Source organism: Macaca fascicularis, chromosome 9, assembly GCF_037993035.2.
Source record: "Macaca fascicularis isolate 582-1 chromosome 9, T2T-MFA8v1.1".
In the NCBI taxonomy this organism is placed as follows: Eukaryota; Metazoa; Chordata; class Mammalia; order Primates; family Cercopithecidae; genus Macaca; species Macaca fascicularis.
Window position 1 is genome coordinate 49,089,490 of NC_088383.1, and position 277,992 is coordinate 49,367,481.

The following is a 277,992-nucleotide window of genomic DNA, read 5'->3' on the forward strand; positions in this document are numbered from 1 at the left end:
GCCAAGTGTGGTAGTGCATGCATGTAATCCCAGCACTTTGGGAGGCCAAGGTTGGTGGATCACCTGATGTCAGGAGTTTGAGATCAGCCTGACTAACACGGTGAAACCCCATCTCTATTAAACATAAAAAATTACCCAAGTGTGGTGGTGCATGCCTCTAATCCCAGCTACTTGGGAGGCTGAGGCAGAAGAATCATTTGAACCTAGGAGGCAAAGGTTGCAGTGAGCCGAGACTGCGCCATTGCACTCCAGCCTGGGCAACAAGAGCAAAACTCACTCTCAAGAAAAAAAAAAAAAAATATCAGAAGCATTATTCAAATAGTAATTTTAAAAGCATGGTGGCTCACACCTGAAATCCTAGCACTTTGGGAGGTTGAGGCCAGTGGATCACCTGAGGTCAGGAATTTGAGACCAGCCTAGCCAACATGGTGAAACACCATCTCTGCTAAAAATACAAAATTAGCCAGGCGTGGTGGTACACACCTGTAATCCCAGCTACTCCAGAGGCTGAGGCAGGAGAATCGCTTAGAACCTGGAAGGTGGAGGTTGCAGTGAGCAGAGATCTTGCTACTGCATTCTAGTCTGGGCAACAGAGGAAGACTCTGTCTAAAAAAATAAAAAATAAAAGTCTTTTTGATAGCAGAGTTGTGCAGCGGAAGCGTGCTGGGCCTATAAAAAGCAGTTTTTTCTAGAATACCCTTCATTTCTGAGCATTCACCAACCTAGAAACCTCAACAAATGGGCTTAGTTTGCCAATCACAAACCAAGTGACCCATCCTGTCAGCTGTCACTGTCCTCTAAATTAGAAAATTGTCTGTGGCAATCAGCTGTGGCCCTGTTTATTGTCCAGTACCAAAAAATTCCCCAAATAAAATATTTATCATAGCAGATCAACCCTGAACCAGAAGGAAGAGAGCACAAAACAGATATTCTAAGCCCCAGTACCTTACCAAAAGATTGTTGTCTTATAGCCGACACTTGTTTTGTGGGGCTCAATCATACTGCTTTAAAATAGAGTTGCTTTCTTTAAACACACACAGTTTCTTTGTTGGAAATACTCATTTTGCTACACAACAATCTTCTGGGTTTATTCAATCTCCTCTAATTTCCTCTATTGTCTGAATTTGGAAAAGAACTGAAGAGTGCATTAGACATTTGTCCTCTTTTCTTACAAAAAGCAAAAATGCATTAGAAGGCAAGCACACCCACTCGTGCAGGACAGGTCCATCCCACTTAGCACCCTCAGCGGAGGTCCTCTGCACCCTGGGATATTAGCCAATTGAGCCACCAGGTCAAAAGGCAAGCAACACTACTAGGACTACCTCACAAAAAACAGCTGCTGGACACAGTCTAGACTGCAGTCAACCCAGGGGTTTCATTTACTTCTGCAGAGTAAGTGAGGCAGAGATAGCAGACAGCTGTGCCATGCACAGACCTGCCCCTAAAATATGTATTCCTGGGTGGGAAACACCAATTAAAGTCTGACCCACTGTTCTTCCCTTTCCACTGGGTTCTGTGCCCCAGCATGAACATCCTCCTTTAAACGTGGGTGGAAACACCAGTGCAAACATCAATCTACTCAGTGCACACCCCTTGCAAACAGTTGCCCCTCGGACCTAGAGTTGTGCAATCTGGCCTGCATCTGGAAGGAGGCCCAAGCAGGCCTTGGTAATGGGCATTTGGCTGTTTGAGAAAGAGGCCTGGGTTCCTGGGAGCCCAGAGAACACACTAGAAGGGGCTGTGTGCATCACAGCTTTTCACTCTGTGCAGAGAAATACACCCAGCGAAGGAGGGCCAGTGCAGAGGTCCCTAAAACATAGGGCCCAGCAGCCTGTTTTGGGGGTCTAAGGACAGGACTGCTGTGGGCAACCCCAGGGTGGGGTCTCTGGGATGAACCTGGAGACCTGTGCTTGCACAGCTTCCTTGGTAAACTGAGGAGGTGTGGACCACAAGACTGCCAAGCTCCTTTCTATCCAAACTTGATACTGTGAGATTCCATGATCCAGTTTGTCACAGTTGATGGCTCAATCTCATGCACTAGAAAAAGGTAGTATAAAAGAAAAAAATAAAAAGACATTCAAATGCGTATAAAGACCTTTAATCTCAGCCTCTCTAGTTCAAAGAGATACTGGTTCATAGAGCTGTTAGATTTAACTTCCACAGATGACTCAACAGAGGATAACTACTAATCAGAGTACAACATCAAGACTGTAACCAATATAATCACTGGATTATGAACAACTCAAAATAGCTCCAGTTTCCAAAGGGCCATAAAGTGTACATATCAGTATGATGTGCAATTAACACATAATTTATTATGAAAATGTGGACATGCCAGGTAAGTAAGGGGGTTTAGGTTGACTTTTTATAATACTTTAAATTTAAAATGCCATTTCTGTAGACTAGATGACATCTTCCAGATTCTTTAATTTGGTTTACGTCCTGATAGATCCTGATAGAAACAGGTAGCACCAGCCTCTACTGAACCTCAATACAGTTGCAAAACACAGAGAGCCTGCTTGCCTACACATGGAGAAACATTGTTATCACAAGACACAGAAGGAAAACTTCCCATCTGGCATACTTACCTGTCCTCTCATATTTAGTGCAATAAGAATGGGGGACCAGATGGTTAAGTAGATGCCAAAGAACACCAGACCAGTCAGTGTGCTTCCCCAGACAGTCAGATGACTGAACTGCAGAGGAAAACAGTCACTTAGACAAGGCTTCTCGGCTGGACTGGCAGATTCACCCGAACTCTACCTGCCACAGAATGCCTGCATCCTAGCTCGCTCTCCTTATGGAAAGATTCTCATGACTCATAGCTTACTGGGGAGGTCAATCTTCCTAATTCCCTTGTCTCAGAATTTTTAACAATGACTTGAAGTTATGAGTGTCCCCAAAGTACTCTGAAGATGAACATGCTTTTGCTGTCATGGCTGGCCTTTCTCTTAAGATTTATACCATAGTGACGCGGGCCCCTCTCAATTCATGGCAAGTGTTTGCTCCAACCTAAGGCTGTATACAACAAAGATTCATTAATCTGGTAAGAGAGTGGCTGAATGGACAAAATCAGTAAGATGTTTTTATTGATCATTTTGGGACTTCAATTGTTCTGTTCAATTTGCAAAGAATTTTTTTTTAAATCTGAAATGGATATTGCCTCTTAACAGTGTTTCTTTAAGCATCTACTGAGTTGTTCATTTTTCCTCCTTTGTCCTCTTAATATGATGATCCTTGATTTCTTTCTTTCTTCCACAACACACAATCTAATCTATATGCAAGTTCTGTTAGCTTTTAAAAAGATAAAATAAATCCAGGCTCTGACCACTTCTCGCTGCCTCCTCCTCTAACATCCTAGGCTAAAGACATCATCACATTTAACCTGGATTAATTGCCACTGTCTCTTAGGGCAGTGGGCCCCAACCCACAACACAGGCCATGGACTGGTAGCAGACCATGGCCTGTTAGGAACCAGGCTGCACAGCAGGAAGTGCACAACAGGTGCGCAAGCAAAGCTACATCTGTATTTATAGCCATTCCCTATCACTGGCATTCCCACCTGAAGTTCTGCCTTCTGTCAGATCAGCAGGGGCACTAGATTCTCATAGAAGCATGAACCCTATTGAGAACTGTGCATGCAAAGGACCTAGGTTGCATGTTCTTTCTGAAAATTTAATGCCTGGTGATCTCTCACTGTCTCCCATTACCCCCAGATGGGACTATCTAGTTGCAGAAAAACAAGCGCAGGACTCCCACTGATTCTGTATTATGGTATATAATTATTTTCTTATATATTACAATATAACATATAAAAGAAATAAAGTACATAATAAATGTGACGTTCTTGAAGTATCCTGAAACCAGCTCCTAGGAGACTCATGGAAGTCCTCTTGTCCATGGAATAATTATCTTCCATGAAACCAGTCCCTGATGCCAAAAAAGTTGGGGACTGCTATCTTAGGAGATTACCTATTCCACATTGACTTATCACCTCATACATTTTTTTTAGCAGAGCATTTAAACATCAGGCAGGTCATGATACTTCATGAGAGACAAAAATAAAGATTTAGATATAATCTTTAAATGTTGGAAATAATGAAAATGTCTAAAATAGGAGACTGCTGAAATAAATGATGGAACATCTATAAAACTTAATAATCTATAATCATAAACAATAATTGTGTTAAATTATATTTTAAGGCATAGAAATTGTGTCTAATCTTTTTTTTAATAATAAAGCCTTGTGTTCTGTAATGCATCATCTTATTTAAAAATACACACACACACAGACATAGAACAATGTCTGGAAGGATCCCCAGCAAAGCATTAGTAGTGACTGTCTCTTGATAAAATTATGGAAATTAAATTTTTTAAGTCTTTCTTTATTTTCTATATATTTGGGTATGTATATGGTTTTTGTTTTTAAAATGGGGCTTTACATTTGAAATGAGATGACTGTTCTAAGCTTAGAGGTGTATTAGGTGCCAAGCAAATAAATCACCAAGAGAATTTGGATTGCAAATTTGCTCCAATAAAGATCAATCCACAATTTATACATATCAAATTTGAAATAAGATAACCAGATGTTGTTTATTGTTTCCCCTAGGCTTAGAAATAAATCATAGCATGAAAATGTCTATACTGAATAGAGAAACAATTCTAGACAAAACTTACTTTAATCCAAGCTGTAGTCTCAAAACCAGCTTTCTGAAAATCAGTAACAAGAACATACTGTGGAAAGACAGAAGAGTTTGAAAAAACATGATTTTCAGTGAGTTATTTTCACTTTCCATGAGAAATTCTATGTCTCCACTCCAGATCTGCTTTCTCCAAGTCAGCTCGAGTTTGAAAATATAGCCATCTCAGCAGCTAACTCTCTAGGGGTTTGTAGGGAACATACAGGCAGAGTCACTTCCAGAAGAGCTTTCAATCTAGTGATGGGCCTTCTCATAAACAGTAGAGAAAGACTTTCTGTTACCTTGGATGATTTGAGAAACACCACCATTCTGAGTGTTGCTTTCCTTTGTAGGTAGATGTGAAATGGTCATTTGAAGAACGGGGAAATCTGCTAATCACCTGTCAAGAAACTTTGACTTTGTATTTCATAACCATTCAGGCCTTTAAAGGATCTATCAAATATATTTTGAGGAGTTAAAATAAGGAATAATAACAAGGGAGGTCGTATATATAGGGTTTAGAGAAAGAAGTACAAGTCACACATGAGCTACTTAAGAATGGCTCAGCAAACAGAGATAAACTTACTGTGTAAACAATATTTTCAACAAATAGATAGGCAGTGGCATGACCACTGGTCAACACGTATCTGAAAAAGAAAGAGGCTACTATTAACTTCCTAGATCCTGAGCATGGCCACCTATTTTATTCAAAATATTAAACATGGAACTTTAGGAACATCTATAAACTTACAGAGGCATTTCAAAATCCCTTTCTCTGTGATTCTAATGCTAAATTTTGTTTCTAGTGTTAAAAGTTTTTCATCTTATAGTCTGTCTAAATGAAGCGAACAAAGTCAAGCTTTCAACAAACCAAACAACCAAATACTTGATCTGCATTGGAATTTCCATTTTTATGAAGATTAAAATTTCTATTTATCCAGTTTTTTATGAGAAAGGAATAAGAAATTATTAACCTATTTTGATAAAATGCCAACATTGAACCTTTTTCCAAGTGTTCATTTATGATTCATCTTTAATTTTTTGCTAAATTTGAATTATGGATCAATAAAAAGATAATTATATGAATATAAAATCAATTTATAATGACTGAGTTCTGAAATAATTTGGGGGGATATTTACCACTCATGTTCTTATTTGTAACTATACGAGCTTGTGGAATCTATCAGTTGGAGGAATGCAAGCAATCCAATGAGAGATGTTTAGAAATACAGGAAGGATTTTGAAGCTTCAGTTTTCCTCTCTTGTCTTGTTTTTTCTTTTCAAGGATGTCTATGACAATGTATATGACAACCACTAAGGCAGAACTCTAGTAGAGTTGCCTAATCATGTCAACTAGACCCGCATGGAGAACTCTGATTTTTATCCTCAGGGGTCAGAGCCTAATTTTAAGACAAGCCACAGTATCTTTGTGTTACATAGCCAACCACTTTTTATTCTTTTTTTTTCAACTTTTATTTTAAATTTGGGGGTACAAGTACAAGTTTGTTACAAAGATATATTGTGTAATGTTAAGGCTGGAGTACAAATAAATCCATCATCCAGGTAGTGAGCACAGCACAGAATTGGTAGTTTTTCAACCCTTTTCTCTCTCCTTCTCTTCTCCTGTTCCCCAGTGTCTATTGTTCCCATCTATAAGTTCATGTGTACTCAATGTTTAGTTTCCACTTATAAGTGAGAACATGTGGTATTTAGTTTTATTCTTTTTTATACTCAGTCCAGATTTGTAGCTCACAGGCTGGGTAGATAAAGATTTTTGTGTTCAAATTTCCAACCAATAGCAGCTATACGCACATATCTGGGCCTGCCAATTTTCCCATTTGCTTGTTGAAGAATCAACTCTTATGAAAAAATCAAGATCTGTTTATTTTCCTAAAACAGTGTAATGAATGGAATCATAAGTAGAATTGGGTAACCATGGGTCTCTGAATCCAGGTCCTGGGCACACACTTTCTCCTGCTTCACAACAGTTAAGTTTGTGGATAAGGGAAGATTAATCATAAAAGCAATATCATGGGCTGCCCTAATACAGAGGGCCTGCTGCTAGGTAAGGTAAGAGTTACACTAGGAGAACAGGGAGAGATAAGGCCACTGACTTAAAATGGAACAATCCCTAATCTTAGGGGAGAGGTAGAAAATAGAGCCTAGAGCTTAGGCAGGACTTTATTAAAAGGGAAGGAAGGGAGCAAGTTAAAAAAGGAATGGACAGGCTAAGCTAATCCCGAGAATGCAGCAAATCAATGTATTAGCAAATAGCTATTCAAAATTGTAGGAGTTTACATTTTAGTAACTGGCCTTAGGATTGGTTTTAGTAACAAGCACGATACTTTTTTTTTTTTTTCTTTTTTAGTTTTCTCTGTCTTTTTTTTGTCCTTTTTATAATGGAAAACTTCAAACATACACAAAATGGCAAGGACAGTACAACAAATTCCCAGGTATACATAACCCAACAATAACAATTGTAAGCATTTGGCCACTCACATCTCTTTAGCTCCCCCACCTCCTCCCTATCCTCCCAATTTCCCATTGAATTATATATCATGTCATTCATAAATAATTCCATATATTTAGTTACAGCTCAATGAATTTCCACAAAGTGAACATGCTCATGTAAACCACACCTGCACTGGGAAATAGAAATTACAAACACACAGAGCCCCCTCTGCAGTACTCTCTTAGTCCTTTCCTCACTACTTCCCAAAACAGTAGCCACTATCACCTATTGTGAACTTTGCATATATGGATTCATAGAATATGTGTATTTTTTGGTTTGGCTTCATTTGTCTAACATTGTTGGTAAGATTTATCCATGTTGTTGAACATAGCCATAGTTTGTTTATTTTCATTGCTCTATAGTATTTTATTGTAAGAATACACTACAATTTAGTCATCCATTCTACCACTGATGCACAACTGGGTTGCTTCCAGCTCTTGACTATGACAAATGCTGCTGCTATGAACATTCTTATATGTCTTTTGGTACACACTTGTATTCATTTCTGTCGGGTATATCACAAGTATGAAATTGGGTCTTAAAATATGTATATATTAACTTCATCAAATGCTGCCTAAGAATTTTTTGATGTGGTTGTGCTATTTTACCTTTGCCAGTTCTAGTTGCTCCATATCCTTGCAGTCACTTGACAGTGTCTGTATTTTTTATTTTGACCAGACTGGTCTATGTGTCATGGTATCCCATTGTCACTTTAAGTTGCATGCCCTTGATGAAGACATTTTCTGATGCTTAATTGGCTCTTTGAATATATTCTGTAACTGATTTATAGGCATTTTTCATATATTTTGGATATAAGTTTTTGATTGGACATAAACATTGCCGATATCTTCTCCCACTTTAACTTGCCTTTTCTTTCTCTTAATGGTGACTTTCTTAACACAAAGTTCTTAATTTTAATGTAGTCCAATTTATCAGACTTTTTCTGTATAATTAATGCTTATTTAGTCTTACTCAAGAAATTTTTGTCAACCTCAGTGTCATAAAGATATTCTCTTATGCTATAGAAACTTTGTTTTTTGTTGTTGCTTGTTTGTTTGTTTGTTTGTTTTTTGAGATGGAGTCTCACTTTGTAATCCAGGCTGGGGTGCACTGGCATGATCTTGGCTCACTGCAACCTCCTCATCCCGAGTTCAAGCAATTCTCCCACCTTAGCCTCCCGTAGCCTCCCGAGTAGCTGGGACTATAGGCACCTGCCACCACGCCCAGCTAATTTTTTATATTTTTAGTAGAGTAGGGGTTTCACCTTGTTAGCCAGGATGGTCTCAATCTCCTGACCTCGTGATCCGCCCGCCTCAGCCTCCCAAAGTGCTGGGATTACAGGCATGAGCCACTACTCCCGGCTGTTACAGAAGCTTTATAAAAAAATTTTTAACCTTTCACATTTAGCTTTATAACCCACCTATACTGACCTTTGTTTATGAGGTAAGATAGGGGTCAAATTCTTTTATTCCCCCATAATGATATCCAAGTGATCTACTAACATTTATTGAAAAGATTATTGTGGCCTCACTACACTGCAGTTTCACCTTTGTCATAAATCAGGGGATGGTATAAATATGAATTTGTTTCTGGTTTCTTTATTTATATGTCCTTCTGCTAATATCATCTTATTTTAATTGTAATAAAGATGGAAACACCTGATGGTATACATTCTTGAGCTCTGCTCTTCTTCAGAACTTTCTTGATTCTTCTCGGTCTTTTACATTTTCAAATACATTTAAAATTAGCTTGTCAATTTTCAAATTACCTGATAGGATTTTGAGTAGGATTTCATTCAACCATTATTTAATAAATATAAATGACTTATTTACAATATAGAATCTTTCTGTTCATAAGCATTTTGTATCTTTTTTATGCATATGATATGTATATCCTTTTTTAAATTTTTACTTTAAGTTCTGGGATACATGTGCAGAACGTGCAGGTTTGCCACATAGGTATACATGTGCCATGATGATTTGCTGCACGTATTAACCCGTCATCTGGCTTTAAGTCCCACATGCATTAGGTATTTGTCATAATCCTCTCCCTTCCCTTCCCCTCCAATCCCTGACAAGCCACGGTGTGTGATGGTTCCCTCCCTGTGTCCATGTGTTCTCACTGTTCAACTCCCATTTATGAGGGAGAACATGCAGGGTGTGGTTTTCTGTTCCTGTGTTAGTTTGCTGAGAATGATGGCTTCCAGTTTCATCCATGTCCCTGCAAAGGACATGAGCTCATTCTTTTATATGGCTGCATAGTATTCCATGGTGTACTCTAATTTGTATATGTACAAATTAGATCTCAGGATTAAGAAACTCACTCAAAACCACAAAATTACATGGAAATTGAACAACCTGTTCCTGAATTACCACTGGGTAAATAATGAAATTAAGGCAGAAATAATGAAGTTTTTTGAAACCAATGAGAACAAAGAGACAATGTACCAGAATCTCTGGGACACGGCTAAAGCAATGTTAAGAGGGAAACTTACAGCACTAAATTCCCACAACAGAAAGCTGGAAAGATCTAAAATTGACCCCCTAACATCACAATTAAAAGAACTAGCTCCTCATAGATGGTGTCTTCTTACTATATCTCACATGGCACAGGGGGCAATGAGCTCTCTGGAGTCCCTTCTATAAGGACACTAATCACTAATCCCACCATTTGTGAAGGGTTTGCCCTCAAAACCTAATCACCTCCCAGAGGCCCCATCTCTTAATATTATCACTTTATGATTTTGGGTTTCAGCATATAAAATATAGGGGTATGGGGGCACAAACATTCAGATCACAATAGAAGGTTACCATATTTACTGGCCAGGATCGGGGTGCCCAGTGTCCTGAACCCCTCATCACAGTCTGGCAAAGAAGAGTCAAGTTCAGGCATCCCCATCCCCATCCCCACTAAAACACTTCGCATAGCCACAGCAACTCAAGTCCTATGCCTCTGCTTGATCCTGGCCATGAATGCTCCTTTTCTGAATCCTTCCTCACACCTCCCTGACCTGTATAGCCATCCCCTACTTATCTTTCAATAACTTCAATATCACTTCCTTGGAGAAGATTTTCTTGAACTTACTAAACTATGCTCTTTTATCATATAAGCTCTACCTACAGACCCCAGGACTCATCACATTGGTAAATAAGCAACATGTACACATTTTTTGACCATCAACTCTGACCTTAAGTAAGGACCATCCCATTACTGGGTATATACCCAAAGGATTATAAATCATGCTGCAATAAAGACACATGTACACATATGTTTATTGCGGCACTATTCACAATAGCAAAGACTTGGAAACAACCCCAATGTCCATCAATGATAGAGTGGAATAAGAAAATGTGGCACATATACACCCACCATGGAATACTATGCAGCCATTAAAAAGATGAGTTCATGTCCTTTGTAGGGACATGGATGGAGCTGGAAACCATCATTCTCAGCAAACTATTGCAAGGAGAAAAACCAAACACTGCATGTTCTCGCTCAAAGGAGGGAATTGAATAATGAGAACACTTGGACACAGGAAGGGGAACATCACACACTGGGGCCTGTCATGGGGTTGGGGAAGGGAGGAGGGATAGTATTAGGAGATACACCTAATGTAAATGACGAGTTAATGGGTGTAGCACACCAACATGGCACATGTATACATATGTAACATGTGCACGTGTACCCTAGAACTTAAAGTATAATGAAAAAAAAAAAGAAAAGAATCAATTGAGAGCACCCCTGAATGGTGGGTGAAATATAATAAAATGTCAAAAACTAAATAGAGTCAGGAGGAATCCATGCAGGGATGGAGAAGGACAGCCTAGCATTGGTTTTCAGCACGTGAGCAGAAAAAAAATTCTGCCTAAAAGGGCAGCTTGGCACAAAACATCTGAGGAGGACAGGGGTGAAGACAGAGGGAAAGCAGCAGAGGCAACCTGATGAAGGATGTTGAAGTCCCAGAGGGAGTGAGGACTCGCCTAAGGGCAGAGAAACAAGAGACTGGTCACACAGAAGGGTACTGAACAAATAAGTGAGTACAGCAGGTCCTTGAATAATGGCATTTCATTATAACATTGATGAAAAACAAATCTCATCTGAGGTCCCCGTCCGTGAGGCGTTTAAATGTTCTCATTATGTCTGTGTGGGGTTTCTTCAGGGACTCTGTTTTTGTCCTACATCCCAAAGCTCAGTAGATGAGTTTAACTGATGTGTCTACATGATGCCAGTCTAACCAACAGTGGATGTGTGTGTGAGTGACTGTGCAATGTCGTTATGTACATGACATTGCTTACAAGTTTGATGTAGGACAATTAATCCTTTTCAAACACTTATAATTTAGATTAAATCACTGAGCAGCATTGACAAAGAAACTCTATAATAATAGGGTTCCCTCCTGGCACCCAAAACTGCCAGGAGAAGCTCCTGCCATCTGCAAACCCGAACTGGAACAAGCAGGTTGGAAAAGGATCAAGTGAATGAATGCAAATTACTGTAAAATAAAAATCTGTGAGAACTATGATAATCACAAAAGTGCTCTTGTTGACAATGATGCCATACAAAAGCACTCTGCGAGGCTGACATACTTGTTCCTGTTTCTGAACTGCATAATGGTAAGTGGTGCTCCTTACAATCTGAAATCTGCTGACATTGATTGCTTGATGCAACCCACCACCACTACAACTGCCATCACTCAGTGGTTCACCAGAAATTTGAGTAAAAAATATCTTACTTATTTTTATTAATCTTTAGAAAAAGTCTTCTAACAAACATTAAACATTGAAATCAATGTGAGCTATGTAAAGCTATGTAAAGCTCACATTGATTTCAATGTTTAATGTTTGTTAGAAGTGTTTTCAGTCCTTATTTAGAAGTTCGGTGATGTTTCTGGGCCCAGAAATATATCATAGGAATGTCACTCTTATTTATATCAGTTAGCCTATGGTAAAAGTGGTTTTATTATACGTATTTCACTCAAGCTCAATTCCAAGACCTATTGACCACATTAAGTAAGGACTTACTATATACTAAGCATGAAGGGAGCCAGGTTACTATCAGAGATGGGAGTTACAGATGCAATTGACCCTTGAATGACATGGTGTGAACTGCATGGGTGCTCTTGTTAGCAGATATTTTTCAAGAAATATAAAACAATTTGGAAATTAATGGCAATTTGTAAAAACCTGCAGATGAACCAAATAACAGAAATAGCAAACAAAAATATTTATACAATTACTAGTCTATTTTATCATTGCTACCATGAAATGTACAAAATCAATTATAAAAAGTGAAAATTTATCAAAATGTATGCATATAAAGAACATGATGCCAGCTTCAACTAAGAGAAATGTAAACAAGCATAAAAATGCAGCATTAAATTATAACTGCACAAAGTTAACTTTAGTATGTATTGTACTACTGTAGTAAGTTTATAACCACCTGGTACTACTGCAGTAAGCTCAAGTGTTGGGAGTATCAGCTCAAAACACCATGTGATGATAATCGTCTCCACAGGAGCAATTCGTTTACCTAGGAAAATGTGTCGTACAGTAAAAGGTAATTTCTCATGGTTCTTGTCTGTTTTCCATTATTCTTTTTGCAATGCCACGAACCTCAAAACACGTGAAGTGCCACTATTGATGCCACAAGTGCTCCAATGATGTAAAGTCATGACTTTTTTATATGAAAAAGTTGAACATTTCTCCAAAGAAAAAGTTTTGAAAAATATTAACAAGTTTCCTATAATACCACACATCTACAGCCATCTGATCTTTGACAAACCTGAGAGAAACAAGAAATGGGGAAAGGATTCCCTATTTAATAAATGGTGCTGGGAAAATTGGCTAGCCATAAGTAGAAAGCTGAAACTGGATCCTTTCCTTACTCCTTATACGAAAATTAATTCAAGATGGATTAGAGACTTAAATGTTAGACCTAATACCATAAAAATCCTAGAGGAAAACCTAGGTAGTACCATTCAGGACATAGGCATGGGCAAAGACTTCATGTCTAAAACACCAAAAGCAATGGCAGCAAAAGCCAAAATTGACAAATGGGATCTCATTAAACTAAAGAGCTTCTGCACAGCAAAAGAAACTACCATCAGAGTGAACAGGCAACCTACAGAATGGGAGAAAATTTTTGCAATCTACTCATCTGACAAAGGGCTAATATCCAGAACCTACAAAGAACTCAAACAAATTTACAAGAAAAAAACAAATTTACCATCAAAAAGTGGGCAAAGGATATGAACAGACAGTTCTCAAAAGAAGACATTCATACAGCCAACAGACACATGAAAAAATGCTCATCATCACTGGCCATCAGAGAAATGCAAATCAAAACCACAATGAGATACCATCTCACACCAGTTAGAATGGTGATCATTAAAAAGTCAGGAAACAATAGGTGCTGGAGAGGATGTGGAGAAATAGGAACACTTTTACACTGTTGGTGGGATTGTAAACTAGTTCAACCATTATGGAAAACAGCATGGCAATTCCTCAAGGATCTAGAACTAGATGTACCATATGACCCAGCCATCCCATTACTGGGTATATACCCAAAGGATTATAAATCATGCTGCTATAAAGACACATGCACATGTATGTTTATTGCGGCACTATTCACAATAGCAAAGACTTGGAATCAACCCAAATGTCCATCAGTGACAGACTGGATTAAGAAAATGTGGCACATATAAACCATGGAATACTATGCACCCATAAAAAAGGATGAGTTTGTGTCCTTTGTAGGGACATGGATGCAGCTGGAAACCATCATTCTTAGCAAACTATCACAAGAACAGAAAACCAAACACCGCATGTTCTCACTCATAGGTGGGAACTGAACAATGAGATCACTTGGACTCGGGAAGGGGAACATCACACACCGGGGCCTATCATGGGGAGGGGGGAGGGGGCAGGGATTGCACTGGGAGTTATACCTGATGTAAATGACGAGTTGATGGGTGCTGACGAGTTGATGGGTGCAGCACACCAACATGTCACAAGTATACATATGTAACAAACCTGCACGTTATGCACATGTACCCTAGAACTCAAAGTATAATAATAAAAAAATATATTAACAAGTTATAACCTATTAAATAGAATGAACCATGAATCTATATTGATACAAGTAAATTAATAACTTGAAGGTTTTATGAGAAAGAGATATTCATATAGTCTCAAATGAACTCTCTACAAAATAGTAATTCATTAAAAAGTGAAAAAATAACATGACAGAGAAGATATTCAGCAGATACCACCATTAATAATAAAATCTAACATCACCAGTAACAGGCCAAATCAAAATTGTGGTCAAATAATAGGATGCAATAAGATCACAGGAGCATTTCTGTGATAGCCATGTTCAAAAAGTATGATATAAAACTAATTACAAGGAAACATTACAAAAACCCAATTGAAGAACATTCTGCATTACTAAACTTTATCTTCTAAAGATTCAAGGTCATAAATATCAAGGAAAGACTGAGAAACTGCTCTCATTGAAAGTCTAAGAGATATAAAAAATAAATATAATCAATGGATCTGAATGGAATCTTTTGCAACAAGGAATATTATAGACAAGTAATAAAACAAAAAATCTAAGAATTAAATCTTAGAATATATTAATGTTAAATTTCTGTGAAGATTATATTGTAGTCACATAGAATGTCCTGACTTGTAGGAATACCCACTAAGAAATCAGAAATCATGGTAGAGTGTCAGCAATTTACTCTCAAATGGTTCAGATAATGTTCTTTGTAATAAAGCTTGAAACTTTGATTTTAAGACTGTTTTCAAAAGCTAATCAAAAAACAAATAAGTAACATAAAAGGTGAAAAGTCTTAGGAAAACCTTATTTTTTCATGAGGAAAGATCCATATAAATCAGTACTTAAAATTACATAAATTTGATGATATGGTGTCAATTGCATTACATACAACCATTGCCAATGACCACAGTACTAATATAACAAAATGATGTCGGTTGAAATGTAAATCTATCATTGTAATTGTAATAAAAATTACAGGATACAAAGCACTAATAAAAAGTTGGTAGTTTTACTTGTTTAAACAGCTGCCTATTGAAACATTTGAGTATGTAAAACTCAATACAGGTTTTTATTTGTAAGATCCACTAAATAGTTTGTTAAAGAAGCCTAGAAACATGGTTTAAAATGCCACATAATTTTTTTTTTTTTTTTGAGACGGAGTCTGTCACCCAGGCTGGAGTGCAGCGGTGCAATGTCGGCTCACTGCAAGCTCCATCTCCCAGGTTCATGCCATTCTCCTGACTCAGCCTCCTGAGTAGCTGGGACTACAGGCACCTGCCACCACGCCCGGCTGATTTTTTGTATTTTTAGTAGAGATGGGGTTTTACCATGGTCTCGATCTCCTGACCTTGTGATCTGCCCGCCTCAGCTTCCCAAAGTGTTGGGATTACAGGTGTGAGCCATCACGCCCAGCCATAAATTTTCACCAAACATGTATGATATAAAAATATTATGCTTTTTAAGAAAAATTTTTATATGTTTTATGTTAAATAAAAAACCATTAAAAGTTCAAGTAAGCATTCCAGTAATAAAATATTACAATTTTTTATATTATATAATTTTAAAATAAAAGTTAGTACCTTTTTTTCTGATGCTTTACTGACTTCATCTTTTAGATTTAAATCAGTAGATCCTAGAGGAGCCAGTTGCAGAAAATATTGATTGTAGCTCAGCACCACCTAGAAAGAAAAATATTTATGTTCTTCACCTAAAAGTTTTATGGTAAACTAAGTGGAAGTCAGAAAAGAGTTGAGAACCTGCTCTGTGTTACTGAGAATAAAAAAAATGTATATGTAACTATTATACAAAATTGTTGTTAAATATAACTCACCCATAGTTGTGCATTGAAATAATTATCATTATGACTATGTATCAGAGCTTCTGGCTTTCTCATTCTTTATTCATTTATTCAACAACCATGTGACAAACACTGGAATTACAGGATGAAGATGAGATAATCCACTTCTTGGCAATGTTACACTATTATATAACCTGAAAAAACAAACAGGTAATTTTCACACTTAGTAATAGATATCATGACAGATTTAAAATAGGGCACTACTGGAACACACAGATGGAACATCCAAGTTTTGGGTCAATATTGTAGACTTTTTGGTGGAGGAGATATGCAGGTTGATACCAGAAGGACAACAAAAACATATGTCAGACAGAAGGCAGGAGCAAATGCCAAGAGCTGGAGCTGGGAAAGATCACTGTGAAATTCTATGTAGTCTCGTTGGCTGGATGCTAGAGGTGGAGTACTAGTAAGTGGTGAGAAAAATCTGAGTAACTTGACAACAACCAAATTGACTTGGGCATTTTTTATTGTATTCCAAGAAATGTAGAACATTTACTGAAGACGAAGGTCAACCAATGATAAAGTCAAAGACTGAAGATTTAAAATGTCACCAGTCACATGACTGCTTATGAACTATAACTGCTTGGCTATGCATCACGAGATGAGTCTTAGGTCTGTTGACCTTAAATCACAACCATTACCCTGAGAAGAGAATGATGCCTTTGTTTTCTCAAAACAACTGCAGTGTGTAGGCTAAAAGTTCCACAGGGATGGCAGAGAGTTAGAGCCAAAAACAGATATGTCGACTATTTGAGAGTTTTCTAAAGATATGGAAAATGACAAATTAATGAGGCATAAATATACTCTTTTTTATTATACTTTAAGTTCTAGGTTACATATGCACAACGTGCAGGTTTGTTACATATGTATACATGTGCTATGTTGGTGTGCTGCACCCATTAACTCGTCATTTACATCAGGTATATCTCCTAATGCTATCCCTCCCCACTCCCCTCTCCCCACAATAGGACATGGTGTGTGATGTTCCCCTTCCTGTGTCCAAGTGATCTCATTGTTCAATTCCCATCTATGAGTGAGGACATGTGGTATTTGGTTTTCTGTTCTTGTGATAGTTTGCTGAGAATCATAAATATACTCTTAATTATAAGCATGTGTTTATATCTTTCATTAAATGTGTATACAAAAATAATTAGCATACTATCTATTGAACAAACAATAGCCAACTGATGTACTTATCAATTAAGCAAACTGTAAATAGACATTTCCTATTTATAGTTTATTTTAGAAACCAATTAATAAATCTGAATTGAACTAATAAATCTTGCAATGTACTTTCTCCTGCTCTAGTGGTATTTTCTGCCACTCCTGCTACATTTTAAATAAGTCAAATATTATTTAAAATGTTTAATTTTAAGAAGAGAAATTATCCTGACAATGATGTATCACTTACAGAATTGTGCCCGTTAATATTTTCAGAGACTATACTGAACATGAGAATTGCTTAAATAGAAAAATACAATCATATAAATAACCTAGAATTCTAACTTATTTTAGGTTTAGATAATAGAGACTATACATGTGTACTGCTGTTTAATCTGAGAAAAAAAATACAAATAATATTGTTCTATGAGTTTTTCTCTTACTACTACAAAGGTTAGAGAATTTAAGTCATATTTTGCAGTGAATGTATTTCTTTCTAATTCTTAGCAAAATTCTGTCCTTTATAAAAGTTCAGTTTTTTCACTTCAATAGATTTTTCCTTAAATTAACGTCCCATTCTCCCCCTTCAGAAAATTTACATTTTAATGTTTGTTATATGTTATCAACTTTTCAGCACAGAACCTTAAATACACAAGCGAAGAAAGTGGTACTAGCATAATGTCATGAGAAAACTGGACTGGCAAGAGAATAAGTAAGAATATCATGTGATCTATGTTATGATTGATATTTCTTTGTATGAACACATAGATTTCAGAAAATTTGTTTGAAAAAAAGAATATAGGTTAGAACCAGTTTTCAAAGTTAGTTTGATTTATGACTTTCTAGAATTAGAAAGAAGGAAAGTATTAAATAGCTGCATATTTATAACTTTGATGCCTTTTCAGAAATTAGTATCAGTTTTAAGAATCATTTAATTATAGTTTTCTACTTAATAATGAAATGTGTGGGAGTACTTCAAGCTCCATTGCAAGTGTTTCCATCTGGAGTGTTCTTCTTTACATCTTTTGTATAAGAGGTATTCTCTTGCCGTATGCCAACAAGGTCTGAAATTGTGTACTGTATACACTGGACACTTTAATACCAATGAAAATATGATACTTAAAGCCTTCACCATTTTCAGACAAACATGTTTTCCCATATTTTGAGAGACTGTATTTCATAACATATCTGTGACTATAATGTTACAGACATGCCTGGTAAATTTAATGATGTGACAATACACATCACTAGAGAGGTCTTGTAAAGGAAATAACTCAATACCAGATAAAGGAAGGAGGCTGTACTGGAAGAATATTATATTACCATTAATAAACAGTATGAAAATGTACATTTTCACGTGACTTCAACTAAAAAACTACTAAGGCAATGCTATTATCTTTTCCCCAAAAAGTTCTTGTTCTAAATATTTAATTCCTATGTGTAATAGATTACATTACTTCTTTACTTCCTGTTTATATTTTTATAATACATAAATTTGATTCCAGAAAAATCAAACATGTTTCTCAACAGATTGTCTAATTTTGTACTGAAGAAATATGAACTCTGTAGGGAATACTTTATTTTAACAAACTTAAGTGAGGCCATTTTTTACCCTCCTAACTCTCAAAAAACAAATGGTAGAAGGAGCTCTATCTCCTTCAGTTCTGCTCTAATCTTAGTTATTTCCTGCCTCCTGCTAGCTTTTGAATGTGTTTGCTCTTGCTTCTCTAGTTCTTTTAATTGTGATGTTAGAGTGTCAATTTTAGATCTTTCCAGCTTTCTCTTGTGGGCATTTAGTGCTATAAATTTCCCTCTACACACTGCTTTAAATGTGTCCCAGAGATTCTGATATATTGTATTATTGTTCTCACTGGTTTCAAAGAACATCTTTATTTCTGCCTTCATTTCGTTATGTACCCAGTAGTCATTCAGGAGCAGGTTATTCAGTTTCCTTGTAGTTGAGCAGTTTTGATTGAGTTTCTTTGTCCTGAGTTCTAGTTTGATTGCACTGTGGTCTGAGAGACAATTTGTTATAATTTCTGTTCTTGTATATTTGCTGAGGAGTGCTTTACTTCCAAGTATGTGGTCTATTTTGGAATAAGTGTGATGTGGTGCTGAGAAGAATATATATTCTGTTGATTTGGGGTGGAGAGTTCTGTAGATGTGTATTAGGTCTGCTTGCTGCAGAGATGAGTTCAATTCCTGGATATCCTTGTTAACTTTCTGTCTCATTGATCTGTCTAGTGTTGACAGTGGGGTGTTGAAGTCTCCCATTATTATTGTATGGGAGTCTAAGTCTCTTGGTAAGTTTCTAAGGACTTGCTTTATGAATCTGGGTGCTCCTGTATTGGGTGCATATATATTTAGGAGAGTTAGCTCTTCCTGTTGAATTGATCCCTTTACCACTATGTAATGGCCTTCTTTGTCTCTTTTGATCTTTGATGGTTTAAAGTCTGTTTTATCAGAGACTAGTATTGCAACCCCTGCTTTTTTTCCATTTGCTTGGTAGATGTTCCTCCATCCCTTTATTTTGAGCCTATGTATGTCTCTGCCTGTGAGATGGGTCTCCTGAATACAGCAGACTGATGGGTCTTGCCTCTTTATCCAGTTTGCCAGTCTGTGTCTTTTAATTGGACCATTTAGTCCATTTACATTTAAGGTTAATATTGTTATGTGTGAACTTGATCCTGCCATTATGATATTAACTGGTTATTTTGCTCGTTAGTTGATGCAGTTTCTTCCTAGCCTCGATGGTCTTTACATTTTGGCATGTTTTTTCAATGGCTGGTACCAGTTGTTCCTTTCCATGTTTAGTGCTTCCTTCAGGGTCTCTTGTAAGGCAGATAAGCATTTGCTTATCTGTAAAGGAATTTATTTCTCCTTCACTTATGAAACTTAGTTTGGCTGGATATGAAATTCTGGGTTTAAAATGCTTTTCTTTAAGAATGTTGAATATTGGCCCCCACTCTTCTGGCTTGTAGAGTTTCTTCCGAGAGATCTGCTATTAGTCTGATCGGTTTCCCTTTGTGGGTAACCCGACCTTTCTCTCTGGCTACCCTTAAGATTTTTTCCTTCATTTCATAAGTCCCTTTCAATTTTGTTATTTCTTTCCTATTAAATCCACGTATTTCTCATATTTCTCTTAATCGAAATTCAGAATTATTATTTCCAATCAAGCACCTCATACAGTACCTGGCACAAATTATGGAAGGCAAAAGGAGATAAAAGAATCTTCATGACATCAGTCACTGTTCTATTCAGTGAGAAAAGGGTGTTGGTGATGGCTTTGAAGTATGTGTAGCTTATGAGATATTAAACATTGCCAGAGGAAATACAGAAGCTTAATAAACTGCTAACCTAATTTTATGAATAATACTAAATCAAAAGTTATATTAGCTCCTTATAGGGTAAAATACATAAATACTACACTGACACTTTTTTTCTTTATAAATAGAAGGTGAGAAAATTATACATGGGAGAAAATAATGTATCCACAATTTTTAGGAAATTAGCAAGGCTCTCGCATAAACAATGGTTTTTAAATGATTTCCCATAGAAATCTAAGATACTACAGAGGACATAGCAGTATTAAGGGATAATGAAGTCACAGCTTCAGAGCCTCCATCCTTTCTTTAGCAAGTTAGCTCTTCTTGTACCTGTTCTGTTTTATATAATATGGTTGTATCTAACTTTTTTTAAAAAAACTTTCTGTTCTTCTAAAAAATTTCAAGCTATGAAAGTCACTGATTAAGTCAAACTCCTTCATTTTACAAAAGAGGCAACACAAACTCAGAGCACTTATGTCTTACCGTAGGTCACAAAGCCAATTAGCTCCAGGCCAGAAATGGGCTTTAGGTCTTCTGTCTGAGACTGGCATTTGATGCCAGTGATTTCCTCCATATTTAGGAGAAATGTATACATTTAAAAATATAACTCAGAGAAAATGCATGCATATGGTAAAACTGTCTTGTAGTTCAAACATGTTTAGGTGCAATAGGTTAAAAAGTAGCTGTCCAGCTAAATAGTGAATTCTAAAATTATGAATACAAAGTAAGCAACAGAAATTAATATCATAACATCTCTGAGTGACAGTCAACATAATCAATTGTTAAAAAACAAGTTTGTTAAACTCCAAAAAAAAAAAAAAAGAAAGAAAAAGAAAAAAAGGAAAAAAAGGAACTCAAAGGAGAAAAACTTTATCAAGCCAGGTGATATTGAGAAAATTCTTAGAAAAACTATTAATTGGGGGGCGGAGCAAGATGGCCGAATAGGAACAGCTCCAGTCTCCAACTCCCAGCACCAGCGACACAGAAGATCGGTGATTTCTGCATTTTCAACTGAGGTACTGGGTTCATCTCACTGGAGAGTGCCGGACAATCAGTGCTGGTCAGCTGCTGCAGCCCCACCAGCAAGAGCTGAAGCAGGGCGAGGCATTGCCTCACCTGGGAAGCGCAAGGGGGAAGGGAATCCCTTTTCCTAGCCAGGGGAACTGAGACACACAACACCTGGAAAATCGGGTAACTCCCACCCCAATACTGCGCTTTAAGCAAACAGGCACACCAGGAGATCATATCCCACACCTGGCCGGGAGGGTCCCACACCCACGGAGCCTCCCTCATTGCTAGCACAGCAGTCTGTGATCTACCGGCAAAGCAGCAGCCAGGCTGGGGGAGGGGCGCCCGCCATTGCTGAGGCTTAAGTAGGTAAACAAAGCTGCTGGGAAGCTGGAACTGGGTGGAGCTCACAGCAGCTCAAGGAAACCTGCCTGTCTCTGTAGACTCCACCTCTGGGGACAGGGCAATAACAAACACAGCCGAAACCTCGGCAGACGCAAACGACTCTGTCTGACAGCTTTGAAGAGAGCAGTGGATCTCCCAACACGGAGGTTGAGATCTGAGAAGGGACAGACTCCCTGCTCAAGTGGGTCACTGACCCCTGAGTAGCCTAACTGAGAGACGTCCCCCACTAGGGGCAGTCTGACACCCCACACCTCACAGGGTGGAGTACACCCCTGAGAGGAAGCTTCCAAAGCAAGAATCAGACAGGTACACTCGCTGTTCAGAAATATTCTATCTTCTGCAGCCTCTGCTGCTGATACCCAGGCAAACAGGGTCTGGAGTGGACCTCAAGCAATCTCCAACAGACCTACAGCTGAGGGTCCTGACTGTTAGAAGGAAAACTATCAAACAGGAAGGACACCTACACCAAAACCCCATCAGTACATCACCATCATCAAAGACCAGAGGCAGATAAAACCACAAAGATGGGGAAAAAGCAGGGCAGAAAACCTGGAAATTCAAAAAATAAGAGTGCATCTCCCCCGGCAAAGGAGCGCAGCTCATCGCCAGCAACGGATCAAAGCTGGACGGAGAATGACTTTGACGAGATGAGAGAAAAAGGCTTCAGTCCATCAAATTTCTCAGAGCTAAAGGAGGAATTACGTACCCAGCGCAAAGAAACTAAAAATCTTGAAAAAAAAGTGGAAGAATTGATGGCTAGAGTAATTAATGCAGAGAAGGTCATAAACGAAATGAAAGAGATGAAAACCATGACACGAGAAATACGTGACAAATGCACAAGCTTCAGTAACCGACTCGATAAACTGGAAGAAAGAGTATCTGCGATTGAGGATCAAATGAATGAAATGAAGTGAGAAGAGAAACCAAAAGAAAAAAGAAGAAAAAGAAATGAACAAAGCCTGCAAGCAGTATGGGATTATGTAAAAAGACCAAATCTACGTCTGATTGCGGTGCCTGAAAGTGAGGGGGAAAATGGAACCAAGTTGGAAAACACTCTTCAGGATATCATCCAGGAGAACTTCCCCAACCTACTAGGGCAGGCCAACATTCAAATTCAGGAAATACAGAGAACGCCACAAAGATACTCCTCGAGAAGAGCAACTCCAAGACACATAATTGCCAGATTCACCAAAGTTGAAATGAAGGCAAAAATCTTAAGGGCAGCCAGAGAGAAAGGTCGGGTTACCCACAAAGGGAAGCCCATCAGACTAACAGCAGATCTCTCGGCAGAAACTCTCCAAGCGAGAAGAGAGTGGGGGCCAATATTCAACATTCTTAAAGAAAGGAATTTTAAACCCAGAATTTCATATCCAGCCAAACTAAGTTTCATAAGTGAAGGAGAAATAAAATCCTTTACAGAAAAGCAAATGCTTAGAGATTTTGTCACCACTAGGCCTGCCTTACAAGAGACCCTGAAGGAAGCACTAAACATGGAAAGGAACAACTGGTACCAGCCATTGCAAAAACATGCCAAAATGTAAAGACCATCGAGGCTAGGAAGAAACTGCATCAACTAACGAGCAAAATAACCAGTTAATATCATAATGGCAGGATCAAGTTCACACATAACAATCTTAACCTTAAATGTAAATGGACTAAATGGTCCAATTAAAAGACACAGACTGGCAAACTGGATAAAGAGTCAAGACCCATCAGTCTGCTGTATTCAGGAGACCCATCTCACAGGCAGAGACATACATAGGCTCAAAATAAAGGGATGGAGGAAGATTTACCAAGCAAATGGAGAACAAAAAAAAGCGGGGGTTGCAATACTAGTCTCTGATAAAACAGACTTTAAACCATCAAAGATCAAAAGAGACAAAGAAGGCCATTACATAATGGTAAAGGGATCAATTCAACAGGAAGAGCTAACTCTCCTAAATATATATGCACCCAATACAGGAGCACCCAGATTCATCAAGCAAGTCCTTAGAGACTTACAAAGAGACTTAGACTCCCATACAATAATAATGGGAGACTTCAACACTCCACTGTCAACATTAGACAGATCAACGAGACAGAAAGTTAACAAGGATATCCAGGAATTGAACTCATCTCTGCAGCAAGCAGACCTAATAGACATCTACAGAACTCTCCACCCCAAGTCAACAGAATATACATTCTTCTCAGCACCACATCGTACTTACTCCACAATCGACCACGTAATTGGAAGTAAAGCACTCCTCAGCAAATGTACAAGAACAGAAATTATAACAAACTGTCTCTCAGACCACAGTGCAATCAAACTACAACTCAGGACTAAGAAACTCAATCAAAACCGCTCAACTGCATGGAAACTGAACAACCTGCTCCTGAATGACTACTGGGTACATAACGAAATGAAGGCAGATATAAAGATGTTCTTTGAAACCAATGAGAACAAAGATACAACATACCAGAATCTCTGGGACACATTTAAAGCAGTGTGTAGAGGGAAATTTATAGCACTAAATGCCCACAAGAGAAAGCAGGAAAGATGTAAAATTGACACTCTAACATCACAATTAAAAGAACTAGAGAAGCAAGAGCAAACACATTCGAAAGCTAGCAGAAGGCTAGAAATAACTAAGATCAGAGCAGAACTGAAGGAGATAGAGACACAAAAAACTCTCCAAAAAATCAATGAATCCAGGAGTTGGTTTTTTGAAAAGTTCAACAAAATTGACAGACCACTAGCAAGACTAATAAAGAAGAAAATAGAGAAGAATCAAATCGACACAATTAAAAATGCTAAAGGGGATATCACCACCGACCCCACAGAAATACAAACTACCATCAGAGAATACTATAAACACCTCTATGCAAATAAACTGGAAAATCTAGAAGAAATGGATAATTTCCTGGACACTTACACTCTTCCAAGACTAAACCAGGAAGAGGTTGAATCCCTGAATAGACCAATAGCAGACTCTGAAATTGAGGCAATAATTAATAGCCTACCAACCAAAAAAAGTCCAGGACCAGATGGATTCACAGCTGAATTCTACCAGAGGTACAAGGAGGAGTTGGTACCATTCCTTCTGAAACTATTCCAATCAATAGAAAAAGAGGGAATCCTCCCTAACTCATTTTATGAGGCCAACATCATCCTGATACCAAAGCCTGGCAGAGACACAACAAAAAAAGAGAATTTTAGACCAATATCCCTGATGAACATCGATGCAAAAATCCTCAATAAAATACTGGCAAACCGGATTCAGCAACACATCAAAAAGCTTATCCACCATGATCAAGTAGGATTCATCCCTGGGATGCAAGGCTGGTTCAACATTCGCAAATCAATAAACATAATCCAGCATATAAACAGAACCAAAGACAAGAATCACGTGATTATCTCAATAGATGCAGAAAAGGCTTTTGACAAAATTCAACAGCCCTTCATGCTAAAAACGCTCAATAAATTCGGTATTGATGGAACGTACCTCAAAATAATAAGAGCTATTTATGACAAACCCACAGCCAATATCATACTGAATGGGCAAAAACTGGAAAAATTCCCTTTGAAAACTGGCACAAGACAGGGATGCCCTCTCTCACCACTCCTATTCAACATAGTGTTGGAAGTTCTGGCTAGGGCAATTAGGCAAGAGAAAGAAATCAAGGGTATTCAGTTAGGAAAAGAAGAAGTCAAACTGTCCCTGTTTGCAGATGACATGATTGTATATTTAGAAAACCCCATTGTCTCAGCCCAAAATCTCCTTAAGCTGATAAGCAACTTCAGCAAAGTCTCAGGATACAAAATTAATGTGCAAAAATCACAAGCATTCTTATACACCAGTAACAGACAAACAGAGAGCCAAATCAGGAATGAACTTCCATTCACAATTGCTTCAAAGAGAATAAAATACCTAGGAATCCAACTTACAAGGGATGTAAAGGACCTCTTCAAGGAGAACTACAAAACACTGCTCAGTGAAATAAAAGAGGACACAAACAAATGGAAGAACATACCATGCTCATGGATAGGAAGAATCAATATCGTGAAAATGGCCATACTGCCCAAGGTAATTTATAGATTCAATGTCATTCCCATCAAGCTACCAATGACTTTCTTCACTGAATTGGGAAAAACTGCTTTAAAGTTCATATGGAACCAAAAAAGAGCCCGCATCTCCAAGACAATCCTAAGTCAAAAGAACAAAGCTGGAGGCATCACGCTACCTGACTTCAAACTACACTACAAGACTACAGTAACCAAAACAGCATGGTACTGGAACCAAAACAGAGATATAGACCAATGGAACAGAACAGAGTCCTCAGAAATAATACCACACATCTACAGCCATCTGATCTTTGACAAACCTGAGAGAAACAAGAAATGGGGAAAGGATTCCCTATTTAATAAATGGTGCTGGGAAAATTGGCTAGCCATAAGTAGAAAGCTGAAACTGGATCCTTTCCTTACTCCTTATACGAAAATTAATTCAAGATGGATTAGAGACTTAAATGTTAGACCTAATACCATAAAAATCCTAGAGGAAAACCTAGGTAGTACCATTCAGGACATAGGCATGGGCAAAGACTTCATGTCTAAAACACCAAAAGCAATGGCAGCAAAAGCCAAAATTGACAAATGGGATCTCATTAAATTAAAGAGCTTCTGCACAGCAAAAGAAACTACCATCAGAGTGAACAGGCAACCTACAGAATGGGAGAAAATTTTTGCAATCTACTCATCTGACAAAGGGCTAATATCCAGAACCTACAAAGAACTCCAACAAATTTACAAGAAAAAAACAAACAACCCCATCAAAAAGTGGGCAAAGGATATGAACAGACATTTCTCAAAAGAAGACATTCATACAGCCAACAGACACATGAAAAAATGCTCATCATCACTGGCCATCAGAGAAATGCAAATCAAAACCACAATGAGATACCATCTCACACCAGTTAGAATGGCGATCATTAAAAAGTCAGGAAACAACAGGTGCTGGAGAGGATGTGGAGAAATAGGAACACTTTTACACTGTTGGTGGGATTGTAAACTAGTTCAACCATTATGGAAAACAGTATGGCGATTCCTCAAGGATCTAGAACTAGATGTACCATATGACCCAGCCATCCCATTACTGGGTATATACCCAAAGGATTATAAATTGTGCTGCTATAAAGACACATGCACACGTATGTTTATTGCAACACTATTCACAATAGCAAAGACTTGGAATCAACCCAAATGTCCATCAGTGACAGATTGGATTAAGAAAATGTGGCACATATACACCATGGAATACTATGCAGCCATCAAAAAGGATGAGTTTGCGTCCTTTGTAGGGACATGGATGCAGCTGGAAACCATCATTCTTAGCAAACTATCACAAGAACAGAAAACCAAACACCACATGTTCTCACTCATAGGTGGGAACTGAACAATAAGATCACTTGGACTCAGGAAGGGGAACATCACACACAGGGGCCTATCATGGGGAGGGGGGAGGGGGGAGGGATTGCATTGGGAGTTATACCTGATGTAAATGATGAGTTGATGGGTGCAGCACACCAACATGGCACAAGTATACATATGTAACAAACCTGCATGTTATGCACATGTACCCTACAACTTAAAGTATAATAATAATAAATAAATTAAAAAAAAAAAGGAAAACTATTAATTTTCTCCAAATAGGATTTGACTTACCAAAATCAATTAATAAATGAATTATCCATGTTCTGGGTCACTTTTAGCAAAATTGAAGACACAAAACAGATTTCTCTTCACCATCTAGCATACTTCTATCTAACCTCTTGTCATTAATTGGTACATACAAAGAAAATTCTGAACTTAATTTCAAGGATAACTTAAACCCATGCACAAATAATCGGTGAGCCTTCATTTCCCTGGCTTCAAGTTTCCATGTGAGGGCTCATGCTGTCTTTACTTTCCTCTTGGGAGGAGGGAAGATTTATGTAATGAGTAAATTTGGGCAAAGCACATTGAGTGTATTTGTTTGGCTTTGAGTCTCTTTGCAAACGTGTGTCTGCCTACAGTGACATGAGTTTGGATTGGCTGTCATCTCTGCAGGAAGCTGCCTGCTCCTGTGGCAGTGTCAAGTATCTCTTTCTTCCACTTGCAACTGTGTGTAAGAGCCTAGTCTGAGAAGAAATGTTCAGAAGCTCACTGTGGCTGCACATCTGAGCCACATCTTCCCATGAGTTGTCATAAGTCAGCAATAAAGCTGGTATGTTGATGTCTGTCCATCTGATTCTTATGTTCTGAACTCAGAGAAAAAATAGGAGCGTCATTTGCAGCCTACCCCACCACAGCCCCACCAAGATGGCTACATAACACTTGTAAAAATGTTTCCTACTTCCTTGACTTTGTAACTTTATATTCTTCAACACAACCCCCCATGTTAACAAGAGAAAGGGCTGGAATAAAGATTGTAAATAAAGAAATATAGTGAAATCAGGCCTGGCTCAGTGGCCTGTAATCCCAGCACTTTGGGAGGCTGAGGTGGGAGGATCACGAGGTCAGGAGATCGAGACCATCCTGGCTAACATGGTGAAATCCCATCTCTACTAAAAATACAAAAAATTAGCCAGGTGTGGTGGCAGGCGACTGTAGCCCCAGCCACTTGGGAGGCTGAGGCAGGAGAATAGCGTGAACCTGGGAGGCGGAGCTTGCTGTGAGCCAAGATCACGCCACTGCACTCCAGCCTGGGTGACAGAGCAAGATTCTGTCTCAAAAAAAAAAAAAAAAAAAAAAAAAAGAGAAAGAAAGAAATATAGTGAAATCAATCACAATAGTAAAGCCCAACAAATACAATGTTCACTATTTCAACAATAACTTAGTGACAGGCTACTGTTACATTGTACCTGATATTATAAGTTTAAAAATATTGCTGTATTGTCTTTTTGAGACCTATTTGATAAATACATATACATCACACACATACTTTTCCATAATTAATATATTTTCAAGTAACCATGTTTTTAAATTAAAATGTAATATCATTCTGTATTTTAAGGAGCACTCAAGTTTTATGACAGTAATTATGCACTCCCATGTAGTATAATCAAATAAGTTTGCACATTTAAACCACTGCAATTCAAGATCAAAATATCAATAATGTCTGAAGGCAATTATACTTGCTAGTTTGTGAGTATTAAATACATGCACTGTGCCACAGAGAAAGAAAATGGGGAATACTTCATTGACCAAAGACCTGATAGATTAAGCATAGATCCACACATATATTTAAAGTGCAACTCAACATTCTGTGGAAAATATGCAGCTCAACATTCTGATATGACAGTGTTCCACCATGTGACACAAAGTTCCACCATGTGGCACAATGTTCCACCATGCAACACAATGTTCCACCATGCAACACAATGTTCCACCATGTAAACAGCTACAGTCTTAGGAATATGGTTTTAGCTTGGACATATCTATATAACTACATTTAGAAAAGAAGTTGCTAAACTGAATGAACATTTGAGAAATAGAAAAGTTACTTAAATAAATTATTAGAAACTTTTTGAGTCAGTAATGTACTGGAAGTCCAAATCCAATCAATGTAGAAACGAGTCTTCCTCTCTCAAACATTTAAAAAACATGTACCAAGTGACTACTGGGTGCCATACATTGTCTTAGACACACAGGTACTATACAACTTTCAAACCTAAAAAAAAACTTTAAACCAGCTAAGTCTTATCTTTCATTAATGTGGTATAAAGTGAAGATTTCAGTTATCACAAAAACATTCTATGTGCAAAAGGATCCAATGACTGATGTATTTTTGAAGCTAATTTTAATTTTTGAATTTTACAATATAATTTTTTAAAGAACCAATAAAATTATAAAATTCCTTCCCATATATGGAACAAAGCATCTCAGAATTTAAATAAAAACAAAGTAAATGTTTGGAAAAAGTATACATAGTTATCTATGATAGCTATCATAGTGTTAAGTGGTAAGGCTAAACTTAATGTGTTGGTGACAGGTGCAAGAACTGGCAAAAGAGATCAACATAGAGAACACTGGCTTTGACATCTAGCACAACTTCCATCACATGCAACAAAAATGAGGTATAATCAGTTTCTCTACAGTTTAAAAAACGGCATAAGAAAGAACTTCAAATTAACAATATTCCAAAATATCACAGCCTTGTTAATAAAGAAGATAAATACATTCAGTATCAATGCGATTTTAACATATTTTATGTTAGATTTAGATATTTTAACATTTTACTTTCTAGAATTATAGCCAAAAATGTCTAAATATCTTCTTGTTTGGAATGCTCCCTCCAAAAACCTCCCTTTTGTATTATTTTAGATAATCTGTACCAACTCTCATAGTATTATTAGATGTTTTCCTAGTAGAAATAATTAAATTTTAGCAACTCTAGTAGGCACCTTCTTTCTGTATCTCTAAGAGTTTTGTAAACAATTACATAAGAACTTTTTCAGCTCATTCTAAAGAAGTTATGAAAACATGTCACTGAATCTTCATAGAATTATTACGTCAAACATGATTTGGCAAACCAATTGCCCACAAAGGAACCCTGCACTCTTTGGAACTACTAATGAAGTTTAAGATGAACTGTCTTTCAACATATCTGGAAATACTAAAAATAAATAGCACTTTGCCCCCTAAAAACTAAGAGAAAATATTTTCTCAAAAATCTTTGCTTGCACTACATTTGTATTTATACATGCTTTCATTATCTTATGAAATTATACATGAGCTGATTATTCTGGAAAAAAAAGATAAGAAAATTTCACATGTGCATCATGATTAAACTTCACAGTAGTATTTAACATTCTTCCTCTTTTTGTACCCAGAAGTGCAGTTTTATGACCCTGAAGCACTTATACCCTGATCATATCACTCTTTTTTCAGAAAAATAAAACTAAGCTATCAAAATAATTAAAAACTCAGCTAGCTAGGATCATCTAATTTATGTATTAAAACAATCGTTTAATTGTTCCCCTTTATTTAGCAGCAATGCTGTCTGAGAAAGTTTAGATTTGCTCCTCTAGAATTTTTTAGAATATGAAGCCAGGTAAAGAAAAAACATTTCATTTAACATAAGCATACACTACTTTTCTCTGCATTAAAGAGACTGTGAAATCACCATCAAAACTATAAGCCAATGTGCATTGATTGAAATGGGTATTTCAGTGACAGTGATACACACTGAAAACTAGTTGCTACCTATTTATTTTAGTTCAAAAAATTGTGGGTTTTTTAATAATTTATTTTGTTTTTGTTTTTTTTCTCAACAGGGACTCACTAAGTTGCCCAGGCTGGAGGGCATTGGCTATTTATAGCTGTAATTATGATACACTACAGCCTGTAAATCTTGGGTTCAAGTGATTATTTTGCCTACTCAGCCTCCTAAGTAGCTAGGATGACTGCACACAGTTTTAAAATTTCTCCCCCAGTCAAAAAATGGAGTATCTATCTATCTATCATCTATCTATCTATCTATCTATCTATCTATCTATCTATCTATAATCAATTCTTTAATTTATATATGTTGTCATTGCTGGCATCATTTTGGGATCTTCAGAAATGGATTCTCACTATGAATAAAATCACCTAGTTGGATTGTAAGATGTCTGCTACATCATCAAGGTAAATGGGAACCCTGCACAGCTTTATGGAATTCTGGGTAGAAAGATAATGGTTTATGTGTGGTTGTAGTTGCCATTAAAAGACTCAATATCATTGCCATATTAGTCATCAGTAATTCAAGTGATAGGCACAAGTGAACATCATTTTAAAAATTTAAAGTGTTGAATGATTTAGCTATTTTCAAGCTATTGTAAAATTGCACAGCAATAACAGAGAGTTTACAAAAACTGAGAAAAAAAGTGATGTAGGTATGGTGGCAATTAAAGACCCAGTCTTGTGTAAAAAAATTATAAGACTTTTAACTTAAAAACAAAACAAAAATTAATCCTTTAAGTGTTCCATGTTTATTTACTTCATAAATGTATTTATTTTAGATTACTTTAAATAATGAACATCTACATGTGATTAACTGTTTGGATGTCAAACATTCACTTCTGATTAGGGGCACAAAACTTGAGATGGTACAGGAAAACATGAAAAGTGTTATGAACAACAGTTAAACTCAAACCAATCAGAAAGTAAGCCAAAACATCTCAAAGTATATATTTAGTTACTAGGGAATAATATTCACTTCTAAAATGTAACTTAAATGCAGTTTTTAAAGCAATTCAAAATGTGTTACTTAAGTTTATTGAATGAAGTTAACAAATAGGTATTTCATAAAAATGAGAACTCCAGGGACTTTTAGTAAAATTTCTGTTTTCTTTCTTTGTTAACACAGGTAATGTTGACCATTATTTAACACACGAGTCAATTAACTCAGTATTTCACCTACTTAAAAACAAGAATTGCATCAGAAATCTGAAAACCAAAAGAAGAAAGATAATATAACTAACCTTGAACAAGTAGGTCTTTGCACTGTTATTTTATGTCGTAGGCTTCAGGAAGAAATCATGAATTTTTCTTCTAAAATAAGTATTCTGTCGACTCAAACTATTGGTAAGATTTGCAACACAAGGTAATTCTGGGACTGGCCTCCTAGCATGAGTTGTGAATAAAGATCTGGTCTGTTGTTTCTCCAAAAGAAGTTTCTTACTGGTCTCTGCTTGTCTCTCATGAGTTCTATGAAGATTGCAAAAGAAAAAGCTTAGTATTTTATTTTATCCTACATAATTAGAAAAGGACTTGTATTTAAAAAGAAAACTCTTCTATAAGAATAAATAACATTTCCCATTAAACCGTACTTTAACAATGAAGACGTGTGAGAGCATGCCTAATGTATGTAATTATAGGTTTTAAATTGTTCTTAAAAAGTACATATATATTTTAGGAGAATTTCTAACAAAAAGTTTTTTTTGCCTGCCATGACTATTCACTATGTAGAAATATATCAAAACGTCATGTTGTATTTCTTAAATACATACAATTAAGAAACTAAAACTAAAAAAGCTATAAATATGTGTTTATTAAACCAGTTTAAAGATTTAAAAAAATTATCCCTCAAATATATTTTCAGGCGTTTGATTTAACATTTCTTGTACATTTTCACGCATTATTTGGGATCAATTAAGCATTTGACACTGAGAAGTAATTCACACAAACAACTCCTAGGGGAGACAAAAAGAACTAAAACAGCTTCAAAGGCAGTCAGCTACTAACATTGTGACCAAGGCATCGGAGGTGGGGCCTGTCCTTCTGTCTTCCACACACACCCTCAGGCTAACAAAAGTGTTATTTTTAACCATTTTGTGAATTATACATCCCTTAATCTCTGTATTAGTAATTCCCCATTTCACAAGGATGTTTTTATAAAGAATAAGAAAACTATACAGGGTGTTTTCTCAGGGTGCTGTCTAATGATAATTCCCAAGATCACTACCAAAGAAAGTTAATTTGCCAACTGGCAGAAAGTGAAATGTAGTAGTAATTGTACTTGACCATTTTGGTCTCAATTTTAATCCTCCAAACAATAGTTAAACTTATTAGTATTTCTATTTGGGGACATGCTGAAAAGCCATTTAATGACAATACTACTGTCTGAATTAAATGCTTCAAAAATACTTAGCTGAAAGACTAATAGATCAGATTGACTAGATGTGAATCGGAAGGGGAAAAAAAGCCATATAAAACCAACAAATGTGGAAGAGACATAAACTCTCCTGGACAAACATTTGGAAGCTCAGTTCATTTACTAACACCATGTTTCCATAATTATATTATCTAGTTAACTTTCACTTCCCACTGATGTTGTGACCCTGTCTCACTAAAAATTAATCTTTTGAGGTAAATTAATGAGCTTATTTTCTATAATTATATTTTGACTGACTAGTTCATTTGACAACAAATCCCTAAATTTTAATTCCTCTAAATAGAGGTGCTTATATTTTTCTAATTCTGTTTTATTAAAGTCTTCTACAGTTTTCATTTTGGAGAGTTCAGATTCCAGATCTTTAACTATCAGCTCCATCTTATTTATTGAAACAATACCATGCTCTCTTAAGTGCTATAGGTTTCCTTGAGTTTCTGCTTGTGTTTAAACAAATTAAAAGTACAGTAACAAACAATTTAATTGGACATTTAAAAATAACTAAAAGAGTATAAATAATTTGTTTGTAACACATTGGATAAAAGCTTGAGGTGACAAATGCCCCATTTACCCTAATGTGATTATTATGCATCTCATGCCTGTATTAAAATGTCTCATGTAACCCATACATATATATGTGTATATATATGTACACAGACACCTACTGTGTACCCACAAAAATTAAAATTAAAAAGAAAACAAATCAAAATGGTACATTTTAAAGTAATTATAAGCTTCATAATTATTGTATATTTGTTTCCTTTTGTTTTAAGTCAGTGATTCAGAAAGCAATTTTAAATACATGAACGAGAAGCTGAAGCTTAACATACTTATCAGCAATATTTACTAAATTGATAATAGCTAATACCTAGATAGGAGGATGAGTTCTGGTGTTCTGTGGCATTGTAGGGTGAATACAGTTAGCTATAATTTATGGTATGCTTTCAAAAAGCTAGAAGAGAGGATTGGAAATGTTCCCAACAGAAACAAATAATAAATGTTTGAGGTATTGAATATACTAGTTATCCTGATTTGAGCATTACACAGTGTATACATATATAGAGGAGATATCATTGTTACTTTATATCCCATAAACATGTATGTACATGTCAACTAAAAATATAAAAAGATTCATCTCATTAAAAAAATAATAATACGGGCCAAACTTAGTGACTTACAGCTAATTAATAGTATGTGGCCTGACCATCCTCACTTAAAACAGGGGAAGGGGGTAACAAGCGCAAGCAGTTTGAGATAGAGAGCCTTTTCTAAGCTAATGCTGCAAATCTCATGGTGTAACTCTTACCATATTCCATTTATTCAAAGCAAGTTCCATTTATGAATGCCTAGAAGCTCCAATGTAGGTGATCTGGCTACCTGCCACAGCCAACGTTCCAGGCAATGGCCAGCATTAACAACAAGACACACAGCTGAGCAAACCTTCAGATTATTGTACTTCCCCAGTCTTTGAGCTGTCCCCAGGAAAGATAAGAGGAACAGTGACAAGCTGTCCTGGCCAAGCTTCTCCCAAATGGCAGATTTGTTAATGCAACAAATGTTGTTTTAACCCACTAAATTGTGGGTGATTGTTAGGAAACAATAAAAATAAAAATTGATTTAAAAAATTACAATAGAAAACTTACACAGTAGGAACTAGTCACCTTTAAAGTATGATCTAATAGAGGTTGAAATTAATTTTTTCATGTCAAACTATGCTAATGAGAAGCAGTAGAAAAGTAGAAGACAGACAGACATAAGAGCTACTGAGGAGGAAGATTTCCTAAAATTCCTTTTAATTAAAAATTCTTATTACTAGGCAAGTGTGCTTCTTTAGGATTTCCACTCAAGTTAGGAAATCAGTAAGGCAGGGAAGCAAAGAGGCAAGTTTTGAAGTGCAACAGCTAGAAAACTAAAAATATTTGGTTTAACAATCAAAATCAGACATTATCTGATTTCATAGAAGTAAAATCTTAAGAAAGCTAAGCAGCAGAGTATGAAGTAATCAATCTGGCATTCATTATTCATTTTCCTTTCCTCAATGAGAAAATAAAGAGAACATTATGGAATCATTTTTAATCATCTCAGAAGTAAAATAAATGTAGTAGGTTTTGAATGTTAATAAATAAAATACAATTTACCCTTTACTGTACTTCACGTTTGTTTATACGAAGAAGTTAAGACCATTTAATCTTTATGTTGTACCACAATCCTTCTTCATATCATACAAAAAAATTAGCTTTGATATTTTGAAATTTAAACAACTAATTTCACTGTTGCCTCTTATAAATTGCCTGAACATAACCTATTTTTTAGTGCTGAACTTTCAAGACTTTTTATTTGAATAGGATAAAATATTTATTCCAAAAAAATGTATGAAGCTATAAAATATACCTGTGCATCTTGATCTATTTAAGCAGAGGGAAGTAGTTACAGAGAATTGTGATTTCTGAGAATGCAGGAACTGTACCAAGAAAAGATCATCCCAGGTGTTATACATAAGAATCAGGTGCCAGGTCAAAAGAGGATCTACCTGTGAACTGCAAGATGATGAATTAGCTCCATTTCCAATGAGAAAAACTTATAGCCTGGACTGACTCTTCTCCTCCCAGGATGGATAACATCTACAGATGACTGTGCAAATTACAATGAGTTAATAAAACCTAATGCATGAAATAGTAGACTGTAAGAAGATGATGTGACCAAGATTAGATGGAAATGGGACTCAAGAGAGAGGCATTCAATGAGAGACTAAAGGTTCGAATAGAGAAACAAAGGAAAGGACTCTCGTCTCTGTAAGCTTGACTTCCCATCATGTCATGGAGTCAGCAAGGAATAAGCTTGCCATGGAATCTTTCAAGAAACAAAAAGTAAAGATGTTTCTCTATATTGAACTTTTATTATGCACGATAATATATAGCTGGTAATATGCAAAATGATTGAAAAAGAGTTGTCATGTAAGTTGATGTAGTACTGGCATAAGAATAGAGAGATCAATGTTTTAGAATTTAGAATCCAAAAATAGACCTGCACATGTATGGTCAATTGATTTTCAACCTGGATAACAAAATTACTACATGAGAAAAGAATAGCATTTTCAACAAATGGTTCTGGGACAAATGGATATCCATATGCAAAAGAATAAAGTTGGCGTCCCAGCAAATACTGTATTTAAAATTTATCTGAAAATAAAATAGCTAAATTTAAGAGCTAAAACTACAAGTTTCTTTGAAGAAAAGACAGGAATAAATCTTTGTGACTACATTTGGCAGTAGCTTCTTAGATATAACAACTCAAAATATGGATTAACATTATAATTTAAAGCTGTGGTGCTTGAAAATATACTAACAGTAAAGTAAAAAGGTGAGCCACTGAGTAGGAGAAAATATTTGAAAACTGTATTTCTCTTAGAAAACTTGTATCTAGGATATATAAAGAACACTTACCATTCAGAAAGAAAAAGATGACCCAATTAGAAAATGGGCAAAGGAAAGAAATATACATTTCTCCAAAAAAGACATACACATAGCTAAGATGCACATTAAAACAAGATTAAAATTATTAGTCATTAGGGAATGCAAATCAAAACCATGGAGGGGTGCCACTTCCCACCACTAGCATGGAATCATTCCTGGTAAAAATGTGGAGAAATTAGAACCCTCATACTGCTAATGAAAAATGGTATAGCTGCTTTGGAAAATGTACGGGCATAAAGTTAAACATAGAATACCATATGACTCTTCAATTCCACCCATCAGTATGCACCCAAGAGACATGAAAACATATGCAAACACAAAAACTTATACATAAAAGTTCATGGCAGCATTATTAATAATAGCCCAAAATGGAAACAACCTAAAGATCTATCAACTTATGTGTGGGTAGATAAAATGTTTGTTATATCTAGACAATGAAATATACTCAGCAATAAGAAGAAATGAAGTGCCGATACTTGCTACAACAGAGGACCCTGAAAATGTTATGCTAAGTGAAAGAATCCAGTCACAACACGCCACATACTGTGTGTGAACAAGATGAAGCGTACAGAACACGCAAATATATACAAACAAAGTAGATCGGTGGTTCCCTAGAACTGAGCAAGGAATGGGAAACCGGTGGGTGACAAAAATGTAGAATTTCTTTTAAGAGTGATAAAAATATTCTAGAATAGACTGTGTTGACGATTGTATAACTCTGTGAAAATACTAAAAGCCACTGAACTGTGCACTTTCAAAGAGTGAATTGCATGGCATGTTAATTATACCTCAATAAAATTGTTACCAAGAAAACCGATTTGATACTAGTGACTTGAAGTCATAGGATGGTGTACTGCTTGCTTTTATATCATTGGCCAGGGTTCAAGACACAGAATGAGCAGTATACCCATCTTATAGAAAAAGAATACATTAAACATGTATTCTTCTAAGTCCATAAAATTAAAAAACAAATCTCTTTCACGTCTCAAAGCACTGACAGATTTTTATTTCCCCAAAGTATTTGGGTACCTCTTTTGGTCCCAAAACGTACTTGATGTGTTAGCTTATTCATCTGAATATCCATTTCAAGTAGACCAGTTTTAAAATCTCCATGGAAATTAAGCTTTCCATTTTCACATTCCTTTAACTTCTTTTCTGTCATTCCTAAAAGCTCCTTATATCCGCAGGAATGTACAGAATGACTAAATCAAAATGTTTCAGACATATTTAACAATTTCTTTTCTTTTCTTTTCTTTTCTTTTTTAAACAAATGTGTTCTAACCTACAAAGAAACAAATCAATAAATTATCCCTCTCTCATTTGTTTCAATGTAACACAGTTTGAAAACATTCTAACAAAATTTAACTTTATGTAAGTAATATGAAGAAAATTTTACAACATATATGACAGATAAAGGATTGATATTATAACCATATATAGAGTCTTTATAAATAAACTATTAATATTTATTTTAGTATTTGGTTGGGGGAAAGTAATCATGATTTTTGAACCACGATTACTTTTGTACCAACCTAATATGTTAATATAAAATACTAACCTATTATTAAATACGAGTTTTCACTCAGAGATCAGCATCAAAGGGGAAAAGCATATTTATATGTGAATATTTGCAAAAGACACAAAAATACATTTTTGATACATTTTGACCACAGTCTATAGGAAGAAAAGAATATACACACACAAATTATCACAAAAATTATTCAAAGTAGAATAGAAAGAAAAGAAAACAGTCCGAGTTGAGGAGGGAAAAGGAAATGAGAGATCATGTGAAGACTTAACGACAGCTGTAGGAAGAGATCTAAAGATCTTTGCTAGCACAGTGCTAACAAAGGGAAAGGCATCCAAAACCATGCAGAGAAAGATAATGAGGAAAAATATTAATTGGAATCAGAGAACAAATTAAAGTTCTCAGCAAATAGAAAAGCAGCCATGTTGGGGGCTTCAAAGGCACTGTGGAAAATTCTATTTTTAATCTCGGTGGCAGAAACACAATTACTCATTTTACTCTTTTTTAGGTAATACATATTTTTATTATAACATATATATAATATATGTGTATATATACACGTTTGTGTGTGTGTGTATCAAAAACAGCAGAAGTTTAGTGATATATATACATAACTCACATACGCATGGGAGGTACCAGTAGAAAATAAGTAAATATCCATAATATATTTAAAAACTAAACAGAATCAAAGAGACTGAAATAAAAGTTAATCGAGATAATTTTTGATGATGTTTAAAAACAACAAGGGCAGATTTTCAGATATTAAAGAACAGCAGATATGCACACTACCACCAGGAAGATTACCAAATACAAACATATCTTCAGAAATAAAAATTCAAAGTAGATAATGAAGAGAGCAGTTGACATTATATGCCAAAGGCATTGTCATTATTGTTTTCAAAATCATTAAAGAATAAGAGTGTGATATTTAGGTATTCAAAAAAAGTTGCAGTTTGTGCTGTGACTCTGATAAAGCATTAAGATTGAATAATTTGTTTAATTATAAAAATGCAGATTAGGTCAAATTTATATCTCAGTTTTAATAAATATGTTGAAATTATAGTTAATATATATTTTTAAAGTTCTAAAATATTGAAACCTTACCCAGTTATTTCTTTTCCTGATTCATTTATTTTCTTTATTTCCCAATCCAAATTATGCTCCAGAGATTGCATTAAGTCACAGTACATTCATTTAATTTCTCTTTTCTATATTCAGTCTTTTAAAGAAGTTAAATTATTATTAAAAATCTAGAGACACTCTTCTTTCCTAAAAATATTATTTCTCTTGAGTTCACGAGTTATATATGTGTAAACCATTTTATAACATGCAGTTTATACACTTTATTCCATAATGACAGATTGAAACATAACCTTTTTTAAAACAATCCAAAATGATTTATACTTTCATTAGTATCATTTACGGAATTTAAACTACCAAAATTTATTTGGTAAAAAAGTTTTTATGCATAAAATACTAAATGCTAACAATAAGTGAAAAAGTAAGTAGTTATATTTATATTTTGGTGCCAAAGATGCCCTCAGAGCATTGTCATCAACAGTTCACAATACTCCAGGTTTGCTCATTCAGATCTAAGAAAGATAATTTTTTGAAAGCTCTCATTTGGTCCCCATAACATTTCTGATTCTTACCTAACTTCAGGATAAGGTAACTACGTTCATTCTCTGTAAGCATTCTTTTATGGTTTTTTGATTTTTCTTTTTTTATTAACCATTTTTCTCTAGATAAAGTTTATGTGTTTTCTATGTTTATCATTCTCAATATTGTCAACTTATAATGGATTTATCAAGATGTAACACCACTGCAAACTGAGGAGACCCTGTACTGTGTGTTGAAAATCCCTACTCTAAAATCTGAAGCTTCAAAATCTGAAACTTTTAAAATGCAGACTTAATTTTTCTCAACAGTCAGAAAAAATTTGATTATTGACTAGAACAATTCTCCTCTATTAGAGTGATTTCTGTTTTATATTTATTGATTGAAATATATTTCAAATAAAACTTTATTATGTCAAAGTCTGAAAAAATAAATTATCAGTATAATATATTTAATTGTGTTGTAACAACTGGTAAGATAGAATATTTTCAATTTATACAATAACAGGTAGCATGTATGTCAGATATAATCCTCTGCTTAGGTAAATTTATAATAAGACATGATTATGTCTCATGAAAAAATAAAGTAATGTACAACTGAAAGTTAAATTGTTCTGCACCAACTAGAAAACACATCCTGAAGCATAAGGTCAATGAGAGTCAGAACAGTCAGAGAAAGCTTCATGAAAATGGAAAATGTGTCCATCAAGTCTGAATAAATGAGGACAGATGAACAAAAACTGAAAATGGAGGAAAAGCATGAGGAAGGCAGAGAGATGAGGAAACCGGCTCAATTAAGTAAATATAAAATCCAGTGGCAGAGAAATAAAAACATAGGTCCACACAATAACTTGTAAGTGAATGCTTATAGCAGCATTATTCATAATAGCCAAAAGGAGAAGCAGTCTAAAGATCTATCAACTGATGAATGAATAGCTGCTGTAGCCATGCAATAGAGTATTATTGGACAGTAAATAAAAATGAAATACTGATATGTACTACAAAATAGATGAACCTTAAAAACACTACGCTAAGTAAGAGAAGCTGCTCATTAAACACTACAAATTGTATGATTCCATTTCTATGAAATGTTCAGAACGGGAAAATCTATAAAGACAAAAATTAGATGATGGTTGCCTAGGACTGGGGAAGGTGGAGAAACACAGGAGTGAGTGGTGGTGATGACTAAGACATACGAAGTTTCTCTTTAGGGCGATGAAAATGTTCTGAAAATGATTGTGATGATGGTTATACAACATTGTGAATATATTAAGAGACATTGAGTTGTACAATTTAAATGTGTGAACTGTATGATACGTGAATTTTTTTCCCAATAAATTTCCTTTTTAAACATCCAATGGCAGTATCAAGATAATTTCCTTTATTTTCTATTTTGAATATGCCTACTACACATGATCTAAATATGTATATGTTTATACAATATAATTAAAAAGAAAAAATAAAAGAATTGCCTAGCTATTCAAATATTGTGTATATTAACCTAAACATTTGCATTTTGGAGAGTAGTATGATGTCCTTGGTATCCATTCACAAAAGTGGAGCTAAGAAATAAGATAATTTTCTGGAATATTCCATTACACATTCTTCTCTGATTAAATATGGCTTGCCTCACCATGGCAACATAAATCACTGAAAAATACTGTTTATCTGAAGAATAGTCTCTCAACTTGTGGGATAAACAATGTATAATTCTTAATCTTCTTAAGGGTAAATATTATGAAAAAATATGTAATTATAAGAAAAACATTGCAGAATGATAGCCACAGTTTTTAAAATAAGCATATTATAAATAGAATTGTAATAAAACTAATTATAATGAACATATAAAAGAAGTCTTCCCATGGAAATTAATATCATAAAACAATTTATATTATTTAACCAGCTATAGATTCACTGTTGGCATGTTACATTTAATACATACTTGACTTTTGACTTGAAATCATTTCTTCATTAAATCCTATATCTCATCTTTGAGATTAATGTGATAATTGGTGTAAGTTCTAGTGAGGTCTGACACACACTGTTTATTGAGATCAGCCAATCGTTTTTGAAGTTGTTTCACAATGACCTGACAAGACATATTTGTTATTGATTTTGTAAATTATCTTATCAAATTAACAATATTTACTTTTAAAAAAGAATCCCCAAATATATTGATTCAGCTTATTTTCTTCATTTGTACACATTGCTGCTTATTACTGAATCCACTCAAGGACAAAAGAAGGTGTTATCTTCCTGCCAAACTGGTAGTCTCTTACTAGACACCAGATTCATCCCACTAGTCATTTGTCCCCTAATGAATCGGTAATGCTTCACAACCTACTGAAGTCTCAAAAAAAAAAAAAAAAAAAAAGTTGGGGCAGGACTAGTGGTGGCAAATTCTACACAGTGGAATGCTTTCTTTCTTCTGTATTAGAAGCACAAATCAACATCAAAGTTCCTCACATATTCAATCACCTGTTGAAATTTTTCCAATAGATTTCTATCTCAGAATAAAACTATTTTTATTTTAAAGCCTTTAGAGACCCTAGGTAACCTGCTCTCCACATCTCTCCTGACCTCAGCTGCTATGTTTCTCTTCTCTACTCGCTTATTTTGTACTATACATGAACCTTGCCACCCCACATGAATTGTAAAATGGGGATCCAATGCAAAGCTAATGAATCACAGATAGCTACAATGACCTTTCTCTGGGACATGATAGTCTTTGAGCTTTGAAATATAAATTATGAGCAAATTATTTGTAACAATATTCAAAATAAGTTATAAATACCAGTGGGGTGATTAAATCAAATTTGATATTGTAAAATTCACTACATTTGTCCTAAGGTATTATTTAATAAAATGCAGATGTCTTTAAAAAATTGAGAGGTTATAACAATACATAATTTGAGATTCAAATATGTTCAGATTTAAGTCAAATTGACATAAATGAAAATAAAATTATATCAACTAAAATATACAAAAAGCTACTGAAAAAAAGTATTATTACAAGATGCAGAAATGTACACTTCAAAATATACTTCAAATACACTTCAGTTCCTCTGGAAAATTTATAATTAATTGTCAAAGTAGATTGCTGAACTGAATCTTAATTTCAAAATACTAATTGCTGATATGAGCATTCCCATTTATCTGCTTCAATGTGGTCATAAAATGTGGCGACAAAGAGACATTAAAACCTTTATTTCAACAGTAAAACCCAATGTCATTAATGTTCATCTATTAAAAATCTTAAACTTAAAATTTCATCAGTGACACAGTGTCTTTACTCAAAGTGTAAGGTCTCTCTCAGCTTTAACTTTCATTTGGTGGAGATGAGGTATGTTTCTAAGCTGACATAGTAAGTATATTTATCATCTGTTTATATTCTACTAGATTCAGCATTTAACCAACGCCAAATATGCTTTAAATTTTCTTTCAGGAAGGTTGACAAGTATTTATATTTTTTGATACTTACTTCTCTTTCTTCTTTCTCTTTTTCATATTTATATATACAGTCTTTTAAATGGTTAATGTAATTAAATATCTCCTCATTTTTCTCTTTTAGGGGATGATGTTGCAATTTCCTCTTAAGAAGCTGAATATTAATTGTTATCTTGCTTTTGTTATCAGCTTTCTTATGTGCATGAATTAATTGCTGTCGAAGCCACAGATTTTTGCTTTGTAGTTGAAATAATTTCTGCTCCAGAGACTCCTGCTGTTCATTGTGTATGTTCACATTATCTTGTTCATTTTGATACATGTGTTCAGCTTTCTTCATTTGATACTGTGTTTCATCTCGCTCTCTTTGTGCATGTTCTGAAACCAATGTATTTTCCCTCAGAGCATCTCCTGCATAATTGAGATTAATTTTTAGGCTTTTGGATTTCCTTTGAGCTTCAGCAAGTGGTTGATGGAGCACCTTATTGTTATATATTGTATTATTCACATCAACATTAATTTTGCCTTGCAGAGAAGCATCTCCTGCAATGTGGAAAGCAAGTCCTTGGCTTTTTCTTGATGTCACAATTTGATCACGGTCTTGTACAGCAGAAGCCAGTCTAGGATGGTATGATTCAATTTCTCTCTCCCGTATTTCTTTGTCTTGTTTTTCCTTCAATTTAGAAGTGAGCATTGTGTTCTCAGCCATCAGAACTTTAAGCTGCCTGCTATATTGAGATGCCATTTTTGTTAATGATTCCTCTTTCAGTTTTAGAGTCATTTGAAGTTCAGCATTCTTTTCTTTTAAAATCTTAATGTCCTTAAAGTATTTATTTTCCTTTTCCTGGTGTTGGTGTTTTAGTTTGGCTATTTCCAGTTTTAGCATGGCAATTTCCTTTTTCAACATGCGATTTTCATGTAGGAGATAATTTTCATTTTCATGAGTGTAAGAAACCTAAATAAAACAAAATAAACTTTTAGCTAGCAGTCAAAATGGCATAACATAGTTCCTCTGAAACTAAAGAATAACTTGTACATTTATACAATGAAAGAGTTTTTATAAGTAGGTATCAGTTGAAGAACCATTGAATCAAAACTTCAAATGCTATAGAGCATAAATTCCCCAAAGTTCAAACATTTATTTGAAGACAATGAATTCATGAAAGTACAAAATAAATGACTAGAGAATTTTTAAGAGCCTCAGAATTGAAAAAAAAAAAATGTTCCCTGAATTACAACAAACTCAACAGCATAAAATTAAATATTAATCAATTTGACTGCCTACAAAAACTGGGTTTACACTCTGATGTCTAACTTATACAAGATCCCATACTAAGAGCCTTAGTGCTGCATATATTTAGACAGATAAAATTTCCCAAAGTTTTTTCAGGTCCTTTTTCCTGAGAATATTCTCTAGATATTCTATTTTTTAAAAATATATAGTTAATTTTAAGAATTATATTTATGAATTTTTGATAAATTGAGACATTGTAACAAGCACTTTTAGTTATCACAATTCTGAAAGGAAAAGATTAAAAATATAAACAAGTTGTAGGATTTTCTCCCAGTCTTATGAGTCTACATCCAGGACCTCTCCACCAAATCTCAGTTAATTCTACTGGGTAAATATGTAAATATAAAAGAAGTCTTCAATTTCAAAAACAAAAGAAAGATGATAAAATCTAGAGAGCCCTACATAGAAAACCATGCGCTTGTTTACTATGACAATAACTTTTGCTTCCTCTTCATAATGTTTGAGTCAGTATTAAATGTTAACTATGTTGCTAGGAAAAAACTACGTACTAATAAATTATCACTAAGTATATGGTAGGGATAATCATTGTTTTCAAAAGCTATTTGTACTGAAATAAGATACTACATGGATGTCATAATTTATAACAAATAACCGTAGCTACAAAAGTGATAATTTTAAGATAACATTTTTGTCTGATTTAGACCTGAATAATTCATACTAAATCAGAGGGAAATAAAGTTAGAAATATAAAATTTTTATCAGAGATTGATTTACCTGACTCAAATTACTTCTTACACTCTTCACTTCCATATCTTGTATTCTGAGAGCCTGTTCAAGTTCTTGTTTCACTTCTAACTCTTTCCTATGTTGCTCTTCAATTCTTCCTAATTCTTTCCTAATTTTTTCATTTAATATATTGGCGTTTCTTCTCTTCTCTTCTTCTTGGTTTGAAGTCAATCTGCCATTAAACATACTTATCTTAAAATTCATTTTGTTAGAAAATAGAATTCACTGTGAGATACATTTATTACTACATTGGTTTATTATTCCAATAAAATTCCTATATTCTTGAATTTTTTTTTCTTTCTAGTTCTCAGGTATTTATTACTCGAACCTCTTCCAAATGACATACATGCTTGAAAAATAGTGAGGAAAGAACATCTTCTAGTTAGAAAGTTTCTCATACTATTAACGACTGTTTCTGTAACTAGCAATGACTGTTATGGAAAAGAATACTGGAAGCTATCCAGCAAATTCATAAGTTGAAAATTACTTTTTAAAAATCTTACACAGTCAAAATTACTCCTCAATGAGGACAGATCATTTAGAGTTAACTGATTAAAGTGACTGATTAAAGTTAACTGGTTAGTTTTTATGAACAATTTACTGATTTATTAGACATAAATATTCATACTTATAAAATATGGCAAGTATCCCTAAAAATAATTTTAATATTAAAATCTCAGATTAGGTTAAATAGTCTAATATCTGTTATCCCATATATCTTTTGCTTCTTTTTTGAGTAACGCTTTAAATGTATCTTGTTGATTATTATATATTTTATCAACAAATTTTAAATCTCTTTTATCACAAGACAGAATATAATACTTAAAGAATAAAAATAATATGCATTTAACATAGAACTCTGAATTAATTTTATTTATGTAGGAGAGCAAGAGATGTTGAATAAACTAAGAAATTATTCTGTATTTTCTCTACATTCCATGCACATTAAACGTGTATAATTAAAAGAAGTTGATTTTGGGGGAGAAAAGAAGGGCCATTTCACACTCTGTTTGTTGAGCTGTAAATGAATATAAATTTTCTTGAGAATAATTTAGAAGCAACGAACAAATAACTTCTTAAAAACTTCTTATAATTTAGCCAAATATTTTTATATTGAAGAATTTATTCCAAGTCAATAATTAGAAAGGTAGAAAAATATTTGCATGCAGTTATGCCTTGCATCACTTATAATACAGAAATTTAAAAATCAAAAAAATTAATTTGTTAAGTAAGTTAAGTAAGGATTTCCAAATAATGGCCTTCTATATAGCCATTAAAATTGTGATTTAAATAAATATGCATTTAATTATCAGCAGAAATATTCACATTTAAGAACTTGTATTATTTAAAAGAATTTGACACTCTACAAGACAGAGATTTTTTTCTCCAGTTAAACCTCAGAAGGTAAGTCAGCTATTACAAAAAGTATCCTACATAATTTTAGTATAAATAGTTGAAATATTCATTTAAAACTAGGATGTCATACCTCACACTGCAGAGCTCTTGTTCCCATTTAACTGTTTGATTCTCTAACTGTGAGTTTATTTCTTTTGTTTCTGATAGTTCCTTTTTTAGTACACAAAACTTATTTTTCATTCGTTCAATTTTTGCTGTAAGTTTTTCACAGTGATCTTTTTTAAGTTCCCTTGCTCTTTTACAAGAAGGAACTGCATCCAAGCTTTTTGATAGGCTAGTTGAATCTGTCTCAAGGAGGAGATAGAAATAAAATATATTAGTACTTTTGGGATATAAAGGGCTGCATATGTTAACAATCACTTATACACTGAACTACTGAGGGAAACTCACCCCTGATAATTCACATGGGTTCTTTTCTATTTCCCTAAGTGTCAGTTGGTCTGAGAAATAAAGGGAAAGAGTACAAAGAGAGAAATTTTAAAGCTGGGTGTCTGGGGGAGGCATCACATGTCAGCAGGTTCCGTGATGCTCCCTGAGCCGTAAAACCAGCAAGTTCTTCTTAGCGATTTTCAAAAGGGAGTGTACAAATAGGGTGTGGGTCACAAAGATCACATGCTTCACAAGGTAATAAAATATCACAAAGCAAATGGAGGCAGAGTGAGATCACAGGACAGGCTGAAATTAAAATTGCTAATGAAGTTTCGGGTACACATTGTCATTGATAATATCTTATCAGGAGACAGCATTTGAGAGGAGACAATTGGTCTGACCAAAATTTATTAGGTGGGAATTCCCTTGTCCTAATAAGCCTGGGAGCGCTATGGGAGACCAGGACTTATTTCATCCCTTTCTCTATGACCATAAAAGACAGCCGCCCACAAAGTGGCCATTTTAGAGGCCTCCCCTCAGGGACGCATTCTCTTTCTCAGGGTTGTTCCTTGCTGAGAAAAAGAATTCAGTGATAGGTCTCCTATTTGCTTTTGAAAGAAGAGAAATATGGCTCTCTTCTGCCCGGCTCTGCAGCAGTCACAGTTTAAGGTTATCTTCCTTGTTCCCTGAATATTGCTGTTATCCTGTTCTTTTTTCAAGGTGCCCAGATTTCATATTGTTCAAACACACATGCTCTGCAAACAATTTGTGCAGTTAATGCAATCATCACAGGGTCCTGAGGCGACATACATCCTCCTCAGCTTATGAAGATGATGGGATTAAGAGATCAAAGTAAAGACAGGCATAGGAAATCACAAGGGTATTGATTGAGGAAGTGATAAGTGTCCATGAAATCTTCACAATTTATGTTCAGAGACTGCAGTAAAGACAGGCATAAGAAATTATAAAAGTATTAATTTGGGGAACTAATAAATGTCCATGAAATCTTCACAATTTATGTTCTTCTGCCTTGGCTTCAGCTGGTCCCTCTGTTTGGGGTCCCTGACTTCCTGCAACACCGAACAAATATATATTGATTGGCTACCATGTGGAAGGCATTATACTAAGCTCTGCAGATTAAACAGAAAAAAACAAAACAAAACAAAAAAAAACCTCTCCTCTTGTTTCGCTTAAAATATACTGAAAAGCAAAGCCCCAGAAAAGTGGCAATTATAAATTCAGATAGATACTTTAAGAAAACAGATTGCTAAGAATAAGATATATACTAGGCCCGTGGAAAATTCCCCTGAGGAATGTACGGTTACACTGTGGAAAGAAGATTGGAAAGGAAGCAGCTGAGCAAAGGGGGAAGAAAAGCATTTTATCCAGTGTATGTCATGTGCTGAAGCTCTAGAGTAGTCTGTCTCCAGCCAAGAGAGAACAACGGGTATTGATTTTTCTTCTTAGCTGAAATAACTAAAAATAAAACACACGAAATGCATTAAACATTTTTTTTAGACACTGAACATTAGGCAAAGAAGACGAAAATCCCTGAAAAACAGAAAAAAAAAAGGGAAACAAACCTTATGAATGTTTCAGCTTCCTGCCTTGACAGAGATTCCAAGACATAACACAGGAAAAAAAAACTGAAGTGGAACCTACCAGACTCTCTTGGTTACAGTGATGAAGCTTAGAGTCTGGTAAAACCAAAGCAGAGAGACATTACAGAACAAAGCACTAAGGAGGAGAGAGATATAGAAGCAACAGCAAGAAACCCCTGGAAACCCCCTCCCAGTATTTAGCAAAATAATAAAGATTGCATGTGAGCCAGAAAACTACCTAAGACCAAGCTGTCATTCTCAGCAAACTCTCACAAGAACAGAAAACCAAACACCACATGTTCTCACTCATAGGTGGGAACTGAACAATGAGATCACTTGGACTCAGGAAGGGGAACATCATACACTGGGGCCTATCATGGGGAGTGGTGACGGGGGAGGGATTGCATTGGGAGTTATACCTGATGTAAACGATGAGTTGATGGGTGCTGACGAGTTGATGAGTGCAGCACGCCAACATGGCACAAGTACACATATGTAACAAACCTGCACGTTATGCACATGTACCCTAAAACTTAAAGTATGATAATAAAAAAAAAATTTTAAAAATAAAATTAAAAAAAAGACCAAGCTGGGTCGGAGCGGGGGACTTGTAAATTTAGAGAAAATCACACCTGGTGCTCACATAGTGGCAAGAAGAGTATCTATTTTTATAGATTTACCTGGAAGACTCAGACTTCACAGGAAAATGAATAGTCAGAAAGGCCTTTCCTCAGGTGTGGGGAGTTAGCTCATACTATAAAAAGCAAAAATGAAAAGGATCAAGTTGTTTATAAGTAACTCAACTCTATTTTACAATAAAAATCAATAAGATAAGTAGAGCAATAGAAGATACTTTCAAAAACTAAATTGCACTTGTATAGATACAAGTTACAATGCCAGAGATGAAAGCTACACTGAGTAGATATGAGCATAGATTGATTTGCCATCACGAAAGAAAAGATTCACAAATTTCAGACACTAGAGAACTACAAGCAAACTCCCAGCAGGTAATATATAAGTCCCCAAACAGATAGGAGGAGAAACAGAATAAAACATTTGAGGAAAAATTGGTTAAACATATTCTAAACTTAATGAAAGCTACAATCCCACAGATCCAGGCTGGAATCTGGCTGGAAGTGAAGAAATGAAAATATACAATTGTAATTTCTTATACCATCTATGATATGATATAATATTACTTGAAGGTGGGTTGTGATGAGGTAAATCCATACACTACAAATCCTAAAAAACCACTAAGACAGCAAAGCAAAGTTATACCTAATAACCAAATAAACTTATACCACAAAAAGATATGACTAAATCATAAAGAAATATAAAACTAGACCAATAACTAAAAAAGTTATACCTCTATATATATATATATATACATATAAAACTAAATCATAAAAATTACTAAACTAGTCTGAAGGAAGCAGATAAAGAACAAAAGCAAAACAAAGAAGATCTGGGACTAATAGAAATCAAACAGCATGATGACAGACAACTTTTATCATATCAATAATTACATAATAAATTAAACTAGTCTAAAAACCACTGTTCAAAGGCAGATTGTTAGAATGGATAGAAAAGTAAGATCTATCTGTATAATGCCTATAATAAATAAACTTTAAATATAAAGACAAAAATTGGTTAAGGATGAAACAAGATATACCACACTACCACTTGACAAAAGAAGGTTGAGGAAGAGTGGTTGTATTAATACCAAAGTACATTTCATAGCAAAACTATTACCAGCAATAAACAAACTCATTTTATAGTGACAAAGAGTTCACTTAATCAAGAAAACATAACAGTCCTAAATATTTCTGTACATAATAACATAAATGCTTCAAAATACATGATACAAAAATAGAACTGCAAAAGAAATGGACAAATGCCCAAGTATAGTCTAAAATTTCTAAACCCCTTACTCAAGTGGTAGAATAAGGAGGCAGAAAATCAGTAAGAATATGATAGACAACACCATTCTTTTGAAGTACTCAAAGACTATATTCTAGATCATATCTTAATAAAAGGATCAAGAAGGTTTTAAGTCATACAAAACACGTTACCTGACCCCAAAGCAATCAAATTAAAAATCAATAATAAAAATGTACCTGGAACAACTCAACCATTGCAAATTAAGTAACATACATCCAAATAACCCTGGGTCGGTTCAAAAAATAATAAAAAGGAAAATTAGAAAGTATTTTGAACTAACTTCAAATGAAAACGCAACACATTAGATATTGCAAAATGCATCTACAACAGCACTTAAATAAAAATTTTCGGTACGAATGTCTATATTAGAAGACTCTCAAATAAATAATTTTGACTTTTACCTTAAGAAACTAAAAAAAGAAGAAGAAGAAGAAAGTAAACTCAGTGGAAGCAGAAGACAGGAAATGATAAATATCTGTATTGGTTTAAATGTTTTTCTCCTTGCAATTTTCATACGCTAAAATCAAATCATAGAGATAGGAGTTTTTGGATGTAATTAGGTCACGAGGGCCAACCCTTCATAAATGGATTTAAGCTCTGATAGAAATAACCCCAGCAAGCCTCTTTAGCCTTTCTGCCATGTGAGGACACAGGGGAAAAGAATGTATCGATGAATCATGAAGTGGTACCTCTTCAGGCATCAAATCCGATGAGACCTTGATCTTGAAGTGTGCAGCTTCCAAAATTGTGAGAATTCAATTTATGTTGCTGATAAGCTCCCAACTATAGATTTTTAAAATAATAGGCAAAGAGAACTAAAACATCAGAGATGGAACTAATAAAACACAAAAATGATAGAAAACTTGAACAATACCAAACACTTTGAGAGGATCAATAAAAGCAAAAGTCTACCTAGCCAAACTAGCTCTTGAAAAGAAAAAGCTACAAATTACCGACTTTGAAAATGAGTTAATGTGACATTATTTCAGATTCTACAGATACTTAAAAATACAAGGTAATAATATAAAATTTATGTGAATAAACATGACAACTTAGAAAAGATTGACAAATTCATTGAAATGTGAAAATTACCATCTGATATTTGACAAACCTGAAAAAAAGCAATGGGGAAAGAATTCCCTATTTAATAAATGGTGTTGAGAAAGCTGGTTGGTCATATGCAGAAAACTGAAACTCGACCCCTTCCTTACACCTTATACAAAAATTAACTCAAGACACATTAAAGACTAAAACATAAGATCTAAAACCATAAAAAGCCTAGAAGACAACCTAGGCAATACCATTCAGGACATAGGCATGGGCAAAGACTTCATGACTAAAACACTAAAAGCAATGGCAACAAAAGCCAACATTGACAAATGGGACTAAATTAACCTAGAGAGCTTCGGCACAGCAAAAGAAACTAGCATCAAAATGAACAAGCAACCTACAGAATGGGAGAAAATTTTTGCAATCTATCCATCTGACACAGGGCTAATATCCAGAATCTACAAGAACTTGAACAAATTTATGAGAAAAAAAGAAACAACCCCATCAAAAAGTGTGCAAAGGATATGAACAGATACTTCTCAAAAGAAGACATTCGTGCAGCCAAGAGACACATGAAAAAATGCTCATTATCACTGGTCATCATAAAAATGCAAATCAAAACCACAATGAGATGCCATCTCACGCCAGTTGAATGGTGATCATTAAAAAGTCAGGAAACAACAGATGCTGGAGAGGATATGGAGAAATAGGAACACTTTTACACTGTTGGTGGGAGTGAAAATTAGTTCAACCATTGTGGAAGACAGTGTGGCGATTCCTCAAGGATCTAGGACTAGAAATACCATTTGACCCAGCAATCCCATTACTGGTTATATATCCAAAGGATTATAAATCATTCTACTATAAAGACAAATGCACACGTATGTTTATTGGGGCACTATTCACAATAGCAAAGACTTGGAACCAACCCAAATGTCCATCAATGATAGACTGGATAAAGAAAATATGGCACATATAGACCACAAAACACTATACAGCCATAAAACAGAATATGAATTCATGTCCTTTGCAGGGACATGTATGAAGCTAGAAACCATCATTCTCAGCAAACTAACACAAGAACAGAAAACCAAACACCACTTATTCTCACTCATAAGTGGAAGTTGAACAATGAGAACATATGGACACAGAGAGGGGAACATCACACACCAGGGCCTGTTGGGGGGTGAGGGGCTAGGGGAGGGGTAGCATTAGGAGAAATACCTAATGTAGATAATGGTTTGATGAGTACAGCAAACTACCATGGAATGTGTATACATATGTAACAAACCTGCACATTCTGCACAGGTAACCTAGAACTTAAAGTATAATATAAGAAAATCTTTTTAACTAGGAATGACAGGATATTGATTCTGGCAAAGGTTCAGAGGAAATATTTATGGAAAAGATCAAACTCTCTTTTGCCAAAATATAAATGATGTCAACAACAGGAAAATAAAATCTAGGCAGTAGTCAAAAAAATACAATATCTGAAGAAAAAATAGATAGCCTGCATTGCCCGAAATATATAAAAGATTAAGCTATAGTTAAAAATCTTCCTAGAGTGAAAAGTCCAGGCCAAGATTCCTACACTGGTGAGTTCTACCAAATATTTTAGAAAAAAAAAAGAGATATAATTTTAAACAAACTCTACCCCTAAAATTAAAAATTATGATATAGTTTGGATGTGTGTCCCCACCAAAACCTCCCATTGAAATGTAATCCCCAATGTTGGAAGTAAAGCTTCGTGAGAGGTGAATGCATCATGAGGAAAGATTTCTCACAATTTAGTACCATGCCTTTGGTGCTGTACTCATAATAGTGATTCTCATGAAAATTGGTCATTTAAATGTGCATGGCACCTCCCACCTCTCTCTCTTGCTCCTGCTCCAGCCATATGATGTGCAAGTTCTTCTTCAGGTTCCACCATAATTGTAAGCTTCCACAGGCCTCCCCAGAAGCAGAGCCCCATGTTATGCTTCCTGTACAACCTGTAGAACTGTGAGCCAATGAAACCTATTTCCTCATAAATTACCCAATCTCCTGTATTTATCTATAGCAATGCACAAATAGCTTAATACAGAGTACATTTCAATTCAGTGTATAATGCTAGCATTACTCTAAATCAAAACCAGATGATATTGTTACAAACAAGAGAACTGCCTTATGAACATGCATGCAAAAATTCAACCAATTTGTGAAGTAACAATGATAACCTTAGAAAGATGAGTGTATAAACTGTGCTATAGTCATACAATGGAATATTACTAAGGACTAAAAAGAGATGAACTATCAAGTATGAAAAGACTTAAATGCATATTTCCACAAATGACATTATCCAGAAACCAAAATTATGGATAGAGTAAAAAGATTAGTGGTTGCCAAAGGGTTGAGGAGCAAAGTTGTGTGTTGATACCCTGTGTTTTTTCAGCTTTCCGAACTTTTGGCTCATCTTTCTAATCTGAAAACAGAGCCACTTCTTCTATTTAAGTTTACTTTCACTTGCTTGAGACATGTTGTCACCCTGGAGGGTGTGACTTTAACATATACTGAGGAATGCAATTTGTTTCTGAGTGCTGCCAGGGGAGTCAGCCTCTGTATGATTCTTTTGGTTATATGTAAACTTAGTATGGTGGTTTTCCCAAATGCTAGTTCTCATGGCAGCATACTGGGCATGTGAGAAAGCCCTTGATTTGCTGCAGAAATGAGAAAGTGGAGGTCTCAAGAAGCCTGTATCATTTCCCTATCCGCACTTGAGTCAGCAAATTTTGTAACGGGGTGTGCAGTGCAACCTCCCAGCCAACAAATGGTGACCGCAGGTTAGAATATACTGTGGCAGAAGCGCGTAAGAATATGCTTTGTCATTGTCTTACTGGTAAGAACTCTTTGTTCCCTCAGGTTATCGACAGGTCTGTGTAATGCCCAGTGCCCTGAATTCTGTACTCAGCTCCAGAAAGAAAGATGAAGCTGAACAAAAGTACACTGACAAGCTGGACTGGACTGACAAAACTAGCCTGATGTTTGGATACCCTAATGAGGAGGACAAGCACCAGTCAAGACAAGGGTCTCAGGAAAAGCTCTTAGTGAATTGCAAAGAGGCTCCCAGAGGAAAGAGAAAACGCAGCATCAGTTCTATGTCCTGAGTGGTCATGAATGGCTCTGCTTCCTTATCAAAACCCTGACGTAAGACTTATAAAAAGCTTGTATGATTTTTTTTCTTCAAAAAAGCAGTCTCCTGTATTCCTCTCCCCGCAAAAAACACACTATGTCTGATAGTTGCCATTTACCCAGGTAAGTTTAGTTAAATATCAACCCTCATTTTCTTTCAGGAATTAATATTTTACTGTTACTTTCTTTGATTGACTCAGCAAGCTTTATGACTAGTTCATTTTCCAGGATAAATTATTCATCAATAAGATTATTCAAAGATATGTATACTTTTATATCAATGAAATTTATGTCTAGTCATTTAAAGTTTAAAGATTAATGAAACTATTGTGTCAATGAATGATACAGACATGGACTTTAAAACATTTTATTGAATATATTTTTTAAAAAAATTATAATGATATAGTCTCTAATGCGCCAATGTATTAAGAAAGTACTTGGGAAATTTTGGATAAATATATCAGAAATTTATATAAAAATAATAGTCATAAGTGACCTAATTTTTCACAAGTTTAAAAAAAGTCTAGGTTCAAACTATATCAAAAATGTGCAGTCCCAGGTGACAAAAAGTAAATTTGTAACTATTTTCTTTATAAACAAAAACATTGAGTTTAAAATTTTTATGTGAAAAAGAAAAAAAAGCAAAAAAACACACAAGGAAAATTTTACAAACCATTTCATCATCTAGAGCTCGTTTATCACATGGCATCTATGAATCTCACACATGGCTAACATATACTAGTTATAAATTATGAGAGCTTCTGAACTACAAGATACACTTCAGAATCACTTATATCATTAAATTATAAACATTCATCATACTCTTTAATTTATCTTATAATTGAGAAGGTACACAGTTACAATAAGAGTTTAGCTGAATGTAAAACTGATGTCTCATTAACGAAAGTGTAATGAATTCATGAGCATGGATGTATATTAGAGAATAATAGTAAATAAAAATATTCATTTTTTTCCATACACATGTGGTGTAATTTTATGCCTACATTTTTGCAACCTGTCATTTATCCATCTGAATGTTTTTTCATCCCTTCATATAAGACGGCATATAAAACTCATAAAGAAAATAATGTATAAAAAACTTTCAGTATTGAAATATTTATTCAAAAACTTGATTACTAAATATTAATTAGTTATAACCATTTTTATTTTGAAATCAGAATATTTATTTAAAAATCAGTTTTAGTATTCAAGTAATAAATTTAGTTTTTGTTTCTAAAATTAGACTGATTTACCATGTTAGTCTCTAACAAATTTTTATTTTTTTATTTTTATTTTTTTTGAGATGGAGTCTCACTCTGTCACCCAGAGTGGAATGCAGTGGAGTGACCTCGGTTCACTGCAACCTCCGCCCCCTGGGTTCAAGCGATTCTCCTGCCTTAGCCTTTTGAGTAGCTGGGATTACAGGCGTGTGCTACCACACCCAGCTAATTTTTTTTTTTTTTTTTGTATTTTTAGTAGAGACGGGGTTTCACCATGTTGGCCAGGCTGGTCTCGAACTGCTGACCCCAAGTGATCGGCCCACCTCAGCTTCCCAAAGTGCTGGGATTACAGGCATGAGCCACCGGGCCCAGTCATCTAACAGATTATTATGGAGCAGCAATTTTACTAAAAAAGTCAATGGATTCATATTCAAATTTATCTCACTTAAATAAATAATATCAACAAAACATGTCTCTATGAATCCTGAAAGTAATAGAAAAGAGTAATGAGTCACTGTGGTAGACGCCAAATCTAGTAATCCCTGCTTCTTCCAATACTGTCCAGAGCACACATAATCTAACCTTCTGGAGTGCAGACATTCCAAATGCATCTGAAATGAGTTCACTCAAGTTTCCTTCTCAGAAACTTCAAAATTACCTACTTAGCTTCTCCTCCCCTCCCCCTTCATGCCTCACAATTGCTATTCTTTAGCAAAAATAATCTCCAGATCTGTAGTTTTGATTCTTTCCCTTCAACACTTTTAAAAATAAATTTTCCTACCACTTTCTTTCTCTTGTTCGGAAGTAATATTGGGCATCTATAAATTCTGTTGTTGTTTTTTAACCTCTTTCTTCGCTTCTGACTAAAAACATACTGAGAAACAAAATCAAAATAATGCTTGCCCTTGACTCTGTTATGTCTTGACATTCTATCCAATTGCTCTTCTTCCAAATTACTTCAATGAAAACTCTATACCTTTGCTACTCAGTGCATGGTCCAAGAACCACCAGCATCAGCATCACCTGAGAATTTATTAAAATTGCACAACCTCAAGTCTATTGAATCAGAATGTGCATTGTTAACAAGATCTGTAGCTCATTTATTAAAGTATGAAAACTTCTGGACCATACTGAAAAAATATATACATGTGTGGCTGCCCATATATGCTTATATTCACCAATAATAGATGAAACATAGCTTCGCACAGTCAGGTAATTCCATCCCTAATGTCTTCCACAAGCGAGTAAGTAAAGATGGAAATTTTTTTTTATTATTATTATACTTTAAGTTCTAGGGTACATGTGCACAACATGCAGATGTGTTACATATGTATACATGTGCCATGTTGGTGTGGTGCACCCATTAACTCATCATTTACATTATGTATTTTTATTAATGCTATCCCTCTCCGCTCCCTCCACCCCATGACAGGCCCTGTAGTGTGATGTTCCCCACCCTGTATCCAAGTGTTCTCATATTTCAATTCCCACTTATGGGTGAGAATATGCAGTGTTTGGTTTTCTGTCCTTGTGATAGTTTGCTCATAATGATGGTTTCCAGCTTCATCCATGTCCCTACAAAGGACATGAACTCATCCTTTTTATATGGTTGCATAGTATTCTATGATGTATATGTGCCACATTTTCTTAATTCAGTCTATCATTGATGGACATTTGGGTTGGTTCCAAGTCTTTGCTATTGTGAATAGTGCCCCAATAAACATACATGTGCATGTGTCTTTATAGTAGTAAGATTTATAATCCTTTGGATATATAACCAGTAATGGGATTGCTGGGTCAAATGGTATTTCTAGTCCTAGATCCTTGAGAAATCACCACACTGTTTTCCACAATGGTTGAACTAATTGACACTCCCACCAACAGTGTAAAAGTGTTCCTGTTTCTCCATATCCTCTCCAGCACCTGTTGTTTCCTGACTTTTTAATGATTACCATTCTAACTGGTGTGAGAAGGTATCTCACTGTGATTTTGATTTGCATTTCTCTGATGGCCAGTGATGATGAGCATTTTTCATGTGTCTGTTGGCTGCATAAATGTCTTCTTTTGAGAACTGTCTGTTCACATCTTTTGTCCACTTTTTGATGGGGTTGTTTGATTTTTTCTTGTAAACTTATTAAAGTTATTTGTAGATTCCAGATAGTAGCACTTTGTCAGATAGGTAGATTGCAAAAATTTTCTCCCATTCTGTATGTTTCCTGTTCACTCTGATGGAAGCTTCTTTTGCTGTGCAGAAGCTCTTTAATTAGATCACATTTGTCCATTTTGGCTTTTGTTGCCATTGCTTTTGGTGTTTTAGTCATGAAGTCTTTGCCCATGCCTCTGTCCTGAATGGTATTGCCTAGGTTTTCTTCTGGGGTTTTTATAGTTTTAGGTCTAACATTTAAGTCTTTAATCCATCTCAAAATAATTTTTGTATAAGGTGTAAGGAAGGGATGTAGTTTCAGCTTTCTACATATAGCTAGCCAGTTTTCCCAGAACAATTTATTAAACAGGGAATCCTTCCCCATTTCTTGTTTTTGTCTGGTTCATCAAAAATCAGATGGTTGTAGATTTGTGGTGTTATTTCTGAGAGCTCTGTTCCTTTCCCTTGGTCTATATCTCTGTTTTGGTACCAAGACCATGCTGTTTTGGTTACTATAGCCTTGTAGTATAGTTTGAAGTCAGGTAGCGTGATGCCTCCAGCTTTGTTCTTTTGGCTTAGGATTGTCTTGGCAATGAGGGCTCTTTTTTGGTTCCATATGAACTTTAAAGTACTTTTTTCCAATTCTGTGAAGAAAGTCATTGGTAGCTTGATGGGGATGGCATAGAATCTAAAATTTTCCTTGGGCAGTATGGTCATTTTCATGATATTGATTCTTCCTATCCATGAGCATGGAATGTTGTTCCATTTGTTTGTGTCCCCTTTTTTCTGTTGAGCAGTGGTTTGTAGTTCTCCTTGAAGAGGTCCTTCACATCCCTTGTAAGTTGGATTCCTAGGCATTTTATTCTCTTTGAAGCAATTGTGAATGGGAGTTCACTCATGATTTGACTCTCTGTTTGTCTGTTATCGGGTTTTTTGTATCTCTATCTCCTTCAGTTCTACTCTGTTCTTAGTTATTTCTTACCTTCTGCTACCTTTTGAATTTGTTTGCTCTTGCTTCTCTAGTTCATTAAATTGTGATGTTAGGGTGTCAATTTTAGGTCTTTCCTGCTTTCTCTTATGGGCATTTAGTGCTATAAATTTCCCTCTACACATTGCTTAAATGTGGCCCAGAGATTCTGATATGTTGTGTCTTTGTTCTCATTGGTTTCAAACAACATCTTTATTTCTGCCTACATTTTGTTATGTACCCAGTAGTCACTCAGGGGCAGGTTGTTCAGTTTCCACGTAGTTGTGTGATTTTGAGTGAGTTTCTTAATCCTGAGTTCTACTTTGATTGCACTGTGATCTGAGAGACAGTTTGTTGTGATTTCTGTTCTTGTATATTTGCTGAGGAGTGCTTTACTTCCAACTATATGGTCAATTTTGGAATAAGTGTGATGTGGTACTGAGAAGAATGTATATTCTGCTGATTTGGGGTGGAGAGTTCTGTAGATGTCTATTGGGTCTGCTTGGTGCAGAGCCGAGTTCAAGTCCTGGATATCCTTTTTAACCTTCTGTCTCGTTGATCTGTCTAATATTGACACCGGGGTGTTAAAGTCTCCCATCATTATTTTGTGGGAGTCTAAGTCTCTTTGTAGGTCTCTATTGACTTGCCTTATGAATCTGGGTGCTCCTGTATTGGGTGCATATATATTTAGGATAGTTAGGTCTTCTTGTTGAATTGATCCCTTTACCATTATGTAATGGCCTTCTTTGTCTCTTTTGATCTTCGTTGGTTTAAAGTCTGTTGTGTCAGAGACTAGGATTGCAATCCCTGCTTTCTTTTTGTTTTCCATTTGCTTGGTAGATCTTTCTGCATCCCTTTATTTTGAGCCTATGCGTATCTCTGCACATGAGATGTGTCTCCTGAATACATCACACTGATGGGTCTTGACTCTTTATCAATTTGCCAGTCTGTGTCTTTTAATTGGAGCATTTAAGGTTAATATTGTTATGTGTGAATTTGATCCTGTCATTATGATGTTAGCTGGTTATTTTGCTTGTTAGTTGATGCAGTTTCTTCCTAGCATCGAGGGTCTTTGTAATTTGGCATGTTTTTGCAGTGGCTGGTACCTGTTTTTCATTTCCATGTTTAGTGTGTCCTTCAGGAGCTCTTGTAAGGCAGGACTGGTGGTGACAAAACCTCTCAGCATTTGTTTGTTTGTAAAGGATTTTATTTCTCCTTCACTTATGAAGCTTAGTTTAGCTGGATATGAAATTTCGGGTTGAAAATTCTTTTCTTTAAGAATGTTGAATATTGGCCCCCACTCTCTTCTGGCTTGTAGAGTTTCTTCTGAGAGCTCTGCTGTTAGTCTAATGGGCTTCCCTTTGTGGGTAACCTGACCTTTCTCTCTAGCTACCTTTAACATTTTTTCCTTCTTTGCAATCTTGGTGGATCTGACAATTATGTGTCTTGGGGTTGCTCTTCTCGAGGAGTATCTTTGTGGTGTTCTCTGTATTTCCTCAATTTGAATGTTGGCCTGTCTTTCTAGGTTGGGGAAGTTCTCCTCGATAATATCCTGCAGAGTGTTTTCCAACTTGGTTCCATTCTCCCTGTCAATTTCAGGTACACCAATCAAACGTTGATTTGGTCTTTTCACATAGTCCCATATTTCTTGAGGCTTTGTTTGTTTCTTTTTACTCTTTTTTCTTTAAACTTCTCTTCTCACTTCATTTCATTCATTTGATCTTCAATCACGGATACCCTTTCTTCCACTTGATCGAATCAGCTACTGAAGCTTGTGCATGTATCACGTACTTCTTGTGCCATGGTTTTTAGCTTGGGTGGAACATTTTTGCTGTAATTCTTTTACTAGTTTTTGTACTGAAAGCTTACTATATATTCTTCCCACCTTTCTAACCATACTCTTCCTCTATCTAAAGAGTTATTTTATCTTATGAACCTCCATTGTATACACCTGCTTCTTTTTCCCTCATTTCCTCCCTGTACTTTCTGTCTTCCTCATTCTTTATTCCCTCTTTTACATCTTTCCTCTTATTTCCTGAGATATCTCAGGTTTTAGAATATCTGGAATGTAAAGTAATAATTCAGTTCCTTTTTCGGCACTCACTATATACTCTGTTGCTGACACCTGACAAGATATGTAACTTATTACCATTTTAATTCGCTTTTTTTATACTACACATTTAGTGCGTAATGTTCTGAGGCTATTACAGTATAACAGTCCTCAAATTTTTAGATAAACATACTGTCAAATGACTTCTAAATAAAAAGTGATTCTTACCCTTTAGTTTTCCATTTATATTCTTGACTTCTTCTTGATATGTAGCCTCAGGTAAACACGTGTAATTCTGTGCAGCACTTTCCGAAACACTCTGTTTGAAGTTCTATCAATAATGAATTGCAATTTTAAAATAATAAAAATAATAATAATGAGTGACATCAAGATTTCCTAACATATTTCAAAACATACTCAGTTTCCTACTTTAAAGGCAATTTGGTTTAAGAATAGAAACCTATTGAAAACCAAAACATTTATATAAAGGACTTCACATATGCTCTCCAAATCAAGCTTATTTTCATTTTCATTTAGCTATTGAAACAGTTACTAAGCATGAAAACCCAAAAATAAAAACATATCCACAGAAAAAGTATTTACTCATGTGCATATTTCAACAAGAAATTACATTCAAAATATCTAACTCTACTTTGTAGTCCTCAAGAAAAAAGAGAGGTCATTTAAAACAAAAGACAATCACCTGCTTCTTGCTATATAACATTGACAACATTAAACATTTAAAATATTCATAATTATAAATTTTTAGGGTTAAAATAAGACACTTTAAGGAAAGAAAACCTTCAGAGTATGAGATAGAATATTGTAAAATCTTCTTTATTTAGGTAGACAAGAATTTGAAATAATCAAAAATTTTTGAGAAATTTTTTGATAACAGAAGAAATGCATGAATAAATTTAAAAGAAGAAAAACATTCTATTAAGTTTAAATGAAAAGAAACCAATATCATATAAAATATGCAACTCAATCTCAATTAAAACATAATTTCAGAAAACTATAGCAAGTCCTTCATAAAAACATAACATTTATTCATAAAGCATTTATTATGTGCCAGGAACACATTTGCAAACTTTTTTACACCTTACAATAATGAAAATGATGATGATAATGTTTACCCCACTTTCCGCTTCCTAGTCTTTCCAGAATGTTAAGAGAAAAATTATAAAGAAATGTGATCTGCTTTTTTTCTGCTCCAAATGTCTTTCACCTAGACATTCTTTTTGTTTGTTTGTTTGTTTGTTTGTTTGTTTTTTTGGAGATTTCTCCTTTTTTTTTTTTCTTTTTTTTATTATACTTTAAGTTCTAGGGTACATGTGCACAATGTGCAGGTTTGTTACATATGTATACTTGTGCCATGTTGGTGTGCTGTACCCATCAACTCGTCAGCACCCATCAACTCATCATTTACATCAGGTACAACTCCCAATGCCATCCCTCCCCCCATTCCCTACCCCCTACCCATAATAGGCCCCAGTGTGTGATGTTCCCCTTCCAGAGTCCAAGTAATCTGATTGTTCAATTCCCACCTATGAGTGAGAACATGAGGTGTTTGGTTTTCTGTTCTTGCAATTGTTTGCTGAGAACGATGGTTTCCAGCTGCATCCATGTCCCTACAAAGGACATGAACTCATCCTTTTATATGGCTGCATAGTATTCCATGGTGTATATGTGCCACATTTTCTTAATCCAGTCTGTCACTGATGGACATTTGGGTTGATTCCAAGTCTTTGCTATTGTGAATAGTGCCGCAATAAACATACGTGTTCATGTGTCTTTATAGCAGCATGATTTATAATCCTTTGGGTATATACATGTCATCCTACCTCTCATGCTTGTTATGGGAGCTTGACTGACAGTCTCAAAGAAATCTCTGACTACAGAATTTGACTGCCACTCCCATTCCCATTCTAAGTGTAAACTTCTTCAATTTTATCTAACCTAACACTATCTGTCTTTATATAGAGATCACTTATATTTACTTATAAGTGTTGTTAACTTGCTTTTCTATTCCTACCACTTTGACATAAGTCCTCATCCTGTGTATTCAGGTCTCACTGCTTAGCACACTTATGCTATTTAGGAAGCACATTATTAATAGTCAAAGCATTTAAAATCTCATCAGAGAGGTCTAATTTGCTAAATTCTTCGCAAGTTTAGAAAATAGTATTAGTAGCCTGCTGATACTTAACATACCCATACACTAAACTAGAAATCCACATGTCTGTTGTATTCCCCCATTATTTTTCTGACAATACTGCCTTCATGTTTAGAAAAAGTACCCTTGATATTTATTAAGCCACTGAATACCACTGTCATCATTATCTTACATTTGTATACACATTTTTCAGTTTGCAAAATATTTTCACTTTTATTACAACATTGCTCAATTAAACATATCGAAGAGGTAGATATTAGCACTAATTCAATGAACAAGGCCACTGACATTTGAATACATTAAATAATTTTCTCCAAGGTTACATAACTAGTAAGTAACAGAACCAGAATACTGACTGGTTTTTTGACTTCTACTCATGATTGTTACTGCCATAAAGCAGCTACTTCTAACAACTAGTGGGGCCCTTTCCAGCTCTTTGCACAGCTGTGATCTCAGAATACAGATATTTATGTGGTTGAAAGCATGGCTGCCACAAAATAACTCAAATAGTTCTATTTGTGAAAATAATGTTCACTCTTTAAAACACTACTCAACCAAATTGTTTTTACTGTAGTTTCTCAGGTTTCCTATTTTTCTTGCTTTTCCTTTGCCCAAAATATTCCTTAAGATCTGCACTGTGCAATCCAAATATAGCAATACTTTCAAGCACCAGGCATTATCCTTTCAAGTTCCAAGATACACAAAACTATTTTACCTTTTTCTTCTGAATCCAGATATACCAGAGAATCATAAATTTGCTCACAGGTGGACCCCTGAACTGAAATTCTTCAGTTTTTAGACAACTGTAGATTCAGAACCCAAATAAATTCCTAGAATTCTAAGATGTATTTTCACACTATACTACACTACCTTCTTAAACTTAATCCTGAAAATACGTGAAATTGCACTATGAAGCAGTAATCTACTTAGCAAATAATAACTGCTTAGTATTTTCTGAAAAATATCAGAAATTACTGAAGGGCAATATGCAGAGGTAAAACAATAAAGTCAAAGTCTCTACTTTCAAGTTTCAACATCACTCAATATTTATATTAAATAATAATAAAAACAAAATTACACAATACCTTAGAACTCCAACGTGATTCTGCATATGTTTCTTTTCCTGATTTTAATGTCAACATATTATCTATCAAATATTAATCACAGATACATTAATGAGAATATTTACTATGATATATTTTAAAAGAGTATACAAATCTATTTTTTTCATGAATCTGTGGTGTTTCTTATTCAACATCTACATACTTTTTTCAGATTATTCCCACAACTTTTATGGTCAACCTAACAGAATTGCAAACTAAAATATTGTATTCATTAGAATAGAAAAAAATAGAAATTTGGCTAACTTGTATAAATTATTTCTTCAAAAAGGCACTAATGTGTTCTTCTTCCCAGAAACACAGTATGTCCTATGCTTGAAATTTAATGAGATAACTTTAATTATATGTTATCTTTTTTTCTATTTTTTAGCATTACTTAGTTTGATTGACTCAGCAATCTGTTATTCAAATGAAATTATCAATAAATAAGACTCTTGAGAAATATAAATTTTTTTATGTTAACAAACTTTATGTCTAACAATTTTAAGTTTCAACATGTATGACAGTATATTTTGTGTATGTGTAATAAATAAATAAGCTTAAAAAGCTTTTATTGCATATACATTAAATTTTAAAACTCCTTTAGTTATTTTGAGACAGTCTTTCCTTAATTCAATATCTTCAGAATCAACTTGTGATGCCTTAGAGAATATTAGAAATCTATATAAAAATAATTGCTTTAAGTAACCTAATTTTTCCCTAAAAAAGAATTAAATCAATGTCTACACATTAGTAAACTACTGTTTCCACATTTAATAGAATTAAATCACGATCTACACAAGATCCAAGGAGTACTGAGAGTCATGAGACACACACACACACACACATATATATCCAGTTTTCTTTATAAACAAAATTTTCAAATTTGAACTATTTAAGACAGGTTGAAGAAAAAAGCAAACATGCCTAACAAAAACTTTAAGGATGATTTCATCATTACGGGTCAACTGATTATTTGACATTCATGAACTAAAAGTCTGATTTTTAAAACTGGTCTTAAATTCTGATCAGAATATCCCTGGAGTTCAAGTTTCCTCCAGGGAATCCAAGAGGTCAAATCATACTTTTGCTGTTGACCATGATCATTTGCGTTTATTTAGAAGTGTATACTGGAATGTTTCAGAGACAAACTGTGTTGTAACACCATAGCTCTAATAATTTTTAACTCATAGTTCTAATTGCCATCGGAATATATATGATTATGCATGCTTATATCTTAAATACTATACTTTTAATTTTTAATATATTAAAAATAAAATATAAAGCCAACTTAAAAGGCTTATCAAAATCTGAATTTGTTTTTATTTTTATGTATTTTATCAGCATAAAACCGTTTAATTAATTGTGGTACAGTCATATAATAGAATATGAAAATCACGGAGCCATAAGACAGAAAACAAACAAAAAACAGAAATAATGTTCCGTTTTCTTTGTAAACAAATTTTTCAAATATTAACTCTTTAACATAGTTCAAAGAGAAAAGCAAACACGCACAACTGAAGCTTTAAATATCATTTTAATATTAAGGGTACATTTATAATTTGACATGCATGAACTATATATTTGGTTTTCAAATGTGCTTTTAAGTTGTGAGATGAGCATCCCTAAAGTTCAAATTTCACATAGAGAATCCAAAACTCAAATCATACTTTTGTTATCGACTATTTTCTTTTTTTTTTTTTCTTTTTTTTTTTTTTGAGACGGAGTCTCACGCTGTTGCCCAGGCTGGAGTGCAGTGGCGCGATCTCGGCTCACTGCAAGCTCTGCCTCCCGGGTTCCCGCCATTCTCCTGCCTCAGCCTCCTGAGTAGCTGGGACTATAGGCGCCCGCCACCGCGCCCGGCTAATTTTTTGTATTTTTTTTAGTAGAGACGGGGTTTCACTGCGGTCTCGATCTCCTGACCTTGTGATCCGCCCACCTCGGCCTCCCAAAGTGCCGGGATTACAGGCTTGAGCCACCGCGCCCAGCCGTTATCGACTATTTTCAATCTCATTTTTAGAAGTGTATACTGCACTGTTTCGGGGAAATAATGTGTTACAACAGCATAGCTGTAATGGTTCATAGGTCACACTTTTCATTTTTATTAAAATAGATGATTGTGCATGGTTATACTTGAAATTCTTTAATTTTAATTTCTAATATATCAAAAATCAGTAGATAAAACCAACTTAAATAAGACTGAAATTTGCATTTGCTTTTATTTTTTGCGTAAACAAACTTTAGTTCTGGTGCAGTTATATAACGGAATTTATATAAAGAATGCAATAAAAACAAAACCAGAGCTAGTTCCATCTATTATGGATGGATCTTACAATATAATGCTGATAAAATAAAGAATGTTACAGAAAATTACACACAATGTACAATTATTTACATATTAGAAGTTAAAAACAAATTCTACGTATTATCTATGACTGTGTACATATGTTGTATAATGTTTAAGCATGTATAGGAATAATTTTTTAAAAACTAGTTTAGACAATTGTTTACCTCTAAACAATGAAAAGACACTAAAGCCAAATGCTTCAGAATCACAGTTTTACAAATATAATTATAAAGAAATGATTACTTCTCCCATTTTTAAAAACTAGGGATACCACACACAAACACACATACACATGCACACAGGCACAAACATGCACACCACACACACACACACATACACACGCACAGAGTAAGCTAAATCAGAATAACTGATTTCCTTAGGATGCTTCAAATGACTACATCCACATGAGGTAACCAATGTTAAAACACAATTGGCATGTCAAAAAGTGAAGCTTTCTCTGCAGTAAAGGGTAGAATTTGAATCAAGTTTTGAACAGGAAAAATATTAGAGTTTAAAAATTCATCTTCTTGAATCTTTAAGTCATACAGACATTCCCAATACAAAACATTACAGTATCAGAACATAAAAATAGAAACACCTAAAATTAAAGCTAATTTTTAAAAAAACTAATTAAAATTCATGTTCTTGTAAATAATCAGTTTTTCAAACGTGGATACCACTATGGACATTATTAACTCAAATATTTCCATAATATTTGAAAAATAAACATTGGGGAGATGAGACTATTAATATGTCAACTATTGAAATATTCATTTTAATATAGTTGAACTGTAAAATTACCTGCTCTCAATGTTTGTTTATTCCTCCTTTCTAAAGCTTTATTTGGAACAGAGTTTTGCATTTCAACAGCAGGCTAAATGGGTTTAGAAGAAAAATGATTAATAACGAATGTATACTTCACAAAATACATAGTTAATAAATAATTCAAGATAAAATTATAAAACTCAATACCTCAAAGTCAGAAGGCTTTTCAGTACACTCTAAAGCAAAAGAGATTTGTTATCAGTCATAGGTAAATATAACAAAACCAACCACAAATGAACCCAGTGATAGTATCTAACTGAGTCCTCTTGCTCAGCTTTGAGAATGATTCCTTTAGGTTTAGGAGATTTTCTTTTGTTTGTTTCTTTAGGACACTCACATGACAGAAATACACTGAAGAAACTAGGAATCTACGGTTCATCAAACATGCACTTAAGATTTCAAAAGTGAGAATGTGTTTTGCATGCAAAATGTGTTGATATTAATATGTATATGCTGAGTGATGAAAGCATAAATGATCTTTGATCAGAGGAGCAAACCGTGACCCTGAAAAAATAAATGTCAAAGCTGAACATAGAATCCTACACCATATGTTTAATGAAATACATTAGAATAATTTATATCATTACATTCATCATGTTCTTTAATTTGTCCTACAATTGAGACGGTACACCGTTTTGATGAGAGTTCAGCTGAATGCAGAACTGACATCTCATCACTGAACGTGTTACAAATTGATCAGCTTGGATATTTACTTAGGGGATAATACTAAATAAAATATTCATTGTTTTCCATATCCATGTGGTGTAATCATATGCCTACATTTCTGTATCCTCTAGTTTATCCTCAGAAATTTTCTTGATTCACTCATGTAAAAAATATATACAAAATTCATTTAAAAGTTTGTGTAATGAGCTTTCAATATTGGCATGTTTATTCGAAAATTTATGGCAACATACTTATTACATACAAATAATATTTTATATTTTTAAATCAGGAAAATACTTATTTAAAAAAAAATTTAGAATTCAGGTAGTAAATTCAGTATTTTTTTGTTTCTAAAAATTAGTCTGCTTTATTAAGTGTCTAATGGATTTTTATAGAACAACAATGTTACCAAAACAATTTGCTTCATTAAAAATAAAGCCAATGCTCTTAGATTCAAATATTTCTCATTTGAATAGCTAATATCAACAAAATATATACCTTTTATGCTGATAGTAATAGAGAAAACTAAAAAGTCACCATAGTTTACTCCAATTCTAGTAATCCTCCACTTCCGGTAGTCTCTGGAGTACCCAAAATCTAATCTGGAGTGCAAATATTGTAAATGCATCTGAAGTGAATTCACTCAAATTTCCTATTCAGAAACTCCAAAGCTGCCTGGCTATCTTCTTTCTTGCCCCATTTCCTGCCTCACAATCCCTCTTCCTTAGCCAAAATAATGTCCACATCTGTGGTCTTCATTTTTCCCATTCAACATCTTTTAAAATCAATTTTCCCAACACTTTCTTTCTCTTTGATTAGGATTAGTATCTGACACCTGTAATTATTATTTCTTTACCTCTTTTTCCCCTCTGACCAGAAACAGATGCAGAAATAAAAGCAATATAATGCTTTTCCTTGACCCTGTTATGTCTTGATCTTCTATCCAATTGCTCTTCTTCCAGATTTTTCCAAAGGAAAGGCTATTCTCTTGCTACTTAAGAGTGAGGTCCAAGGACCACCAGCAACGGCATCACCTGAGAACTTATTTAAAATGCCAGAATCCCAAGTCTGCTGAATCACAATGTGCACTGTTAAAAAGGTATTCAGCTGATTTTATAAAGTGTGAAAACTTCTGGTCTATACTGAGTGTATATGACAAATTGTATACACGCATGGCTGTGCCAATATGCTTATATTCACCTATTGCAGATAAAACACAACTTTCTATGGTCAGTTGCTTCCATCCCTAATGCCTTCCCACCAGTGAGAAAGACAGGAGTGACAACATGTTTGCTGTAATTCCCTGGCAACTTTTGGTAATGGAAGGTCACTTTTTATTCTTCCCAGCTTTCTAATCATGCTCTATCTTTCTCTAAAGAATTATTTTATTTTACCATTCTCCATTATATAAACCTGCTTCTTGTTCCCTCATGTACTCCCTGTCTTCCTTGGTCTTCATTCCCTCTTTTACTCCTTTCTTCAGGTATATTGAATTTAAACTAATAATTCAGCTCTTTTTTTGGCACTCTCAATATAATCTGTTGCTAACACCTGAGAAGACATGTAACTTTCACTCCTTTTGTCCTTCCATGCTACGCGTTTAAAACATAATTTTCTTTGGCTGTCAGAGTATATCAGTCCTCATGCTTTTAGACAAATAATTGGTCAAATGATGTTTTAAATAAAAAATGGTTCTTACCTTCTATTTTGCCATTTATTGTCTTTATTTCTTTTTGATATGTAGCCTCAGTTAAACACACATAATTCTGTGTGTCACTCACAGAGATAATCTGTTAAAGATAATATTAATAAATAATTTCTTTTTTTTACTATTTTTTTTGTTTTGTTTTTTCTGAGACAAAGCGTCACAGGGTTGCCCAGTGGTATGATCTAGGCTCACTGCAACTTCCGGCTCCCAAGACCAAGTGATTCTTCTGCCTCACCGTCATGAATAGCTGGGATGACAGGCATTAGCCACCACACCTGGCTAAATTTTTATATTTTTAATAGAGACAGGATTTCACCATGTTGGCTAGGCTGGTCTCAAACACCTGACTTTAAGTGATCCACCCACCTTGCCCTACCAAAATACTGGGATTACAGGTGTGAGACACCATAGCCTGCCTCAATAAATAATTTCAATTTAAAAATAATAATAACAAGCATCATATTTTTCATTTAAAATCTTTTTTAAAACAAAATTTTTTACTCTAAAGGTAATTAGATTTAAGGCTGTTCACATATGGAAAACCAAAACATTCAAGAGAAAACCTCAAATACGCTCTGTATATCATGCTTATCTTTTATCTTCATGTGACTACTGACTGGGTTACTGAGCAAAGAAAATAAATCATATTCCCAAAAAAATTCAATCGTGTGCATATTTCAAAAGGAATTAAATTCAAAGTATCTGCCTTACACTGTAGTCCTTGCAAAAAATAACAGGGCATTTCAAACAAAATACAACACAATTACACATTTGACATATGCATTATTACAGATTTTTTTGTTAAAAATTATGCACGGCATGAAGAGAATTTTCAGAGTATGTCATGCAGAGTAGGAATAGAATTCTGTAAAAGCTGTTTCACTTAGGAAAACAAAGACTTAAGATAATAAGAATAAATTTTACAAGTTTTTTGCTGATAAAGAACTGCTTGAATAAAAGATTCATAAGGAAAATATATTTTTGTTATTTTTAAATGAAAGCAAACAATCATTAAAGTGTGCAATTCATTCTTAAGACATAACTTCAAAAAAGTAGAGCAAGCCTTCATAAAAAGAGAAAAATAAAAGCATGCATTCATGAAACCTCTAACATGTGCCAGACACGTATTTGCAGATTTTTCTTCACCTTAGAATAATGAGGATGATGATGATGGTGGTGGTTACCCCACTTTCTACTTCCTAGTCGTTCTAGGTTGTTAAGAACAAAATGATGAACAAATATGTTCCACTGTTCTCTCTGTTCCGAATGTTTTGCTCCTAAACTTTCATATGGCCTAGTCTTCATCTTTGAGATGGAGATTAAATGGCAGTCTCAGACAGATCTACTCTGACCATAGAATTCCACTGCCACTCCCATACCCGTGCTAATTATAAAGTTCTTCAATTTTCTCTAACCAAACATTCTCTGTTTTGTTTTTAAGAAAAATTTATAATGACTTATAAGTGTTTTTTTGTTGTTGTTTTTGTTTTTTTTTGTTTTGTTTTGTTTTGTTTTTGAGATGGAGTCTTTCAAGTCCCAGGCATTATCGTTTTAAGTTCCAAGTTGAGCAAGACTAAGACTACACTTTAAACTCTTTGTCTCTGAATCCAATTAGAGCCTTTGTACATCTAGATATACCCAGAATTATGTATTTGCCCATAAATGAACACAGAGAAATTATTTAGTTTTTAGACAAACTCAACTTCAGAACTCAAATAGATTCCTAGTGCCTTCTAAGTCTTATTTTCTTTTGCACTATTCTACATTGGCTTCAAAATTAATCCTGCAAATTAGCAGAATTGCACTATGCAGCTATTATCTACTTGGCACATGATTATAAAGTATGTTCTGATAAATGTCAGAAAATAAATGCTTTCTCTCTCTCTTTTTTTTTTTTTTGCTTTTCTTTGAGATGGATTCTCACTCTGTCACCCAGGCTGGAGTGCAGTGGTGCAATCTTGGCTCACTTCAAGCTCCACCTGCTGAGTTCACACCATTCTCCTGCCTCAGCCTCCCGAGTAGCTGAGACTACAGGCACGCACCACCAAACCCGGCTAATTTTTTTATGTTTTTAGTAGAGACAGTTTCACCATGTTAGCCAGGATGGTCTCAATCTCCTGACCTCATGATCACCCACCTTACGGACACATGCAGAGGTAAGAGTATAAAGTCAAATCATCTTTTTATGTTTTAAGATTACTCATTACTTAAGTTTTAAAAAAGCAACAACAACAACAATACACATACCTCAGAATCTGAAGATTCTGTATATTCTTTTTGTCTTGATTCTGATGTGGGTATCTTATCTACAAAATGTTATTCACAGACACATATATGAGAACATTTATTACTGTAAATTGTAATACCATATACAAATCTATTGCCATTTATGAGTATTTCAAAAACAAAACTAACAGCAAAAATAGAATTTCAGAATTGAAGCAGGTTCAGTAAAAAGAATTGATAGCATGAAGAAAGATATCAGAAAATATTTTTTTAAATAGCCATTGTATTTTGGTCTATAAAATTCTTTTGTAAATAATAGCACTTAAGCATAGAAAGATTTTCAGAGATATTCACTAATGTACCACTTCTATTATTTTGGTATAAAAATAAAATTGTCATTACTTGTTTGATCTTCTGGAGCTTGTTCAATAATGCCAATATCATTTTCTTGTTGTCCAGTTACTGTCTTTGTTGCTTCCTCCTATTACAAACAATAAACAAAAGCAACAACAACAAAAAAAAACTTCAGGAAAAAAATGTGTTTATTCACTCACACAATTTATCAGTAAGACAAAAGAGAACAACAAGAAAAAACATACACTATATCTATCAAATCATAGGCACAATCCTGGGAGAAGCAGAAAATATACATGGAAGACAGGTTCTGGCCTATATTCAAGAAATGGTAGAGATATGTGAAAACAAAAAAAGAACAGAAAAGTATAATTCACCAGTTCTACAATTTAAGTCAATAAAATGCATAAAAGTACAAAGGAGAGAACAATGAGTTTTACCTGAAAAGCAGAGAAAATGCCGCCATACTGGGGCCGTATTTGGAAGGACAGGCAAAGTGCAGAGTCAGGATACAAAGACTCTAGGTACAACAGCATGTGCAAAATAATAAGGCATGAAACAACGTGGCAACTGAGGGATGCCAAAGTGATGTGGTAAAACTGGAACACAGTCAGAGCAAATGAGTTGAAGAGACAAAAAATGGGACCAAACCATGTAAGATATGTGTCACGCTAGAATGTGAACTTAACCCTTCAGGTAATGGGTATCCGCTCAATATGCAGATGAGTTACATCATTACAAATATATTTTAGAAAGGTGACCCTTCCAGTGATGTAAAGATAGATGAACATGGGGAGATGGGGCAAAACTAGAAAGGAGTACTTCAAAATTATAGGTAGATGGTTAATTATGGTAATAAGATACGGAAAATTATAAGAAGGTAGATAATACAAATTTTGGTGTGTGACTGGCTTGGTGACCTGGAGGAGGGTTGAAGTGCAGGATGTGGGGGACAGTTGAAATGCAGGTTGAAGTGTTTGAGCAGTTCATGGCTACTTCCTAGATGTTATTTACTAGGATGGGGAAACCAGATGACTGAGTAGATTACAAAGAGTCAGAAAAGAGGCGGGAAAAGAATAAAAAAAAAAGATGCTTTCAGTTTGAGACCTCTAAGATTTGAGGCATCTAAGGGGCTTGGAAGAAAGATCTGGATAAATACATTTGGAGTATGAGTAGATGACCTACATGAGGAAAATTACATAGTGATAAGAAAATAAATATTTATAAGATAGACTAAATGGGTAGAATTAAGCAACACAAATCTATTCAGACTGTTGAAATTTTGGAAATGAAATTAAAGGAGAGAGAAAAACGTGGGATTAAGTTTCTAAGTTACATATTTCCAAATTTGTTCCAAGAATATAATTTTATTGATATAGGTAAATATTTCTGAAATATTATTGCAATAGGCATCTTTGAATTGAATGAAAACATTTAAATCTACAACAACAAGATCCTGAAAACCACTTTTATAAAAACCTTGAAATTTTTAATTGTGCAAGAGAAATGCTTACCTATAGAATTATGAGGCATTTTTAAGTACTACTATAAAGTGAGATAGAAATGTGAAACCCCGCTTTAAAATTCACATGCTTTTCTTATGTTCCTGTAAACAATATAATACTAACTCGAATTGCCTATTTACACCATATAGGATGACAGTTTAAAATTGGAGAAAAGATCTCACATAAAGAAAATTAAGCAATAATTATTCGAGTTGAATATTTAATAGTTTATATATATATCTATGATTGTCAAGCAGGATTCAGTATTCACAGGTGAAGAAAGAAACTAAAAACTTCAAGTCAACAGGATTCCTGAGTTTTAGAAACAAACAAATATATGTGCAAGGTTTAATAATTATGAAGACTGAAGTTAATAAGGCTTCCTGGAAATAATATAAAATATCTCCAATGTAAGAGATATATTTAAAAGTAAAAAGTGGGGGGGCAGAGCAAGATGGCTGAATTGGAAGAGCTCCAGTCTCTAGCTCCCAGTGCCAGTGACACAGAAGACAGGTGATTTCTGCATTTTCAACTGAGGTACTGGGTTCATCTTACTAGGGACTGCCAGACAATCAGTGCTAGTCAGCTGCTGCAGCCCAACCAGCGAGAGCTGAAGCAGGACAAGGCATCGCCTCAACTAGGAAGCGCAAGGGGGAAGGGAATCCATTTTCCTAGCCAGGGGAACTGAGACACACAACACCTGGAAAATCGGGTAACTCCCACCCCAATACTGCGCTTTACCAAGGGTCTTAGAAAACGGGCACACCAGGAGACTATATCCCACTCCTGGCCGAGAGGTTCCACGCCCACGGAGCCTCCCTCATTGCTAGCACAGCAGTCTGCAATCTAACTGCAAGGCAGCAGCCAGGCTGGGGGAGGGGCGTCCGCCATTGCTGAGGCTTAAGTAGGCAAACAAAGCCGCTGGGAAGCTCAAACTGAGTGGAACTCACAGCAGCTCAAAGAAGCCTGCCTGTCTCTGTAGACTCCACCTCTGGGGACAGGACACAGCTAAACAACAAGAACAAAAGCAGCAGAAACCTCTGCAGACCCAAACGACTCTGTCTGACAGCTTTGAAGAGAGCAGTGGATCTCCCAACGTGGAGGTTGAGAACTGAGAATGGACAGACTGCCTGCTCAAGTGGGTCCCTGACCCCTGAGTAGTCTAACTGGGAGACATGCCCACTAGGGGCAGACCAACACCCCACACCTCACAGGGTGGAGTACACCCCAGAGAGGAAGCTTCCAAAGCAAGAATCAGACAGGTACACTCACTGTTCAGCAATATTCTATCTTCTGCAGCCTCTGCTGCTGATACCCAGGCAAACAGGGTCTGGAGTGGACCTCAAGCAATCTCCAACAGACCTACAGCTGAGAGTCCTGACTGTTAGAAGGAAAACTAAGAAACAGGAAGGACACCCACACCAAAACCCCATCAGTACGTCAACATCATCAAAGACCAGAGGCAGATGAAACCACAAAGATGGGGAAAAAGCAGGGCAGAAAAGCTGGAAATTCAAAAAATAAGAGCACATCTCCCCCTGCAAAGGAACGCAGCTCATCGCCAGCAATGGATCAAAGCTGGATGGAGAATGACTTTGATGAGATGAGAGAAGAAGGCTCCAGTCCATCAAACTTCTCAGAGCTAAAGGAGGAATTACGTACCCAGCGCAAAGAAACTAAAAATCTTGAAAAAAGAGTGGAAGAATTGATAACTAGAATAATTAATGCAGAGAAGGCCATAAACGAATGGACAGAGATGAAAACCATGACACGAGAAATACGTGACAAATGCACAAGCTTCAGTAACCGACTCGATCAACTGGAAGAAAGAGTATCAGCAATTGAGGATCAAATGAATGAAATGAAGCGAGAAGAGAAATCTAAAGAAAAAAGAAGAAAAAGAAATGAACAAAGCCTGCAAGAAGTATGGGATTATGTAAAAAAACCAAATCTACGTCTGATTGGGGTGCCTGAAAGTGAGGGGGAAAATGGAACCAAGTTGGAAAACACTCTTCAGAATATCATCCAGGAGAACTTCCCCAACCTAGTAGCGCAGGCGAACATTCAAATTCAGGAAATACAGAGAATGCCACAAAGATACTCCTCGAGAAGAGCAACTCCAAGACACATAATTGCCAGATTCACCAAAGTTGAAATGAAGGAAAAAATCTTAAGGGCATCCAGAGAGAAAGGTCCGGTTACCCACAAAGGGAAGCCCATCAGACTTACAGCAGATCTCTCGGCAGAAACTCTCCAAGACAGAAGAGAGTGGGGGCCAATATTCAACATTCTTAAGAAAAGAATTTTAAACCCACAATTGCATATCCAGCCAAACTAAGTTTCATAAGTGAAGGAAAAACAAAATCCTTTACAGATAAGCAAATGCTTAGAGATTTTGACACCACCAGTCCTGCCTTACAAGAGACCCTGAAGGAAGCACTAAACATGGAAAGGAACAACCGGTACCAGCCATTGCAAAAACATGCCAAAATGTAAAGACAATCGAGGCTAGGAAGAAACTGCATCAACTAATGAGCAAAATAACCAGTTAATATCATAATGGCAGGATCAAGTTCACACATAACAATATTAACCTTAAATGTAAATGGACTAAATATTCCAATTAAAAGACACAGACTGGCAAACTGGATAAAGAGGCAAGACCCATCAGTTTGCTGTATTCAGGAGACCCATCTCACATGCAGAGACATACATAGGCTCAAAATAAAGGGATGGAGGAACATCTACCAAGCAAATGGAGAACAAAAAAAGAGCAGGGGTTGCAATACTAGTCTCTGATAAAACAGACTTCAAACCATCAAAGATCAAAAGAGACAAAGAAGGCCATTACATAATGGTAAAGGGATCAATTCAACAGGAAGAGCTAACTCTCCTAAATATATATCACCCAATACAGGAGCACCCAGATTCATAAAGCAAGTCCTCAGAGACTTACCAAGAGACTTAGACTCCCATACAATAATAATGGGAGACTTCAACACCCCACTGTCAACATTAGACAGATCAATGAGACAGAAAGTTAACAAGGATATCCAGGAATTGAACTCATCTCTGCAGGAAACAGACCTAATACACATCTACAGAACTCTCCACCCCAAATCAACAGAATATACATTCTTCTCAGCACCATATCACACTTATTCCAAAATAGACCACATAATTGGAAGTAAAGCACTCCTCAGCAAATGTACAAGAACAGAAATTATAACAAACTGTCTCTCAGACCACAGTGCAATCAAACCACAACTCAGGACTAAGAAACTCAATCAAAACCACTCAACTACATGGAAACTGAATAACCTGCTCCTGAAGACTACTGGGTACATAACAAAATGAAGGCAGAAATATAGATGTTATTTGAAACCAATGAGAAAAAAGATACAACATACCAGAATCTCTGGGACACATTTAAAGCAGTGTGTAGAGGGAAATTTATAGCACTAAATGCCCACAAGAGAAAGCTGGAAAGATCTAAAATTGACACTCTAACATCGCAATGAAAAGAACTAGAGAGGCAAGAGCAAACACATTCAAAAGCTAGCAGGAGGCAAGAAATAACTAAGATTAGAGCAGAACTGAAGGAGATAGAGACACAAAAAACCCTCCAAAAAACAATGAATCCAGGAGTTGGTATTTTGAAAAGATCAACAAAATTGATAGACCACTAGCAAGACTAATAAAGAAGAAAGGAGAGCAGAATCAACTAGATGCAATAAAATATGATAAAGGAGATATCACCACTGACCCCACAGAAATACAAACTACCATCAGAGAATACTATAAACACCTCTATGCAAATTAACAGGAAAATCTAGAAGAAATGGATAATTTCCTGGACACTTACACTCTCCCAAGACTAAATAAGGAAGAAGCTGAATCCCTGAATAGACCAATAGCAGGCTCTAAAATTGAGGCAATAATTAATAGTCTACCAACCAAAGTCCAGAACCAGATGGATTCACAGCTGAATTCTATCAGAGGTACAAGGAGGAGCTGGTACCATTCCTTCTGAAACTATTCCAATCAATAGAAAAAGAAGGAATCCACCCTAACTCATTTTATGAGGCCAACATCATCCTGATACCAAAGCCTGGCAGAGACACAACAAAAAAAGAGAATTTTAGACCAATATCCCTGATGAACATCGATGCAAAAATCCTCAATAAAATACTGGCAAACCGGATGCAGCTGCACATCAAAAAGCTTATCCACCATGTTCAAGTGGGCTTCATCCCTGTGATGCAAGGCTGGTTCAACATACACAAATCGGCCGGGCGCGGTGGCTCAAGCCTGTAATCCCAGCACTTTGGGAGGCCGAGGCGGGTGGATCACGAGGTCAGGAGATCAAGACCATCCTGGCTAACATGGTGAAACCCCGTCTCTACTAAAAATACAAAAAACTAGCCGGGCGTGGTGGCGGGCGCCTGTAGTCCCAGCTACTCAGAGGCTGAGGCAGGAGAATGGCGTGAACCTGGGAGGCGGAGCTTGCAGTGAGCCGAGATCGCGCCACTGCACTCCAGCCTGGGTGACACAGCGCGAGACTCCGTCTCAAAAAAAAAAAAAAAAAAAAAAAAAAAAAAAAAAAACATACACAAATCAATAAACGTAATCCAACATATAAACAGAACCAAAGACAAAAACCACATGATTGTCTCAATTGATGCAGAAAAGGCCTTTGACAAAATTCAACAGCCCTGCATGCTAAAAACGCTCAATAAGTTCGGAATTGATGGAACGTATCTCAAAATAATAAGAGCTATTTATGACGAACCCACAGCCAATATCATACTGAATGGGCAAAAACTGGAAAAATTCCCTTTGAAAACTGGCACAAGACAGGGATGCCTTCTCTCACCACTTCTATTCAACATAGTGTTGGAAGTTCTGCCTAGGGCAATCAGGCAAGAGAAAGAAATCAAGGGTATTCAGTTAGGAAAAGAAGAAGTCAAATTGTCCCTGTTTGAAGATGACATGATTGTATATTTAGAAAACCCCATTGTCTCAGCCCAAAATCTACTTAAACTGATAAGCAACTTCAGCAAAGTCTCAGGATACAAAATTAATGTGCAAAAATCACAAGCATTCTATATACCAGTAACAGACAGCCAAATCATGAATGAACTTCCATTCACAATTGCTTCAAAGAGAATAAAATACCTAGGAATCCCACTTACAAGGGATGTAAAGGACCTCTTCAAGGAGAACTACAAAACACTGCTCAGTGAAATAAAAGAGGACACAAACAAATGGAAGAACATATCATGCTCATGGATAGGAAGAATCAATATCGTGAAAATGGCCATACTGCCCAAGGTTTTTTATAGATTCAATGCCATCCCCATCAAGTTACCAATGAGTTTCTTCACAGAATTGGAAAAAACCACTTTAAACTTCATATGGAACCAAAAAAGAGCCCGTATTGCCAAGACAATCCGAAGTCAAAAGAACAAAGCTGGAGGCATCACGCTACCTGACTTCAAACTATACTACAAGGCTACAGTAACCAAAACAGTATGGTACTGGTACCAAAACAGAGATATAGACCGATGGAACAGAACAGAGTCCTCAGAAATAATACTACACATCTACAGCCATCTGATCTTTGACAAACCTGAGAGAAACAAGAAATGGGGAAAGGATTCCCTATTTAATAAATGGTGCTGGGAAAATTGGCTAGCCATAAGTAGAAAGCTGAAACTGGATCCTTTCCTTACTCCTTATACGAAAATTAATTCAAGATGGATTAGAGACTTAAATGTTAGACCTAATACCATAAAAACCCTAGAAGAAAACCTAGGTAATACCATTCAGGACATAGCCATGGGCAAATACTTCATGTCTAAAACACCAAAAGCAATGGCAGCAAAAGCCAAAATTGACAAATAGGATCTCATTAAACTAAAGAGCTTCTGCACAGCAAAAGAAACTACCATCAGAGTGAACAGGCATCCTACAGAAGGGGAGAAAATTTTTGCAATCTACTCACCTGACAAAGGACTAATATCCAGAACCTACAAAGAACTCAAACAAATTTACAAGAAAAAAACAAACAACCCCATCAAAAAGTGGGCAAAGGATATGAACAGACGTTTCTCAAAAGAAGACACTCATACAGCCAACAGACACATGAAAAAATGCTCATCATCACTGGCCATCAGAGAAATGCAAATCAAAACCACAATGAGATACCATCTCACACCAGTTAGAATCGCAATCATTAAAAAGTCAGGAAACAGCAGGTGCTGGAGAGGATGTGGAGAAATAGGAACACTTTTACACTATTTTTGGGATTGTAAACTAGTTCAACCATTATGGAAAACAGTATGGCGATTCCTCAAGGACCTAGAACTAGAAGTACCATATGACCCAGCCATCCCGTTACTGGGTATATACCCAAAGGATTATAAATCATGCTGCTATAAAGACACATGCACACGTATGTTTATTGTGGCACTATTCACAACAGCAAAGACTTGGAATCAACCCAAATGTCCATCAGTGACAGGCTGGATTAAGAAAATGTGGCACATACACACCATGGAATACTATGCAGCCATAAAACAGGATGAGTTTGTGTCCTTTGTAGGGACATGGATGCAGCTGAAAACCATCATTCTCAGCAAACTATCGCAAGAACAGAAAACCAAACACCGCATGTTCTCACTCATAGGTGGGAACTGAACAATGAGATCAGTTGGACTCGGGAAGGGGAACATCACACACCAGGGCCTATCACGGGGAGGGGGGAGGGGGAGGGATTGCATTGGGAGTTATACCTGATGTAAATGACGAGTTGATGTGTGCTGATGAGTTGATGGGTGCAGCACACCAACATGGCACATGTATACATATGTAACTAACCTGCACGTTATGCACATGTACCCTAGAACTTAAAGTATAATAATAATAAAAAATAAAAAAATAAAATAAAATAAAAGGAAAAAGTATTCTTCCAATGATAAGTTTGTTTACTCTGTTATCAATCTTCCCTTGCATATTCTATAATATACATATTCCCTTGCATATTCTATAATAATAGGTACTTTAAAAAATTCACCAATGTTGATTACATTCATTTGATGTGTGTATATAGTACCATCACATACAGATATTATGAGCAAAAATCTCAGAATATTTCTAGAGATTACTAATTTCTCCATTTATTTATTTCAGTGTACTGAAGCTTAAAAGAGATTTTTCTCTTTTAAGAGACACAGAAGAAAAATCTTGTTCATATGATCAGAAAATTTAATTTTAATAACAAGTTTAAATAAAATGCTTATTTATTTATACTCTATTATCAAAAATATTCTAAACAGCTGCCAAGGTTATATCAAAGAGTGAGATAAATTAGTTAAATAACTTAAGGATATGTCAAATATTAAGTTAGAAATCTGAAATCAGAAACCAAAGAATCAAAATTAGTAATTCATAATAAAGCTGACAAGGCCTAAAACAGATTTTACTTTGCATTCTATATTAATATAAGTATGGCTACATTAAATATAAAACATAAAGTTACTAAAAGAAGTGAGAATTAAATTTTCATGCCTTGTTTATAAATTTTTTGTTGACACACTATAAATGTACACGTTTTAGGGGTACATATTATCACTTAATACATTCACATAATCAAATCAGAATAATTGAGATATTAATCGCCTTAAGTATGTATCTTTCCTTTATGTTAGAATCATTCAAATTATTCTCTACTAGGTATTTTAAAGAGTACAACAAATTGCTCTTACCTGTACTTGTCCTTATGTTTTCTTCCAGTTTTTTATTAAAATCAGCTATAAGTCACTCAAAAACACCTGAGCTATAATTTATTAGCTGGCTATGTTTTCTTAATTTTTATTTTAAATAATTTATATCATATCTTTTATTAGAGTTCCTGCTCTCATTGAAACCAATATTTTTGCTGTGTATTTATAAAAATCTGTCTCATCTTGACTCTCTCATGTAGTCTCTAGGATTATCTTACCCTTCTTCAATGACTTATTTCCTATCATCCCCTTCATCTAATTTATTATTATATAAATATGGTGGCATCCATTAGATAATTTTTTAACCAAAATAACCTAGGACAAAAATTTACCCTTACATAGTTTATAGTATTACAGAAAAAATTAAAATTTAAAAATTACATGTTATATTTTGAAATATCTCTTCACAATTTACAGTTGTATTAGTTACCTCTTGCATGGAAAAATGTGAGACTTTAGTTTTTAATAGTACCTTGTTTAACTGGGTTTGCCTTAAAATGGTATAGGTTGTTTCTATTCTGTGTGGCAAAAAGCTAAGTATAAATAACTGTATAAATTCTGCTGCTTCCAAGAAACAGAGAAAAACAGAATAAGTCATGGGGGGGCAATGATTGATTAATGAAAATCATATGTAGCAACTAAATAGAAACTTGTAAATAAATAACAATTGAGACAGAGATGCCCTCAAAAGCAGATACTGAAAAAACGTGTTCTGTGAGAAAAAAGTCTGGGGTAAATCATTTTTAAAAAGGTGACGGAGGAGGGAGAAACAAACAAGAGACATGATCAGTCAATCAAGTATGAGCTTCAGTCGTGAAAGAAAAGGAGAAACAACTACCCTAAGACATGTGACAAAATACATAAAATACAGACTTTTGTTAATAATATATTCCCATAATGCTGATCAGTATTTACACTATAATTAGTTATTTTGTTAATATCTGGGTAATCAAGATTTTAATTTTATTATTATATAATAAGACACTCAATTAGTTAAACATGGTCTTCAATCAATACCTAAAAGCCAGAACAGTCTTACTACAGAGAGAGAAAAAATTTAAAAAGGAATATTTCATAAACTTTTCACCTGAAGAAATTATTGGTAATAAGAATTTCAGAGTAATGTATTCCTTGAAAACATATGTTTAATAGAACATGAGTTTTGGCTGGGCTTTGTGGCTCACGCCTGTAATCCCAGCACTTTAGGAGGCCGAGGAGGGCAGATCATGAGGTCAAGGGATCGAGACCATCCTGGCCAACATGGTGAAACCCTGCCTCTACTAAAAATACAAAATTAGCTGGGCGTGGTGGCACACACCTGTAGTCCCAGCTTATGTAGGAGGTTGAGGCAGGAGAATTGGTTGAGCCAAGAAGGCAGAGGCTACAGTCAACCAAGATCATGCCACTGCACTCCAGCCTGGGTGACAGAGTGAGACTCCGTCTCAAAAACAAAAAAACAACATGAGTTGAGACTAAAACATATTACAATATTTTTAATCTAAATTCTACATGGAGGATACTAGAAAATACAGTGCAACCTTCTTTCCTGTTACTACATATCTCTGATTTACTGTCTTCTTATTTAAGACATATTTCCTTAAGATAATGCATGTGAATTTATGCATTCTAAATATTAAAAGAAAATATAAATTTAAGCCACATTTAGAAATTCATTAGATTTAATTATAAGATACATTATGCATATTATCTCACTCGTAACATTCTATTACATAAAATAATCAATTGTCTGCTTATTATTCACATTGCAAACCTCTTAAAATGCTTTTTATAGGCAAGACTGTATTCTGGGTACACAAGGATGCACGCAAGTATGTTTTCTAACTTGCGGTATCTCATAGTGATGGAAGAGCTTCAAAAAGATTATTTAAATAACTAAAGAACTTCAAAAAGATTATTTAAATAACTAAATATAAAATCTTCTGAAATTTAAAATGTTCAAATGTGATCAAAGATCTTTGAACAATATGTTTAAAAACTGCAATTTAAAAATTCTGAAATTAAAATCTTACCATATGCTTATTAAGAGTCTCTGCTTCCAGAACTGGTTGTTTACTTAGGGTAAAACCTGCGTTCTTCATTTAGGTGAAGAGTTTAAAGTATACTTTTAATTAAATAACTTAGAAAACACACTGGCATCCCTTAGTAATACAGATTCTGAGAAAGAGAATTTACATTTCTAAATTTCTACTAATATTTATTTATTTATTTATTTATTTATTTATTGAGATGGAGTCTCGCTCTGTCGCCCAGGCTGGAGTGCAGTGGCGCAATCTTGGCTCACTGCAAGCTCCACCTCCCGGGTTCATGGCATTCTCCTGCTTCAGCCTCCCGAGTAGCTGGGACTACAGGCGGCCGCCACCATGCCCAGCTAATTTTGTTTTGTATTTTTTAGTAGAGACGGGGTTTCACAGTGTTAGCCAGGATGGCCTCGATCTCCTGACCTCGTGATCCACCCGCCTTGGCCTCCCTAAGTGCTGGGATTACAGGCATAAGCTACCGCGCCTGGCCTCTACTATTATTTTTTAAATTTGAGTTAAGGTCTCGCTATGTTGCCCACACGGGTTTCAAACTCTTGGGCTCAAGAAATCCTCCTGCATCAGCCTCCTTGGTAGCTGGAACTACAGGCATGCACCACCATGCCCAAATAAATTTTCACAACTTCTAATATTATTTTGGTGTATTTAAAGAACCAAGAAGAGAAACTGAGACAAAGCTCTCTCCTAAAAACTACGTGATATCAAAATAGTAGGTGCAAAAATCCTATATGTTATATGGCACAGTTTTGGAACTGAACAGTATCAGAGAAATTCCTTGATTACTATAATAAGTAACTTGATCCATTAAAGATAAATTTAAGCATGAGTTTTTTTTTAAGTTACAATAGGATAATTTTAACACTCACAGTAAGTACACTTATCCAAATAAAAATTTACCAGGTTTTATATGTTCTCTACTGTGGAAAAGTTTTTTCTAATATAGTGCTCCTGTCACTATATATTCTCCAGCCCTTTCTTTTTATGGCCCTCACACCCTCAAAGTATTTACCAAACATTTGTTATTTACTAACGTAAAAAAAAAAAACTTTAAATCAACTACTCATATTTCTATAAAATATTTTTATCTGACCAACTTTATATTGCCAACATGAAATAATGATACAGCACTGCAAAACATGAAAAGTAAATACTATACAGAACTAGATTCCAACTGAGAAAATCAACTTCACAAAAGACCATTTTACCTTGGTAGCAAGACTAAAGTCTTCCTCAAGTTTTGTAGGCTGTGAATTTTCAGTAGTCGGTTTGCCAAAAGGACTTTAGAGAAAAAAGATACAACATAAAGGAGCAAATTCATATATTTAAAAAGGAAATCTGCTAGTTCATATCTTGGTGCTCACTCCAAAAAAATGAGAAGAAAAAAACAAAATCTGGGGAAAGATCAGTCCTCGGTATATTAAATCATGTTTCTTGGTATAATTAAAATATGCCCTCTGTTTTTTAAAAATATCTTAGTTACATATTTTTGACTCTACCTCCCGAACCTATAACATCCAAAGAACACTCACTCTTAGCTTCATAAAAAATAGTGACAGCCAATATAATTGGCATACCCTGAGAATAACTCGTCCTCACAAACTGTCCTCAGTGATGAACTGAAAATGTATTTAATGACTGACATAACTTTTGATATCTAAATTGGAACAAACTTGATAACCTAAAATGAGGAAGAAAGATACAGTTCCCTTGTCCTTTATCCACTCTCTACCTCTGATTTAAAGACTAATCTGTGTCACAGGAAAATGACATTCTTTGTTTCTCAGCATAAAAACCACTTAAGAAGACCCTGTTGCTTTCCTTCACCCTAAAACACTACAGAGGGTGCCCTGAAATATTTGAAATGTTGAAAAGCTGAACCTACAAATGTCAAATCACAAATGTATATTTCTTATTGGGAGTATTTTTCTCAACAAAAATTGAAACTTTAAAAATAATAAAATCTAACTACTTATTTTATACTTGTCCTTCCCTGTTCAGGGCTACATCAACTAGCAAAACCTTAAAAATCTTTGTACTTATTCCCAAGGAGAGAGACTGCTAGAAAAACTGAGTCCTGATAATTGGATTTCTCTAAGTACCGTATATACACAGAGAGAAAGATCTGGAAGTGGGAGCCACTATATATAGTGAAAGTGTCTCACTTCCACATCTTTCTTCTGCAGAGCTTCATGGCAGTCTCCAACCTTTAAATATTCTATTTAAAGATTACTATCTGTGCTTTGATGAGCTGAATGTTTAAAGGTTGGAGACCGCCATGAAGCCCTGCAGAAGAAAGATGTGGAAGTGAAAGACACTTTCACTATATATAGTGGCATCCACTTCCAGATCTTTCTTTCTGTGTATACATGAAAAGATAAACTCAATGACCAACCAAGAAGTTCTGAATTTACCTATTCCTGGAAAACAACTAAATGGAGACTCAGTCAGTCATTCACCTCCAGCATAAGCATGTTATCAAAAAACCAACTGAAGCTCCATGACTTATTTGATAGCCAATCTTACCCCTGCTTTACATGTACATGGTTACAACATCAGAGGCTTGGAAAAAGAGGCAAAGGGAAGGGGACACCTGCCTTGGGCCACAGATCTATGTAATTCAGCAACCTTCAATCTCCTAGCACTCAAGGGGCTCTAAGCCTCTCCAGTAAGATTTGGGGTGAAAGAACAGAATAGCACATTTCTATCTGATTTTAGAGACTTTTCCCAGTGGCTCATTTTTTTTTAAATCTTTCCATAGAAACCTTGAAGCTTGTCCATTCTTCCAATTAAACAAGCAAAAAAGCAGTGACCTATTCAGGACTTCTTTTGTACCATATTTAATATGCCTTTCTAGATAACTCCCAATGTCTAATGTGTTTGTTCTAATTTATCTTCATCAAACTTGTCATAAGATCCAACACTCTGATCTCTTTGGTAAAACCCTTACTCCTACCAATCCTGGGATTATTTCTCTTCAGACTTGGCCTTTCCCTGCTAATTCCCTTGTTACCTACTTCCACTGGGTTCTCCAGCTAATTCCATTCTTATCCTTTTCAATTTGTTTAATTAGACCCATTTCCTCTTCCTTTCTATTATTCAAACACTCACTTACATGGTGATATAAAAACAAGAGTAATGGGCTTTGAAATGAGTTTAAATATTACTTGTTACCTCCTATATTTAAATAGGTCACTTTGAGTTTCAGACTCTCCATCTGAACAACCATTTTTCCAGGATATTAAATACAGGTTGAAATATGAAAGTATTTTGATTAGTCTCCAAGAGTCCTTAAAATCCTAAAATTCCATGTACTTTTAATTTTACCTATAGAAAAATGGGGCTGGTAGTAAGCAATAAAATAATAGAAGAAAAGAACACCAAGGAAAGCAGAGAAGAAAGTAATCAGGAAAAGATCATAGAAAAGTCATGGAAGAAGAAAAAAAGACTCTAGCAAAAAAAGAAGAGTGCATGCAACTAGGCAGGGTACTGCTTTGAAGAAAAACTAAGCTGGGAAGTCAGTAAACCGAGAAATCTATAAGAAATAGCCTCTAAATATGATTAACATATTTCTATGTAGATATTCTCCAATAAGAGTAAAATAATTCATCTATAGGATTTACCTGGTCTCGCTTATGAAACAAAAACCTATGTCTTGTCACCACAGCTAAGTCAGATCTGCTCTAAAAACTTTGATGATAAATCAAGGTACTGGTTACCACTCTAACTGTTAAACATGTTAAAACAAAGTCTTGGATTAACCAGTGTTCTAAGGGAAATCTCTAAAATGAGTTAACGTATAACAAAATGTGACTTTGTGAATTGATCCCATCTGGACCTATACCTTGATCCTAGTGATACATAGGTCTCCAGCAATCTATGCCGAGAGGGAAGAGAAGGGATTTGGGAGCAAGGTAGGCTGATGGCAAACTTAAGGGTCAGTTACTTTTTAGCTATGAAATCATAGGCTAATTAATCAACCTCTCTGAACCACATTTGCCTCATTAATACAAAGTAGGTGACAGTAGCACAGATGTTTTCCAAAGCTGTGTGATGACTACGTGAGATGATAAATATTAAGCACATAATACGTTGTCTAGCCTAGAGTAGAATACTCGACAGATAGTGGTCTCTTTTCTCTGTATTTTCTGAGTTAACATATACATTTTAAAAAACAGCAAAGTCTTACCTGAATGTAGACTCTACAGAACTCACATCCACTATTAAAGAAAAAAGTAAATACATTAAATCAACAAAGATAAATAAAAGATACAGAATATTAAAAACATAAGAGGGCATGATGGCACATGTCTATAATCCCAGCTACTTTGAAGGTGAGGCAGGAGGATCATCTGAGGAGCTCAGGAGTCTGAAAGCAGCCTGGGAGACATCACGAGTCTTCAACTTAGTTTAAAAGAATCATGCACACTTTCATGCATAATTCAGGTCTTGGTTTAAAAAGCATAATACTCCAATGCTTTGTTACAAAGACTCAGATGATTTATTATAAAGCATTTATTTGGGACCATACATCGAGACTATAGTGAAATTATTATTAAGTATACTATGATGAAATTAATGCATTAAGAATGTTTATTTCCCCTCCTTTTATAGATCTCAAATGCAAGGAAAAACAGAATTTATCACAATTTGATATCTGCAAGTGAACTACAGTGTACAAAGAGTCATAATCCAAACAGAACCCTTTAAGACTGACAGAAAACTGTATTATTAGCAGAATTAGTATAAGCAGACAGTATCAACCTTAGAAAGTATAATTTCTCGACAAATGAACTTGGAGCAGTTAGAACAGAGTATACAGTAGTCTCTCTTTATCTGCTCTATGTGTAGAAAGACACACAACGTGATTTCCCTCTGTTCTCACACCACCATCATTAAAACAGAAGACATCTGTGACCAAATGTTGGAGGATTTTCTCCACCAATAAATAAGCAACCAATTCTGTACCAGAAACCAGCTGGTTGTCCCCTATTTAATTCCAACACTGTCTATCTAGAAAGAGTCTCAGATCCCATAGTCTGAGGGCTCAGTCTCACAAGACTGCCCTCCCACACCAGTTGCAAATCTGGATCTCTGAAACATCTAACCGTCTGGTTTCATGTTGGGGTCCTCACAACTTCATCTTTGGGTTGGATTAACATGCTAGAGTACCCCAAATCCTAAAGGAAACATACTTACCAGTTTATTATAAAGGGTATTATAAAGGAGACACATGAAGAGATGCATACGGCAAGTTATAGGGGAAGGAGCATGGAGCTTCCATGCCCTCCCAGGGCACATCTGCCTCCAAACACTTCCATACATTCAGCTTTCTGGAAGGTCTCTGATCCCAGTCCTTCTGGGTTCTTAAACAGCTTTACTACATAGGCATGAATGAAAAAATCTGTGGCCACTGGTAATCGATATAACCTTCAACTCATCTCACCTCTAGGAGGTTGAGGGGTGGAGCTGAAAGTCCCAACACCCTAATCATGCCTTGTTCTTTTTTGTGACCAGCTCCTATCCTGAAGCTACCTAGGGATTGCCAGCCACCACTCAATTATTAGCATACAAAGACATCACTTTGGAGATTCTAAACATTTTATGAGTTGTATGCCACAAAACAATGTTGAAGACCAAACATATATTTCAAAACATAATATCCATGGTTTTGATTTCTGTAATTTCAGTTACTCATGGTCAACCATAGTCCAAAAATATTAAATGGGGAATTCCAGAAATATATAAATCATAAGTTCTAAATAAGGTGTCATTCTAAGGAGTATGATGAAATATTAAGACATGCTGTTCCATCTCACCCAGGTCATGAATCATCCCTTTGTATAAGCTAACTGCCCATTAATCATCAAAATGGTCTGTCATCAAAATCCCAACCATCAACATTATCATGGCTCAATGATCCAGGGTCACGTGAAGCAGATGATTCTCCTTCTGATGTGTAGTCAGATAGCCAGAAATAATTAGTAGCCTAACACCACATGACAACTCCTACCTCATTCACCTGACTTCATCTCATCACACAGGCATTATATCATTTCACAATCATCACACGAATAAGAAGGGTGAGTACAATACAAGACACTTTGAGAGACCACATTCACCTAACTTTGAATACAATATGTTGTTATTGTTTTATTATGACTTATTGTTAATCTCTCACTGTGCCTAATTTATGAATTAAACTTTATCATAAATATGCACATATTTAAAAAAACATGGATGTATAGGGTTCCATACTATCCACAGTTTCAGACATCCAGTGGGTGTCTTAGAAAATACTCCCCGTGGATAAGGCTGATTACTGTACGTGTGTATGTCTGTGTGTGTGTGTGTGTGTGTGTGTGTGAGAGAGAGAGAGAGAGAGAGAAAGAGAATACAGATCTCCACTCTCCACAAGAAGCACATAAAAAAGACAGCACTTTTCCTTATACAAGACCCTTAGGTTTTGACAATTCTGGAAAAATGCTGGCATGCATACTCCCCAGTCTAGACAATTTTCCAGACCCTGGGTATGTTGACTGCTTCAGTTGCAAAGCATTAGGTAGGATCTTGGGAGATTTCTTCTTGGACACCAGAAATATTAACCACATCAACAGTGTACCTAACAACTCTAAAATAATTCTTTTGAACAGATTATCACTGCAGAACTTGTAAGTTAACTCCAATTGACTTTTCAGTAATCTCACTGCTTGAAATTCTCACATTTAAAAGAAATTTGTCACATCATTTTCTCTCACTCCTCTCCTACTTTTCATTAGCCACTGTTCAGTCTCCTTTACGAAGTCCTTTGACTCTGTGAAATGTTGATATTTCCAGGGTTTTGTCAATGGCTTTCCTCTTATTCTACATCTTCTGCATCATGGATATACTCATTGAGATCTATGGCTTTGTCTAAAAATTATAATAAAATTATTCTAAGCCTGCATCTCCAACCAGAGTTCTATCTCCAGCTAGAAATACCTATAATAATCCAATTACCTACTGAAAATATCCCACATAAATGTTTCATTGAACTCAATATGTGAAGAAAATTGTTGGTCTGTCCCATGATTGTTTGCACTTTTCTGTTGACCTGACAATTTCTGACTCCTTCCCCATGAGCATTCCCCACGTGGAAACTTATGAATGACCTGAGATTTTTTCTCTCCCCTAGCTTTTTAAACTCAATAATCAGTAAATCATATTAACTGTACCTCTTTTCTGCATTTGCTTTATCTTTCCATTCCCACTGGAAATACAAACTTATTTATTTTATATTTATATTTCCTAGTTAGACATGGCCCCTTAACTGATGGCTTTCACAGGGAAAAAGAAACCCTACCTGTAGGGGATCGGACAAAGTGGTTAGAAAAATTATAAAGATGGTTATAGAAAATAGACACGAACCTTCTTGGAAGGCCGGTGGGGTTGCATAGCTTCAGTAAATGATTTGGCTGAAAGTAGCCTAATCCTCTTTACTTTGAGTTGATAGCAATATAGCAAACATCTAGGGAATGTGGCAGAGTTTATCCAAATAGCTTGTTTATTCACGTGGTCCTAAGACCAAACTTTGATCATCCGAGGGTGCATGATTGCTCTGTACTGGGGGTCAGCAATGTTAATTACACTCTAGTGGTGTTTATTCGAGATCTTTGTCATTTACTCTGTACTAAATAATGCGAACTCTGCCACCTCATCGAGCCAACAATGCAGACTCAGGCAGCAAAGCCCCTGAGCCGCACTGACAGGCAAAATATCTATTTCAGTGTACGTCTCTCATCCCTTGCTAGGTCAGGTTCCACAGGATGGAACCCGCAGGTGGTGACCCGCAAGATGAATGCTGCAAAAGGATCACGACGGACCACTCAAAAATGAAGGTGAAAAGGACTGCGCAGTAAGTGAGTCAGTAAGTCATTGGTGCCCACTCGGGATTTCCAAGTTCCGGGAGAATTGTTCAGGCTAGGGTTTCATCATGGGACAACAATTATCAGCAGAAACAGTATATAAAAGTATTGAAAAAGCTGCTTAAAGTTAGTGGAGCCTCGGTATCGCAGGCTCAATTAAGGGACCCAATGCAAACTGTTGTATTCCATAACCCATGGTTATGGGATTCCAAATTCAGCTCACCAAATGGTTTTTAGACAAAGTTTTATTGGAGTACAATCATGCCTATTTCCTCACACACTATCTATGACTGCTTTCATGCTACAATGGCAGAGTTGGAAAGCTGTAATAGAGACCACATCACCTAACATATTTCCTGTTTGGCCCTTTACAGGAGAAGTTTGCAAATCTCTGGTTTGTACCATGACCAGTATGCCCTAATACTTTAATCTAATCTTGGGACGCTGCTGCTCAAACAATTCCAATGAATCCCTGCAGAAAACATTGCTGGCTTCCTACACTTAACCATTATTTATTCTTTCTTTCTACAGAAACACAAGTTAATTTATATATTTATTATCCCATTACTCCCATCTCATCTACAAAACGAGAAATGATTCTAAGCTAATCACACTAATCACATTTGCTTTTCTAGTGACTGGTACAAATGAGTATTTGTACTTGGGATGTTGATGCAGGAGAAATACTTGAGTCTGGGAGGCAGAGGTGGTAGTGAGCTGAGATCACGCCATTGCACTCCAGCAGGAGCGAAAGAGTGAAACTCTATCTCCAAAAAGATAAATATTTAAAATGTATTCCTGTATGTTAAATATTTTCACTTTAATTTTTAACATTAATTGAAGCAGTAAATACTCCCACTTCAATAAAAGCTCTCTGATACAAGCTGTCATTTAATGTTGACTTTTAGTGGCTATGAAAGCCTAATTAAATGCTTTCAGAGTTAAAATGACAAACTATGAGGCCTTAAATCAAAGTGGAGCTAATTGTATTAAGTACAACTAAAATATATGATAAGTAAACAAAAAAGGAAGTTCCAATATAATATGTACAGTACAATAAGACAAGAAAACAAATTCTACATATAGTCTATAACCGCACACATATGTTGAGAATTTTTGTTTTTTTGTTTGCTTTTTGAGATGGAATCTCACTCTGTCACTCAGGCTAAAGGGGCACAACCTCAGCTCACTGTAACTTCTGCCTCCTAGGTTCAAGCGATTCTCCTGCCTCAGCCTCCAGAGTAGCTGAGATTACAGGCACCCACCACCACAACTGGCTATTTTTTGTTATTGTTAGTAGAGATGGGGATTCACTATGTTGACCAGGCTGGCCTGGGACTCCTGACCTTAAGTTACTTGCCTGCCTTGGTCTCCCAAAATGCTAGGATTACAGGCATGTGCCACCGTGCACAGCCTGTTGTAAAATGTTTTAAACATGCATGGAAATGACAACAAAAAACTAATTCAGGCTGTTTTGTACCTCTAGGCAATTAATTACAGTAGCATAAAAAGACACCAAGGCCAAATGCTTTGGAGTCACTCTTCTAAAACACTGTGTAGCAAAGAGTCATCAAGGAATGATTGCTTGATTTACTTTTTAATATTATAAGTCACACTCACACACACATTCAGTCAGCTAATTAAAAAAAAAAACTGATTTTCTTTAGATTCTCAGAGTGACAACACTCATAGCTGTCATGTCAGCAAGTGAAATTTTCCTCTAGGTAATTACCAGAATTCCAGTCAGTATTTGAACCACTGCAAATATTTGACAGTCTCAAATTTCACCTGCCTTGAAACCAAGCACATACAGAAATTGCAAGTTGGAAACTTTATACTATCAGGACATTAAAGTAGAACCACATGAAGTAAAGCGGATTTTTTTTTTAAATCTCTAAATCTTATGCTTGTAAATGGCATTTTTTCAAACATAAATACTAACATTGGCATTATTTGTATCAAATTTTCCCATCAAATTTTGAAAACAAAACAACATTGGGAATAAAAAGGCTCTCAGCATTTCAAATATTTTAATATTCTTCTTTCCAGAGTAAAATTAAAATTACAAAATTTACCTGCTTTGAATGTTTGTATATCCTTCACTTCTAAGGCTTTATTTGGAATAGAAACTTTCATTCCACAAGTAGGCTAAAGGGTTTGGAAACAAAATAATTAATATATAATGTATACTTCATAAAATATGTAGTTAATACTCAAGATAAAAATATAAAAGGTATTACCTTAAGAAGACCATCTTTATGAGGAGACTCTAAAAGAAAAGGGACGTATATAATTGATTATATGCAAGCCTGTCAAAGCCTACCAAACATTCATACAGTGTGAATATGAAGATGAATCCTCATGCTTGAATTGAAAAGGGATTACACTAAGTTTTGGGTTCTTTTGGGTGATTGTATTTGTTAACATGCCTACTTGACAGAAATATACCTAAGAAAATTTCAAAAATAGATTTCACCAAACATGCTGTGAAGATTTCAACAGTGAAAATATATTTAAAGTGACAATAACTAAAGCACAAAAATCCTAATAGAAGTAAGAGTAAGCTGCTGTATAAGGAAAGAAGTTGTATTCAATAAGATGACCAAGTCATGCCCCCACCACCCCCCAACAAAAATAAATACCCAAGATAATGGTAGAATGCAATATTATATTGTTAAGGAAACACATCAGAATCACTTATGTCAATATACTACATGTAGCTATTATGTTTTTCAATTTGTCCTGTAATTTAGGAATTGCAAAGCTGTGATGAGATTTCAAAAGTACAATTTACTTATCATTACAGAGAATGTTCTAAATTTGTCAGCATATCTACTGATAGAATAAAAGTTAATAAACATATTCCTTTTTGTACCTCTGTGAAATACAAGTATTTTTACATTGATGGGGTTCTCTAGCTTAGTTCTCTTAAAATTTCCTGATCCACTTATACAAGAAGGTTCAAGCACACCCATTAACAAACCAATACAGGCCAGGTGCAGTGGCTCATGCCTGTAACTACAGCACTTTGTAAGGCTGAGGGGGGCGGATCTCTTGAGGCCAGGAGTTCCAAACCAGCCTGGACAAAATAGCGAAACCCAGTCTCCACTAAAAATACAAAAATCAGCCAGGTATGGGGGCACATGCCTGTATTCCCAGCTACATGGGAGTCTGAGGTATGAGAATCACTTGAACCCAGGAGGCAGAGGTTGCACTGAGCCAAGATCATGACACGGCATGCCAGCCTGTATGACAGAGCAAGACACTGTCTCAATAAAAGAAAAAAAAAGAATTCTAATATGAAAGTATCAAAAACTAGAAGTAAATTTCCAGAGGCTTTTTACATATCATTAACCTGCGTATTTCAATGTTAGAATAATGGTTATTGAAAATAACAGTTTTAGTGTTCAAGGAATGAATATTACAATTGTTTTGTTTCTAAAACTAATTCTATCTGTTCTACCATGTGAGCTGTTAAACTACTGTTATGAAAAAATTCTTATAGAAAACTTAGCTTCAAGAAAAAGCAGACATCTCTTTGATATAGAAATATATCTCATTTCATCAAATAATATGAATAAAACATGTTTAATCTCTCATTTTTCTCTACTTTTTTATTTTTTCAGTATGACACACTTTAGTACATTTAGAAATACCAACTACATATGTGGTTTTCATTGAGAGATAATTGATCAATAATTAAGACACTTCAGGGATATAAACTCTCTAAAACACACAAAATTTATGTCCACCCATTTGAAGGCTAAATATGCATGACCATATTGCATGTATGTGTTTTAGAAAAAAAGTGCTTAAAATTGTATTCAATACACTTTAAATAAAAACCTGCTTTCATTACAATGAGAAGGTCCTTCTCGATTCATTAATATCTTTAAAATTTACTTCTGAAGCAGTGAAGAAATCTTAGAAATTCATATATAAGAAATGATACCATTAATTCATCCGCTTGTTTTAGGTAAAAATTTGATAAATGTACATCCTCACTAAGTGCAAAGAAAGCAGAGTGTCATGAGACAGGAAATGAATATGTAACCAAAATATTTTCCCTTATAAAGACAATAGCTGGCTTTAAACTTTCTAACACAAGATAAAAAAGCAAAACACGAAGAGATGAAACATTAAGGGCTATCTCATCATCAAGGAACCATTTATCACTTGGCACTTAAGAATCCCATGTATGGTTGAAAACTGGTTCTAAATCGTGATCTGATAATCCCTGAAGTTCAAAATCCATGCAGAGGAACCAGGTAGGGAAATACTACCTTAGTTATTTTTTTGTTACTTTTATTTTTGTAAAGGGGTACACTGGAGTTTTTAGAGTCAGGACAGGTCACATGGCATCGCTCTAAAGATTAGTGAGCCACATTTATAATGGCTATTGAAATGTATGTCTGTGCATACTTGTATTTTGAGTACTTCACTTTTAATTTCTAATATAGCATGAAGTAGAACATACACTTTAACAAAGGCTTGTTAACACCTGTAATTATATTTACGTTGCTTTTTAGTCACCATGAAGAGAGTCTAATTAAATGTGGTGCAAAGTAAAAATGCACACTATGAATTTTTTTTTTCTTTTTTTTTAGATGGAGTCTTGCCCTGTGGCCCAGGCTGAAGTGCAGTGCTGCAGTCTGGGCTCACTGCAAGCCATGCCTCCTGGGTTCACGCCATTCTCCTGCCTCAGCCTCCCGAATGGTTGGGACTACAGGCGCCCACCACCACGCCCGGCTAATTTTTTGTATTTTTACTAGAGACGGGGTTTCACTATGTTAGCCAGGATGGTCTCGATCTCCTGACCTCGTGATCCGCCCACCTCAGCCTCCCAATGTGCTGGGATTACAGGCGTCAGCCAATGCGCACAGCCTAAAATCTTAAAATAAATGAAAAATGAGCTAATCGCTGAACAAAAAATAAAAAGTTGCTATAGAATGACAAGAACATTGTACAACCATTTATGTATGATTTTTGCAAAAAGTGTAATACCAATATGTATATGCTCAGTGATGAGGAGAGAAGTGATCTTGAATCAGAGGAGCAAATCATGACACTGAGAAAATAAATGCAAAGACTGAACGTTGAATGCTACACCAGGTGTCTTTAATGCAATACATTATAATAATTTATATCGCCGGGCGCGGTGGCTCAAGCCTGTAATCCCAGCACTTTGGGAGGGCGAGGTGGGAGGATCACGAGGTCAGGAGTTGGAGACCACCCTGGCTAACCCGGTGAAACCCCGTCTCTACCAAAAAATACAAAAAACTAGCTGCGCGAGGTGGCGGGCGCCTGTAGTCCCAGCTCCTCCGGAGGCTGAGGCAGGAGAATGGCGTAAACCCGGGAGGCGGAGCTTGCAGTGAGCCTAGATCCGGCCACTGCACTCCAGCCTGGGCGACAGAGCGAGACTCCATCTCAAAAATAATAATAATAGTAATAGTAATAATTTATATCATTACATTACAAACATTCATCATGTTCTTTAATATGCCCTGTCATTGAGAAAGTACACAGTTTGAATGAGAGTTCAGCTGAATGTAGAATTAACATCTCAGCAGTGAAAATGTTATGAATTAATCAGCTTGGATATATACTTATGGCATAATACTAAATATAAATATTCATTGATTTTCATACCCATATGGTATAATAGTATGCCAACATTTTTGTAATTTCTAGCTTAGCCATCTCAGTATTTCTTGATCCACTCATGGAGGAAAATGTACAAACCTCATCAAGAATAGCAAATTTAATAAGCTTTCAATATTGACATATTTGTTTTTAATTTATTTGCAACAGACTTGTTAAATATTAATAACATTTTCTATGTAAAAATCAGCATAATACCTATGAATAACAATAACTTAAGTATTCAAGTCATAAATTCAGAATTTTATGGTTTCTTAAATTAGTCTGGTTTGGTGTATCATGTTATTCTCTAATGAATTTTTATAAAATGGCAATTTTACCAACACAATTTGCTTCCTTAAAAATAAAGCCAAGCCAAGGTTCTTACATTCAAGCATCTCTTATTCAAATTGCAAATATCAACAAAATATATACATATATATATTTGATGCCTCATATTAATAAAGAAAATTAATGAGACACTGAGGTTTAGTCCAATTCTACTAACCCTCATGATTCCAGTCGTCTCCGGAGCACCAACACTCTAACATTCTGCAGTAAAAATATTCTAGATGCTTCTGAAGTGAGTTCACTCAATTTTCCTTCATAGAAAATCCAAAATAATCTAGCTGGCTTCTCCCTTGTCCCCTGCTTCCTGCCTCACAATCTCTCCTCTTTAGTAAAAATAATCTCTAGACTTGTGCTCTTGATTCTTCCCATTCAACACCTGTTAAACTTCTTTTCCCCACTCTTTCCTTTCTCTTTGTTTAGTGGTAATATCTTCCTTCTATAATTTCTATTGTGTTGCCCCTTCCTTCTTCACCTCTGGCTCAAAACACACTCAGAAGTAAGATCAACATAATCCTTTCCCCTGACCCTTTTCCACTGCAACCTTCTACCCAGTTGCTCCTCTTCCACATTTTTCCCAAGAATGGCCTCTCCTCTTGCTACTCAGAGCAAGGTCCAAGGACCACCAGCATCAGCATCACCTGAGAACTTACTAAAAATGCAGAATCCTAAGTCGGCTGAATCACAGTGTGAATTGTTGACAAGGTTTCCAGCTGATCTATGAAAACTTCTGGTATATACGGATTGTATATGACAAATTGTATACATGTGTGGCCGTGCACATATGCTTACTCTCACCTACTGCAAATAGAACACAGTTCTCCATGGTCAAGTGCTTCCATCCCTAATGGCTTCCCACCAGTGAGAAATACAGGAAGAATCAGAATACCTTTGCTGTAATTCTCTGGTAAATTTTGGTACTAGAAGGTCACTTTTTATTCTTCCCAAATTTCTAACCATACCCAATCTCTTTGTAAAGAATCATTTCATTTTATCATCCTCCATTATATAAACATGCTTCCTGTTCCTTCATGTACTCTCTGTACACTCTGTCTCTCTCAGTCTTCTTTTCCTCTTTTACTACTTTCTTCTTTCTTATTTTCTTATTTTCCTCAGGTCTTGGAATATCTTGAATTCAAACTAGTAATTCAGCTCCGTTTCAGCACTCTCAATATAGTCTGTTGCCAATACCTGATAAGATGTATAACTTATCACCATTTCACTTCTCTTTTTCTCCGCACTTTGCATTTAGAAGGTAATTCTCTTTGGCTATTAGAGGATATTCTTCCTCATCAGTTTAGAGAAATATTTGGTCAAATGGCTTTTTAAGTAAAAAATGGTTCTTACTTTCTAATTTTTCACTTATCATATGGAATTCTTTTTGAGGTGTAGCCTTGGGTAAACACACATCCTTCTGTGAAACAGTCTCACGGTCACTCTGTTAAAAGTAATATCAATAAATAATTTAAATGGAAAAATCCTAATAATGAAGAGTATCAAAATTTTCTAATTAAAATCTTTTTTAAAAACACAGTTTCCTACTTCACAAGCAATTCAATTTTAGAGCAGATATGTATAAAGCACCAAAACATTTTGATAGAAAACCTCACGTAATACGGTCTACATCAAGCTTATCTTTACATTCATGTGGCCATTAACTTGGTTACTGAGCAGGAAAAATACGTCACAATCACGAAAAAATTCACTCATGCATATTTCAAAAATTATCTCTTAAAAATATCTAACTTATGTGTAGTCCTCATCAAAACTAAATATGACATTTCAAAGAAATACAACACACTCGCTACTTGCCATAACACATACCACATTAAACATTTAAAATATTCATGATTATAGAATTGTTTAGTGTTAAAAATGATGCATGTCATGAAGAGAACTTTTAGAGTCTGTCATATAATGTATGCACAGAATGTTGAAAAAGCTGCTTTATTTAGGTAAACAGGGGCTTAAAATCAGCAATATGTTTTTGACAAAATTTATGCTGACAGAAAAAGTGCTTGAATAGAATGTAAATGCAGTAAGAAAAAAATTATGTCATGTCTAAATGAAAGCAAACAAATATTAAAGTATTTTTGTCTAATGACAAATCAGATAAAATCTACCTGTCTATTCACTTCCACCCTTTGCTGTTACCACCAGGCAGCAGCTGCTTGTTTGTAAGAGGTCAGATCCTTTCTATGTCTTTCCATAGTTGTGACCTTAAAATACATCACTACTATTTGACGCTCATGCTGCTGCAGCTTGATTGCCACAAAGGGCCTCAGGGAGTTCTATTTGTGAAAATAATTTATATTTTTTAAAAGAATACTCAACCAACACTCTTGTTATTACAGTCCCAGAAGGTTTCCTATTCCTCAGACTTTTCTTTCTCCTGAAATGTTCCCTCAGCTCTATATTGAACAATAAAGATACGTCAATACGTTCAAGTCCCAGCCATTAATTTTTCACGTCCCAGCTTTTACAATACTGAAGTTTAAACTATCTCTCTATGAAGCCATTTAGAACTTTTGTACATCTAGATATACCACAGAATCATATATTTGCCCATAGCTGGATTCAGTGTAATTCTTTCGCTTTTAGACAAACGTACTTCAGATCCCATGTGAATTGCTAGTGACTTCTAAGCCACTATACCACGCTGGCTTCTTAAATTAATCCTATACATTAGCAGATTTTCACAATGAAGCAGTAATCTACCTAGCACATAGATTCTCTATTAAGCGTATCCTGAAAACTATCAAAAATAATTTAGGGTGACATATGCAGAGGTGAGAAGATAAAGTCTAAGCCTCTGATTTTATGTTTTCGTATCATGCAGTTCTAATATTAAAAAAACACTGATAATACATAGTACCTCTAAATCCCAAGAATTTTCTTCTTCATCCTTTTGTTTGGATTCTGATGGGACCATCTGATCTATAAAAGGTTAATCACAGGTACATTCATGAGAACATATCTCTACTATAAATTTTAAAAACATATGCAAATCTTTCATTCACGAATCTGTGGTTTTTCCTCTGTAGCCCTTATATTCTTTTTATCTATTACAATCACTACTTCTGTAGTCAAATCATTAGTACTGAAATCTAAAACGTCTGAAAATTAACATATCATTCATTAGAATGCAGAAAAATAGAAATTTGACAAACTTGTATGAATTATTTCCACACAAAGCAGTCATACCCTCTTCTCTCGTGAAACCCTTTATGTCCTATATTGCTGTTCATTCAGAAAACTTTACTATTACCTATCATCTCTCATTTCTTTGTAAATTTTTATTTTGTAGTATTACTTAACTCGATTGACTCAGCAATCTCTATTACTCAGTTCTTCCATAAAGATTACTTATCAATGAAAAAGATTTTTTAGGGATATTAATTTTTTGATGTTAGTAAACTATGTGTCCAACCCTTTTACATTTCAATATGCCACATCAGCATATTGGGCATGTTTTGGCTGTGTATATGTTTTAGGAAGATAAGCTTAAAATCTTTTATTGCATATAAATTAAGAACTGCTTTAATTATGACACATTTCATCCCTAATGCAGCAATATCTTCAGAGTCAAGTTGTGACACCTTGGAGAAACATCAGAAATGTATAGGAAACAATAATTGCCTTATGTAATCTAACGTTCCCACATGTTATAGGATAAAAATCAAGGCCCACACAAGACTTGAAGAGCTCTCAGGCCCTTGAGACAGAAAATGAATTTATACCAAAAATAACTCAGAGCAAGGTCCAAGGATCATCCGCATCAGCATCACCTGAGAACTTATTAAAAATGCAGAATCCCAAGTCAGCTGAATCACAGTGTGAATTGTTAACAAGGTTTTCAGCTGATTTTCTATGACAACTTCTGGTCTATATGGAGTTTATATGACAAATTATATGCATGTGTGGCCGTGCATATATGCTTAGTCTCACCTATTGCAAATAGAACACAGCTCTCCATGGTCAGGTGCTTCCATCTCTAACGGCTTCCCACCAGTGAGAAAGACAGGAAAAGTCAGAATACTTTTGCTGTAATCTCTGGTACATTTTGGTACTAGAATGTCACTTTATATTTCTCCAAATTTCTAACCATATCCGATCTTTTTGTAAAGAATCATTTCATTTTATCATCCTCCATGATATAAACCTGCTTCTTATTCCTTCATGTACTTTCTGTATGCTCTTTCTCAGTCTTCATTTCCTCTTTTACCACTTTCTTCTTTCTTATTTTCTCATTTCACTCAGGTCTTGGAATATCTTGAATTCAAACTAATAATTCAGCTCCTTTTCAGCACTCTCAATAGAGTCTGTTGCCAACACTTGATAAGACGTATAACTTTTCACCATTTCACTTCTCTTTTTTTCTGTGCTTTGCATTTAGGAGGAAATTTTCTTTGGCTATTAGAGGATATCCTTCCTCATCAGTTTAGAGAAATATTTGGTCAAATGACTTTTTCAATAAAAAATGGTTCTTACCTTCTAATTTTCCACTTATCATGTGGAATTCTTTTTGAGGTGCAGTCCTGGGTAAACACACATCCTTCTGTGAAACAGTCTCACGGTCACTCTGTTAAAAGTAATATCAATAAATAATTTCAGTGGAAAAATTCCAATAATGAAGAGTATCAAAATTTCCTAATTAAAATCTTTTTTAAGAAAACTTCACCATGAAGCAGTAATCTACCTAGCACATAGATTCTCTAAGAAGCGTATCCTGAAAAATATCAAAATTAATTTGGGGGTGACATATGCAGAGGGGAGAAAATAAAGTCTAAGCCTCTGATTTTATGTTTTAATATCATGCAATACTAATATTAAAAAAACAATAGTAATACACAGTACCTCTAAATCCCAAGAATTTTCTTCCTCGTCCTTTTGTTTGGATTCTGATGGGATCATCTGATCTATAAAAGGTTAATCACAGATACATTCATGAGAACATTTTCTATTTTAAATTTTAAAAACATACATAAACCTTTTATTCACGCATCTGTGGTTTGTCTTCTGTAATCTGTATATTCTTGTTATCGATTAAAATGCCTGCTTATATAGTCAATTGACTAGAATTGAAATTTAAATAGTCTGAAAATTAACATTATATCATCCATTAGAATGCAGAAAAATAGAAAACTGACTAAACTGTATGAAGCATTTCCTCACAAAGCAGTTATACCCTCCTCTCCTGTGAAACACTGTATGTCCTATATTTGCTGTACATTCAGAAAACCTTAATTACTGATCATCTCTCACTTCTTTGTAAATTTTTATTTTGTAGTATTACTTAACTCGTTTGACTGAACAATCTCTATTACACAGTTCTTCAAAAAAGATGATTTATCAACGAATAAGATTTTTTAGGGATATTAACATTTTGATGTTAGTAAACTGTATGTCCAACCCTTTTATATTTCAATATGCCATGACAGCATATTGGGTCTGTTTTGGCTATGTATATGTTTTAGGCATGGAAGCTTAAAAAGCTTTATTGCATATAAGTTAAGAACTGCTTTAATCATAATGATGCAGATATTCCCCAATGCAGCAATATCTTCAGAGTCAGCTCGTGACAACTTGGAGAAACATCAGAAATGTATAGGAAAAAATAATTGCCTTAATTAACCTAACATTCCCACATGCTACAGGATAAAAATCAAGGGCCACACAAGACTTGAGGAGTTCTCAGGACCGTGACAGAAAATGAATTTATACCAAAAATAACTCAGAGCCAAGGACCACCATCGTCAGCATCGCCTGAGAATTTATTAACAATGCAGAATCCCAAGTCGGCTGAATCACAGTGTGAATTGTTAACAAGGTTCTCAGCTGATTTTCTATGAAAATTTCTGGTCTATACGGACTGTATATGACAAATTATATACATGTCTTGCCGTGCATATATGCTTACTCTCACTTATTGCAAATAGAACACAACTCTCCATGGTCAGGTGCTTCCATCCCTAATGGCTTCCCACCAGTGAGAAAGACAGGAAGAGTCAGAACACTTTTGCTGTAATTCTCTGGTACATTTTGGTACGAGAAGGTCACTTTATATTTCTCCAAATTTCTAACCATATCCGATCTTTTTGTAAAGAATCATTTCATTTTATCATCCTCCATTATATAAATCTGCTTCTTGTTCCTGCATGTACTCTCTGTACGCTCTGTCTTTCTCAGTCTTCATTTCCTCTTTAACTACTTTCTTCTTTCTTATTTTCTCATTTTCCTCAGGTCTTGGAATATTTTGAATTCAAACTAATAATTCACCTCCTTTTCAGCACCCTCAATATATTCTGTTACCAACACATGATAAGATGTATAACTTATCACCAATTCACTTCTCTTTTTTTCCATGCTTTGTATTTAGGAGGTAATTTTCTTTGGCTATTAGAGGACATCCTTCCTCATCAGTTTAGAGAAATATTTGGTCCAATGACTTTTTCAATAAAAAATGGTTCTTACCTTCTAATTTTCCACTTATCGTGTGGAATTCTTTCTGAGGTGTAGCCTTGGGTAAACGCACATCCTTCTGTGAAACAGTCTCATGGGCACTCTGTTAAAAGTAATATCAATAAATAATTTCAATGGAAAAATCCTAATAATGAAAACTACCAAAATTTCCTAATTAAAACCTTTTTTAAAAAATTTCACTATGAAGCAGTAATCGACCTAGCACATAGATTCTCTATGAAGCGTATCCTGAAAAGTATCAAAAATAACTGGGGTAACATATGCAGAGGTGAAAAGATAAAGTCTAAACCACTGATTTTATGTTTTCATATCATGCAATACTATTATTAACAAAAATGATAATACATAGTACCTCTAAATCCCAAGAATTTTCTTCCTCGCCCTTTTGTTTGGATTCTGATGGGATCATCTGATCTACAAAAGGTTAATCACAGGTAAATTCATGAGAACATTTCTCTACTATAAATTTTAAAAACATGCAAATCTTTCATTCACGAATCTGTGGTTCTTCCTCCTTAGCCTGTATATTCTTTTTATCAATTACTATCACTACTTCTGTAGTCAATACATTAGAAATTAAATCTAAAAAGTCTGAAAATTAACATTTTATCATTGATTAGAATGCAGAAAAATAGAAAACTGACTAACTTGCACGAAGTATTTCCTCACAAAGCAGTCATACCCTCTTCTCCCGTGAAACACTGTATGTCCTATATTTGCTGTTCATTCAGAAAACTTTTCTATTACCTATCATCTCTCATTTCTTTGTAAATTTTTATTTTGTAGTATATCTTAGCTCAATTGACTGTCAACGAATAAGATTTTTTAGGGATGTTAATTTTTGATGTTAGTAAACGATATGTCCAACACTTCTACATTTCAATATGCCATGACAGCGTATCGGGCATGTTTTGGCTGTGTATATATTTTAGGTAGATAAGATTAAAAACTTTTATTGCATATAAATTAAGAATTGCTTTAATTACAATGACACAATTCTTCCCTAATGCAGCAATACCTTCAGAGTCAGGTTGTAACACCTTGGAGAAACATCAGAAATGTATAGGAAAAAATAATTGCCTTAATTAACCTACCGTTCCCACATATTATAGGATAAAAATCATAGCCCACACAAGACTTAAGGAGCTCTCAGGCCCTTGAGACAGAAAATGAATTTATTCCAAAAATAACTCAGAGCAAGGTCCAAGGATCATCCGCATTAGCATCGTCTGAGAACTTATTAAAAATGCAGAATCCCAAGTCGGCTGAATCACAGTGTGAATTGTTAACAAGGTTTTCAGCTGATTTTCCATGAAAACTTCTGGTCTATATGGAGTGTATATGACAAATTATATGCATGTGTGGCCGTGCATATATGCTTAGTCTCACCTATTGTAAATAGAACACAGCTCTCCATGGTCATTGTTTGCATCCCTAATGGCTTCCCACCAGTGAGAAAGACAGGAAGAGTCAGAATACTTTTGCTATTATTCTCTGCTAAATTTTGGTACTAGAAGGTCACTTTACATTCTTCCCAAATTTCTAACCATACCCGATGTACTCATAAAGAATCATTTTATTTTATCAACCTCCATTATATAAACATGCTTCTTGTTCATTTATTCTCTGTACACTCTGTCTTTCTCAGTCTTCCATTTCTTGTTTTACTACTTTCTTCTTTCTTACTTTCTCATTTTCCTCAGGTCTTGGAATATCTTGAATTCAAACTAATAAATCACCTACTTTTCCGCACTCTCAATAAAGTCTGTTGCCAACATCTGATAAGACGTGTAACTTTTCACCATTTCACTTCTCTTTTTTTCCGTGCTTCGCATTTAGGAAGTAATTTTCTTTGGTTATTTGAGGATATCGTTCCTCATCAGTTTAGGGAAATATTTGGTCAAATGACTCTTTAAAAAAAAAATGATTCTTACCTTCTAATTTTCCACTTATCGTGTGGAATTCTTTTTGAGGCGTAGCCTTGGGTAAACACACATCCTTCTGTGAAACAGTCTCACGGTCACTCTGTTGAAAGTAATATCAATAAATAATTTCAATGGAAAAATCCTAATAATGAAAAGTACCAAAATTTCATAATTAAAATTTTTTTTAAAAAAATTTCACTATGAAGCAGTAATCTACCTAGCACATAGATTCTCTATGAAGCGTATCCTGAAAAATATCAAAAATAATTGGGGTGACACATGCAGAGGTGAGAAGATAAAGTCTAAGCCTCTGATTTTATGTTTTAATATCATGCAATACTAATATTAAAAAAACATTGATAATACATAGTACCTCTAAATCCCAAGAATTTTCTTCCTCATCCTTTTGTTTGGATTCTGATGGGATCATCTGATCTATAAAAGGTTAGTAACAGATACATTCATGAGAACATTTCTCTACTGTAAATTTTAAAAACATATACAATTCTTTCATTCATTAATCTGTGGTTTTTCCTCTGTAGCCCGTATATTCTTTTTATCGATTACAATCACTACTTTGTAGTCAATCCATTAGAATTGAAATCTAAAACGTCGGAAATTTAACATTATATCATTCACTAGAATGCAGAAAAGTAGAATGCTGACTAACTTGCACAAAGTATTTCCTCACAAAGCAGTCATACCCTCTTCTCCCATGAAACACGGTATGTCCTATATTTGCTGTTCATTGAGAACACTTTTCTATTACCTATCATCTCTCATTTCCTAGTAAATTTTTATTTTGTAGTATATCTTAGCTCGATTGACTCAGCAAATTCTATTACACAGCTCATCAAAAAAAGATGATTTATCAACAAATAACATTTTTTAGGTGTATTAACTTTTTGATGTTAGCAAACTATATGTTCAACTCTTTTACATTTCAATACCCCATGACAGCGTATTGGGTGTCTTTTGGTTGTGTATATATTTTAGAAATATAAGCTTAAAAAGCTTTTATTGCATATAAGTTAAGAACTGCTTTAATTACAATGACGCAGTTCTTCCCTAATGCAGCAATATCTTCAGAGTCATCTTGTTACACCTTGGAGAAACAAAAGAAATGTATAGGAAAAAATAATTGCCTTAATTAACCTAACATTCCCACATGCTACAGGATAAAAATAAATGCCCACAAAAGACTTGAGGAGCTCTCAGGTCCGTGACAGAAAACGAATTTATACCAAAAATAACTCAGCAAGGTCCAAGGACCACCATCGTCAGCATCGCCTGAGAATTTATTAAAAATGCAGAATCCCAAGTCGGCTGAATCACAGTGTGAATTGTTAACAAGGTTCTCAGCTGATTTTCTATGAAATCTCCTGGTCTATATGGAGTGTATCTGACAAATTATATACATGTGTGGCCGTGCATATATGCTTACTCTCACTTATTACAAATAGAACAGAACTCTCCATGGTCCAGTGTTTGCATCCCTAAGGGCTTCCCACCAGTGAGAAAGACAGGAAGAGTCAGAACACTTTTGCTGTAATTCTCTGGTACATTTTGGTACGAGAAGGTCACTTTATATTTCTCCAAATTTCTAACCATACCTGATCTTCTCGTAAAGAATCATTTCATTTTATCATCCTCCATTATATAAACCTGCTTCTTATTCCTTCATGTACTCTCTGTACACTCTGTCTTTCTCAGTCTTCATTTCCTCTTTAACTACTTTTTTCTTTCTTATTTTCTCATTTCACTAAGGTCTTGGAATATCTTGAATTCAAACTAATAAATCACGTCCTTTTCAGCACTCTCAATATAGTCTGTTACCAACACCTGATAAGACGTATAACTTTTCACCATTTCACTTCTCTTTTTTTCCATGCTTTGCATTTAGGAGGTAATTTTCTTTGGCTATTAGAGGATATCCTTCCTCATCAGTTTAGAGAAATATTTGGTCAAATGACTTTTTCAATAAAAAATGGTTCTTACCTTCTAATTTTCCACTTATCGTACGGAATTCTTTTTGAGGTGTAGCCTTGGGTAAACACACATCCTTCTGTGAAACAGTCTCACGGTCACTCTGTTAAAAGTAATATCAATAAATAATTTCAGTGGAAAAATCCTAATAATGAAGAGTATCAAAATTTCCTAATTAAAATCTTTTTAAAAAAATTTCACTATGAGGCAGTAATCTACCTAGCACATAGATTTTCTATGAAGTGTATCCTGAAAAATATCAAAAATAATTGGTGTGGCATATGCAGATGTGAGAAGATAAAGTCTAAGCCTCTGATTTTATGTTTTCATATCATGCAATACTAATATTAAAAAAAATTGATAATACATAGTACCTCTAAATCCCAAGAATTTTCTTCCTCGTCCTTTTGTTTGGATTTTGATGGGATCATCTGATCTATAAAAGGTTAATAACAGATACATTCATGAGAACATTTCTCTACTATAAATTTTAAAAACATATACAATTCTTTCATTAATTAATCTGTGGTTTTCCCTCTGTAGCCCATATATTCTTTTTATCGATTACAATCACTACTTTGTAGTCAATCCATCAGAGTTGAAATCTGAGTGTCTGAAAATTAACATTATATCATTCATTAGAATGCAGAAAAATAGAAAACTGACTAACTTGCACGAAGTATTTCCTCACAAAGCAGTCATACCCTCTTCTCCCGTGAAACACTATATGTCCTATATTTGCTGTTCATTCAGAAAACTTTTCTATTACCTATCATCTCTCATTTCTTTGTAAATTTTTATTTTGTAGTATATCTTAGCTCAATTGACTCAGCAATCTCTATTACACGGTTCAACAAAAAAGATGATTTATCAACGAATCAACGAATAAGGTTTTTTAGGAATATTAACTTTTTGATGTTAGTAAACTATATGTCCAACCCTTTTACATTTCAATATGCCATGATAGCATATTGCGTGTGTTTTGGCTGTGTATATGTTTTAGGAATATAAGCTTAAAAATCTTTTATTGCAAATAAATTAAGAACTGCTTTAATTACAATGACACAATTCTTCCCTAATGCAGCAATACCTTCAGAGTCAGGTTGTGACACCTTGGAGAAACATCAGAAATGTATAGGAAACAGTAATTGCCTTAAGTAACCTAATGTTCCCACATATTATAGGATAAAAATCAAGGCCCACACAAGACTTGAGGTCTCAGGCCCTTGAGGCAGAAAATGAATTTATACCAAAAATAACTCAGAGCAAATCCAAGGACCATCCGCATCAGTATTACCTGAGAACTTATTAAAAATGCAGAATCCCAAGTCGGCTGAATCACAGTGTGAATTGTCAACCAGGTTCTCAGCTGATTTTCTATGAAAACTTCTGGTCTATATGGAGTGTATATGACAAATTATATACATGTATGGCCGTGCATATACGCTTAGTCTCACCTATTGCAAATAGAACACAACTCTCCATGGTCCGGTGTTTGCATCCCTAATGGCTTCCCAGCAGTGAGAAAGACAGGAAGAGTCAGAATACTTTTGCTGTTATTCTCTGGTAAATTTCAGTACCGGAAGGTCTGTTTATATTCTTCGCAAATTTCTAACCATATCCAATCTACTCCTAAAGAATCATTTTTTTTTATTATCCTCCATTATATAACCATGCTTCCTGTTCCTTCATGTATTGTGTCTTTCTCAGTCTTCATTTCCTCTTTTACTACTTTCTTCTTTCTTATTTTCTCATTTTCCTCAGGTCTTGGAATATCTTAAATTCAAACTAATAATTCAGCTCCTTTTCAGCACTCTCAATATAGTCTGTTACCAACACCTGATAAGACGTATAACTTTTCACCATTTCACTTCTCTTTTTTTCCATGTTTTGCATTTAAGAGGCAATTTTCTTTGGTTATTAGAGGATATCCTTCCTCGTCAGTTTAGAGAAATATTTGGTCAAATGACTCTTTAAATAAAAAATGGTTCTTACCTTCTAATTTTCCACTTATCGTATGGAATTCTTTTTGAGGTGTAGCCTTGGGTAAACACACATCCTTCTGTGAAACAGTCTCACGGTCACTCTGTTAAAAGTAATATCAATTAACAATATCAATGGAAAAATCCTAATAATAAAAAGTACCAAAATTTCCTAATTAAAATCTTTTTAAAAAAATTTCACTATGAGGCAATAATCTACCTAGCACATAGATTAGGTATTCTGAAAGTGTATTAAGTGTATCCTGAAAAATATCAAAAATAACTTGGGGGTGACATATGCAGAGGTGAGAAGATAAAGTCTAAGCCTCTGATTTTATGTTTTCATATCATGCAATACTAATATTAAAAAAACATTGATAATACATAGTACCTCTAAATCCCAAGAATTTTCTTCTTCGTCCTTTTGTTTGGATTCTGATGGGATCATCTGATCTATAAAAAGTTAATCACAGATACATTGATGAGAATATTTCTCTACTATAAATTTTAAAAACAAATATAAATTTTTCATTCACGAATCTGTGGTTTTTCCTCCGTAGCCCGTATACTCTTTTTATTGATTACAATCACTACTTCTATAGTCAATCCATTAGAATTGAAATCTAAAACATCTGAAAATTAACATTATATCATTTATTAGAATGCAGAAAAATAGAAATTTGACTACCTTGTATCAATTATTTCCTCACAAAGCAGTCATACCCTCTTCTCCCGTGAAACACTGTATGTCTTTTATTGGCTGTTCATTCAGAAAACTTTACCTATCATCTCTCATTCCTTTGTAAATTTTTATTATGTAGTATATCTTAGCTCGATTGCCTCAGCAGTCTTTATTACACAGTTCGTCAAAAAATATGATTTATCAACGAATAAGATTTTTTAGTGATATTAACTTTTTGATGTTAGTAAACTATATGTCCAACATTTTTACATTTCAATACACCATGACAGCCTATTGGGCGTGTTTTGGCTTTGTTTATGTTTTAGGAAGATAAGTTAAAAATACTTTTATTGCATATAAATTAAGAACTGCTTTAATTACAAAGATACAGTTCTTCCCTAAAGCAGCAATATCTTCAGAGTTCGCTTGTGACACCTTAGAGAAACATCAGAAATGTATAGGAAACAATAATTGCCTTAAGTAACCTAATGTTCCCACATGTTATAGGATAAAAATCAAGGCCCATAGAAAACTTGAGGAGCTCTCAGGCCCTTGAGACAGAAAATGAATTTACATCAAAAATAACTCAGAGCAAGGTCCAAGGACCACCAGCATCAGCATCGCCAGATAACTTATGAAAAATGCAGAATCCCAAGTTGGCTAAATCACAGTGTGAATTGTTAACAAGGTTTTCAGCTAATTTTCTATGAAAACTTCTGGTCTATACAAAGTGTATATGACAAATTATATACATGTGTGGCCGTGCATATATGCTTAGTCTCACCTACTGCATATAGAACACAGCTCTCCATGGTCAGGTGTTTCCATCCCTAATGGCTTCCCACCAGTGAGAAAGACAGGAAGTGTCAGAATTCCTTTGCTGTAATTCTCTGCTAAACTTTTGTACGAGAAGTTCAATTTATATTCTTCCCAGTTTCTAACATTACCCGATCTTCTCGTAAAGAATCACTTTATTTTATCATCCTCCATTACATAAACCTGTTTCTTGTTCCTTCATATACTCTCTGTACGCTCTGTCTTTCTCAGTCTTCATTTCCTCTTTTACTACTTTCTTCTTTCTTACTTTCTCATTTTCCTCAGGTCTTGGAATATCTTGAATTCAAACTAATAATTCACCTCCTTTTCAGCACTCTCAATATAGTCTGTTGCCTAGAGCTGATAAGATGTATAACATATCACCTTTTCACTTCTCTTTTTTTCCGTGCTTTGCATTTAGGAGGTAATTTTCTTTGGCTATTAGAGGATATCCTTCCTCATCAGTTTAGAGAAATATTTGGTCCAATGACTCTTTAAATAAAAAATGGTTCTTACCTTCTAATTTTCCACTTATCGTATGGAATTCTTTTTGAGGTGTAGCCTTGGGTAAACACACATCCTTCTGTGAAACAGTCTCACGGTCACTCTGTTAAAAGCAATATCAGTAAACAATTTCAATGGAAAAATCCTAATAATAGCAAGTATCAAAATTTCCTAATTAAAATCTTCTTCAAAAAAATTCACTATGAAGCAGTAATCTACCTAGCACATAAATTCTCTATTAAGCATAACCTGAAAAATATCAAAAATAACTTGGGGGTGACATATGCAGAGGTGAGAAAATAAAATCTAAGCCTCTGGTTTTATGTTTTCATATCATGCAATACAAATATTAAAAAAACATTGGTAATACATAGTACCTCTAAATCCCAAGAATTTTCTTCTTCATCCTTTTGTTTGGATTCTGATGGGATCATCTGATCTATAAAAGTTAAATGACAGATATATTCATGAGGACATTTCTCCACTATAAATTTTGAAAACATATATAAATCTTTCATTCACACATCTGTGGTTTTTCCTCAGTAGCCTGTATATTCTTTTTATCTATTCAATCACTACTTCTATAGTCAATCCATTAGAATTGAAATCTAAAAAGTCTGAAACTTAACATTATATCATTCATTAGATTGCAGAAAAATAGAAATTTGACAAACTTGTATGAATTATTTCTTCATAAAGCAGTCATACCCTCTTCTCCCGTGAAACACTGTATGTCTTTTATTGGCTGTTCATTCAGAAAACTTTACCTATCATCTCTCATTTCTCTGTAAATTTTTATTTTGTCGTATTACTCAGCATGATTGGCTCAGCAATCTCTATTACAAAGTTTTCCAAAAGAGATGATTCATCACCAAATAAGATTTCTTAGAGATATTAACTTCTTGATGTTAGTAAACTATATGTCCAACCCTTTTACATTTCAATATGCCATGACAGCGTATTGGGTGTGTTTTGACTGTGTATATGTTTTAGGAAGATAAGCTTAAAAAACTTTTATTGCATATAAATTAAGAACTGCTTTAATTACAATGACACAGTTCTTCTCTAATGCAGCAATATATTCAGAGTCACCTTGTGACACCTTGGAGAAACATCAGAAATGTATAGGAAACAATAGTTGCCTTAAGTGATCTAACGTTCCCACATGTTATAGGATAAAAATCAGGGCCCACACAAGACTTGAGGAGCTCTCAAACCCGTGAGACAGAAAATGAATTTATATCAAAAATAACTCAGAGCAAGGTCCAAGGACCACCATCGTCAGCATCACCTGAGAACTTACTAAAAATGCAGAATCCCAAGTCGGCTGAATCACAGTGTGAATTGTTAACAAAGTTCTCAGCTGATTTTCTATGAAAACTTCTGGTCTATATGGAGTGCATATGACAAATTATATACATGTGTGGCCGTGCATATATGCTTACTCTCACCTATTGCAAATAGAACACAGCTCTCCATGATCAGGTGCTTCCATCCCTAATGGCTTCCCACCAGTGAGAAAGATAGGAAAAATCAGAATACCTTTGCTGTAATTCTGTGGAATATTTTGGTACGAGAAGGTCACTTTTTATTCTTCCCAAATTTCTAACCATACCCCATCTTTTTGTAAAGAATCATTTCATTTTATCATCCTCCATTATATAAACCTGCTTCTTGTTCCTTCATGTACTCTCTGTACGCTCTACTTTCTCAGTCTTCATTTCCTCTTTTACTACTTTCTTCTTTCTTATTTTCTCATTTTCCTCAGGTCTTGGAATATCTTGAATTCAAACTAGTAATTCAACTCCTTTTCAGCGCTCTCAATATAGTCTGTTGCTAACACCTGATAAGACGTATAACTTATCACCATTCAACTTTCACTTCTCTTTTTTTCCATGCTTTGCATTTAGGAGGTAATTTTCTTTGGCTATTAGAGGATATCCTTCCTCATCAGTTTAGAGAAATATTTGGTCAAATGACATTTTCAATAAAAAATGGTTCTTACCTTCTAATTTTCCACTTATCGTATGGAATTCTTTTTGAGGTGTAGCCTTGGGTAAACACACATCCTTCTGTGAAACAGTCTCACGGTCACTCTGTTAAAAGTAATATCAATAAATAATTTAAATGGAAAAATCCTAATAATGAAGAGTATCAAAATTTCCTTATTAAAATCTTTTTTTAAAACACAATTTCCTACTTTACAACCAATTTGACTACAGAGCAGACACATAGAGAATCAAAACATTTTGACAGAAATCCTCATTTAACTCTCTCTACATCAAGCTTATCTTTACGTTCATGCAGCCATTAACTTGGTTACTGAGCAGGAGAAAGAAATCACATTCATGAAAAAATTCACTCTTGCATATTTCAAAAAGTATCTCTCTTAAAAATATCTAACTTATGTTGTAGTCCTCATCAAAACTAAATATGACTTTTCAAACACAATACAACACACTTGCTGCTTGCCATTATACATTTAAAATATTAAACATTTAAAATATTAAACATTTGAAGGCCAGATTTAACATTTAAAATATTCATGATTATAGAATTATTTAGTGTTAAAAATGATGCATGTCATGAAGAGAACTTTTAGAGTCTGTCATATAATATATGCACAGAATGTTGAAAAGCTGCTTTATTTTGGTAAACAGGGGCCTAAATTCAGCAACATGTTTTTGACATATCTATGCTGACAAAAAAAGTGCCTGAATAGAATGTAAATGCACTAAGAAAAAAATTATGTTATGTTTAAATGAAAGAAACAAATATTAAAGTTTTTTTGTCTAATGACAAATCAGATAAAATCTACCTGTCTGTTGACTTCCACCCTTTGCTGTTACCACCAGGCAGCAGCTGCTTGTTTGTAAGAGGTCAGATACTTTCTATGTCTTTCCACAGCTGTGACCTTAAAATACATCACTATTATTTGACGCTCATGCTGCTGCAGCTTGACTGCCACAAAGGGACTCAAGGAGTTCTATTTGTGAAAATAATTTATATTTTTTAAAAGACTAGTCAACCAATACTCTTGTTATTATAGTCCCACCAGGTTTCCTATTCCTTAGACTTGTCTTTTTCCCGAAATGTTCCCTCAGCTCTATACTGAACAATAAAGATTATGTCAATATGTTCAAGTACCAGCCATTAACTTTTCAGGTCCCAGCTTTTAAAATACTGCAGTTTAAACTGTCTATGAATCCAATTAGAACTTTTGTACATCTAGATAAACCACAGAATCATATATTTGCCCATAACTGGACTCAGTATAATTCTTTTGCTTTTAGACAAACGTACTTCAGATCCCATGTGAATTGCTAGTGACTTCTAAGCCTTATTTTTTATACTATGCCACACTAGCTTCTTAAATTAATCCGACAAATTAGCAGAATTTCACTATGAAGTAGTAACCTACTCAGCACATAGATTCTCTATGAAGCATATTCTGAAAAATACCAAAAATAATTTGGGGATGACATATGCAGAAGTGAGAAAATAAAGTCTAAGTCTCTGATTTTGTGTTTTCATATCATGCAATACTAATATTAAGAAAACACTGATGATACATAGTACCTCTAGATCCCAAGAATTTTCTTCATTGTCCTTTTGTTTGGATTCTGATGGGATCATCTGATCTATAAAAAGTTAATCATAGATACATCCATGAGAACATTTCTCTATTATAAATTTTCAAAACATATACAAATCTGCTTTCATTCATGAATCTGTGGTTTTTCCTCTGTAGCCCGTATATTCTTTGTGTCGATTACAATCACTACTTCTATAGTCAATCCATTAGAATTGAAATCTAAAAAGTCTGAAAATTAACATTCTATCATTCATTAGAATGCAGAAAAATAGAAATCTGACTAAATTGTATGAATTATTTCTTCACAAAGCAATCATACCCTCTTCTCCTGTGAAACACAGTATGTCCTGTATTTGCTGTTCCTTCAGAAAACTTTACCTATCATCTCTCATTTCTTTGTAAATTTTTATTTTGTAGTATTACTTAGTTTGATTGACACAGCAATCTCAAGCAATCTTAAGTAATCTAACGTTCCCACATGTCTCAGGATACAATGAAGGCCCACACAAGACTTGCAGAGCTCTCAGGCCCATGAGACAGAAAATGAATTTATACCAAAAACAACGCCCAGTTTTCTTTATCAACAAAAAGTACAAATTACAACTATTTGCATCAGGTTAAAGAAAAAAGCAAACATGAACAACTAAAACTTAAAAGACCGTTTCATCATTAAGGATTCGTTTATCATTTGACATCCATCAACTGTATACCCAGTTTTAAAAAGCAAATTTAACTTGTGATCAGCATCCCCAAAATTCACATTTCATGCAGAGGGTCCAAGAAACTCAAATCATACTTTGGTAAGCCACCATTTTCACTCATTTTTAGAAGTGTACCCTGGATAATTTCAGAGATCTAACATGTTGCAACACCATAGCTCTAATAATCTGTGGGTCACAGGTCAAATTGTTAGTGGAATGTATGATTCCAAAAAGAAATACTTTAAATATTGTAGTTTTAATTTCTAATAACTAAAAAATCAGCAGATAAAACTAACTTAAAGACTCTGAAATCTGCATGCTTTCATTTTTATTTATTACTAATCAGCATCAAAATTGTGCAATTAACTATGGTGTAGTCATACAATGGAATTTCATAAACAACCTAATATTTAAAAAGACACTTAACTGTGCTCTTTATGGATGTCTCTAAAAATTATAATGCAGATAAAAAAAGAATTGCTGAATATTACAATATTACACTGTACAACCATGTATGCTTTAGAAGTTGAAAAATATTTTACATATTAAACATGAACTTGCACACATGTTTTAAAATGTTTAAACATGCATAAGAATAGTTTTTAAAATAGTTTAGAATATTGCTTACTTCTAGGCAATAAACGGTAGTACTATACAAAGACTCTAAAGCCAAAGGCTTCAGAATCACAGTTTCATGAAAAAGAGTGTGTTTATCAAATATTCACAAATAAATGACTAACTACTATCCTCATCTTTACAAGGGAAAGGTACCACACGCATAAACAGACACACACAGGCACACATGCAGACACATACACACAAACACACAGAGTTCGCTAATCCGAGTTACCGATTTTCTTAGGATTCTCAAAGTGACAACACCGGAAATGAGGTAATTAATGTTAAAAAACAAGTGTTATATTAATAAAAGATGCAATCCCCGAAGTAAACCGTGGAATTTGAATCAAGCTTCAAAGAACTAAACAAAAATTAGACTTTCAAAATTCACCTCCTTGAATCTTTAAGAAATACAGAAGTTCAAAATAGAAAACATTACAGTTTCAGGATACAAAAGTGGAAACACTTGAGAATAAGGCTACATGTTTTTTTAAAATATTGTAAATTACTGTTCTTGTAAGATTGGGTTTTCAAACACAAATACCAGTATTGGCATTATCTAGATCAAATTTTTTTCAGCAAAGTTGAAAAAAATACAGCATTGGGGATAGAAAGACTATTATCAAAATGTCCAATATTGAAATATTCGTCTTTACATAAGTTGAAATTTACCTGCTGTCAAAGGTTGTTCCTTCTTGCATTCGAAGGCTTCATTTGGAAAAGAGTTTTGTATTTCAGTGGCAGGCTAAATGGGTTTGGAAGAACAATGATTAATCAAGAATGGATACTTCACAAAATACATAGTTAAGAAGTCATTCAAAATGAAATTATAAAACTAAATACCTTGAAGGCAGATGACTTCTCAGGAGGCTCTAAAAAGCGAAAGAGATTTATCATCAATCATAAGTAAATATGACAAAGCCAACCACAAATGAAAACAGTGAGAGTATCTAACTGAGTCCTCTTGGTCATCTTTGAGAATGAATACTTTAGATTTGGGAAGTTTTCTTTTGGTTTATTTAGGACACACACATGACAAGAATACACTGAAGAAAATATAAATACAGGTTTCACAGATCATGCAGTTAAGACTTCAAAAGCAAGATTGTGTTTCACATGTAAAAAGAATTGATATGAGAAAATAAATGTCAAAGCTGAACATGGAATGCCATACCAGGTACTTAACGAAACACACTAGAATCATTTATATTATTCTATTCATCATGTTCTTTAATACGGGCCTATCTTTGGAAAGGTACATAGTTATGATGAGAGTTCAGTTGAATGTAGAATTGACATCTCATCTGTGAAGTGTTATGAATTGATCAGCTTGGATATACACTTAGGTCATAATACTAAATATAAATATTCATTGTTTTCCATAACCATATGGTGTAATCATATGCCTATATTTCTGTATCCTCTATTTTATCCATCTGAATGCTTCTTGATCCACTCATGCAAGATGTATAAAACTCATCATGGAAATAATTTATAAGCTTTCAATATTCACATATTTATATAAAAATTAATTGCAATAGATGTATTAAACACAAATAACTTTTTATATTGTTAAGTCACCACAATATTTATTTTAAAAAGCAATCTTATTATTCAAATATAAATTCAGTAATTTTTAGTTCCTACAATTCATCTGATTTGGTGTATCATTAGTCTATAATAAATTTTTGTGGAATGGCAATTCAACACTTTCTTAAAAATAAAGTCAATGTTCTTAGTTTCAAATATATCTCATTTGAATAGCTAACATCAACAAAATATATATTTGTCATGCCTGATTGTAACAGAGAAACCTAATGAGTCACTGTGGTTCTCCCACTTCTGGTAGTCTCTGGAATGCCCACAAACTACTTTCGGGAGTGCAAATAATCTAAATGCATCTGAAGAGAGTTCACTCAACTGTCCTTCTCAGAGGACAAAACCTGCCTACCTTCTTTCTTGTTTGTCCCCTGTTATCTGCCTAGAATGCCTCTATTAAAAAAATAAAATAAAAATCAAAAATAAACAAAACCCTCTAACTCTGTAGAATTCTTTCCATCCAACACTGTTTCAAATTTCTTTTTCCATCACTTCCTTTCTCCTTGTTTAGTGAGAGTATCTTAAATTTACAGTTTCTGCTTTTTTATCTTTTTCTTCTTCTTCTCTGGCTAAAAGCATACTCAGAAACAAAAGGAATATAATGCTTTCTCTTGACCCTGTTATGTCTTGACCATTTATTCAGTTGCTCTTCTTCCACATTTTCCCCATAAATGGCCTCTCCCCTTGCTTCTGAGAGCGAGCTCCAAGTACCACTGGTATCAGCATTGCCTGAGAACTTACTAATAGAAACTCAATTGTGCTGAATGATACTGTGTATTAATAAGGTATTCAGCTGATTTTCTAATGTTTCATAACTTTTGGTCTATACTGAGTATATATGACAAATTATATAGATGCACACCTATGCATATTTGTTAATACTCACCTATTGCAAATAAAACACAATTCTGCATGCTCAGATAATTCCATTCCTAATGCCTTCCCAGTAGTGAGAAAGACAGGAAAAGTAAGAAAACTTTAACTATAATTTTCTGACAAGTTTTGGGACTGGAAGATCATTTTATATTCTTACCATCTTTCTACGCATTGTCTATCTTTTCTAGATATATATATATATTTTTTCCCATCTCCATTTAATAAACCTGCTTCTTCTTCCTTCATGAACTCCCTATACTCTCTCTGTCTTCCTTAGTCTTCATTCCCTTTTTTACTCCTTTTCTCTTACTTATTTCCTGACTCTCCTCATGTCTTAGAGTATTTTGGATTCAAATAATTTGGTTTCTTTTTTTTTTTTTTGTACTCTCTATATATCCTGTTGCCAACTTATACAAGGAATAAAATGTAACTTACCATTTTATTCCTCTCTTTTCAATGTTATGTATTTAGTGGGTAATTTTATTTGGCTATTAGAGTATATCAGTCTTCATGCATTTAGACAAACATATGGTTAAAAGACTTTTCAAATAAAAATGGTTCTTACCTTCTACTTCTCTATTTATATGCTTCGTTACACTTTGATAAATAGACTCAGGTGTACACACTTGAATCTTTGTAGAACTCTCAAAGAGACTCTGTTAAAAGTAGTATCAATAGATAATTTCAATTTTAAAATCAAAAGAGGCATAAAATTTCCTAATTAAAATATTTTTAAACTCAATTTCTGGCTTCAAAGGCAATTTGATTTAAGGATAGGCACATATTGAAAATCACAACATTTTGATAGAAAACCTCACATATGCTATCTAGATCAAAACTTACCAGTTATCTTCATGCAGCTATTGACTCAGTTACTGAGCATGAAAAAATAAATAATATTGACAAAAATATACACTTATCTGCATATTTCAAGAAGCAACTCACTTAAAAATATCTTACTTTATCTTCCTCACCAAAAATCAAGAAGGCACATCAAACAAAATATAATACACTTGCTACCTGCCATAACACAAGTTGGAATTCAATCAGGCTGGTGGGAAAAATATTAGAGATAATTATAGAGATAGACACAAAGCTGCTTGGAAGACTGAGAAGTTTGCACAATTTTGGTAATAGATATGGTTGAAGGCAACCTGATCTTCACCTTTAGTTAAACAAATTAAAGTAGTCATAAAGGAAGGCTGAGTAGTTTACCTAGCTAGCTAATTTACTCATATAATCTTAAGACTAACCTTTGATGTACCACAGGTGCTTAAGGGCTTTTTACTCGGGAAGTCCACAATGTCAATTACCCTCTAATGGTGTTGACTCAAGCTTTTGTTAATTAATCTTACTGAATAATTGTGAGTCTGACTAGCTGATCAGGGCCATAGTGGCAACTGTTTACAGAACTCAGCAGGGAGTCTATAAGCCACTTGGACACTCTCAGCTGGACTGACAGAGCAGAATATCTGTGTGTCAATGTACTTTATTCATCTGTCGCCGGGTCAGAGGTCTGCAAGGGACAGACTCCCTGCAGCTGGTGTTCCCTGGAAAGGAGGGCTGCCGCACATACATACTGCATTAAACATCGAAAATATTCATGATTATAGAATTATTTAGTGTTAAAAATGATGCATGGTATGAAGAGAATGTTAAGAATAAGTCATATAAAGTATACTCAGAACATTGTAGAAGCTGCTTTATTTAGGTAAACAGGGGCTTAAAATAATCAAAATGTTTTTGATAAAATGCTGACAGAAAAAGTACTTGAATGAAATGAAAAAGTACTAAGGAAAACTTATATTATGTTATGTTTAAATGAAAGCAGACAAGTATTAGAAAGTCTTTTTTTTTTTTTTTTTTTTTTTTTGTCTATGGACAAATTAGATAAAGTCGACTTGTCTACTGACATCTCATTTGTGTTACCACTGTGCAGCAGGGGCTTGGATCTAAGAGGTCAGTCACTTCCTGTGTCTTTCCACAGTTGTGACCTTGGACTACATCATTATTATTTGGTACTTATGTTGCTATAAGCATGGCTACCACAGATGGACTCAAAGAGTTCTATTTGTAAAAATAATTTCTTCTTTTTAAAACACTACTCAAACAAATTGTTGTTATTACAGTCCCACTGGTTTCCTATTCTTTATGCATTATTTTCTCCTAAAATGTTCCTTCAGATCTCTACTGGACAATATACATATGTCAATTATTTCAAATCCAAAGCATTATCTTTTCATGTTTCAAGTTGTACAAAACCGCAGCTTAAACTATTTTTCTATTAATCTAATTAGAACTTTTTTACATCTAGATATACCACCAAATCATATATTTGCCCAAAGGTGGATTCAGAGTAATTCTTTAGTTTTCAGCCAAACTTTCCCTCGAACTCATGTGAATTACTGGTGAATTCTAAGCTTTATTTTTTATACTATACTAAACTCGTGTCTAAAACTAATTCTGAAAATTAATAGAATTTCACTATCAAGCAGTAATCTACTTAGCACATAGATTTTTTTTTTTAAGTATTTTTTTTTTTTTTTTTTTTTTTGAGACAGAGTCTCACTCTGTCACCCAGACTGGAGTGTGATGGTATAATCTCAACTCACTGCAACCTCCTCCTCCCGGGTTCAAGTAATTCTCCTGCCTCACCTTCCCAAGTAGCTGGGATTACAGGTATGTGCCACCGTGTCCAACTAATTTTGTATTTTTAGTAGAGACAGGATTTCACCATATTTACCAGGCTAGTCTCGAACTCCCAAACTCAGGTGATCCTCCCACCTTGGGCCTCCCAAAGTGCTGGCATTACAGGCATGAATTACAGTGCCCAGCCAAGTGTGTTTTTAGAAATACCAGAATTTCTTCTGAGCATATGCAGTGGTAAGAAAACCAAGTCAAAGCCTCTGATTTTGTATTTTCACATCACTCAATATTAACATTTTTAGAGAATAATAACATCAATAATATACAATACCCCAGAATCCCAAGCATTTTCTTTATCTTCCTCTTGTTTGGATTCTGTTGGGAACCTCTGATCTATAAAAGGTTAATCACAGACACATTCATAAGAACACTTCTTATTATAAATTTTTTAAACATATACAAATCTATTTTCATTCATGAATCTGTGGACTTTCTTCTGTAGCCTGTATATTCTCTTGGTGGATAATAACCACCATTTCTATAGTCAATTGGTTAGAACTGCAATCTTAAAAATCTAAAAATTAACTTCATATTCATTAGAATGCAAAAGAAAAATAAAAGTTTGACTAATTTGTATTAATTATTTCTTCACAAAAGAAGTCATATTCTCTTCTCCCATGAAACCCACTATGTCAGATATTTGCTGTTCACTCAGATAATTTTAATTACCTATCATCTGTCATTTCTAAGTTTTTATTTTTTATTATTACTTAGTTTGATTAAGCAATCTTTATTACACGGTTCTTCAAAAAAGATTATTTATCAATAAGTAAGATTCTTCAAGATACTAACTTTTTGATATTAGCAAAATATACATCCAATCCTTTGAAATTTCAGTAGGCCATGACAATATATTTGATGTGAATGTGTTTTAGATAAATAAGCTTAAAGAACTTGTACTGCATATAAATTAAAAGCTACTTTAATTATAATGAGATAGTATTTCCTCAATGCAACAATATCTTCAGAATCAACTTGTGACTCCTTGGAGAAACATTAGAAACTTATAGGAAAAATGAGTGCTGTAAGTAACCTAAATTTCCAACATTTCATAGAATTAAATCAAGGTCCATGCAAGGTCCAAGGAGTACTGAGAGCCATGAGGCAGAAAACGAATATATAACAGAAATATTCTAAATGCATCTGAAGTTAATTCACTCACATTTCCTTTTCAGAAACTCTAAAGTTGCCTAGCTATCTTCTTTCTTGCCCCGTTTCCTGCCTCACAATCCCTCTTCCTTAGCCAAAATAATGTCTATATCTGTGGTCTTGATTCTTCCCACTCAACATCTTTTAAAATCAATTTTCCCAACACTTTCTTTCTCTTTGATTAGGGGTAGTATCTGACATCTGTAATTACTATTTATTTACCTTTTTTCCCCTCTGGCCAGAAACATACTCAGAAATAAAAGCAATATAATGCTTTCCCTTGACCCTGTTATGTCTTGACCTTCTATCCAACTGCCCTTCTTCCAGATTTTTCCAAAGGAAAGGCTGTTCCCTTGCTACTTAAGAGTGAGGTTGAAGGACCACCAGTATCAGCATCACTTGAGAACTTATTTAAAAATGCCAGAATCCCATGCCTGCTGAATCATAGCGTGCATTGTTAACAAGGTATTCAGCTGATTTTCTACAGTTTGAAAACTTCTGATCTATACCGAGTCTATATGACAAATTATATACATGCATGGCTGTGCAAATATGCTTATATTCACCTATTGCAGATAAAACACAACTCTCCATGGTCAGGTGCTTCCATCCCTAATGCTTCCCCACCAGTGAGAAAGACAGGAGTGACAACATTTTGCTATAATTCCCTGGCAAATTTTGGTAATGAAAGGTCACTTTATATTCTTCAAATCTTTCTAACCATGACCTATCTTTCTCTAAAGAATTATTTTATTTTACCATCTGCCATTATATAAGCCTGCTTCTTGTTGCCTCATGTACTCCATGTATTCTCTGTCTTCCTCTGTCTTCATTTCCTCTTTTACTCCTTTGCTCAGGTCTTACAGTATATTGAATTTAAACTAATAATTCCGCTCTTTTTTTTGGCACTGTCAATATAATCTGTTGCTAACACCTGAGAAGACATATAAGTTTCACTCCTTTTGTTCTTCTATGCTATGCATTTAAAAAATAATTTTCTTTGGCTGTCAGAGTATATCAGTCCTCATGCATTTAGACAAACATTTGGCCAAATGGTGTTTTAAGTTAAAAAAATTGTTCTTACCTTCTATTTTGTGATTTATTGTTTCGACATCATTTTGATATATAGCACCAGGTAAACACATATAATTCTGTCCAGCACTCTTAGAGATAATCTGTTAAAGATAATATCAATAAATAATTTGTTTATTTCATTTTTTTGTTTTTTTGAGATGAAGTCTTGCAGCGTGGCTCTTTGGTGTGATCTTGGCCTACTGCCACCTCTGTCTCCCAGGTTCAAGCAATTCTCCTGCCTCAGCCTCCCAAGTAACTGGGACTATAGGCATGAGCCACCACGCCTGGCTAACTTGTTCTATTTTTAGGATAGACAGGGTTTCACCATGTTGGCCAGGCTGGTTTTGAACTCCTGATCTCAAGTGATCCGCCCGCCTCATCCTCCCAAAGCACTGGGATTACGGCGTGAGCCACATCAATAAATATTTTCAATTTTAAAATAATAAAAATGACAAGCATCAATACTTTTATTTAAAATCTTTTTTATGGACTGGGCACAATGGCTCACACCTGTAATCACAGCACTTTGGGAGGCCAAGGCGGGTGGATCACGAGGTCAAGAGATCGAGACCATATTGGCCAATTGGGTGAAACCCCATCTCTACTAAAAATACAAAAATTAGCTGGGCATGGTGGCAGGTGCCTGTAATCCCAGCTACTCAGGAGGCTGAGGCAGGAGAATTGCTGGAACCCAGGAAGTAGAGGCTGCAGTGAGCTGAGATCAGGCATTGCACTCTAGCCTGGTGACAGAGCAAGACTCCATCTCAAAAAAAAAAAAAAAAAAAAATTTCTTAAAACATATTTTTTTTTTACTTTAAAGGTAATTAGATTTAAAGCTGTTCACATATTGAACACCAAAACATTTCAAGAGGAAACCTCAAATGTGCTCTGTATATCAAACTTATCTTTTATCTTCATGTCGCTATTGACTAGGTTACTGAGCATGGAAAATAAAACATATTCAGAAAAAATTCACTCGTGTACAAAAGGAATCAAATTCAAAGTATCTGCCTTACTCTGTAGTCCTCACCAAAAATAATAGGGCATTTCAAACAGAACACAATATGATTAAACACTTGACATATGCATAAATATAGAATTTTTGTTAAAAACTATGCAGGGCATGAAGAGAATTTTCAGAGTATGTCATACAGAGTAGGAATAGAACTCTGTAGAAATTGTTTCATTTAGGAAAACAAGGGCTTAAGATAATAAGAATAATTTTTACAAGTTTTTTGCTGATAAAGAACTGCTTGAATAAAAGGAAAAATTCAGAAGGAAAACTTTTATTTATGTTACTTTTAAATGAAAGCAAAGTCATTAGATAAAGTATGTGATTGATTAAGACACAACTTCAGAAAAGTAGAGCAAGCCTTCATAAAAAGAGAAAAACAAAAACATGTATTCGTGAAACGTGTAACATGTGCCAGACACATATTTGCAGATTTTTCTTCACTTTAGAATAATGAGGATGATGATGATGTTGGTGGTTACCCCACTTTCTACTTCCTAGTCATTCTAGGTTAAGAACAAAATGATGAACAAATACGGTCCACTGTTCTCTCTGTTTAGAATGTCTTCCTCCTAGACTTTCATATGGCCTACGCCTCATCTCTGAGATGGAGATTAAATGGCAGTCTCAGAAAGATCTACTCTGACCACAGAATTCCACTGCCACTCCCACACCCATGCTAATTATAAAGTTCTTCAATTTTCTCTAACCAAACATTCTCTGTTTTGTTTTTAAGAAAAAGTTATAGTGACTTATAAGTTTTTTCTATTTGTTATTCTCTTCCTACTACTACAGCATAATCCCTCATCTTGGATATTCAGAGTCTCATTGCCTAACACAGTTAGTGCTCAGAAAGAAATTACTCCAGGTCAAAACATTGAAAATCTCATCAGGAAAGTCTAACTTTCCAAACTGCTATATTTCTATGGAAAATCTGCAGTTGTAGCCTGCTGAAAGTTACCATCCCCTTACCCAAAATTAGAAATCCACATGCCTGTTCCTACTCCCCGTTCTTGTGCTAACAATACTGCTCTCACATAAATGCCACTTTGATCATTTCATCTGACATTCGTATACAGACTTTCCAGTTTACAAAATCTTTTCACATTTGTTACAACATTATTTCATCACATGTACCTAAGAGGTAGATATGAGCACTATTTTTATTAACAAGGTTACTGGTATTTGATTAGGTTAAATGATTTTTTCCAAGTTCCCATAGATAGTAAGTGACAGAACCAAAATACAGACTTATTTTTTGACATCCACTCATTGTTGTTACCACTACGCAGCTGCTGCTTCTAAGTGGTAAGGCCATTCCTATCTCTTTCACATCCACAGCTGTGACTTTGGAATACAACATTATTATTTGATACTTATGTGGCTGCAAACATGGCTGCCACAAAGGGACTCAAAGGTTTCTATTTGTGAAAAGAATGCCTGCTTATTAAAATACTACTCAACCAAATTGTTGTTATTACAGTTTTACAGGTGTCCTATTTCTCATGTTTATCCAATTCCTGAAATGTTCTTTCAGATATATACTGGATAATCAAAATATACCAATACTTTCAAGTCCCAGGCATGATCTTTTCAAGTTCCAAGTTGAGCAAGACTAAGACTACAGTTTAAACTCTTTCTCCCTGAATCCAGTTAGAGCTTTTGTATATCTAGATATACATAGAATCATACATTTGCCCATAAATGAACGCAGATAAATTATTTAGTTTTTAGACAAATTTAACTTCAGAACTTGAATAGATTCCTGGTGCCTTCTAAGCCTTATTTTCTTTTGCACTATTCTACACTGGCTTCAAAATTAATACTGCAAATCAGCAGAATTGCACTATGCAACTGTTATCCACTTGGCACATGATTAAAAAGTACGTTCTGATAAATGCCAGAAAATAATTTCATATAGACACATGCAGAGGTGAGAAAATAAAGTCAAATCATCTTTCTATGTTTTAAGATTACTCATTACTTAAATTTTAAAATAACATCAACAACAATACACATACCTCAGAATCAGAAGGTGATTTTATATCTTCTTTTTGTCCTGATTCTGATGTGGGCATCTTATCTACAAAATGTTATTCACAGACACATATATGAGAACATTTATTACTGTAAAGTGTAATACCATATACAAATCTATTGCCATTTATGAATATTTCAAAAATAAGAGTTAATAGCAAAAATAGAAATTCAAAATTGAAGCAGGTTCAGAAAAAAGAATTGATAGTATGAGAAAAGACAGCAGAAAGTATTTTTTTAAGTAGACATTGTTATTTGGTCTACAAAATTGTTTTCTAAATAATAGCATTTAAGCATAGAAAAATTTTCAGAGATATTCACTAAATTACCACTTTTATTATTTTGGCATAAAAAAATAAAATCGTCATTACTTTTTTGATCTTGTGGAGCTTGTTCAATAATGCCAATATCATTTTCTTGTTGTCCAGTTACTGTCTTTGTTGCTCCCTCCTATTACAAAAAACCGAAAAGCAACAACAAAAAAATCTTCAGAAAAAAATTGTATTTATTCACTCACTCACTCAATTTGTCAGACAAAACAAAACAAAAACATCCATTGTATCTATCAAATCACAGGCACTAACCTAGTAGAAGCAGAAAATACACACAGAAGATAAATTCTAGCTTACATTCAAGAAATGGTAGAGACATGTGAAAACAAATAAGAACAGAAAAACATAACTCACCAGTTCTACAATTTAAGTCAATAAAATACATAAGGGCATAAAGGAGAGAAAAATCAGTTTCACCTGAAAAGCACAGAAAATGCTGCCATAATGGGGCCATATTTGGAAGGACAGGCAAAGTGCAGAGTCAGGATACAAAGACTCTAGGTGCAACAGCATGTGCAAAATAATAAGGCATGAAACAACATGGCAACTGAGGGGTGCCAAAGTGATATGGTAAAACTGGAACACAGTCAGAGGAAATGAGTTGAAGAGAGAAAATGGGGCCAAACCATATAAGATATGTGTCACGCTAGAATGTGTACTTAACCCTTCAGGTAATGGGTATCCGCTCAATATGCAGATGGGTTACATCATTACAAATATATTTTAGAAAGGTGACCCTTCCAGTGATGTAAAGATAGATGAACATGGGGATATGGGGCAAAACTAGAAAGGAGTACTTCAAAATTATAGGTAGAGAGTTAATTACGGTAATAAGACATGGAAAATTATAAGAAGGTAGATAATACAAATTTTGGTGTGTGACTGGCTTGGTGACCTGGAGGAAGGTTGAAGTGCAGGATGTGGTGGATGGTTAAAATGGAGGTTGAAGTGCTTGAGCATTTCATGGCTACTTCCTAGGTGTTATTTACTAGGATGGGGAAACCAGATGACTGAGTAGATTACAAAGAGTCAGAAAAGAGGCAGGAAAAGAATAAAAAAAAAAGATGCTTTCAGTTTGAGACCTCTAAGATTTGAGGCATCCAAGGGGCTTGGAAGAAAGATCTGGATAAATACATTTGGAGTATGAGTAGATAATCTACATGAGGAAAATTACATAGTGATAAGGAAATAAATATTTATAAGATAGACTAAATGGGTAGAATTAAGCAACACAAATCTACACAGACTGTTGAAATTTTGAAAATGAAATTAAAGGAGAGAGAAAAACGTGGGATTAAGTTTCTCAGTCATATATTTCCAAATTTGTTTCAAGAATATAATTTTATTTATATATGTAAATATTTATTTCTGAAATATTATTGCAATATGCATCTTTGAATTGAATGAAAACATTTAAATCTACAACAAGATTCTGCAAAATGACCTATATAAAAACCTTGAAATTTTTAATTTTAGAAGAGAAATGCTTACCCATAGAATTACGAGGCATTTTTAAGTACTACTATAAAGTGAGATAGAAATGTGAAACCCTGCTTTAAAATTCACATGCTTTTCTTATGTTCCTGTAAACAATATAATACTAGCTCAAATTGCCTACTTATACCATATAGGATGGTAGTCTAAAATTGGAGAAAAGATCTCACATAAAGAAAATTAAGCAATAATTATTCAAGTTCAAGATTTAATAGTTTTTATGTATATCTATGATTGTCAAGCAGAATTCAGTATTCACAGGAGAAGTGAAGAAAGAAACTAAAAAATTCAAATCAACAGGATTCCTGAGTTTTAGAAATAAACAAATGTATGTGCAAGGTTTGATAATTATGAAGACTAAAGTTAATAAGGCTTCCTGGAAATAATATAAAATATCCCCATTGCAAGAGATATTTTAAGAGTAAAAACAATTCTTCCGATGTTAAGTTTGTATACTCTGTTAACAATCTTCCCTCACATATGATTCTATGATAATAGGCACTTTACTTTTAAAAAATCCACAAATATTGAATACATTCATTTGTTGTGTGTATATAATACCACTACATACATACTATGAACAAAAGATATCAGAATATTTTTAGAGATTAATAATTTCTACATTTATTTCTTTGAGAGTGTTCTAGCTTAAAAGTGATTTTAAAAAAGTGATTAAAAATTTAAGAGACACAGAATAAGAACATTGTTCATATGATCAGAAAATGTAATTTTAATAACAAGCTTAAATAAAATGCTTATTTATTTATACTCTATTATCAAAAATATTCAAAACAGCTACCACGGTTACATCAAAGAGTAAGATAAATTAGTTAAATAACCTAAGAATATGTCAAACATTAAATTAGAAATCTTAAACCAGAAACCAAAGAGTCAAAAATTGATAATTCACAATAAGGCTGACAAGGCCTAAAACAGATTTCACTTTGCATTCTACATTAATATGACTAAATTAAATATAAAACGTAAAGTTACTAAAAGAAGTGAGAATTAAATTTTCGTTCCTTGTTTATAATTTTTTTTTTTTTTTTTTTTTTTGAGACAGAGTCTGGCTCTGTTGCCCAGGCTGGAGTGCAGTGGTGCAATCTTGACTTACTGCAAGCTCCACCGCCCGGGTTCATGCCATTCTCCTGCCTCAACCTCCCGAGTAGCTGAGACTACAGGTGCCCGCCACCACGCCCGGCTAATTTTTTTCTATTTCTTAGTGGAGACAGGGTTTCACCATGTTAGCCAGGATGGTCTCGATCTCCTGACCTCATTATCTGCCTGCCTTGGCCTCCCAAAGTGCTGGGATTACAGGTGTGAGCCACCGCGCCCGGCCATTTATAATTTTTTTGTTGACACAGTATAAATGTACATGTTTGGGGGGTACATATTATCACTTAATACATTCACATAATCAAAACAGAATAATTGAGATATTAATCACCATAAGTATTTATCTTTCCTATATATTAGAAACATTCAAATTATTCTCTACTAGGTATTTTAAAGAGTACAATAAATTGCTCTTACCTATAGTTATTCTTATATTTTCTTTCAGCCTTTTATTAAAATCAGCTACAAGTCACTCAAAAACACCTGAGCCGTAATTTATTACCTGGCTATGTTTTCTAATTTTTTATTTTAAATCATTTATATAATATCTTTTATTCTAGAGCGTTCCTGCTCTCATTTAAACAATTTTTTTGTTCTTTTTTTAATAATAATCTGTGTCATCTTGACTCTCTCATGGAGTCTCTATGTTTATCTTACCCTTCTTCAATGAATTATTTCATTTCACCCCGTTCATGTAATTTATTATTATAGAAATATGGTGGTATCCATCAATGAATGAATTATTTCATTTCACCCCTTCATATAATTTATTATTATAGAAATATGATGGTATCCATTAGATTATTATTGTTCTTTTTTCTTTTTCTTTTTTTTTTTTTTTTTTTTGAGATGGAGTCTCGTTCTGTCTCCCAGGCTAGAGTGGTGCAATCTCTGCTCACTGCAAGCTCCGCCTCCCGGACTCACGCCATTCTCCTGCCTCAGCCTCCTGAGTAGCTGGGACTACAGGCGCCCGCCACCACACCTGGTTAATTTTTTGTATTTTTAGTAGAGACGGGGTTTCACCATGTTAGCCAGGATGGTCTCGATCTCCTGACCTCGTGATCTACCCACCTGGGCTTCCCAAGTCCTAGGATTACAGGCGTCAGCCACCGCACTCGGCCCCTAGATTATTTTTTTAACCAAAATAACCTAGGACAAAAATTTACCCTTACAAAGTTTATAATATTATAGAAATAATTAAAATTTAAAAAGTTAAATTACATGTTATATTTTGGAATATCTCTTCACAGTTGTATTAATTACCTCTTGTGTGGAAAAATGTGAGACTTTAGTTTTTAATAGTACCTTATTTAACTGGGTTTGCATTGAAATGGTATGGGTTGTTTCTCTTCTGTGTGGCAAAAAGCTAAGTATAAATAATTGTATAAATTCTGCTTCTTCCAAGAAACAGAGAAAGAAAGAGTAAATCATGGGGAAGGCAATGATTGATTAATGAAAATCCTGTATAGCAACTAAATAGAAACCTGTAAATAAATATGCTGACAATGGAGACAGTGATGCCCTCTCAAAAGCAGACACTGAAAAAATGTATTCTGTGAGAAAAAAAGTCTGGGGTAAATCATTTTTAAAAAGGTGAAAGAGGGAGAAACAAACAAGAGACCTTACCAATCAAGTATAGCTTCAGTCATGAAAGAAAATGAAAAACAACTACTATAAGACATGTGATGAAATACATAAAATACAGACTTTTGTTCATAACATATTCCTATAATGCCGATCAGTATTTACACTATAATTAGTTATTTTGTTAATACCTGTGTAATAAAGATTTAAATTTTATTATTATATAAGAAGACACCAAATTAGTTAAACATGGTCGTCAGCCAATACCTAAAAGCGAGAATTTTCTTACTACAGAGAGAGAAAAAATTTAAAAAGGAATGTTTCATAAACTTTTCACCTGAAGAAAGTATTGGTAATAAGAATTTTAGAGTAACGTATTCCTTAAAAATATATGTTTAATAGAACATGACTTTCGGCCGGGCTCAGTGGCTCACGCTGTAATCCCAGCACTTTGGGAGGCCCAGGAGGACAAATCATGAGGTCAAGAGATTGAGACCATCCTGGTCAACAGGGTAAAATCCTGTCTCTACTAAAATTACAAAAATAAAGTGGGCGTGGTGACACGTGCCTGTAGTACCAGCTACACAGGAGGCTAAGGCAGGAGAACTGCTCGAACCTGGAAGGTGGAGGAGGAAGTGAGCCGAGATCGTGCCACTGCACTCTAGCCTGCATGACAGAGGGAGACCCCATTTCAAAAAAAAAAAAGAGCATGAGTTGAGACTAAATTCATTAATTTTTTTTTTTTAATCTAAACTCCACTTGGAAGATACTGGAAAATACAGCGTAACCTTCTTTCTTATTTACTACATGTCACTGATTGTCTTATTTAAGACATATTTTCTCAAGATAACTTACATGAATTTATGCATTCTAAATATTAAAAGACAATATAAATTTAAACCATATTTTAGAAATGAATTAGATTTAATTTTAAGATATATTATGCATATTATCTTACTTGTAACATTCCATAACATAAAAATTCATTTGTCTGCTTATTTATTCACATTGAAAACCTCTTAAAATGCTTTTTATAGGCAAGACTGTATTCTGGGTACACAAGGATGCACGCAAGTATGTTTTCTAACTTGCGGTATCTCATAGTGATGCAAGAGCTTCAAAACAATTATGTAAACAACTAAATACAAAATCTTCTGAAATTTAAAATTTTCAAATGTGATCATAGATCCTAGAACAATATGTTTAAAAACTGCAATTTAAAAATTCTGAAATTAAAATCTTGCCATATGCTTATTAAGAGTCTCTAATTCCAGAACTGGTTGTTTAATTGGGGTAAAACCTGCGTTCTTCATTTAGATGAAGACTTTAAAGTATACTTTTAATTAAGTAACTTAGAAAACACACTGGCATCCCTTAATAATACAGATTCTGAGAAAGAGAATTTACATTTCTAAATTTCTACTATTATTTTTTAAATTAGAGATAAGGTCTCATTATGTTGCCCACACTGGTCTCAAACTCTTGGGCTCAAGCAATCCTCCTGCATCAGCCTCCTTGGTAGCTGGAACTACAGGCATGCACCACCATGCCCAAATAAATTTTCACAACTTCTAATATTATTTTGGTGTATTTAAAGAACCAAGAAGAGAAACTGAGACAAAGCTCTCTCCTATAAACTATGTAATATCAAAATAATAAGTGCAAAAAAACCTATATGCTATGTGGCACAGTTTGGGAACTGAACAGTATCAGAGAGATTCCTTGATTACTATAATAAGTAACGTGATCCATTAAAGACAAATTTAAGCATGAGGTTTTTTTTTTTAAGTTACAATAGGATAATTTTAAAACTCACAGTAAGTACACTTATCCAAATAAAAATTTACCAGATTTTATATATTCTTTACTGTGGAAAAGTTTTTTCTAATATAATGTTCCTGTCACTATATATTCTCCAGCCCATTCCTTTTTTGGGCCCTCACAACCTCAAAGTATTTACCAAACATTTGTTATTTACTAAAGTAAAAAAAAAGTTTAAATCAACTACTCATATTTTATATAAAATGTTCTTATCTGACCAACTTTATATTGCCAACATGAAATAATGATACTTACAGCACTGCAAAACATGAAAAGTAAATACTATACAGAACTAGATTCCAACTGAGAAAATCAACTTCACAAAAGACCATTTTACCTTGGTAGCAAGATTAAAGTCTTCCTCAAGTTTTGTAGACTGTGAATTTTCAATAGTCTGTTTGCCAAAATGACTTTAGAGAAAAAAGATGTAACATAAATGAGCAAATTCACATATTTTAAAAATAAAATCTGCTAGTACATATCTTGGTGCTTACTTTAAAAAATGAAAACAAAAAGCAAAATCTGGGAAAAGATCAGTCCTCTGTATATTAAATCATGTTTCTTGGTAAAATTAAAATATGCCCTCTGTTTTTAAAAAATATCTTAGTTACATATTTTTGACTCTTCCTCCCCAACCTATAACATTCAATGAACACTCACTCTTAGCTTCATAAAAAATAGTGACAGCCAATATAATTGGCATACCCTGAATATAATTTGTCCTCACAAACTGTCCTCAATGATGAACGAGAAATCTACTTAATAACTGACATAACTTTTGATATCTAAACCGGAACAAACTTGATAACCTAAAATGAGGAAGAAAGACACAGTTACCGTATCCCTTTTCCGTTATCTATCTCTGATTCAAAGACTAATCTGTGTCACAGGAAAATGACATTCTTTGTTTCTCAGCAAAAAAACCACTTAAGAATGCCTTGTTGCTTCCCTTCACCCTAAAACACTACAGAGGGTGCCCTGAAATATTTGAAATGTTGAAAAGCTGAACCTACAAATGTCAAATCACAAATGTATATTTCTTATTAGAAATATTTTTCTCAACAAAAAGTGAAACTGTAAAAATAATAAAATCTAACTACTTATTTTATACTTGTCCTTCCCTGTTCAGGGCTACAACAACTAGCAAAACCTTAAAAATCTTTGTACTTATTCCCAAGGAGAGAGACTGCTAGAAAACTGAGTCCTGATAATTGGATTTCTCTAAGTACCATATATACACAGAGAGAAAGATCTGGAAGTGGGAGCCACTATATATAGTGAAAGCGTCTCTCACTTCCACATCTTTCTTCTGCAGGGCTTCATGGCAGTCTCCAACCTTTAAATATTCAGCTCATCAAAGCACAGATTACTGAAAAGATAAATTCAATGACCAGCCAAGAAGCTCTGTATTTACCTGTTCCTGGAAAACAACTAAATGGAGTCTCAGTCAGTCATTCACCTCCCCCATAAGCATGTTACCAAAAACCCAATTGAAGCTCCCTGACTTATTTGCCAGCCAATCTTACCCCTGCTTTACATGTACATGGGTAGGACATTAGAGGCTTGGAAAAAGAGGCAAAGGGGAGGGGACACTTGCCCTGGGCCACAGATCTGTGTAATTCAGCAACCTTCAATCTCCTAGCATTCAAGGGGCTCTAAGCCTCTCCAGTGAGATTTGGGGTGAAAGAACAGAATAGCACATTTCTATCTGATCGTAGAGACTTTTTTTTTTTTTTTTACCCTTTCAACAGAAATCTTGAAGTTTGTCCATTCCTCCAATTAAACAAGCAAAAAAGCAGTGACCTATTCAGGACCTATTTTGTACCATATTTAATATGCCTTTCTAGATAACTCCCAATATCTACTGTGTTTGTTCTAATTTATCTTCATCAAACTTGTCATAAGATCCAACATTCTGATCTCTTTGGTAAAACCCTTACTCCTACCAATCCTGGGATTATTTCTCTTCAGACTTGGCCTTTCCCTGCTAATTCTCTTGTTACCTACTTCCACTGGGTTCTCCAGCTAATTCCATTCTTATCCTTTTCAATTTGTTTAATTAGACCCATTTCCTCTTCCTTTCTATTATTCAAACACTCACTTACATGGTGATATAAAAACAAGAGTAATGGGCTTTGAAATGAGTTTAAATATTACTTGTTACCTCCTATATTTAAATAGGTCACTTTGAGTTTCAGACTCTCCATCTGAACAACCATTTTTCCAGGATATTAAATACAGGTTGAAATATGAAAGTATTTTGATTAGTCTCCAAGAGTCCTTAAAATCCTAAAATTTCATGTACTTTTAATTTTACCTATAGAAAAATGGGGCTGGTAGAAAGCAATAAAATAATAGAAGAAAAGAACACCAAGGAAAGCAGAGAAGAAAGTAATCAGGAAAAGATCATAGAAAAGTCATGGAAGAAGAAAAAAAGACTCTAGCAAAAAAAAGAAGAGTTCATGCAACTAGGCAGGGTACTGCTTTGAAGAAAAACTAAGCTGGGAAGTCAGTAAACCGAGAAATCTATAAGAAATAGCCTCTAAATATGATTAACATATTTCTACGTAGATATTCTCCAATAAGAGTAAAATAATTCATCTATAGGACTTACCTGGTCTTGCTTATGAAACAAAAACCTATGTCTTGTCACCACAGCTAAGTCAGATCTGCTCTAAAAACTTTGATGATAAAAACAAGGTACTGGTCTACCTCTTTAACTCTTAAACATGTTAGAACAAAGTCTTGGATTAACCAGTGTTCTAAGGGAAATCTCTAAAAAGAGTTAACATATGACAAAATGTGACTTTGTGAATTCATCCCATCTGAACCTGGACCTTGATCCTAATGATGCACAGGTATCCATCAATCTGTGCTGAGGGGCAAGAGAAGGGATTTGGGAGCAAGGTAGGCTGATGGCAAACTCAAGGGTCAGTTACTTTTTAGCTATGAAATCATAGACCAATTAATCAACCTCTCTGAACCACATTTGATTGACTACTACAAAGTAGGTGATAGTAGCACAGATGTTTTACAAAACTGTGTGATGACTATGTGAGATGATAAATATTAAGCACATAATATGTTGTCTAGCCCAGAGTAGAATACTCAACAGATAGTGATTTCTTTCCTCTATATGTTCTGAGTTAAAATATACGTTTTAAAAAACCATAAAGTCTTACCTGAATATAGACTCTACAGAACTCACATGCACTATTAAAGAGAAAAAGTAAAATACATTAAATCAACAAATATAGATAGAAAATACAGAATATTAAAAACATAAGAGGGCATGATGGCACATGCCTGTAATCCCAGCTACTTGGGAAGGTGAGGCAGGAGGATCACCGGAGGAGCCCAGGAGTCTGAAAGTAGCCTGGGAGACATCATGATACTTTAACTTAATTTAAAAGAATCATGCACACTTTCATGCATGATCCAGATATTGTATAAAAAAGCATAATACTCAGATGCTTTGTTATAAAGACTGAGATAATTTGATATACAGCATTCCTTTGGGACAATACATTAAGACTATAGTAAAATTATTATTAAGTAAACTACTGGTAGAAAATTGATGCATTAAGAACTATTATTTCCCCTCCTTTATAGTTCTCAAATGAGAGGAAAAATCGAATTTAGCACAATTTGATATCTAAAAGTGAACTACAGTGTACAATAGCCATAATGCAAACAGAAAATTGTATTATTAGCAGAATTAGTATAAGTGGACAGTGTCAACCTTAGAAAGTATAATTTCTAGACAAATGAACTCGGAGCAGTTAGAACAGAGGATACAGTAGTCTCTCTTGATCTGCTCTACTTATAGAAAGAAACACACACACATGATTTCCCTCTGCTTTCACACCACAAACATCAAAACAGAAGACTTCTGCGACCAAATGTTTCGAGGATTTTCTCCACCAACAAGTAGGCAATCAATTCTGTAGCAGAAACCAGCTGGTTGTCCTCTATTCAATTCCAACACTATCTGTCTAGAAATAGTCTCAGATTCCACAGGTTGAAGGCTCAGTCTCACAAGACTGCCCTCCCATACCAATTGCAAATCTGTGTCTCTGAAACTTCTAACCAGCTGATTTCAAGTTGGGGTTCTCAAGACTCCCTCTTTGGGTTTGATTAACATGCTAGAGTGCCCCAAAGATGAAGGGAAACACATTTACCAGTTTATTATAAAGGGTATCACAAAGGAGACACATGAATAGATGCATATGGCAAGTTATGGGGGAAGGGGCATGGAGCTTCCATGCCCTCCCAGGGCACATCAGCCTCCAAATACTTCCATACATTCAGCTTTCTGGAAGGTCTTTGATCCCAGTCATTCTGGGTTCTTAAGAAAGCTTTATTACATAGGCATGAATGAAAAAATCTGCGGCCACTGGTAATTGACCTTATCTTCAGCTCCTGTCACCTCCTAGGAGGTTTAGGGGTGGGGCTGAAAGTCCCAACACTCTAATCATACCTTGTTCTTTTTTGTGACAAGCTCCTTTCCTGAAGCTATCTAGGGACTGTCAGTTATCACTCAATTATTAGCATACAAAGACATCACTTTGGAGATTCTAAACATTTTATGAGTTGTATGCCACAAAACAGTGTGGAAGACCAAACATATACTTCACAATATAATATTGAAGGTTTGGATTTCTGTGACTTCAGCTACTTGTGGCCAACTGTAGTCCAAAATATTAAATGGGGGATTCCAGAAATATACAAGTCATAAGTCTTAAATAGTGTGTCATTCTAAGGAATATGATGAAATATTAAGACACCCTGTTGCATCTCACCCAGGTCATGAGTCATCCCTTTGTATATGCTATCTGCCCATTAGTCATCAAAATGGTCTGTTCCTGAATCCCAACCATCAACACTATCATGGCTCAATGATCCAGGGTCACATAAAGCAGATGATCCTCCTTCTGATGTGTAGTCAGATAGCCAGAAATAATTAGTAGCCTAACACCACATGACAACTCCTACCTCATTCTCCTGACTTCATCTCATCACATAGGCATTATATCATCTCACAATTATCATATGAGTGAGAAGGGTGAGTACAATACAAGACACTTTGAGAGACCACATTCACTTAACTTTGATTATAATATATTGTTATTGTTTTATTTTATTATGAGTTATTGTTAATCTCTTTCTGTGCCTAATTTACGAATTAAACTTTATCAGAAATATTCATGTATAGAAAAAATATGAATGTATAAGGTTCCATACTATCCACAGTTTCAGACATTCACTGGGTGTCTTAGAAAATATCCCCTGTGGATAAGGGTGAATTACTGTACTGTGCACGTGTGTATGTGTGTGTGTGTGTGTGAGAGAGAGAGAGACAGAGAGAGAGAGAGACAACACAGATCTCCACTCTCCACAAGAAACACATAAAAAAACAGCACTTTTCCTCACACATGACCCTTAGCTTTTGACAATTCTGGAAAAATGCTGGCACATGTACTCTCCAGTCTAGACAATTTTCCAGACCCTGTGTATGTTGGCTGCTTCAGTTACAAAAAGTTAGGTAGGATCATGGGAAATTTCTTCTTGGACACCAGAAACATTAACCACATCAATAGTACACTTAAGAATTCTAAAAGAATTCTTTTGAACAGATTACCACTGAAAAACTTGTAAGTTAAATCCAATTGACTTTTCAGTAATCTCATGAAATTCTCACATTTAAAAGAAATTTGCAACATCACTTTCTCTGACTGCTCTCCTACTTTTCATTAGCCACTGCTCAGTCACCTTTACCAAGTCCTTTGACTCTGTAAAATGTTGATAGTCCCAGGGTTTTGTCAATGGCTTTCTTCTTATTCTACATCTTCTGCATAATGGATAAGCTCATTGAGATCTATGGCTTTGCCTAATAATTGTAATAAAATTATTCTAGGCCTGCATCTCCAACCATAGTACTATCTCCAGCTACAAACACCTATAATCCAATTACTTATTGAAAATATCCCACATAAATGTTTCATTAAACTCAATATGTAAAGAAAACTTCGGTCTGTTCCATGACTGTTTGCACTTCTCTGTTGACCTGACAGTTTCCTACTCCTTCCCCATGAGCATTGTAAATGCTAATGCACAATGTGGAAACTTATGAATGACCTGAGATTTTTTTCTGTCCCCTAGCTTTTTAAACTCAATAATCAGTAAATCATATTAACTATACCTATTTTCTGCCTTTGCTTAATCTTTCCATTGCCACTGGAAATGCAAACTTATTTTATATTTATATTTCCTAGTCAGAAATGGCCCCTTAACTGATGGCTTTCACAGGGAAAAAGAAACCCTACTTGTCAGGGATCAGAAAAAGTGATTAGAAAAATATTTATAAAGATAGTTACAGGAAATAGACACAAACCTTCTTGAAAGGCCGTGGTTAGAGGTTTGCACAACTTCAGTAAATGATTTGGCTGAAAGCAGCCTAATCCTCTTTACTGTGAGTGGACAGCAATGGAGCAAATAACTAGGGAATGTGGAGGAGTTTATCTAAATAGCTTGTTTACTCATATGGTCCTAAGACCAAACTTTGATCATCCGAGGGTGCATGATTGCTTTGTACTGGGGGGTCAGCAGTGTTAATTACCCTCTAGTGGTGTTGACTTGAGACCTTTCTCTCAAGGAATTCATGGTTATGGAATTCCAAATTCAGCTTACCAAATGGTTTTTAGACAAAGTTTTATTGGAATACAGTCATGCCTATTTCCTCACACATTATCTATGACTGCTTTCATCCTACAATGGTAGAGTTGAAAAGCCGTGATAGGGACCACATCACCTAACATATTTCCTATTTGGCCCTTTACAGGAAAGGTTTGCCAATCTCTGGTTTATACCATGACCAGAATGCCCTGATACTTAATCTAATCTTGTGACTCCCCTACTCAAACATTTCCAATGCATCTCTGCAGAAAATATTGCTGGCTTCCTATACGTAGCCATTATTTATTCTTTCTTGCTACAGAAACACAAGTATATTCATATATTTATTATTCCATTACCCCCATCTCATCTACAAAATGAGAAACCATTATTCTAAGCTAATCACAGTAAAAACACTTGCATTTCTAGTGACTGGTTTACAAATGAGTATGTGTACTAGGGAGGCTGAGGCAGGAGAATTGCTTGAGTGCAGGAGGCGGAGGTGGTAGTGAGCCGAGATCATGCCATTGCACTCCAGCCTGGGCGACAGAGTGAGACTGTCTCCAAAAACATAAATACTTAAAATGCATTCCTGTGTTTTAAATATTTAACTATTTAAGTCAGGTTAAAGCAAAAAGCAAACATGCAAAACTAAAATGTAAGACCGTTTCATCATTAAGGATACGTTTATCATTTGACATCCATGAAGTGTATATCTGGTTTTAAAAAGCAAATTTAACTTCTGATCTCAGCATCCCTAAAGTTCACATTTCATGCAGAGGGTCCAACAAACTCGAATCATACTTTGGGAAGTCACCATTTTCACTCATGTTTAGAAGTGTACCCTGGATCATTTCAGATCTAACATGTTGTAATACCATAGCTCCAATAATCTGTGGGTCACAGTTCGAATTGTTAGTGGAATGTATGATTGCACAAGGAAATACTTTAAATATTTTAGTTTTAATTTCTAATAACTAAAAAAATAGATTAACTTAAAGACTCTGAAATCTGCATGTTTTCATTTTTATTTATTATTAATCAGCATGAAATTGTGTAATTAACTATGGTGCAGTCATACAATGGAATTTTATAAAGAACCTAATATTAAAAAACACAGTTAATTGTGTCCATTATGGATGTCTCTAAAAATTATAATGCTGATCAAAAAAGAACATTGCTGAACATGACACTGTACAACCATGTACACATTGGAAGTTGAAAAAAAGCTACATATTAAATATGACCACGTACACGTGTTGTAAAATGTTTAAACATGCATAAGAATAGTTTTCAAAACTGGTTTAGAATACTGGTTACTTCTAGGCAATAAATGGTAGTTGTGTAAAAAGACTCTAAAGCCAAATGCTTCAGAATCACAGTTATATGAAAAAGTGTGTTTATCAAATATTCATAAAGAAATGATTAATTATTTTCCTCATCTTTACAAGGTAAAGGTACCACTCACAAAAACAGACACACACAGGCACCCACACAGACACACACACACACAAAGAGTTCAGTAATCAGAGTTACTGATTTTCTTAGGATTCTCAAAGTGACAACACTGAAATGAGGTAATTAATGTTAAAACACAATTGTTATATCAGTAAAATAAATGTTCCCCAAAGTAAACTGTGGAATTTGAATTAAGCTTAGAAGAACTAAAAAAAAAAAAAAAAAAAAAAAAAAAAAAAAAAAAAAAAGTAGAGTTTCAAAATTCACCTTCTTAAATCTTTAATACAAATTCAAAATAGAAAACATTACAGTTTCAGGATACAAAAGTAGAAACAACTGAGATTAAGGCAACAACATTTTTAAAAAAAATACTATTGAAAATTACTGTTCTTGTAATATCAGTTTTTCAAACATAAATATCATTATTGCCATTATTTAGATCAAATCTTTTCATCAAAGTTGAAAAAAATAAAGCATTAGGGATAGAAAGACTATCAAAATATCCAATATTGAAATATTCATCTTTTCATAGTTAAATTGAAAAATTTACCCGGTCTCAACGTTTGTTCATTCTTCCATTCGAAGGCTTCATTTGGAACAGAGTTTTGCATGTCAACAGCAGGCTAAATGGGTTCGGAAGCAAAATGATTAATAAAGAATGTATACTTCACAAAATACGTAGTTAATAAGTCATTCAAAATGAAATTATAAAATTCAATACCTTAAAGTCAGAGGGCTTTTCAGGAAACTCTAAAAAGCAAAAGAGATTTATTATCAATCATAGGTAAATATGACAAAACCAACCACAAATGAATGCAATGACAGTATCTAATTGAGTCCTCTTGCTCAGCTTTGAGAATGATTCCTTTAGGTTTAGGGGGCTTTTCTTTTGGTTTCTTTCTTTAGGATACTCACATGACAGAAATACACTGACGAAAATATAAATATAGGTTTCACAGATCATGCAGTTAAGACTTCAAAAGCGAGATTGTGTTTCACGTGTAAAAAGAGTTGATATAAGAAAATAAATGTCAAAGCTGAACATGGAATGCTACACCATATACTAAAAGAAACACATTAGAATCATTTATATTATTCTATTCATCATGTTCTTTAATGTGGCCTATCTTTGGAAAGGTATATAGTTACGATGAGAGTTCAGTTGAATTTAGAACTGACATCTCATCAGTGAAGTGCCATGAATTGATCAGCTTGGATAAATACTTAGGTCATTATACTAAATATAAACATTCATTGTTTTCCATAACCATATGGTGTAATCATATGCCTACATTTCTGTATCCTCTAGTGTATCCATCTGAATGCTTCTTGATCCATTCATGCAAGAAGATGTATAAAACTCATCATGGAAATAATTTACAATAAGCTTTCAATATTGATATATTTATATATAAATTAACTGCAAGAGATATATTAAACATAAATAACTTTTATATTGTTAAGTTACCACAGTATTTATTTTAAAGAGCAATCTTATTATTCAAGTATAAATTCAGTATATTTTTAGTTCCTGTAAATCGTCTGATTTTATGTATCGTCAGTCTATAATAAATTTTTGTGGAATGGCAATTTTATCAAAACAACTTTTTTTTTTTTTTTTTTTTGAGACAGAATCTCGCTTTGTCACCCAGGCTGCAGTGCAGTGGCGCGATCTCGGCTCACTGCAAGCTCCAGCTCCCGGGTTCAGGCTATTCTCCTGCCTCAGCCTCCCGAGTAGCTGGAACTACAGGCACCTGCCACAACGCCTGGCTAATTTTTTGTACTTTTAGTAGACATGGGGTTTCACCATATTAGCCAGGATGGTCTCGATTTGCTGACCTCGTGATCCGCCCACCTCACCCTCCCAAAGTGCTGGGATTACAGGCATAAGCCACCGCACCTGGCCAAAACAACTCATTTTCTTAAAAATAAAGCCAATGTTCTTACTTTCAAATATATTTCATTTGAATAGATAACATCAACTAAATATATATTTGTCATTAGTGATTGTAATAGCGAAACCTAGTGAGACCAAGATATTCTAAGAAGTGAAGAAAGTCAGAAAATAAGGAAGAGAAAAGGACTATAAAAGGGAATGAAGACTAAGGAAGACAGAGAGTACAGGGAGTTTATGAAGGAACAAGAAGCAGAGCTATAATTTTCTGACCAGTTTTGGTACTGGAGGATCATTTTATATTCTTGCCATCTTTCTAACCATGATCTATCTTTTCTTTAAAAAGTGTTTTATTTTGCCACCTCCATTATATAAACCTGCTTCTTATTCCTTCATGAACTCCCTGTACTCTTTCTGTCTTCCTTAGTCTTCCTTCCCTTTTTACTCCTTTTCTCTTACTTATTTCCAGACTTTCCTCACTTCTTAGAGTATCTTGGTTTCAAAAAATAATTCAGTTCGTTTTGTGTACTCTATATATATCCTGTTGCCAAAACCTGAAAATATATACAACTTATCATCATTTTACTCATCTCTTTTCAATGTTATGTATTTAGTGGGTAATTTTATCTGACTATGAGCATATATCTTTCTTCATGCATTTAGACAAACATATGGTTAAATGACTTTTCAAATAAAAAATGGTTCTTACCTTCTACTTCTCTATTTACATGCTTCATTACACTTTGATCAATAGACTCAGGTATATACACTTGAACTTTTGTAGAACTCTCAAAGAGACTCTGTTAAAAGTAATATGAATAGATAATTTTGAATTTAAAATCAAAAGAAGCATCAAAATTCCTAATTAAAATATTTTTTAAACTCAATTTCTGATTTCAAAGGCAATTTGATTTAAGGATAGGCACATATTGAAAATCACAACATTTTGATAGAAAACCTCACACATGCTGTATCTAGATCAAAGTTTATCTGTTATCTTCATGTGGCTATTGACTTGGTTACTGAGCATGAAAAATAAGCAACATTGACAAAACTTTTCACTCATCTGTAGATTTCAAAAAGTAGCTCACTTAAAAATATCTTACTTTATCTTCCTCACCAAAAATCAAGAAGGCACATCAAACAAAGTACAACACTTGCTACCTGAAATAACACATGTTGGGGTTCAATCAGGCTGGTGGGAAAAATATTAGATAGAGATAGTTATATAAATAGACACAAATCTTCTTGAAAGGCCGAGAAGTTTGTATAACTTTGGTAATATATATGGTTGAAGGCAACTTGATCTTTATCTTTAAACAAATTAAAGTAGTCATAAAGGAAGGCAGAGTAGTTTACCTAGCTAGCTTGTTTACTCATATAATCTTAAGACTAACTTTTGATGTACCACAGGCGCTTAAGGGCTTTTTACTCTAGAAGTCCACAATGTCAATCACCCTCTAATGGTGTTGACTCAAGCTTTTGTTAATTAATCTTACTGAATGATTGTGAGTCTGACTAGCTGATCAGGGCCATAGTGGCAACTGTTTACAGAACTCAGCAGGAAGTCTGTAAGCCACTTGGACACCCTCAGCTGGACTGACAGAGCAGAATATCTGTGTGTCAATGTACTTTATTCATCTGTCGCCGGGTCAGAGGTCTACAAGGGACAGACTCCCTGCATCGGTGCCCCCTCCAGAGGAGTGCTGCTGCAAATACATACTGTATTAAACATTGAAAATACTCATGATTATAGAATTACTTAGTGTTAAAAATGATGCATGGCATGAAGACAATGTTAAGAATAAGTCATATAAAGTATACTCAGAGCATTGTAGAAGTCGCTTTATTTAGGTAAACGGGGAGTTAAAATAATCAAAATGTTTTTGATAAAATGTCTGCTGATAGAAAAAGTTCTTGAATAAAATGAAAAAGTACTAAGGAAAACTTATATGTATCTTATGTTTAAATGACAGCAGACAAGTATTAGAAAGTCTTTTTTTGTCTATGGACAAATTAGATAAAGTCAACTTGTCTACTGACATCTCATTTCTGTTACCACTGTGCAGCAGGGGCTTGGATCTAAGAGGTCAGTCACTTCCTGTGTCTTTCCACAGTTGTGACCTTGGACTACATCATTATTATTTGGTACTTATGTTGCATAAGCATGGCTACCACAAACAGACTCAAAGAGGTCTATTTGTAAAAATAATTTCTACTTTTTAAAACACTCAAACAAATTGTTATTATAGTCCCACTGGTTTCCTATTCTTTATGCATTGTTTTCTCCTCAAATGTTCCTTCAGGTCTATACTGGACAATACAGATATGTCAATAATTTCAAATCCAAAGCATTATCTTTTATGTTTCAAGTTGTACAAAGCCACAGCTTAAACTGGTTTTCTATGAATCCAATTAGAACTTTTGTATGTCTAGATATACTACCGAATCATATATTTGCCCAAAGGTGGACTCAGAGTAATTCTTTAGCTTTTGGTCAAATTTCACCTCAGAACTCATGTGAATTACTTGTGAATTCTAAGCCTTATTTTTTACACTATACTACACAGTTGTCTGAAACTAATTCTGAAAATTATCAGAATTTCACTACCAAGCAGTAATCTACTTAGCACATAGATATTTAAATATTTCTTTTTTTGGAGACACAGTCTCACTCTATCACCCAGACTGGAGTACAATGGCCCGATCTGAGTGCAATGGCACGATCTCAGCTCACTGCAACAGCCATCTCCCAGGTTCAAGTGATTCTCCTGCCTCAGCTTCCCAAGTAGCTGGGATTAGAGGTGTGTGCCACCACACCCAACTAATTTTGTACTTTTAGTATAGACAGGGCTTCACCATATTAGCCAGGCTGGTCTCGAACTCCTGACCTCAGGTGATCCTCCCAACTCGGGCCTCCCAAAGTGCTGGGATTACAGGCATGAGTCATCACGCCCAGCCAAGAATGTTTTCAGAAAAATCAGAATTTCTCTTGAGCATATGCAGTGGTAAGAAAACCAAGTCAAAGCCTCTGACTTTATATTTTCACATCACTGAGTATTAATATTCTTAGAGAATAATAACATCAATAATACACAGTACCTCAGAATCACAAGAATTTTCTTCATCTTCCTCTTGTTCGGATTCTGTTGGGAACCTCTGATCTATAAAAGGTTAATCACAGACACATTCATGAGAACATTTCTTATTATAAAATTTTAAAACATATACAAATCTATTTTCATTCATGAATCTGTGGACTTTCTTCTGTAGCCTGTATATTCTATCGGTGGATAACCACCATCACTTCTATAGTCAATTGGTTAGAGTTGCAATCTTAAAATCTAAAAATCAACTTTATACTCATTAGAATGCAAATAAAATAAAAATTTGATTAGTTTGTATTAATTATTTCTTCACAAAAGTCATATCCTCTTCTCCCGTGAAACACACTATGTCAGAGATTTGCTATTCATTCAGGTAACTTTAATTACCTATCATCTCTCATTACTTTCTAAGTTTTTGTTTTTTACTATTACTTAGTTTTATTGACTAAGCAATCTTTATTACATAGTTCTTCAAAAAAATTATTTATCAATAAATAAGAGTCTGCAAAATACTAACTTTTTGATATTAGCAAAATATATATCCAACCCTTTTAAATTTCAATATGCCATGACAGTATATTTGGTGTGTATATGTTTTAGATAAATAAGCTTAAAGAACTTGTACTGCATATAAATTAAAAACTGCTTTAATTACAATGAGATAGTCTTTCCTTAATGCAACAATATCTTCACAATCAACTTGTGCCTCCTTGGAGAAACATTACAAATTTATAGGAAAAATGATTGCCTTAAGTAACCTAAATTTCCCACATTTTGTAGAATTAAATCAAGGTCCATGCAAGACCCAAGGAATACTGAGCACCATGAGGCAGAACACGAATATGTAACAGAAATATTCTAAACGCATCTGAAGTGAATTCACTCAAATTTCCTAGTTAGACATGGCCCCTTAACTGATGGCTTTCACAGGGAAAAAGAAACTCTACCAATTACTATTGTATTTTTTAAGTTAAAAAAATTCAGTAAAAGAAATCAAAGTAAAATAATGGCAAAGAAAGACCTACATGTTTAAATGTGTAAATTGAGCTTCTGAACTTGATTCTTTTTACCCTGAATGGGTCAAACTTTCATAATAGATTGATACTAGGCCACAGATTGGTGACAAAAAAAAAAAAAAAAAAGGACTATAGCATGAACTACTACAAAAGCTTCATCTTTAAATCTTTTTATGTAATTACCCTCCATCTTTCTTCTATATGAAGGGCCAGCAAACTATAGGCCACAGGCCAAATTCAGCTTACCAAACAGTTTTCTATACAAAGTTTTATTGGAGTACAATCTTGCCTATTTGCTCATACATTATCTATGACTGCTTTCACCCTACAATACAGACTTCGATAGCTGTTATAGAGACCACATGGCCTAGCATTTTTTTTTTTTTTTTTTTTTTTGAGATGGAATATTGCTCTGTCACCCAGGCTAGAGTGTAGTGGTGCGATCTCAGCTCCCTGAAACCTCTGCCTCCTGGGCTCAAGTGATTCTCCTGCCTCAGCCTCCCAAGTAGCTGGGATTACAGGCGCACACCACCATGCCTGGCTACTTTTTGTATTTTTAGTAGAGACGGTGTTTCAACATGTTGGCCAGGCTGTTCTCGAACTCCTGACTTCATGATCCACGTGCCTCAGCCTCCCAAAGTGCTGGGATTACAGGCTTGAGCCACCGTGCCCAGCAGCCTAACATATTCCCTATCTGGCACTTTACAGGAAAAGTTTGCCAATCTCTGCCTTATACCATATCCAGTATGCCCTGATACTCAAATCTAATCTTGTGACTCCCCTGCTCAAACTGTTTCAATGAATCCCTGCAGAAAACATTGCTGACTTCCTACGCATAGACATTATTTATTCTTTCTTGCTGCAGAAACACAAGTTTCTTTAGATGTTCAGTATTCCATTACCCCAATCCCATCTCAAAAAGAGAAATTATTATTCTAAGCTAATCACAGTAATTACATTTGCTTTCCTAGTGACTGGTTTAGATATAAGCATGTGGTATAATCCAGCCAATAAAATGTTACAGGAAGATTACTGCAAGCTTCCAAGTTTTCTCCCTCTTTAAAAGAAACATGTGAACAAAAGCAACTCTTCCAGCTTTTAAATATTGTCTTGAGAGAGCATGATTACTGGAGCTGTTGCTAATTAACCAACCAAAAGTGGGTTCCCAGCTGGGCACAGTGGCTCACACCTGAATTCCCAGCACTTTTGGAGGCCAAGGCGGGCATATCAGCAGGTCACAAGTTTGAGTCTGGCCAATATAGTGAAACCCCATCTCTACTAAAAATACAAAAAAATTATCCAGGTGTGGTGGCAGGCACCTGTAATCCTAGCTACTTGGGAGGCTGAGGCAGGATAATCGCATGAAGCCAGGAGGCGGAGGTTGTAGTCAGCCGAGATTGCTTGCGCCATTGCACTCCAACTCAGGCGACAGTTTGAGACTCTGTCTCACAAAAAAAAAAAAAAAAAAAAAAAAAAAAAAAAAAAAAAAAAAAACAGACAGTGAGATCCTATGATATCCCTGTACCACCAAAACAACTTTAGTTCCTATGGTTTTAGCCATTTTTCGTTAGTTCATCTACTATTTATAGCCAGAAAAACTGTGAGAATTTTTCCAGGGCCTACAGAACAAGAGCTACTTAATTCCTATACTATTAAAAAGTATAGCCTAAGCTTGCCTTATTTAGATATTCAAGTCACGGGTATATACCCAGTAATGGGATGGCTGGGTCATATGGTGCTTCTACTTCTAGATCCTTGAGGAATCGTCGTACTGTTTTCCATAATGGTTGAACTAGTTTACAATCCCACCAACAGTGTAAAAGTGTTCCTATTTCTCCACATCCTCTCCAGCACCTGTTGTTTCCTGACTTTTTAATGATTGCCATTCTAACTGGTGTGAGATGGTATCTCATTGTGGTTTTGATTTGCATTTCTCTGATGGCCAGTGATGACGAGCATTCACCCAAAGGATTATAAATCATGCTGCTATAAAGATACATGCACATGTATGTTCATTGCGACACTATTCACAATTGCAAAGACTTGGAATCAACCCAAATGTCCATTAGTGACAGACTGGATTAAGAAAATGTGGCACATATACACCATGGAATACTATGCAGCCATAAAAAAGGATGAGTTTGTGTCCTTTGTAGGGACATGGATGCAGCTGGAAATCATCATTCTCAGCAAACTATCACAAGAACAGAAAACCAAACACCTCAGGTTCTCGCTCATAGGTGGGAACTAACAATGAGATCACTTGGACTCGGGAAGGGGAACATCACACACCGGGCCTATTATGGGGAGGGGGGGAGGGATTGCACTGGGAGTTATACCTGATGTAAATGATGAGTTGATGAGTGCTGACGAGTTGATGGGTGCAGCACACCAACATGGCACAAGTATACATATGTAACAAACCTGCACATTATCCACATGTACCCTAGAACTTAAAGTATAATAATAATAATAAAAAAGATATTCAAGTCATTCCCAACTACTCCCACATCACACTTTTTTCACTAGGGAACCCGAAGTGCCAATAAACCTTACAAAGTTCGCTCAAGCATCTTACCATTGGTACTTGCTTTTGTAGATGTTTCTTTTGTAGGACATGCAATCATCTTAGATGTTCCTTTTTCCAAAACTTTAGTTTTATTAGATGTTACTACTGCCACGCGTTCAGTCTTTACAGGTCTTGGCTTTTTCTCCCATGCGATCTTCCTAAGTCTTCCTGTTACTGGACATATAAATTGCCCATATGTTTCTTTTGCAGGCCTGGTAATTTTTCTAGGTGTTTCTTCTGCTAACTGTTCCAACTTTCCAGATGTCGCTTTCCCCAAGCATTGAATTTTGTCAGGTGTTCCCTCCACCAAGGGTGCAGCCTCATCAGGTGCAGCCTCATCAGGTGTTTTTTCCACCAAGCTTTCAGCTGTGGCAGGTGTTCCCTCCACCAAGGGTGCGGCCTCGTCAGGTGATTTTTCCACCAAGCTTTCAGCTGTGTCAGGTGTTGCCTCCACCAAGGGTGCGGCCTCGTCAGGTGTTTTTTCCACCAAGCTTTCAGCTGTGGCAGGTGTTCTTTCCGCCAAAGGTGCACCCTCATCAGGTGTTCCTGCAGATGTTCCTGCTGCCAAACACACAATCTGGTTATACTAGATTCTTCTACTAAATATCATCCTCCTGACTCTTCACCTGGCAAACTTCTACCCCTTCTGTATGCTTTCCTGAAATATTACCAAACTTTTCTTTTTTTTTTTTTTGAGACAGAGTCTCGCTCAGTCACCCAGGCTGGAGTGCAGTGGTGTCATCTCAGCTCAATGCAATTCAAGCAATTCTCCTACCTCAGCCTCCCAAGTAGCTGGGATTATAGGCAAGGGGCCACATCACCCCGCTAATTTTTCATATTTAGTAGAGACAGGTTTCACCATGTTAGTCGGGCTGGTCTCAAACTCCTGAGCTCAAGCAATCCATCTACCTTGGCCTCCCAAAGTGCTAGGATTACAGGAGTGAGCCACTGCACCTGGACACTATCAAACTTTTTAAAGCTTTAATTCTTCACCTTGGATATAAAATGTCTGACACATGCTGAATACAGTAACAACATGACATAATAAGTAATAATTATAAGCTCCCAAAGGGGTTCTGGCACAGAGTAAGCACTAAATAAAGTAATAAATAATAAAAAGATGATAATAACAAGAAAAATGCTTAGTACCTTAGTAAAGTAGTAAATAATAAAAAATGACAATGATAATAACAAGGAAGATGCTTAGTGCCATAAAGATACCTGACAGTTGTTAAGTGGACAAGTGGATAAATGAATAAAAAATGTTTTTTAGAAAATTCTGTTGGAAAAATGCAGAAATTCAATAGGGACACCTGTACTGTATTATGAGCACCTCAAAGACCCAAACAATGTGTATTCTATCTTTGTCTCTTGCAACTTGCAAAACCTAACTTATAGAGGTCCTTTGATAAATATATAATAAATAAGTGCTCATATAGTTCATATTGTACAATGCATTATGTCACATTTAGGTATCACAGTAGCATTTTTGTTCTTATGAAAGATTTGTGTAACTTTATTATAATTTGTTGAGCCTAGAGTTAAGCTATTTGAATATTTATAATGATAATATTTTGACTATTAGAAACACAGTCTCTTGTTGTAACAAATTACTATTAACACACTAATTATCCAGCAGATAGAACAACATATCTTGTTCTAATGAAGTAAATATATCTTATTTGGTTTCAACTTAGGGGGAATGAAGTTGATAATAGTGAGACCTTGTTGGTACAAGACTATGTAACATAACCTGCGCTTCTCAACAAAAAAATTGCTTTTCTGACTTCTACATTCAGTAAGTATCTTTGAAAAATAATCTCCTTTTGGTACTGAGGCACCCTGGCTAAGTTTTGTGATTCTTGTTGGCATTTGTTTATGGTGCCAGAAAAGTGTTACTAAATTTCAAGTTCTAAAGATAGTTACTTTTTTAGTGACACAAGTCACCGTCCCACAGTTCATCCTTGAATAAGGGTTTCACTGTAGCAGCCCACTAATAGACAGATTTTTCTTTTCCATTGCCACTGCAAGATAGCAAGACAAATCTCTCCTCTGCCTCCTCCTTATCAGACTACTAACATGAAGGCAAATAAGAATGAAGACCTTTATGTATAATAATTCACTTCCACTCAATAGTGAATATATTTTTTCTTTCTTATAAAAGTTTCTTTCTTCCAGCTCACATATAAAATAGAAACTATGAGTTAATTGACTGTTTATGCTTTCAGTGAGGCTCCAGATCAACAGTGGACTACTAGTAAAGTTTTGGAGGAGTCAAAAGAAACAGATTTTCATATGAAGCAGATTTTCAGCTACATGGGGGATCAGCACCCTAACTCTCATTGCTCAAGACTCAACTGTAATTAATTCTCACTTACTAAATCCAAACTATGTATTGTAAAAATTAAATAGAGCCCAGAAGTTCAATACCAGCCTGGGCAACATAAGGAGATCCTGTCTCTACAATAAATTAATTAATTAATTAATTAATTAATTTTAAAAACCGTGTTTCCTCATCGGTTATTGTGGGAGTTCAGTCAAGCTGGTGAAAAACATTTTAATATGAAGTTATAGGACATAGACACAAATCTTCTTGGAAGGCCAGAGGGTTTTGTAAAAGTCTCAAGATAAGGTTATGGCTGAAAGCAGCCTAATTCTTACCTTGATTAAATAGCTTAAAGTGGGTACAAAGGAAGGTAGAGTAGTTTATCTAAATAGCTTATTTACTTATGTGGTCTTAAGACTAACTTTTGATCACCCATGGGCAGGATGGCTCTCCTGGGGTGGGGGGGTGACCAGATTAATTACCCACAGGTGTGTTGACTCAAAGCCTTTGTCATTAAAACTTTGCTAGTAAATGCCCACAGGGCCAGCTAGCCAGGACTGTGGCTGCTGACTCTTTACAGCACCTTCCTTGGTGTCTGTAATCAGCTCAGAACCTTTGCTGCTCTTTCACTGAATATGGGTGTCTGGGTATGTGTCTCAATCATCTGTAGGACGGACCGCCGCAGGTTATAATATTCAAATGTTACAGCTTTCTGTTATTAATTCCTACTTTTCATTATTAGATGTTCAATTCTTTGTGGCTTGTAATTCAGGGCATGTAAGCTACTTTATAATTTGTAATAAAATTTGTTTATAAATATATGAATTCGTTAATATATGAAGCAGATTTTCAGCTGCTTAAATTAAATTGGCTAACCTAAGCATCCCCTATTACTGAATTCATCAATCACAACAAGGGTTATACATTTTATAACAAGCCTAAGTTGTTAGGACAATTGAGGAAACATACAATATACAAACTTAAAAATTGCATTACTTATGTATAGAAAAGTATTATATAGGATTTTAGGGACCATAATTAAACAAATATTTTTTCAGATAATATTTTTAGAGATTATAAACTACCAGGAGTTGGTTTTTTGAAAAGATCAACAAAATTGACAGACCACTAGCAAGACTAATAAAGAAGAAAAGAGAGAAGAATCAAATCGACGCAATTAAAAATGATAAAGGGGATATCACCACCGACCCCACAGAAATACAAACTACCATCAGAGAATACTATAAACACCTCTACGCAAATAAACTGGAAAATCTAGAAGAAATGGATAATTTCCTGGACACTTACACTCTTCCAAGCCTAAACCAGGAAGAAGTTGAATCCCTGAATAGACCAATAGCAGGCTCTGAAATTGAGGCAATAATTAATAGCCTACCAACCAAAAAAAGTCCAGGACCAGATGGATTCACAGCTGAATTCTACCAGAGGTACAAGGAGGAGTTGGTACCATTCCTTCTGAAACTATTCCAATCAATAGAAAAAGAGGGAATCCTCCCTAACTCATTTTATGAGGCCAACATCATCCTGATACCAAAGCCTGGCAGAGACACAACAAAAAAAGAGAATTTTAGACCAATATCCCTGATGAACATCGATGCAAAAATCCTCAATAAAATACTGGCAAACCGGATTCAGCAGCACATCAAAAAGCTTATCCACCATGATCAAGTAGGATTCATCCCTGGGATGCAAGGCTGGTTCAACATTCGCAAATCAATAAACATAATCCAGCATATAAACAGAACCAAAGACAAGAACCACATGATTATCTCAATAGATGCAGAAAAGGCTTTTGACAAAATTCAACAGCCCTTCATGCTAAAAACGCTCAATAAATTCGGTATTGATGGAACGTACCTCAAAATAATAAGAGCTATTTATGACAAACCCACAGCCAATATCATACTGAATGGGCAAAAACTGGAAAAATTCCCTTTGAAAACTGGCACAAGACAGGGATGCCCTCTCTCACCACTCCTATTCAACATAGTGTTGGAAGTTCTGGCTAGGGCAATTAGGCAAGAGAAAGAAATCAAGGGTATTCAGTTAGGAAAAGAAGAAGTCAAACTGTCCCTGTTTGCAGATGACATGATTGTATATTTAGAAAACCCCATTGTCTCAGCCCAAAATCTCCTTAAGCTGATAAGCAACTTCAGCAAAGTCTCAGGATACAAAATTAATGTGCAAAAATCACAAGCATTCTTATACACCAGTAACAGACAAACAGAGAGCCAAATCAGGAATGAACTTCCATTCACAATTGCTTCAAAGAGAATAAAATACCTAGGAATCCAACTTACAAGGGATGTAAAGGACCTCTTCAAGGAGAACTACAAACCACTGCTCAGTGAAATAAAAGAGGACACAAACAAATGGAAGAACATACCATGCTCATGGATAGGAAGAATCAATATCGTGAAAATGGCCATACTGCCCAAGGTAATTTATAGATTCAATGCCATCCCCATCAAGCTACCAATGACTTTCTTCACAGAATTGGAAAAAACTGCTTTAAAGTTCATATGGAACCAAAAAAGAGCCCGCATCTCCAAGACAATGTTAAGTCAAAAGAACAAAGCTGGAGGCATCACGCTACCTGACTTCAAACTATACTACAAGGCTACAGTAACCAAAACAGCATGGTACTGGTACCAAAACAGACATATAGACCAATGGAACCGAACAGAGTCCTCAGAAATAATACCACACATCTACAGCCATCTGATCTTTGACAAACCTGAGAGAAACAAGAAATGGGGAAAGGATTCCCTATTTAATAAATGGTGCTGGGAAAATTGGCTAGCCATAAGTAGAAAGCTGAAACTGGATCCTTTCCTTACTCCTTATACGAAAATTAATTCAAGATGGATTAGAGACTTAAATGTTAGACCTAATACCATAAAAATCCTAGAGGAAAACCTAGGTAGTACCATTCAGGACATAGGCATGGGCAAAGATTTCATGTCTAAAACACCAAAAGCAACGGCAGCAAAAGCCAAAATTGACAAATGGGATCTCATTAAATTAAAGAGCTTCTGCACAGCAAAAGAAACTACCATCAGAGTGAACAGGCAACCTACAGAATGGGAGAAAATTTTTGCAATCTACTCATCTGACAAAGGGCTAATATCCAGAACCTACAAAGAACTCAAACAAATTTACAAGAAAAAAACAAACAACCCCATCAAAAAGTGGGCAAAGGATATGAACAGACAGTTCTCAAAAGAAGACATTCATACAGCCAACAGACACATGAAAAAATGCTCATCATCACTGGCCATCAGAGAAATGCAAATCAAAACCACAATGAGATACCATCTCACACCAGTTAGAATGGCGATCATTAAAAAGTCAGGAAACAACAGGTGCTGGAGAGGATGTGGAGAAATAGGAACACTTTTACACTGTTGGTGGGATTGTAAACCAGTTCAACCATTATGGAAAACAGTATGGCGATTCCTCAAGGATCTAGAACTAGATATACCATATGACCCAGCCATCCCATTACTGGGTATATACCCAAAGGATTATAAATTATGCTGCTATAAAGACACATACACACGTATGTTTATTGCGGCACTATTCACAATAGCAAAGACTTGGAATCAACCCAGATGTCCAACAGTGACAGATTGGACTAAGAAAATGTGGCACATATACACCATGGAATACTATGCAGCCATCAAAAAGGATGAGTTTGTGTCCTTTGTAGGGACATGGATGCAGGTGGAAACCATCATTCTTAGCAAACTATCACAAGAACAGAAAACCAAACACCGCATGTTCTCACTCATAGGTGGGAACTGATCAATGAGATCACTTGGACTCAGGAAGGGGAACATCACACACAGGGGCCTATCATGGGGAGGGGGGAGGGGGGAGGGATTGCATTGGGAGTTATACCTGATGTAAATGATGAGTTGATGGGTGCAGCACACCAACATGGCACAAGTATACATATGTAACAAACCTGCACGTTATGCACATGTACCCTACAACTTAAAGTACAATAATAATAAATAAATTTAAAAAAAGAGATTATAAACTACCTACAATGAAATTATTAACTAATTCTGAATTATAAACTAAAAATTAAAGCTACATATATATATACACACACACACATATGTACATATGTAAACACATGCTATTTACACATTGCTTTTTGTATTGCCTTTTTGTGATCAACACTTCCATAATCTTATGGTAGCACCACCAAGAGTAGTTTACTCTCAGAAGTCTTACCTGGACCGGCATTTTTAGGTAATTTTCGTATATATTCCAAAAGTTGTTGATGAATGCTAGGTATTAAAATGTAATAAATAAAATTACTATTTTAACACTGATATTATAAAAAACATTTACCAAATGTATTAAGTTCTTAGAGTATTTCAGACAATATCAGAGCTAATATCAGAACATTACTTATTCCATAGACTTTAAGTTTGTTAGCTCTATGAACTTATTAAGTTTCTAATTAAAGAAGAATTAAAGTAAGATGAAATAGTCATGAATTGAGGGCAGTATAACTCAGTAAATTAACTACAGTTAGCTTGGCTTAATGGAAAATGTTCCTAACTCAGAAAAAGTTCTAGCATGTTACCAATAGGTACTTTTTGTTGAACAAGCTGCTTCTCTTAGGCTCAATGTCTTCTAAAAATGAGGATTTTAGAGCCTCATTTCACTAGGTTATAATAAAGATTTAACGAGATAACATTTTTTAAATGCTCAAAGAAATAGTGAAGCAATGAAATAACTTGTTCTTGAACCTTATTGCTGAAACTATTTTAAAATTCCCAATAAAACCCAATGTGTTGGCCTGGTGTAGTGGCTCATGCCTGTGATGCAAGCACTTTGGGATACTGAGACAGGAGGATTGCTTGAGCCCAGAAGTTCAAGACCAGCCTGGGCAACAAGGGAAGACCGTGTCTCTACAAAAAATAAATTTAATATTTTTTAAAAAGTGTTTCTTCATAGGTTATAATGTTCAAATGTTGCAGTTTTCTGTTATTAATTCCTACTTTTGGTTATTAGATGTTCTAGTCTCTGTGGCTTGTAATTCAAGGCATCTAAGCTATTTTATAATTTGTAATGAAATTTATTTATAAATATATTAATTCATCAAATTGGATAACCTGATTATCCTCTATTACTGAGCTCATCAGTCACACCAAGGGCAGAAAACTAATAGATGTCAGCATCTGGCTTGGACTACTACTACTCTTTATCTACCTCCTTAAACCTGAACTAACAAATCTTTGTTAAACTGAGGCTTAGTCACTATGTTCATTTCCAGCTGCTGTGGAAGACAAAACCCTACCACTATTTTTTGTAAGTTCCACAAAGAAGATGCAAGTTTTTATTTTCTCATTTCTGAGATGCCTACTTACAACATATTTGCACAGAAGATCCTATGTGTTACTCACCACATCTCATTTCATACATCACCTACATAAATATTTTTTGTATGAAAATCACAACTGCAATACCTGGTGTCACGCATTTTGCTTTGACTCACACCGTTTCCTTAGAGCTAGTTAGAAAGTAGTCAAACGTCCTTTTGGGGACTGCAAGAAATATGCAACACTTCACAGATTTGTGTGCCATCCTTGTGCAGGGACCATGCTGATCCTCTCGACATTGTTTCAATTTTAGTATATGTACCACTGAAGCCAGAACAGATCCCAACTTTTACACATGAAGACTGATCAATGATGGATGAGGCTTAGCTCTGTTAAATCTAACTAACTTACTTGAGATAGAGTGAAGTCTATTGAATGGCTTCATGGTAATGCAGAATTTGAAAATATTTTAAAAACTCGATATAGAGATGCAAGTAGCATGAGAGATTTTTGCTTTTAGGAAAAAAGAATCACTTGAGGGGACAATTACAAGTTGGAACCGACTACAAATTTGGAAAGATGACATAGGATCTTACAGAATAAGATGAGGCCTTCCACTACCTATAAAATGGTGCCTCACAGGATATAAATTGCCAGGGATATAGATCTGGTAACAAAATAAAAATGGATCTCTAATTTATTCCTGTAACATTATTTCAACCTGTCTTACAGTTTTAAACTATCACAACTAATATTTGCTAGAGAAAATAGAAAAAAGTCATTGAAAGGATAACTTACCATGAAGGTCTAGGCCAAGTCCAGGCTAAGATGTGGGTTTCACATCAGGTTTTGAGTGGGAGGAGAAGGGTCAATTTGCTCACTATGTGGGTGGCTAAAGTTAAAAGTCCTAGCTGCCAGAGCAGGGTGCTGGTACTTTGGAAATAATGGCTGAGAATATGTATGTGAACTTTAAAAAACTAATGACTTTGAAGTCTACATATGGATCACCATAAAGGCTGAGGGATCTATGTCAGTAAGGTCACAAAGGTCAATCATTACCAGACTGCAGGAGCAGTTTCAATGGCAATGATGCAGCAACAGAATCAATGGAAACAACAAAATTCCTACTTTTATACATGAAGACTGATCAATGATGGATGAGGCTGAACTCTGTTAAATGTAACCAACTTACTTGAGATATGGCGATTTCCACCTCCAATCCTTTTGACTTATACAAAAAGAATGTCTTCCTTGGACTTAGGGAACCCTTTGGATTTTTTTTAAAAAAATTCAAGTATTTCGATATGGAAGACAGCCCCTAGGGGACACTATCAGGTTTTCTGCTAAAGTGGACGTTTCAAGACCCAAATAACTAATTAGAAAAATCAACTAGACAACATTAGAGATAAAGTTGTTGAAAGTCCTTAAATAAAGAATCTTGGACACGATACTCCTAACTAGTCTAGCTTTTTGCCTAGTTTCTGGCTGATGAAGTGAACTAACTCACATTCAAAAACTACCTGAAACAAACTATAAAATCTCTCCTAGCCTCTAAATGTAAACACTTACTGATCAAATCCACAAGCAATAGCATAACGTACTGCAGTCATTCCACACGTATCTTCAGCAAAGACGTCAACATTTCGCAGAAGCAGCATGCCGACTATCTCTGATGATCCATGACATACAGCGAGCATGAGAGCTGTGCTAAAATAACAAAGAGATCACTTCATTATTATGAGCAGAACCAATTTAATATGTGCCTGTCAGTGTAGAATTAACCATTTACATGTACTAACAAACATAAATATCTTGAGTGCTCAAATGTTTATCCTTGTAAATCACCACGAAGGCTTAAAGGAAGGAGCAAAAAGACTCATGTCCCAATGGGATATGGCATAGTAGAATTGACTAATATAAAGTCCTTTGAGGGGCAAGAAATTATGCTCTGTTCACTAATCTAACAGAGGCAAAGATTTAAGTGAAGAATTATCTATTCCTTCCTTAGTCTGATGTAATAGTTTATACTTCAAAATCAGCTAGAAGTCAGACCAGTGACAGCAATCTGAAGGCTTAAAATAATATTAGGAATAATGATATTAGTAGTAGTCATGGTAAGTTTAGTTAATGATGCTGATAAGAATGTATGAGATCCTGAATTAAATGCTGTTGATATTCATAATGTTACTTCAATGCAATCATCCTTAAAGGACATATTATTATTCTCTTTTTCATATAGAAAATCATACTTGGTATTAAGTAATGTTTGCAAGGTCACACCTATCAAGTGAGGAAGCTAGAAATTAAACTCAGTCTTGTATAAATCAAAAGCCTCTTTTCTCTTTATTACTCACCTATGGCTTATCTTAATTAACTAAAATGTTAATCCAATTAAAGATGTATTTCTTCCCTCTACCCATACAAATTAAAAATAAAAATACACTATGAATAAAAAAGGAAAAATAATAATAAATTCACAGTATCTGGTGATAGCAATTAATAGTCACATAGGGATAACCTAAAATTAATATTCTTCAAATGAAACAACTTAAAGCAAACAGTTATCCTAAAGACAAAATGGTTTTAAACTCCTATTTCTATTTAATTTTGCTTTTTTTTCCTTTGGGACAGAATCTCGCTCTGTTACCCAGGCTGGAGTGTGGTGGCACTATCTCAGCTCATTGCAACTTCTGCCTCCAGGTTCAAGCGATTCTCCTGCCTCAGCCCCCCGAGTAGCTGGGACTACAGGCATGTGCCACCATGCCCAGCTAATTTTTGTATTTTTAGTAGAAACGGGGTTACACCATGTTGGCTAGGCTGGTCTCAAACTCCTGGCCTCAAGTGATCCAACCACCTTGGCCTCTCAAAGTGGTGGGATAACAGGCGACAGTTACCATGCCCAGGAAATATTGCATTTTTTAAAAAGTGTATAAAAAACAGAAGTCAGAAAAATACTATAAAAGTGTTAATCATTCAATATTGAATTATAAAGTAAACTTAAAAAGTTCATACTTCTTAAAACTAATAGAGAACCACTGTAGCTAACAGAAGATAATGCAACCAAAAACATCAGATTACACATATGAATCAGTCAATATAATAAGAGAAGATAAATCCTACTATATACTGTTCTTTATGTTGACCAGTCAAAATAATTGCTTTTCTTCTGATAATTTGTGTTGATATTTTCACTATAATCTAATAATTTTAAGTAAATGTTATTTAAAATTGTTATTACTCTAGAACAAGTGTTATTACTCTAGAACACTGCACAAGTGTTTTTTAATAAAAAAAAGAAATACTATACCATTTAAACCTATTGACTGCATTCGCATTTGCATTTTTTGTCAGTAAAAATTCCACAATTTGCTCACTTCTTTTCGTTATGGCCAGTAAAAGTGGTGTGAGGCTAGCCTGTAAAATAGCAAAACAATTTAAAATTCAGGAAATTACATATTTCTCAGCTGAACTGAAAACCTTATATAAAATCCTATGAACTTAAACACATAAAATAGAAAGTAAGTCAATAGCAGTCCCTTCTTTGTCCCTTTTCTGTGCTTTCCCATGCACTGCACCTTCCCTTGTAAATATTCAGCCTCTGCATCACCATGTTAACTCTGGTTATCTCCAAAAATCATTATATTATGATGATTTTATGGTTTCCCATCTAAACCAAGAGCTTCTTGAGGGCAAGGGCTGTATCTTTTATCTCTATATCCTTAAACCCTAAGACATAGTAGTAAATACTTTGTTTTTGACTAAATTAGTAATCTAAATTGTTACTTCTAAAGCAGTGTTTCTTAAACTATATTCCAAAGAATAATTACCTTACCAGAAGCACTATACCTCAACAGATTCTACCATTATCTATTTTCAAGAAATATTATAAAACTCTGAATTAAATGTCCATTATTCAATAAATGACTTGAGCTTTGACTATTCCTTATTTGACAATATATTTCTGTGGCAGACATTAACATTTGACAAATTATAATTTCAGGGATACAGATCTGAAAGTTTCCCAAGAAAAATGGAGGTTTCCTTTGGGTAATACCAACTCGCTTGATTCTCTTCTATCAATAATCCCAAGATCCCAGATGCCGATGTCAAGCACACCTGTTCTACATGGGTCACTAAGGAAGTGACTCTAAATTAATAGAGATTGGCTTCAAATGAACTTTGATTGCTTATTATTAAATGGTCCATGGGGTTTCTCCTATTACGAGACAATAGAATTTTATCTCAGCTATTAAAAATTCAGTATGAAAGTTTATTCTCAATTATAATGATAATCCTAAGATTCTAATGCATATCTACTTCTTAAAATGCAACAATCCATTTTTATTCTGGTTTCTATGTAGTTGCTACTTAATTTTTGACAAAATATCAAAAATATGAATAAAATGACTTATTAATTAAAGTTCTAACTCATCTATATGGATTAGCATAATACAAGCCACTAAATCACTTGAATTTTAAGGGACAATTCTGATGAGAAGGATGTAATATTTTCTGCAATAGGCATAACCTATTCAAATATAACCATGATTAATCTAAAAAGGCTTAAAGGCATTTTAATAGAAGATAATTATTTATGGTTTATATACAGAAAAATCATTGTTTAAAAAGTCTTCTAAATTCTAGAAGTCAACCCCATTATTAATGAATTAATGTAAAATATAAACTATACAAACTATATATTATAAACACCTATCAACTGTCTTGAATACCTTGAAATTTTACCAAAATATACTATGAAAGAGGAATTGATAACTGAAATATTTGCCGAGGCAAAAGAGATAAGTCAAGTAAGTGATGTAACTAGGTGGGCACAGAAGCAAACTGGAAACATATGCTTTATGTAAAGCTAGAACGTCTTCATAGTATACCAAACAGTCATATGGGCTCAAGAGACACCAGATTCAATCCTTTAAGAGGAAACCCAGATTTCTGCATATTTCCTAAATTTTACATGTTGACTCAATTTATGTAGGCAAATTTTGCTTTCCTCTAGTTTTACACTAACTGGAAAGAAAAAAAGCACTTGTGTGGGAAAGAATATTTGAAAAACTTTTACCTTTAACAAATTCAAATATTTACCATCAATGCACAGAAAAGCCATACTCTCTAATAGTTCTTGTAAAAACATAAATATTTGAAGTAAAATCTTAGACAATTAACTTCTTTCAAGCTATTTTCATTCAAGGAATGTTTGAGCTTCCAAATATAAAAAACCGTACACATGTTAATGTTAAAACAAATTGATTTCAAATATTTTGAAAATAACATTGGTTAATGTCTACCTTGTTTTGCGTTTCGACGACTGCACCGTGGGACAGCAGTTTTGCCACCACTGACAAATTCTTATTATAAACAGCATAATGGAGAGCTGTGTTGCCATACACATCTACAATATTTAGACCGGCACCAGAGTCTACCAGAATATTTGCACAATCCTCCCTCTGGCATTGTAGAGCCTGTCAGTATTAAAGCAAGAATTATTATAAACTAAATAATTTATAATATAAATTATAAAGAATATAAATTATAAAGTATAGGAAATCAAAATAAATATTCCACAGGTTTCAAAACTAGTTGTATTTCAATGAGATAAATTCATTTTTATTCTATGTATTTAAACTAAATCTATCTCCTGCTGAAAAAAACTGGCTACTGTTTACCTTCATCAGAGGTGTCCTGTTTTCACCATCAAGGACGTCAAGCTGGCACTTTCTGTCTACCAGAAATGTTACTACTTCCGCATGGCCGTTGACACAGGCCCAGTGTAGAGCAGTCCTATGAGAGTGAGAGGACTTGTTGGCAAAGTGTAGTCCACTGTCTCAAAACATACAATTATTTATGTAATTGTAAACATTAAATGCCATGCTCTTTTTCTGCCTTCAAAACAAATATTTAATATTCTCCTGAAGAAAGTACAGCATTCATTTGCTCTCATTACTCACTGCATTAATGAAAGAGTGGTCCATCTGAATAGAAAGAGCTTGGTCTTTGGATTCAGTTCAACTTGGGCTTGAATATCACTTTAAGGTCTTTCACTTTCTAGCTGTCACTTAAACTTTCTGCACCTCAATTTTCTCATCAATGAAATGAAGATGAATACAGCAGTTATCTCACAGGTTATCACTATGATGCCTCAATGAGAATCTATGCAAAGTATTTTGGAGAGTTCCTAGCACATGTAACAGCTCGGGAATTGTTAGATACTATAATTATTACTACTGCTTAACAAAGACAACATTTTAAGTAAAATGGTGCAATTAAGCCTACTTTGTGGTGTGTTTTAAAGGTTAGAGATAACATTGTGTTTTAATGATTCTAAGATGCTCAATTTCTCATATTTTAACATTTCTGATTGAAATGCCACTTATAATTCATTATTTATTACCACTATGTTTGGCAGAAATTTAAACAATCTTTTACTGGTGCATAAAATAAGGAGGCATCATACAATTCACAGTGCCTTCCAAGAAGTGGAATATAGTATATACAACAGGACAAGGGCAGTCCTAGTCACAGGATTAACACTGAAAAAAATTTTAGCCTTTTAGAGTACTAAGCAAAAGGAGAGTTGACATAAAAACAACAAATTATTAAAACACAGTACTTCTTTAATATTTTAAAAGCTTCAAGCCAAAGGAAACTTGGGATTCAAATAAATAGGTATGGCTCATCTAATTCTGTATTTAGATTTATAGAATGTATGTAAATTCTATTTAGATTTATAGAATACATGTAAATTAGGTATTTCCAATGATTAATATTGCTATTTAAAGCTATTATAAATTTCCAAAATTACTAGTTTCTCACTTCAGAAGTGTTTTTGTTTGAAAGATGAGAGGAAAAGCTTCAATTGAGATTCAATCCTAATACTCCAATTTTAAATCTCTCACTTTGCTCAGGCTGAGCAAGTAAGTGTGAAATTTTTAAGGATGAAAGGGTCTTGAGAGTTAGAATGTATCTTCTACATAATAGGCATTCAGCTTACATGCGATAAATGGATTAAAAGAATGGATCAATACAGTTGGGAAGTTCAGTATCTTAAAAAACTGCTATAAATAAAGCACTTATATTTGCTCTTTTATTTTTCTAATAACACTACACTAAAGTGATTAATCTATAGTTATTGACATATGTAATAAATCTATATAATAAAAATGTGTCTAATAAAATATGTAAATCAATAAGCACAGATAAAATGATTCTCTTCTGAAGATGCTAAAAGTTCACAGAACATACTAATCCACAAAAAATAAAAATTAAAATATAGAAAGCAAGAAACTATTTTATCTCTGTAAAATTCATATTGCTGCTCCTCCCAAAAATTATTTTATTAATAATAAACTTTTACTAATAGCATTGTCCATGCTCAATGCAGAAATCAAAGATAATAAAAAGGAAAAACATTTTATATAAAAACAAATGTCCTTCACAAATTTTATATTTTGTACATAATTTCAGATAACACAAGACCATAGTCTGTGTGTATGTATAATCAAACTGAACTTTACCCTCACTTAGTATACCAAAATACATTTTCAAATGTCAACATATTTCTGAATATATTTCTACCTTGAGTGATCACATATTAGCCCATGCTGTAAACTCACTGAAATGTATTTATAAAAGCCATTAAATGGATTTTTAATACATTGATATTTCAAGCAGTGCTCAGAAAAGAAATTGTGTGTATGTTTCATTATTTTCTAAAAATATTTTTGTGTAATAGAATTGACCACTAATGGGCATATACAATTTTTTAAATATGGTACTTACCATCAAATTGTCTATTTGAAAAGTCATCTGCAACTTAAACTTTAAGGAGTACTATAAATATCACTGCTTTTTATCCGCACAAACTTTGTGGATAGAGAACAGTATTTGACTCCTTTTTTAACTTAAATGCCTTCCCTAACCGGGAACACTAAGTTTATTTCCTTTGTGCATAGGTCACTTGCAGATCTTAAAAAAGGACTTTGTCCAATTTTAAATTACAGGCCAAGTACTTTTTTTAGATCTGCAATTTAGATCTCTAATTTAAATTGCCCAATTTTAAATTAGAGGGATTTTTGTTGATTTGAGTGAATTCTCTATAAAATGAAGAGTTTTAAATCTAATATATATATACACACACACACATATAGTAAATATTTTTACAAGTATGCTGCCTTTTATTTTTTCTCATATGCAGGGTGGTTTAATTTTTGTTTTACTAAATTGCCCTTCAGAATGCTTGCTTCTGACAATCTTAGAAAAGTTTTGTCAACATAAAAATATATCTGTGTAAATAGGCATATATGTTTTCTTCTGTTATTTTTATCATTTTGTACATTAAAAACTTTTAATCTATATTCCATCAGGAACTTATTTTCTGGCATAAAAATCTAATTTTCTCCAAAAAGCAGGCATTTTACTTAGGAAACTAATTCTTTTCCTACTAGTATAAAGTGTGACCATTACCAAGTTCTAAATTCTTACATATGTTTGGGTGTTTCTGGATTTTCTATTCTGTCGTATTAATTTACCTGTCTTCTCAGCTGTTAGTAAACAATTTGTGATTTTTTTTTTTTTTTTTTTTTTTTTTTTTTTTTTTTTAAGAGAGAGAGAGAGAGAGAGTTTCTCTGTCACCTAGGCTGAATTGCAGTGGTGGGATCTCCGCTCACTGCAATCTTCACCTACCGGGTTCAAGCGACTCCTGTGCCTCAACCTCCCCAGTAACTGGGATTACAGGCACCCGACATCATACCTAGCTAACTTTTGTGATTTTGTAAGAGATGGTGTTTCACCTTATTGGCCAGGCTGTTCTTGAACTCCTGACCTCAGGTGATCCACTCGCCTCAGATGCCCAAAGTGCTGGGATTACAGGCGTAAGCCACCGCGCCCGGCCCATCTTGTGCAAGTTAATAGCGCATTTTGGTATCTAGAAGGGCAAGACTTTTCTACTCCATTACAAAATATATAAAATGTCATCACAATAGTAAAAGCCTGTGTAATTCAAAAACTGTTAAAACGTTGATAACTTTATTTGGTTTATGTAAAATTGATAAAGAACTCGCATCTTAAGAAAAATCAGTCTTCTTAAGTTCAAGAACATAAACCATCTTCTCACCTCAAAGTTTCCTTCTAAGGTCCCTCAGCAAAGAACATATTTACATAGACATTCATTGATATCAAAATGGATATTGGACTTTATCCAAAGAATGTTTAGTCAAGAAGTACATATATTATGGGAATTATTTCATTATGCACCATTTCATAATGTAGCTAACATTATCTTTTAAAGCTTGTACATTAAAAGTAAAACCCTGTATGTACTTAATTTTGTGAGTTAAATCATTAAAATTCTCTACACAGTGCTCTGTGAGAGGAAGTAGGAGTGAAGGAGAAAGCAGCTAAAGTTTGGGGTTGATTTTAAGGTGGCCTGGGCCTTCTGCCCAGCAGGGCGCCCCCATCCCAGGCCTGGGGGCCTGCCAGGGAAGAAGGCCTAGACCCTGGGGCCCATGGTGGCCGCCCTGCCGCCAGCCATTCCTCCACCTGCTCCCTTCCTCCCCAGGCCCCCCAGCCCCCGACTCCGAAGGGGAAATCCTCCTGCAGCCACCATCTCCTTCTGCAGCCCTGGCTCAAGCAGGGCCTGGTACCTCTTCCTGGCGTCTTTTACATTAAGGTTGATGGTCTTCTTCTTCACTGTCATCTTCTGCAGCTTTGAGACTTGGCCCCGGGAGGCAGCTTTATGGATCTTTCTAAGATCCCCGTACTGGATGATGTAGGAGTCGTTGTTGGTGTACACTAGCTGGCTGAAGGGGCTCGGGCGCTCCTGGCCCGTGGGCAAGTCATTGCCACCACCGACTGGAGAGAGCCACTGCATGGCTGCGGCAACCTGCTAGAGAGAGCCCGCGCCTCCGGATCGCCCTCCCCCAAACCCCTCCGTTGGCCCTAGCTTCCCGCTAGCCTTTCCCCAGCCACCACCCGCCCCCTCCCACCCCGATCGTCTTTGCCCTTCTTCAGTCCACGCAGTGCCTCGACACCCGTAAAAAGTTCTGTTTTCGCCAAGCTCTTGCACACTCAGGCCTCTCTCAGCAGAAACGCGCAGAGCAGAGCCGTTAGCCAGCAGCGCATGCGCAGCTCAGCAGGCTGAGGAGACACGCGCCCTGGCCACGTTCCCCAGGCACCGCGTGCAGGTGGCAACTGCCGCTCAGGCACTTCCGTGTTGGCGGGCCTCCCTGGAACGGAACATGGGGGGCGCCATGCCACACGACCCGCTTGACAGAGCCACTCCCGGCCCCTCCTCGACCTGCGATCCAGGAGCTGGACCCTGGCACTGGGCACGGTGCAGCCTCTGGGGTGGCACTGAGGGTCGGTTCCCGCCCTCCTGCAGTCAGGGACCCACCCCCTGATTTAGGCGCCCCAGAGGCTTCTGGCCCAAGGATCCGCGCTGCTGGTGACACTGACAGTGTCAGGGTTGCAGCCCCTGCTGCTGCGTGGCGTGTTCAGGTAGGAGCTGTACCTGAGTCCATGATGGAGGCTAATTTTGTATTTTTTTTAGTAAAGACGGGGTTTCTCCATGTTGGTCAGGCGGGTCTGGAACTCCTAGGCTCAGGCGATCTGCCCAGGATTGCACAGTCCTGATCCCAGGACAGATTGCCTGAGCCTAGGAGTTCCAGAACTGCCTGACCAACATGGAGAAATCTCATCTCTACTAAAAAAAAATACAAAATTAGCCGGGCATGGTGGCACATTCCTGTAATCCCAGCTACTAGGGAGGCTGAAGCAGGAAAATAGCTTGGACCCAGAAGGCGGAGGTTGCAGTGAGCCGCCCATGGAACATGGGCAGCGCCATACCACACAAGCCCGCCTGACATAGCCACTCCCAGCCCCTCCTCGACCTGCGATCCAGGAGCTGGACCCTGGCGCTGGGCACGGTGCAACCTCTGGGGTGGCACTGAGCGACTGTTCCACCCTTCTGCAGCGGGGGACCCACCCCCTGACTTAGGCCCCCTGGAGGTTTCTGACTCAAGGCTCCGCGCTGCTGGTGACGCTGACAGGGACGGGGGACGAGCCACCACACCAGGCCGATGTATTCCTTTCTGATGAATAAATTGACTGGGTGCCAATTTATCATCAGAAAATATGGATTACTTCACTAAACCATCTCCCAAACCTCTCCTCTGGGTGCTCTGCCTTGGTTACTTTTTTTTTTTTTTTTTTTTTTTTTTTTTTGAGACAGAGTCTCGCTCTGTTGCCTGGACTGGAGCGCAGGGGCGCAATCTCGACTAACTGCAACCTCTGCCTCCCAGGTTCAAGCAATTCTACTGCCTCAGCCTCCCAAGTAGCTGGGATTACAGGTGTGGGCCACCACGCCCAACTAATTTTTGTATTTTTTAGTAGAGACAGGGTTTCATCATGTTGGTCAGGCTGGTCTTGATCCTGATCTCATGATCCACCTGCCTCGGCCTCTCAAAGTGCTGGGACTACATGACAAGCATAAGCCACCGTGCCCCGCTGTAATTTTTTTTTTTTTTTTTGGAGGCGGAGTTTCGCTCTGTCACCCAGGTTGGAGTGCAGCGGCGCATTCTCGGCTCCCTGAAAGCTCCGCGTCCTGGGTTCACGCCATTCTCCTGCCTCAGCCTCCAGAGTAGCTGGGACTACAGGGGCCTGCCAGCACGACTGGCTAAATTTTTTTGTATTTTTAGTAGAGACAGGGTTTCACCGTGTTAGCCAGGATAGTCTCGATCTCCTGACGTGATCCGCCCGCCTCAGCCTCCCAAAGTGCTGGGATTACAGGCTTGAGCCACCGTGCCTGGCCAATTTCTTTTTTCTTTTCCTTTGATTTTTTTTTTCTTGAGATGAGTTTCTCTCCTGTGGCCCAGGCTACAAGGCAATGGTGTGATGGGCTCACTGAAACCTCCGCCTCCCAGGTTCAAGCAATTCTCCTGCCTCAGCCTCCTGAGTAGCTGAGATTACAGGCATGTGCCACCATGCCGGCTAATTTTGTATATACATATGTATATTTTTTTTTAGTAGAGACAGGGTTTCTCCATGTTGGTCAGGCTGGTCTCAAACTCCCGACCTCAGGTGATTCACCTGCCTCGGCCTCTGAAAATGCTGGGATTACAGGCATGAGTCACCACCGCCTGGCCAGTTACTTTGCAATTTAAGTAACATAAATGCTGGCTGGGCACGGTGACTCTGGCCTGTACTCCCAGCACTTAGAGAGGCCGAGCCCAGTGGATCACCTGAGGTCGAGGTCGAGACCAGCCTGGCCAACATGGAGTGAAACCCTATCTCTACTAAACATACAAAAATTAGCTTCTACTAAACATACAAAAATTAGCTTGCGGCCTGGCACGGTGGCTCAGGTCTGTAATCCCAGCACTTTGGGAGGCCGAGGCGGGCAGATCACCTGAAGTCAGGAGTTGGAGACCAGCCTGGCCAACATGGCAAAACCCTGTCTGTACCAAAAATATCCGGGCGTGGTGCTGCCTACCTGCAATCCCAACTACTAGGGAGGCTGAGGCAGGGAGACTCACTTGAACCTGGGAGGCAGGGGTTGCAGTGAGTGGAGATCAAGCCATTGCACTCCAGACTGGGCAACAGAGAGAGACTCCTTCTCAAAAACAAAGTCTAACTAAAAATAAAAATAAAAAGTGTAACAAATTGTAGAGACATTTCATTAACTTGCAGTGTTTTCTTTGTTAGTTTACACTAAAATTTAATTATTTATTCCAGAATAGGCTAGAAAAGTATAATGCACTCTCTTTTCCATTGGAGATGAAAAATAGGAATGATTATTCTTGGCTCTTCAGGAGTCCTTGAAGGTCCGTGGATCTTTTATCCCTAGTGAAATTGATTCTTACCAATTAAGCATCAGTAAAATGACCAAAATAACGATAACGTGAAGAAGGGTTAATAACTAAAAACATATTCAAATATACATGGCCACCACTAAGACCTTGATCAACAAAAGGACAAAGAAAATGAATGCACTTTTAACACATACATGTATACATGGGACTATGTTCTTTTCACTAGTAGCGATTAAAGAAATGCTAATATAAAAAAGAGTAAATGAACCATCCTACACTATTAAAGGGGCATAAGAAAGGAATATCGATGGTCCAGTTAATAATACTACCAAAAAGGCATACTAATATTTTTCTGGGGGCATTGTAAATTAGCATAGTGCTTTCTGAAGGAAATCTGCCAATATGTTTTTAAAAATAAAAGGATTTAATTCTCCTTGATCTACTGGCTTATGCTTTGGAATTTATTCTAAGGAAATTGTTCAAATGAGCAAAAATATACATAAATGAAATTATTTGTTGCATCATCATTTTCAACAGGGAGAATTTAGAAATTACTTAAATTCATCATAGAAATGTGGATAAATGATAGACTATCAACTTAGAAACATATTGTATTCTTGGCCAGGTGCGGTGGCTCGTGCCTGTAATCCCATCACTCTGGGAAGCAGAGGCGGGTGGATCACTTGAGGTCAGTAGTTCTAGACCAGCCTGGCCAACATGATGAAACCTGGTCTCTACTAAAAATACAAAAATTATCTGGGCATGGTGCACGCGCTTGTAGTCCCAGCTACTTAGTAGGCTGAGGCAGGAGAATTGCTTGAACCTGGGAGCTGGAGGTTGCACTGAGCCAGGATTGTGCCACTGCACTCTAGCCTGGAGGACAAAGCGAGAACCCATCTCAAAAAAAAAAAAAAAAAAAAAAAGAAACATATTGTATTCTCTCTTAGAAAGGGTAGATGAATGGAAAAGTATTAATAATGAAAATAACCAAAAATTGTACTTATAAACTATGGAATTATAACTATTAGTATTTGAAAATATATGCAGATCTACAATTCTTCACATGGAATTACAAAATTTAACATTTATGAATACCTAAACATAAGTTTGGTAAAATCTGATCTATGCTGATGTAGGGGTATTTATAGTCTTATTTTTTTTAGATGGAGTTTTTGCTCTGTTGCCCAGGCTGGAGTGCAATGGCGCAATCTCGGCTCAGTGCAACCTCCACCTCTTGGGTTCAAGCAATTCTCTTGCCTCAGCCTCCCGTGTAGCTGGGATTAAGGCACCTGCCACCACACTCAGCTAATTGTTAATAGAGACAAAGTTTCACCATGTTGGCCAGGCAGGTCTCAAATTCCTGACCTCAGGTGATCCACCCACCTCAACCTCCCAAAGTGCTAGGATTACAGGTGTGAGCCACCGCACCCAGCCAGGGGTAGTCTTTACTGATCCCAGTTCATGTGATTATTCATATGATTTGCCACTAGGGATATTCCATAATATGCAGTATATTTATCACATTACCTTTCTAAAATCTAAATATTTTTGAATTGTGATTTCAAAGAAATCTGACTTTGAAATCTTAGTTTGAAATCTGATCCTAACGATTTCAGATAAGCTATTGGAAAATATTACAAATGACAAAAATTGTGCATTAAGATTAAATTGTTGATTAATTTAAGTCACCTTGCAGCCGAGTGTGGTGGTTCATCCCTGTAATCTCAGCACTTTGGGAGGCTGAGGCAGGTGGATCACGAGGTCAAGAGATCAAGACCATCCTGGCCAACATGGTGAAACCCCATGTGTACTAAAAACACAAATATTAGCTGGGCGTGGTGACACAGGCCTGTAGTCCTAGCTACTCGGGAGGCTGAGGCAGGAGAATCGCTTGAACCCAAGAGGCAGAAGTTGCAGTGAGCCAAGATCGCACCACTGCACTCCAGCCTGGTGAAAGCAAGACTCCATCTCAAAATAAATAAATAAATAATTAATTAATTAATAACTTTGTATATCATAAGGGTTTAATTTAAAAAAAACTTTTTTGTAAAATATATGTATATTAGTATTATTAGTTCTTATAATTTCATCAATGTGAGGCATAAATAAAATTTGTTAAGTTAAAACTTTCATTATACATTCATTCATTCATTCATTCATTTATTTTCAGACAGAGTTTCGCTCTATCATCCAGGCTGGAGCACAGTGGCATGATCTCAGCTCACTGAAATCTCTGCCTCCCAGGCTTCAGCGATTCTCGTGTCTCAGCCTTCCAAGTAGCTGGGACTATAGGCATGTACCACCATGCCCGGCTAATTATTAAAAGTCCTATAAGAACATTAGAGTTCTGGGATTATTTTTTGTTTATTTAAGAGACAGGGTCTCACTGTATCACCCAAGCTGGGGTGCAGTGATGTGATCATAGCTCACTGTAGCCTTGAACTCCTGGGATAAGAAATTCTCTCACCTCAACAACCCCAGTGGCTAGGACTAAGGTGCTTGCCACAACGCCCAGCTAGTTTTTAAATTTTCTGTAGAGATAGGTCTCACTATGTTACCCAGTCTGGTTTCAAACTCCTGGGCTCAAGGGATCTTCCCAACTTGGCTTCCCAAAGTGCTAGGATTACAGGTGTAAGCCACCATGCCAGGATAAGAACATGAGATTTCTCTTACCATCTGTTTATATCTAAGTGGAATAGTATAGTATTATGTGTCAGTGTTGAATTATTTTAAAGTATTATGCACTGAAACATGCTAATAATCTGGGTCGGTTTCTATCTTGACCTAGACTTAAACATATTAGCTAACAAGAGGGGCCCAAAATGTTGATTACACACCATCTCCTTATTTATTTTTTTGAGACAGAGTTTTGATCTGTCACCAAGGTTGGAATGAAGTAGCATGATCTCGGCTCACTGCAACCTCCGCTTCCCCTGTTCAAGTGATTCTCCTGCCTCAGCCTCCTGAGTAGCTGGGATTACAGGCATCCACCACAAGGACCAGCTAATTTTTATATTTTTAGTAGAGAGAGAGTTTCACCATGTTGGCCAGGCTGGTCTCGAATTCCTGACCTCAAGTGATCCGCCCACTTTGGCCTCCCAAAGAACTGTCATTACAGGCATGAGCCAATGGGCACAGCCACCATCTCCTTTCATTAAAAATTTGTGAGCTGAAAATAATTCAAAGACAGTTATTTTCATATAGAGTCATTTAATCAAATAGGGATTAATATTAATGACTAATATTAATACTTATTTTATCTAAAATTATGTCTAACTGATTTTTCTAAATTCTCTGACTTGCTAATAATGTTAAACATTAGGTTTAATATATATAATTAGGTCTGTGTGGATGCACTATGTAAATAAAATTGTTTTTAACATTTTGTAAGGTCTGCTGCTTTACAAGTCTTATTATCTTTGTTCCATTTTGATACCAAAATTTTAACTGTGATAATTAGGCTGGAGACACCAAATTGAGGTATGTTTATATAATCATTCTCAAGGATCTCAAGGGTCACTTTCTGGTTGCATTATGAAAATTGTAAAAGGATTCAAGTATATATCCCTGATAATAGCTCTTGATATATCATATAAATCTATATGATAGATACAGTTTAAGATTTAGATCTAGATAAATTCAGCAACTCTGTAATTTATCAAAGGGTTTTGGTTAAAATTGAAGACACTCCTCAACATAGAATTAGTTCTAAAAAATTTGTTGCAATGAAGAATGTTAACAACTTACCTTTGTGTTTTCTCTGAATACAGAGCAATTCAAGATAGACATAGAAGTAAAGCATAATGAAATAAACATGTGAGCTTTGTAGTTCATGGTGTTGTTGGCGCGGTGCTTAGCAACAGGGATTTTCCTACACTACACTCCATTACAGGGCACCCTTACCTACTCGGTCACACATGGAGCAGAAACTTTATTGCTAAATTTACAGCACAGCAGAGGCAGAACAGAATTCAATTTCACTTCAGGCTGGGACATCCTAAAGAGAAAAAACACGGAATGGGTGATATGAGCTACCCTAGTTTATTCCTTTCTTCTAGTATCTCCAATCACCTCCACTTGAGGAACTACTGAACAAGAGCACAGGAGCAGTGCTCTAAATGACATTAGATGTCCTTCAATATCTTTGTCAGTCTAAATTCAAAGGAAATATTTTAACTCAAGTAAAAAGACTAGAAAAGAAAGCTAACCCATATGGGGATGCAGAATTTTTTGTTTTTGTTGTTTTAAAATCTCTTGTTTTTGGCCATAGGCACTCTGAGCTAGAAGAAAATATTTAGAAGGATGAGAAATCCTTCTGTATTGAATAAGGGAATTACTCCCAGATGGCAGTGGTGTAAATCTACTATGAAAATAACTATACACACACACACACACACACACGTATGTATGTATGTATGTATATGTGTATATATATGTGTGTGTATAAAAACATATGTATAAACATATAAATATAAACATATATAAAAATATGTTTATAGAAAATGTCTGGAATCTTTTCAGAGTCTAGAGTCCTTCTTGATGGCCTTAATTTATAAAAATAGCCTCAAATTATTTTATTTAATTAAAAACTGTAAGAGATTCACATTTTCTCCTCATAAGGTCCAATCAAGTATTTTTCTTTTGAATGAAGAAAAAAATAATACATTGTCTGTAAAAAAGTAACTCTTTGATTTAGTAGTTAGCAGTGAACAGTTGATATGGTTTGGATGTTTTATCCCTTCCAAATCTCATATTAAAATGTGACCTGTATTGTTGGATGTGGGGCCTTGTGGGAGGTATTAGGTCACAGGAGCAAATCCCTCATGAATGGCTTGATTCTCTCCCTTGGGTAATGAGTGGTAGAGTTTACAGGAGATCTAGTTGTTTAAAAGAATGTGGCACCTTCCCTTTCTCTCTTGCTCCCTCTCTTGCCCAGTGACATGCTGGCTCCCCTTCAAATTCTGCCATGACTGGAATCTTACTGAGGCCTTCACCACAAGCAGTTGCTGGCACTATGCATTGTGTACAATCTGCAGAACCAATGGCCAAATAAATCTATTTTCTCTATAAATGACCCAGTATTAGGTATTTCTTTTACAACAACACAAACACACTAACACACTGGTGAAAATCAACTTAAATACTTAAATACAGGTAATAACATAAATTTAAAATGCAAACTAAGAGTTGTAAAATTTATATTTCCCCTTCAAAAATTAGCATTCTAAATTCTCTCCTTACAATTTGTTTTACTTTATACACTTTCAACTTCCTATGCTCAAGTTTTCAGAAGACATTGAATAACATCACATCATTAAAGAGAAGAAAAGGAAAAATTGACTGTGAAAATTAAGCATACAATGTATTGAATTAATAGAGATTTGTTGAACAATTTTTGTTAATGGAGTTTATATTTTTAAGTATAAATATTTTTCTGCATATCTTTAAACAAAGTTTTTTTTTTAAAAAAAATCCTATATTTTAAAAATATAGGATATTTACAGCAAATGGTCCCACGGATACCAATTATTAAACAAAACACAAATATAAATTGATTTCAGTATATCAAATATGCCTTAATAATTATTTTAGGTAGCTATAAAAAGTAGAGTTACCAGATTGAAAGGCATTTCGACTTCTGGGAAGACTTTAAAAACATGAAGCTACATTTCCCACCATCAAAGATTTACGTGTGAGAGATTTGTCTTCATTTTGTTTTAATTAGAGCAAACAATTTGCCCATGGGCATCAAAACTTAGAATGAGTTTGACATCACAACACAGTTTATATTCTCTGAGGAAAAATGAAAGGAAACTAAAGAATTTTATTTTTCAGACATCAAATCACAAAACTAAACAGTCCAATTTTCTTTGGGTTCTCAGTGGTACATTTGTGTTTTCACAGTTTAAAAAACCACACTTTTGGCCGGGCACTGTGGCCCCACGCCTGTAATACCAGCACTTTGGAAGGCCAAGGCAGGCAGATCACCAGACCAGGAGATGACGACCATCCTGGCTAACATGGTGAAACCCTGTCTCTACTAAAGATACAAGAAAAACAATTCACTGGGCGTAGTAGCGGGCCCCTGTACTCCCAACTACTCGGGAGGCTGCGGCAGGAGAATGGCTTGAACCCGGGAGGTGGAGCTTGCAGTGAGCCAAGATCACGCCACAACACTCCAGCCTGGGCAATTTTTCTTAAAATCTGGAGGTCTAAAACTTTGCTAAAATAAACGTTTAGCGAGAAACAAGTTCACATGCGTTGGTTGCTGAAATAAACTGCTAAAGGGAATGCACTAAAATGTCAAACACAATTATACAAAGTAAATACTCATCGAACATGCCAGTTGTTTCCTAAATTTAAATTGTTAAATGGACATCGTGGAAGAATCATTTTAGTTTTAAATTCTATAATAAGCAAAATAACTTTCTTATACAGAAACATTTGTTCCTTTGTGTATAAACCAAATCAAATATCATATATAAGTTATACATAAGATATGAATCATGTATAATGCAACTTATCAAACATTTTAGATGAACATGTCAGTTTTTATATTATCAACATAGAACTGTTTTAAGATAAATCAATCATTTCTTCATTTTTCATCTCAATTTATAAGAAATGACATAAGTTACATGACTCAGCGAATCTACACTGAAAGCACTGGATAAGTGAATTAATTCACTGGATAAGTGAATTGCAATTTTTGCTCAAATATGGAAAAAATCTGACTGATTATAATCAAAATCATCAACTGTCAGTTACTTTTTCTGCAAGCTCTTTACTTAATATAAAATCTAGACATTAAGAAACTAATTTATCCTCTTAAATGCTATAAATATTTTATTGCATTTCATTATTTCTTTAGTTGTCAATTTTGATAGTGTTTGACTAGAAGTCGAGAATAGGAAATCCACTAACATATCCACCTTGGGTGGGCCAGTTACTTACTTTCTCATTGCCTTGGTTTTCTTTCTTGAAAAGTGAAGAATTGTTTTCTTCATAATTATCTCATAATTGTTTTCTGAAAACGTAAAACACTGGTAACATTGCCTGACATTGAGTAAATTACTAGTTTTTAGTATTAGTATCGACTCACATTTTTCCTACTTAAAATTAGATAATGACTCCTCATTTTCTACATGATTTTATAGCATATAAATTTAGATACAAATCAAGACATATTTGAGTATCTAGTAGATGCTCAGTAGTATACATTAAATAAAATAATGCATTATTCCTCACAATCTTCATAAGACAAGTAACTATCATCTTTTCCAAATGGACATGAAAGTTGCATGACAGAAAGATTCCATAACTAGATTTGTTGCCCAGCTTACCTGTAGTAGATCTAGAACTTCAAGACAGGCAGGTTCTTAACTTCTACACTCGATTAACCTATATGGCCTGCCTTTGTTCTTGCTTTGCCATGTTTATCTAGTTCTCTGGTTCTTTCACTAGATTTTAGTTTCTTGAAGGCAAGTTTACCTCTATAGAACCTACCTCAGTGACTTACCAGGTACTGGGGAAGTAAATATTCAATATTTGCTAAATTAAATAGCAAGTTACAACTGGGAGAATCTGACAAAGTAGAAAGACTTTGAAGCTAGTTAGACATAAGTCAAAATCATACTTTGGATATTTGTTATATTCTGCTCAAAATATTACTTAACCTCTCTGAGCCTCCCCTTCCTCTTCTACACCATGGGACTGATATTACCTCCTATGAAGATTACGCACAATAGATAGGATTCATATATTATGTTTATTTTCATGTCAAGTAATTCGAATACATTTTGTTCCATTTGCCCTGGGTTCTAAGTCAAAGGCTGGGAAACTTTTTCTGTGAAAAGCCAGATAGCAGGCCAGGAGCAGTGGCTCACGCCTGTAATCCCAGCACTTTGGGAGACCAAGCCAGGTGCATCACGAGGTCAGGAGATTGAGACCAACCTGGCCAACATGGTGAAACTCCTTTTCTACTAAAAATACAAAAATTAGCCGGGCATGGTGGCTGGTGCCTGTAATCCCAGCTACTCTGGAGGCTGAGGCAGGAGAACTGCTTGAATCCGGGAGGCGGAGGTTGCAATGAGCCGAGATCACACCACTACACTCCAGCCTTGGTAACAAAGCAAGACTCCATCTTGAGGGAAGAAAAAAAAAAACCCAGATAGCAAATATTTTAGCCTTTACAGACTATACAATTTCTGTTGCAGTGATTCAGCCCTGCTGTTGTGGTACGAAAGTAGCTATAAACAACACATAAATAAGTGGATATGACTGTGTTCCAACAGACCTTCTCAAAAATGCTGCATGCCTGATTTTGCCTGGGGACCATAGTTTCCAAACCCCTGTTCTAAAGCGTGACATCTGGGGTCACTAGCTTAAAGAAATTCTCATCTAAAACTACTGGATTAAACATTTTAATATTGTTTATCATGTATTTATCTCTGGACACTGATTTCTTGTGTTGTAATTATAAATACTAATTATAGAAACAGGACAATTACAATTATCTTTGCAAAGAGTTTTACGTACTCAAAATGTGCATCCAATTCAGCCTTACGCGTCAGGTGCTTAGCAGCACTTTAAAGATGTTGACCAGTATGAGCAGAATGGTTCATATTGAGTCCTTTTAAAATAGCCTCATGAGGGCAAGATGTTGACTTCTGGAGCTGAACCAGCCTAACCTGCCTTTCTTGTTCTTGTTTCTGTGCGCTGCTACCTCACGTGACTTGTCTATGTCCCGAATATAAATCTTGTTTCCAATACTCCTATAATCCTCTCTTTACCTGAGTTGGTATTGTTCATCTCAGTATCTTGTTACTGACCTTGACTTGACTGTTTCTCTAGTCATTGAGTCCGAGATACCCCAAGGCGTTTTTCATAAATAGCTACCCCCTGTCCAGCATATTTTGTCACTTAGCAAGCTTGACAGCACTACTCCTGGGCTGAGAATTCCTTTTAGATCCTTATTCATTTTAGGGTTAACTGAACTCCTTTGCCTTGTGTATAAGGCTCTGTGGGACTTGGCTCTAGTCATATTCTCAAAACTCCAAAATATAGTCAGGCCCCTTTCACATGCCTTGTTGTTTCACACTTCTGTGCCTGCTGTTCTCTCTGTGACACACTTTCCTTGTATGGGTATTTGGCAAACTTCTACTAATCCTTCAAACTCAGGGATGGCTGAATCTTGATTCTTCCCCATAAAGGTTCCCCTTTCCAACTAACATCACCTCTGTACTCTTATCCCTAATCTCAGCAGCAATCAGCCCCAGGAAACCAAACCAAAAGCTCTGCAGCAATTGACCCAGAACAGATAGGATTTATTCAATGACTACAGCTTCCCTTATTTTTGTTTCCACCTCAGGACCAACCAGAAAAAGCCAATATGCTCCCCAAACCAATTACAGGGGACGCCCTGCTTCTAGTTAGCACAACTGCAGCTTCTTCATGCCAACCACCACAAATCAAAGCATACTTGAACCCTTCTCTTCTGTTCACTATGATGTTTTCCACTGCCCTGCCTACCTATGAGTTTCTAGCTAACACAGTGATGATGGCTGATTCCCTTACTTTAGAAAGCTCTGATAAAATAAGTGACTAAACAAGCTCTGCCTCATCTCACATAGGTGAGTTCTTTTATTCCCACAATCCCTAGCACCAAGCATCATTAATATGTTAAATCTGCTCACACTGATGGGAAGAACATCAGGATAGGCAGTCAGACTAAGTCTAGAAGTGTTCTGTGGTGAAGCCCTTCTCTAAAACTTTCAGTAAACTTAACCTAGGGACCAATCAGATCACAGGTCCGGTAGGATGTCTCATGAGCTAAATGGGAGCAGTGGACCAATGGAAATGTATATGTAGAAAAGCAAAGAATAAGAGATATAGAGAAGAGAGCTGCAAAGTTACTAGGAAAGTATTAAACATCCCTCTACTTTTGCTATTATCACTGGCCTTCTGATCTGCAAGGATGAATCAACTTATATAAACGGCCTAGAGTGGGACAGATGTTTTAATGTTTTTTAAATCAAAGAATAAAACCACAAACATGAAAAGAATATGCATATTTGCAAATACTCTGATCTGGCTTTTTTCCTTTATTCTACAATACAAAGCAATTTCACTTTAAGTTCTCTGTAATATATTTTATAAGACAATACCAAGGAAGCTTAATCTATTTTACACATAGAAGGCAAACAGAAAAGACTGATCATGATATGAGGAATAGGTGTGCCTCCAGGAGCATTAGATCCAGCCATCAGTGCACACCAGTACACCTCTGATACCTGAAATTAATCTCAGCAGTGGGAAAGCTTAGTTGTGCAGGCTGTGCTTCCTGCTGAAAGTAAAACCATCAAACTCAACACACATGCAGGAGGTTGCCTTTGAATCTTAAGGACCATTATCATTATCTGCCATAACTATGCCAAAAGAATATTGCCTCTCTCATTTATTGCATTGAAAAACCTTAACATTTTTCCTCATTTCTATTGTATAATTAAATATCAAATGTATTTATTTTGGCAGTGTATCATATTAGGGAATGTGCTATGGAGCTGGAAAACATGAGTTAAAATCCTCGTTCTAACCCTCAGATAAAGGACATGGTTTATCAAACTTTAGTTTCCTAATCTGTATAATGGGTATGTGAACATCAGTATCTTGGGGAATATTGTGAAAATAATATTAGAGAAAGTGTGAAAAATATTTAGTGTAGTATAAGATAAATAATAGGATTATTTTATTACTATATACTCTATGCATATGACTATACATATATGAGCATGTATATATTTACTAGGTATACATGATATATATTTTAACATTTAGATTGGGCTTCTTCAAATTAATAGTTATGCTGTAAGATGTTCCAGTATCTACATACCATATACAACATATCAGATGTAGTAAATTAAACTATGAATGTGTGTATGGCAATACATTTTAAAACTGTGATACCATTAAGCAATAAGGATGCTTGGCAGACAATTGGGCTCACTCACTACCAAAGTAACCACTCTGCACACCAGCTTCACAGCACAGACAATTCACACTTCTTTCTACTTCAGGGAAATAAAACCTATTACTCTTCTCCATGCTTTTTTATGTCACCATCGAATGCTCAAATATGTAATTATTGGGTCCATGGACAGTAATGACTCATGATATATTTTATATTGCACGCATCCTTGCCTCCTTCCTTTTCCTGAGGTTCTGACAGCTTGACTACAGTGTCTTTAATGCTTCCTCTCAGAACTAATTCAAATTTCACCTCTGCCACAAATATATTTCTTTATTCACTCTTTCCTCTGTGTTACCATGGCACCTGCTTGTCCCTATGAAGGAGGATAAAACATCGACTTACGTTTTGTTCATTATTCTCTCACCGGGTGGATTGTGAGTTCTCTGAGGACAAGAGATGATGCTTTCTGTGGCTTTGTAGCACAGTGACAGCAAGTCACTTTATTCATTTATTCAGCACATTTGTTTGGTAGAAGTTCATTAAGTATCTACAACACGATAGGTGCTATGCTATTAATGTGGGTTTCGCCAGCAAATAAGACAAGGCCCCTGCATATTTCCAGTTGAGCCAGGAAGATAAGCATTGGATAGGTAACTGCAGGCATGATGAGGAGTAGGGAAAAAGCAGTCTGAAGCTGAAGGGAAGGCAGGGTTGATGTTGCTAGGTGATGTTGGGAAGAGGTGTTCCCATCAGGAGGAATAGCATCTAGGCAGAATTAGTACTGTTGGAGCCAAGGGCTGAGCAAAGTATAATCTGGCTGGAGTTTGGGAAACCAGGGGGTCAGTGGTACAGAGTAGATCTGAAGAGAGAATGTAGCCAGATTTCTCCTGGACTTGTAGATTATTTTGCACAGTTTTAAGTGTTAGAAGAAGGCACTGAATGGTTTCAAACAAAGGAGTCACATGATCAGATTTGTAGTTTAAAAAGACATTTAGGTGTTGTATAGATTGGATCTGGGGATAAAGGGTTTCTTGAGAGACAAGTCAGAAAAGCAGTTAAAACATCCAAGTAACATGTGATGGTGGCTCAGATCAGGATTGTGTCAGAAGCAATAGACAGGAAGAGGCAGCTTCAAAATATATTTAATGAGTCAAATGAACAGATTGTTGTCTTCATTTGCTATGGGAGGTTGTAAGGGGTGGAAAGGAGTCAACAATAAAACTTGGCTTTGAATTTGAGCAACTCTATCCTGACCCAAAATTAATCTTTAAGTCTAGGCCAGATTCTGGCATTCCTATGATTACAGCTCCCCAAAGGCTCTCCTTGTTCTGAGGGAAAAGTCCAGTTCCTTTGCACAGAAGGTAGACCACAATCAGAACTCAGCCTCAATGTAGAATTTTGTCCCTTTTATTTCACCAGTGCCAAATTCTGTGAAGCTTCCCAAACATGCTACATGGTTTATGCCTTCGGTATCTGCCCATAATTTTCTCTTTCCCAAACTTACACTTTTTCATATAAACTCCTGAAAATTCCAAAATTCCTTCAAAACTCTCATTGGGTAACATTGCTTAAAGCTTCTGTTAGCTTATTCCTTTCTATTGTTTTATCTTTTTTTATTTTATATAAGTTTATTTTATACTTATTACATTTCATTAGAATATTGTGGTTGTTGCTGTTTTTGCTTATGTATTTTTAGCACAGATATTTTAATCTTTTGACTTCAGCGGATTTGAAAGTTTGCTTTATTCTTTCCAGGCCTAGATGAAATTAAATCTTAGGGTATAGAAAACTGAAACTAGAAAATTTTATACTTTTCCTTTTGGAGAGCCAAAGTTGCAAAACACACACACACACACACACACACACACACACACACACACACAGATTTTCTTTCAAAATTCAAAGGTATTTTTCTAGCCTGAAGTAATCAACCTAGAAACAGAAAAAATAGAAAGAAAAAAATAAGAAAATCCTATATTAAGTTCAAGTCACTATGCTAGATCTCATTACTCAAATTATCTCATTTTATCTTTAGAATGATCCTGTGAGGCTAGTTACACTAGTTCTGTGCAATACTCAATCTCTACCTTTTAGAAACCCTAGGGATAAATTTAAGAACCTTTGCAGTGTTGCTCACAAGAAACTGAAAGACATGGTTCATTATTTTCCCCAGTGCAGACCCCAAATGACTTCTTCCTTGTTTGATATTCTACATTATAGGGAATGACATCATTAAGCTGGCACTCGGTTTATGCTGGGTAAAGGGGGAACCACGTCAGAGATAAATTAGATTGTTGTTCTGTCACAATGAAGATCTCATCTTTCATTGTAAAGGCTCCAAATTATTTCCGAAGCATCAGGGAAATGCACACAATGACAATAAACAAAAGGACAGCAAGAAAAATTCTTGGGATTCTCAGAGCCAGTTCTCAATGACCCTCTGCTCGCACAATGACGAATGTTCAAGACTTCCTAGAGTATTATTTATTATTTATCCATAATGTTTTGCTTTTTTTTTTTTTTTTTGATGTTTTGGACTTGGGAATTATGACTTATTTGTCACTTCTGGAGAAAGACCTACCTTTCAGGCACCCATTTTCTTCATTTACATTATTAAATATAACAATACCAATTGGCAAGTATGATTGAGAACCTTAAATGAGTTTAGGAATATAAAACTCTAGCATAATGCATGACACAATCAATTATTTTTATTTATTTATTTAATGTTGGATTATTTCGAGTCTGAATTTTAAAAAGACTCTTGATATGCATACACATAACTAAGTAAAAAAAAGTATGCTAATTTTCACTACACTTTGGATAGCATTGGCTGCTAAACTGCAGCATTAACCTTTCACAGGATGTGCTAGATTTACGGAGAAAGACCTTCAGCAGCAGAGGCCATATCAGCAATAAATGACTTCTTGACCATGAACAAGCTAACTCAGTTTAGCTCAAATCCTAATAAAAAGTGTTTTTCCTTTTTTTTCCCTCAAGCAAATTTTTATGGAAAATTAGTAGCTGGAGAATATGACCTACAAAATCAGGTTTGTTATAAATGCTTTATAGTGAAATGTTCCTTATTCGAAGAAAATAAAAATGCCAAGGAAAAATATATATGACACTTACAACCCTTTCACTTCAAAATGCATGAGAATTCTATATGGAAACATAAAAAGAACATGCTAATTCACCCTCTAAAGAACAAAGGAAAACCTGAATAAAAGGACAATGGCCTCAGGCTTAGTGATAAGAAAAGTTAACAGTGACCTGAATGTCAATTTGTTGGCCTATTTGTTCTTCGAAGTTTTTATATTTTTCTTTGCAGTTGGTTAGAAACTGAATAATAGCTATGCCGATGACTACCAAATTTATAATTTAAATCAAACAACAACTTTCCTTGAATTTTAGACTCATTTCTGTCTCTTTCAAAAACTCCACTTGGGCATCACATAGCATTGTCAAAAGTTTAATCCAGCACTTTTCCCCAAAAACCTCTGTTATCTTATTTCATTTAAAGTTACCACGAAGCCATATGCTTAGTGACGCTTGATTTTCTTCACTCAATCATCCACATTCAAACCCACTTGATTCTTCTTCCTGAATATGCTCGAGTGGACCCACTTTCCTGCAACACCGTGACTACTAGTCTTCCAACACACCGCCTCTCACCTTGTCTATTGAAATAGTCTCTCACCTGCTCTCCTTGACTTCCCCTCAATTCACCCCATTCCATTTGTCACACTTGAGCCAAGGCTCTTTCTAGAGTGTAAATGCAAATCTGTCCATAACTTCTCACTGTTTAAGTTCCTTCCAAATGTTCAAAGGAGAAATTTCAAACTCTTCTACATGGATACATAATCTTGCCCCTGCCAGTCTTTCAACCTCAGTTACTCTTTCCATCAACCTTTTTACTTTTACCATCATTGCCATTTCCTTTAACTGCCATATTAGCTCTCACATTTCAGCCTTTCCATTCACTATTCCTTCTATCTGAAGTACCATTTACAGCTTCTCTACCACTATTCAATAGTCACATTTCAACTTAGAGATTACTTTGTGAGGGAAAATTTCTCTAGTGCCACCCATGGCCAAGTGAATTAAATGCCCTTTTTGTGTACTTCCATAGAAACCAAACATTTCTCATAACATTTACAATTTGTTTAGGTTTAATTGTACATCTTCATTAGAGTGCAAATTTTCTGAGGGCAAGAACATCTGATGACATAGTCACCTCAAGGCCTACGATAGTATTCAGCACACAAAACATGCTCAATGTGTTAAATGTATACATGTATGTACAGTCTGAAATTTAATCTCCTTCGGCACTGAGAAAATTGAAACAGTCAGAAGAGAATTGCCACCCATCCCAACACTATCTGTAAGAATCTACATTAATCTTTGCCTCTCTACTTGGACTCGCCTCAATTAAGCACTAGGACACTCACTCAAGGACTTTGCTCCACATTCTCTTTCTCATTTACTATTTGTTTTCACTAATAGATCATTCCCAAGAGTACATAAATATATTATTTCTTCTCAAAACAAACAAACAAGAGCCTTCTTCCTTTTCTTACACTTTCTGTTCTATTTACTGGCACATTTCTTACCCATTTATAATTCTTTGAAGGACCTGTCTGTATTTACTCTAATTCACCTCCCTCTTATTTTATATCAAACAGACCCCATTCGGCACATTTCATCATTCTCTCTTCCTTCAGAGATTTTCATTTCTAGTTTTACTTACTCCTCCTACCCTATGTTAGTCCTCCTTCTCAGTTCCGTTTGCTGATTTTACTGCATCAAACTGAACTCTAAGAGCTGGTATGCCGTACGCCTAAGTCCTGACATCTGTCCACAAAATTTTAGAATGCTATATATGTCAACAATTTCCAAAATTGCATTTCTAGCCAAAAAGCCTTTTTCTTCTGAAATCCAGACTTGTGTAGCCAGTGCTGACTCATTATTTCCAGTGGAATGCTTAAAACTCATGTTGATCTGCATGTACCAGAATTTCCTGTGCTTTACGAAAATGTATTATACACATGCTCTCTTCTATCTCAAGTAATGACAACTCTATCCATCCAGGTGCTGAGGTTAAAATCTTTGGAGTCATTCTTAAGGTCTCTCCATCTCCACAGACAAAAGATGCTTTTGGCTCTATCTTTAAAATATATATAGACTCTTACCACTTCTCACTGCTTCTACTGCTAGCAACTCTGACCAAGGCATCCTCACCTCTCACCTGGGTTACTGCATTAGATTCCTAACTGGTCTTCCTGCTGGTATATTTGTCCTACTACAATCTGTTCTCCACACAGCAACTGCTTGATACTTTAAAATGTTAAGCTAGATTACCTCACTCCTCTTACCAAAATAAAAGTTAAAGTTTTTACTACAACCTTCAAGGCCATGGTATCTGGTCCCTAATTACCTCTGACCTCATCACCTATTATTTGTCCTCCTCGCTCATTCTGTTTTAGGAACACTGGCCTCCTTGTTCTTGCTTGCTCATGATAGGCACATCCTTGCCTCAGAGTTATCACACAGGCTGTTCCATATTCTTGGAACACTCTTCTGCCAGATTGCTATACATTTTCTACTTTCACTTCAAGTTCTTATTCAAATGTCATCTCTTTAAGGAATCTCCACAGTTTTCCATAGTGCTTGTACTAGTTTACATTTCCACCAACAGTATAAAAGTGTTCCCTTTTTACCACATCCACACCAACATCTATTTTTTTTTTATTTTTTTGATTATGGCCATTCTTGCAGGAGTAAGGTGGTATTTCATTGTGGTTTTGATTTTCATTTCCCTGATAATTAGTGATGTTGAGCATTTTTCCATGCTTGTTGGCCATTTCTTCTTTTGAGAATTGTCTATTTAAGTCTTTAGCCCACTTTTTGATGGGATTGTTCGCTTTGTTCTTGCTGATTTGAGTTCTTTGTAAATTCTGGATATTAGTCCTTTGTTGGATGTATAGATTCTGAAGATTTTCCCCCACTCTGTGGGTTGTCTGTTAACTCTGCTGATGGTTTATTTTGCTCTGCAGAAGCTTTTTAGTTTAATTAAGTCCCATCTATTTATCTTTGTTTTTGTTGCATTTGTCTTTTGGTTCTTGGTTATAAAGCCTTTTGCCTACACCAGTGTCTACGAGGGTTTTTCCAACGTTATCTTCTAGAATTTTTATTGTTTCAGGTCTTTAAGTCTTCCATCTTAAGTTGATTTTTGTGTAAGGTGAGAGATGAGGATCCAGTTTCATTCTTCTACATGTGGCTTGCTAATTATCCCAGCACCATTTGTTGAATAGGGTGTCCTTTCCCCACTTTGTTTCTGTTTGCTTTATTGAAGATCAGTTGGCTACATTTGATCCAGCAGTCCCAATACTAGTTATCTACTTCGAGGAAAATAAGTCATTATATGAACAAAACACTTGCACACGCATGTTTACAGCAGCACAATTTGCAATTGCAAAAGTATGGAACCAGCTCAAATACCCATCCATCAGAGAGGGGATAAAGAAAATCTGGGGCTGGGTGCGGTGGCTCACGCCTGTAATCCCAGCACTTTCAGAGGCTGAGGCGGGTGGATCATGACATCAGGAGATCAAGACCATCCTGGCTAACATGGTGAAACCCCATCTCTACTAAAAATATGAAAAAATTAGCCGGGCATGGTGGTGGGCACCTGTAGTCCCAGCTGCTCAGGAGGCTGAGGCAGGAGAATGGTGTGAACCCAGGAGGCCGAGCTTGCAGTGAGCTGAGATCACGCCACTGCACTCCAGCCTGGACGACAGAACGAGACTCTGTCTCAAAAAAAAAAAAAAAAAAAAGAAAAAAGAAAAGAAAAAAAGAAAGAAAGAAAAGAAAAGAAAACCTGGTATATATACATATACTCCATGGAATACTACTCGGTCATAAAAAGGAATGAAATAATGCCACTCACAGCAATCTGGATGGAATTGGAGACTATTATTCTAAGTGAAATAACTCAGGAATGGAAAACCAAATATCATATATTTTTACTCATAAATGGGAGCTAAGCTATGAGGATACAGAATCACAAGAATAATACAATGGACTTTAGGGACTAGGGGGAAAACATGGGAGCAGAGTGAGGGATAAAAGATTACACATTGGGTAAAGTGTATACTGCTTGGGAGATAGGTGCACCAAAATGTCACAAATCACCACTAAATAATTTATTTATGTGACCAAATACCACATGTTCCCCAAAAACCTATTGAAATAAAAAATAAAAAAGAGTGAGTGAGTTTCAAGAGGAGGAAAAACATTGAAAATATAGAATTAAAAAGTGGTTAGACTGACATTTAGAAAATTGTCATATGTAGCTGTATATCTACCTATGAGCTGGCATTTATATTATTATTCCAGGTTTCTAGAAGTAAGTGCAATTTTAGAGTTTTGTGATGCTAAATAAACTGAAACATGCCATATATTTTGATATATTGTCCTTGAGAGCAGGCCGAGTAGTATTGAGTGCAATTTTACATTATGATATGACGTGGTTTGGCTGTGTCTCCACCCAAATCTCAACTTGAATTATATCTCCCAGAATTCCCACGTGTAGTGTGAGGGATCCAGAGGGAGGTCATTGAATCATGAGGGCTGGTCTTTCCCATATTATTCTTGTTATAGTGAATAAGTGTTATGAGATCTGATGGGTTTATCAGGGGTTTCTGCTTTTGCTTCTTCCTCATTTTCTCTTGCCACTGCCATGTAAGAAGTGCCTTTTGCCTCTCACCATGATTCTGAGGCCTCCCCAGCCATGTGGAACTGTAAGTCTAATTAAACCTTTTTTTCTTCTCAATCTCGAATATGTCTTTATCAGCAGTGTGAATTTGGACTAATACATGGTATGATAGCAGTCAGTCTGCCAAACAGAGAAAAAATACATTATTTTTAATGTACATATATGTATACTTTTTTCAAAATCCAGTTGTATCATCCAATTAAATTATGATTTAAAGGTACCTGACAATTAATGGAGAAAAAAATTAAAACACAATATTATAGTATTTTATATTATTTTAAATATCAAAATGTGTAGTACTTAGGCATAAACTTGAAAAAAGTGAAACATCTGAAAACTACAAAATATTGTTGGGATAACAAATAAATGGAATAAATGGAATTCACAAGTCATAAATCTCAATATTGTTAAGATTTCTACTCTTCCCACATTGATCTATAACAGCCCCAATCAAATCATAGCTGGATTTCTTCTTTTAGAAACTGACAAACTAACATTCTGATATTTACATAGATATGCAGAGGACCTACAATGGCAGGTTGCTTTGAAAGGCAACAAATTTGGGGAACAGCACCTGGTCTCAAGACTTACAGTTATAGTAATTAAGACAATGTAGTACTAATATAGTTACATACATGTATATCAGCTAAGTTTTAATAAAGTTCTGAGACAATTCATGTACATAAGGATAACATTTTGAACAAATGCTCATGAAACAATGAGGTAGCCCAGTATGTGTTTGTATGTATGTGTGTTACTCAATACTTCACACCTTAGAGGTATGAGTGTGCACTATAAAGAGAAACTGGAAAGCTTTGGGCATGTTGGATATGTTCACTATCTCCTTCATGGTGATTGTTTAATGGGCACATGTACATGTTAAATTCATCTCATTTACACTTTATATATTGATGGTATGTTTGATATTCATTAAACATAAAGCTGTAAAAATATTATCAAAAAATAAAAAGCAAATATCATCTCAATAAAGCTTACCCTGACTAGCAACTAGCCATTTTAAAATTTCACTCGTTTTCTAAATTCATTTCCTGTACTCAGTTTTATTTTTTGTAATCTCCATGGCATGTATTATCCTCTAAAGTAATATGCAGTTGGTACTCTAATGTCTGCTCCTCCCATTAGAATGTAAACTTTTTAAAGGAAGTTGTTTTGGTTGTGTTTTTCACTGCTGTATTCCCTGTTTCACCTAGAATGATTCCTTGCAAATGCTGTATGCTCAATATACATATGTAGAATAGATAATCAGGCCTTTCACATAAATATCCTCTTTCTTTTTAGTTTATTGAATTCAGAGCAAGGTCAGTAAAGGGCAATGATTTCATTTGCTTTTTATGAACCTGGGACATGCCTTGTGCTTTTCATATAAATGAAAGAAACAGATTGATGTAAGTTAAAACATAAACAACACTTAGCTCTGATTGGGTCAAGGCACACTCCTTTGTTACATGGGAAAAATGAGCCTGCACCTTGAACAAATTTACCGTCATAGCTGATTATAAAAGTAATTCTTCCTGCTTATCCCGTGCTTTGTAAATCTGAAGTGTACAAAGAAAAGAAACCATAATTCCGCAATCCAGAAATACTATTAATGTGGATACATTTACCTGTAGTCTTTTTCCCAAATACACACACAAGTGTAAATGTCTAAATATATCATCACATAGTATGTATGATTTTTAATTATTTCCAGTTTTAGTCAACACAACATATACATTAAATTTTTATACAAATTACAAAAACACATAGCACAGGGACCCTGGGCCCAGTCTACTTTTTCCTCCTGGGCTCTGGGCCTGTGTTAGCAGGGGCTGCCTTGAGGATCATTGACATGGCCTGGAGACATTCTCCCCATGGTTTTGGGGATTAACTTTAGGGTCCTTGCTACTTAGGCAAATTTCTGTAGCCAGCTTGAATTCTTCCTCAGAAAATGGGTTTTTCTTTTCTAATGCATAGTCAGGCTGCACATTTTCCAAACTTTTATGCTCTGATTCCCTTATAAAACTGAATGCCTTTACCAGTACCCAAGTCACTTCTTGAATGCTTTGGCAAATAGAAATTTCTTCTGCCAGATACCCTAAATCATCTCTTTCAGGTTCAAAGTTCCATAAATCCCTAGACCAAAGGCAAAATGCCACCAGTCTCTTTGCTAAAATATAATAAGAGTCACCTCTGCTCCAGTTCCCAAGAAGTTCCTCATCTCCATCTGAGACCACCTCAGCCTGGACCTTATTGTCCATATCACTGTCAGCATTTTGGGCAAAACCATTCAACAAATCACTAGGAAGTTCCAAACTGTCCAACATTTTCCTGTTTCAAGGACCTTGAACAGAGGGACCGGCTGAAGCCATGGCAGAAAAACAAACATCGTGAAGATTTCATGGGCATTTATTAGTTCCCCAAATTAATACTTTTATAATTTTTATAATACTTTTACAATTTCTTACACCTGTCTTTACTGCAATCTCTGAACATGAACTGTGACGATTTCATGGACATTATCACTTCTCCAATCAATACTCTTGTGATTTCCTATGCCTATCTTTACTTTAATATCTTAATCCTGTCATCTTCATAAGCTAAGGATGAATGTCACCTCAGGACCCTGTGATGATTGAGTTAACTGCACAAATTGTTTAAACAATATGAAATCTGGGCACCTTGAAAAAAAGAACAGGATAACAGCGATGTTCAGGAACAAAGGAGATAGACATTAGGTCTGGCTGCCTGAGAGCTGGGGGGAACAGAGCCATATTTCTTTTCTTTCAAAAGCACATAATAAAAATTTGCTGGTTTTGCAGCTTGCGGGTCATCACAGAATCTGCTGACATGTGATGTCTCCCCCTCAATTAACCAAAGATCAGCCTATTCCTGAGGTTGTTACAGTGTTCACTGATGGCTCCAGTAATGGCAATGCTGGTTATGTAAGTCCTACAGACAAGCTTATTTCTACCTCTTATACCTCTGAGGCAGAGTTAATTGCTGTGATTACTGCCTTACAAGATTTCTCCAAACCTTTAAATAGTGCCTCTGATTCTGCTTATGTTGTACATGCCACTAAAAATATAGAAACTGCTACTATCAAACATGGTGATAATTCTGAATTGGTTTCTTTATTTTCAAGGTTACAATGCCAACGTAGACACCCTTTCTATATTACACATATTAGATCTCATACCACTTTACCAGGACCCATGTCTGCCATTAACCATAAAGTCGACTGTTTGGTCTTTTTTGCAACCCAAGAAGCTCAGGAGTTCCATAATCTCACTCATGTTAATGCTGCTGGATTAAAAGATAAATTTGCTCTTACCTAAAAACAAGCTAAGTTTATTGTTCACAGTTGCCCTCAGTGCCAGGTCTTCACACTTACAAATCAAGAACCTGGCATTAATCCCAGAGGCCTAACTCCTAATGCTTTATGGCAAATAGATGTGACTCATGTTAGCTCCTTTGGCAGACTGTCATATGTGCATGCTTCTGTGGATACCTTCTCAGGTTTTATCTGGGCTACTTGCCAAAGAGGGGAAGGCATGGCCCGTGTTAAAGAACATCTCTATTCTTCCTTTGCAATTATGAGGCTTCCACATCAAATAAAGACAGACAACATCCCTAGATGTGTTAGTAAGGCTTTTGATTTATTTATGCAACAGTAAGGAATTTCCCATATTACTAGAATCCCTTACAATCCTCAAAGATGCTATGGTAAAACAGGCCAATCGCACTTTAAAAACCCAAATGTCCAAACAGTCTGAACAACAAAAACGTAATTTAACTACCCCCCACTCCCAATCACATTTGGCATTGTTTACTTTACATTTTTTTAATGTTCCTAAAGATAATAATCTAACTGCAGCCTAATGCCATTATATAAGCAAAAAATTTCCCTTAAACAAAGGGAAGCCAGTGTTATAGAAAAACTCCCAAACTAATACTTAAGAACCTGGCACAATTATAACGTGGAGGAGAGGATATGCTTGTCTTTCCCCAGGAGATCATCAATTCCCTGTCTAGCTACCCACCAGGAGACTCAAGCTTCAGGTGAATACTGACAATGAAAACCACAAAGAAAAGACATCCATGTCAGAGACCACCCTTAGATGTGGTGAGATCTGTGCCAATTCCTCAGAAGCTGGCACACCAAATCACAATAGGTCTGATTCAATCCTCCCTGATGGCAATGCAGACCCATCTAACTAATCCCACTTCTCCTGATTACCTTTCTTTTTCTCCTCACAAACCTAAAAATCTCACCATTTCTATTAGTCTGAAAATAACATCCCTCTGTTCTTCTCTCCCTCCTTCAGCACTCAATCTCACTTACAATAGATTTTATTTAATGATTCTCCTCTTTAAACAATATGAAATCTGAGCACCTTGAAAAAAGAACAGGATAACAGCGATGTTCAGGGAACAAAGGAGATAACCATTAGGTCTGGCTTCCTGGGAGCCAGGCAGAACAGAGACAAATTTCTCTTCTTTCAAAAGCAAATAGGAGAAATATCACTGAATTCTTTTTGTCAGCAAGGAACATCCCTGAGAATGTGTCATATGTGCATGATTCCTAAGGAGAAGGATCATGCATTCCTGAGAAGGAGAATGCATTCCTAAGGGGAGGCCTCTGAAATGACCGCTTTAGGAACGTCTGTCTTTTACAGTTGCAGATAAGAGACGAAAGAAGCCCCAGTCTCCTGTAGTGCTCCCAGGCCTATTAGGATGAGGAGAATCTCGCCAAATAAATTTTAGTCAGACTGGTTGTCTGCTTTCAAACCCTGTCTCCTGATAAGATGTTATCAATGACAATGCGTGCCTGAAACTTCATTAGCAATTTTAATTTCTCCTCGGTCCTGTGATCTCGCCCCCTGCCTCTATTTGCTGTGTAATATTTTATTACCTTGTGAAGCATGTGATTTCTGTGACCCACACCCTATTCATACACTCTCTCCCCTGTTAAAAGTCACTAATAAAAACTTGCTGGTTTTGCAGCTTGGGGGCATCACGGAACCTGCCGACATGTGATGTCTTCCCCGGACACCCAGCTTTAACATTTGTCTCTTTTGTACTCTTTCCCTTTATTTCTCAGATCAGTTGACGCTTAAGGAAATAGAAAAGAACCTACATGAAATAACACTGAATTATCAGGGTCTGGTTTCCCCCCATACCCTTTAAAGCAGACAAAATGAAGCTGTATACATTTTGGTAGACCCTGAATATAATTACATAAACAAATCCTTCACTTCATTTTCTACTGGACTCTACTGATTATCAGATCTCAATCTCCAAATTTTGTCTATATATGTCATTGATTATATCCATTGCCTATGACCCTGTGTGTATATAATTTATGGTTTAAACAGTACATACATGCTGGTAATATTCCCAACTAAAAAATGGATTGTTTAGGACCTGGTCAACTCCTTCTCCTGAGGTAATGTAGCTTAAATATTACTTCATTGGTTCTTATGGCACACAAAGGACATTTAACAAATCTATTTTTTTCCTAAAATGATGTAAATGTATTTATTATTTTACGTCATCAAAACAACTACATATATGAATCCAACATCACCATATCTCATCATGATAAAAAATATGCTGGGGCCTTTCTAGAAACTACAGTTGTGATTACATTACCAGAGCACCCTCCTCTGTATGTAATGACAGATAGCAGGTGTTGATGCAAACAGTGTGCACTGGAAAGCTTTTTAGTAGGATGGAGTTAGGCATCTATCTCTCACCTCACATCCTATCTCTACCATTTACTAAATGTTATACAAAGATTTAGCCTCTCCCAGATTTAATTTCCTTTTTTACAAAGTGAAGATTATGATACTTATCTCATAGTATTTTTATGAGTAAATTATAGATTTAAACATATTCAACAGCAGAGGCACAACAAATATTAGCTACCATTTCCGACTTTTCACCTATACCTGAAACCTTATTAAAAGAGTTAGCACATATCTCCTGGTACAAAAACAACAGTGCAGATCAAACTTGAGTATATGAGGGTATCAGGACTATGGAACTTCACAGGATAACAATTTGTGCTTTTTGTGATTAGTAATGACGGACTTCATGCAAGAAGTGAAAGAGCCAGTGCCGACCAGATATCCTGATCCAGGATCCTTGTGATACACATGAAGTGGCCATGGATCTAATTCGTACAGTCCCACTGCTTAAGGTCATCAATAGGGTGACAACCCTGTCCAATTTGCCTGATAATCCCAGTGGACACGTGCTCTCCCAGTGCGTTTATTCATAGAAACACTTGTAACCCTCAAGACGGTCCTGATTATTTCAAGAAAGTAGAAAAAGAAAAGCAAGTAGACCCAACATACACAGAAGGAAGGAAATAGTAAAAATAAAATTGAGAATAGGAATACAACTTAAAAACGACAAAACCAAATAATTTTCTTTAAAAATATCAGTGATATTGATAAACCTCTAGCAAGAGAAGACAAAAGACACAAATCACTAATAGCAGGAATAAACTGGATATACACTACAGATTCTGCAGCCACTATGAACAAATTAATGCTCATAAATTCAACAACTCAGAATAAATTGACCAATTCCATGAAACATAATAAAAATTCAATCAAGATGAAATACATATCCTGTTCTATAATGGTACTATAACCATTGAATAAATGGGTAATTAAAAAGGTCCCCAAAAAGAAATCTCCAGGCCCAAATTCAATCACTCACAAATTTTACCAAATATAAAAAGAAGAATTAAGACCAATTTTAATCAGTTGTTTTTAGAACTAGAGGAGGAAGAAACAGTTCCTGTTATCTTGACACCAAAACTAGAAAAAGTTGAAAAAAAAGAAAGCTACAAAACAAAATCTTCAGTGGCTCATGCCTGTAATCCCAGAACTTTGGGAGGCCAAGGTAGGAAGACCATGAGGTCAGGAGTTCAAGACCAGCCTGACCAACATGGTAAAACCCTGTCCCTACTAAAAATACAAAAATTAGCTGGGTGTGGTGGTGCATGCCTGTAATCCCAGCTACTTAGGAGGCTGAGGCAAGAGTATCTCTAGAATTTGGGAGGTGGAGGTTGCAGTGAGCTGCAATCACACCACTGCACCCTAGCCTGGGTGACAGAGCAAGACTGCATCTCAAAAAAAAAAAAAAAAAAAAAAAAAAAAAGCAATTTATAGATCCAATGCTATCCCCATCAAGCTACCACTGACTTTCTTCAAACAATTAGAAAAAAACTACTTTAAATTTTATATGGAACCAAAAAAGAGCCCGCATAACCAAGACAACTCTAAGCAAAAAGAACAAAGCTGGAGGCATCACATTACCTGACTTCAAACTATACTACAAGGCTACAGTAACCAAAACAGCATGATACTGGTACCAAAACAGAGATATAGACCAATGGAACAGAACAGAGGCCTCAGAAATAACACCATACATCTACAACCATCTGATCTTTGACAAACCTGACAAAAACAAGAAATGGGGAAAGGAGTCTCTGTAAAATAAACGGTGCTGGGAAAACTGGCTAGCCATATGCAGAAAGCTGAAACTGGATCCCTTCCTTACACTTTATACAAAAATTAATTCAAGATGGATTAAAGACTTAAATGTTAGACCTAAAACCATAAAAACCCTAGAAGAAAACCTAGGCAATACCATTCAAGACATAGGCATGGGCAAGGACGTCATGACTAAAACACCAAAAGCAATGGTAACAAAAGCCAAAATTGACAAATGGGATCTAATTAAAGTAAAGAGCTTCTGCACAGCAAAAGAAACTACCATCAGAGTAAACAGGCAACCTACAGAATGGGAGAAAATTTTTGTAATCTACCCATCTGACAAAGGATGAGAAAAATGAGATAAAAAGAGGTTAAGATTGGCTCATGCCTGTAATCCCAGCACTTTGGGAGGCCGAGGTGGGCGGATCACGAGGTCAGGAGTTTGAGATCAGCCTGACCAACATGGTGAAATCCTGTCTCTACCAAAAATACAATTGCCGGGTGTGGTGGCATGTGCTTGTAACCCCAGCTACTCAGGAGACTGAGGCAGGAGAATCGCTTAAACCTGGGAGGCAGAGGTTGCAGTGAGCCAACATCATGCCACTGCCTGGGTGAAAGAGTGAGATTCTGTCTCAGTAATAATAATAATAATAATAATAATAATAATAAAAGAGGTTAAGGTTAACCAAGATCACCTACCAGTAAGTGGCCAAGTAAGGAGTAGAAACCAGAGAGTGGGGCTTATGGAGGGGATGTTCTCATCCACTGTACTACCTGCCTATGCCCATATCAAAGAGCTCATCTCCACCTAGTAACCCAACCCTCTCCTCTATTGCAACACATCTTATTCATCCTTTGTAATACAGCCTATGGCAAGCCTTCTGTGACACGTCATCAAATCCCACAGAGATAATGTCTCTCCTCTCCTGCATGTTTCTAAATACAAAAAGAATAGTGTCATGGGGTTATGAGCATATACTCTCATGCTAGCCTACCTGACTTCAGTTTTCTGCCTCTGATACTTAATGGGTGCAAAAGCTTAAGTACAGTACTTAACCTCTGTGGGCCTCCATTACATGTTACCCTGCACTACCACCTAAACCACAGGTAGATTGCCACCATTCTGAAACAATGGAGAACTTAGAAAGGAACCCCATTACCATATTACAATGGTTTGATATATTCACAACTAGATTCTCAACCTCTAAAAGAATACCTGTAATACAGAAATATCTCAATAAACACTGTTCACCAAAGGAATGAAATCCTTTCATGATCTTTACCATCTTAGTCATCCATTAATCTTTCCAGTAATACTGAATGATTTGATATTATTTTAACATACTCTAGATTTTCATATATCTACATCATTGTTTGTATTATTATTTCTACCTATAGTAAAGAACCACAATAAATCCCTTATTTAAAACATATATGACCAGATCTATGGAAGAATTCATGGGGGCACGAGATAAGTATTTTATAGAGATAAACCAATGTAATTGCATGTTATATAGTGTCCTCAGCAGGGCCTAAGACACATTCTTTTGCCAAAATATATCAATATTTCTGGAGAACAACAGATACATATTCACACTAAGTAAAATTAGTGAAGGCTATAGAATGTATTTTAGGTTTTGCTGTGAAACCTAAAATACATGCCATTTGTAGCTATGAAATTTGAGCTATGAAAATGCTTTTAGTTTTAAAAGATTTTTGGACTTTATAATTACACACCAAGGGCCTGTATTATTGCTACCCATGATCTCCATTGATCTAAATTGTACCCATACCTCAAAAGTAAGATCTGCTAACACCTTCCCAGAAAATCTGTTCTGTCTTCTGCAGCTGAAATTAACTTTCCTCTCCTCTACCCCCACCGTTCTCAATCCCTTAACAGAGTGATGACATTTTCAGCCTTGTGCTTAATTTAGATGTACATACACTTGCTGTCTTTTCTAGATGGAAAGATCCTTGAAGGTCAGAAAAATGGTTATTCATATTTTATCCTTTTCTCTATCTAAGGCAGATATTATCCTTATCATGAGTAGGACTTAACTGAACCTAAAGAATGGCTTGAACTAGGAGTGAAAGGGGAAGGATATTCCTGAAGAATATGAAAACTAGAGGGTAAGAAGACAATTTCATATATTGATTAGACCTATACATATGGGCACTTACTAGCATGTTGCATATGTTATCATTCAGGACCAATAATCTTAAATGAGAACATTGAGACTTAGAGGGGCCGAGTGACTTGTAGTTAAATAGTGGCAACATTTCGATTCAAACTTACGATTACTTGAGTTTAAACTCTGTGGTTTTCCCACTGTATTTTCCACTAGCAGAGTTGCTATGGTCTAAGGGAATTGAGGAATCTTAGTGAATCTTGAAAGCTATCTGTAATTGTTGTTCAATTACAGCCATGTATCTGGAAAAGGAGAGTGAAATAAAGAAACAATATTTTCCTTAGATGGAGTTGGGACTTCAGGGCCAAATAAGTCCTCTCACAGGTTAGGAGTGTCAGAGGAATTTATCAGCCTATTGTTGCAAGGAAACTAAGCAGAATGAAGATAATACTTAGAAGGAGGCACTAGGTACAACAAGATTGCAAACTTAATTGTAATGCTGATCCTCTCTGTGCCATCTTATTAAACAGCCAGGAAAATACTTTATCACAAAAGATTTCCAAGGATGTGAACTTTTCCTCTCTCAGTTTCTATTTCACTTAAATTGTTGACCTGAAGATTTCAAAAGGGTGCTCTCAGCAGTCTGATCGATTGAAGTCCCTCTCTAACTAAAGGAAACATTGATTGTGTAAAAAGGAAAAATATCAGAGACGTCCCTGGTAGATCTCTGTGAAACCGTGTACTCATATGAGCCTTCTTTTGTGTGTGTGTGTGTTTGTTATCACTTTGAAAATGACAAAGGAGCAATAAAATAATTAAGTAAGTTCTGGAATAACATCTTGTGGTATGATTATAATCAGGAAAGCAATTGTGAAAATGGCATTGTAAGTCTTGATTCCCATTCTCTTGTGTGACTTAGCCCTGAAATATACTCAAGACACAAAGGAGAGCTGATATTTTTGTCTGAGTGAAGCTGAAAACTCAACCTAGGCTGTGAAAATTAAAGCTGGTTGTTGCTCTCTCTAAAATCTGTAATAAAATCTTGCAATTAGGATCCACAAGTACTGAATTCTTTAGACAATTTTATATACCTTTATGTGTAAATGTATGTGTATACATATGCATTTTTAATAGTGTGTAGAACAACAGGTAAGTAGAGTTGGTTTTTCTATGGTTTTGGTAGCTCTGAAAGGTTAGGTTGGCTCAAGATATGTATTTGAATCAGTTTATCCACACCTTTTGGTAGAGTCCAAACTGTTTAGCCTTGTGGCAAGGAGCTCTGCGTCCTGCTTACCTCTTTAACCCCTCTTACCCTCATACAAGACACTTTTTAATATTTTTTTTTATTTCCTATAATGTGATATTCTCCCTCCCACTGTAGTAAGTTTGCATCTTCTTCCCTTTCTGCCTTCAGTGATCTTCTCAATCCCCCCATGCACTCTAGGTCTTAGCAGCTTCTACAGTCCTTCTGCACAGACACCTTCCCTGGCACCCCTTCCAGGCTGAAGCCATTGCAATGCATCTCTGTATGGTCCCTCTTCTAACTCTGCTCACATCTACAATCACTTGGTTCCTGATTGTCTTCCAATTGAACTATGAGCTCTGAGAGGGCAGAGCTGAGGTTTGGTTTGTTAAAGCATAGTGTCTGATGTATACTAAGATCTTAGTAAATATTTGTTGAAAAAAACCAATGGATAAAAAAATCAGTATGTCCAAAGGAAGTCATGATTGAAAGTGGTTGATCATTTTAAATGGGCAACTTTTCAATTGCCTGTTTCCAAAACTCCAAGGGCAAAGCAAATGGACAATTTTTTATCTCCTTGATCTTAACTCTGAGCACCACATGGGGCATATAAGTAGTTGCTAAGCTGGTGTTGTTTAAATGAATGGGGCAACAGGGCTGAGTGGGAAGGGCTAAACTTTAGAGGCAGGCTGATCTAGCTCAATTCCTGAGTGCCTCATTTAGTAGCTTAGGGACTTTATTTCTCAGATTCCTGTCTTATAAAATTAGTAATAGTTAATGATTACATGTTAAACAAATCTACTTCCTGCATGATGCTTTATTTTGTTTCAAAGGAAAAGAAATGAAAAATTGATAGTACAGTATTAGTACTTCATAGCTATTCAGTACTGTGGCTTTTATTATTATGCTATGTGAAGCAAGACAAAGAAAAATTAAATCAAATGTAACTCTTAGCCACAAGAAACTTCTAATCCAGGGAATAAAACTAACACATAAAGACCAGACTGCAGAAATATTTGTAAAGAACATTGTTGAGGTTCACACTGTATATGAAAATTCTTTTGAGAGGACACAGTTTCTATTGGGGGTAACAGGTATCACAACTGAGATAGAACCTTAATTTTATCAGTGACTATCAGTCATTGGGAAAAAAATTCAACTGTTTTTCTTTTTACTGAGGTGGGGGAATGGAGTCTCCCTCTATTGCCAGGCTGGAGAGTAGTGGCGCAATCTCAGCTCACTGCAATCTCCACCTCCCAGGTTCAAGCCATTCTCTGGCCTCAGCCTCCCAAGTAGCTTGGACTATAGGTGAGCACCACCACACCCAGCTAACTTGTATTTTTAGTAGATACGGGGTTTCACCATGTTGGCCAGGATGGTCTCGATCTCCTGACCTCGTGATCTGCCTGCCTCGGCCTCCCAAAGTGCTGGGATTACAGTCGTGAGCCACTGTGCCTGGCCTTCATTTGACTTTTATAAAGGTCAATTTCCTCTGCTGAGAACTTGGAACATAATTACTCCACAGGTTTATAGCATGGCTGAAATACAATAATGCAAGTGAGGACATCTAACGTAAGTGCACGAATATTCCAGCACCTGTTAGATGCCAGGTGCCCTGAATTTGATATTCAGGTCTGGAATATGATTAATGCTTAACAGAGTTTTGCATGAATAAACAAAAAACAATATGTAAAAGGAGATTTTCAGCTTGGGCTTGAAGGATGAGGTGATCTAGATTGGAGAGTTGTGGGGCAGGATGAAGGTGATATCATATTCCAAGGTGTCAGTAAAGGGGCAGAGGCAGGAAATCTCATGGCACGGCAGGAGGTGATGAAGTGGCTTGTTCAAGGGCACATAGTTAGTCAGTGGTAGATCAGGGTCTTTTCCATTTTACAACATGATCTCATAAATGGGACCATAGATGATATTTGAGATGACTTGAGTTTCAGGAAGATTATTTGGGAGGCAGTTTGTAAGGAATCCTGGAAAGTGAACTTGAGTTTCTGCCACGTGCCAGGTGCTGAGCTAGGATGCCAAGCATGTGCGCATACGTCATTCTTGCAGAGAGCTAGTGTGCTGTCACGTGGCTGAGGCAATCAAATAATTTAGGTCTTTGAGGAGGGTAAGAAGACTGTAATCCTGCTGATAATCATGGCAAACAATCATATAGTGCTTAGTATTAAAACTCGCCAGTATTTAACCTATAAGCAATGGCAATTTTCTATAGTTCAAGCTGATATATGCCAGGAATTATTATACAGGCTTTTAAAAAGCACTCATTAAATCCTCACAGCAACCTAGTCAGAGAGACAGTATTATTATTATCATTTTGTGGCAAAGAAATTAAAGGACATTTCAAAAGATAGTTGGGACTATTTAACCAGAACTCAAGAAAGAGGTTCTATCTACAGATAAAATTTAAAATGTCATGGGTATCAGTGAAAGAGCTGAAGCATGAGGACAGATGAGATTACAATGGGTCTCAAAAACAGCCTGGACAGGATGGGTTTTGAAATGTCAGGGGAAGGTTGCACTTATTAGATGGGACATACTTATTCTAAAAAGTATCAAATATTTATTTGAAATTTACATATGCTCTATATTTTAGTTTGCTAAGTATGGTAATCCTCCCTATGTGAGTAAACAGGAATTTATCACTTGGTAAAAATATAAAATCATCCCTATGATGGGTGACTTGCCCAAGACCTACAGATATTCATTTGTTATCAGAAGGTCCAGATTTTACCGCTTGCTCTGTCCCTTTCCATACCACATTTTAAAGTACCTTTTATCATACATGTATTGAAAGTAACCTTGAAAATATGCCTGTAAAATAAACTAATGCACTCATGTGCATATACTATACTGTACACTTGGAAGCATAGTGAGTTGATGAAGCCTGATTTGCATCTAAGTCAAACAATTATTTTATGTCTTTGGTGTTCAGCCTTTCACAACATTATAAACATCAGACAGGATGATATTTTGAGATTTTAAAGGGAGGAGATTTGTCATACAAGCTGGCAGATGTGGCTGCTGAAGAATCTAAGTCTCCCAAATCTCCATTCCTGTCTCTATCATGGGGAAAAAAAATCATGCTTTCATTTGTTCGATCTACATACCTGTATTAGCCCATTCTCATGCTGCTATGAAGAAATACCCAAGACTAGGTAATTTATAAAGAACAGAGGTTTAATTGACTGACAGTTCCTCATGGCTGGGGAGGCCTCAGGAAACTTACAATCACGGCAGAAGGCATCTCTTCACAGGGTGGCAGGAGAAAGAATGAGTGTCGAGTGAAGGGGGAAGCCCCTAATAAAACCATCAGATCTTGTTAGAACTCACTCACTATCACAAGAACAACAAAGGGAAAACCGCCCCTATGATTCAATTATCTTTACCTGGTCTCGCCTTGACAGGTGGGGATTATGAGAACTACAATTCAAGATGAGATTTGCGTGGGGACACAGCCAAACCATCAATACCCTTTACATTTATTCCATTCTAGCTCTATAAACCACAGCGTCAGGGATAAGCAAACTAAAGATTTTAAGAGCCAACAATCTGAAAGGGATAGATAAGCCTTATAGGGTTGCATGAAAAGCAATTACAATTATGAGTATGTTTTGTCAAATGTAAGAGATTGCACAAGTACAATTCTTTTGTGACTTTTCAATACCTTCCCATATGATCTTATTTTTTACAGATTTCTCCTTATCCTACCTTTTGTATAGGACAACCTTCTATAGCATAGATGTATGCAGATTACCTTGGATCCTTGATGTTATTACTTATATGGAATAAAGTTTAAACGTTCTTAGGTGGCAGAAAAAGCCACTCATAAACTAAACTAATCTTTATTTTTAGACTCATCTGCTATCCTGCCTTTGAACTGGCTTCTGCCTTTCCCTCCTATTCCAATCTTAATGAGATTCTTTTCATTTTTTTTTTAATTATACTTTAAGTTCTAGGGTACATGTGCATAACATGCAGGTTTGTTACATATGTATACTTGTGCCATGTTTGCTGTGCTGCACCCATCAACTCGTCAGCACCCATCAACTCGTCATTTACATCAGGTATAACTCCCAATGCAATCCCTCTCCCCTCCCCCCTCCCCGTAATATGCCCTGGTGTGTGATGTTCCCCTTCCCGAGTCCAAGTGATCTCATTGTTCAGTTCCCACCTATGAGTGAGAACATGCGGTGTTTGGTTTTCTGTTCTTGTGATAGTTTGCTAAGAATGATGGTTTCCAGCTGCATCCATGTCCCTACAAAGGACACAAACTCATCCTTTTTTATGGCTGCATAGTATTCTATGGTGTACATGTGCCACATTTTCTTAATCCAGTCTGTCACTGATGGACATTTGGGTTGATTCCAAGTCTTTGCTATTGTGAATAGTGCCGCAATAAACATACGTGTGCATGTGTCTTTATAGCAGCATGATTTATAATCCTTTGGGTATATACCCAGTAATGGGATGGCTGGGTCATATGGTACTTCTAGTTCTAGATCCTGGAGGAATCGCCATACTGTTTTCCATAATGGTTGAACTAGTTTACAGTCCCACCAACAGTGTAAAAGTGTTCCTATTTCTCCACATCCTCTCCAGCACCTGTTGTTTCCTGACTTTTTAATGATTGCCATTCTAACTGGCGTGAGATGGTATCTCATTGTGGTTTTGATTTGCATTTCTCTGATGGCCAGTGATGATGAGCATTTTTTCATGTGTCTGTTGGCTGTATGAATGTCTTCTTTTGAGAAATGTCTGTTCATATCTTTTGCCCACTTTTTGATGGGGTTGTTTGTTTTTTTCATTCTTTAAAGCCCATTTCAATTGTCTTCTAACCTATAAACCCCTTCCTCAGTCCTTCTAGGAAAAAGTAATTGATTCTGTCACACTTCTTCCATATACCATGCTATTTCATTTTATACAGCATTATAATAATATATTTGTGTATCTTTCTTCCTCCCTCAGTATACCAAAAGCACTTTGTAAGTGTGGCACATATTTTAACACCCAAGGAACTATTGTAGAGACTGGTTCAAAACATTTTTCAATTAATGTTTCCTGAATTTAGTAGAGTTAGATCTACATATGTATACTACTACAAACATATGCATATGATAAGTTCAAATAGGTAGGCAAATTATACTTAATAAATTCTATATATATTTGTGTGCAAGTATCTGTAAATATTTTAAGCATATGTGATATATATTCTATAACATAAACATGCTGGGTAAATATATGTTGAATTGAATGCATGAGAGAATATCTTGATCACAGTTAACATTTTTGACTATACCCTATATGCCAAATCCTTTGCTAAGTGCTTCACATGAACTCTCATTTCCTTGGCATACCAGTGAACCCTAAGATAGGTACTCTTATTATCCTATGTTTGCAAAGAAGGAAACCTAGACTTAAAACCGTGAAGTAAATTGCCCAGTTCTGTATCATTGAGTCAGAAATTTGAATTCTAAATCTAAATGTATCTGACTCTAAAGTTTGTGTTCTTTCTAGCAACATTCTGTGGATAGATTCATACATACATATATACACACACAGCTATGTATATATAGCAAGCTATGGAGACATGTCCATATGCCATATATAATAGAGTTATAGCTCTGTATACATATACTATCAACTCTTGTCTCTAGAATATGAACATAATGAGAGCATATATAATTACATAAAATATATGTATGTGCTATATGTTATACATTTATAGAGAATAAACATTTCTTTTTCTCTGACAAGTACGTGCTTTGTTCACAGACCTAATATTTTGCTATGAACTTTGGGAGAATCAATCAGCAAATATGTATATACATTTTCTAATATAAACATAGTTTCTACATATATGTATATAACTTTATTTATCTTTTTAAGGGCTGCACATAGAAGATATAAAATGGATTTTCCAGGTTAAAAAATCTATAGCAATTCTCCATCAGTAGGCTTGCTAGCCACAGCTGCCACTCCCATGTGGTGGAGAGGTGTGGACCACCATCAGCAAGTGTTAATTTGTCATCTAGTTGGGACAAGGATACTATTATAAAGCTTTGTTCTCTGGAAATATATACAATCACAGCTGAAATTCAGGCACTTGCTGTCACCACGAAGGAAAGGATTTGCAACAAAAGTGTCTTTGTGTTTTTGGTTCTTTTTATGCTGCCCCTTCCTTTTTTTCTCAGCCTGTGAGTCAGGTACATTTGTATCTATTCTTTCAGATCTGCTTCCTTAGCAAGGTGTATGCGCTAAGGTTGCACTGTCTACTTCTCAATCTCCTTTCCCTCTTTACATCTAAGTAATACTTTTAAAACTCCTGGATTCCTCTGAGGCAAGCAAAAATCACTGCTGCCCTTTCCCACAAGGGTTGCCAAGTTCAAAGCCCATGAAGTGTAATCAGGATTTTGCTACTTGCTATTGGGTGATCTGGGTAAGTCCCTCCCTCCCTCCCTCCCTTCTTCCCTGTTTCCCTCCCTCCCTTCCTCCCTGTTTCCCTCCCTCCCTCCCTTCCTTCCTCCTCTCTCCCTCCCTTCCTCCCTGTTTCCCTCCCTCCCTTCCTTCTTCCTCCCTTTCTCCCTCCCTCCCTTCCTTCCTTTCTTTCTCTCTTTCTTCTTTCTTCCTTCCTTTTCTCTTTCTTCTTTTCTTTCTTTCTTTCTTTCTTTATCTCTCTTTCTTTTTCCTTTTTTTTCTCTTCATTTACAACAGCCTCGATTCCTGCAGGCTCAAGCAACCTTCTTGTCTCAGTCTCCCAAGGAAATGGGACTACAGGCACACATCTCCATGCCTGACTAATTCTTTAAAAAAAATTTTTAGAGATGAGGTCTCACTATGTTGCCCAGGTTTATCTCAAACACCTGGGCTCAAGTGATCCTCCTGCCTCAGCCTTCCAAAGTGCTGAGATTATAAGCATGAGCCACCACTCCCGACCTAAGCAAGTTTCTGAATCCCTATGTGCCTCAGTTTTCCATCCCCAAAATGGAAATCATAGCACTTACGTGTCGGGCTTTCTATAAGGATTAAAGGAGATTATTTACATCTGAATAATGAAACAAGTACAAGGTGTTGTAGATAACTCAGTAAAATGAAAGGAATAAATTAAAGCAGCAACAGTGAAGGGACTAGAAAGGACTGTCAGTGGATAGATTCCACAAACTGTAGGATCAGGGAGCATGGGTGAACATCTGCTGATGTACATAACAAACTAGAGGGGAGAACAAAGTACTGGGAAGTGGACACTATGAAAGAGGGGATCGCTTGGAAGAGCTTAAAAAGGCAGCTGTAAAGTATGTAAAACAGCAGTAGTTTAAATGAGAGTTAGAAATCCAAAACTTTGTTTTCAAAACGTTGAAACAAATACAGTCCAAGCAACACAATGACTAAAGTGTTAGATAATGTTAGTGACATGGTAAATTAGGCAAATGCTCCTTCCACTGAAAAATAAGATAATTAAAAACTTCTATAAAATGTTATAATAAACCATTTTGAAGTGTTTACTATGTGTCCAACTGTGTGAAGTCCTTTGTACACATTTCATCTAATCCTCCTGACAATACTACATATTTGGTGCTACTCTTGCCCACATTTAAAAGATGAAGAAGCTAAAGCACAGAGAGCTCCTCAAGGGCACGAAGTTAACCTCACAGTCAGGACAAGAACCCCTTGTAGCTCACCACAGAGATCACAGTCTACATCCCAATGGTGTATTTCTCTCACAAAAGACATGAGTCATAGTTGAAGCAGATGCAGTATGTCATGATTTTTAGCTATTGGTGGAGGGTAATAAAAGATAAACGTTTGACCGGAATAGGAAGAACTTTTTTAAGTGGTAAAAGCAGAGTAATAGTCAACGGAAAAAGAAGAAAATAAAATGAAAGTACAACTACCTGACTTGACAGTGAGGGACTTTTATGTTGTCAAATAAGAAATGTTTATTGGCTTTTATTTTTTATGTCAATATAAAGACACAAGATAGAAAATACAAATGTGTTTACCAAGATATAGATGTCATCAGCCTTGATGGCTTAAAAGAAAAGGCACTGCTCCCAGAAGACTGGAGGAAGCTAGGAGGTGAGAAGCAGGGATGAGGCACATACATCCATGGAGATTCATGAGATGCTATTTAAAGTTAAAGAGACAAGAAGGAGGCCGGGCGCGGTGGCTCAAGTCTGTAATCCCAGCACTTTGGGAGGCCAAGACGGGCGGATCACGAGGTCAGGAGATCGAGACCATCCTGGCTAACCCGGTGAAACCCCCATCTCTACTAAAAAAAATACAAAAAACTAGCCAGGCGAAGTGGCGGGCGCCTGTACTCCCAGCTACTCGGGAGGCTGAGGCAGGAGAATGGTGAGAACCCGAGAGGCGGAGCTTGCACTGAGCCGAGATCCGGCCACTGCACTCCAGTCTGGGTGACAGAGCGAGACTCCATCTCAAAAAAAAAAAAAAAAGACAAGAAGGAAAGTTGAATTGTTCTATTTATGTAAAGACAAACAGTATGCAAAAAATTTATCTTGTAAGAATTAAGTGGGATTATAGAGTTATGAAAATTTGGCTAATCTTTTCACAGAAGAAATTGATAGATGTAATTAAATTAATTAAAGAAAAGCCTGTATAATCGTATCAATTTAGATTTAGAATTGTAATTAGCAGACTTCTTGAAGTAAATCAAGGTCAAGGAGAAAGCACAGACAGCAGTGAGGCCAGAGCACTCTCCCTTTCCTGTATAAGCTTCACAGCATTCATGTGTCTGTGTTTTGTGTAAGAGAGTGAGTGTATGTGTATATCCACACTTACAGACATACATATGACCCACAGCTACATTTCTCCTTGTAACAGCAGCCAGGAATGACAGTCCCTTAAGCAAACTGGACATTCCCTGCAGGGAAAAGAAACATGCCTAGGTGAAAATTATCATCATCAAAGGCTATGGATCCTTCCTAGGAGCTGACATCAACATACTAGTGGATTAAAAGAATTAACAAGTGCCTCGCCAATTCACACTGGATCCTATTTCTCTGTAAGGTCCCCCCCCCTCCCCTCCCCTTCTCTTCCCTTCCCTTCTCACCTTCCTTTTTTCATTTACTTCCTCACTCCTTTTCTCCCTCTGTTTTTTCTTTCTCTTCTTTCAACTTCAGTGTATTCCTATATATCCTACCAATGCTTCCATTTTAGCATCATGAGTATTTATAGTCCAAATTAGAAAAACAACCAGCTTCACTTTGCCAAAAGGAAATCTCAAAGTCTAAGATGTTAGGAGCTACTACCCTTGAAAAAATGAGAGTTTGCCAGCCATCTTTCATAGTTGAGTTCAAAACCTATTCTTCCACTTCCTCCTTTGTGTCGTCTTAAGTGAATACACCTCATTGTCTCAGTTTCCACATCTGAAAAATGGAAGTATCAATATTTCAAACTATTATTGAGAGATTAAATGTGTCAATACTGTCCACCACAGGACACTTATGCGATGCTAGGCATAATGCCCTATGTGCAATATCTTACTACAGCCATCACAATAGCTTCACAAAGATCCCTGTGTAATGGATATTACCATCCATTCTATGGATGAGTTTGTGGAAGCCCATAATAGTTAAGGAACAGTTCTAAGTAGCCAAATCTGAATTTGAACCCAGGCCTTTTTGAGTGGTTCCTCCCACCACACCCTTTATACTATTTCACTTTGCAGAGGGGACATCCAGGTGTAATGCCATGGTACCACCTCCCTCCACTGAACCCAAGCTGAGTTCTGCCCCCTGGAAAGTAATGGAGTGATTATTCAGAATTTCATAGTTATGGCCTGTGGATAGCAAAGTTCATTCAGAAAACACAATAAAACTCCACCAATAGTGCTCTTCTGACCGAAGACAAGAATTTAACCAGAAAGTAGTGGCTTTGACACAGATCTTCTCAGTTGTGGGAAATTATGAACTTAACTAGATTTTATTTAAAATTCTCATTTCCACTGAAAGGATTTTTCCTAAGGTCATAATATTCTTATCTCTAGCCAAACGACACAGAAGAAAGAAAATATATGGTAGGGAAATTATGGGCTTTTAACTTTGTCAGGAGATTCCTGAGTTACCCACAAATCCTCCCCCTTTCTCCACTCATCCACAAAGCCTTAAAAGTTGCTCCTCCTTTATTATGCACCTTTCCAGAATCTATGCTGTTCTCACAAATGCACAGTAACTTTTCAGTTCTACAAATTGCAACTACTATATGCCTCTCCCTGTCTCTCATTGAAGCTTCTTCAGTTCATTTGTTATTGAAGCACAAGTGAGTTTTCTAAAATGCAAATCTGACCATATCACTCCTCTGCTTGCAAGCCCTTGAGAGGTCCAGTTGCTAACATCATCTAAAGCAAATTTCTTAGGATGGCAGAAGAGAACTCCGGGTTTTGTCCTCAGTATATTTTTTCCAGCCTACTTCACACCTCTAACCTTAACGTACAACACATAAACAATATTCAACTACGTGGGGTTCCCAGGACATGTAAGGTTTCACATCTTCATGACTTGGCACCTATTCCAATTTCCCTGGAATATACAGTTCACTTTGCTCAGCTTTGCATACTGTTATTCATGTTTCATGACCTATCTTAAATACCGCTCATGTAACTTTCCCAGAAGAATTTCCTTTATGTGAGTATCTCATTTGGTATTATAGCACTTACAGTAATTATTCATTCTAATTATTTGCTTGCAAGTTTATTACTCCAAGGATAGTGAACTCCTTGGGGCAGAGAAAATATCTTAGGTATTTTTGTACCCCTAACACCTAGGACAGGGTCAAGCACAGACTAGCTCTCACCAGTAAATGGCTTGGGCATGAATAAATATTTAGGAGTAAGAAATTACTTCTGACATACGGTCAAATCATTGACTGTATGTGTGTAATGTATCAGATTATGTGGTAAGCATTGGGATGGAACTTTGAACCAGACAGCCATAATCTCAAATTTCACTGAGCTCACTTATATGCTAAAACTCTCATGAAAGCACACACATCAAGAATCACTCTTCAGATGATACTTTAGGTAAATTTACAGAAGCAACAGATCAGAAGTAAATACATAACAGAACAAATTTTACTCTGTGTTACAATATCTTCCCCTGCCTATAAAGTAGTACAGGCACCATATAAACAACCTACATATCTGCTGCTCTCTAGAAGATCTGGAGAGGCTTTAAAAGTTTTATTTTGGTTGGGCGTGGTGGCTCACGCCTGTAATCCCAGCACTTTGGAGGCCAAGGCAGGTGGATCACGAGGTCAAGAGTTCAAGACCAGTCTGGCCAAGATGGTGAAAATCCATCTCTACTAAAAATACAAAAAAAAAAAAAAAATTAGCTGGGCATGGTGCTGGGCACCTGTAATCCCAGCTACTTCAGAGGTTGAGGCAAAGGGTCGCTTGAACCTGGGAGGCAGGGGTTGCAATGAGCCAAGATCGCACCACTGCACTCCAGCGTGGGCGACAAAGTGAGACTTATTCTAAAAAAAAAAAAAAAAAAAAAAAAAAAAAGTTTTATTTCTTAATTTGGGTAGTAGTTACAAGGATATTCACCTTGTGATAATTTAAGCTGTACATTAGGCCTGCTTTTTAAAAATATCTGTGATATCTATTTATACTATATTAAAAAATGAAAGGGAGAATTTTTTAAAAACACAAACAAAAAAAAAAAAACCCAAATTGTGAGTGGTTAATTACATTAAATATTTCAGAGAGGACGAATAGTAGAAAATACATCAAAATATAAAAACAAACTTACAGAGGTGTCTCCAACCATTTTCATGTCTGGAGGCACAAGATAACTTCTACGAGCACTCGGAGATGAAAAGATACTACTGTAGTCTGGAGTTCCAGTCACCCATGGTGCCCAGCTGACCAAGGACAGAGGGCTCATTCCTTAAACCATCTTTGAAACGTTGGTGACACAGCAGTTAAAGCTATTTCTTCGCAAGACCAAGCGCCAGGCAAGAAATGAAGCCTGGGATTGCAGGCCGTGGGGAACTTTCACTAATTGTGGGACTTTTCTAACTTTTTTTCTTTCTGTAGAGGCAAGTGTAGAAATAAGTTTTTCATTCAGAACTACAAGGCACATCCTCTGCTGCAATCAAAACTCAGGCTCATTTCCATTTCAAACGGTTTTTTTATTCCCTGAATTTGCCCTGTCTGATTTTCTAAGAGTCTATATTTCTTATTATTCAAATAATTTGGCAGCAGATACAAGTAGAATTCTGTGATGGTTGCTAGTAAGGGACTAGAATTGAAAAGAGAGCCTATGGAAGTAGGGGGAGGATAAAGAAGCATCAACAAATGGGGCTCATGAGTAAAAGGTTTCAGAGAAGATGGGGTTAAGAGACCAGATAAAGATTTTTGAGAAATAAATAAACAAAGAAGAATAGAGAGAAGACAAAGGTGAAGGAAGGAGGGAGGAAGGAGAGAGAGCAAGAGAGGGAAGAAAGAAAAGAAATGAAAAGTTAAGAAAAGAGTTCAGTGACTTTTTCTCTACAATTGTAGGGATGTTGATAGTCCAACTATACAGGATATTCCAGCTTTTCCATTTGCTACTTCTGTTACCTTGGAAAAAATTACTCAATCTTTCTAATCCTTGGTTTCTGTCTGAAGATTGGACGTAGCTATAATATTGTACTATATTTTTGTTGATACTAAAAGTAATGGCAGCCAGGCACGGTGGCTCACACCTGTAATCCCAGCAATTTGGGAGATTTAGATGGGTGTATCACTTAAGTCCAGGATTTCGAGACCAGCCTGGCCAATATGGTGAAACTGCGTCTATACTAAAAATAAAAAACTTTTTGGACTACAAAATCCAACTACTTGGGAGGCTGAGGCAGGAGAATCACTTGAAGCTGGGAGGCAGAGGTTGTGTCACTGCACTATAGCCTGAGTGACTGAGCAAGAATCTGTCTCAAAAAAAAAAAAAAGAAAAGAAAAGAAATAAATAAAAGTAATGGCATATGGCATATGTACAAGGCTTAATCCAGTACATTTAAGACATGTCAGTTTCTTTTACTTTATTTCCTCATTTAAAACATTGACAAGAACTTAACTTATAGCAATTACTTTTAAAATGTTGTGTAAATAATGATAAGCGAATGAATAAAAAAGATGAATGTATATATGCAGGAATCCAAAAGTATAATCTTGACTGACAATTTGGCTCATTTAAAGGGGTGAGAAGAGGATGGAAAACCCCAATGTCTAGACATCTTTCTTTTTCAGGCCTATGCAAAGGACAGGGAGAGCACGGACTAACACATCTCAGCTATAACTGAGTTTAGCCAGATGTACCAGCTGTCTTCTCTCATCTCCCCCTGGGGCTATAGCTTTTATCGAGTGATTGGAGTTTGACTGAGTTCATTTCTTTCAAGTCATGGATAAGAAAGCCAGGGTTCTGAGAGGTGATGGAAGGACTTTATGGTAAGTTGCAGTGGGTCCCAAAAACACTCCCCTTCAAGTGTGGAGCATTTCCTCTCATACCAGTGGATGAAGCCAAATAGTGTCTTTTTCTGAAAGTGTTGGTATCTATTAGAAGAAACCATGTAAGTTATCTAGAATTCCAGGCAAATATTTAGTCTTGATTTCCTGTTAGAACCACCTGAGTCACTTTCTAGAAGATACTTATACTTAAGTCATAGATTCCCTCTTACCTCCAATAATTGAATTAAAATTTCTGAGGGTGTGGCTTATGCATAAGTATTTTAATAGATTACTAAGTGATTTTTTAAACTTTTTACATAAAGTTTTTAGCCACACACAAAAGTGGACTGAATAATAGAATATCTCTTTACTTAAGCTTCAACAGTTGTTGACATTTTACCAGTCTTGTTCATCTGTCATGACAACACTTAAAAGAAGTGCTAGAGTATTTTAAACCAAATCTAAGCAATGATATAAATGAACACATGAGTATTTCAGTTTGTATCACTTACTAATTAAGTCTCTTTTATTTATTTTTTCTCTTCAGCTTTTATGTTCAAGGGGTGCTTGTGCAAGTTTGTTGCATGAGTAAATTGCACATCGTGGGGGTTTGGTATACAGATAATTTTGGTACCCAGTTAATTAGCATAATACCTAATAGTTAGTTTTTCAGTCCTTACCCTCCTCACACCCTCCACCATTAAGGGGGCCCTGGTGTTTGCTTTTCCTTTCTTTGTGTCCATGTGTACTCAATGCTTAGCTCCCACTTACAAATGAGAACACGTAGTATTTGGTTTTCTCTTTCTGCTTAATTCGCTTAGGAAAATGGCCTTCAGCTTCATCCATGTTGCTGTAAATGACATAATCTCATTCCTTTTTATGGCTGCATAGTATTTCATGGTATATATGTATCACATTTTTTAAGGTATAGTTATCATGCCATGTACAATTTTACAAAATTAACAATAGTGATGAGGTGATTCTAGCATGTAGCCAACTTTGAGATCCACAGCTTGAGCCTAGCCTTCCCACTTTATTGATGAAGGGACTGAGACCCTGAGAAGTCAGTCACATGATATGATGTAGGTGATACATCTGGAATTAGTATTTAGGTTTCCCAACTCAGACTTCATTGCTAAGAAAATAGCAGCAATCCAAGGAGGAAAAAAGTTCTCAAATGATTTTAAAGTTAGAACAAGGGTATCAAGAATATCCTAACAAGGGGCATGTAAAAGAAAATGGCAAGGATGGGAATATCACAAAATGTGTATCAGGGCAGGGCCATAAAGTGTAAATGGCCCTGTTTACACTTTGGACTAGATGGACTTCTATTTGAACCCCATCCTCCCTCTGCATCAAATCATTTAATCTTACAATGCTTTCTTAACTACCCTGATCATCAGTTTCCTTATCTGTGTAGTGGAGATAATAATATTTGGCTTCATTTGGTGCTTTGAAGATAATATGTGATTAGTGGAACATGATATGATTAGTGGAACATGATTAATAACACTTAGTATGTATGCTGCGGCTCCAAGCAGGGCAGCGTACCTAGATGAGAATTTAGCCCTCTGTTGAATACTCCCAGTCTCTTTTTCACCACTGCCCAATAAATTGTTTGTCTATTGCTCCCAGGATAAAATAAAAATTAGATAACAGAATATTTGTCAAAAGTATTTCTCTAAAATGCACCTTTGATTTAAAAATAAGCTACAAAGAACTGTGAAGATTCCCTGGAGAAGATAGAATATTGAGGGATTTTTTTTGTCATGGAGTCAATAACTGAGGCAAAAGTCAGATTCCAAAAATGAAAGAAGGTTCCAGAATTTCTAGTTGAAATAACCAAATGCAAATATTGCTAATAGCTGTGTGTTAGCATACATATTAAAATGCTAGTTTGGATTTGGCCACTGAATGCAACCATTTGCCTACTGAAGATCAATCTTTAGTCTTAGCTTTGTTTATTACCAGTCTTGGTGTAGTAATTGTATTAGGAAAATTATATAACCTTTCCAAATTTCAGTTTTGTCATATGCAATTAGAACAGTGATAACTATCACATAATTAACTCTAAGATTTTTTAAAGACCGTGCATATTAAGTGCTTAGCACAGTACCTTCTCTTTTATAAGCATCTAGTAATCAGTAATTATCACTATTATTTAGAAAGCCTTTATGGACATAGTGACTTATGAGTACCTGACATAACTCAAAATCTGATGGAAAGATCATAGTACTGGGAGCTCATAGTCTTATCTCTGCCACTAGCTTGCCTGTGATGGTAGTGGCACCACTTACTTCTAACACAGTTTCAGCATCTCTCAGGACAGAAAGATTGTTTTTGCTTTGCAGACCTCACTGGACAAGAGAGATAACAGTTGTAAAGTAAAGTACAATTCAAATATAAGTTGTAAAGTACAATTCAAATATAAGATATAATCAACAACAGAATATATGCAATTAAATGATTTAGAGCTGTAGAATTAGAAGAAAATTTCAAAATCATTTTCACAGATCTTTTCTCTTGACCAAGAGGGCCCATCTCTCTTGTCTTTTCACAGTTTAAGGCTCATAAGGATAGGTGCTGCTTCTGTTATATGCCCTCCTGGCCATTGTTCTCTTTTCACCATCTCCAGCCTCTGCCAGGTTCTACTAGGGGTTTCTTCTTTATCAGGATCATTCCATAATGGTCTGTGCAAATCAAGTGTAATATGTTAGTGACATTACATAATTGATTTATGTGTACATCTGTCTTGTCTAACAGGTACAAACCCTTAGAGGGTAGGAATTGTAATATGAAGATATGATGTAGTGTAGCATTTAACAGCTCGAGCTCTGTAGCCAGATTGTTGAGGTTCAAATCCTAGCTCTACTATTTTATAGTCTCTAGGCCTTAGTTTCCTCACCTGAAAATAGGAGTAATAAGAGTCTTACCCCATAGGGTTATTGTGAGAATTTGATAGCTTAATAAGAATGTAAAACGTCTGAAACAGTGGCTGATGTAGTAGACTGCTCTAGAAAGATTAGTTTTTATTGTTAATTTTGTTATTATTAATATTCTTTTTGATTGACAAATCACAATTGTACATGTTTATGGGATATAATATGAAGTTTTGATATAGGTATACAAGGTAGAATAGTTAAGCTAATTAACATATTTATCACCTTGTTTACATAACATTTTTATGGTGAGACACTTGAAATTTACTTAGTTATTTCAAAATATATAATACTTTATTATTGACTGTACCAACTCTGTTGTGCAATAAATCTCAAAGTTTATTCCTCTTGTCTATTTGAAACGTTGCATCCTTAGATCAAAACTCTTCATTACCTTTCTTCCTAAGGTGCAGCCTCTGCCTCTGGTAACCACCATTCCACTCTTTACTTCTATGATTCAACTTTATTAGATTTCCCATATAATTAAGATTATGCAGTATTTGTTTTTCTGTACCTGGCTTATTTTAGTTAGCCTAATGTCCTCCAGATTCACCCATGTTGTCACAAATTGCAGTATTGTCATCTTTTTTTAAGACTAAATAGTGTTATGTTGTGTATGTATGCCACATTTTCTTTTCTTTTTTTTTTTTTCTTTCTTTCTTTCTTTTTTTTTTTTTTTTTGAGATGAAGTCTCACTCTGTCATCCAGGCTGGAGTGCAGTGGTGCGATCTTGGCTCACTGCAGCCTCCTCTGCCTCCCAAGTTCAGGCAATTCTCCTGCCTCAGCCTCCTGAGTAGCTGGGACTACAGGTGTGCGCCACCACGCCCACTATATTGGCCAGGCTGGTCTCGAACTCCTGACCTCATGATCCCCCTGCCTCAGCCTCTCAAAGTGCTGGGATTACAGGCGTGAGCCACTGCGCCTGGCCTATATACCACATTTTCTGTGTCAGTTCATCTGTTGATAGACAGGCAAATTTTATATCTTGGCTATTGTGAGTAATGCTGCAATGAACAGGGACTTGCAGATATCCCTTTGACATGTTGATTTAAGTTCCTTTGGATATATAGTCAGCATTGGAACCCCAAAAGTATAGGCAACAAAAGCATAAATAGACAAATGAAATAGTGTCAAATTAAAAGGCTTTTGCACAGAAAAAAAAAGTGAAGAAATAACTCAGAGAATGGGAGAAAATATTTGTAAATCATACATCTGATAAGGGGTTAATAGCCAAAACATATAAAGAACTCAAACAACTCAATAGCAAGAAAACATATAACCTAATTATAAGGACCTGTACAGGCACTTCTCAAATGAAAATTAGCTTTTAGAATAACATATATTAAATATCCAGGTGCCCACCATGCCCCTTAAAGGGTCTGACAAGTGGAGAAACTTGGCAAATGTTAACTCCTTCTCCCAAAACGTAGAAAGTCTCTTCAGCTCAATCACTAACAATGACAAAAATCTCCAAGCTATGAGCTTAAGACCAGATATCAGAAGAAATCCTCTGTACCACTATGTTTCCTGGGAACCAGGAAAAAATATCTTTACTTATATGTAGCCATGGAGCTCAGAAAGGAACAATGATCTTGGAGTTGGGAGACTTTAAGCAAATACCTAGACCCTCTGAGCTTTTAGATTTTCATCATGAAGTAAAGAGAGAAATTCTACCTTCCATGCAGTGTGGTTTTTAGAACTCTAGAAAATATAAATAAATTGCTGGCACTTTTACTATATGCACTTTCTAAGAAATAACTATTATTGGCAATATTAATATGCTGCTGATGATGATTGGATACTATAAATGGAATACAGAAGACACAGTAGAAAGTCACTCTCTCTCTCTGGCCATTTTTCCATGAAGTTGAGGATGTTGAACAGGCTCTTTTGAACGAACTGGCAAACCCTTGCAAAGCATCAAACTGAGTACCGTGAAATAATGTATCAGCCACATGAAGGCCAGGGCACAGTATCAGTATGATAAAAGGGAAAACAAAGGAGAGAGACCCTGTACACACTCAATTTAAATTGGCTTGATTTTCAGATACAGCATCAAATTTTGTTTTTTTCTCCCACAAAACAAGGATGAAGACTATGGTATTAGATTTTGATTATTTCCCAAGGCTGTCACAGGACTCAAACTGGAAAAAAAAAAAAAAAAAAGTTCTATTTTCTCTTTAAAACATAAACATTAAATAAATTCCAAGAAACATAACTTTCTCTTCTAGTTAATATGATCATATTAAGACACCAAACTTCTCAAGATTAAAAGAAAAATGGTTAAATATACAGAGTTAAGAGGAGGTGAAAGTGAATTAGTGCTAAATCAAATAGGCATTATCTCTGAAAGGCTGATGCAGTTATAGCAGATAATGTTTCAATAACACTGATGAAAAAGATGGACTTTATTTAAAACAAAATATAATCTTATTCTAAAAGAGGCAATAATAGATTATAGGACAGAATCAATTAACGATTTCTGTCAGATTCTTCATGACTTTTTTTTTTGGTCAGGCTTGTTAAATGAGCATTACTTTACATTTCTCATTCAGCAAGTCTTTTGAAAGTGAAACTTTTATTACATTTCCCATGGAGCAGAATGAAATATACCATCTGAATGTTTAAACCTACATAGATAAGTCAGTTTCACTAACTTTGAACTCTCCTTGCTCTAATAAATCCTGCCTACCTTTTGTATGAATGGCTGGGCCAAAATATGCAAAGTTCCCAGAGATATTTTATAAATTCCTAGAATATGAAGCAACCCTGGATTATCCTAGGAGAGCCAATCACCATGATTTCGGGGGTTTGCTCATTCAGAAATACAAATGAGCAGGATTGATTTGATTAATACATTAATTAATATAAATAATATTACTAGAAGAAATAATTCACACAAACGAAATTTGACATTTGCTAAAAATGCACAGGTAAAATTTAGACTTACTAAAATTGACCCAGAAAAACTACATAGTAGCAATAATGTCCACAGAGAAAACTCATAATGATAGATGACGGCATTGATAAGATTGATAAGGGTGAGAAAACAGAAGAAATCAACTGAATGATTCCATTGGAAATAATGTAAACAATGCTGAGATCTGTTATAAATTAATTCCTGAGGTGTGGTGATTGGGTTAACTCCACGTAATAGGAAGACAGATAAATCCCCCACATACTCACAAAGAATCATCACACCCACACCCTCCAACATTAAGTAAATAAATGAGTATCTAGACATAAAGAGATCATCCTAAAGTTTGTAATATCTGTATCAGATGTCTCAAAGCAGCAGATTTTGTGCAAAATCTGATTTTAAGTATTGTGTGGTCAGCACAATGTTTACAAAACATTAAGATCCAAAACCATGAGTTATCATTTTAAATTATGTTTTCATGGAAAAGACTGGGTTTGTAACCTTTTTTGAAACACTTGTTCTGAAACTTCTGAGCTCCTGTTTCCACAGGTAGCAAATGGATGGTGTAGAGCACTGTCTAAGCCCTTTAGCTAGAGCATGCACCTGATAGAAATCACTCAATTATGCAACACACATGGCCCCTGTAAATATTTGTGTTTAAAACCCCTCCTGAAAGCCCTTGAGATGCGAGAATGCCAAGAGGAATCCTGTGCTATTCCAAGAAACCTCTTCCTTTTCCAAGAAATTGGCTGGGTACACATAGGCGAGACATGCACATTTTCACATGTCCAGCTTTCTGGGCTGCAGCTACTTAATTCATGGTATTGTGAAGAGAGTTAAAAAATAGAGTGTAGGAAAATATCAAGCACAGTGTTTGGCTCATAATAGATGCTTGGGAAAAGATAGACATGATAATGATCATTAACTGAAGAACTATATTTAGTCATAGTTCTCTGATGTTTAAAAGGAAAAAGAAAAACAAACAAAACACATCTTACTTGTGGATAGTGGAACAATGTTGCTGTGCTGTTACACATCTGTAAGGCTGATGTTAGAGATTGCTATGAAATATTACCATCTGGTCAGTCAAGGCTCTGTTCTCAGGCCAGTCAAGGCTCTGTTCTCACGCATGGTGGCTGGAAAGTATCACTGTCTAGGGGTACTTGACCATGGGGGAGGTAGCAGAGGGAAACTTTTCTTGTCTCTTCTTGTGCTCATTTAAACTATAAATGTCTCCAGAGAGATTTCTCATTATGAAAGCTGAGGTAGCTCAGTGGTTATTAAATACCATATCACATTTCATATCCTCTTTTTAGTTGGTAAAGTATATATTTTCTCACTCGCATACAGTATACAAGAATTTAACCTGCTAAAAAGAAACTTTTGGTTCTCAGTAATTCCCTAAAAATGATAACATAGTAAATATAGTCCTTGCAATCACCATCATTTATAAGATGGAACTTCATAACAAAATTTATTCTGAGAAAAAAATCAAAATTATAAAAGGTAGGATTCATAAAACAAACCTGTAAGTAAAACTTAAGAGTTGTTATTTGTAAACTTTATTGTGATGGTAGAACTTTAGAGTTCTGATTTATAATATAAATCATTGATACCTCAAGTGTAAAATAAGGTCGGGAAAATCAAATCCCTTTATTTCAGATTTATTGCCTGACTTGTAAACCTGTCCCTCTGTTTATTTATTTTTTCCTGTGCCATGTACATAAATTTTGAATGTTTCAGGATTTTCATGTTTGTTTTATAATCAATCACATACTTTCAAAAACTGTGACTGTGATCCCTAAAGAATGCGTATAAATCCCAGTCTAGTTCTTCCACTTAACAGGAAAAGATTTATATGTGGTAAGTATATTCTCTAGTCTGGGTTGATTCAAGTATAACTTTACAAATAAGAAAAACAATAACATTTCTTTAACCTGCAGTCAGTTTCTAAGTCTGAATCCTATCTGGGAGTATGGCATGCTCATCCAAAAGGAGCCATCTTTTTTTTTTTTTTTAATAGTCTTTATTTTTTAGAGTAGTTTTAGGTGCACAGTAATATTGAGCAGAAGGTACAGAGTTCCTATATACCCTCTGCCTTCTCACATGCAAAACTTTCTTTATTATCGACATCTGCCATCAGAGTGATACTTTCCTTACAATTGGTAAACATACTTTGACACATCACTATCACCTCAAGTCCATAATTTACATTTACTCTGTGGTTTTGTTTGTTTGTTTGCTTGTTTACAGGATCTGGCTCTGTCACCTAGGCTGGAGTACAGTGGCAAGATCTCGGCTCACTGCAGCATCTGCTTTCCAGGCTCAAGTGATCCTCCCAACTCAGCCTCCCAAGTAGCTGGGACTACAGGCACGGGCCACCACGCCCGGCTCATTTTTGTGGATACAGGGTTTTGCCATGTGTCTCAGACTGGTCTTGAACTCCTGGGCTCAAGCAATCCACCAGCTTCGGCCTCCCAACGTGCTATGAACCACTGTACCCAGACAGGATTTACTTTTGATATTGCACATTCTATGAATTTGGACAAAAATGTGTAATGCCATGTATCCACCATTATAGTATTATACAGAGTAGTTTCACTGCTCTAAAATTCCTCTGTTCTTTGCCTGTAACTCCTCCCTCTCCCCAGTCTCTGTGTATTAGTTCATTTATTTTCCAGCTTTATTGAGGTATAAATGACAAAAATTATGTATGTTTAAATTTCACAATGTGTGTTGTGGGGTGGGTGGATCTCTTTAGAAAGCCTGAATCTCCTTGGTTAATATTATTTCTCTAAGAGGCTGCAATAAAAACTAATAATAATTGCTTTGATGTTTAGAACTATTTTATAGAACAGGTACAACCAAAAGTGCACTACACAGGTAATTGTCTTGAGAACTAGGTTTGATTAGTTCTGTCACATATTAAGTGTGCAGCTCTCTGCATGTCACTGCCTCCTGGTTATCTTCATCTGTAAATTAAGAAGGCTAGACTCTTGAGGACACTTACAGGATGAATCATGTGTGAATCAGTGTTTCCACCATCTATACCAGATTCTCACAATGACTCAGTCTTTCTAGAGTTGTTTCAGGTGACCAGTTTTACTGATTTTCCTCAATAACAGAGATTATGCATTATGCTTCCTTTGTAATCTATTTTTGGTATAGCCGCACTTTCTGCATGAAGTAGTTAGCCATTTATTGGCATATATTCATCCAGTTAGCCAGCCAGCCACCCAGTTACTCATCCATTCTTCCATTTATTCATGCCCCAATTAATTCCCTTATCCAGTCATTCATTCAACGAAGATTAACTGAACAAACACCACTTACAAGGTTGTTAGTGACTCTTTCTTGGAAGAATCGTGCTAAGATATAAACTTACAGGGAATTTCTTTCTTGTTTTTATAGAACAAGGGGGAAAGTGTGGTTGCTTAGTAGATGTTTTGGAGCCAGATACCATCTGGGTTCAAAATCCAACTCAACTATCAAAGTCAGATGGTGCTGATAACTCTGATTTTACTTCCACCTAAATCCTCCTCATAAAGGGGTTACCCCTCCATCCAGACCTCTCCCTATGTAGCACAAGTCACTAGTCTCCCACCTCCTGCATTATTATTTACAGTTTCTTCCTGGCTGCAACACACACTGACAATCTGTTTTTGCTTTTCAGCACAGAGCATTCATTATGTTGGCTCTCTCTCTATCTCGCTCTCTCTCTCATATGACCTTGTATTTTGAAATATTAGATTAAACTTGCATTTATCAATGAATGGGAGGGAATGAAATTTAGAGATAATTTTTCATGTCATTTTGCTAGGCACTTTATATTGATTATCTCACTGTATCCTGACAAGAATCTTTCACAGTAGATATTACTGTCCCCATTTTATAGATGCAGAAAGGTTAGATCACCTTTTCATGGATACACTCTGAGATACTAACTTACTTCTATTTTCTGGCTCCAAAATCTAACCTTGTTCTAAAATACTTCATTTCCTAGTCTTTATTGATCACAGCTAGGAAGAACCGCTGATCTGTAATCCTAGTATAGATATGACAACCAATATTTTCTAATATAAAACATTTCCAGAATGTTCTTATTTTAGAGACATGCCTAACTTCTGCTAGACTTTTTGAAATAGTGATAGTAGCTTAGAGGTATTCAATTATTACCTTTTTCTTTCAATTATAATCCTAGAGATCTAGAAACTGGAACCATCCTATAATCTGGGAATTGTGAACCATCCTATATGCCTCCCAAGGATTAACTTTTACCAAGGCTTAAACCAATTTTCAACTCAATGGCTTTATTTGCCAAAGCAAACTACCAGCCACCACATACATATATGCTTTGTAAATGCAATTAATTCATTAGGTCCTCACAAATATCCTATTTGGTCAGTACTGTTTCCCCTGTTTAAATGAATTTCCCAGGTCACACAGCTAGTAAATTTTACAGCTAATACAGTAGAATAGTAGGCTTGTTCCTCCAACAGATTCTGACTTTAAATTTTAAGGCCCAGTATGTTTAGAGGTTCCTTGACCTTTTTCTTCTCACTGTTTTCCAACATGAGTCAGTCACCTCTCAGTAACGGGTCACACCAAAACCCACTTTCAACTCTCTCCTTGTTCATTTATTTCTCCCACTTAGACTGTTTTCCTGATAACAACCAACCACTAATTTTTTTCTGAGAACTTGCTATAGGGAGCAATTTATAGGCATTATCTTATCTAATGCTCACTACAGTTCCTTCTATCAAGTATCATTATTTCCATTTGTCAAACGAGAAGACTGAGGAAATGGAGAGAGGTTAAATAAATGTATTGCCCAGGGTAAAAATTATTGAACCGGGGTTGGTTTCAGGTCTGAATCCACCAGCCATTATGGTAAATACCACCATACTGTCTTAAAAAGGAAAAGCCCAAATCCAAATTTAAAAATGGAGTGTAACAGAAATAGTGTGGTTTTGGTGTTAGCATACATTTTTAGTGGAAGTAGTATGTCTCCCATTGGGCAAAAATAGCTGTTGGGTTTTTTTTTTTTTTTTTTTTTTTGAGTCTACAAATAAATCTTAGACATCGTAATTGTTTGTGCCTTCCAACAGGCCCCAAATACATAAACAAATACACAGGAGAACTGTAGTATGAAAATGTCATGGCAGGAGTGGAGAGGTAAATAGAAGAAACAATGCCTAAAACAACTACTGGAAGAAAAGTGATCATTTTAAAAAAGCCAAGGGCCTTGCACTCAAATCTCTAGGCAGAAGATTTTGTTGGTTGACTATGGAAATGTGCTCCAGGTAGGTTATATATCTTAATTTCTGAACAGAAAAATACATAGAAGAAGGGGTGAATTGCATGTCCCTGGGCTATTTTAACCACGTTAGTTGTTTCAGTCAGATTTTCAGCAAGAAGAGAGTTCAAGGTTGAATGTGGTAAGATACCTAGATCCAGATAGTGTGATTTCCTTTTAAGATAGAAAGGGTATTTGAGTGTCCAGATGAAAGTACTAACACATTCAATAAGCAGTTATAAAAGTTCTACTATGGGCCGGGCGCGATGGCTCACGCCTGTAATCCCAGCACTTTGGGAGGCCAAGGCGGGCGGATCACGAAGTCGAGACCATCCTGGCTAACACCGCGAAACCCCGTCTCTACTAAAAATAACAAAACTTAGCCGGGCGTGATGGCAGGCGCCTGTAGTCCTAGCTACTCGAGAGGCTGAAGCAGGAGAATGGCGTAAGTAAACCCGGGAGGCAGAGCTTGCAATGAGCGGAGATCGCGCCACTGCACTCCAGCCTGGGAGACAGAGTAAGACTTCATCTAAAAAAAAAAAATAAATAAATAAAAAAAAAAAAAAAAAAAGACATCTGAACTAATAGCAAAATATGATGTTTATAAAACAAGTTTCATATGTCACTGAAAAAAAAAGTCTCCAAGGATCTTTTGCCTGTAGAAATATTTTTCTTGTTCTTCATTGTTCCCTAGATTTTACAGTACAGTTGTTTTAGAGTACAATTGTTTCTCTGTATTAGTGTGCAACTGAGTTCAGGACCTCCCATGAACACTCAAATCCAAGATGCTCCATGTTCTTGATATAAAAAGGCAGAGTATTTGCATATTACCTGTGTACATCTTCCCCTACACTGTAAATCATCTCTAGGTTGCCTGAAACACTTAACATGATATAATCATGCATGTTCAGTACAGAGGAAACCCTTTTCTAAATATTTTTGATCTATGGTTCATTAAATCCACAGATTTGGAATCCATGGATACAGAGGGCCTACTCTATGTAGAAATTGTTTTCAAGATCATCTTATAAGAAAAATTCTAGTAGAACATGAACATATGGAGATACTATGCTTTAAACCTTATAAAATGATTTTACATTGCACTTAGCCTTTTATTCTGCTTTTCGGAGTTAATGGTTAAGTAATGTATTAGCTTTTTTTTCCCTCTTGCACATGTGGAATAGGAGGCAAGTTTGATAAAGCAACTGTACGAGGCAACAGTTGAAGACACTATGTCATAAATGCCCAATGTATAACAGGTAGACTCCTTAATCAGAGTCCTAAATACTCTGCAGAAATCACAAAGTAGTTTAGGCTCTTGCCTTTATAACTCCAGATATCATCTACTACCATAGTTTTCACTGCTACCTATACCTCTTCACAATGTCAGAACATTCATACCGAAGGCTCCTCAAATTTAATGTGTCCAGGTGGACACATTATCTTTTTCCTTGTTTTCCTTCTGGTCCTCTTAGTTTCTATACAGTTCAGCCTTGCCGGAAGCTCTGAAAATCAACAAGCTCTCTATGTATTATCTTTTCTTTCAACTGTCACTACCTTAGTGCAGAATTTTCTTGTTCTTTATTTGGACTAATATTTAGGTACTTCAACTACTCCCCTCCCTATTCTCTCTTTTTTGTAACAATTATTCTACCATTGATGTAAGAGTATTTTGCCAAAATTTAAATCTGTGCACAATCTACCCTGGTTTCTAATCACCCAAGGACTTCCTATCATCTGCAATTTAATTTCCAAATAATTCCCAGTCATAGTTCCATGATAAACAAAAGCAAACCATTGGGAACAGGCTCCCCAAAATGTGACCATAAACTGGCCCCAAAACTGGCCATAAACAAAATCTCTGCAGCACTGTGACATGTTCATGATGGCCAGAATGTTGTGGGTTTACCGGAATGAGGGCAAGGAACACCTGGCCCACCCAGGGCAGAAAACTGCTTAAAGGCATTCTTAAACCACAAACAATAGCATGAGCAATCTGTGCCTTAAGGACATGCTCCTGCTGCAGATAACTAGCCAAACCCATCCCTTTATTTCGGCCCATCCCTTTGTTTCCCATAAGGGATACTTTTTGTTAATCTAATATCTACAGAAACAATGCTAATGACTGGCTTGCTGCTAATAAATACGTGGGTAAATCTCTGTTGGGGCTCTCAGTTCTGAAGGCTGTGAGACCCCTGATTTCCCACTTCACACTTTTATATTTCTGTGTGTGTGTCTTTAATTCCTCTAGCACTGCTGGGTTAGGGTCTCCCCAACCGAGCTGGTCTCGGCTCAAACTGAAACTAAATTCCCACTGTTCAGTAAGCTTGGAAATGCTGTGTATTTAGCTTTCTTTAAACAATTAGTATGTCAAAATATTTGCAAAATGGAGCCATATGAAAACCTGCTTGACTCAGTTTGGCACAAGTGTCATATAGTTAATTCTATATACACATGTTCAGCCACTTCTCTTGTTACCGTACTCTTACATTTTTTACAACATACTATGTCTTACCACATGTTTGTTGTTTGGTCTCTGTAAGAGCCTATAAAAAAATATGTTACCCTTGAAATATCTCAAAGTATACCCTTGAAAGCAGGTACTATCCTTTCTGTATCTCTATATCCCCATTACCTACAATGTCTGGCAAACAGTAGATTTTCAGTGAACATGTGATGACAGAATGGGTGGAGGGATGGGTGATGGTAAACTGATAGACTGCAGTCATGCATTATTCTAGACAATAAGGCAGGAAAGCTCTACGGCAAGCTTATTCAACCTGTGGCATATGGCTGCACTTGGCCCAGGACAGCTTTGAATGCAGCCCAACAAAAATTCATAAACTTTCTTGAAGCATTGTAAGATTTTTTGAGGGGACTTTTTTAAGCTCATCAGCTCTCATTAGTGTTTGTGTATTTTATGTGTGGCCCAAGTCAATTCTTATTCTTCCAGTGTGGTCCAGAGAAACCAAATGATTGGACAGCCCTACTCTGTAAAGTATGTTTAACAAAACAGTTTCTGTAGAGAGACAATGGCAAGTGTCCATGGCTTTTTGTTCTGTTTCCATTTCTTGCCTGAGGGGATATTTACCCTTCACATCTTAGGCTTCTCTGAAGGGACATACCAGCGATGAGGAGGTCATCAATGAGATACCCTTCTTTTGGAGAAAAAGGAAGATTTCAATTCAGCTTTTGCTTTAGCCATTTTCTCCGGAGAGCTTGCCTGTTCCTTCTTTGTTGTGTTTTTATTTTTTTAATGCAGGGAAGTGAATTCTCAGTTGAGAAGACTTCATATTTCACAATATTCTAAATGAATATTAAATACAAAGGACTGTTTTTGTTGTTGTTGTAGTTTTAGTTTTTAATGTTTCTTTTCCTTCTGCTTCTTTTTTCTTTTTTTTTTTTTTTTTTTTTTTTTTGAGATGAAGTCTTGTTCTTGTCCCCCAGGCTAGAGTGCAATAGCGCGATCTTGGCTCACTGCAACCTCCGCCTCCCAGATTCAAGTGATTCTCCTGCCTCAGCCTCCCAAGTAGCTGAGGTTACAGCCACCTGCCACCATGCCCAGCTAATTTTTGTATTTTTAGTAGAGACAGGGTTTCGCCATATTGGCCAGGCTGGTCTTGAACTCCTGCCCTCAGGTGATCCACCCGCTTCGGCCTCACAAAGTGCTGGGATTACAGGCATAAGTCACCACACCCAGCCCATAGTTTTTAACTTTTCATATAACTTTTTGGGTTTTTAAAATTTGTTTATAGCTTGTGGGCTCAAAAATGTCAAAGATGACTACTGGTCAGTGAAAATCTGCAGAATAGTTAATTGAATTAGGACTCCACAGTCTGTGCAAGGGTATTTAAAATTACTCTTTGTAACCCACATTTGAGAAGTCAGTCTCATATTAATTAATACATTAGGTCCCATTCATTGAGACTGAGTCTTACACAAATCAATTGCCTTATTTGTCTGCTTTATAATATTCACTTTTTAAAATGTTGGGAAATAGAGTATACATTTGATGCTATAGGAAATAAAACTGTTTTACTGCTAATATATTCATGATAGCATTGTGTAAGGCTTCAATGAGACTGCATGAAGAATATTGAATATCATCTCTAAATAAGGAAACAAAGATTCTGTTCAGCAGGAAATAGGACATTAGGGAAGTTACAAACACATGTTAATTGAAAGAAACATAAGCCGACAAAGACTTAAATACCAGAAAAGCTAAATTGGGTAAGGGCTATTATATGTATTTGCTAAGCATTGATGTTAAAGGAGGAGGGGAAAGATATTTACACTGATTCAGTAAGTATAAAAAGTGAAATATGATGGGGTTATTAAGTGGAGACTTTCCACTAGGTGATTAGTAGTGACCTAACCTGTCCATGAAGATTGGGGTTTAGAATACTCCTTGAGAACTGCAGTGAGAGATGTCGCTAAGATTTTTGGCTTTTTTGTTTTAAGTCATTTAATATTTGGCTCAATAGTTTTTGCTTTCTTTTTTTTACATAAAAGGGGACTCTAATCTTGGAGGAAATAATCATTTCCCATGTGATTCAGTGATTCTTTTGTTTCTCTTCTATCCAAAATTACAAACTTAGAATTGAAAGGGACAGTAATAATAATAATGACATGTATACTGCAAAACTTATTTAGGTTTACAGAATGTTTACAGTTTGTAAAACAATTGCATTTGTGTTATCTGTCTGATGCACACCAAAACACCACAGAGCAGGTGACATTACCACCATTTCAGTCAAGAGGATCCCAGAGGTAGTGATTTTAAGAAGACACAATTCAGTGTGGGAATTATTTTTTTAAATAACAACTACTGCCACCATATTTTACTGCCTGCTATCTTACACAAATTGCCTAGGTACCTTATAGATATTTCTATTCCTTATAAAAATCTTCTGTGGTAAGGATTACAAGTGTGACTTATTGATAATAAAACTAAAAGTCAAAGTGATTAAGTGGCTTTCACAAGGTCACACAATTAGTTTTAGAACAGTCTTGCCACCAGGTGATGTCCTTTTAACTGTGATGTCTCCATTTTTACCCTAAGAAACTGTCATCCAGGCCCTACTTACATACTTCCAGGATTAGACAACTTTTTGTGTACTTAACATGATTTATTATCAAATATACTGTAAAACCAGTTCTTCAATGAGAATTAAAATAACGGCTCATTGTAAGATTGAATTAATATAGTCTCAACGACTTCCTCTTCCACAGACAAACTTTAATTCTGTAAGGAGATTTGAAGTATTCCAATATTAAATACAGCAATTAAGAAAATAATTGTTTTTGTTTGCACTGTGGATTTGAACCAGGCCGTGATGTGTCATGGTCCTCACCCATTGGCTCTTTAGTTATAGACATGTGATTTCAATGTCACTCACAATCTGAAAACTCTGGCAAAATCAACATTGCAGGTTGCTCTCATACTTGGCCTACTTCTATGCGATTTATCAAAAACCCATCAGGCCCTCAAGTTTGTAAGAAATTTTAATAGGTCATTTCATCAGACATTTTATCGATACTTAAGAACCCTCTAGAAATGCCTTACAAGTAAATGTAAGCATGACAAAAACCACAATTACTTTCACACCAACCTAATACCTATAGTACAGAATGTAATGTACTCACAGGGATGGGAAACTTAATGCTGCCTATCTTCTGTTAAATTGAGAAAAGAGGAAATTATCACATTTCATAATTACTCAAACATATGGTTTTAATTTTCTTACTTTATAGGTGAGAGAGTCCAAATAAATTGATACAAGTAGCACATCCCCAGTAGGTTTGTGCAAGTCTTTGAACCTAGATCTAACTGGCTTTTATATTACATTATCTAACAAGAGGAAAACATAAGCAAATCATTTGCTGATTACTTCTGTAACACAGACTGAATGAGGTGAGGCTTTTGTTTTTTAAGTTCTTGTGTGTGTGTGTTTTTAATCTATGTACTGGTGAGCTGGCATGAATCATTGACTGAATAATACCTGAATATCTCCAGAAAACTAAGAATGTTTGACTGATAAAATCGACATATAATGGATGGGTTTATAAATATGAAGAGTCTCCTCAAAGAGAATGAATAGTTCCCAAGCCAGAACAAGACTTGACTCATTGGTATCAGCTGAGCTAAAGAAGAAAACTATGTTAAGAGAAAATAGGTTGTCAGCAATGGCAGCTGGGGAAAATGCAGACAGAGGAAAACCAGTGTTGACAATGCATATCTGGACAGTGCCTAAGGAAAGAAAAATTGAATTTGGGTTATGTGAGCATTGTCTCAGAGGAGCTTGGTGTCCCTCTGCAGTCCAATCCTCTCATATTACACATACTCCTTCTGAGGAAGAGGCCTGCTACTAGAAGTGGTCACGTCTGAGAACATTGAATTGATCAAATTTTCTAGGAGATAGAGCCTTAACAGACTTAGTTTAAGAACAAGTCCTTATCAGGGTTCTTCTACTCTTTCTTGAAATAATTTATTTGCACAAACTTAGTAAGACAATCCTGGGTCAGGGGCTGCTAATTCTACATGAAGGAGCTCCAAAGTCCAGATATTTCTAGGCTTTAGGGAAAACTATCTCCTTCACTATGAATGGAATGTTCAGAGGGGGCCATAATTTGAAACTGAAATAAAACAATCCAAGATTTGGCAAAGGCTTAATTAAAAGACTCAGCCTGCTATGATGCTAGTGTTACATCAAACTAAATTTGGCCTGAGGATGTCTCCATACTCGAGTCCTGACATAACAAACTGCAACCTAACTTAGTGCATAAACTGAAAGCCTAAATTAGGAGTATACTTTTGTAACAAACAACTGAGGGTCAGCCAACCACAGCAGTGGTTGAGCTTCAGTCAATTGCAGATGGCCAACTGTTCAAACGATGTTCCAATAAGGCAAAGGCTGAAATACAATCAATCGAGCTGTCTGTGTACCTCAGTTTCATTTTTTGTACTTCATTTCCATTTTCTATCCATAATATTGTCTGACTACATTGCAGACCAGAGTTCGTCAAACCTGTTTAGGTTCTGAGGCCTTTCTGGTGTGTGAATTGTTCCTTGTTCAATTAAATTTTATCAAATTTAACTAGTTTAAGGTTTTCTTCTGTTAATACTAGGATGCAGACTGCCTCTAATGTATTTATATTAGTCAGGGTAGGCTAGATTATGGTGACAAATAGACCTAATTAAATGTGGCCAGCTCAACACAATAGAAGCTTATTTATGTCCATATTAATGACTGGTCCTAGTTTGACAGGAATAAGTTGGTGGTGGTATTTGTGTTTGGTTTTGCAGGGAGAAGCTCTTCTCCACACAGCCAGTCTTGAACCAAGACTATGACAGCTCTGGCATCCTCAATTCATAGTTTCCAAGGTTACACTTGAGATCATCTCCTTTCCCAAGTTGAAAGGAGCAAAACTCATAAAGGAACATGTGAAAGGGTTTTATGTTCATCCCTATAAGTTGTATCATTTCTGATCATATTTCATCAGCTACAACTCAATTCTATTACCAATCTAACCACAAGGGACATTGGGAAATATAGCCTGGCTGTGTTTCTGGGAAAAACAGGAGAAAGGACTTGCCAACACCATTTATTACCAACTGAGGCAAAATAAATTATACCTGTAGATCAGCTAATGTTACAGAAGAAATATATTAGGGATCAAATAGAGTTTTGTAAGTTATCCCTAAAGCATTTCTTTTGTGTGTGTGTGTGTGTGTGTGAGAGAGAGAGAGTGTGTGTGTTTGCACTTCTTGTTGTTACATTTTTCATCTTTTTCCTCCTGTCTTTTCTTCTCTGGTAAGGCTTATTGGAAGAGATAGGCTTTGGAGTGAGATGATCTGGGGTTGCAGTCCAGCCAGCTCTTCTACATTTCAGCTACCTAACCTCATCAAGTTTTAGCTTCCTCATCCGTCAATTTAGGGCAAAAATATGTAGGCACTAGAAGGCTAGTCTGGCATGAGATATGATGTCGGAGAGATTCCGTATTTTGGCCCCATCTGCTAATATTAGAACCATGTGGTCACTAGAAAAATAGGAAATGAAATAACTTTGATCTTGACTTAAAAAGGTCACTTAATATTATTTTATTTTTTTACATTAACTTTATTAAGATATGCTTCATAGACAACAGCATTCAACAATTTTAAGTGTGCAATTTGATAAATTTTGACAAGTGTATATTGTAGTGTAGTGATAGTCATAATAGATAATATTAATATATATTTCCAATACCCCAAACCTTCCCTCATGTTTCCCTTCAGTCAATATATTTCCATTCCACCCCTGGCCCTGATAACCATTGGTGTCATTTCTGTCAATGCAGCTTTTCCTTTTGTAGAATTTCATATAAATGAAATCATAAAGTTTTTTATGTGTGGCCTCTTTCATTTAGCATGATGCTTTGACTTTTATCTGTTCTTTGTGTATATCAATAATTTCTTTTCAATGATGAATATTATTCTATTGTATAGATACACCAAATTTATTTATAAATTCTATGCCTCAGATCATAAACATTTGTATTGTTTTTGACTTGGCTAATGTGAATACATCTGCCGTGAAAATTTGAGTACAGGTCTCTGTGTGACATATATTTTCGTTTCTCTTGATTAAATACCTAGGAACTAGACTTCAATATCCATCTTGTTTTGTTTTAATGCTTAATAATTTATATGTGTTTGCTAACCTGGCTTATATCTCTATATTAGGGAGGAAAACATTTTGCATAAAAGAAAGTAAATTTTGTTTACATAGATGGGATATGCCCCTATTAAATATTTAGTACCTTGACTGCTTTATATAGTAATCTCTCAAGCTTGACCAATGTGAATTTGACAGACAAATAGCAGTATAAGAGCTATAGTTAAGTGTCTTCCATGTATTAAGTTTCTTAAGTTTCTTCCATGTATTAAGCACTGAACTTGGTAAGGTCTTATCAGTAGCAACAACAAGTATTTAAACCTCAACAGCTCTTTCACTGAAAAATTTTATATCATTTTTAAAATGTAGAAACTTAGACAGAGATGATTATACTTGCCCAAAGTAACTAATTAGAAAGGGGCACAGAATAAAGTCCAAACCCTGGTCTACCTGACTTTCAATCCCAAATGTTTTCTATTGATCTATGCTTTTGAAGCTTCAAAGCTTCAGAAAACTTTCTGGCAATGGAGTTCTCGTTCATGGTTTTGTCTATAGGAAGAACCATCTGAGTGTCCTGCAGCTCCTCTCCCTTTACTGGGCATCCTTCTGCCTATGGCAGATTATGCAGAGCAAATATTGCCCATTAATTTCTGCATTACATGAAGTCAGTTTGGACCTTGATGAGTTATTTCCATCAGACTCTCAATACAAAATTTATGCAAATAGATATACTTAATATTTTAAATAATGAACATTACAGCAATCCTAGATAATAGAGAAGTTTTCAAAAAATTAATTACCACCTGAAAAAGGCAAAATAATCTCTTACAGTTGACAAACTCTTTAGCAACGCAAACAAAGCCCTATAAATCCTCCTAACATTTTTCCCCTTCCCTTTAAGTGTACCATGTTAGGCTGACTCTAAATCATCTAACCTTAACATCATTCATGATCTAGACAATGACAAAAAGAGGATAATAGGAGCTTTAGGTACTTTTCAACTGCCTTATCTTTATAAATAATATTGAAATTTCTCAGCTATTCTGTCTATGCCTTGCATGTAAGACAAGAATGGTATTTTGCTCATAGAAAGTTCTCCAATAAGTACTTATTCTAGAGTACAAGGTCAATTTGTCACGTCCCCTTCCATTAGTTTTCATTATACCATCCTGGAATTATGAAGCTATTTTCTATTAATAAGGACTGTGCTTCAGCAATGGGTGAAGGAGAGAGTATTTGCATATGTAATCTCAAATACCTTATCATGTGATTTAATAAAATAAAATAACTTCAACTATTTTCAATTTCATTATATCATTAAATTTATGATATTTATTTAGCAGGATGGGTGATCCAAGGAAGCAAGACATAGGTTCATTTGAGTGATACTAGAGGCAATAGCTGGGGAATCTTATAATTGCTCCACTGACAAACCAATATGTTTTTCCTTCTTCCTCTCTGTTCTTGCCTTTCTAGAAAGGCTTACTGGAAGAGAGAAAGTCTTTGGAGCAGGATGATCTGGAATTGCAGGCAGGCTCTTTTGATTTATATCTACCTGAAGCCTTCAAGTTTTCGGTCTCTACTCGCCAAAATAAAGATAATAATATCTACTTGTATGGCTGTTGTGAGAATTAAATGGCTGCTTATGCCACTCCCTAAGGTACGAAATATAGAAGGAGAACAAGTTTAGGTGGGGAATATAAACTTTATTCTTGTGATAAACTCAGGTGCCTGTGGGACATTTGTAAAATATTTAAAAGGTGGTGGGTGGGTAGGGTCAATTTGGACAGCCAAATCAGAAGTGTAGAGATTTGTGAGGCATCAGATGGAATGACTGTTGTTTGCCCACGGAGAGTATGTAGAGTCAGCAAGACTCTGGACACACAGGGTGGAGACCTTGGGCACATCAGCATGTCAGGAGTGGGCAGCAGTGCCACAAAAGCAATGTGGAAGCTTCCAGAGAGGAAATGCATAACCCTGTTCTCCTGAATCTTTGCGGACTGGATTTGCAGCACTGTGCTATTTTTATGAGGCTTTTGTTCAGTTGATTAAATAAAATAGTATCCTTGAAAAGAGCATTAGAGAACACCATGAGAAACTTATAATTGCCTAGACATTCAAGTTTTCTAAGTTGTTGACAACAGCTGGTTGAGCAGTCTTTTCTTCTACTCTCCAATTTAGACAGAAATGCTGCAAAGAATCTCTCACCAGCAGATACTTTCCTTGTAGCAGAGGCTGCTTTGGGGGTGAAAGTGAAACGAGAGCACCCAGACTGTCTGATAGTGAAGTCTGCATCCTTGGCTTGATCTGGCCTCACTTTAGGCTCCATTTAACAAATATCCTACTCATTGAGTATCTGTCACATATTGGGTTGGGCAATTGAGACAAAATACGAGTAAGAACCAGTCTCTGCCAATGGAAATTTTACAATCTGGTGCAAAATTGAGCCATACCAATTTAAGAAGACAAACATAAAAAAGAATGCCTAACACTACACCTGGCCCCAATTTTAAAATACTTTCTTTAACTGAAAGAGAGTTCTCCATTGTGTACCTTCTCTCTGTCTCAGGTAATATTAGATTTGTATCTGTATTACGGAAAAGGTATTATTACCTCCATTTTTAAAAAGGACAAATTAAGTCTAAGAGACTTCAATTTGCCTAGGATTATGAAGTCAACAAAAGGTAAAGGTAAAATATTAGCTGGTTATATTGGACTGCAAATCCCAGTTCATTGCACAAAACTATTTAGAAGTGCAGAAAACCAATTCTAGAATTTTAAATGAGAATACACTCGTTTAAACAGCTGTTAAATTCGAGAGAGGAAGAGGGGACCGGGAGAAAGAAGGGAAGATGGTGAGGAGGAAAGAAAAAAAGACAGGAAAAGGTAAAAAGAAAGAGAAGGCAAAGAAGTAGAAAGTGTGAGGAAAGAAAAGAACTAAGAGATACAGGTGATAATGCTTTCCTGAGCTAAAGATAAACATCCCTTCAAGCCAATAATATTTATAAATTTCTTCCCCAGCATTCAGAAGGTGAAAGAAGACCATTACTCAGTAGGACCTCTTCAAAGGTGACTAAAAGCTATAGAGTTAATAATGTTAAGAAGATCATTCCCAAAAATCAAGAAAAGCAGGAGAAATAAAATAAAGCTCAAAAGGAAAATAGAACCAAAGATAAAAATCAGACCATGCTATTACTAACTCAAAGCCTTGAAACAAGAGCAGAATAATATTTATAGACCTGTGGGCTGTGAGATGAAGGGATCTGTTTCTCTGGTGTGCATATATAAAATATAAATGTATGTGTATATGGACTTCATAATTTGCCTATCTTACTTTTATTTGAGGATCTACGAAATGTGACAGAGAAACGTAAAACTTGAAGTTAGAAACCTTTGAGTATGGCTCTCACATTTTACCCAAATATTTGGGAAAATAATTTATATCAACCTCAGGGTCTTCAATTGTAAAACTGAAACAATTAACATAACAGCCATGTATATGAAACTTGTTACGATCAAGTATCTTGAATCAAATGAATTGAGGTAGTAGTGGCATAATGATTAAGATCATGGGCTGTTTGGTAAGTGCCATGTTTGAATTAATGACCTGCTGTTTAACACTAATCAAGCTGTTTTACTTCTGTAAGCATCATTCCCTTATCTATAGAATGCAGATAATAACAGTACCTAAGTCATGAGGAGGTTATGGGAATTGTTTGAGATCATGCATATCATTGCCTCATACAGTACCTGGTAAGCAATAAGTTATCAAAAAGTGCTATTTGATGATTGCAAGGATGATAGCAATGAATGACAACGACAAAGATAATCACCATAGTTGTGGTGGGGAGGATCTAATATCCTCTGGGAAGCCTTCCTTTGTGTCACTCTTACCTCTGCAGGAAATACAAATGTCCACCTCTATGTTACTGTACAATTTTGAACATACTTTCACTACAGATCTTTGTTAAATAATGATACTGACAGGACAGAGGGAGTGATGATGCTGTAATACTTATTAGGCACAGTATAGGTAGATAACATATTGTCTATCAGCTTTTGTTAAAGTGCCTCAATCCTGAGCTGAGTCCTATCAATACTATCTTTAAAAAGGTATTCTGAATGAAAACTGGCTAGCCATATGAGGAAAGTTGAAACTGGATCCCTTCCTTATACCTTATACAAAAATTAATTCAAGATGGAGTAAAGACTGAAATGTTAGACCTCAGACCAGAAAAATCCTTGAAGATAACCTAGGCAATACCATTCAGGACATAGGCATGGGCAAGGGCTTCATGAATAAAACACCAAAAGCAATGGCAACAAAAGCTGAAATAGACAAATGGGATCTAAACAGACTAAAGAGCTTCTGCACAGCAAAAGAAACTACTATCAGAGTGAATAGGCAACCTACAGAATGGGAGAAAATTTTTGCAATCGATCCATCTGACAAAGGGCTAATATCCAGAATCTACAAAACACTTCAACAAATTTACAAGAAAAAAATAAACCACCCTAGCAAAAAGTGGGCAAAGGATATGAACAGACATTTCTCAAAAGAAGACATTTATGCAGCCAACAGACACATGAAAAAACGCTCATCATCAGTGGTCATCAGAGAAATGCAAATCAAATCCACGATGAGATACCATCTCACACCAGTTAGAATGGCGATCATTGAAAAGTCAGGAAACAACAGATGCTGTGGAGGATGTGGAGAAATAGGAACACTTTTACGCTGTTGGTGGGAGTGGGAACTAGTTCAACCATTGTGGAAGACAGTATGGCGATTCCTCAAGGTTCTAGAACTAGAAATACTATTTGATCCAGCAATCCCAAAGGATTATAAATCATGCTACTATAAAGACACAAGCACACGTGTGTTTATTGCAGCACTATTCACAATAGCAAAGGCTTGCAACAAACCCAAATGTCCATCAATGATAGACTGGATTAAGAAAATGTGGCACATATACACCATGGAATACTATGCAACCATAAAAAAGGATGAGTTTCTGTCCTTTGCAGGGAAATAGATGCCACTGGAAACAATCATTCTCAGCAAACTTTCACAAGGACAGAAAACCAAACACCACGTGTTCTCACTCATAAGTGGGAACTGAACAATTAGAACACTTGGACACAGGACGGGAAGCATCACACCCCGGGGCCTTTCATGGGATGGGGAGCAGGGGAAGGGATAGCATTAGAAGAAATACTTAATGTAAATGACAAGTTAATGGGTGCAGCAAACCAGTATGGCACACGTATACCTATGTAACAAATCTGCACACTGTGCACATGTATCCTAAAACTTAAAGTATAATAAAAAGAAAAAAGAAAAAACGTACTCTGAATGGCTGCTTTCTTACACGGCCCTCTCCACCTTTAATCCAGCAATAGCAAGTCAAGTATTTTTCATTCTTTGAATCTCTCTGATTTTCTCTTCTGCTACCAGTTATCGACAATTCTGTGTTTTTAAAGAGTAATGTGATTAGATTTGGCTGATTTACTGAAGTAATCTGCCCAATTGATAAACAGCCTAATCATTGATTAATAGGCATACTAATTGATTAGTAGTATGATTTTGACTGTACGTCTACTAGACATCTTACAACATAATCCCGTTGTCACTAAATTTCCTGCCCTTCTTTCCTGACAATATATAAGCATTATGAAGTTCTGTTCCGTCATTGCCTTAGACATAGTAGACTCTCAAAGAATATCTGCCGGCCAGGCGTGGTGGCTCACGCTTGTAATCCCAGCACTTTGGGAGGCCAAGGCAGGCGGATCACGAAGTCAGGAGCTCCAGACCATCCTGGCTAATACGGTAAAAAGCTGTCTCTACTAAAAATACAGAAAACATTAGCCGAGTGTGGTGGCGGGAGCCTGTAGTCCCAGCTACTCAGGAGACTGAGGCAGTAGAATGGCGTGAACCCAGGAGGCGGAGCTTGCTTCCTGAGCCCAGGAGGCGGAGCTGAGATCCCGCCACTTCACTCCAGCCTGGGTGACAGAGCAAGACTTCGTCTCAAAAAAAAAAAAAAAAAAAAAATCTGCCATAATATTCTGGGATTGCACACTTTAAACTCTAAAGCAGTAGAGGCATGCTCACTAGTGTAACTGTAGTTGTTTATATAGGTTTTTTTCTCCCGGTTTTTGTGGGGTTTTTTTGGGTTTTGTTTGTTTGTTTGCTTTGTTTTGTTTGTTTGCTTTTTGAGATGGAGTTCTACTCTTGTTGCCCAGGCTGGGGTGCAATGGCCCTATCTCGGTTCACCACACCTCTGCCTCCCGGGTTCAAGTGATTCTCCTGCCTCGGCCTCCCAAATATCTGGGATTACAGGCATGTGCCACCATGCCTGGTTAATTTTGTATTTTTAGTAGAGACAGGGTTTCATCATATTGGTCAGGCTGGTCTTGAACTCCCAACCTCAGGTGATCTGCCCACCTCGACCTCTCAAAGTGCTGGGATTACAGGCATAAGCCACCACACCCAGCTCAATGTTTTAAAAATAATAAAATAATAAACAGTGTGTTGTGAAGATGTCCAATATCACCATCACCTGTGACTGTGAAAATAGCTGTTTTTTGTTTGGTATGAAAGCAAGCCGGAAGAAATTGACTTGCAACTGGAGGTATTTAATAACAGCACAAAAGATAAACAATACAAAACTTACTGATGAAAATGTGGTCATAGAAGACCAACATAATTGTCTCCTGGAATCTCATTAGACAAGCAAAATCTCAGCGCCACCCCCGCAAACCGCTCCACCCAAGAACCTGTTGAATTGGAATTTGCATTTAACAGAATCCTCAAGTGATTCCTCAATTTGAGATGCCCTGTTCTAAAACCCTTGGCATAGTAATTGAAGTAGGCAGTGAGCTCTTTTTATGAATTATCTTCAGGAAAGGGTACTTGGAAGGAAGCAAACCTCTATAGATCAACTGCTATGCACCAAGCTCAGAATAGGTGCTTTGATATGCATTTACTTTAAACCCAGTGTTCCTATAAAGTGTACGTTGTTATCATTCTTTTTTTTCTTTTTTTTTGTTTTTTTGAGACAGGGTCTCACTCTGTCACCCGGGCTGGAGTACAGTGGTGCAATCTCGGTTCACTGCAACTTCTAACTCCCAGGATCAAGCGATTCTCCTGCCTCAGACTCCCAAGTAGCTGGGATTACAGGTACACACCACCACGCCCAGCTAATTTATGTATTTCTAGTAGAGATGGGGTTTCACCATGTTGTCCAGGCTGGTCTTGAACTCCTGACCTCAAATGATCCACCCGCCTTGGCCTCCCAAAGTGCTGGGATTACAGGCATAAGCCACTGCACCCGGCCATTATCATTGTTTTATAGACAAAACCCTGATGCTCAGAGACAATGAATAATGTAGTCAAGGTCACACAGTAAGCAAGTTGCGAAATTTGAATATGACCTGATGATGCTGCTTCAAAGCCAATTTTGCAGGAATCCTAAGCAGTCACATCAGTCTCAAATTTAGTGAACCTGCTCTTAGTCTCCAAACCTCCCATCCAGAGCCATTACAGAGAAAACTACCTCTATCTGAAGTTGCACTTTGGAACACCTTGTTTAAAGGCCAGGCTTCAAATTCAGGCAGGTATGTGTTGAAATCTCAGCTTCTCTATTTATTTGCTATGAAACATTAATATTCCTCTACCCAAAGAGGAAAAATACTCCCTCCACAGGGCTACTACAATGACTTAATATCATATGCATAAAGCACTTGGCACAGTCCTTAATGGATATTAAATACTCAACAAACACTAGATGCTACTCCAGTTAAACTATTTCTTTCTATAAACTTTCTCAATTTGATATAAATAACACTCCCAAAAAAGTGTTAGTCAAAGTATTGCTTATTCTTGTGTTTTATAGTCAATAGCTACTTGTTAAATACACTTGTTTATTTCAAAACAACTCAAACCAAAATATCCAATTCCAAACTCATGATTTTCCCTGTATATTTCACTATAGCTTAAGCTATCTTTGTCCTTTCAATTACTATATTATACTGTAATTATTTTTCTTCCCACTGCAGTATGACTTATTTAATATCAGGCAGTATGTTTTATTCATATTTTGAATGTGCAGTCCCTAGCACAGTGCCTTGCACATGAAAAACATTAAGTGATTTTATATGTTATTGCTCTAGATATGCTCATACCTTGGTATGATCATGGAAACAGCATTTTTAATTGTCTCAGAGGGAAATGCCATATTTTCTTTAGATCATACGTTTAGTAACTATAAACTGTTCTATTTATAAACTATTCTATTATATAAAGTATAAACTGTTCTATTTGGATAAGTAGACTATTCACTTAGGAGTGTGGCGTTATTATTAAATGATGCTATATTCTCTTTTAAGATCTGAAAAGAAAATTCCTACTCATAAAATATTACTGATTTGTCACAGAACAAACAAATAAATAGATCCACTGCAATTCTGGCTCTTTGGTATAAAGAACAGCTGATATAAGGCATAGGATGAGCTGCCATTATGTTAACTGAAACATCAATTCTTTTACAACAAAATCATATTCAATAATTATTTGACAACAATTATATTTCCTCTTTCTTTGTTGCCACTAGTTGATTAGTAATAATAATGAAAATGTTCAAGGATATTAGTTTGGCCAGTCTCTCAGTAGAGCTTACATTGTAAGGCTTATGTAGCTGGACCTCAGCTCCAAATCCATAATACAGACCAATAGTATTCTATTTCACAGAGGTGACATGGCAACATATGCAAGGTTTCAACATGAAGCCTCTTTGGACTCTATTGTTAAAAATGAGGACCCTTTATTAACTATGCTCCCCGAAGTTTAATGGCTGTGTTTTCGAAGAGGTAAAGTATCATGAACAGAATAACCATTACAATGCAAGTTTTTTAGGGTTTGAATACCAGTTTAAATACACTCTAATTGTATGAAGTTACAAATTTAATTAACTTTGCTTATTCTCATTTTTACATTTGTAAGACTGAATCTTTGAGGGCTATTGTGGAGATTAAAATAAGGTAGTGTGTATAGCAGGTAGGAGTGATCACAAACAGTAGTTATTCTACTCTTTTTCCAAAGTGAATGGTGAATGTCTAGATTCTGGTCAAATTTGATCTACTATAAAGGAATATCAATATACACAGCATAAGTTCCCATCATAAGACTGTTTCTATCTCTCTTTGTCTCTCCTTGTACAGACCGATATATGTGTGTCTAATTACATTAAGGTTTCCTGTAACTAGGTGGTGCATTTCTTTCTGAGAGTTAGGTTTGTAAAGTCTATATATAATGCTTTAAATCAGCAGAAGTTGCCTTAAGGGATAGAATGTCTCCCAAATTAGAATGGGAAGGTAGAATCTAAACATCTAATGAAGATATGTCTAAAATTAGAGTAAAGCTTTTAAGATGATGATGATGACAGGGATGATAAGGATACCCATCATTTATTAAATACTTATTATGTGCTAGACTCTATAGTAGATGTTTTATATACATTATCTGCAAAGCTTTGAAAATACCTACAAAGATATTGTTTCCATTTCACTCCTCCAGAAACTAAAGTTCAAGTGTTTGAATTACTTTCTTGGAGTGGAACAACTAATAACTGGCAGTACAGGAATTAGAATTTAGATATTTTCTGACTCTACAGCCAGATGTAATAGACTACCATCGTACGCCATTGGAAGAAATGTCACGAAAGTATTCTGCCAAGAAACTACTAAAAGGAAACTTAAAAATCAAATTAAAAATGGTGTTGCATCTTAAGCATTATTTGAAGGAGCTGTCATTGTTCTGACTGGCTGATGGAATTCTGGTCACTTTACAGTTTTAGCCCTGTGTAGATATAGATATGGTTAACCACATTATTCATTTTATAAGAAATAAACTTGGTTTTCGTGACTCAAATATTCATGAACTTAATTATCACTGGATATACTGACCGTGTTTCTGCATCCTCAGGGTTGAATCTAGTCTCTGAAAAGCATTGTCCTCTAAGGCCCGGACTACAGTGCACCCACTCATCAGTCAGTACAGGATAGACCACTTAGCCAAACTTCTGCTGTGACATTGCTGGTTTTTGTTGTGGTTAATAACATTTACCATCTTAAAACCAAATGGCTGTCAAATGAACATTTTAAACAGATTTCATGGCATTTGCTATGTAGGTAATATACTCAAAATAACAATCTAACCACAGAAAGTATTCATATCCTCTTTTAGTTTTCCTATTTTTTCTTTTACTTTCTTTTCCTCCCTACTTCCATAAAGGTAAAAGAAATGTTTCCTAGCTCACAAATATCATATGCATAAAGATTAAGTAGTTTCCTGGTGGCTCACACCTGTAATCCCAGCACTTTGAGAGGCTGAGGCGGGCGAATCACGAGGTCAGGAGATCGAGACCATCCTCGCTAACATGGTGAAACGCCGTCTCTACTAAAAATACAAAATATTAGCTGGGCATGGTGACAAGCGCCTGTAGTCCCAGCTTCTCGGGAGGCTGAGGCAGGAGATGGCATTAACCGAGGAGGTGGAGCTTGCAGTGAGCCAAGATCATGCCTCTGCACTCCAGCCTGGGCGACACAGCAAGATTCCATCTCAAAAAAAAAAAAAAAAAGATTAAGTAGTTTCTGTAAACCATTTCTACATGCCAGTATTTCATGGACTCATATGGAAAAAATATAGCCACTTCTCCAGAAGGTGACTCCACTTCCAAATGCCAATGCCATCTACCTCCTGACAAGCTCTACCAAGCAGCTGCTACCAGAGAGAGACCAGCCTCTGGATATCTAAACTGGTTGCCAGTTTGTTTTTCATTGAAATTAAGTGCCACTATATTATGAGGATGAATCTATCAAGACCCATATGCAAACATTTGATCAATTATCAAGTGGCTGGTGGCACCTGGTTGGCTATAGGGGCCAACAGACTCAAGGCATCACACACAGCACAGCTTAATATGATTGCTTTGAAGGAGCTCAAAAAGAAGTAGATCAAAAGCAACAGAATGAGTCAACCAGCCAGGGCCTTAGTCTGGTAGAGTTTTATATTATCCTCTGTGCTCTCATCTTGTCTATTAGTTTAATGAAAGCAAATAAAAATTTAATAAAACAATTTTCTTTTTAATGCAATTCATTGCTGATCAAATTAAATGATGAATGTGAAAGCAGTTTGAAAGCATAATGCAGAATGCACACTGATTTGTAAGCCTTGGATTAGGCTTTTCTCTGGAATTGGGACAGGTGCCCCTTGACAATCTTCATCTATAGGCTCTTCTTTGATGATACTCCTGGAATCTTGGCAAGACAGTTGCAAAAGAGTTAATATCTAGTTACCATGGATTTATATCCAAAATCTCATACATCTCTGTAGGGAAGAAAAGTCAGAGTTCTGGCAGAAACTGAATCTGTCCCTGGCAAGTCAATTACTAGCTCTGTAATCTTTGACGAGGCACTTCTTTCTCTGAACCCTGGATTCCTCATCTGTGTAATAGGTACAAATGTCTATCTCACATAGTTGCAGAAGAAATCACAGTCAAGCCTAGGATTTCAGAATTGCTCAGTCTATGTTAGTTCTGATCTCATCTTCCCAAACTCTACACTATTACAACAATGTTCTAGGCCATTTGATAACCAGGAAAATGGGAAAGGCAGCACTAGTCAAGGTCACAGCTATAAAAATGCAGAGACCCCCTAGTTTCAACTTTTTAGAAATAGTGTCTACAAAATGTATGTGTTCAATTCTTAGCTCATTTATCCCTTACATAAAGATAATGTCTATCATGTAAATGATCAAGATAAATATAATTTATCACTATAAATCCTACTAAAACACAGTTGCTTTATCATTCATGTATCTTATTTAGGAGCTTTCCTCTTTCTGAATACAGTCATGTGTTGCACAATGATGGGCTATAGTCTGAGCAAGGTGTCATTAGGCAGTTTCATCATTGTTGCAAACCTCATAGAGTGTAGGTACACAAACTGGATAGTGTAGCCTACTACACACATAGGTTATATGGTCTGGCCTCTTGCTCCTAGGCTACAAACATGTACAGCATGCTACTGTATGGAATACTGTAGGCAACTGTAACACAATGGTAAGGATTTGTGAATCTAAACATAGAAAAGGTACAGTTAAAATACAGTGTTATAATATTATGGTACTACCATCATATATGTGGCTTACAGTTGACCAAAACGTTGTTATACAGTATATGACTATACAGTTTAAGAAAGATATAGAAAGACAATCAGTGAGCTTTTTTTCCCTCATCTTTTTGGAGAAGGATGAGTTTGATTGCAATATTTCTATTTATCTATGAAAATTTATGGATAAGATCTTCAACCTATATAGAAATATCAATTTTTAATATTTTGTTTCTGACTTAAGAAACAGATTAAGTCAGAAACAACAGTCTAAACGACATATATTTTCATTGATCTTTAATAAAAAGACAAGGTAATGGTAAATTCTTTTCTAGAATACTTACATATTTCCCTAGAATGTGAGCTCCTTGAAAGCACAATCTATAGCATAAAGTCACTTCGTGGTATAAATTGCACATTAATTACCGTAACAAGGAGCTAATTAACAAGTTAATGTTTAAATTAGATTACAAATTTACTAGCTCTTTTAAAAAAAAAAAATAAGCTTTTTCCTTTTTCAAAAATAAGTCTGCATTTTGGTATAAGAATAATACAATACGCTGGGCGCTGGGGCTCACGTCTGTAATCCTAGCACTTTGGGAGTCCGAGGCGGGCGGATCACAAGGTCAGGAGATCGAGACCATCCTGGCTAACACAGTGAAATCCCGTCTCTACTAAAAATACAAAATATTAGCCAGGCGTGGTGGTGAGCGTCTGTAGTCACAGCTATTCGGGAAGCTGAGGCAGGAGAATGGCGTGAACCCGGGAGGCAGAGCTTGCAGTGAGCCACGATGGTGCCACTGCACTCCAGCCTGGGCGACAGAGCAAGACTCTATCTCAAAAAAGAAAAAAATAAATAAAACTAAAAAAACAATAAAAAAAGGATAATACAACATGGACTAGAGGGATATGACACTTAAGTTCAAATCCATTTAAATAGATAGATACAGAGATAACATAGATGATAGATATATAAAACAAAAAGGAAGACTTTTGCTTACAGTAGAAACCTGAGTGCTGACTAATGTATATAGATAAAGTACTAGTGCTAAATCTAGGTGAAAATTCTCACGATACACAGGGTACTTTTATATCCAAATTAATGTCCTCACCAGCTATTTATTAGTTCCAAAGGAAGAAAACAGCAATCATACAATGGGAGAAACTGGAAAATACCTTGAATAAGTAAGCAAAGTTAACATGACTAATGAGAAGTTAGACATTATATGCCTCTAGATGTGATACCTTGTGAAGGACAAAACATCACTAACTTGCATCTAATCATGAGAAAACATTAGATAAATAACAAGTAGGGAGCATTCTGTTTAATAGAGGGGAGCACCCTGCCATCCGTTAAAGAAAAGGGGAGGAACTGTGTTCTTAAAAATGTAAATTTCAAAAAAAAAAAGAAAGAAAAACAGAAATCAGTGGAATACTGCAGGTGAAAGAAAGGTAAGGAGGCATCATAGCTAAATGTAATGCCCAACTCAAGACTGAAAATGGTATTCATGGGGTAAAAACACTATTAAAGCTGTTCTTGGACCATTTGAAAAAAGTTGAATGCAGAAAGTAAATTAAATAAAAATATTGTTATCGAGATTACATTTATAGAAGTTAATGACTGTATTGTCATTATTTAAGAGAATCTTCTTTTTCTTAGAAAACTATATTGATATCATTAGGTTTAAAGTTCCATAATTTGTATGATTTATCAATAAATGTCCAGAAAGTATACAGAAGTTATAAATCAAATGTATTAATATGTTGACAATAGCTTAGCCTGGGTAAAGGGTATTGAGTGCTTTTTGTGCTACTTTTTTTTTACACCCTTTCTGTAAGTTTAAAATATTTACAAACCAAAAGGCAAACCATTTATTTAAAAAATCACTGGGCTATATGTAAAAAACAAGTGACTTATGGATCACAGAGTTTTATGGATGAACCTACTCTGTGGGGGATAAGTTAGGGGAAGGATTAAAAATGCCAGTGTCCTAGTTATTTTAAGACTTCATAAGCTGGTCATATTTTTATCTCCCAGAAATCTTGTCTCATATTTTCAGAACATGATTCTTGTTGGTTCTCTATCTGAACATGATTATTGTTAGTTCTCTATCTGTTCTTAGAGTTATAGGTTTGTCACATCAGCCTCATAACTCATGGTTTTTCTGTGACACCTGACCCCTAGAACACCTTTTGAAGCCAGGGTAATACAAGGCAGATGTTCTGCCAGCTCAAACCAGAACCTTCTAGTACCTCAGACTACCAGGGTCTGGTGATATTAAGGAGGGAATCCAGGCCAACCTCAGAAGCTGATAGGCAAGATCTTGAAGTCTCAGTGAGATTGCTCTACCCTGAAAATTATAGACATCTTATGCAAAACTGCATAATAAAATTTATGTCTGCAACTTAAATAACAATACAGTCTTTGATTCTTTGTGGTGTATAGTAGGAGCAGATTGTCCAATAGGACAAGCAGAGAAGGATTTCTTTTTGGTTCTCTTTTTGCTCCTATTTTGAGAATACCGAAAAGAGTTATTCTAAATCACTCAAGCATGAAACAAATGACTGCAGTAAAATTATCAAATACCTTCAATTAAAAGAGTAACAAAACCTGTGGGATCCTCCTGGGGTACTAATCTATTATAATAATCCCTCTATAGTTTACTGTTTAGCATTCAGACCCTCAGTCAGGTGATACAGATGAAATTGCTCAAGAAATTCATCTCAAAATAATGTCAACCTTTTCTACATAATATAGAATGTCCAAGCTGGAAGCCACATAAAAGATGACCAGCTCCTAAATCTGCAGAGGTGGAGACTAGAATTTAGAGATTCATGGTGCAGCTAGAACAGATGGTTAATCTCCTTGTTCTAATTTGATAGCTCTGTCCTTCGTGCCACTCAAACTGAATTTTCATACCTATGACAATTCTAATGCCATGAGGAAACACATACAAAAGAAGGAGACAGTACCTATTAACTTGTCTTCGGGTAATTGGGCTGAATATTATGAGAGATAAAGGCAGGTAAACCACGAGTTGCTTTTTCTTCTACATTATTATGCTGCCCAGGAAGGAGTTGGTGTTCAATATGTGCTTATTGAATGAACCATTAAGTGAACACAGAGTTGTGATCCCACTAAACACCTACTATGCACCAATTGTGTATTGCACACTGCATTAAGAGCTCCACAATCCATAAGACACAGCCCCTGATATAGTTTGGATATTTGTCCCTGCCCAAATCTCATGTTGAGATGTAATTTCCAGTATTGGAGGTGGGGCCTGGTGGGAGGTGACTGGATCATGATGGTAGATTTCTCATGAATAGTTTAACACCATGCCCTTGGTGCCATCCTTGTGATAGTGAGGAAGTTCTGAGATCTGGTTGTGTAAGTGTGTGGCACCTTCCCACGTTACCTCTCCTCTCTCTCTCTTGCTCTTGCTTTCACCATATGACGTGCCTGCTCCCCCGTTGCCTTCTGCTATGATTGTAAGCTTCCTGAGGCTTCCCTTGAAGCTGAGCAGATGCCAGCACCATGTTTCCTATAAAGCCTGCAGAACTGTGAGCCAATTAAACCCCCTTTCTTTATAAATTATCGAGTCTCTGGTAGTTCTTTACAGAAATGCAAGAATGGCCTAATATAGTCCCACTAAAGGAGTTCACAGTTTACTTGAGAAAACACACAAGTAAACAGATATAATATTACATGATAAGTACAATGGTGAAAAGGTGACCTGGAGATGCTACAAAACTTTGAAACTGAGAAACTAAAAAGAAACAGGCCTATATGTGTTGTAGTATAGCCAAAATAAGCAATGCATTGCCAAATGTATTATCAGTTAAGACTGGAAGTTTTGGATAACATACTTATGTCTGACTATCATGTGGCTGGGTTTTTTTTTTTTCAGTTGAAAATACAGGGCTATAGCATACTCCTATACATGGGGATAAGGTCACCTCTGAAGAGAATGGCTATTCCTATTAATACTATCAGTCATTCCAGCAAAAACTATCCTGCAGCAGAAAATGAACACTCAGAAGAAAGGTGTTACAGGCTGAATTATGTCCCCTCATGTATGTGACTGTATACGAAGACAGGGCCTTTAAGAGGTAATTAAGTTAAAATTACATCATTGGGATGGGCCCTAATCCAATATAACTGGTGTCCTTAAGATGAGGCCATTAGGACACAGAAGACAGAATAGGGGGTGAACAGGTGAGGACACAGTGAGGAAGTCATCTGGAAATCAAAATGAGAGGCCTCAAAAGAAACCAGTCCATTGATATCAGACTTCTAGCCTAGAGAATTGAGAGAAAATACATTTCTGTTGTTTTGACCATCTGGTCTGCGGTATTGTATTATGATGTCCCTAAGAAGCTGATAGAGAAGGCTCCAGATTAGAATGAAGAAAAGTCACCTTCTCCTTCTGGAGCCAGGAGTTACTTTGACTTTCACTCTGAGCTCTTGAGATTTCTAAGGCATTTTCGGAAGAAGCTGGTAAACTAGGCCCAGCCACTGGAAGCAGGTCAGGGGTGAGGCGGAAAGTCCAAGTGGGGAAGGCAGGCCAAGCTGTGTCTTGGCTCGGGTCTGGGTTGTGACTTACTTCCTACACTGTACTTTTCTGTTATGGTCAGACTTTGAAAAAAATAATTATTAATATTATAACCTGACCTTTGGTTCTTTGGGGTGGTTTACCTCCTTTCATGGGAACAAGTAAAGAAGAAAAACTTCTGTGTACACTGGAGTTTCATTTTCATGAAGGAGGGTCATCAGGGAGCAGAGAGAAAGGGGATCAAACCTGAGCAACTGATACTGAGCACACGTGAGGCCCAAGGTGCACCTCTCAGGCAGGAATACCTTAGAGGGAGAGGGGCCTAATTTCAAGCAGGCTAGCAGATCTCCTTGAAAGTAAATTAAAGGTAATATTATTTTCTATGGCAGTTTAATAAATTCTGAAGGCATGAGGACATGAGAGACATATTTTGAGAGTCTATACAGAATTCGATTTGGGAAGATGAATATGGGTTGGATATTCAAACTGCTGGTAAAGGTGTCTGTGAGACATTTAGATGTTAAAATCTAAAATCGCTGATCTGGAGAAACAGTGTGGCTCACTCTGTCAGTCAGAGTGTTTCACACATAGAGGGCACCAGCCAAAATAGAACTAGAAAGAAACCAATACACACACAAGTTACTGTGTATATTTTTAAATATATAAAGGAATATATACCATATGTAAATATATGGTAAACATATAAGTAAATAAGAATTAAAATAGAGATGTTTACACACAAACTATGTGATGTTGTCTTATAGTCTGAGATGGTGTTTCTTCATGTAGGTGAGAGGCAACTTATGTATATATAACTAGAGATACTACACGTAATTACATATATGAACATGTATTTCTCCATATATATAAAGATAAATATTTATTTTAAAAAATTCCCAAATCTCACATAATCACACATAACCCCACAACGCAAATGCATTCCATGGTCCCTGGAGCATCTCACATAAACACACACACACAGACACACACACACACACACACACACACACACACACACAGAGATGTACTGCCAAGTTCCCTGGAAGACACTGTGCTTTGCTGCCACCTTGTGGCAGCACAGGGATCAAACAAGACCACAGGAGTCTTTCTGCTAGTTTTATAAGACATTTTATAGTTGGCAAATAAATGGCCACTGGCCTTTAACCAGAACAAGCCCAGCGGCCATTGCCCTCTAGTAGAAAAGCTGCCCACACTTCCAGAACCTCTCAATGAGGCTAGGCGTCCATGTTTTGAGTATGTAAGGTGGATGCATCCAATGGTGTCCCACATCGGGTGGGTGAAAAAGAGGCTTTCCTGGGAGAAGAGAAAATGCTGGGTCTGAGATTTCAGAATGTGCTGGGGGCAGTGCAGTTGTAGTGGGTTATGGTGGTACAGGGCCAGAGGGGCAGCAGGAGGACCGCGCGGGGTGCCCCTGAGAGTTTCTGGATGCAGACTGAGAAAGTCTGTTAGGGCAGAGTCTAGTGGGTCTAGAGCACCCCTCGTGGCAGCCTGAGGAACACCTGGATGAAAGGCAGAAAGGCAACAGAAGAGCCATGTGCCTGAGACCTCACACCAGTGTGAGCAGCAGGGAAACGGGTCTGGCTTAACAAAACCCCTGGGCTGCAATGTAGGTGGTTGACGAGGAAGAACCGTTCAGTGGTAGAGTATTCAGCACTGCCTTCCCAGCTGGATGAATAATGCCTGTCCCAAAATTAGGGCCCAGCTTGTGGTTGAGGCGGTTCATTGTGGTGGATTCAAATGAACTTGCTCAAGTGGGGATGCTACCGACAACCCTCAGGCCTTGGGCTGGAAACACTGTTAGCTTTTTGTCTGGCTTGTGCTTGTCAAAACAAGGCTGGATAATGCATGGCTGCAAAGCCAAAAATAAAATAGGTGATCTCTTCTGTTATTAGATGCTCAGGAAGACGGTGGCCAGGTGGAACTCGAATGGAAGAACACTTAATTTGATCAGGTATCGTAGGCTTTTGACGCTCCCATTCATGCAAACACAGCTAGCTGGTCAGCACTCTCTGTTGATGTCCACAAGTGTATGTGCAAGCTGGCCCAAACACCAAGGGAAATAATGTCTCTGATCTGACATCCAACGTGAAGCTGCATCTTCTCATGTGACCACAGGATCAACACTCAGTAGAGTCTCAGTGTTTTAACATCACTGATCTGCAGAAACAGTGCAGCCCAGCATGCTCATCTGAAGTGTTTCACACAGACAGGGCACCACCTAAGATATAACTAGAAATAAATATATTCACACACATAAATGTGTTTACATTTAAAGGTATAAGGAAGTATGTAACATGTAAAAACATGTGTATCAACATAGAAATATAGATGTGTAGACATAGATCTTTGCTGTACTCTCTGCCAGCCTACGTTGGTGTTCTTTCTTGCAGGTGATTAGAAAACATAAAATACACAGATTCTTATGAAGGAATAAATTTGAATATTTGGTCTAATTATATATATTTATACATAAATACATAGATTTAAAATAAATTTATAAATATAAATATATAAAAAATAAACATTACCCAAAACTCAATGAAAAACCCACACGTACTACAAACAGATGCATTTGCAGGTATATTGGGGCCATTGGGCCTCGGGGCCCTTCTTGCCACCTACTAGCAGCCTAGGGAACCCTAAAGCCACCAGGAGTCCTTTCCTGCCAGGTCCATGTCACTGGTCATGGATGGGAAACACCTGGCCATTGCCCTTTAACAAGAGCCAGTCCCAAGGCCATCACCCTCCATTGGGAAAAATGGCCAGTTTCCCAGAACTTGTGCATCAGGTTAGCTGGGCTTCTTTGGAACACTTCAGGTAGGGGCAATACAATTAGTTTGGTGAGTAGAGAAAAGGCTTTTCATGGAGAGAAAGGAGGGTCTGAGCCCTCAGGATGCACTGGGAGCAGAGAAAGGCAGGTTCAGTAAGATGGCACAGGATGGAGGGACAGGCAGGCCAGAGTGAAACTGCACTGAGTGCCCTTGAGAGCATTTGGGGACCAAAAGCAGCAGCATGACTTCCCCCAAACACTGAAGGAAGCAATGGCCTTGACGCCCGAAGTCAAAAGCACAGCTGCATCTTCCCACTGGGCCAGAGAATCATCAGCACTGGGTAGGGTCTCAGCTTTGGAAATCACTGATCTGGAGGAACAGGGAGGGCCAGCCTGTTGGTCTGGAGTGTTTCACACATTCAGGATCTCAGCTAAGACACAGCGAGAAATAGACATATCCACATACAGAAACATGTGTTTGTTAAAGATGTAAGGGCATATTTAACATATGTGAATATACGTATCAGCATATAAATAAATTTATATATATATATATTTATTTATACAGGAAACTGGGTAGGGCTTTCTACCTGTCCATGGTGGTGTTTCTCCACTCAGGCAAGAAGAAAATCTATCTGTCTATCTATCTATCCACACACACATAAATATATACATATTCATATAAATAAGTGAATGCAAATATTCTGTATAATCTGTATATATAGAAAAATATGTATGAACAAATACGTAAATATAGGTATATATGTGTAAGTCTCTACATACAAAATAAAGAAAACCCAAACAAGTTACCCCAAATCCACACAGATGCACTTGCATTTATACGAGAAGCCATTGGGCCCCCTTACCACAGACGGGCAGTGGAGTGAAACAAAAGGCCCAAAGGCTCCTTTCCTGCCAGTTCCGTGTGAACCTCCACAAATGACAAACCCCTGAACATGGCCCTTTGACCAGATCCCTCCCAAAGGCCATAATCTTCTAGTGGGAAAGCTGCCCACTTATCCAGAAGCTGTCAGTCAGGACAGGGGCTCCTCTTTTGATAGTTGAGGTGGGGACATAGAGAGGCATCCCGGTTTGGGTGGGTGGAGAAGAGGCTTTCCAGGAGGATGAAAACAGGCGAGGTCTGAACACACAGGAAGCACTGGGCACAGCATGAGTCTGGGTCATGTAAGGGGGCTGCGGGTCCGAGGGTCAGCAAGGCCAGAACAGGATGGCTCTGAGTGCTCCTGAGAGCATTTGGGGACCAGGAAAGTGTCCCCCCATTTATTCTGAAGACTGTGTAGACCTGTGTGAACCCGTTATGGCAGGCTCCAGCTGCATCTTGAGAAACCAGGGCAGACTCAGAGAACACTTGGATTAAAGACACCTGGGAGGGAGGCTGAGATGGGCAGATCACTTGAGGTCAGGAGTTCGAGACCAGCCTGGCCAACATGGGGAAACCCCATCTCTACTAAAAATACAAAAAAAAAAAAAAAAAAAAAAGCAGGTGTGGTGGTGGGCACCTGTGATCCCAGCTACTAGGGAGGCTGAGGCAGGAAAATCGCTTGAACCCAGAAGGCTGAGGTTGCAGTGAACTAAGATCGCGCCACTGCACTCTGGCCTGGGTGACAACGAGACTCCATTTAAAATTAAAAAATAATAATAATAATAAAAAGACACCTGAGAACCCCCAGGCTTGAGGTTTCTTCCAAAACTTTGAGAATCATGGAAATGGGTCTGGCTTGACAAAGCTTTCTTGTCCACAGTGTAGATGGTAGATGAGGAAAACCAGGTTAGAGGCAGATGCTGGACATGGCCATCCCCAGGGGATGGATGATGCCTTTCAAAGAACTCGGCCCCAGCTTGTGGGTGAGGCAGGTGTGTTCCAGGAGGCTGAACTGCACGTGCAAAAGTCGAAAGTCCACCGGGATCCCTAAGGTTCCGGGCCTGGCATCTGGCCTTGGGACAGCAGCAGTGCTAGATTTCTGCACAGACTTTGGGTCGCCAAGTCTAGGCTGAAAACTGTATTGTCTTACGCCCAAAAGAAAGCCCTGTCTCTTCTGTCCTTTGAAGCTCAGGGAGGTAGTAACCAGATGGAACAGAGGTGCCTTTCCACTCTCCCAGGGGATAAACTGTCAGTGGGGCTCAGTGTGTGGAAACTGCTGCTCTGAAGAAATGGAGCCGTGAGGTCTGCTGGTCTGGAGTGCTTCACACACACAGGACACCAGTTGAGGCATAATTCGAACAAACACATACACAAATTCATGTCTATACTTTTAATATATGAAGAAATAGATAACATATATAAATATATGTATCAACATAAATAAATAAAAATTAAAACATAGATATTTATACATGAAACTTCTAAGAGCTCTTTGCCTTTGTGGTGGTGTGCCTCCAGGCAAGAACAAGAAAGCCTACACATGTAAATTAATACATAAAAAGATGTATTACTTAGTAAACATATATAATCACATAGATTTATTTATAAATATGCATGTATATATGTACATATATTCAAATATGTATGTATGTACATATATTCAAATATATATGTATGTATATTCATATATACATCATAAACCCTCAAGCATGTGGGTATATACACACACACACACGAATAAACTAAACATAACCCAAAAATCTCACACAAACACACACACACCCCCCCACACAGATGCACGTACTTTTACACTCCTGGTCATTGGGCAATGCTGCCACCTACTGGAATGGAGCCAAAAAGCCACATTGCATGACCCCTTTGCAGATGGTAAACACTCAGCCATCCCTTTGAAGCAGGGCCAGTCCAAAGGCCATCATCCTCTGACTTAAAAGCTGTCCACATCGCCAGAACCTGTCAATCAGCATAGGTGCTCTTAGGTGGTTGCATTCAAGGGTGTCTTTCATGGCTGACTGAACTACAAAGGAGCAGGTGAAGCTTTCTCAGCACAGCTGCATCTTCCCAGTTCACCAGAGGAACCTCACTCAGTGGGGGCTCAGGGATTTGGAATCTCTGCTATTAGGAAACAGTGTGGGACACTCTGTAAGTCTGGAGCGTTTCACACATAGAAGACATAAGCAAAGATATAACTAGAAATAAATATACACACAAATATGAACATTTAAAATGTCTCATGAACTATGTGACACGTGAATATGTGCATCAACATAGAAATAATTTAAAACTGATATACAGATATTTATACATACAATATCATAGTGCTTTTTACCAGACTGTGGTGCTGCTTCTCTATGCAAAAGAGTAAAAATCATCTACACACAAACACACACACACACACACGGAAACTATAATACTGTACCCAAAATATACTTCTTTGGCATATTTTGAGATGACCCTTCAGAGGGCCTGCAATCAGAAGGAGCCCTGCAAAGTTGTCTTTTGCAGGTGAGATTCGCAACTTTGTAGAAAAGCTGCATTGATAGAGTCATAATTGAAGCTCTGAGGCCCTCCCTTGTCTGGATGTAAAAAACTGAGAGTCTGACACCTTTAGAGGTCTGAGGAAAAAAAATTACCAACTCTTTCTCTGAGGGCTACTACCGGTGACAATTCTTGAAAATAACAAGACCACGTTTCCTAGCCAGGCCTTTCTGTCTCCTCTGTTAACTGGTTTTGCCAGCATCCCCTGTTTTGCCACTATCCATGCCCCTATTCTTTGTGTTACCTTAAGATGTCATAAAACATCGAACCTTTGCTTCTGTCTGAATTCCTATATTCTGTATATTTCATGTGCACATATTCCAAATGTATATACATTTGCATGCTTTTTCTCTGAGTAATCTGCCTCTGGTCAAATGTTACTTTAGAGAAACTCAAGAGGGCAAAGGAGAAGTTTACCCTTGGCCTGTACAATATATCTATACCTCAATAAATAGAGATATCATATATACAGACACATGTATACAATATATGGGGATAAATAGGTAGACATATATAAATTTAAATATATGAAATAAACACAACCAGAAAATAAACACACACAAACACAAAAACAGATGCAAACACATTTACACTAGGGGCCACTGGACCATCTTGCCACCTGCTAACGTAAAGGGAGCCACAAAGGTCACAGGAATATGTTTTGTTTTGTTTTGTGGGTTATTTTTTTTTTTTTTGAGACGTGGTCTCATTCTGCCACGCAGGCTGAGATGCAGTGGCATGATCTTGGCTCACTGCAACCTTTGCCTCACAGGTTCAAGCAATTCTTCTGCCTCACCTTCCCCAGCAGCTGGGATTACAGGCATGGGCCACCACGCCCAGATAATTTTTGGATTTTTAGTAGAAACGGGGTTTCTCCATGTTGGCCAGGTAGTCTCAAACTCCTAACCTCAGGTGATCTGCTCTCCTCGGCCTCTCAAAGTGCTGGGATTATAGGTGTGAGCCACCGTGCCCAGCCCAACCACAGGAGTTTTACCCTGTCACTTCCATGTGACCCCACACTGATGGCAAACATCAGCTCACCACTTTAACCAGACCCAGCCCAGGTGCCGTCACCCTCCAGTGCAAAAGATGTCCACATTCCAAGAATCTGGCAGTCAGGATTGGTGCTCTCCTTTTGAACACCTTAAGAGCATATGTGGTGTCCCGTTTAAGTGGGTGGAGAAGAGCCTTCGTGCAGAAAAAAAGAACGGCCAGGTCTGAGCCTTCAGCTTGTGCTGGGGGCAGTGTGAGTGCATGAGAAGCATGATGGCAAAAGGCTGAAGGGACAGTGAGGCCAGGGAAGGTCTCTGCTGAGGACCATTGATAATTTTCAGGAATCAGGAAAATGGGTCAGACTCTGAAGGCTACTCAATTCTGAGGAAGTTTGTTCCAGCCAGTTTCATCTGGACTGAGAAAACTCTGCAGTTGTTCTTGAGGTATGTGAGGAGTCAGGTGCATGAGGTTTCTTTCGTAAAAATAAAACACATGGAAAACAGAGTTCTGGCTTTCTAGACTCCAAAATAGGTGGCAGGCAAAGAAAACCATGTCAGAAAAAAGGCTGTTGGACACTGCTGACTCAGTGAATGGATAGTGTCTGTCACCAAACTAAAACTTAGCTTGTGCAGTGATGTGATGCTGCCATATCAGATATGAACTGTACATGCACAAGCCAGGAAGCTACAGAGAGCCCCAAGGCCCTGGGCTAGGGATCTAGCCTTGGCCTGAAACACTGCTAGCTTCCCAGCTGGCCTCTGCATCCCAAGGCCAGGCTGAAGTGCATGGACCTACAGAAAGCCCCATCTTTTCTATTTTTAAAATCTCATGGAGGTACCAACCAGATAAGACTTGAATGGAAAAATCACCTGATATTACCCAGTTCCATAGGCTTTTAGCATCTCCATTCATCCCGGAACATCCAGTCAGCTCTCTCTGCTGTGTCCTAGAGCACCAGGAAACGAATAAATAGTCCTAGAATGAGACACAAAGGATAAAGCCAAGTATTAGAGGTGAGTCGCAAGGCAGGCAGTGGCTCTTCTGCCTCATCCCCTCTGCATGAGCATTGTAGGGAGGAGGTCTGGGTGACAGGAATCATTTGAAGTCTCCTCCCTCCTCACTGGAGAGTCGTAAGACCTGAGGTCTACAAGGAACCTACCGTCCTTGCCTTTGTTGGGGGTTACTCAGCAGCCAACTGCCTATGCTCTGGGTCTTTAGTTCAGATTTTGATGATTCCTGGGGGTGCTATAGAGTCATCATGTGCCTTGACAGTAAGTGTGTGGGAGCTAGGTTTAGTCTGGCAGAAAGAGAAGTACAGGGACTCCTGAGGAGCAAAGCCTCTTCAGGAAAGAAGAGTTGAGCTCAGGCATCTCCTTCAGAAGTGCTGGCTCACTGCTACTTCTACACCTCACCGTACCGGGGGAGTCTTCTCTGAGGCTGCCCTGGGTCCTGTCTGCCTGGACACTCACCCTGCAGATAACTCTCTGCATTCAGCAGGGTCTGGCCCAGGCCTCTCCTGGGGACTGGAGACCACTCTGCTCTTCTTCAGACACTGCAGAATTCTGGGGAGGAGAGGAAGGTAGAATAAACACTTTCTTCCTGCTTCTCTAGGTTGCTGGGTCATCTCTCTCCTCCGTTTAGCTGCAGACTCACAGTCTACCCCCTTCTTCTTCTTTACAAGCCCCTTAGGTCCTCCAAGGACCAAAGTAAAAAAATGTTTTAAAAATGTGTAGGTTCATTCTACTTCCACCCTGCTATGTAACTTCCCTGAAGTGACACGCACAGGTTCTTCCATCGGCTTGTGAGGAAGTTTCATCTGCTTGTGGAAAATAAAAGACAAACAAGGGATACAATTCAATATTTTAAAAAATAATATTTAGGAAAATCAATCCTAAAGATATTGATTATAAAAACCCACTATTTTGGTATAAATTTGTCAACCTGAAATAATCAAAGGAAGAGAATCTCATTTCCAAGAGTGTACTCAAGTGAAAGCTGGGAAAACCCCTTCATCTTGGTAAGTGCAGGAGTGAGAGAAATAGAATGCATAAGTCATTTATTTATAGACAGCCATCCACTTCTTAGAATATGCTCACTGTATTCACACAACACTGTTTTTGAGGCCTACTAATAGTGCTTTGTTTATATGTATGTATGCATATATGTGCACAAATATCCATTTCCTATAAAATATATAGTTAATATAGCTATGTTACATCATGATGAAATTGTGTGTAATCACTATAATATATAGAGAAAAATATATACATCTATAAATGTAAATGTATAAAATAAACACAACAAGAAAATAAGCACACACAAAAAACAGTTGCAAATACACTTATACTAGGGACCATTGGGCCCTCTTGCCACCTGCAAATACATTTATATGACATTGTGTGTAAAAGCTATGATATATATAGAGAAATATATACATATGTATGTATATAAATATAAATGTATACAAGAAACACAACCATATCTTATGCATAAAATCTCCAAGTAAAGGTTATCTAAATTTAGTATATATTTCAGTACAATAAACATTGCAAATAAGATCTTTGAAAACGTCCTCTGTGGCTTCTTGTCAGGGGAATATGCCCAGGATGTGATGACGGGACATAAAGTATATGCATAATTATTTTCACTAAGTATGAAGAAAATCACCAACTGTGTCTGCATCCTTGAGATAAAACATGAACACGTCCACATATATTTCTACTAAATTTGGCATAAGCCAAATTTCTAAAATTAATAAATTGATATAAAGTGTCCTTTTTTTTTGAGATGGAGTTTCACTCTTCTTGCCCAGGCTGGAGTGCAATGGTGCAATCTCTGCTCACTGCAACCTCTGCCTCCTGAGTTCAAGTCATTCTCCTACCTCAACCTCCGAACTAGCTGGGACTACAGGCGCCCACCATCAGGCCCAGCTAACTTTCTGTATTTTTAGTAGAGATGGGGTTTCACCATGTTGGCCAGGCTGGTCTTGAACTCCTGACCTCAGGTGATCCACCTACCTCGGCCTCCCAAAGTGCTGGGATTACAGGCGTGAGTCATCGCGCCTGGCGTAAAGTGCTCTTTTGTGCCATTTATCTGATCACTAATTTTTCCAAGTTTCCCTTCACATATTTTTAATCTATTAAAGTTTTTCCTACTTTGAATTACATTCATATGCTTCTCAGTGTTCTGTTGGATTTCACAAGTCTTTTCTTGTTAATGTAAAATATTTTCTTAAAAAGGAATCATTAGAATGAGTGTTCTGTGTGTCTAAAAATCCTAGTTTCTTCCGGATATTTATCCTCTCATTTTTTGTTAGTTACTAGAGCCCCACATATTCAGTTGATAACATCATCATCCATGTAAATACTACACTTCTTAGCCTCCCTTGCAGGACAGTGTGCCCGTGGAACTAAAGCTGGGAAAGTGAGAGAGGCAGAATTGTTTGTCTGTGACTTATAGGGACTTTCCTTACTGGAGGAGTTCTTTTGTTATTTTTTTTCCCCCTCTCTCTCCTTTTTCATGATTGCAGTTTGGGATGCAGTTGTGTTTCCTGGAGCTCCAGCAGCCGTATGTGACTATGAGTAAGGGAGCTGTGCCCTGGGCAAAGTGCGGAGTTCTGGGGAGTGCGGAGTTCTGATGGCTTATGAAGCAGAGCCGCCACACCAAATCTGGATGGCCAAGCCTCTGTCTGATTTTACATCAGCAAAAAGTATGCTAATTTGTCTAAGGGATTGTTATTTGGGGGATTTTCTGTCACATTCAATTGAACCTTATTCTATGTAGTGGAGGCTGTACATAGATCTACTCCATAAACACAGATTATAGAGAAGAATCATGAATGACACAGGCAATGTGGCTTTGCCATCATGAATTGGTCAAGATTTTTCCATTTTCACTTCTGGGTACCTTGAATGTAGTGTTTGACACGTGTTTCTTTTTCTTTTATCACAAGTTTAGCTCATTTAATGACTGTTGGGCTAACCATGGCACATTCTTCTTCTGCATGCACCGTACCCTACATCCAGGTTCATGTCACTGTGTGATATCAGTGTCATTGTGACAGCTATAAGAGGATACAGGAGCAACAGTGCAACAAAGTCACCTCTTGGCTGATATGAGTATTCCCTTAGGTTTAAGTGAACAGGAAAATGGGAGCTCAAAAACAGTCTGTCAAATGAGGTCGCAGAAACTATGTGCAAATTTAATTTAAAATGCTGAGCTCTGTCCTCAGTTGCATGTGCCTCTGCACAACAGGTTTCTATTCGGGAAGGGCAGTGTGGTTCTTCTCACATATTTTCCCTTTGTTTTCTCCCAGGCTTCGTGTGAAAGCAGAAGACCCATGAGAGAGCATCTGGAGACTGGCCCTACACTGCTTTTCTCCACAGGAATGTCACCTGGGCATTGCAGCCACGTGTCCCAGGTGTCACTGAGGAGGGCTGCGTTCCCATCTTCAGTGAGGCAGAGCTGAGAGAAAGCAGGCGGGGTTCACAGTTGCCTCACCTACTTGTTTAAGCAATACATTAACAGTTCAAACTAAAAGAAATCTGAGATCTTATTGAAGCATTTAGAACAACATATAAAGCGCAGATCACTTTTAAATATTTGAGAATGCACACAAACCACATGAAGCTACTTTTGTTAACAGTATATGTTCACAGGATCTTACTGTGTTACCCAGGCAGAAGTGCTGTGGTACAATCATAGCTCATTGCAGCCTGGAACTCCTGGGCTCAAGCAGTCCTCCCAAGTAGCTGAGACTGCAAGGACACACCACCACATCTGACTATTTACCTATTTAATTTTTGTAGAGACAGAGTCTTACATGTTGCCCATGCTTTCTGGAACTCCTAGTCTAAAACAACCCTCCTGCCACAGGCTCTCAAAGTGCTGGATTACAGGACTGAGCCATGGTGCTCTGCTAGCATTTTTTTTAAAGCAATCACCATTTGGATTCTTAGTTTTCTTAACTTTTAGGTTTCTAACAGTTCAATACACATTCAAGTGCTCCTTGGAATATTTTTTTCTGGTTTAACTACTGGTTTAGGCAATGTCTATGGCTTATTTTAGTGCTAGTCTGTATCCATTTGGTTAGAGTACGTATGAGTAAAGCCAAGGTCATTCAATGACTTCACTCCAATACATTTTCTGTAATCTCTAATTCTAAAATTGCCTAATGATTTTGGGGAAAAAAAGTGCTTTTGGGACAAATACTTCAGAGTCCCTACTCTGCTAATGCAGAGTCAGTCTTAATTAATAGTGAAAATGACATTGTTTTGCTTTATTCAATGAGATTAACTGAGCAAACATTTATTGAGCAGCAATTCTGGACAAGACATTAAGAAACATACAAAATGGGCCAGGCTCGGCGGCTCACACCTGTAATCTCAGCACTTTGGGAGGCCAAGGTGGGCAAATCACGAGATCAGGAGATGGAGACGATCCTGGCCAACATGATGATGAAACACCGTCTCTACTAAAATACAGAAGATTAGCCGGGTGTGGTAGTGGGCGCCTGTAGTCACAGCTACTCTGAAGGCTGAGGCAGGGGAATTGCTTGAACCCAGGAGGCAGAGATTGCAGTGAGCCCAGATCGCGCCACTGCACTCCAGCCTGGCGATAGAAGGAGACTCTGTCTCAAAAACAAACAAATAAAAAAGAAACATACAAAATGATAATAAATTGTATTGACATTAGGAAGCTTAAGGGAAATATGACATATTAATAAATTACTACAAATTAAGGCATAATATAATAATGGAAGAGAATAAAGTATTTTATTAAACATGTTCTACCACCCACAATTCCAAATGTGCAGCTTCACTCAGGGGAAGTAAGTTTCTAGGCCAGCAGCTAAGGATGCATTTAGTTTATTTTCAGCCTCTCAAAATGCAGTTCTGTAATCAGAATACAAAAACAACCAACAACAACACTAGCCCAAACTTCATTACATTTCAGGTAATACTAAAAGTCATACAATGCTTATAACATAAAACTTTGTTGTGGAGAGTATATTCAATAAACCTTACGTGTAAAGCAGTAAGAGCTCTTTGCCTACAAAACATAAAAAGTAATTACAATTAATACTCTTCAATATATCTAAGATGCATTGCTATCGTTCACTGACTTGCTCAATTGATCCTCTCTCAGTCAACTCACGGCTCTTCCTTACCACTAAGCGGCAGTAAAGGCTAAATAATGATGCAAATCTACTAAAGCATTCCCGATCCAAGTGAAGTTTTCCCATTATTTACACTTAATAAACAAATACATAAATAAAGGTGAGATGGGATTTTAAACTTCCACATTTAAAAAAAAAGGAGAGTGGAGGGAAAAGTGGGGAGGGGAGAAATAAAGACACGTGAATAAAACGTTTGCTTTACCATTTATCTTTCAAAATGACATGGAATGTCAATTTCAAGATCATTTAATCTTTAAAACAAAAAACAAAAAACACTGCAATCTGAATACCGTCCTTACAAACCTGCCAATCGCTGGTTCACTGTAGTAGGTCTCCCATGTTGCTTATATTGTCACTGAATTACACTTGACCCTTTCATAGGATTACCTTCCACCCTGTGGGTCTTCACTAACTAGGACCCCATCTGCCTGCATGCCGTGCTCACCACTTTCCTTGCCATCTATTAGCTCCTTCTTTAGTATTTGATCTTCAGGTCCCCACTTCCCCTTATAGCTCTTTCTAGCACTCTGGTTTTCTCTGTTCCTTTAGCCGACCGTATCCCAGATCAGCTCTCAGAGATGAAAATGGGGGACTTCAGGAGGGAGAAATCAAAGGAAAGCTGTTATTATAACCCTTCCTATCTTATTTTCCTATAAATTTCTCCCTTTCTGTCTACAGTTTCATTTTGCACCAAATTTCCAGAAATGTAATTATTGTGTAAGCTGTGGGAAGACTGCACTTTGTTTGGTTTAGAAATATTTGTTTTGAGTCTTTCCACCAGTTTGGAAATTCATGCTGCAGATGGCGATGCTGCTATTGGCATGTGGGTTGCAAAAGCAACCCACTCATATTTGTTTAAATGTATACTTGTTATTCAGCACCATTCCACATATAAAAAGTATCTATTTTATTATGTGACTTTGTGTAGCAGTGTTAGCGTATGTACATATGCGAACATACACTATTTTATGTACCTTCCTTTTCCTTTTCATTGCCTTCAGGATATTATAGTGATTTTTTGAAATTACATTATGGGTATGTTATAGCATAGATGATGTTCACTTCAGGTGGGAAAGGACACATTACAAAATATTGGCTATGAAAAGGGGCACAGACGTCTGTAATCCTCTTACTTTGGGAGTCTGACGTAGGTGGATCAGGAGTTTGAGACCAGGAGGTCAGGAATTTGAGACCAGCCTGGCAAACATGGTGAAACCCCGTCTCTACTAAAAATACAAAAATTACCCTTTATTGACAGCTCCTCAAGAAGCCGGAACTCCTCAAGATATGTCCTTAGCTCTCTATACGTCCAGTGATGCTGGTACAGGGCCTGGCACATACCCTTGCCAACTAACTCCTTTTGCAATGGATGTGATGTGGATTTCAATAGAGGCCACTCAGTGAAATGCACAATTCACTAGGTGATTCAGTTACTGTAATTACTCTCCAAGTCAACCCTTTCACAAACAATCATGATAGAATTATGAATGAATAATGGAATTAGTATGATTTTACTTGTGTATCTACCACAGAGTTCAGTTAAATTAGCTTTTCTAAAAAGTGATTTATAATCTCTAAAAAGAATCTAAAAGGCATCAAATGTCCCATTTATCACAGAAAAATCTCTTTAATAAAGAAACCTTCAAGCTCCACATTCCAAGGGTTGTTCTTTGATCTGCCAGTTTACTGGTAGTTGGAAACATTGCCAATAGAAGGAAATTGCTTTTCCAAGGGGGAAAACAAGAATAGTTCTGAACAGAATTTATTTGAAAAAAAAAGGTATTTATTTTGAAGCAAGAAAATAACTCCTTGTTTTTGATATTGCAGTTTCTGGCCTAAATGAATTGCAAAAATTCAGACAATGACAAGCTATTTTAATGACATTATCAAGTCACACTCCATAAAAATGGATCTTGAGAGTAAATCCAATCAACTCTCCTAGCAAAGCCATCCTCAAAATATTATTGAAATTGTAATTTTATATGCAAATCCATTGTTTTTAATTTTTAAGAAAAAGAAATTCCGTAGTGCCCATGCCTATTTGGAGTTACTCCAAGGGGGGTAGAAAAAGGGAGGTAAATTTGTTTACAATTTATGTCAGGCACAGTGCTAAACACTCTAGTACACATAATTTTAATCCCCAAAGCTGCCTTTCATGGGAGGTACTATTATGTGATTTAAAGAAAAATAGATGAAGTGATGAGGAATTGGGGAGATTAGGAAACTAGTCTGACAGCAAAATTGGGTTTGAGTCCCCATACTGTCTGTCTCTAAACCTTATTACCTTTCTGTTAGACCAGGGGAGCTCTTGAACAGCTCTGAATTCAGCTTTAGGCCTGCTCTAGTCATTTCGGTCTCTCCCCACCATTTTTTTTTTTTAAGTGTCTCACTCTGTTGCCCAGACTGGAGTGTAATGGCACAATCACAGCTCACTGCAGCCTCTACCTCCTGGGTTCAGGGGATCCTCCCACCTCAGTCTCTTGAGAAACTGGGACCATAGGTGCTAACCACCACACCCAGATACTTTTTTTGTATTTTCCATAGAGACGGGGTCTCACTGTGTTGCCAGGGCTGGTCTCAAACTTCTGAGCTCAAGCAATCTGCCTACCTCTGCCTCCCAAAGTGCTGGGATTACAGGTGTTAGTCACGGCACCCAGCAGGCCAGATCTCATTTTAAGAAAGGAGAATTTAACCTGAATTGATATTCCTTGTTACCTTTAGTCGTTCATGAACTCCTCTGATCCAACTTCTGTGCCAATACTTTCTTAAAATGGTTGTCATCCAAAGGAACGAGGCTGTTCTTCATCTTTACCTTTCTTGGCCTCTGCTTTACAATTTAATAATATTGACCACTCTTGTTTTGTAAAAGAATCCCCCTGCCTCTTGACTTCAGGGATACTACACTATTCCTGGTCTTCACATTTATTTTTTCATGATGCATCTGTTTCTTTTTCTGCCCGTTTTGCCCTCTCCAACTGCCTCCCTGGGTACCTTTCCTGGAGCTGAGAGCCTGACTCTCTGGAATCCATGCTGACTTCCTCTAAGAAAGCATCCTTTCTCTTGCTGGAAGGAAGGCTCTTTGCTGCGTCCTCTCTATTCAAGGAGTTGTCTTCCCACTGGAACTCCATTCTATTCTCTGCCCACTGCAGTCTCATTTGTCTGTCTTGCTCTCACCAAAACCACACTGCTATTTTTCTGGTCTCCCAGCCTTAGCCCTTTTCATAGTAAAAGCATAAGCATATCTTAAGTACTCAAATGGGTATTCCCTCCACAAATTTTCCTTCCTTTTCTTTTAAAACAATTTTCTCTTAAGTTTATGACAGTCCTAGAACTTAAGTTTCTCTTGCACCTCTCTTGCCATCTCCACCATGGCTGCACCCCTGATCCGGGTCTAAGAGTGGCCTCCTCACCTAGGAGTGACCTCTCCCTGGAGCCCTCCCAGCCTCCTCTCCTTCTAGTTCCCACACTGCTGATTTCAGATTAGTCTTCTCTAGCTACTGCTCTCATCACATCACTCATTGGAAAACCTTCAACAACTCCTTATTTTCAGTCACACAAAGTCTAAAGTCATTAGTTTGACTTTCAGGAACCTTTGTAATCTCAGTATTTCTCTACTTATGCCATCTTATTTCTTGCTACTCTTTAGCACTATTCTACTTCAATTCAGCCAGCCTCTTTACTTTTTTTTTTTTTTTTTTTTTGAGACGGAGTCTCGCTCTGTCGCCCAGCCTGGAGTGCAGTGGCCGGATCTCAGCTCACTGCAAGCACCGCCTCCCGGGTTTACGCCATTCTCCTGCCTCAGCCTCCCGAGTAGCTGGGACTACAGGCGCCCGCCACCTCGCCCGGCTATTTTTTTGTATTTTTTTTTTAGTAGCGACGGGGTTTCACCGGGTTTGCCAGGGTGGTCTCGATCTCCTGACCTCGTGATCCGCCCGTCTTGGCCTCCCAAAGTGCTGGGATTACAGGCCTCTTTACTCTTTCGAGAACACACACATATCAAGTTCAGCGCCTTTTTGAAAATGTTCACCTTGCTTGAATTCTCTCCTGACTTGAGTAAGCTTTCCCTCACTCTATCATGTCTTTCTTGATCATGCCAGAGTTTCATGAACTTTCTTTCCTTTTAAGCTTGCACATTGCTTCAAGCCTACATCAAATGCATTCCTTAGCGATTAAATGCTTACTATCCTGAACTGCACATTCTTAATTTGCATGTGTCATCCCATAATTTTCCAATCAGACTTAAGCTCCTCATAAATGGAAATCTTGTCAGACTTTTCTCCTGAGAGTGCAGTAGTAAATGTTGATTGATGCTACTTAACTTGCAATCTGAACCCATATAACCTGATAGGTATAATAACTTAATATTAAAGAGTCTTAACAATTGAACAGAAGTTTCTTGATTTACGTTTTTAGTTTTATTTTTATTTTTTGAGACGGAGTCTTGCTCCGTCACCCAGGCTGGAGTACAGTGGCAAGCTATCAGCTCACTGCAACCACTGCCTCCCGAGCTCAAGGGATTCTCCTGACTTAGCCTCCCTAGTAGCTAGGATTATGGGTGCCCACCACCGCACCCAGCTAATTTTTTTTTGTATTTTTAGTAGAGACGGGGTTTCACCATATTGGCCAGGCTGGTCTTGAACTCCTGGCCTCAAGTGACTCGCCCACCTTGGCCTCCCAAAATGTGGGGATTACAGGCATAAGCCATCGCGCCCAGCCTTAATTTACTTTTAATGTGATTTCAGGACCATTTTGCTATCTAAACATAATATGATAAGCAAATCTATAAGCCTAAGAAATAGACAAATTAAGAGGTGATTATTTGTGTCACTGACATTGTTTATTTTAGGATTTGCCAAAGTTCCTTTGAGTATCTCTTTCCAGAAAATTGACCTTCCCATAGATCGTCTCTTGCAAGACATTGATGAATAGGAGATTTTAATGCTAATGTTAGAAGCCAGTCACACAAAATACTTGAGTCACCCATATTAAAGATTAATTTGATATGAAGGTAGGGCATCTATAATATTAAATGTTGCATCATTGAAGAATAGGTCATTTAAAAAAGCAGTAGTACCTGTACTCACAATTTTCAGAACTTCCTGTAATGATATAAACTGGAATACACTATATTAGAGTCTGGGATGAGTAGACTCAGTTAAAAAATAAAACAGCCTTACCTTTACATGATCATAAAGGCATCTTTGCCGAGTACTTGCTGCCTCCAGAGCAAACGTATTGAAGGTGAGGTGAATTAGTTTGTTTACAGGTAGAATTATGATCCATACACAGTTTAAATTCTTGTCATATATTCCATTCGAATCAGAATCAGGAAAGGCAAAGATATTATTCGACCTGTCAGATAACCACCACATCCTTGCTGAGGCCCTGCATTAAAACAAAGACACATCACTATGCAGACCAAACAGAACAGACCTTACATTGCACATGGAGGGTTTTTAAAAGAACATAGTTTCCATTTTCTGTCACACTCTGAGAACATGATCAGATCATTCTCTCCTGGGCTCCCTCCTTTCCTCCCTCTCTCTCTCCCTTCTTTTGGTCCTTCCTCCCCCCAACCCCGCTATCCGTCCCTCCCTCCGTCTATCCCTCCCTCCCTTGCTCTTTGCTTTGAGAGCAGAGTCTTCAGTTCTCCTTCTTACTCATAGAGTTGCTGAGTGGTAAAACACATGGGGTTCTATATATGTTTTTGGAACTGCTGATGTGATTTATTGAAGATTTTCCTAGCCTTGAAAAATCCAATTTTATACAAAATCAAGTATTTTGCATAATAAAACTGGTGGAAAATGTTCATATGTTTTACTTTTATATTCCGCTTTAATGAACACTGTCAAACTGAAAACTGAATTTATGAAGAATTTACCCAACACACCAAGAAAACTGCTGCCAACAAATCTTTTATTTACATAGTGTGATTGAAAGAGGCTGAGTGGCCTATTTAACACTGCAGTCCTGTTTATATTCAGCCGCATTCTATATTTAACTTTTTCTTTTCCAAAACATGAGAAGTTAAAGAAAAAAATCTTTATGGAAGAAAAGGCCTTCTTTGAGATCAAAATTTTATAATTCAGAATAAAAATACAAAGGAGAGATAAATAATTATCTCAAGATAATTAAATGTCTACCATAAAAACATACAAAAAACAATTCTCAGAACATAGGATTTTGTTTTGTCTACTCCATGGCCTAAGCAGATAGCTCAGAAATGATTTGAGAAGAGCTTAAAGGGATGAACAATTTGTTGACAATTTTATAAGAAATGGTGAGGATAAAATAAGCTCAAAATAGCCCTAGTAGGAATAAGAATTAAATAGGTACTGAAAGTAATGTCTGTAAAGCTTGCGTTCTACACAAATACAGGTCATTGCTAGTTCCAAAGTTAAACTTCACTGGGATTGGCCTTCATTCTATTTTTCTTATTCCAGTTTTTGCTCACAGTGAAAGGACTGCTTTCAACATTAGGGGGTGCTAAGATTTTGTACTTGGACCTTGGCAGGAAACATAAACAATGGTGGCTCTCCTCAACTCTGACTGTAAATCCAATGGATAGCAAATGGCCAGGGTGATTTTTGTTACAGGTACATTACTTAGTAGGTCAGGCTTGCCCTGTCCATAGCTTCTAAGTCAGGCAAAACCATAGAGTATTTGCATAGTCAGACATTTCTCAAAGTTGAAATGCTCCCAAAGGCCCAGTCCGTGATAGATATATTCACAGATGGCATCTAGGACAAAATTATTCTGAAATGTAAGCAATACACAGTGATGAACCACATGTTGCTAATGATTCTGATCATCTGAAATAGGCCTGCAAACTAAAGAGAGAGTTGGAGTTTTTGAAGTTTGAATAGCTTTGATTTCAGTGTGAACTGATTGTTACTTAAGGAAACCACTTAAACTTATCGGCTTTCATAGTACAGAAGAACAATGACTGAGGGTATGAATGGATTGGTAAATTTATTTATTACATATAGTTTTAATATTCAAGGAAGTATATTTAGTATTTAAGTAGAAAAAGATCAATGATAATCCATCAGTAGTGATAAGGCATAGATAAACAATGATGACACAATTTAGAAAATGATAGGTTCAGTAAAAGAGGCAGAAAACTCTTCTAGCTTTAGAAAAATGTGAAGATTACTTTGGGCTACGAGGATCTCGACTGTTCCAAATAGGAGGTGACTTGGATCTGGGTCTTGAAGCATAAATAGAATAAAACCATGTAAAAATGGACTGGTATTGGCAATTCCAGCCTGAAGGAATCTCATGATCCAAGTTTAAATGGGCAAGAATTTACATTGTATGTATGGGCAAGCGTAACTCTGAGAAAACAATAGGGCACATGAAGGAGAATAATGAGAACTAGGTTTGGGAAAACAGGATGAGGTCTTCTATAGAGGGCCTCAAATGCCGGATTATATAGAGTTTGGCTGTTAGACTATGTTGTGTGGCTAATGGGATCCATTTGAAAGATTTTTAATCAGAGAAGTGGTAGAATCAGGATGTACTTGCTAATCAAGTCTGATCTAAAAATTTATCCAGAACCAGCATTTTACATGTAAGGGAATGGGACTGAAGGAGATGAGACCAGGTAAAAGGACATTGCTGTGGCAAGGGCTGCAAGTAGGAGCGCTGAAGAGTTGGAGGTAGGTAGACAGGAAAATGGTGTTACTGGGCATTATTCTAATAATACATCAGCTTCAAAAACTAAATGTTATTTTATCACTGCTTGTTTATTAATTGTTACTAATAAGTTCATAATGGCAAAATGGCAATTGTACTTGGGCACAGTGAATGCCATTACACACACTTATTATGTAGTGCTACTACTATGACTAATGCCATAAGGCACACACCCTCATTCCAGGGAACCCCAGAACAAGAATCACTGATGTGTTTGCCATGGATTGAGTGGTAGATTGACTGATCCTTCCTTCCTTCCTTCCTTCCCTCCTTCCTTCCTTTCTTCCTTCCTTCCTTCTTCCTTCCTCCCTTCCTCCCTCACTCCTTCTTTCTTCTTCATTTCCTTTCCTTTCCTTTTCTCTCTTTCTCCCTCTCTTTCTCTCTTTCTTTTCCTTCCTTCCTTCTTTCTCTTTCTTTTTTCTTTTCTTTCTTTCCTTCTTTCCTTTCTTTCTCTCTCTTTCTTTCTTTCTTTCTTTCTTTTTCTTTCTTCTTCCTTCCTTTCTTTCTCTCTTTCTTCCTTTCTCTCCTTCTTTCTTTCTTAATTTCTTTCTTGCTTTCTCTCTCTCTCTCTTTCTTCCTTTTTTTCTTTCTTCTTTTTTCCCTTTCTTTCTTTCTTCTAGATGAGGACTTTCTATGTTTTTCAGACTGTTCTCGTATTCTTGGGGTCAAGGAATCCTTCCACCTCAGCCTCTTGAGTAGCTGGGATTACAGGTGCATGCCACCATGCCCAGCTTAATTGGCTGATTTTTAATTCTTCAGTCCCTCTGTCTTCAGCCTCTCTCTTTGCACTGCACTAAAATGGATACAGTATATTTTTCTGTGCACTTGATGTTAGGCTTTGGCTGTACGACTTGCTTTAGACAGTGAGTATTAGTGGTCATGAAGCATGCAGAGGCCTTAAACGTGCTTATGTTGTGTTCTTGTTTTTATTTTTGTCTAGGACTTTGTGCTCCCGTGATCTGCTAAGATATCATGCCCTGAGTAACTGCTGGTTCAAAGAAAAAGTGGATTCATGTGGAGCAGACTTGAACCTGGACTCAACTTTACAGCCAATTACAGCCAACCTGCAGCCTGGAACAGTGGCAGGCAAGCTAGTCCGTGGACCCATAAGTGATAAAAACAAACGTTCATTATAAGACACTGAATTTTGGATGGTTTGTTATGCAGCACTGTCATGGTAATAGCAGACTAATACACACACTAATATTAATAGCTGGCTTGAGCTATGAAATTATAATAGAGCTTAATGCTCAATTCATAAAATATACACACAGAATAAAGAAAATGGAGAAAAATTATCTTCAGATAATCCTGGCCAAAACAGTCAAATATTTGAAGTGAATATCATATTACATGAGTGAACAGGTATTTGTGTAGTGCAGGAAATAGCAATTGCTCTAATTCCTCCACTTTAGTGCTTAAACATAGCACAACTGCTCTATGTAAAATGAAATGTAAGTATATATGTCTAAATGTAAGGATCAATATTAACAAAAGAAGGGTTCTTTCCCAAAAGTAGCTATTGCCACGTTACTCTTTCTGTGTTTCAATGGTAGAGGAATATAAACAAGGGCGACTTCTGTGACTCTGAAATGAAGTCCTATGCATTAGAAGGTCACATATATTTACTATACTGATATTTTGAAATTGCCTTTCTTTAATGTATAAGCCATCTTAACCTTGATATGTTTAGCATCATCAATTCATCATTTCCTCATTACTACACATTTTTGAACCCCCCAGACGGCTCTCATCCATCAGCACCTGCCTCATCAGGCAGGTGTGTCAGTCACTCTCTGATGATACACCCTGTGTCCAAGAACAAATATCACTCTAACTTTCTTTCCTAAATTGGAAATATCTCTGTCACACAAAAGAGCCATTTCTTCAGAGAAAATAAATGTTTTGGCTAAAGAAATATTGGAAGCATAACCCCATAATAAGCAGTGAGATCCAGGTCTAAATCTACTTACTTAAAAGTCAGTAACTGAATCCTGAAGTATTACCTTCCAATGACTAAACCTCAGAGTGAAGCTCAAGCCAGGATCAATCTGATAAGGGAAAAAATAGTTGCATTCTCTAGGGTAAAACATCTTGAAGGCTTCTGTGGAGTTAGATACATTTTTAAATTGTTATTTGGAGAACTGACATTTTTGTGGCTCACATTCCATGTGGCCGACATTTTATTGAGGTTGTCTAGATAGCATCTCTGCCTGTCTCTGGACGAACACTGCTGAGAAGGTGCACAGCAAGCTGTACAGGCAGATACTTACTGCCTTGACAGGCACTTTCCTATTTCCAGCAAGCCATCTGTGGCTTTAGGCTGCAGGTGAAGGAGGTTTTACTGGAAACTACAGGAAGCAGAATCCAAAGGTATTTAAAGCTGGTGCCTTAGGGAAATGCGAGCACACCTAGACAGCCTCGTTTCTATCACACAGGGATTCAGGGCTAGAACAGCATTATCCTTTTTTGGAATCAGCCTTACTGTGGTTTTTAAAGCTGCAGATACACAATTGCCCCAAAGCAGTGTATTCATGTAAAAACATTCAACTAGGTTTCAGATGATCCTGTTTTGTCTTTTTTTCTAAAAGTAAACAGTGTTTACTATTTTACTCCCTAACCTCTGGTTATGTATAATATTTATGTTACACAGGAAACATAAGTATAATATTTACATTATACAGGAAAAATTAGTAGTTTTTGTAATGAGATTTTTAATTGTTTTGTTTGTTTTTAGTAGCTTCACTCAATTTGACTCATTTTAGTTATCCTAATTTGAAACCTAGCCTAAATTAAAATGTGTTTTTAGTTTGGTAATAATTAGGATCATAAAACTAAAAGAATGGTAATTTACTAAAAGAAAGTTAATTTCAGCAAGCTCATTAGTAGCTGTAGTTAATAGAAAAAGAGCAATACCGTACAAAGAACTTAGAAGAAGAAAAATTTTATCATTATCCTTTAATTTATCTTGCATTATTTAGATATCACTGAAAATGCTCTATGTATACATCATTAGTCCCAGGGCATTTTATGAGAATCATTCTTTCCAACTTGGAAATTTAAAAAATAATTTACTAAGCAAAATGATATGATCATGTCAGTTGATGCTGAAAAAGGATTTGACAAAATCCAACGCACAATCATGATAAAAACTCTTGGCAAACTAGGAATAGAAGAGAAATTTCTTGACTTGATAAAAACTACCTGCAAAAATCTACAGCTAACAGCATACTTAATGGTGAAATACTAAATGCTTTCTCCCTATGATCCGGAGCAAGGCAATGATATTTATTTCACACCCCTCTAACTCAACATAGTATTAGAATTCTTACCAGAATAAAGCAAGGAAAAATATAGAGAGAGACCGGAAAGGAAGAAATAAAATGCCACTTTTGCAAGTTTAACTGTTATCTGCAGAAAATCCTAAGGAAGATAGAAAAATATTCTTAGAACGAATATGTGAGTTCAGCAAGAACTCAGGATAAAGGAACAATACACAAAAATCAATCAAATTTTAATATACTAACCGTTAACATGTAGAGACCAAAATTAAAAACAACACCATTTATAATTATTCTAAAAAATGAAATATTTAGGTATATACTTAATGAAGCATATACAGGCTTATGTGATGAAAATTACAAAATAATGAAATAAATAAAAGAAGGCCTAAATGAGTCTAGATACATACATGCTCATGGACTGGAAAACTCAACATAGTAAAGACATCAATTTTCCCCAAATTGATACATAGATTTAATGCAATTCCTATACAAATCTTAGCAAAGTTTTTCTGCAAACATAGCTTAATTTATTTTTATTTTTTATTTTTTAGGATAGGGTCTTGTTCTGTCACCCAGGCTGGAATGCAGTGGTGTGATCACAGTTCACTGCAACTTTGAACTCCTGGACTCAAGGGATCCTCTTGCCTCAGTCTCCCAGTTAACTAGGACCACAAGCGAGCGCCACCATGCCCAGCTAATTTTGTTATTTTTGGTGAAGACAGAGTCTTGCTATATTGCCCAAGCTAGTCTCAAACTCCTGGTGTCAAGGGATCCTCCCACCTTGACCTCCCAAAGCTCTGGGATTACAGGCATGAGACACTGCACCAGCCTTTATTTTAAAGTTTGTATGGAAAGGCACAGGCCTTCAAATAGCTGAAACAATCTTCACAAAGAAAAATTAAGTGGGAGGAATCACTCCACCTGAAATTGAGGCTTACCATGTAGCTATAGCAATCAAGACGGTGTGATATTGGTGAGGAGTTAGACACATAATGGAATAGAATAGAGAACCCAGAAACAGACCCACATAAATATGCCCAACTGATTTTTTTCAAAGGTGCCAAAGCAATTCAATGAAGGAAGGACAGCCTTTTCAACCAATGGTGCTAGAGCAATTGAACATCCAGAGGCAAAAAGTTGACTTCCACCTAAATCTCATATCTAAACCAAAATGAACTCAAAATGGATCATAGAAACAAATGAAAAATGTAAAATCATAAAACTTTTAGAAGAAAACAGCAGAAAAATCTCTGGGACCTTGGGGTAGGCAAAGAATTATTACATTTGGCAACAAAAACTTAATCTATAAAAGAAAAAGTCAATAAATTGGACGTCAAAATTAAAAATTTTTCTTCAGTGAAACGCCAATATAAGGCCAGAAAATGAAAAGGCAAGACATAGACTGGGAAATAACATTTGCAAACCACATACTGACAAAGGATCATTATTAAGAATAGATAAAAATCTCTCAAAACCCAGAAGTAGAAAAATACACAATTAGAAAATGAGCAAAAGATATAAATATATATTTCACCAGAGAATGGATATACGGATGACAAAAAGGCACATGAAATTCTTCACCATTAGGGAAACACAAATTAAAACCACATGAGATGTTAATACATACCTACCAGAATGGCTAAAATAAAATTAAATAAAATTAAATGGCTAAACTAAAATAAATAAAATTAAATGGCTAAAATAAAATTGTTAAAAACAACAGCAACAATAACAGTACTCTACAATGAGATGACTGAGGGAGGGATAGGGGGTTCCCAGGTATAGAAAGCAATGACTTCCTAATCAAAATAATACAAGCCAGAGCATGATGGAATAGCATTGTAAAGTCCTGAAAGAACATAAACTCCAAATTGGAACTCTATATTCAGAGAAAGAATCCAACAAAATTTAAGAAAATCAAGTCACTTTTGAAAAACAAAAACAAAGAACACATTTTACCAGAAGATCTCCAATAAAAGAAACATAAAAGAGAGGTGTTCCAAAAGAAATAAATTGATCCCACATGGAAGTATAGAATTTCAGGAACAAAAGAAAAAATAATAGCAATGGTAATTCTACATTGTTAATAATTGTGTAAAACAACAAAAATGTTTTGTGAACCTAATAGGTATGTAGAATTAAAATACTTAACATATATAGCACAAAAGACAAGAAGTGGGTAAATGGGTTTAAAATGTTCCAAGATCCTTGCATTGATTATAACATGATAAAAGTATTGATTTTTAATTAGATTCTAACATATCAAGGTTGAATACTGTAATCTCTAAGGTAAATATTGAAATAAGAGTAACAGGATGTG

At 36.2% G+C, this 277,992-nt stretch overlaps 1 protein-coding gene, 1 long non-coding RNA gene and 1 other non-coding gene across 3 annotated transcripts; all 3 read right to left on the bottom strand.

Moving 5' to 3' along the window:
• Positions 1-28,964: 28,964 nt before the first annotated feature.
• LOC135964391 (ankyrin repeat domain-containing protein 30A-like) lies at positions 28,965-168,786 on the bottom strand. The gene is made up of 47 exons (XM_065520014.2): positions 168,504-168,786; positions 164,529-164,643; positions 164,151-164,324; positions 162,155-162,261; positions 160,417-160,554; positions 157,751-157,806; positions 151,559-151,719; positions 151,168-151,477; positions 147,569-147,630; positions 145,176-145,266; positions 143,294-143,322; positions 143,123-143,195; positions 137,622-137,652; positions 134,777-134,849; positions 128,464-128,542; positions 128,077-128,138; positions 125,054-125,144; positions 123,092-123,153; positions 120,680-120,770; positions 118,483-118,511; positions 118,312-118,384; positions 116,305-116,366; positions 114,731-114,821; positions 113,103-113,164; positions 112,738-112,828; positions 111,115-111,176; positions 110,737-110,827; positions 109,116-109,177; positions 108,754-108,844; positions 107,129-107,190; positions 106,765-106,855; positions 94,600-94,628; positions 94,435-94,507; positions 88,645-88,675; positions 85,664-85,736; positions 73,158-73,236; positions 72,777-72,835; positions 70,521-70,611; positions 68,303-68,331; positions 68,132-68,204; positions 64,969-65,030; positions 61,936-62,038; positions 47,269-47,482; positions 45,771-45,954; positions 43,779-44,696; positions 42,240-42,386; positions 28,965-32,716 (listed from the first exon to the last, which is right to left on the bottom strand). The coding sequence occupies exons 1-46, from the start codon at positions 168,728-168,730 to the stop codon at positions 42,276-42,278; spliced, it is 5,028 nt and encodes a 1,675-aa protein (XP_065376086.1). The 5' UTR covers positions 168,731-168,786; the 3' UTR covers positions 28,965-32,716; positions 42,240-42,275.
• On the bottom strand, positions 159,078-159,184 carry LOC135965220 (U6 spliceosomal RNA). Its single transcript, XR_010578146.1, has one exon. It is a non-coding gene; the product is annotated as a U6 spliceosomal RNA (small nuclear RNA).
• Positions 168,787-175,446: 6,660 nt separating the features above from the next.
• On the bottom strand, positions 175,447-192,668 carry LOC135965069 (uncharacterized). Its single transcript, XR_010577904.1, has 3 exons — positions 192,603-192,668; positions 178,623-178,695; positions 175,447-175,665 (listed from the first exon to the last, which is right to left on the bottom strand). It is a non-coding gene; the product is annotated as an uncharacterized lncRNA (long non-coding RNA).
• Positions 192,669-277,992: the final 85,324 nt, after the last annotated feature.

Bases quoted from the DNA above. Each gene is read 5' to 3' on its own strand.
- LOC135964391 (XM_065520014.2), bottom strand. From the start codon at position 168,730: ATGCAGTGGCTCTCTCCAGTCGGTGGTGGCAATGACTTGCCCACGGGC. The intron at 151,720-157,750 runs GTAAGACTTCTG...TGTGTTTGGCAG, and splicing joins ACCTAAAAATGCCGGTCCAG to CAGGAACATCTGCAGGAACA. The intron at 112,829-113,102 runs GTACTATGTATT...TGCTTTTAACAG, and splicing joins AAAATTCTTGGGATTTAGAG to AGTGACCGTGAGACTGTTTC.